Source organism: Perognathus longimembris, chromosome 3, assembly GCF_023159225.1.
Source record: "Perognathus longimembris pacificus isolate PPM17 chromosome 3, ASM2315922v1, whole genome shotgun sequence".
NCBI classification, from domain to species: domain Eukaryota; kingdom Metazoa; phylum Chordata; class Mammalia; order Rodentia; family Heteromyidae; genus Perognathus; species Perognathus longimembris.
The window spans coordinates 118320845-118607095 of record NC_063163.1 but is presented as its reverse complement, the minus strand read 5'-3'; the positions used below and the strand labels follow the sequence as shown (position 1 = coordinate 118607095).

The 286251-nt window shown below is 50.7% G+C and overlaps 4 protein-coding genes and 1 long non-coding RNA gene across 10 annotated transcripts; 1 reads left to right on the top strand and 4 right to left on the bottom strand.

The window, feature by feature from the left end:
* Nucleotides 1-89105: 89105 nt before the first annotated feature.
* Nucleotides 89106-197491, bottom strand: Arhgef12 (Rho guanine nucleotide exchange factor 12). Of its 3 annotated transcripts, XM_048344001.1 has the most exons (42): nt 197243-197491; nt 151670-151693; nt 150104-150189; nt 148563-148619; nt 137666-137764; nt 137001-137050; nt 134158-134215; nt 129009-129187; nt 127684-127761; nt 127371-127490; nt 125304-125444; nt 123813-123887; nt 121445-121537; nt 119935-120045; nt 119561-119659; nt 116548-116590; nt 116147-116252; nt 115507-115644; nt 115053-115085; nt 114612-114726; nt 113924-114029; nt 112421-112633; nt 109690-109822; nt 109391-109426; nt 108636-108790; nt 107351-107497; nt 105932-106017; nt 103792-103917; nt 102760-102874; nt 101321-101421; nt 99270-99347; nt 98201-98276; nt 97524-97691; nt 96571-96658; nt 95842-95928; nt 95659-95738; nt 95337-95378; nt 95145-95303; nt 92490-92960; nt 91166-91479; nt 89976-90045; nt 89106-89484 (listed from the first exon to the last, which is right to left on the bottom strand). In XM_048344001.1, exons 1-42 carry the CDS (start codon nt 197272-197274, stop codon nt 89474-89476), a joined length of 4599 nt encoding a protein of 1532 aa, XP_048199958.1. In that variant the 5' UTR covers nt 197275-197491; the 3' UTR covers nt 89106-89473. The 3 variants fall into 3 exon arrangements, with proteins under 3 accessions (XP_048199958.1, XP_048199957.1, XP_048199960.1); XM_048344000.1 differs by having other exon boundaries at nt 95145-95378; XM_048344003.1 differs by lacking the exon at nt 148563-148619 and having other exon boundaries at nt 95145-95378.
* On the top strand, nt 133258-154215 carry LOC125349663. The gene is made up of 3 exons (XR_007210551.1): nt 133258-133465; nt 142848-142853; nt 154206-154215. It is a non-coding gene; the product is annotated as an uncharacterized LOC125349663 (long non-coding RNA).
* A 6859-nt stretch (nt 197492-204350) lies between the features above and the next one.
* Tlcd5 (TLC domain containing 5) lies at nt 204351-208393 on the bottom strand. Of its 4 annotated transcripts, none has more exons than XM_048344005.1 (3): nt 208336-208393; nt 205843-206042; nt 204351-204994 (listed from the first exon to the last, which is right to left on the bottom strand). In XM_048344005.1, the coding sequence occupies exons 2-3, from the start codon at nt 206039-206041 to the stop codon at nt 204456-204458; spliced, it is 738 nt and encodes a 245-aa protein (XP_048199962.1). In that variant the 5' UTR covers nt 206042; nt 208336-208393; the 3' UTR covers nt 204351-204455. The 4 variants fall into 4 exon arrangements, with proteins under 4 accessions (XP_048199962.1, XP_048199963.1, XP_048199964.1 ...); XM_048344006.1 differs by having other exon boundaries at nt 205843-206017; nt 208336-208386; XM_048344007.1 differs by having other exon boundaries at nt 205843-206031; nt 208336-208380.
* A 6326-nt stretch (nt 208394-214719) lies between these two features.
* Pou2f3 (POU class 2 homeobox 3) lies at nt 214720-269789 on the bottom strand. The gene is made up of 13 exons (XM_048344004.1): nt 269762-269789; nt 264107-264175; nt 246357-246391; nt 232051-232173; nt 230665-230770; nt 228751-228833; nt 225531-225713; nt 225092-225233; nt 223702-223838; nt 222050-222211; nt 218371-218437; nt 217007-217142; nt 214720-215344 (listed from the first exon to the last, which is right to left on the bottom strand). The coding sequence occupies exons 1-13, from the start codon at nt 269787-269789 to the stop codon at nt 215305-215307; spliced, it is 1311 nt and encodes a 436-aa protein (XP_048199961.1). The 3' UTR covers nt 214720-215304.
* Nucleotides 269790-276364: 6575 nt separating this feature from the next.
* On the bottom strand, nt 276365-282952 carry Oaf (out at first homolog). Its single transcript, XM_048340761.1, is given in 5 exon segments — nt 276365-277205; nt 277433-277592; nt 277594-277614; nt 278339-278608; nt 282887-282952. Coding segments are annotated over 5 exon segments (780 nt in total). The 3' UTR covers nt 276365-276942.
* Between the last annotated feature and the right edge of the window lie 3299 nt (nt 282953-286251).

The following is a 286251-nucleotide window of genomic DNA, read 5'->3' as shown; positions in this document are numbered from 1 at the left end:
CAGGCGGTAAGGAGCCACCGTGGTTCTGAAGGGAGGACCGCGAGCTGAGCGGCGCACTGAGGAAGCCAGTCGACCGCCCAGGCAGGGGTGAGGGCACATGTGGGCGGGGAGGCCGGCTCCCAAGGAGCCTAACACCCCCTAACGTGGAACTGCGGCCCAGCAGCTCCCCTGGGGTGCGAGGTGCGTTTCTGGGTCTGCGTCAGCCCAGATGCCGAGCTCAGCTGTGGACCGGCTTTGCCAAAACAACAACCACCACCACCTGAGCTTGGACTCGGAGGGCTGCACTCAAACCCGGCTTTCCTGAGCGAACCAAGTCTCTCCGCACCTCTGTCTCCAGGCCAGGAGACGCACCGCCTGCCCCATTTCACAGTGCTGCACAGAAATCAAAGATGCTGTGTGAGAGAGACGCGCTGGCGACATGGAGCCCTAATTAAGGAGGGATGTTCCTCGATGGGATTTCCGCAGCTGGTTAGTTCTCGGCATTCCTCTCTCCCTGGTTTAAGTTGTAGGACATATGTCAGCTTCTCAATCTCTTAGATTCATTGAGCCCATGAATGCTTTCCCTTACAGATGTTCTCCGAGACACAGCTAAGCCGTTGCTTCCCACAGCTGGAGCTCGGCAGACATAGGACTGATTCATTAATAATAAAAGTAAACCGGTGAGGATGCTTTAACCCTGGTCATCCTCTCCCCCCTCCGTGCCCTATCTGAATAACAACGCTAGGGAAAGTAAATGGTGAGGATGGCAAACTGGGGAGCACCTCCCCCTGGCCCTTTCCCTCCCCTAACCGCACTGAGGTTCGGGGCCCCGCCGCAGGTATTCGACGTCCGTGTGCTCGCAAACAGCGCACGCTCAAAGCCCGACAACTGCTGCAATGGGTATGGGCACTGTCCAGAGCCAACCCACAACCCCAGGCAGAGCCGTGCCGCCGTTGCGGACGGTGACAACCAGTTGATGAGGAGCAGCTGGACCCACAAAGCCATCTCAATGTCTGCGCCACCCGGTGGCATCTGGGGTTGGGGCACCGAAGGGCTCAGCCACCCTTACCTTACGGTACTAGCCCAGTGTTAACGGTGCGAGCGAGCGACAAACAAGGCCCACCTGCTGTGCTCAGCAACAAAACCCGGCAGGAGGGTAATTGCCTGGAACTGGGGGGAGGATGGGGGGGCGACAGCGGTCACGGAACACACATTAGCCACGGGAAGAACAACTTACTTCCCAACACTTTCTCTTTCCACACAACCCACGGAGAAGCCGGGCCGGGGTGCCGAGGACATCCAGGATCTAAGCCTTGCCAGCAGCCGCACGCCAGGGGCAACTGTGGGCTCACCAAGGCAGGGCCAGGCAGTGGGAGAGGAGGCGGCCTGGTGGGCTCGTTCGCGTGCTCATCTGCGCACTCCGCAGGCACGTGTGGGGAGAAGCTAATATGACAGAGACGTTCTCTCCAGGGTCCCTGTCTGCGGAACAGATGGGCACAGACATCAGTCACCCAACACAGGCCAGGAACTATGGACACAGGGTGTAACACGGTGCTAGCAGCGGGCAGGCGGCTCTCTCGGAGCTTCTCTGACGCGCTAGGAAGCTTTGCAGAGAAACGAACCCTTGCACTAGATGTGAAAGACACATACATAGTTACACATACACACCATATGTGTCCACACAGAAAGTGCCATGCATACATCCATGCACACATAGATGTGTACTCACACATTTGCACATACATGCACCCTCAGGGACTAGATACCTAAAAGGAAAACAGAAAGCCTGGGGCTCTGTTATCTCCACTGCATTCTTATGCTCTGGGGCCAAAAGGTACACAGCACTGGGGTGTACTGAGAGCAGGCCTCATGGAACACTGTCAGTACAGACTGCAGGCATGGAAGGGGAGCCCCTTCACCTTCTTCTGGAAGGTCCACTAACTACCTGGGGAATGACTATACAGCCCTCCACAGTTCTCCTGGCTTAGCCAGAGGAACAGCCTTCCTCTTCCCACTCCTCCTCCTCCTCCTCTTGCTCCTCTTCCTGGGAGAAGGCAATATGCAGAACCCTGTACGCTAGTTTGCATCTAACTCTCTCCCAAAGGTTACATGCTAAAGGCTGGGTTCCCAGCCTGCCCCTCTTTGGAGGTGAAGGGCCCTTTAAGAGGTGGGGCCTAGTGGAAGGAAGTGATGTCACTGAGAAAGGACCCACCCTCCTCTTTCTCACCTCCCTCTACCACATCCTCCACAACCACGCGGGCGGGCCCAAAGCAAGGCTGGCCAATCACAGATGGAAACCTCAGAAGCCATGAGCCCAAGCAAGCCTCCGCCTCCTTCCAACCTGCTTATCCCATGTGTTCTGTGAGAGTAAGCCAGAGCTCACTAACCCAGCGGGGCTCCAGTCGGAGCGCCCTCAGGTACTCGCTTACTCCCGGAGTCCCGGTAGGACAGGAAGAGAGGAAGGAAACGGCAGGAGGAGGAGCCTCCGTGCTCGGTGACGTCATGGCCCCCTGACTGCCCGCGCGGCCACCAGAAGGGGACAGACAGAGGGCCTCCCTCCGTCCGTGGCACTGCCGAGGCTGCTAGGCGTGATCGTGGGCTGTGATGGCTCTCCTAGGCGCTAGTCCCCGCTCCCCCCAGGGTCAAGGGCCACCGGGATAGAAATGATGTCATGAGAAGCCCAGGAAATGATTTCAAATCCTGGAGAAATGTCAAGGGCCAGGCTTTGTAAAAACTGACGCTGAGAGAAAGCACAGGAAACGACTTCCAATCTCTGCAGAAGGCCACCCGTGGCTCACCGCGCCCGGCCGCTGTCCTCTGAGACGTGACCGAGACACATCGGGGCACGCTGAGCTTGGACGGTGGCCGCGTGATCTCACGTGACTTACTTCACGTCTCTCCCTTGCTCCCCACATTTGGAAAAAGAAGGTGCTAAGAAGTAAGTAGCCCCTCTTCACAAAACTGCAGGAGCTCCATGAGCCTCGGTCGGGGCGCTTGGGAGAGTACGCGGCACACAGGACAGGATACTGGGTTGAGAAGGGGCCCTTCTGTGGGCAGAGGGGCCCCAGAGAAAGAACAAGCCTTCTGGGTACGGATTCATGCACTCCCATGCCCCTCCTGGGAAAAAGCGCAGGGTGGAGCGGACGAGCAGGTGAGACCAGCTTTCATCCTCCAGGTACGAGTCTGCGATGGGCCCGGCCCCTGCTCTCTCTAAAGCTCCGGCATCCACAGACACTTGCTGCGGCTCAGCCCAAGCTGTTTGAATAAACATGAAGGCTCCATCAACAGCCCACAGCTAGGGAGGCAGCCGCCGCTACTCGCTACTCCACTCGCTCTGCCTGTGAAAGGGATTTGCCAAGTGCCAGGACAAAAGAAAAAACCAACCTCTGTCCCACCAGAGCAACCTGACACTGTGTTTGAACAGACTCGCGTTGCTGACTGCCTTTGTCACTCGCCGCCGGTGGAAATGCCACATCACAGACACCAGGAGCCTGGCTCCCCGGCGAGCAGCGGCTCCGGCCTGTCTAGCTCTCTGTCCAAGCAGGGGCTCCTTCTCCCCCTCCTCCCCTCCCGCTATCTTCCCCACCTCCTCAGTTCTGCGGGACTCCATGCCCCCAGCTGGCCTGGGAGGCCGAGAAAGAGGGGCGTCCACAGAGACACCCCTGCATCCGCTTGTTTCTGAGGGTGAAAACCCACTCAGGATGGTCAGCCCCCAGCTCCAGGGTTTGGGTCTGGAGTCTCGAGAACACCACTCCCGTACAGAAGGGTCCCAGCCGATGACCCCGGCTCCCCAGAGCTGCTTTCCTTAGGCACTGGGAAGAAAGTCTCACAGGTTTTCCTGCCTAGGCTGGCTTTGAACCGTGATCCTCGGAGCTCAGCCTTCTGAGCCGCAGGCAGGAGGGTAACATAAGTGAGATGTGTTCGTTGGTTCATTCACTCATAGATTCATCCAAACCACTCTTGGCCAGTGCGGCCGGACACCAGATGAAAGACGGCACTGTCGCTGTGCGCCCGGAGCCCTCGTGCAATGCTACAGACGCCCCGAGAGGCCACGATGGCACCGGTGGTCTCTGGAGGCGAGGGTTCGGGGCCAGCACCAGGACAGCAGTATCCGACCCACAGGGACAAAACAGTAAAGAAGACATGACTAAGGACACGGAACACATCACCGTTCACGTGGTCAAAAGCCAAGCACCCGTGTGTGAGCCACAGAAGAGGTTCGCGTGGCAGAGAAAAGGAACGGGCTCTGATACGGCTGAGTCTCACAGACCGACACAACGAATTCCAGACACAAAACGAGCACAGGAGCAAGGCCACCTCCAGAGCCCCGCAAGAAGCAGAACTGATGAAGGGCATGAGAAGTCAGCATGGTGGACACCGTGCGGGGGTCACAGTGATTGCTGGGGGGCCAGCGGGGAGCAACTGCAGGGTAGTTCTTAACCAGGTGCTGGGTATCACGATATATTCATTTCATTAAAAAAAAAAAAAACAAAGCCACGCACTTAGGATTTGTGTGTCATTCAGGTGTGTTGGGCACAACTGTGGGGAAGTTCACAGAAACACAACCTCCGCACTCCTCGGCACAACGACGTTAAGACACTTGGGAAGAACGCTTCGGAGACAATCGGCCTGACGAAGCGGGGGTCCCACCGGTCCTGAGCCCCTGAGCTCCGCCCCCCCCATCTCTCCTCGTGCACCCACGGACCTCGCGCCCTCTGTGACCTCCCGTCAGAGGAAGCCACTCGTACTGAACGGTGTGTGGCTACCGGGGCTCAGCAGACGCGCCCTTCCCTGCGGGGGGGGGGGGGGGGGGCTCCCCAGAGTAAACACGCAGAAGCTGTGCCTCCTCTCCTGAGCAGGTGGGGGAGGACGGGGTTTGGTCTCCATGGCCCGGTCAAGGGGCAGCAAGTAGAGCACGACAGGGACGCCAACGGAACCCCTCCCGACGGGCTCCTGTGCCGCAGCTGCCCCCCTCCTTCTGCCCCAAGAGGGGGCGAGGGGGCAGGAGATGCCCTGCGGCTGATCCGGCTCACCGGACGCGAGGGGCGGAGCCGGCCTCTGGACGAAGGGGGGCTCGAGCCGGCCGCCTGGTCCCTGGGGGAGCACAGCCTCTCCTGCCGGCACCCCAGGGAGGGAGGCGGGCGAGGGGGGGGGGAATCTCCCGAGTCTCCCCAGAAAGACAGGGCAGGTGCCGTGGTGATGGGCAGGAGCCCCGGGGAGGGCGGGCGACCGTCGAGCCGCACCACGCGCAGCAAGGAAAGGGGAGAGGTGGGTTCGAATCCCACCTCAGGTGCCGCCCCGGCACGCGGCAGCGTCTCCGTGCCAATAGCCGTCATGTCGGACACCGGGTACCCCAGTGACTCTGGGCGACGAGGGAGCCCTGGGAAACACAGGGCCCCGAGTCCCCTCCTGACCTTGATGAGGTGGCTTACACCGTGTGAGGCACGAAGCCAAGCCTTGCTTTACATACATTAGCGCTCTTAATCCGTGCACACGCGAGGGTGGGTCTAGAGAGCCTCGCGGCGGCAATGAGGGCCACGAGGAAGCGGCCATGTCTAACACTTCACAGCCCGTACGTGGAAGCACCGGGCCACACACATCCCACTAACCGTCTTGGTTGTATGTGTCCCCCAAAGGCCCGCGGGTTAGCAGGAGGCACTTAGGCCATCAGGGCGTGACCTTGAGGGGAGGCTGAGACCCGCCCCAGTCTCCCCTCCCCCCCATCTCTCTCTCTGGGTCAGTTATAGGGTTTGAACTCTGGGCCTGGGTGCTGTCCCTGAGTTTTTTGGCTCAAGGCTAGTGCCCTGCTGCTTTGAGCCACAGCGCCACTTCTGGTTTTCTGGTGGTCACCTGGAGATGAGTCTCACAGACCCTCTCGCCTGGGCTGGCTTTGAACCGAGATCCTTAGATCTCAGCCTCCTGAGCAGCTAGATGACAGGTGTGAGCCGCCAGTGCCTGGCTTCTGTCCCCCTTTCTATTCACCTACCTCTCTCTTCTCTCGTCGCTTATCCCGCTTCTGATTTTTTTTTTTTGAAAGGGGAATACTGGGCTTCAATTCAGGGCCTTGCATTCGCAGATACTTTATCACTCAGACAGGTCATTTGCCCCCTTCTCTCTCCCCTCCCTCCCTCCCTCCCTTCTCCTCCTCCTTCTGGTCTATGTTGGAGTTCATTCGCCTTCCTTCTGCCCTTGCCTGGTTCTGTCGATAGCAATCTGCCCAGCGCGAGTCGGCAGAGACAGAAGCTAGATCCAGAGACACTCTCCTAGGCCCTCCCTGCCCAGGGCCTGCTCCAGCGGACACCTCTTTACTCTTCTCTCTTTGCCTAAGAAGTACCATGTTAAGGCTTAAAACTAACCTTATTAATAAATAATCAAAAGTGAAGAGCATCTCAGATCCCTCATTGAACCCCATCCACGGCAGACAGGGCTGCTTTGCCACAGAGAGAGAATCATCTAGAAAGAGACTGGGCCCAAGGCCCGTGAGACCCCTGGGGAGTCGGATCCCCCGTGAGGCCTGGTCCTGCTCTCACCGCAGCCTTACACGCTTGGCGCGGCTTCCGTGTCCCGGTGCTTTCGTGTGGGCTCGGGGCGAGGCCCTGGCGGACGGCAGGCCGCCCGTCCCCCCCTCTCTCCAGGGGAGAGAGCACGGCCGCCGCAGGCCGGTCCCACCTCTCCCCCATGTGACCCCCCATGTGACCTGGAGAACGTCTCCACCGAAGCTGGGCACTGGTGCCCCAGGATCACCCAAGTGTGGCCCAAAGAATGCATCCTCGGGACCCGCGCACCTCCCCAGCCTCCCTGGATTGGTAGCCAGCAAGTCCCTCCAGCAGCTCAGACGGCACGGATGGAAAGTCTGGGATGTGTCCAGCCATCGCCACGACGGCCAACGACGCAACGACCCGGACAAACAGCTGGCGCGCTGTGTGCTCAGTACGTCTCGGAGCTGGACACTGCTAACGAGTGCTCTGTGTGTGTCTCTGTTCACTCTCAGGAACACCCAGAGGCAGGCCCAAGGGTCCTGCCCACACTGAATACAAGTGACAGGGTCAGAATCAGACCACGACCACCAACCACACAAGCTCCCACCAGGAACCCAGCGAGGAGCCCGATGCGAAAGCGCATGCCTGTAACCCCAGCCCCTCAAGCCAGGCGAATTCAGACAGACACACCCCCTGAGGAACAGAGAGCAAACAACAAGGCTGGCAGTGTGGCTCAAGCAGTAGAGCCCCTGCTTAGCAAGCTCGAGGTCCTGGGTTCCACCCCCAGCAACACACACACACACACATACACACACAGCCCAGAGATGGAGTTCTCAGTTTACATATGAAAACAACAACACCACCAGGGCCAGCAAGGGAAGATCCTGGCCTGGCCTCAACCTCCCGGTTGGTACACACACTGCCTCCTGGCGGCATCCTGTGCAGTACTGCACCAAAGACGTCCAATCTTCCCAAGTGCCCGCGGCTCACGCCTGTCATCCTTGCTACTCCGGAGACGGAGATCCGAGGATCACAAGGTGATTCCAACCGGGAGCAGGAAAGTCCATGAGATAGACTCTCATCTCCCATCAGCCACCAGAAAGCTGGAAGTGGAGCTATGGCTCACGCGGTAGGAGCATCAGCCTGAGTTCAAGCCCCAGTACCAGGAACTCAGCAAAGAGAATCAATCATCTCTATTTCTTCAAAACGGTACGGGTTTACGTGTGGACTGTCCTAGTTGCCCTTACCTGGCGCAGGGTCCCCTCCCCCTAGGCTGAGGATGGGAGTCCGCTTCCCCTTGAACTTCACCTCTCCGTGGCAGAGCAGAAGCCGGTGCCGGCTGCTAGCTCCGAACCAGCCACGGAGGCGGAGGCGCTCGACCTGCCGCCTCTTCGCGGTGTGCTTCCCGGAGCCCGCACAACCGGACACACGGTGACCCCCTCTTCTTCAAGCGTGCTTCGAGCCGTGGCGGCGACACCCACAGAGCGGCCAGGAGGCTTTCGTGTGAGCTCAGCGCGGGTCACTAGAGGCCTGGCTCCCGCCTCCCTCCCCGGGGGCCCAGCTCCGGCACGAGCTGCCCACCGAGGGGACAGCAGACGAGGGCCAGCTCCAGGGGGGGCGGCGTCGGCCCTGCCTGGGAGGGACACCCGCCGCTCCGTGCCCATGGCACCCCTGCCCCTTGGCACAGACGAACACCAGGTGCCTGTCCTTCGCTAGGCCAGGCTGAGCGCCAAGACTCTGCTCTCCCAAGTGCTGGCTCAATACCGGATTCACGCCAAGAGGACCAGGACAGGCTCCATTACCCAGAGGCCTCTGCCCTGCTGTGGACACAACACCAGGCTCCGGCGGGGGGGGGGGCAGAACCCGGAGGGCTGGTACCCCCTTGCCTAGCAAAAGGCCGTGCAGCACGGAGAGACGCTCCAAGGAAAGACACAGAGCCGTCAGCACAAGCGGCGGCCCGGCCTCCAGGGCGAGTGGAGGGGCACACGAGGGGGGCCGGGCGAGCCCACACCCGCGGAGGGCGCCCATGGGGGGTTAGCCGCCGTGCGCAGGGCTGAGAGGAGCTCCTGACCCCGTGGCGGGAAGGGCCGCCTAGGCAGGGAAGGCCCGCCGAGGTCAGAGAGCGGGGCCGGCCACGCCGGGGAGGACCACAGGGCCACTTTGTTCAGCGTATCCGCGCGGCGGGACGAACTCAGCCCTGCCTCGTGTTTTACTTCATCCAAACAACTGCATGCGGTGGAGTCTATCATGGCCCCTGCCTTTCACTTGTCCGGGGCTCTGTGGAGGTGCCGTGGACGGGCGGGATTCTAACCCCTGTCCGCGTGCTCCTTCGCGCCACGTACCTGCCCTCCCCCTCTTCCCCTCGCCCACTCCCTCCCATCCTCCGAACTGCAGCTCCCGACCACCCCCTCCACGATGCCCTCCTGGACTGCGCGGGCGCCGCCACGCTGCCTGAGCCTGAGTCCAGGCTGCCCGCCGCGGCCGCCCCTGCGTCTGCCTCGCTGGCGCTCCTTCCCCTGTCCCGACTGCGCCGAGGTCCAAGGAAGGCAGAGCACGTGTGCCCTTCACACGGAACAAGCGCACCGCACCTCCTGCCTGCCGGTGAAGGCTTGAGAAGCAAGCGGAGGGAGGGAGGGAGGGAGGGAGGGAGGGAGGGAGGGAGGGAGGGCGAGCTCCTCCCCAGAGGCCCTCTTCCCGCCCCTTTGCATCTGTAACAGGGGAGGGGTAAGAAACACAGGCCCGAGAGTGACGCGGCAGCAAGTTCAAGCCCCAGTGCAGCCAGATCTTTTTTTAATCACATTGATTTCAGCCACCACCGTCAGGCAAGGCGTGGCCCTGGAATTGCAGATCACCCATGTCTTCGGCAAGCAGGCAAGAAGCCAGTGCTCCAGCGCACTAGCCCGTGGCCTGGGCCAGAGATGCCTGGAGCCTCCCCCTCCCCCCTCCCTCCCCCAACCCGAGTGAGCCCCGCCCTTGGCCTGCTCCCCCTGAAGGCTGGGCACCGGCAGGGCCCTCCCCCCGCCCCCCCCCAGATCACTGGGCACGCTCCCAGGCCCATTTCACAGGTTAGGAGGCTGAGGCGTGGGGAAACCAGGGGTGCAGATTGCTGGCAGCCCCGTGCCACGGGCTCCGAGGGTTTCTCCGGGAGGTTGCCTCGATCTCTGCACCCCAGACAGCAGGGAATGGGTTGGGGGACGATTTCAGGCTGGAAACGGGGTGAGCGCAGGCAGACAGGAACCGCACTGGGGGGCCGAGCTCGTCCTGCCTCCCGCCTGGCTTGCCCTGGAGAGACAGTGCAAGAGGAAGAGGAAGGAGACTGAACCGGAGCAGGAGGGGCCGAGCAGAGCCTACGGGCCTCACCTTCCCCGGGGGGGGGGGGGGGGGGGGAGAAACGCCACCCTGGAAAGCGCTGGGGCACGGCCACGCGGGAGCCAGACGCAGGCTCCTGTCTGCACGTGCGCCCAGACGGCGAGGCGGGGACTCGGGGTGAACAAAGGACGCCTCATCAATGCTAATGCACCAACTGAGATTCCCGGGACACCCACTCTGCCCCAGGGACCCACCAAACCACCAAACAGACCACTGACTTGCACGGACACCGAACCAACCGTGCAGCCCCCGAGCCGCAGCTCCCGGGACAGGAGCAGAATGGCGGGGGCAGAACGGCACGCTTCCTGGCCACTGCCCATCTCCCGGATGCCCCTGCCTGGCGTACCCGGGTAGAAGAGCCCACTGGGCCTCCACGGTGCCAGCGGGCCCGCCAGAAAGCAGCGCGCCGGCCATCGCGGTGAACTCCCACCAGGGCTGGTGCTCTGCCAATTGCACCAAGCCACCCGTCTGCAAGGAGCGCGTGCGGGAAGACAAGGGGCCTCGTGAAGATGTGGCCAGGCATCTCCTCGGTTCCTGCCGAGCCCCAAGCAAGAGCATTTCCGTACCGTGCAGAGGTCCAGAGACAGGCTTGGGCGGCAGCACCGGGGCTGTGGGAATTGGCTGGTCTGGGTGGAGGGATGGGGCGGGGAGGAATCTGGAGGCTCTGCGGTCCCTTGGGTTGAGCTGGAGAATGGAGAGCCCTGGACGCAGTGGATAGATAGACGGCAAGGACAAAGGGGCCTGGGTCCGAGGGGTCCCCCAGCACGTAGCCTCGAGGCTGTGCGGCCCAGCACACACACACAGGCAGGGTACTCTCGCCTCCAAGGGCGGGGAAACGCAGTCACGGCCCTCTGCCAAATCAACGGGAACAGGCATCTTGCTATCTAATCTAAGTAGCATAAACCTATCCCTGCCTTCCCGTACCTTCCCCCTCCAGGCCTGGGCTTGTCTCGTTGGCCTCCAGGACATAAAAGAGGAGACAGGGAATTACAGCCCTGCTTTCCGGGGCGGCCCGCGAGCCTCTGATCAACAGTAGCTGTAAAAACTCAAAGAAATACACAGATATACACATCCATAATCGCTTATTTGATCCCCAAATGAATTCCTTTTAAAAAGCATTTGGGGGAGGCAGGGGAACATGTTGAAATAATTAAAGTCTTCTATCAAATTATCCTGGAGATCTCTTTCCATGGAAAGCCTTTAATTTCACCCTCCTTAATGTAATTCCATCCCGCCAGATGAACTTGGCCTTTCATATTTCGGCAAATATTGTGTCAGAATTCTTAATCAGAGGAAGAATCTGAGCGGAAGAGGGCCTGGGCAACCTCTGCTCACAGAGCCCGGGCCGGGCAGCGGGCGGCCATCGGCAACTCCTCCCCACACCCATCGGGCTCCTCCCCAAGCAACTGGTCTACCCCGCCAGCTTCCACCTGGAGGCTCTGACTCAGCCGCCCCGCCAGACCCACGGGACTTCTGCCACATCCCAGGCGCTCTGCTTGGGACTGGGGAGGAGAAGGTAAACGTACACGAGCCAGCTCTGACTTCCGTCCACTGACACCTGGACCAGAATGTTCCCCCTGCCAGGCAGATGGAGCTGTCCTCTTAAAGGGGGAAGGGCTCGAGAGAGAGCTGATGAATCCCAAACCTAGAGAGTGTGTGTGTGTGTGTGCGCACGTGTGCATGCGTGCGTGTGTGTGTGCCAGTACTAGGGCTTGAACTCCATGCGTGTGTGCCAGTACTAGGGCTTGAACTCAGGGCCTGGATGCTTAGCTCTTTCTCTCAAAGCTAGCCCTTGAGCTCTGGCTTCCCTTCTGGCTCATGGACTTTCCTTGCCCAGGCTGGCTTCAAGCCTCGATTCTTAGGTCTCGGCCTCCTGAGTGGCTAGGATTACAGGCGTGGGCCACAGGCGCCGGGCTGGCATCTGGGATGTTAATGACACTCTGCATCCCTGAAGAACAGCACATGGGTGTCCGCAGGGTGCTCACAGAGTCTGCAGACCGTGGGCCTTTCTCTCCCACAGCCCCCACCCCAGGGCTCCTTCCTGCCTTGTGCTCGGTCTCCTCTCGACAGCTGCTGACTTGCACCCCAGGCTCTCCTTGCTTCCCAACAGACTCCCCTCTTTTCCTCCTTTCCCTCTTCCCCCACTGTCTTGAGGAAAGAGCGCGGTCACTGTCGCGTGACCACAGTAGGGCAGCGCTGTCCCTTTTTTTCCACACAGTCAGAGCTGAGTGGGGGACGTCTGGTCTGCAGGCCGTGTAAGGCCTGAGGAATCACTTGGTAGCGATAGGACATCGCCTATGCGTCTCATGGGCTTCTCCTCCACTTCCCTCAGCCCCTCTACCTGCAGTGATCATTCTGCCTGGCTAGTCAGTGGTATCATTAGCATGTTATAAATATGCAAATCCCTGATTGTGATTACTACCTTTTCCTTGCATCTCTGGGCACATCTCGTCTGGTCTAGGTCCCTCCTCAATCTCCATCCCCTCCCTCACGGAAGCAGAGGCACGAGGCTGTCTATATGGCTTGTGATTTTCTGGGCTTTCTTTCCCGTACAGCAGGTGTGGAGAGGCTGGTGGGCTGGGAGAAGAGGAAGGAGGACTGGGAGCTGTTTCCAAGCCTGGAAGGCAGAAAGGCTCTGAACACTAAAGAGGAGAACAATTCCAAGGTGCTCTAGGAAATGCAAATTCCTTCCCCGTGCAGGGGATGAGATTAAGTGTGTGTCCTGCTATTAATAATGTCCTGTGAAGGACTCTCCCCAGGTCACCTTCTTCCCTCTGTGGTGGCCAATGCCAGAGAGACGCTAAGGGAACAAAGGAGTCTGGGAGCTGGGATGGCGGGCTGAGAGACGCAGCAGGACTGGCCTTCTGGGAGCACCTGCGGGCTGTGTAGGGAGAGAGCCCAGCTCTGGGGCAAGGAGGAGAACCCAAGGAGGTGAGGTGGCCACACTTAGCTATGGCCTGACCCTAGGCCCCGAGCCTTGTGTCTGGGGACGGGTGAGGAAGAGGAGGCCCACCCTATGTGCTCCATGGTGCAGGCCACAGAGAGGACCGGGCATCGAGCCTATGGGCTCATATGGCTGGCACTGCCCCCGGAAGCCCCCTCAGAAGCCCTGGGTGAGAGGCTGGGGCAGTACCTTGAGATGTTTAGGTCCCAGCATAATTATTGTGATAACAATGCGATCATTTAAAGACACTATCTTGTGTTGCTCTAATGAAGAGAGAGACTCTTCCCTATATTGTTTGTGCCATCTGTGAGCAATTTCCACATTAACTTCTCCTTAGAACGGCAGAGCAGAGTCTGGGCAGTGATAGGGAGGGGAGGGGGGAGGAGTGCAGGGGCGAAGCTGGGGCTGGCTGGGTCAGGGGGAAGTGGACAGTGGATGGAGACCTGACCCTGTCTTTAGACTCTTTCTGGAAGAAGTGTATGAAGTGTGTGAAGAAGGCAGAAAGATAAAATAGTCCAGGACAGTGGTCCTTGCACTGTGGGTTCCAATCCTTAGGTAGACCCTGAAATCAATTTAGTAGATGATGCGCCCGTTACGTTTGTTTCGTTTTGCTTTTCCACTGTGACAAACACTTGAGAAAAATAATCTACAGGAGGTAGGATTTGTTTTACCCCACAGTTTCAGAGGCTTCGGCCATGGCCAGCCAACCCCATCACCTCTAGGCCTGCGGTAGCAAGGGCGGAGCATTAGGGTGGGGGAGCAGAGCTGCTCACCTTACAGCAGCCAGGAAGCAGAGAGAGGAAGAGGAAGAGTCTTGGGCAGGCTTCCTCCAAGGGGGCCACACCTCGCACAATTCTCCACCTCCCAGCAGTCTACTCAGATTTTGGTTAGGGCAGAGCCGCCATGATCCAATCCTCTCTGGAAATGCCCTGGTGGACACACACAGAGGTGGGATTTGCTAATCTCCTAGGTGCCTCTCAACCTAATCAGGCTGAAAACCAGCTTTAACGTTCACACTTATCATTGCAACATGTTTTCTTTAATGAGGAAAAAAGAAAAAAAAGAATGGAAACGAGCAACATACTGTTCTTCTCTCCTGTAAGAGCTCAGAGTGGCCAGGAGAAATTTTGTGTCAGGGGACAAGAAATACACGGGTGGGCCTGTAACTTCTCTCACAGAGCAAAGACTGGCCCTCAGTCTACAGGACCACACCCCAAGGGCACAGGACCTGGCTTTGGGGGCTGCTGATGGCCAGCACAGCCACTAGGGCTGCAAAAAGTATCACGAGGTAAACTGAGATACACAAAGCACATCAAAGTCCATGAGTCCATTACAGCAGAGGGTTGAGGCGGCCAGCCTGTACGCTGGGCAAGGCCGGCTCAGGCCCTATGTTCATACCCCAGTACTGGCACCCCGAAAATTACAAAGAGGGCTCCATCCTCTGAACATGAGGCCCACAAACTCAGCACCTGTGACCAGCACCTTCCAGGAAAAGATGTGAAGGAGGAGAAGCATATTCTGGACACCAGGTGGGCCCTACGTGTAGTCACATGACCTATGACAGACATGCCACGCAGGAGGGACAGTGTGGCCACACCGCTGCACAGACGTTAACACCGGGCTGACACGCTCCGGACCCAGAGCTGCTCAGCCGCACCGACACGTCCACACCCAGCCCAGAAGCCCCGAGCAACCCCACAGAGGCGGCAGGACCCAGGGGAAAGCCCAGAGCAAGCCCCCAAGCAACCTCTGCATGCGCAGGAGACGCCGAACCCACGTGGGCCCACCTGTGCCGGTGGCCACACCACATGAAAGCTCACTCCACTTGCGTGGAGCAGACAGGGCGCCGGGTGCCCTCCAAGCACCCAGCTCCCAGCTGACCTCTGTCCACACCCTCCAGGCCCCAGCTTGGCTTTGCAGGCGGCCCTCTGGCGGACGGCACTTGCGGGTATTTGATGCCCACTTGCCCGTCTCCAGCCCCTCTTCTGTCCCCTGGGTGAACCCCACCACCCCCCTTCTTGGCGCCCACCTTCTCGATCCCAGCCATGACTGGCAGGGGACTCTCGTTCAGGGCGCCCCACTTTTGACTGGACAGGCTCCTTAGCCAGAACTCCCACCCTGCTGCCGCTTACCCTGACCAGTCCCCTCACTCTGAGAAATTGCCCTCTGTTTCCCAGTCCTCCTCCGGGTGGACCTTTCCCAGGTGCCTGGGACTTTGCCTGTCCGTCCTGCCTCTGCTCCCGGGAAGGGCTCTGTAGTGTCATCTCTGGACACCCAAGCCGACCCACGGTGCCTGGCACACGATGGCCTCTGGGAAAGCAGATGCAAGGGCAGCAGGCAAGCCGGCAGCGAGGATCAGGGCCGGGCCACGGAGCTCCTCACCCTCGGCCTGAGGCGCTGCGGGACCGACCTGGATTCCATCCAGCCCGGTTGAGCAGAATCGGGCCAAACCTTCTGGGTCACCGCAGCCAGCTTCGGTTTGCTGACAGGGCTAATGAGGATGGCTCCTCCAGGGCCGTGTCTGTCACGGCCAATTTGGAAGTGTGACCAAGGAGGCCCTTCCTTGGGACCCTCCCGTGAACCCTCCACTCTCCAGGGCTGTGTGGATGACCGAGCTCCGGCTCAGACGCACTGGGGGAGCCCTTCGTGGGGGGACTGCTGGCTGAGACACGGAGAAGCACAGTCCCTCCAGGCCCCAGGAAGCCACAGCCTCGGCCCCATCCCTGTGGTTCCCAGGTTCCTCCCTCTGCCTCACCCCCTTCGCCACGGAGACCTAAGCACAGCCATTGGCTCAAGCTCCCAGGACTGGTAGGTCAGGATGGCTCGGCCTGTTGTCATGGCTGGTGCCCTAGCCGGGGCCCAGAGGACCTGTCCCTGGGCAGGTGTGGTTACCCCACTGCCTGGTGGTGGGCAGGATTCCACCCCTCCTGACCCCCACGAGAGGGGTCTGGGGGAGATGAGACTCCTCTGCATAGCAGATGGGGACACAGGGGCGTGAGTGGAGGCTGAAGGAAAGCTCTCCTGACTCCCACGCTGGGGGCTTCTCAGCAGGGACAACTGAGCACCCCGCTAACAAGCCCCTGGGATCCCCAGCCCTCGGGCTGCAATCAATCGCAATACCTGAGCGCAAAGTCTCTGTGCCAGGCCCAACAAGTAGCACGTGTCCCCACAAGGTCTCCTGGGGCTCCACGGACCAAAGAGATGGCGAGCAGGAGCAGGCCTGGGCTGGCTTCCTGGAATTGAGGAGCGAGACCCTGCCAGGCAGAGACAAACTCATCACAAGGCCAGAGCCTGGGACAGGGCTCCGTCTGCCCTGAGTCAGTGTCCATCCCTGGAGACCTCCGTACCCATCCATCTCGGAGCCGGGGAGGAGCCAGCCGGTGCTCCACGGACTGAATCTCACCCCAGAGTCCTCATCCCCAGGGGTCCACGGAAAGAGCCCACTGAGAACTTCTGGATGTGGATCCTGAGGTCAGGCAGGAGACGGCGGGGTGGCGAGGGCAAAGGCCTGCCCATCTGCCTCTTCCAGGCTGGGTAAACAGGTAGATCATGCTACCATTCTGCCTCAGTGGCCACAAACGAAAAAATGGAGAAGAGAATCCTATCGTAGGATATCAGGAGTACCAGGACCCAATACATAGAAGAATCCGTTAACGTGGCACTGTAGGAAACCTCCAGTATGTGCACATTTGTCATTCCAATAAACCACATCACCCACAGAAATAAGCCTGCAGGGCAGGGTGCACTGACTTGTGCCCCTAATGTCAGCTCCTCTGGAGCCACAGGTCAGAGGCCCATGACCAGAGGCCAATCCCAGGCAAAGACGTGAGACGCTATCTAAAAACTAACCGCAGCCCAAAGCGCCGCGGGGCAGAGCTGAAATGGGAGAGGCCTCGCCTAGCAAGCATGCGCCGTCCTCTAGCTTTCCACTCCAGGCTGGTGCTCTACCACTTCAGCCCTAGCTCCACGTCTGGCTTTGCGTTGGCTCACTAAGAGTTTCGCAGATTTCCCTGCTCTGGCTGTCTTTGAACCATGATCCTCAGATCTCAGCTCCCCGAGTAGCTAAGATGATAGACATGAGCCACCAGCACCTAGCTTAGGCTGGACTTCGAAAAGCACAGCTAGTTATCTCGGTGTTTCGGGACTCCCTCCTCAGCAACCACTTCTCCTGACACCCTTGTCTCCGGACCCCTTGAGGCTCAGGTAGGACCCAAGGTGCGGGCCGGGCCCTGCTCCGAAGGCCGGCCTGGAGACTAGGGGCACAGAAGGAGGCAGCTGGTAGGGGTGGGCACACAGCCTGCTGGTGGAGAGGGGCGGGGAAGGTGACAACTTCAGGCTCAAGCTGTAACTCTCGGGAGAAAACAGATTGCGTGCTGCGGAGTCGAAACAGAACAGAACAGAACGTCTCCAGATCATAGATCGGCCCCACGTAAGGCTACAGCGGGCGGGAAACCCTGCCAGGAGTAGCAGGACCATTTGAAATGCTCCAGGGACCAAGGTGATGAGCAGGGCAGCTGCCTGCTGAGCCGCCCTCCCCCACCCCCCCCACCCCACCCCCACCTGCGTGCAACGCTTTCCTCTTGGACCTGTCTTTACTCCTTCAGAGCTCAAGGGCCTCCTGGTCCCGGACCTGGGTCCCCTCCACCCGCGGAACACTGTACACCATTGGAGCATATCCGCCAAGCCCCATCGGATGCATTAATTCCCTCCTTGCCATTTCCCCAGTACCCGCTCGGGGACCACAACTTGTGTGCAAATACGCGTGCATACACGCATGCACACACACGCACATCGTCCTCTGTGGGCTGTCGGCACTTCCGGTCAATCTTCTGGCTATAAGGAGTCTCCAGTGAGGGCTATCTGCCTTGCCAATCACATCCCCACACCAGCCCTCCCCAGAGTAAGAGGATTAGGGACAGCTTCCCATGTCCGCACCGGACGACATCAGCTAAGGAATCGCTCCCACCCTTTCCCGCTCAGGACGGGGCTCAGGACGGGGCCCAGGCGGAAGCCAAGTCCCCCTGTACCCGAGGCAGAGCGGTGACGGCGACACCCCACTCACGGGACGACGACGAAGAAGAGACCCCAGAGCAGCTCGCCCTGGTCCGACGGCGCCTGCGCTCCTCACATGGTGATCCAGGGAGGGGCCCCCGACTCCAAACCAGACCTCGCTCTCAATCACCACACAAGATCCTGCGGCAGAGGCCCGCCCCCTCCCCCCCCAGCCACTACCCCCCTCCACACAGCTCCACTCACCACGCTGGTGGTGATCACAGCAACAGCCCCGTCCACGCCCCGCGCCCCCGGGCGCCGCCCCGCCCCTCCCCAGCTCCGTCCCCCCGCGCCCGCTCACTCGGGACTCCACACAGACGAGAAGCTCTGCGCCCCCAGCCTGGCCCAGAACGAACACAGACGTCCTCTCTCTCTGTCGCAAACCGAGCCCCAAAGCCAGCTACCATCCGCCATAAGGCAGCTCAAAATTAATCAAGTCATTAATGAGGGTTATATTTACAACTTTAATTGTCAAGTCTAATAATTCCCTTTAACTGAGATCTTTTGCCTTCATTAAAGTAATCAGTGTCTGCCAGGAAATGATCAGAAAAACAGGATTTCCACTCAGGATATGGAACCCCACACACGCTCTATAGTTCATCCTCGGGACCCGGGCTCAGTCAACTCTTTTACGTGTTGGCAGCCCTTAACGAGGCTAATGAGATTTTATTTGCTTCAAAAGTCTATGGATAGGAACTGCAAGAAGATCAATCAGGAATTAATCACCCATTCAGCATTATTGGCCCAGGACTATGAGGACCCAGAAGTAGTTAATAACATTTTTGCTTTCATCAAATGCAGAAGAGATAATCAGGAAGCATAATGTCATGATGAAGCAACAGCCAAAGAGGCTCCTGAACTACAGAAATGAGAAATCATCCATTCATTCAATGAGAATCCACTTAGACTCAACCCGCAGTGGAGTGTACCGGACCGAGTTCATGGGGGGTTGATACAGGCGCATCTGCAAAGACGCTTCCCGGAAGCGGGCTGCTTGAGCAAGTGACACGGGAGGAGAAAACACGTGAAGTTTGTATGGAGGACACGTGGGCTTCCCTAGGGCAGCTCAGAAACGACAGGATTACCAGGAAGGCTCCTGCCGAGGGGACGGGCTGTAGGGGGAGTGGTCACAAACACCTCCTCTGCAAGAGGGGTGCTGTAAGCCCCAAGGCACAGTCTTCCCCGGACACAAAAGGACTCAGGATTGACCTTGGAAGAAAAGCTGGCGCGTTCATCCTAGGCCGCACTCACGAGGCCAGCCCGCAAGCGTTGACTCTGCACGGGCGGTTAACGTGCAAGTCAGTTTGGTCACCTGGAGAGACCCTCAGGAGATCAGGAAAGCACGCTCCTGGGCGAGGCTGTGAGGGACACCAGAGACAGTTAACTAAAGGGGAAGACTCGGCACAATAATCCTCCATGCTGGACCGGGGGCCTGGCTAGGACAAAAGCAGGAGCAGGACACCCTGAGGCCCAGGGGCCAGCCCCGTTCTGGCTGCCTGGGTGGGCAGCTTCTTCCTCGGGCTCACTCCGCTACTCTGCTGTGGCTCAGAGCAACGGAGCCGCAGACCTGGGCTTGAAACCTCCCGTGGCCCAGGGAGCCAGCGGACTAAGTGACCTCAGGGACAGTGGAGATGGAACCTGCTTGGCTTGGGCCAGGCCCGGGCACCGCCTACAGCAAGCACCTCCCAGAGCCCACGGGCAAACCCTGGGCCCATCCATCCCCAGAAACCCTGAAGCTCCAGGCGCTACAACCGCCCGTCTTTCCTGCCCCTTCCTCTGCCCTGTCCTATCCCGCCGCACCTCTAAGACTCAAGGTTGGCTGAGTTTGGGGCTGTCGCTTCAAAAGACATCCACGCCCCATGCACTCCACATCCTCTCCCACCACCCCCCTTTGCCCTCCCCTCTCCTCCCCTCTCCTCCCCTCCAGCGGCCGGGCCAGCAGAGACCGGTGAGAGAGCTCCAAGGAAACAGCAAATGGCCCCTCACCCTCCTACCCCACGGCGGGTTCTGGGATGTTAAGAAACCAGCAATGAGGCGTGCTGCACACAAGAATCTCGTCTCTGAGTGCATATTCCATCTTCATTATGCCACCGCGAAGGTGCTAATATACAACTTACAACGTATTAATCACGCCCTCTCAACGTCCAAATGCTAAATGCATCATTAACATTCCTGTTTTCTTCAATTACCTGGCTCTTCTGGGGAAGGGGAGTCAGCCGGCTCCTCACGAAGCCCCTCTCCTTCCCCAGTGCTCGAGGATCCTAAAAGGAGGCCCCGACCTCCTCCCCACTGCGGAGAAGCCGTCGCTGCTCAGTGCTCCCGGCGAGACTTCCGGGCCCCAAGGCAGGCTGTGGTTGCAACACAACTGAGGCCAACGGTGAAAGGGCAAAGGCAGGTGGAGTCAAGATTCCAATCAGCCCCAAAGAAGCACCCCTGCGTCTGCCGTCCACCTCCCTCCTTACAAAAAGACCCGGCCTCGGGTAAGTGGCCACCGCTGGGCTGGGTGTGAGCGAGGTGGAGGAAGCTGGGAGGGGAAAGGAGAGGAGAGTGAATGCAGCCCAGGGAAGGGTGGTAGCGGGCAGGTCAATAAGCCCGGAAGCCAGGCACTGGCGGCTCACGCCCGCAATCCTGGCCACGCAGGGGGCTGAGGCCTGAGGATCAAGATTCAGAGCCAGCTTGGGCAGACAAATCTGAGACTCTTCTTATCGCCAATTAACCAACAAAAAAATGCCAGAAGCAATCCGGATTTTGGTGGCTCATGCCTGTGATCCTAGTTACCCAGGCAACTGGGATCTGAAAATCGTGGTTCAAAGCCAGCCTGGGCAGGAAAGTCCATGAGACTCTTATGTCCAGTTAACCACCAGAAGTGGTGCTCTGGCTCAAAACGGTAGAGTGCGAGCCTTGAGCTAAAGAGCTCAGGGATAGCACCCAGGCCCTGAGTTCAAGCCCCATGACCACCACCACCAACAGCAAAAAGCCAGCAGCAGAGGTGTGGCTCAACAGGTAGAGCACCAACCTTGAGTGAGAAAGCCAAGCAGAACACAAGGCCTTGAGTTCAAGCCCTAGTAAGAAGGGAGTGGGAATAACTGACTATGCAAACCCAGAGCTGTGTTCGACATCACCCCCAACTGGCCGCATCTGCACTTTTGAGATAAGGGCCTGGCTAAGAGGACAGAGAGGACAGGCTGAATCAGGAGAGAGGACCTAGACGCACTCAGGGTTGGGTCTTCACCCCAGGCCACCAAATTTAGCCAGATTGACTAAATATGACACATAATTAAAATGTCATTATCCCCACAATCGTGCCATCTAAACTTCACTTGGAATTTGTTACCGGCGCTGGTGGCTACAAAAATCAATCTGCTATTGTATTTCAGCAAATCAGATTCAATAATCTCCCTGCCAGTGGGCTGCAGGCTAGCTCTGAATTGAAGAGGGAAGAAAAGGCTCCCACCGGCAGGTCACTCTGTGTGTCCACGGGCTGCCCTCCGGCCAGGCCCGCCAACCTTGAGGGGCAGGGAGCCAAGGTCAGCACACCCAGGCCCTTCCAGAGGGCGTGCTAGAAGTCGGGGTGGGGGGTGGGGGCGGAGAAGCGGGGCAGGTGGCAGCAGGGTCACCTTCTGCACCTCCTAGGCCTCCAAAGACGGTTGTGTGGACCGTTAGGAAAAGCCCGCCGGGCTCATCACGACCTGTGCGGGACCTTGAAACACGCCTCTCCTGGAGCGGCACCACAGACGGGGTGGGGGGGGGGGGAGAGAATCACGGCCTCCACGAGGAGACGAAAGCCTTCAAAGGGTCAGGATCAGGACCAAGGTCAACAACGCTCAAGAGGAGGAAAACCAGAGGCTGCGCCTGGTGCAGGACAGCATTTAGCCTTGGCCCATGGGCATAGACACACACACACACACACACACACACACACACACACACACACTCAGGATACAAGAGTCTGTGGGGTCCTAGCAGTGTGGGTTCCCAGGGATGGCCCTGAACACCTCTTTAAAATGCAACACCTTGAGTCTGGTGACTGGACCCTAGGGAGTCTCCCTGCAGTCTGCTTTCCAAGCTGCTTATTTGCCAAGCCTGGCTGCCATGTTCTAGACCACAGGATGCCAGCAGCGGCCTCCTTGCTGTCCTCCCCAGCCTCAGCTTCTCCGCCCGCTGACCTTGGCACTGCGTGCCCAGAGACCTCTCCGCAGATTTGCATGCCCACTGTCTAACTGAACATGCTCCCTCCCTCGGAGGCCAGGGTGGACGTGAGTCTGTCTCCCAGGCTGGAGGTCCCTCCCAGAGCGCCTCTTCCTTCCTGGTCTCTGCTCCCTGGATTCTGGGGTCTGGCTTGTTCCTGTGTGCCCCTGCAGCTGTCTGATTGCTCTAAATTCTGCGTCCTATTCACTCATAACCTTCGGGATGTTTCCATGTCACGCAGGCACTCCCAGAGTCAGACAGAAAGAATCATTTCTCTCCCTGTCTGCACCCAAATGGCTACTCTTCCAAGTTCCCTCCGACTGCCATCCCCTCAACCATCACCGCACCCCACCCTGAGGACCAGCCTGGACCCCATCCTCCCCTACCCACCTGCCTTGCGGACCTATCCACACTGCCACTCCAGCTGCCAGCCCTGGGGACTCCTGCAGCCCCCCCGCCCCCCCCGCCCCCCCTGCAGTCCCATGTGCTATGATGATGCCGACCAAGGAAACAGCCCTCAGCCAGCAGCGGCAGGACCGACGACAGAACCCATCCTGTTCGTGGATCTACCAAACACCCTGAAAGAACTGAACCCACACACCCACAAAGTGTCTGTATGCCTTCTAGTGGCTTCCTTCCCTGCCCTGCCTCACTTCGCCAGCATGGTTTCCTGTCATCATCTTGCAGTGAAACCTGGTTCGACCCAAATCCTTTCTCAAGAGTCCACTGTTGGGGGAACCCAGTCAGTCTCCACCATCCCAACTGTTTTCTCCTCCTCCACCCTGGTGCCAATGCTTGACATGCCTCATCTGGATGACAGGGCCAGCTTCTGATTGGCTCTCTGCCTCTCCTCTGGATGACAGGGCCAGCTTCTGATTGGCTCTCTGTTTCTCATCTGGATGACAGGGCCAGCTTCTGATTGGCTCTCTGTTTCTCATCTGGATGACAGAGCCAGCTTCTGATTGGCTCTCTGCCTCTCCTCTGGATGACAGGGCCAGCTTCTGATTGGCTCTCTGCCTCTCCTCTGGATGACAGGGCCAGCTTCTGATTGGCTCTCTGCCTCTCCTCTGGATGACAGGGCCAGCTTCTGATTGGCCTCCAGTATTGCTCTGCTCCCAATCACATTTTTTTTTTTTTTTTTGGCCAGTCCTAGGCCATGAACTCAGGGCCTGAGCACTGTCCCTGGCTTCTTTTTTGCTCAAGGCTAGCACTCTGCCACCTGAGCCACAGCGCCACCTCTGGCCATTTTCTGTATATGTGGTGCTGAGGAATTGAACCCACGGCCTCATGTATACGAGGCAAGCACTCTTGCCACCAGGCCATATTCCCAGCCCCCCCCCATCACATCTTGATCCTAGCACTCCCTCGCTGACCACAGAGTACAGACCAGATTGTATCTTTATGCTACCAGGCCTTGACTCCTCCATCCTCAGACTCAGCAAGCCGCTCCCAGACCTGCCACTTCGCCCTCCGTGCCTTCGCTCAGCCACACACTCTGCAGGACCATCCTCAGCCTCCCTCTGCCTTCTGCATATGCATACCTGGCCAATGCCTGGGCCACATCAAAAGCATTCCTTCTAGACAGCCTTTCCTGCTGTCTGTCAAATCCCTCCCCTCCCCATGGGAGAAGCAGGTACCCACTGTTATACCCCCCAGTCCTGGATGGCATACATACCTTCCCCTTTTGGAGGAGAAGTAACAGCTCTTCATTTTAAAGTCCGGAGGACCTGGCCCTTAGCAGATGCTCATTATATGTCGGGTGGAAGCAGGGGACTGTCACGGGGTAGGGCAGAGGGCTGTGCTCCTCTTTCCCGGGCTCAGCCACCTGCCTGCTGTGGAATCTGGAGATGTCTGGCAAGGACTCTGTCTGCAAATGTTTACGGTGTTATGTAAATAAAGCTCCCGGGTGATGTATGTGGCCTTTCTGCCCCGGGCCTGCCACGATCCATGCCAAGTGGGCTGCGGGCGAGACACTGAGGAATGTCCCTCTGCACGGGGGCAGGGAGAGCAGCTATCATAAAACACCACACGAGGACCAATCTGGGCCCCATGCCATGAAAAATGCGAATCTGTCCTTGACTCCAGTGGCAAATGAGGCGTGAAAACGTATCAAAATGTGATATTCAATATATGGATGTATTTAATATTTTATGAGACTGGATGGGAATCAGCTACCGAAGGCTTGAAGGGTAAGTGAAGCAGATGAACTGGACAACATCTGCCCCAGTGTGCTGCCTTTCCTCAGGAGAGGAGGAGCGGGGAGGGAGGAAGACCCAGCCCCAGAAACTCGGAACTCCGGAGACCTTGCACACCGCCTCTCCACGCCTACCTTCGCCTGGTCCCGCCATCTTGCCCACCAACGCAGCAGCCTCACTCAACCTGGGAGATCCAGCAGGCTCCGTCAGAGCACAATCTAGACAGCTTCCGTGGACGGCCCACTCTCCCACCCAGGCCCATGGAGAGTGGGTTTCCCACTGCTCTGAGCATAGCAGGGACCTGGTGGTCTATACAATAAGGAACTGGAACTCGCCACGCCCACCAGGCCACGCCCACCAGGCCACGCCCACCAGGCCACGCCCACCAGGCCACGCTAAGCTTTCTAAGGAGGAAGCCCCGGGTCTCCCTCACTTCACCCCCTGACTTCAGAGCCTGGCACGCCCTTGATGGACAGGTGGGGGACCCGAAACACACAAGGGATCGGAGCTAAAAGCAAACCGAGAGGAAGCTGGGTGTCTGTGGCTCACCCCTATAATCGTAGCCACCCAGGTGGCTGAGATCAGGAGAGTCCAGTTTCAAGCGTCCATGAGACTTTGCCTTCCAATTAGCCAGCAAAAAGTAAGGCTGGGGGGCATTGCTCCCAGAGTGGCACAGAGCATCAGCCACGAGCAAGCAAGAATGCGAGGCCCTCAATTCAAGCCCCAGTACCGGGAGAACTCTCCCACAGACTCGGCGTATTTATTTTGTTTCGTTTTAATACAGAGTTATCTGGTATCGCCTATGCCGGCCTTGAACTCTAGATCCTCTGACCTCAGCGTTCTGAGGGCTGGGATTCCAGGAGTGGGCACCATGTCTGGTTTCAGCTGGATCTCCGCTATATTTCTTCCCAGCTCTGGCTTCCAGGCTATCGGAGATGAACCAGACCTTCCACTAGGGTAGGGGCTCTTCATGCTGGCCACTATCCTACACTTCTCATTTTCTCTCAAAGTCCCTCCCAGTCCTCATTTGTCTCCAGGCCTCGGTTTCTGTTGCTTGGGGGTGACTGAGACCCCGTCATGCCTTATTTTGACCTTCCAGCTCTGGACACACGTCTGCAAGGAGCTGAAGCCTGCCCATCCAGCTCATTCCCGAACCCATTTTTCCAGCCAACAGTTCCCAAGCCCTCCTTCCCCTCCCTGACCAGATGAATCCTGCTGTCTTGAGTCTCATTTCCTCCTGACCAAAAGGAAGGAATGTTCTAGCAGTACCACCAGCAAGCCGGAGCTCCTTGGCTCAGATGAGGGCATCTTGCGCTCCCAAGGATGAAAGATGCCTCTCTGGCCTCTACCTACATGCCAGGAGTACCACAGCCCCCTGACAGCCGAGAATGTCTTCAGACACGGCCTGACGCCTCCTGGAGGATGGCCCCATTCCTGCTGAGAACCACGGAGCTGGCCCATCAAGCGGCACCAGGAGGGGGCAGCGGACTCGCCTTTGCACCCACACTCTCCGTACATGCCCTGTACCCCAGCATGCGTCCCTTTGCCATCACAGCACCATCCGTCTGGCGAGAAGTAAATGCGATAGGACTGCGTAAACCTGCCCGGGCAAGTGGGTGAAAGTGACAGACCTGCGGAAGGGAGGCTGGAAGCCGGTGCTCACAGACGGCAGGCGACAGGTGGACCAGCTCCCACAGAACAAACGCACTCATCAGATCGGTCAAGAAGCCCTGGGGCGCATGGAGTGTGTGCTGATTTCCATGATGCGAAGACCCCCAGAACGGCCAAGGACCAGCGGCCAAGCCAACGTTTCCTAACGCAGGCTGGGAGAAGAGACGCACGGAATCCTGCCTTCAGCCAGCCAGGCCAGGAAAATAAGTGTGACTGAGCAGGTGTGTAGCAGTGGGGACAGGCGGGCCCTTGGCACTGCTGGAAAAACGCCTTCCCTGTCTACAGGGGTCCAGAGTCGTTTCCAAGCAAAACCAAATGGCGGCGCTCCTGCACAGGACTCGTCCGCAGCGGGACGCGGCCTAACCCACGGTAGCGCCACAGTGGAGCTTTCCCATGGGAAGGCCCCCCCCCCCCCTCGCTCCCCCCCTCCTTGGCTGCCTTCAGGCCTCTGTTGTCAGAGCCGGCATGGAATGCCACGAACATAGTTTTGTTATTAAAAAGATACTAATGAAGATGCAGCTGGGGAAGGAAGGCAGGATAATTACCCTCTTAGGTCTTCATGGGCTCGGATCACAGAGTCCTGTGCACACAGCCCCTGTCCACGCGGAAGCACGCTCCCTCCTCTCTGGGCTTGTTTACTCCTCCGTCAAGTGGGCTGTCATTGCCCAGCCCCAAAGGACCATGGGAGGGCTGGCCGGTGAGAAGGCCTACAAGCTGCCAAGCTTGCTCCTTCCTTCCTCCTCAGGTGGGGCCCCCGAGGGCTGGCCAACCACTGCGAAGGGGCCTCGCATTCCCCGAGCACTGCAGGGCCTGAGCGCAGCCGGGTGCTCATCAATTCTTAGAGACATTTATCTTATCTCCTAAATGGACACCAGCCCCGGGAAGCAAAGGCTAGCAGTTGAGAAGAGTAAAAGGATGTTTTCAACATCCTCATCACTTCTGAGAAACCCGGGGAAGGAAATTCACAGCGTGTTAAAGGTAACAAAGAAAGAAGAAAGGGTCAGCCCATCCGGAAGCCCCCAGAGGCTTCCTGATCAATACTGTAAGCACTGTTGGCTGGAAACTTAAGAAGCCCCTGGATGCGAAGGCCAGACATACTGGCTCACCCGTGTCATCCTAGTTGAGAGTCAGAGATGGAGAAGATGGAGTGTTGAGAAGCAGAGGTGGGGAAGATGGAGGTTCAAGGCTAACCTAGGCAAAAAGCTGGCAGGATCCCGTCTTAGCCAGAAAGCTAGGCATGCTGGCTTTGTTTATCATTCCAGCCTGTGGGAGGCCCAGACGGGAGGATGGAGGGCCATGGATGGTCCAGGCGAAAATGCTGAGGCCTTATCTGAAGACTAAAGGAAAAAGAACCTAGCTAGCATGAGGAGCTGAGTTCAACTCTAGTACTGCCAGGAAGGAAGGGAGGGAGGGAGGGAGGGAGGGAGGGGGAGAGGGAGGGAGGGAGGGAGGAAGGAGGGAGGGAGGGAGGGGGAGAGGGAGGGAGGGAGGGAAGGAGGGAGGGAGGGAGGGACACAAAGAGAGCAGGCAGTGGCCCTGGGGTAACCTGGCTGGTGCTTGAGCTGCTGAGACCCAGGCTCAATGGCTCGGGGCTCCCCATTTAAAGAGATGGCAAAGCATTTGCCCCCATGGCACCAGACAGCTAAACACAGAGCCTCTCTCCAATGCTGTCTCCTAGAAGCTGTTCTTTTCTCCTCTCCCATCAAGGCTGAGTCAGTTTTACCCCCCCTTTCGGCCCTTCCCCCCACACAGTGAACCTGTGTCTTCCTTATTTGTTGTGCTCATCTCAGCCCCTTTACTTCTGGGAGTGATTCCAACTTAGACACACACACACACACACACACACACACACACACACCTACAGCCACAGTCAATTAAGAGATGCGCTGCTTGCAAATCGTCAGCAAATGAGAAAGGCTCCCTCCTCATTATCGCCCCCCTCCCTGAAACCTGGGGTCTGATCTTTAAACAAGAAGGTACTAACATGCTGTGTGATGTGACTCTGCTCACTTGCCTGATCTGAGCCTCTGCTGCTGCTTATACGAAATGAAGGGGCAGGACCTGTCCTCCTGAGTTCCTTACCTTTTCCCTCTTTGGGAAACTGAAAACAACAACCAGCACAAACAAAAAGCTGCAGATTGACCCCTTGGATTTGTCCATCGACACCCCACATGCTTGCCTGTAACTTAGCCAGGGCTCCAGAGCTCTTGAAGACCCTCCTGGGGGCACGGAGGCCCCCACACCTCCGGGCCCAGTGGATATCAGAGTCCATGGAGGAGCAGCCAAAGAACTGGGCGGGCCCCAGGAAGGAAGGGAGGGAGGGAGGAAGGGGGAGGGAGGAAGGGAGGGAGGGAGGAAGGAAGGGAGGGAGGGAGGGAGGGAAGCCGGAAGGCAGGAAGGCAGGAAGGCGTGGTAAACCTCAGTGGCCTGGGCTCGCCAGGCACTGCCACTGCCACTGCCAGCTGCCAGTCAGGCAGAAGAGGCAGACTTGACGTGTGTCCAGGAGAAAAACCAAACCTCATGAAATCGCATTCTCTCACTGTAAGGGAGCCCACTAAGGAGGAGGCGCCCCAAGGAAGAGCGGGCGGGCCAGGGCCAGGGGTTCCCGCCGAGGGGAGGCACCGTTTGGACTTACTGAGGGGGTGGGGTCTGTGTGTCTGTGAGAATGAACATGCCAGTCCTGGGGCTAGAACCCAGGGCCTGAGCACTGTCCCTTTGCTTTTCCACTCAAGACTGGTGCTCTCCACTTGAGCCGTAGCTCTACTTCTAAATTCTAGTGGCTAATTAGTGACAGGATTTTTGTGGACTTGGCTGCCCGGGCTGGCTTCGAGCCACAGTCCCTGGATCTCAGCCTCCTGAGTAGCTGGGATTACAGGCGTGAGCCACTGCTGCAGCCTGGCTGAAGGCCTCACTGCGCCCACCACATACCAGAAACAGAGCCTCCAGCCCCTCCCCAAACCTTCTACCAAGGCCTCCAACCCCACCCAAAGGGCAAAGGGAGAGGGCCCTTTGGTCATCTCTTAGGCGCCATCTCTGGACACGGTGCTCAAGGAGCAAAGAGGAGAACCTAAAGCTAGACACTGATCTGTAAACACCCTTCCTCTGGGTCTTGTGTCTGACCTGCTCCCATGATGCTTCACTGAAGGAGGCTGGGGGAAGTGACCGGGGTACGGACCCGGAGGGAGGAAGGGCGGCCGTGACGGGAGGCCTCGGGCTGCACCCATCAATGTCCAAAGCAGGCTGCTCTGCAGTTGGGTGCTGCAGACATGCAGCCGTGGGAGGGACTTCCTGTTGTGGGAGGGACTTCCTGCTCTGGGAACGGGGCCACGTGGGTCTCTCGGCTGCAGCACTAGGGTCAGGAATGTGAAACCTGAAGCGCTGGAGCCGGGCTCCCAGCCCTTGGCTGCTCCAGAGTGGTTTTTCACATGGACTCTCACCTTTTGCCCGGGCTGGCTTCCAACTGCAATCCTCCTACCTACTTCTCCCTCGTAGCCGGGATTACAGGCCTGCGGCCCCACGGCTGGCCATCAACTGCACCTTCCTGCAAAGACCCCGCGTCTTGGGGGACCCCTTTGGGATTGGGCAGAGAAACGAGGGCAAGTCGTGACCCCAGAAAAGGGGGGGGCCGGCTACTCTGCTGCCCCACCTTCGTGCCTGGACTACATGCAGCGGGGAGGGGGGGCCCTCACCACCCTCAGACAGGTATGGGAAGCAGCTGGTCCCCAGAAATAAAACCCAGGAAAACTAACAGCTGCCTGTGAGAACCTACATAAATTACCAGAGGGAGACTTGTTCTCTCTCCGCATGTTAAAAAAAAAAAAAAAAAGACCAAACAAACACAAAGAAAAGCCTGAGACGTCTGCTTGGACAGTCTGGGGGGACATTCGTACAGATGGGGCCGGGCCAGCCCGGGGACTGGCTCCTCAGGCCGTGCGGGGTGACCGGAGCCCTCCCCGCCTGGAGAGGCTTCAGCAGCGCCGCTCCCCCTGCAGCAGGGGCCTAACACGCCGCCTTTGAAACACCAGGTTCCGAGGATTGAGGCAGCCTCCTGCCCCAGCCTCCTCCTCCCGCGCGGAGGAGCCCACGCGGGCTGCGGGAGGGCAGGGGTCCGCCCGCAGAGGCTGGCGGTTCAGGTTCCCATTCCACGCGGGGGAGACCGACATCTCTCCCCTCTAGGACACACGAACACCCGGGCCAGGAGCTCCCCGGAGGCCAACGGTGGCCCTTTCCCCAGCTGATACCCCCCCGGGTCCCCAGGCCTCTGACCAAGACGGTTGGTCACCTGCTGACCCAGAATGGTGGGCAACGAGACAATCCGTGTTTGCGGGTGGCTGGTGACGTGGGGGAGGGCATTCTCTTCATCACCCACTCTCGGGGTAACGGGCTGGCTCCTCCGGGACTGGGGGGGGACTCCACCACCCAGGCCAGGAAGGGGACCGAGGGCAGTCCGCTCAGGCCCAGGGGCTGAATCCGAACCCCCCTCCACTTCCTGCCAGCCGGGTGACCTTGGGCAAAATACTCAGCAACCCGGAGCCTCCGCCCGCCCCTTGCACAGGGGTCTTGGCAAGCCACTGCATCTCCTTACCAGGAGAAGGAGATGGGGAGCCCCACCCACGGGGAGCCCAGGATGCGTGGCAAGTGCCCGACAAGTGCTCGTCTCTTCTCTGATCAACCGGTCTGGAGGCTCACCGCTTCTCCCGCTCCGACTCCCGGGGAGCAGACTTCTCGCCCTCCTCCCGGCCCTACACCTGCTCCCACGGCCAGCCACGCCAGGCCAGGCTGCAAAGTGGCACCCCGGCACTTCGTGCCTCGTCTCTCTCTCTAAGGAGACAGATGTCTCCTCCGACATTCACCGCACCAGCAACTCGGGAAGGAAAACGTACGGAACGCCACGTCTTCATTCATTCCATCAAGCCGTAATTAGGGCTCGGCACCGGAGTCTTTGCAGGCGGCCGCGCGTGCTCCCCAAAGCCGAGCGGCCTTCTGATTGGGCTGCGGGAGGGCTCTGGGGGCTCCCCTACCCCTGCGGGCTGCCGAGGAGGCGCTCATCCAGAGCCACGCTTCCCCCTCTGCCTCGGATCAGGAAAACAGACAAAAGTAGGAGCCGCAGTGGGACACACACACACACACACACACACACACACACACAGTCACAACCTGGAGGAACCCCGCAGATGCCTTAATGTAAACACACTGGCAAGGCGCTCGCTAGGCTGGTGCCGCCAAGCAAGACTGGGAAGCAATCTTATTTTTGTTGTTTAAAAAAGAAGCAGCAAAAGAAATGGCCTTTACATGATGCTAAGACTCTGCTGCTTCTGCCGCCGCCACGGCCGCCGCCACTGGGCCGGGAGAGGCAGGTCAGGAGCCGGGGACACACCGGGGCAGGCTGCACCTGTTAGGAAGAATGGGGAGGGGCACTCCCCAGCTCCTCCCTGCTCCTCCGCACAACCCCTTGGGGAGATGTCCCCACCCCGGACCCGGACCCCGCACAGTGCCTGGTTGCCAGCAGCTAGGGCTCATAGCTAGATGCAACCCAGGTGGGCAGGGTCAACCTTCAAGGTGAAATGGAAACTTCTAGCAGCCAAGGCCTGCACGCACAACACTACCTGGGCTGGCTTCCAGAAACAGCGTCTTGGGTCAAGACCCGTAAGGATGGAAAGTGTGCAGCAGGGAGAGTTGATCAGCACACCGGCCCGTATCGACCGGTGTCCGGAGATGAGAGAGACTAATAAATTGTCCGGAACCAGCACCAGCAACGCCACAACCCCGTGTGGTTACGGCGTGCTGTGTCGGGGTGGCGAGATGGGCGTAGGTCAATCGCCACCTCTCTCGGGTGCCAGCGGCTGTTTCCCCCAGCCACGCACCCGGGCCAGGGGACCGAGGGAGGAGGGGCAAGATAAATGAATGCGCTCTGCCTTTCTGGAACTTTCAGTAATAGAGGAGGAGGAAAAAAAAAAAGAAATGCAAAAGTAATTTTATAATGTGCTGGGACTGGATGTGAAATTCACAAGCAGCAGAAATAAAGCTCTACCCTGGGTGGGAGATCTCTATGAGAATGATCCGAGAGCTCCAAGATGGAGGCCTACGAGCTGGGTGGAAAACAGGAGGCGGAGTCCCCGTACCCACAACCCAAGGTGTAAATCGCCCGGGCAGGAAAGAGCCTGGGGTGACCCCGGGCGGGGAGGCCGCAGGGCAGAAGGCAGCAAGCAAGAGGAGGCATGTTCTGCAGCACACACCCGCCAGAAACTGTAAGGACATTTCTTATCCAATGTGCCCTATCCGCCACTGTCAGGACTCGGTCAGCGTCTCCCTCCTGCTTGTAAGCTGCCTGGCCTAAGCCCCGGTCCTCACCCACCACGGCCCGAGCAAAGGACATACAACAGGCGTGCACTGGGTCACTGTGGTGGAGGTGGGGAGCCCGGGATGGGGGGGGCGGGGCATCACCTCTGGAGAGGAACTTACTTCTTGCTGTAGCATGACATGGCAGGGCCGATGGTATCCCATGGCAAGCATGCTCAGGAGTCCAAGAGGTTCATTTACAACCACCCCACTGCACGATAATGGTCTTGGTCCATTTATCAGGGCTGTGTCCCTCCATCGGACCAGCTCTGAAAGGTCTCCCCTCCCAGTCCTATCCCAATGACAAATTTCAGTGAGTTTTGGAGGGGACATTTGAGTCATAGCACCCGCCAACATCCATAAAGCAGGAAGGGTGCATGGAAGCCGCCCCCCTCTTCTGAGGGTGGGCAGTCTTGCTAGGTCACCAGTAAACATCCCCATAGGTCAGCCAGGTATGGTGATACACATCTGTAATGCCAGCACTCGGGCAGGGAGTATCTCAAGTTCAAGGCCAGTGTGAGCTATACAGCAAGACACTGTCTCAAAAACACAAACAAGGAAATCATGAAACCAAGAACAATCATTCTCTTGGGACGATTGGCCAGAACAAAGTCAGATGCCCACTCTTAAATCAATTCCTGGCAATTGAGCCACGGTATTACCGTGCTTAGTGTGAATTAATCATGGCTCACCTCCTGGAGATGTCACCATTATTTCACGGAAAATATGAACTGATATAATATGAACGACAACAAAAAAAGGGTTCTGGGGGCTGGGGATATAGCCTAGTGGCAAGAGTGCCTGCCTCGGATACACGAGGCCCTAGGTTCGATTCCCCAGCACCACATATACAGAAAATGGCCAGAAGTGGCGCTGTGGCTCAAGTGGCAGAGTGCTAGCCTTGAGCGGGAAGAAGCCAGGGACAGTGCTCAGGCCCTGAGTCCAAGGCCCAGGACTGGCCAAAAAAAAAAAAAAAAAGGGTTCTGGATATTATGCAAGTGACCAGGAAATGGCCGGGAGAGTGACTGACCAAGATGAAAACGTAAGAAGTTGGAGAATGATATAGGCTACATCAAACAGGGCCTTGCAAGGCTGCACGTAAGCAGTGAGACTTTGTAATACAGGTAATTAATAAGCACTTAAAGCCAGGCTTTGAAACAAGACATCTTAAAGATGAAACAATTCACATTTTAAATGCAAAAATTTGGTTTGTGTGTGTGTGTGTGTGTGTGTGTGTGTGTGTGTGTGTTACTGCTATGCTCTACTAAGAGCAGTAGACAGGAAAGAAGTTGGCAGGAATTGGGTGGAGGGGGGATGTTGGTGGCATAGACCGAAGGGTGGCAGGGCAGATGGAGACAAGGTACGAACTTGAGACACGTGGAAATAAGCTGGTGGGAAACGGGAGGCCGGGAGAGGAAGGAGAAATGAGAGAGAAACGAGAAATCAGGGACTCGCTCTGCAGTTGCGAACGGGTGATGAACGGTGCCTTTTACTGGGATATGGAGGAAAGTTTCGGGAGAAGCCGATGCGAGAACTCCCATCATGGGGGCATTTGGTGGACATCTGGACAGATGGGCGGCGAGGCGGGTGGATTATAAGACCATAGCTCAGGACAGAAGCCGGGACGCCTGCTCTCGAGAGCCTGTACAGTGCGGCACAGGGGCTGCCTGGGCAAGGAGGCCTGCAGAAGAAGGCCCAGGACTTGGCACACCGCCATTTAGAAGAGGGACGAGGGACTAAGTGAAAAAAGACAGAGAGCAAGAAAGGGCCGGGGTGGGGATGGCCAGACAAGGCACAGAGGAGCTTAGAGAAAGGGAGGAGGAGGAGGAGGAGGAGGAGGAGGAGGAGGAGGAGGAGGAGGAGGAGGAGGAGGAGGAGGAGGAGGAGATGCTGCCAGGTACCCAGAAAGAAACGGCAGTGGAACAGAAGCTACTGGGGTCCCCACAAGCTGGTGAGTGGAGAGGAGGGGAGCAGGCAGCAGGATGGGGGAGGAAGAGCAGACGTGGAGAGCCAAAAAGAAGGTAGAAGTGCAGGTGGTGGAGCCCTCGGGGGACGGTCCTGGCGGCAGGACCAGCCCCCCACCGCCCCGCCCCGCGCCCGCTCTGCCGAAGGCCCTGCAGACTCACTCGGGGCGGGGGGGGGGGGGGCTGGAAGCCGGGGGCTCTGCCGTGGGAGGCCCACTGCCTCTCCAGCGAGGGTGGAGAGAGAGGCTCCTGGGGCAGGAGGCCTCTCTACCATGACGCTAAGACGTGGGGGCCACGGGAGGCGGAAGGGCAGTCCACTGGAGACTGTCCTGCATGAGACACCTTCAAAGCCCCCCCCCCGCCCCCGCCCCGGGATTCTGGCTCGGGAAGCCTGGCGCCTGGCTTCAGAGGACCCGGGGAAGAGCCGTGAGGACCCCGGCCTTCCACAACGGCCACGGTCTGTGCTGACTGTCTACAACTTCCCCCCATGTGGGAAGGATCCGACACTGGCGCGGAGCCTTAAGCTTGAACGTAAAGGCTTCCAGTCCCCAAAGCCTCTCGGTCAAGGACTTAACGACCTGTCAAATTCGTAAATAAGCCAAGGTGCTCCAATCCTAGGGCAGCCGGCAACGGGTCCCTGTGTAAGGCAAAATCTTTCTGTAATGCAACCACTCCTACACCTACTGGTTTTTCCAAGGTCCGCCCGGTCCTGGCGCTCGGTGGCTAAGATCGGCACAGGTGGTTTGTTCTGACTTTTTTTTTTTAATTTCCTAGGACATGGACATACATCTGTTCAAACTAATTACTCTTCCAAGATCTCTCCCTTGACTCATTTGGAGAGAACAAGCGGCTCCCGGGCTGGGGAGGATGGGGGGGGGGGGGGGAGCAGAGCCTGAGGAGGAGCCGTGGCTCGGGCATTTTGCAGCTCAGTGAAACGGAAGCATCAGAGCCCCCCTTGTTTGCCTGGAAGCATCCATCCAGAGTCAAGTACCGGCCAACGCTGCCAGGTGGCGGGGAGACAGACTGAGGAGGAAACTGTGGCCCGAAAGGTGCTACCGCTCAAAGCCCAAGGAGGAGATGCACACATAGACTACGCGCACAGGCGCCACCGCCCGCTTCATTTCAATGTCGGGGGGGGGGGGGGCCCCAAGGGGACCTGCCTCCATTTCTGCCTCCAGCAGGCAAAGTACCAGAGTGTCCAGTTCCTGAGCCTCCCAGCGACAGTCACCCCTGTTTGGAAGTGCCTCCGGACTCAAGTCAGAGTCAAGCTAAAGGGAGCAGGAGGCAAGGACTGGGTTTGTCCTGACACTCAACACGCCCCCTAGCCAACCGGCAAAGCCAAGCCCTCACCAGGGACCATCTTGGCGGCTGCCTCGTGAGCCAGCCACACGTGCAAGGCCGTTGGTGCGGTGCCTGGCACAGAGCACGTACTGCACAGACGGACGGGGAGACAGCGCCCCGAGGAAGGGGCCACTGAGTCATGCGTGAGTCACTGTGTGGTGAGCCTTGCTGTCCCCAGGAAGGGGCCTGAGTCACAGGGGAAGCAGCAAGGCAGATGGGTGGCCTGCACACCCACCTGACCACCGAAGGGACGGCCAGGCGCATGCTGGGCAGGAAACACACCCTTGACCAAGTCGGAATTCCAGCAGCAGGTGACAGGGCCCCAGGGCCCCGGAACCCCAGCTCACAGCTGGGATCAGAACAGCAAAGCCATCGGGGGGGGGGGGGGCATGCCCGGCATCTGAGAGGGGACAGCCTGGGGACTGAGCCCCTCACCTGTGGGCCCCTCCCTCACCTGTGGATCTGAGCTGCTATCGGGGAAAGAAGACTCAGAGCGGACGAGGAGTCGAGGAGGCCCGGCTGCTGTGGACTGCAGAAATAACCGTCTGCCGGCTTACTGGAGAGACGTCGCCACACCTTCTACGGTCTCCAGCACCGACTGCCAGGGAGCCAGAGAAGAGGAAACATGGCTCTGGTTGCGGCACAGCCTTCCCAGACAACCAAGGCCCCAACTCACACCCTGGATGCAGCGCCACCTTAGGTCAGCGGGAAGTATTCATCAGAAACTCGGGAGCAACCCCGTCCCTCCCTGGCTGAGTTATCCCGAACCCTCAGCCTTCATTTCTGGGCCACACCAGAGGGGTGGGCCTGTGGCCTTTGAGGTCCTTTCCTGCTCTGGACTTCTCAGAGTGAAGCCGGGAAGAAGCCTTACGAAAGAAAATGCCAGGTGGCCCAAGCAGGCCCATCTCTGGTCCTCTGACCTTTTTGACTATCAATACCTTTTAAATATGAATTAAAGGAGACAGAGCTGTCTGTGTGCTCTGCCCAGGAGAGTTATTGTGGTTGAAGGAGCCAGACAGGTGGGGGGGGGGGGGTTGTGAAGGACCCCCCAGGGAGGGGGCTATATTATACCCCGAGCCCTCGCTCTGGGGCCCAGGGGTGCAAAGGCTTGTCCCCAAGTGGGACAAAGTGGGTGGGGCCAGCACTGCCCCTCCGCGCCCTTGCTCCTTGGCGCTGGCCGTCCCTCCCCGGACAGCTCTCCCCAGGCCAGGACTTGGATTGCGCTGGGTAGAGGTCAGGGCTGTGCACTGCCCACCCCACGATGCCGCGTGGGGTCTCAGAGGCAGGCTGGGGCTCCTCCCAGGTCAGCCCCAGCCAGCCATGCCAGCACCACACCTACAGGGGCTCATTAGAAAGCTGCTTCTCCAGCGCCTACCACCCTGGGGGCGGGAGGGGGGAGGGGGGAGGCGACGCTGTGCTTTAACAAGCTGGGCAGCTGGTCGCCAGGCCTCAGGAAGCTGAGGTGGCATATAACGAGGCAAGAATTATTCTTAGGCCCATTACAAGTTGTTTAGAGAGCAGCCGTCTCCAGTTCAGCCCGCTGGCGGGGTTGTGGTCCGCAGGGCCACAGCGGATGTGTGACCCGTGTCATCCTGTGTCGTCCTGCAGAGAAGCAGCTCTGTCCTGAACAAAACATCTTCTAAGGCTTTCCAGACAACACCTGTCTTCAGCATCTGCTCATAAAATTCCCCCTCATTCGTTCTGGAATGAAATCCCAATGCATTCTCTCTGCACTCTCTCTTGTCTCTTCTCTCTCTCTCTCACTGTCTGTCTGTCTCTCCTGTCTCACTCTGTCTCTCTGTCTTTTGGTAGTACTGAAGTTTGACCTCAGTGCCTTACACTTGCTGGGCAGGCACTCTACACACTGTGCCACACACACACACACACACACACACACACACACACACACACACACCCCTCAATTCCTTTACCCATTAGTTATTTTTCAGGTCCTGCACCACCATGCCCATCTCAGTGGGAAAGGACTCCCTAGATCTTTGCCTGGGCTGGCCTCAAACCACAGTCCTCCAAATCTCTGTCTCTGGAGTCACTGAGATCACTAGCTCTCTATTAACTCTCTTAACTTAGAGCCCAAGGCCAACCCAGACTTTGCACTCCCATCTCTATCCATAATAGTATCAGTTCTCAGCCAGAGGTGACTCTGACACTGAGAGACAAATGGCAAGTCTGGAGACACATTTGCTGTCGCTGGGGGCTAGAGGGACTAGAGCCCTTCCCCCCCAAGATCTTGGCCCCAGACACTGAGACACCCATTTCACCTCCTTCTAGATTCTAGATGTCCCAAGAGTAGGCCAGGTCCAACCACACACCAGTGGAGTCAGCAAGCTGGGCCACAGTCTTGTTCACTCCTGTCACTTTTGGGTGTACATGCCTACCTCCACCACCCTTATGTAATACGCCTATCCCCACCACCCCTATGCATGGTCCACAGGCCACAGTCTGGGGCCATAAGTGGAATTCATGAATATTATTTGGCACACCTGGCAGCCAACTGAATGACAGTGATTTCCATTCTGACCCCCTGTGGGGGTGGAACAATTACACAGTGTCAGAATGGAATCAGAAAGGGTTCTTCGCAATGATCGGGTCCCTCCAGTGCAGTGTTCTTGTCCAACAAGGCCTCACCCAATTGGAAAGGCAGCCCCTGGTGCCTGGTTGCACTTCAGGCCTCCCAGCACCAGAGCTGAGTGCTGCCTCTCCAGGTAGACCAGTTGCCTGCCGCCTGAGCCCCAGCCAGCCTGGATTTCCTTATATACCAGGTCTTGGATGGAGACCTGGGCCTGAAAAATCAATCCCTATAAGCTCCCGACTTGTCCCCAACGTAAGACACAGGTCCAAGCATCTCCCTACACCCATCCCTTCCCGAAACTCCCCTCTGCAGAGCTCACGGTGATAATAATAGCCCCATTTGTCTGATCCTGTGCCAGGCACTTCATGTATGCCATCTCATTAGGTGTCATTATCCCTATTTTGGATGTCAGAGTCTTTAGTAACTTCTCCCTAGTGACAGGAGCAAGGAGCTGGGATTCCAACCCTGAGCCATCCGTCGGAGGGGAGCTCATACTCTTCTGTCCATGTGACTCTATGAGAATCATCTCCCGATCAAAATGGCTCCAAGGCTCCCACCAACTCATCCCTTGTCCATGCCTGCCGGCAGGGACCAGAACCACCTTCCCCGGGGACCTCTCACCCCTGAGCATCCGTGTTATTACATTAGGCTTCTCTTACACTGCCTCAGCCTGGCATCAAGAAGCAGCCTCATCATAAACATCAGCTTGATTACACGCAGAGACTGTTGCTCCTAATAAATAAGCATGTGTAATGCATAGAGAGAGACACCTCTATATTTTCAGTTTTGTAAAGACAAATCGTCTCAATTGTTTAATCAATAAAAATGCCTCTCTAACTCCTACTGTTATTACAAAGCAATTTCAAGCAGAGTGAGAAAGAAGCCTCACATCTGTATTCCTGTCAGGGCAGACAGAGTCTGATTAGGTGGATGGATGAGGGGTCAGACCCACGCCAGCCCACTGAGCACTTGGTCTGGAAGCCCCTGGCTGCCCTAGCCCCAGCCTGGCCCTGGCCCTGCTGTTCCTGCAGCAAGGGAGGTCAGAGCAGGAGTCTTGGTCTTAAGCACTTATCAGGTATGAAAGCCAAAGCACAGAGGCCTCTCTAAACTGCAGGAACATCCAATCGAAGGTTTCTGGGGCAGACGCGCTCCCCGGGTAAAAGCCAGGGCCTGCGCTGTGGGGGCAGGGGGAAGGGAGACCAGAGAGGTGAGCATACACCCCAAATGCATCACTGGAACACCTTCTGTCTGTGCCTACAAGAGCTGCCCAGCTCAGACACCCAGAACTCAGCCACGAACCAGATCCAGAGCCTCCTGGTTTACCTCTCACTTCCTCTGATGCACACCCACATCCTGGTGAGCTGTCTGCAAAGAAGAAGAAAGGCTGTGATGGCCACTTCCTCCAGGAAAGCGTCTTCTGACAGCCCATCCACCAACCCACACCCCCCCCCATGGCCTCCAAGTCCTCCTGGAAAACAGTTCCCGCCTGAGACACCTCCACCTTCTGCCCCGCCCAAGAGCCTGCCTTCCCACCCAAGCACCACCTCTCTGAGTGCTCCAAACTCTTTCGTAGGTTCAACATCTCACGCTGCTCATCCTTAAGCCTTGGCCTGCTGTGGTCTTGACCTGAAGAAAAAAAAAAATTGGCCCCCAGATTCTCTCTTGCTGAACTCCTATTCAGCCACATGTGTGACTTGTCCAAGGTCCTGCCCTGGTCCCCCGAGTACCTGGGCCTCAAAGGTCCTGCAGGCCTTCCTCCCAGCTCCGCCCTTGCACGCGGCATGCTTGTGCTGAGTACCCGCAGCCCTTGCTGTGCCTTGGACATCATCCATGTGTACAGCTGCGTCCTTGATGGGTGATTTGGGGCCACACAGACATCTTCCAAAGGTAACTCTGAATTCCAACTCCCACCCCGACATCCCCCCAACCAACAACACTTGCTCCTTTTCCCAACCAGTTGCCGAGAGTCACTCTTAGTTCCTGAACACCGTCTCCATCATAGTAGCTCATGTCTGTCTACTGTCTCAGTTATGTAGAAAACATAAATGGGAGGATTACTGTCCAGGCCAGTCCAGGGAGAAATGTAAGACTCCGTGGGGAAAAACATAACAAAAGTCAAAGGGGCTGGAGGCATGACTCAAGTAGTAGAACACCTGCCCAGCAAGTACAAGGTCCTGAGTTCAAGTTTTTCACTAATATAGATGGACTGAAAATAAATGAGATTAATATTGGAAAAATATATTTTGAAGTTTAAAAACCTATCTAATGTAAAAGTAAGTTAGCAGAGAATTTTTCAATAAAGAATACCAAAACAATTAGATATCCATTTGTTAAAAAAGAAAAACCTTAGTCCACATCTCTCATCGTATAGAAAAAAACCTCAAAATAGCTCACAGCATAAAATCTGAAGGTTATAAACCTCCAGGAGGGAACATCAATGATCTTGAATTAGGCAATAAATATGCAGACATAATATCAAAAGCACAATCTATAAAAGCAAAATTGAAAACCTAGCCTTGATTGACATGAAGAACTCTGTGCTTCACAATGTCCTGTTAAGAACGGAACCCATCAGGAGTGAAAGTGGGGGCCCCCAGTCCACACGGCCACAGCGTCACTGAAGTCCAAAGGTGACAGGTGACTGCATAAACAAAGTGGGCTACATACATACACAATGGAGTATTACCCACCCCTGGAAAGAAGGGAATTCTGACAGAAGGGACAGCAATGAGCCGTAAAGTTACTGGCTCAGCCAGTCACCGAGGTACCTGGAAAAGTCCAATTCTTACAGACTACTGGCACCTTCGAGGGCAGCAGGAGGGGGAAAGGGTAACTCAGACTTGACAGGCACAGACTGACCAACCGTCGTGCAAGAGAAAGAGAATTCTAGGTGCTGACCACACGTGAGGGTGCTTCACGACACGGCAGACTGGTCACCGCGCTAAGTTGCGTGTTAAATGGATTTTATTATAATTAAGAAAAAAGAAAAGAAACTACGAAATCTGGACCATCAGGATAAGGTTCTCAGAGAGCTTATCTTTCTGGAAATATCCTCTGAATGGCAATAAAGGGATGGAGTCTGGTGTGATAACGGAAGTATAAATGTTTTAATCTCTCCACTATTTTCATAAGAACGCTTGGTCTTGTGGTTTAAGAAGAGGAGAGGCAGGGAGGAAAGGAAGGAAAGAGAGAAAAGAAGTCAAAGAGAGAGAACAATTAAGCCACAGAGTTGGAGAAAATATTTGTAAATCACATCTTAAAGGACTCATATCTACCATGTATAAAAAGCTCTCAAAATTCAGTAACAAGAACAGTTAACACACGATACAGAAATGTAGAAAGAACTTAAGCAGGTACTTCACCAAAGAAGATTATAGGGATTGTAAACCAGCAGATGAAAAGGCTCATCCTTAGCCATTGGACAAATGTAAATTAAAACCACAATGCCGGGCACTGGTGGCTCACGCCTGTCATCCTAGCTACTCAGGGGGCTAAGATCTGAGGATCAAGGTTCAAAGCCAGGCCAGGCAGGAAAGTCCGTGAGGTACTCCAATTAACCACCAGAAAACTGGAAGTGTCACTGTGGCTCAAGTGCTAGAGCGCTATCATTGGGCTGAAGAGCTCAGGGACAGCGCCAGGCCCAGAGTTCAAGACCCACAACTGACACACACACACACACACACACACACACACACGCACGCACGCATACATGCACACGATGCTATAGTACTACACATCCACTCGAATGGGGAGATAGTTGTTCAGGGTTAATGTAAAAATGTTAAAAACGCTAGAGAGGAGACAGAGAGCTCTCATTCCTGCGTGGAGAGGCTACAAATGGCCCAGCCACCATGGAACACAGCTGCCCGTTTCCCTAAAGTGAAACACGCCCTTACCACGTGAGCCAGCAATCCTCTCCTAGGTTCTCTCCCCAGAAAAACAGAAACTCACCATCCAGTAAAAACCTGCCCACAAACAAGCAGCGGCCTCGTGAAGACTTGCCAAAGAACGGAAGGTTGGGAACGGCAGCTCACCGCTGCAAGCCCATCTCTCAGAAGGTGAACGCAGGAGGATGGAAGTCTAAAATCGATTCCAACCCCAGACACGTGTGCCAACGGGGACGGGGGCCACGGAAGAAGCAGAACTCAGACAGCTACGTCCTGCCTGCTTCCTGGTGGGGGACCGTCCGGAAGAGGCAGGCTCCCCGGGCGGGAAACGCCCCTGGCCGCCGGGGGACAGGCGGGAGGCGGATGGCTGCCGGTGCGGCCCAACTTCTACCAGGCCAGAGTGGCGGGCCGTGGCCACGGGACTTAGGGGCTTGTGGGAAGTCAAGGCATCGATCGCACCTGACAGGTGCGCCCGGCTGTCTGCGGGCACCGGGCACTGGGCACCATCGCCGCAGCCCAGCCATGGATCCCCCGCTGCCGCCAGGGCCGCCTGGCCTGGCCGACGCCGGTTCTCACCCAGCCCACAACGACCCGGCACTCCTGGGCTCTTCCTCCCCTCTGGTTTATTCTTGACGAGCTGTCAAGATTTCCTTTTTTCAGATCTGCATCGCACCATGTCACTCCCCTGCCTAACTCCTCCGACGTCTCCTCTTCTCATTTTTAGATCAGAATCCCAACTGTGAATCCAGCGTGTGAAATCAAGCCCGCCTCCCCGACTCCCCGCCTCCCCGACTGCGAGGTCATCACACACAGCATGGGGCCCCCCCCGGAGACAGGACAAGAGGCCTCCGAGGGCACGCACGCCACACACAGCAGAAACTTCTAGACTCCATGCCCGGGGCTCTTCCCATGGCAAGGTGGAGCAGCCCACCCCCCACCTTCCCACCTAGCCCCAGCGTCGGGGCAGAACACAGAGCCTGGGAAACGGCCCCCCCTGCTGCCCAGGTGGCTCCTGCCCTCCTCTTGCTGGGCCCTGGCTGGTGCCCGGCCCCGCACCTTGACATTCCATGTCTTGTCGCCAATGCTAGTGTAACACACAACAGATGCCAGCCCGGGGTGGGGTAGGGTTGGGGGGCATAGGGACTCCCCGACCTCCCCACCTCCAGCCTTCTCGCCCTCTCTTCCCTGTCCCCATCTCCCTGTGACTGTCTCCGGTCCCTGCACTAGTCTCTCTGGGCATCCCCACCTCTGTCATGGGCATGCGCATGTGTGGGCATGCGCAAGGCTCATCCCTTTGCCAACTCTTCCTTCTTCTGCTGTGCCAGGAGACAGGGCCCTGCGGATCGAGAGCGGTGACTGACTGACTGCAGGGCAGGCTTTGGAACCGAGCTGAGGAGTCTGTGGCCTGCCCAGGGCTGCGGCTGCCTAGACCCCTGCAAACTGGCACCTCGAGAGAGCTCGTCCAGCCGAGCCCCGCCAGCCAGCCATACCCACGGCGGGGCCAGCGGGCGCTCTGTCCAGCTCCCTGGCAGCCCGGGGGGGGGGGGGCGTCAGGAGAGGCCAGAGACAGGAGGACAGGGACCTGCAATAATTTCATGTCTGGCCTTTCCTGGTAGACAAGCAAAATGACTCTGTGGTCCCCTAGCTCTCTAAATTAGCTGCATTTTACAATCCCCCTGCCTGGCAGAAAATGTCTCATTAAATCTTCAATGATCTGTCTTCCCGGAAGCTCTGTATCCCCTTTTCCCCATGGAGAACACCTCACCCTGGTCAATCGGCGTGAGGTGCTCGGAAAGAGAAGGGAAGGTGACCCCCTAGAGACGGTCACCCCATTCTGTGCCTCCCCAAGGACCAGCTGTGTCCTCTCCCCTCAGGCCCGGCTCTCCAACCCTCGGCCCCCCTCCTGTCCCCCCACCCGGTGACAGCCCCCCTCCCAACTCCACACACACAGACCAAGCCAGGGGAGAAGTGGTTCTTTGAAAGAAAGATGCCACATGACCTTCAGGAGTATTCAAATATTAACCACCTGGATAAACAGTTTCTCCTCTATTCTCATTATCACCTCCCTGGCTGAAGTTCAAGTGTGATATTTCTCTTTTATATCCTGAGTGGAAGGTGTTACTGGGGAGTCCTGAGAAAAGGGGGGAGATGAGAGGAAGTGCCGGAGTCCGGCAATCGAGGGGCACGGGGCCCCGAGTCTTTGTACCTCTGCTCCTCACTCGGGCGAGATCCTCCCCCAGAACCGCACAGCGGCCGGCCCGGCCCTGGCCTCGCACAGGCTGGGGGTCACAGAGGGAACCGAGGGACACAAACACAAGAACCCAGCTAGTTCCCAGGGGTCTTTGCATGACTTTCACCTTGACACGGCTTGGACCCCCATCCCTACCCATCGAGGAACAGCCGCCTGCCCCTGGACAGAAGCGTGGGTTATAAGCAAAGCTCCTCATCACTGACCTTGAGTTCGACCTTGCCCACTGTTTGGCTGGCCTTTTCCTCTCTCTCTCTCTCTCTCTCTCTCTCTCTCTCATGCAGATTCCCACCCCCCACTTCCTCCAGGTTGTGTGGCCACTCCAAGACCTCCTCCCCCACCCCACCCCCGTGCCCCCGCAGAGCGAAACCGCTTCTGCCACGTCCCCTCTTCCCCAGGGAGAAGAGCCCCAAGTTCTCCTCAAGTTCAGCCTCGCCCAAGCTGAAGAGACAAATCTCTCCCCAGCTTGCATTATGGCACCCGCGTTGAAGTTATTATTGTGGATTCTTAAGTCGTCAACAATGAGGAATCCTATTGTCCTACTAATTAATTCAGCAATCTCTCTGAAATAATAGGAGCTGTAATTGTAAATTCCAAACTCACCCCTCGACCACTGGAATCAACTAATTAAACAACAATCAGCCAGCACCGGGCTTGCATGGGGAAGATGGACTATTCCTTTTTATAGCTGCAATTAGGCGACACATTCCATAATCAGAATGAAATACAAATTCACCCAGGAGCCCAGTAAATTATGACCATTCATATTTTGTTTTCCTGTGGGCGCCTCCCAGAAAATAAAGGGGAGTTGCCTCTCCCAGCTGCAACAGGGTGCTATCGGGGTAGCTGGGAGTCCAGCTGCTCCTCAAGGTCCCTCCCAAACCCAGGGAGCTTTGTGCTGCTCAGTTCGTGCGCCTGAGGTGAGGGAGGAGGCTGAGGATGGAACCTTCAGTCCTGTGCCCCCCCCCCCCCGCAAGGATGTCAAACAAGAAGCCAGGGAGCTTGAGGAGGGAGGCAGGTAGGGAGTCTGTGTCTCTGCTCGTGCCTGGGTAGGTGTGCTAGGCCTACACCTCTCCACAAGCAAACCCTCTCCAAAGCAGCCACACCTGGCCGGATGTGCATGGAAAGGAAACCTCTTGGATTTCCTGCAGAAGTGGTCCAGGCAGAGAGAAGGGCTTGGACAAGAGTGGAAGCACTCCCGTGTTCGCTGGACGGGAAGTTAAACGATGCAGACAAGGAACGCAGGGAACAGCTGAGCAAGTGTGAAAATTAAATCAGGTAGCAGGTAGTGGTGAGGCAGGGTGGGGGGGGAGGCCCAGGATGATAAATGGAAAGATAGTCACACTGTGGCACTGTCAGCCTGCCCCGGGCGTGCCGAAAACCCGCACGCCTCGCAACTTGCTGGGGGGCCCCGGGGCGGGGGGGGGGGAGGGTGGGCAGGCAGGGTCCCGGGCGGGCGTGCAGAGCTGAGCCCCTCTGCTGGTCTCCAGGGAGGGGGACACGGTGCACCCCCTGAAGCCGAGCGGGCTGAGGAGTGCCGTCACCAGCCACCTCTTCCCAGAACTCTGAGGACAAAGCAGCACAGGACTTCAGGGGAAAGCCAATAAAGGGGTTTCTCTGCAGAGGGTTTGCCCCGTGGTCCCCCACACCTCCATGTCAAATGCTTCCGGAGGCCAGGGACCCCGTCTCCGTCACCCAGAGCAGGCCTGGGCTCTCGGGGGCTCAGTGAACACTTGTTGAACAGAGATGCCTGGTTCCGGGCCCCCCCTCTGCTCAGCAGGCCCTGTGGGGAGACCCAGAACCAAGGATCTCCCCTCCCTGTGGGCTGGGCACTGAGGGCGTCCACGGAGACCAGGTGACGCGACAGGAATGGGGGCACCCGCCATTCAAAGCCGCCGACTGCGCATGCTCCCTAGGACGCAACCAATGAACCAGCAAAAAGCCACCAGTCAAGCAGTGGCTCAAGTGGCAGAGCCCCCACCTTCAGTGAAAAGGCAAAGGGACAGTGCCCAAGCCAGGGGTTCAAGCCCCAGGACCAGCGCACGTACACACACACACACACACACACACACACACACACACACACACACACACACGACCTAGGAGGGCACTAGCTTCATGTCAGTCCAGGCTCTGAGCCCCACGTCCTGCGCTGCTGTGTTTCCCTTGCTCTAATTCAGCCTTGTCCCTCCCACCAGCAGAAGCCAGGGCCAGGGCTGCTACTCTGGCCGCCGCCTTGCCCGCCCTCAGTGACAACGCCGGGTCCCAGGGATCCTGATTTCTCAGCCCTGTTCTTCAGCCTCTGCCTCCTCCAGGAAGACAAGACGTGAGATGGACCAGCACAGACCCGCAGCCCCTGTGGACAAAAAGTGAGCTGGGGCCCTGGGTGGGGCGGGCAGGGCCTGGACTCATCCAGTAACCACTGGTTAGCTGCTTGCTTCTCTGTTTCCTATCGGGCCGCAGCTCTTGGAAATAAATGCGTGGCATCTGATTGAGCACCCTTAACAGCACGTTCAAGGGGAAATTCCCACACGCGTGACTGGAGATTTAGATCCTGATGACAAAGGCAGGATTAGCTTTATTGATCAAGCATTGCCACCTTCAGCAACAAACATTTACAAGGCCGCTCGCTCCCTCCCTCGCACGCGGGACACGGCCTGTCCTTCGGCCCACGAGGCCCCGTAGCGGGACCCCAGGCAAGGCCGGCCTGGCTCGCAGGTCTTGGGGCAACTCCAAGCCACAGAGCTCACCGGGCTGACAGTCCACCTGAAATGCCTCCAACTGCAAGACCCGGGGATTTGGTAACACCAGAGCCAAGAACTTTCTCCGGTCAATGAAAAGGGGGCGTGAGTGGCTGCGTGAACGTACAGTCCACTGGCTTCTGGCCTGGCCATCCCAGTCATGGATCAGGGAGGCCTCTTGCCCCCCACCTTCTTGCAGAACATTCCCTGCCCTTTCTGGGGTCGTTTCGGCCCTGTGTACCTCATGAGAGGCCGAGCGGCAAGAGCAGAGAACGGGAGGTGCGAGGCACAAGGCCGTCAGCGCCGCTCCTCGCAGCGGCTGGGGACAGGGTGAGAAGAACGGGGGGCGGGGGGCTCAAGCAGGGCTTGAGACTCGTCTGTGTTTCATGGATGCCTGGCTTCCGGCCGGCACTGCCCCATCGCTCCCACTCTGACCAGAAAACTTCCCAAGAAAGACTACGCTTTAGGGAGTGAAAAGGGAGAGAGAGGAGGTCAAGCAAGCCGGAGATGGGGGTGCTCTGGGGAGGGTGGCAGGGGGCAGCTCCTGGGCCACCCTGACCTATCAGGGTACGTACGTGGCTGCAAGTCCGTGCCTCCCCCAAATTCACACTGCGGTCCTAGCCCCCGAGGGGACGGCAGCCGGGGAAGCGTCAGGAGGGGATGAGACGGACAGTGGGGTCCACCAGCGAGATCGGCGCCCTTGAGAGAGGCAATGCTCGCCTCTCTCTCCCCTCTGTCGTGCGAGGAGAAGGCAGGAAAGTGGCCGTCTTTAAATGAACCAGTGTGTCCTCGCCAGACACGGCATCTACCGACACCTTGACCCCAGACCGCCCAGCCCCCACTGAAGAATCAAAGGGGAGAATGGCACGAGAGACCTAACTCTCATGACCTGCAGGGGGTAGGGCGAGAGGAGAGGGGTGGGCGAAAGAAGAGGAGGCGACGGGGGGAATGCAGACAAGAATCTAAAGTATATGGGACAAAATTAAGAAGAGCAAGGGTGCCAGGTGCCGGTGGCGCACGCCTGTCATCCTAGCTACTCAGGAGGCTGAGATCTGAGGATCGACGGTTCAAAGCCAGCAAGGGCAGGGAAGTCCGTGAGACTCTTATTTCTAATTACCACAAGAAAACCAGAAGTGGTGCTGTGGCTCAAGTGGTACAGCACTAGCCTTGAGCTGAAGAGGTCATGGACAGCACCCAGGCCCAGAGTTCAAGCCCCATGACCTATTAAAAAGAAGAAGAAGAAGAGCAAGGGAAGGATAGGGAAGGGATGAGTGAAACTGAAAAGGCTGACAATGATCAGGATATACTGTAGTTATAAACTGCTTTGTTCAATGGCAACTCCTTTGTTCAACTATCTAAAGATGATTTTTTTAATAAATAAAATAAAGCCTCATTGCCATAAATAGGAAGTCAACTGATAATACCTGACTGAAATCAAGGCATTAAAACATAACAGTGTAGCCTGTGATCCTGGCTGGGAGGAGCATGGTCGGAGGCCAGCCCAAGCAAACCTTCCTGCCATGTGCCTGTCCCCCCCCCACCCCCCCCACCCCACCCCCACCCCCGCTACACAGGAGGCTGATGTTGGGAAGCTGCAGACCTGCCCAGGGAGGAGTGAGATTCCATCTCAGCAGGAAAGGCTGGACATGGTGGTATCTGCCTAGCATCCCAGCTACAGGGGGGAGTGTGAGAAGAAGGAGCTCCGTCCTGGTCAGACCGGGTAAAAAGTTAAGACCCTACCTTCAAAATAACCAGAGCAGAAAGGGCTGGAGGCGTGGCTCAAATAGTGGAGAACCTGCCTGGCAATCGCAGGACCCTGAGTTCAAAGCTTAGCATTGCCCACAACAACACAAGTGCATGTATATACACACACACGTACATGTATGTCACAGCATGCATGTATTAGGAAGATAATTGTCAGACAAAACAACTGAAAGCTGTTGGAAGCCATGGCTTCTAAGATGGGAGAACTGTTCTATATTATTACAAATATTTTAATACGTTCACTTAGAAACGACAAGCAATAATCACCACATTCTCTCCTCCCTGCGCCCCGGCCTTCCTGGGCTGGGAAGAGGACTGGTCCCCTTCCGGGGAGGCCAGACCGAGGCTCTGCTGCCTTGACCCTTGTCACCTGTGCTTCAGCTCACCCTGGGGTCCCTTTCTCATTATGGCAGCCACCCACAGGGAGGTCCCAGGAGCAGCAAACTCCTTTCATGCGAGGCTTTGCTATGGAAATGGGGCCCTGGCCTCAGCCCCAAGAAGCAGAACTAATGAGATCCAAATGGTGGAAGAGAAACACCAGGGGAAGGAGCCGGGGGGGGGGGGGAGACAGCCTTTGTCCAGCACTGCTCCCCACATCCAGCCCCCCCACCCCAAGCCCTAATGCATGGTAGAGGCCCGGGTCTTCGCCTTGCCCGGTGGTCCTTCTCGCCACTCCTGACTCTTCCTCGCAACCTGCGCTCGCTGTCATTTCCCTCCCAGGAAGCCATCCTTTCCTCCTTCAAAGTCAGAATGCAGGGGGACACGCCCAACATCTACAAGGGGGTCCCCACATACTCCCACAAATGGGAAGGTGAGGACCCAGGGAGAGACCAGGTCCCTCCCTACTACGAACAACAAAAAGAAACGGCAGAGCTGGGTACCCGGTGGCTCGTGCATAGAATCCTAACTACTTAGGAGGCTGAGATCTGAGGATCACAGTTCAAAGCCAGCCAGGGGAGACAAATCTGTTAAAGACTCCATTTCTAATTAACCAGCCAAAAGCCGGAACTAGAGGGGTAGAGTGCCCACCACGAGCAGAAAAGCCAAGTGAGAGCATGAGTTCAAGCCCCAGTACCTGCACACAAAAAGAAATGGAGAAGGGCAAGAGGACTCCAGAGTGGTGCTCATCTGAAAGCTTTCGTGTCTCAACTCTCAATTGGGGGGTCATGGCGTGGGTTCCAATCCCAGGAGAAGAGACAAAAAGAGAGAGGGAAAGGGAGAAGGGAGGGGGGGAGAAGGCAGCTGGGCCAACTGGAAAGACCCTCAGGTAGGTAGATAGACAGATAGATAGATGGACAGACAGACAGACAGACAGACAGACGGATGGGTGTATATAGAGGTATATATATGGACATATATATAATATGTGTGTGTCTGTGTCTATCTGTGTGTCTTATATTTAATAACTTTTGCTGGTACTGTTGGTAATGATCATGTTTAAAATTAGCGGTCTACACAGACCTCTGTGAGTGGCAGGGGGCCGAGGCTGGGGAAGGAAACCTGGGCCCTGCTCGCCATCTCTGGCTTTCTCTGTGAAGCACAGGTACGGCCCAGCTGCTCCATTCTCCGCCTGGCAGTGGCGGTGCAGCTGCCCCGCCCGGCGCTGCAGACGCCCTGGGCACCAACCCCAGTGCCTGCCTCAGGCAAACGGCTCTGAGCACCTGTGTCACTTCCCTCCATAAAATCCAATCGCTCGCTAATGCGCCCCGGCTCCTTCCACCCAAATGGCAGCAGCCGTTGTTCTTATTGGATTGTAGATGAATCACTTGGAAAATATTTTGGGGCACATTAGAGAGGCAATAACATAAAAGTACCTGGAAAATGGTTCTGTTTTGTTTTCTACTTTGCAAACCCCAACTGGAGCCTGGGGTTGTGTTACACCATTTTGTCTTTTTTTAACAGAAGTGCTTTGCTCATTTCCTCTCCATGCTGGGAAGAGGGACGCGTGGATCACTCCTAGGAGGGAAGGGAAACCCACCGAGGGTCTCGCTCTTACCTGATCCGCGGCAGGAAGGAGAAGCCAGCCCACGTAGGAAAGCCCACACAATTCCAGCTACAATTGACCATCAAAAAGATGGACTGGGGGCTGGGGAGATGGCCTAGTGGCAAGAGTGCTTGCCTCGGATACATGAGGCCCTGGGTTCGATTCCCCAGCACCACATATACAGAAAACGGCCAGAAGTGGCGCTGTGGCTCAGGTGGCAGAGTGCTAGCCTTGAGCAAAAAGAAGCCAGGGACAGTGCTCAGGCCCTGAGTCCAAGCCCCAGGACTGGCCAAAAAAAAAAAAAAAAAAAAAAAGATGGACTGGAAACGTGGCTTAACTAGTAGAGCCCCAGCCAAGAGCAGAAACAAAACAAGAACTCAAGGCCCTGAGTTTAAGCTCTGGTCCCAGCACAAGAAAAGGGAGGAGGGCTGTGAGATTCGTTTGTGACATATACTCAAAGCATTTTCCTGGCTTGAGACACGAAAGCACCAAGCGGACATGATTTACTCATAAATTAGCTTGCAATCACCATAAATTACCTTGCTTTAAGACCAACATGGACTTACCTGACCTCTCAATGTAGGAATTAGACTCTTTTCCATCCAAGTGGCTGCTTGACATGAGCATTTTAAGGGTAGGCTCCATCTTACAAGAAGCTATTTCAGTTAAGCCATGTCCTATTGTGAGAATTGTTTTTCTAGGGGCTAGAGGTGTGGCCCAAGCAATAAAGCACCAGCTGAGTAACAATTTTTTTTTTCCTGACAAGTTCCTGGCTCGTCTAGGGGTCCTGGTTTGGGCTGATTGCTCAGACAAACTTTTAGTCCCTTCCAAACTAACCAATCACACAATATCATGAACCTACATTCTGATCAATCAGAATCAAGATCGTGAACCTACATTCTGACCAACCAGAATGTAAGGCAGTAATGCATTGGGGGTAAAACCCGGGCAAACTGGCTCCCCTGGGCACTTGCTCGTTTTCTTGTTAGTAGCATGCCCTTCAACAAAGCGAATGTTGCCTTGCTGAGTCCCCTTGGTCTCCCTGATCCCCTCATTCCTACAGGATGCCCTAATACCCCCCGAGACATTTCCAACGTAAATAGGAAGGAATGTGATGTCTAGTCTCCTTTCTCCATTATTTCCTGCCTGGACCACCCTAGACGGGCTGCTCTGGGCCCCAGATACTTCCCACTATCACGCAGGGTAAAGAGTATCTTCTCTGGATCAGAAGATCCCTTGAAATCCCTTCCAGCTTAAGAGCTACAACGGCTCACCAAAAGGCCTCTACAAACATTTTTTTTTTGCCTTTTCATTTATGCAATAAAAATAAAAAAATCTGAAGCTTAGGGTAATAGGTGAAGAATGGATTTTTGGAGTCTCAAGGGCCAAACTGCAAATCAGGGCTGCCATTTCCCAGACCTTGACTGGGGGCTTAACCTCCCCAATCAGGCTGGCTCCTCAGCCCAGAGATGCGGAGCCCGGCAGAGCTGATGCATAACGGATCGCCCCTCCCTTCCCAGCCTTGGCCGGTGGCAGGCACCGACCACGCTCCGCTCTCTCCCACACTCCCTGTTGCTTTTTACTCCTTTTCGGACCACAGGGCTCTCCTCTGTTTTCTACCAACTAATAAGGCGCGATTAGTTAAGTTTCCCCGTGTGGCCAGACACTACCTCTGAATTGCAAGAGCCGGAGCCAGGCGGGCTGGAGTAGGGAATGAGGCACAGCCTGGAGTCAGGTCCCGCCTGTCCTCAGCACCTGTCCCTGGCTCCCGGGCGGCCACCCCGGGCCCGGGCCGCGCAGGCATGGAGCCTCCGTTCCGCAGGAGATGGGGTCCTTGCAGATTACAACACTGGCCACGCGGACACAAAGCCATCTTTGCGCGGGTGACCACTTGTGGGCTCCCTCGCTCATTAGGAGAGGGGCGGGTGGGGAAGGGGGTCGCGGAAGCCACTCGCCCCCCCCCCGCCCGCCCCGCGCGTGACCGACGCCCTCATGAGATCGCCCCGCACTTGGCCACGGGGCAGTGCCCAGGGCCAGCGGCCCGGCACCCCGGCGCGCCGGGACGGAGGGCGGGCTCCGCGGACTGCCCTCCCTCCGCCGCCCGTCCTCCCTCCCCGCGCCCAGACTCACCGGCCGAGGGTCCCCACGGAGGAGCGCGCGGTGCGCGTGTGGACACCGGAAAGGGGAGGCGGGAGGGGAGGAGGGCCCGACGGCCCACAAAGAGCGTCCCTGTGCCAAGTCCCCGGCGGGGTCCCAGCACCCCGCTCCCGGGAGGCCCACGCGGGGGGGGGGGGGGGGCTCGAGGGGCCACGGCGCGCCCCGGGCGGGGGGGGGGGGGCGGCAAGGACCTGCTCTAGCGGTGGCGCCTTGACCGGAGCAGGGCGCAGCCCAGCCCGGCGGCCACGGCCCCGCCTCGGCCTCAGCCAGCCCCGACTGCCGGGGCTGCAGGCAGCCGGGCCACCGGGGCCAGGGCGCCCGGGCGCGCAGGACGGGGCCTCGCCGCCCTCCGTCTGGGTCCCGCGCCCCTTCCCCGCGGCGCGCTTCCCCCCATGCCTGGAGGAAGGGCCGGCCGGGCGAGCGCGCGCCCCGGGGGCCCAGGGAGGCGCCAGGCCGGCCGGGCGGGGACCTCTGATCAGCATTCGGCGCCCGTCTCCCCCTCCCGGCCCCGGGGTTCCTGGGCCCCCTCCCGGGCGGCGCGCACACTAATAACAAGTTCACAAATGGAAGCCCAGGCGCCGCCGGCAATAAAAGGCAGAGCCGGCCTCAATGAGCGCATTTTCCCCGTAACAAGGAGCCGGATTCAGCCCGGCGCCCCGGCAAGGCGAGTTGCCAGAGTAACGGGCCCGGCGCTCAGCGCGTGGGCAAGGCCCGCGCCCGGGCTCCGGGGCTCCCGGGGGCCAGAGGCCTCGGCGCCCCAACTCCCCCGCGCCTCACCCACACTCCAGCTTTGAAAGGCTCTCTGGGCGCTGGTGTTAAGCCTCCCCCCTTCCCCCACCTCTCTCACACACACAGCCCTCTGAGATGGCTTTGCGGGGAGCCCTCCCTCCTGGAGCCTGGCTGTGCTCAGAGCATGCGGGAGAGCTCCTGGGCGAGCGTGGATGGGTGCAGGGAGAGGTCGCATAGCAGAGAAAACACCTGGGGCCCACAGCTGGAAGGACAGGAGGTGTTGCTAGGCTCCCGGTTGAGGTCGGAGTGGAATTGGGAGCTCCACCACCCACAGTGCCGCAGGACTCCTCCGTGGAGGAGACAGAGAAGGGCCAGGGGTGCTGGATGATGAAGGACACCCGCCCCCTCCCCCCCCCCCACACACACTTTGGCAAGACCAGGCTGCTACTTCTTCCTCCCAGGCCTCTGCCTCGGTGGTCCAGGGCTCAGCTTTGGGCCCTCAGTTATCAAAAGCTCCATTTTACTCCAGAAAGCTGGAGGTGCTGTCTGCTCTCTCTTCCCAGGAGCACCATCCTCTTGACTGCTTTTGGAAGTCTGTCCATGCGCAAGGTTCATTGAGACCCCAGGAGTTGCCCCTGCAGTGCCTGGACAAGCTGGGCGCGGAGGTGTGCGCGCACCCCAGGAACCCAGCACGCCCATCCTGAAGTGAGGCTGAAGTGAGGCTGGGGGCGTCTGGGCCGGCTGCCTTCCCAAAGGGCAGGCGCAGTTAACCTAGAAGGAACGCGCCACGGTGCTCACGTGCCGGGCACTCCCTCCCTGGACCGCAGACAAGGGTCCAGAAATAGCCCACGTGCATGCATTTCATTCAGAAAGATGCTGCTTGTGCAGGAGGATGGGCTCCTGGGAGCCAGGCCAGCCGGGTTCCAGCCTGCATGATTGACATCTCCACCGCGCACGCCCGGCCTCGCAGCCCCTGGCTCACCATGCTTCCACTCCATCCACACACCACCCAGTGCAGTCTCCCAGGGCCAACAAGTGGTTGGACCATGCATATGTGGGGCCCCCACCCCCAAGTGGGACCTCCCTTCTCCCTGCCTGGCACCTTGCATGTCCAACACCCTTGTCTCGTGGATTCTGCTTCCCAACTCCCTCACAGCAATCCTCTCCTGGCCACAGTGCACGTTGCTCTCTAATGTCTACAGCATCCATGGCTTTTCTGCTCCCCATCATCCAGTCAGCAGCCCCATCGTGGGCAATGGAATCTCAGCCTGTCCCTTCCCTGTTAAGTCTGACAGCCTAGGCCCCCAGTCGCCAGACCACTGTCACCTCCCGAGCATCTGCCTGCTTGCCTTGACCCAAACCCAAATGTCCGTTTCCGTATGTCTGTGCAGTGCTTCTCCAGCCCCACGCAAACCCAGCTCCCACTCTGCCTCTGGCTGGTCTCTGCACAGCCAAATGAATGTGTGGGCCTCATTCCCCAGCAAGGCCTTTCTGCTCCCCGCCACCCACCCCAGATTGAGCCAGAGCCTTTTCCTGGTCCACTTTGTGTTGTTGCTATCGAATATCTGATGGGGGTAATGTGTACAGAAAAACAGGTTTGTTTTAGCTCCTGGTTTTAGAGGCTTAAGCCCAAGATACGTGACTCCCATCTGTTGGGTCCCTGGTGGAGGCCTTCTGGCTACTTCAGAACATGGCAACCTGTGGTGACCTCAACTCATTAAGAGGTGGAAAGCACTGAGCAGAGGGTGCTGAAAAAAAATCAGATGGTGAAAGAAGACAAGCAACAGAGTTGCAAGGCTAAGCCCCACCCCCTCCCCCGTTTGATAAGTCTGCTGTGGAGGAGACCAATGCACTCCTGAGAGTTCTGATCACCCAGAACAGCAAACCCCTCGCCCCTCAGGGTGCTCATGACCCAGTCACCTCCCATGAGGCCCTGCTTCTTAAAGGCATACCACCTTCCAATACAGGTGCCCTGTGGACCAAGCTGTCTGCACATATGAGCCATTTCTAAACTCCAGCCTTCCTAAAGGTGCCCCTGCTCCCCGCTCCAGCCTTCCTAAAGGTGCCCCTGCTCCCCGCTCTCGATGCTTGGGCTCCTCCACCAGGTCCCCATGGACTCCTCCATCAGGCCCAACTGGCAAGTGGCTAAGTCTTGGCTTGGGTTTGAGCCTCAGATCTTCTGTCTGGAATGCCACTCATTTCTCTGAGTCAGTTTCCTTATGGCAATGGATTGTAATGAATTATTAACACGTTCATAAAACCTAGCTGGGCACCCTGGCGCACCTGGTGAAGGAACGGGCCCTTTATTATTTCTGTCTCCTTAGAATCAAGAAAACGCGGCACATTCTAATCACCACTACTCCTAATGGCTGAGCGATGGAAGAGACCGGCGCAGCTCTGAGACCCCCTCACCCCCGGTAGGTCTCCGTTCATGTGTGGCCTTTCAAAGTGGGTCAGAGGCAATGACCTAGTGACCCGCCCATCACCACATGCACATGGGGATGAGCGCGTGCGTGGGGGGGAGGGGGGAGAGGAGGGGGGGTGCACACAGCTCTAGGTCCTCCTGGGCTTGCTGGAGGACACGAAGGAGATAAGTGGTCATGTTCTCCCAGAAGATAGAATCATGTCTTCTCTTTGCTGCTTCCTGATCCCAGGGACACATGTCTGTCTGTCTGTCTGTCTCTGTACTGTGGAGCCTTTGCTGGAGCCTAGAACGCACACATCGAGTTTTGGAAAGCCCCAGAAGAGCCCCCACCCCCACCCAGCTCAGGTGGCCCCCCAACTAGAAGGAACCCCAGATGCTGCAGTGCTTCTGCTGACCTGGGGTCGGGGGGGGGAAGGCCTTGGAGAGGGACTGGAAGCCCAGCAAGGGCGTCCGGATGCAAAAGGAGAACTCCCACCCAAACTGCCGGGGGCACAGGGACCATAGCTCACTCCACACACTCAGCGGGCTCTGGGTTCGATCCCCAGCAGGGCTAACTCCAACACAGAAGGACGGGCTGGACTTCAAGGCCGGCCACAGCGATGTGCCCCACAGCCACCGCTGCGTCCCTGGCAGCCCCTCTCCGCCACACCTGTCCCCCCACGGCCCCCCCGACCACCCACAGGGGACCGGGCTGGCTCCCTCCCTCCCTCCCTGGCTGTTTGGTAATTTTAATTTCTCACCTTCCTAAACAGCCAAGATTTATGGCACACTTGACAGAAATATTTAATTTTCCAAATGTCTATTATTCAAGGGCTGTGGAAATCACCAGCCTTAACATTTCCACATTAATATCCATCTAGGGCTGAAGCCGACTAAGGATCTCCCAGCAGCATGGAAGGAGGGGTGGGGGGAGGGAAATCCTGAGCCCCCCCCCCCCCAGATCTCACTACCTGCACCGCTCTCCCTTAAACACATGTGCTTCCTTATGGCTATTATTGACACCACCGTGTGCTTCTTGTGCTAAGCAATGTGTGTGTGTCAGAGAGAGAGAGAGAGAGCGCACAACAGGGAGACAGAGAGAGAATATGCCGGTGCTGGAGCTTGGACTCGGGGCACCATACTCTCGCTCACCTTTTCCCATCACAGTTAGCACGCGCTCACTTCAGTTAAGCCTCAGAGTCCAGCTTTATGCTGGTTAAGTGCAGATATGACCTGTCCTGGCGGGTTTGCAACCCTGCTCCTCAGACATAAGCCTCTCGAGTAGCTAGGATTACAGGCGTGAGCCTCTCGAGTAGCTAGGATTACAGGCGTGAGCCATCAGCACCCAGCTATGCTTGCTGAGCAGTGATGACAGCCAATATTGCACTTTCTGCTCACAGCCCTGTAAAGCAACCCCTACATACAACCCTCATGGTTTGCAGAGGAGGAAACTGAGGTGCAGCAAGACTAGTGAATGGAGTTGAAATTAGAACCCCAAATTGACGATTGCTAGCAATCCACCTGTCTCTTATTTTGGCATGGTAGAAACCATTTCTTCCCAATGGTACAAATGTGCTATATTATAATTCATTCCACATCTCATTGTTAAGTAGATTTGATTATATGTTTCCTGTGCTCACCTGTGTGCATAGCAAATATGAGGTGCAGTCCCTTGTCCACTATAATCTTAACGATCTGTTCGGAAAACTGGGTATCTGTGCAAAACTATACTGCACGAATGCAGTAGTGCACCAACCTTGGGGCTCAGCTCTCCCCCCAGATAAATCAGGAGACAAAATAAGAGAGAAGAGGAAGAGTTCGGAAGTCTTGGGTAACTCAGTGTGGGGAAAGAGACGATTCTACCCACCCCTGGGAGACGGTGCGAGCTGATGTTCCTATTAATGACCGTGAGTAATGGAAAAATGATCAAATCATGTAGTGGGCATGCTGCTTACGAAAGCATGCAGAGCAGTCAGACTTTTCTCATGTCCATTTGCATGCAAATATTTCATTAAAGTGGCCAAAGCATTTGTTTTACGTTCTGGTGCTTCCAGACAGAAGAAGCTGCAGACGAAGTCTGGCTTCCAGTGTGTACGTACCCCCCTCGGCTGGTGGGCACCGCGCATCCTCTGTGGGAAGGGTAGATTCTGTCTGCTCAGTGCCTGGCAGAGTTGAGTGTACAAAGTGTAGGGGGGAAGGGGGTGTCCATCACTAAGGCATTGGAGTCCATAGTGCTAAGAAAGAAGAGGAAATGAGAGGCTGGGCTCCTCCAGAAAGCTAGTTCTGGGACCAGAGGACCTTACTTCTTCAGCAACCAGGAGGCCAACACAGGAAAGAATTGCTACCCCCTAGCCAAGGGTCCTTTGCTATGCCACAAACACACACACACACACACACACACACACACACACACACACACACACACTCTGACAGTTCTATAAGGTTTCCTCTAAACAGTTAAATCAACCCAGGTTGGTAAGAACAGAAGTTTTTCTCTCTCCTTTTCCTGGTGCTACATGGCTCTGGTCAGCTGTGAAGAGAACTGGAAGAATCAACTAATGAAATTGTTTTTTTAAAAAAGAATGCCTACCAGTATCATGATGATGAGCCTTACCAAGGTATGGACCTCAGACGTTTCTGGAAAGCCAAATACTCACTGAGCAAGACAGAGTAAGACCCCAGAATGAGGCTAACCTGGGGAAGCCATACCCTGTCTGCAGCTAAACATCTCTGCCCCTTCTCCAGCTTTGCCCAAAACGTCTCCCCAGTGCCCTCGATCAACCGCATACCTGTAACTGCCCCTGCCATGCACCCCGCTGGCTCGCCGGCGGTCTAGCGTCTGTGGTTTCTGCTGCTACCTGCTCCTCATCAATGTCTGAATGGAACACCTCTGTGGAGAGGTCGGCTTGTGTCACGTGGGGACAGGGTATCCGCTGAGACGCACCTCGCAGACGTCTGTCCCATGTCACGTCACGGTAGCCATCCTTTGTTCACGCCAGTACCAGGGCTTGACTTTCCAGCCCTTGCTCAGATTTTTTTCACTCACAGCTGATAGTCTACCACGTGAACCACGTCTCCAGTGCGGCTTTTTGCTGGCTAATTCTAAATGGGGAATTGAGAACTGTTCTACCCCACATAGCTTTGCACCTGGATCTTCAGATCGAGCCAGGGTTGCAGCCCTTCTTGACACATAAGGAAACTGAGGCACAGCTAGGAGGAGATTCTGTCCCGAGCTCCCCGAGTGACTCTGAGCTCTCCCCCCTGGTGCCTTCTCCACATTATTCCCAGCTGGAGAGCCGGCCTCTCCCGCACCCCCGGCTCCCGTGGCTCCTCCGTGCCCACGCCTGCCTGGCAGGGCAGGGGCTGGCTCGCGTGATGGATGGGGCTGAGGCACACGGGAGATGTAATACGTCTTGATTTACGGACGCGCTTGATAGGCCGTCTGATGAAATTTTACTTGCAAAATTAATTCAGATTGTCTCAGCCGGGCGTGCACTCCTCTCACTCGGGCGGTAAACAAGCGGTCAGAAGCCTCGCGGCCAGGCCTGGCGGGGCGGGGCGGAGGCCGCCGCTCAGGAGGCGTCGGGAACGGCCGGGGGGGGGGGGGCGTCCTTTTCTAGCCCCCAGGCTGGTCCAAGGAGGGCGGGGAAGGGGCCAGCTGTGGTCCCTGAGCCAGGATGGACAGAGGGGGCCCACAGACCTCGGGGACCGCCAGCCCCGCGCTGGGGTGCTGTCCTCAACCCGGCCCCAAGAACAGCCCAGCTGCCCACCCCTGCCCAGGCCAGTGCTGCAGCCTGGGCCGGGGCAACTCCAGCGTGTGTCAGAGTGGGGGCTTCCTGGTCAGCTCCCAGGAGGAAGGGATGAGGAGCCAGTGCCCACCACCCACTGTGGGGGGGCTGGGAGCCGGGTGCGGGGAGCAAGACCCACGGTCGGGACTGAGAGAGCCGAGCACCGCGCTCACCACGAACCAGGAGACCAGCGGCCGTCGCCATGAGCCTGGGAGCAGGGCTAAAGACAAAAGGGTTCCTTCTGTGAGTTCATGAGGGAGGAGCCCGTCCCCCACACAGAGGCTTCCTGGGGGACCGCGAGAACCCCAGGGCACCGGCTCGGCCGACGACCAGGAGCGACCCGCCGGAGTGACCCGGCCAAGCCGGACAACGGGAAAGCAAAAGCTCTGCCCCTGCCCCCAGGCGTGGGGGGAGTGGAACCGGCGGCCCTGCTTCCCTTCCGTTTAACCCCGGCCAGCACCGCCTCCTCCCAACCCGACTCCAACGCGGGCAGAGCAGCGCCGAGCGCCGGCGTGGAACCGGGACGCTCGCGCGTGGCCGAGCGCGAGCTCACAGACGCACAGCTAGCGGGATGACCTGCGCGGGGCGGAAGCAACAGCCCTGGTGCGGGAGGCAGCAGGTCCAAGGCACAGCAGCTCTTATCGCCCTCAAGACAAACGGCCCGGCATGGCTGCCAGGCCCCGTGGGCAGGACATCCGTGACCGCGACGGCGGGCGGCAGCCCCGGGTGAGAGGACCCTGTCCGCATCCTGTGTGCCACTCCCCGCCTTCCTGACCGGCGGAATGGGCCTGGGCCACAGGCAGACCCATCACGCCGCCCACCCGTGGGCAGCTGGGAGAGGCAGGCGGATCTGCAGAGGAGCAGAGACCCACGGCGGGAGTCTGGCAGCAGCCTCGCCCCAGCCTGGCTTCTACTGGGAGAAGGCGGGGGAATGTGAGCGGCCTGCCCGCCCCCCTGGGCAGCTGCCTCCTGAGCACCCCCACAGCAGCCAGCCGGGGGGCGGGGGGCGGGAGGGCACAGGAAGCCACTCGCCCGGCCAGCCTTCCCAAAGCCAGCAAGCGTGAAGGGAAGAGACAGATGTGCGGGCCCCGGGGCCACATCTGCTCTGCGACCCAGACCCACCCCCCCCCCCCCCCCCGGCCTGCAGGCCATCGGCACGGACACGGTGGGCAAGATGGCCGACAGCCTCCTCAGGTCTCATGCGTGGATTTTGTGGGCTCTCTCCCGGGAAGGTTAGGCTGCAACACGGCACCGGCCGCCCTTCCTCCCCCACGGCTGCCCTGGCCGCGGTCCACGTCAAGTGCACACATCTGAAAGGACGACCATAGGGCTCCTCCACTGCGGCCCACTCGGGGGCGGCGGGGCTGGGAAGGAGAGGGCGGGGCAGCCCCCTCACCCTCGTGAGGAGTGGGGGGAGAAGGTGGGAGCCCGGGGGGGGGCTGCGGGCCGGGAGACACCGCACCCACCCCCCGAGATCCGACCACGCCCGCCACCCGGCTCCAAGGCCGAGCTCACGGGCCGTGCGGGCCTGCAAAGGCTGAGGGTACGTCACCCCCCCCATTGTCCGGGCACCCCGGAACACACGCAGTGACAGCTCGCACCCCAACTCACCCCCAGACATGTCTGCAGACCTCATCGGGCCATGGCGGGAGTTCTCCTGAACCCCACACATATTCGTCTGCCTTTCTTTCATTCGCGGCCTCCATCCACTTCTCTAGGTCTCTACTCCTGACCACGGCTGCCTGAGGAATTCTGCCCCTCCCTCTCTCCTAATTCAGTGTGTGTGTGTCACGTGGAGGTGGACACACACACACACACACACACTCCCTGCCTCTTCCCCCCAGTGGGCCCCCCCTTGGACAGTGGTCTCCCTGTGTGGGGCCCTCAGAAGCCCCGGCCAGCAGCCTGGCCCGCGCTGGCAGGGCCCGGGCAGCGCTGTGCGTGGTCTCCGCCTGCGTGCAGTGCATTCGTCCCACTCACGTTTTCTTCAAGCCCTCACGAAGCCCTTTCCACCCAGCAGGTTCAGTAACGCATCCTTACCGAAAATACATCCAGCACGGTAGATCCAGATTTTAGCACCTTAGGAGGCCCAGGGGGAGGGGCCTGAATTTACCAAATACCAGGCAGGTGCTGTCTTTTAATTAAAAGATAATAATGATGAGCTCCTGTAATTTCTGGTCTCTCCCTAAGAAGAGCTTGCTGATCTCCCATGTCAAATGCTACCATGAACAAAACAAAACCAATCCACGTTGTTTCTGTCAGGACCACAGCCAGTTCTGGACAGCTGTAGACACGGGGTGGTCCTTCCCACAGGCCTGCTCCTCCAGCCCCGCCCCCCCGCAGCCCCGCTCTCCTGCTTGGCTGAACCCCACCTTAACACCTCAGTGTTGGCGAGAAATCACGCCTGGCCTGCATCTGGTCCCTTCCAGCCAGAGTGTGTGTGTGTGTGTGTGTGTGTGTGTGTGTGTGTGTGTGTGTGTGTGTGTGTGTGAACTTAGGGGCTTGGAGCTTTTAATGCTGAAGGGTGTCACTCTACCAGCTGAGCCACAGCTCTGTTTCTCCACATCCTGGACAATGCTTGTTATGGTCTCTTCTTTGTTACGGCCATGCTAATTAAGTGGAGGGAAACGAGGTCTCCTTGCGGTTTGGTGTGTGCTTCCTGTTGGTTAGTGAGGCTATACACCTTTCTTCAGTGTGTTCCTACATTCAGCTTCCCCGGAGAAAGGTTAATTCCGGGTCTAAGGCTTCATTCTTCATCAGATTGTGTGGGGGTTTGCAAGGAAATTGTAGGAGATCTATAAATATTAAATATTCTGGGGACCAAGCCTTAGCAAACATCTGGCTTTGAAGTATTTTTCTCCCATTCCACAGGTTCCTTTTCACTTCGTGGATCGCCTCCTACCATGCTTCTGGTTTCATGCCCAAAAAAGTAGCTGGCAAGACCAATGTCAAGAGCTGTTCCTCTGTGTTTTCTGTTCGAGTGTCATTGTCTTTGGTTTACATTTTGAATTGTTGTTTGGGTACGGTGTGCTTTCGTTTATGTGTCTTGCGTTTTGTGTTGTTTTGTTCTGTCTTTGCTTCTGTGATTGCTGAGGCTTGAACTTGGGTCTTTGTGCATGCACTTGCCTCAGACACACAATTACAAACCTCAGCAGTTACTCTTTCCAGTCTATGAACATAGTATACCTTCCCACTCTTCTGTCTTTCCAGATCAAAGAACATTGCTGTTGACAACTCTCTGCTGTGGCCCTCTCGGTGGAAACTGTTCATTCAGGGAAATCTAGCCAATGTTACAGAGGGCTTGCTCCAAAGACTCACTTAGACATGAAGAGCACAATCCTGACATTGAGAGGACCCGGGACTTGTGGGTAAAACAGATGCCACTATGTGGTAGGTGCTCCACTAAATCTGCCCAAGGTCCAGGTCTGGCCCATTGAAGGAAAAAGACTCACGCTGGGTCTTGGAGGATGAGGAAATTTTCAGGTGGGCAAGTGGCAAAGGGCCTAGAAAAGTGGACCTTAAAACCAAGCTCAATGGGGCTGGGGATATAGCCTAGTGGCAAGAGTGCCTGCCTCGGATACACGAGGCCCTAGGTTCGATTCCCCAGCACCACATATACAGAAAACGGCCAGAAGCGGCGCTGTGGCTCAAGTGGCAGAGTGCTAGCCTTGAGCGGGAAGAAGCCAGGGACAGTGCTCAGGCCCTGAGTCCAAGGCCCAGGACTGGCCAAAAAAAAAAAAAAAAAAAACCAAGCTCAAGAAGATGCACTGAATCTTGCAGCTGACCCCAGGCTGCAGCGTAGGAGGGAAAAGCAGGTTGGAAAGAGGGTCGGAAGGTTCTGGAAGGCCTTTTACACAGATGAATCCTGTCCAGGTGATTTCTGAGGCCAGTCTTCCTTGAGATGCTGACAAACATTCCCCATTTTGCATGCAGTACGTGAAGCTTGCCATCTGCCCACGATGGTCTACCAATGACGTCACAGGTGTGAAACATGGCCTCCCCGCCCCACCCCCACCCCTGCATCCCTTTGCCTAACAGGTCAGATGATGGTTCAGACCCTGAGCTCAGCCGCTCACCTTCTCAATCCCTAAGCGTACCCCACTTGCCCGCACCCAAGCTGCCCTGCCCTTGCTGGCTGAGCCGCGTGGTAATCGCTCAGGGTCTCGCGAGGACTTGAAGGCTGCCCTGGGAGACACCTCTCTTTATTCTAATGGTACTGGGGTTTGAACTCAGGGCCTGGCGCTCACTAGGCAAGTGCTCTACCACTCGAGCCACGCGCCCTCGCTCTTTCACGTTTTTACTGATTTTCCAAATACGGTCTGGAGTTGTTGTCCAGGGGCGTGGCGGGGAGGGGGCGGGGGAGGAGGGGCCCACACCTCCATCCTCCCAATCTTCGCCTCCTTAGCAGCTGGGATTATAGCCGGGAGCCCCAGTGCCTAGCCTACGAGCACTGGGTAGTCCTGGGACGGCCCAGCCCCTCTTCTGATCCCACCCACCCCACACTCCGCGCGCTGCGGCCCAGTGACCAAGCTCCAGCCCTGGCGCTGCTGGAGTGCAATGGCTTTACCTCTGCCCCCGCTGAGTCACCCTGGCCTGTGAGAGCCCAGCGGGACCCCTTCCCCGCGGGAGCCCCGCCGCGCCGTCCGGGTCACACCCGGCCCCGGCGGAGGCGTTCTGCTTATGTGTTTGTGACCCCGCGCGGCTGGGAGTCGCTGACATGGCTTTAAATATTTAACCACTTTAAAGACGTCGGTAATGATAATAACTTTGCTGATGGCAGCTCGAATTAAGCTCCAGATCAAATACGATGTGTTGAACCTAAAATACTTCTAATTAACTCCCTGGCTAGCTTCCCTGGAAGCAGATGGCCCTGAGGGGCAGCTGCATGGGCTATGAAGAGCACTGGACTGGGAGTCCATTTGCAAGGAAGAGCAAAGGGAGAGGACGCCGTGCGGCGGGTGGGCGAGGAGACCGCACGCTCTGGGCGGCCCCAGCCCCTCCTTCGCGACCCCCCGATAAGTGTGCACAGCACGGTCCTGACCGCCGGGGACGTCCAGAGCTCAGCCTGGGGGCCGAGGGGGACCCTGCCGCTTCCCAGGCCTCTCACTCCACAGCGCGTCAGGACAGAAGAACCCAGCCGGGTGGCAGGCCAGCCCTGGCCCGCGGAGGCGCCTCGAGCCTGGGACGGCTGCACCTTCTCCACCGGGGCCGCGTCTCCCGCCTCCAGGGGCCGGGCCACGCACGCCTCTCTCCTGCTGCGGCCAACCTCCACCTGCGCTCCGGTCCCGGCAGTGCTGAGGCGGGCGGCCGGTGCCCCTAGGCTTCCCCTGAACAGAATTCCCCAGCACAGAGGGCACGGCAAACACAAGCCTGTCCGGGCCTTCTCTGGCCCTCCTCCGACGGCGGAGCCCCAGGCCGGCCTGTGCACACAGCTCTCCTGCACACTCTTGGGGTCTGGCACCACTGCCTGCGATGGAAATGCTGGGGCCCAGAGGTACCTAGGGTTTTCCTTTTAATCTCCAAATGCATACATTGTCATAATGAGATGGGATGGGAGGGGGGCCCACGTCTACACAGGAAATGCATTGATGTTTTGTATACACCCTATGCACGGAGTCTGCGGGTAATTACGCACTGGGACTGGGACCAGAACCCGAGGTTCGGTGGGGAATTGGACACGGGTGGCACTGTGTCAATGATAGAGTCATTTGGGGTTTGGGAGCCCCGTAGATGCGGGGGTCTTCAGGTGAAGGATGCCTTGCCAACCGAGCAACCTGACCCCTCCCTCCGGTCTTCCTCCCTCTCTGGGAGTAGCCAGGTAGATAATCAGGTGGACTGCCTGTTTCCAGGTCTCTGATTAGCACACGCTTGAGCGCCCAGCCCATCTCCACAGGAGTGGTGAAGAGGCCGCAGGCACCGCAGCCCAGGCCTTAGGAAGCCAGCGGTCATGGCTAATGCAGTACACACGACTTCATTACTCGTGTGAAAATCGATTCTAACCAAAGAGACGGAGAATGGGACGGGACCGTCGGCTCGCGAGGGGCTGGCGTGGTTGAGTGTGCCTTGGGGATGGACGTGGAGGGGTGAGGAGTCAGACACGCCCAAGTGCAGGAGGGGGTCACAGGGAGCCAGGGTCACCACGTGGAGGGGTCACCAAGTAGAGGGCACCAGCCATCCGTCTGTCCGTCCCTCCATCCAACCGGGGGGACCAGACCACTCAGGAGACGGTGTTGATCCAGAGGCTGAGCGGGGTCAAGGCAGGGCCAAGTCTCTCCCTCGCCACAGAAATCCGTCCGTCCGTCCGTCCGTCCGTCCTTACCCACACTGGGTCACACGTGGAGATCTGACTTGGTCCGTGCGAGCAGGTGGCTCCCGCCCGCTTGGCTGAGCATCTGCTCTGCACTGGTGGGGGCTGGTTGGCCGGGGAGCCAAGACCCAGGTGCAATCGATCCATGATGCAGACCGTGTGCTGATTGGGCCGGTGTGGGAGGAGGGGGCGTGGCTTCTGCCCCCAGGTCTGGGGAGGTGGGGGAGGGACTCTCCCGTGGTACCCCCCGACTCCCAGATGTGGAGGCACTGACCCAGCTGCTCTGCGCGACCCTCCTGTCCTGCAGGGCTTCTGACCTAGCCGGCCCGGCTGCCATCTTTCTCCTGTGGCAGTCTTCTGGAGTGTTTCCTTTTCCTCTTTTGGGGATGCTAGGGTTCGCACTCCACGCTTTATGCTCACTAGGCAGGAGTTCTACGGCTCGAGCCACGTCCCCAGCCCAGGACTGTGGCTTTTACCACGTGTCTCCGCGCACAGTCCCCAGCCCCTGGCACCGTGCTCCTTTGTGCATGGACTAAGCGGAGTGGGGTGGCTGGCATGAACCCTGAGCCCCCCAGCTGCATCTGGAGGTGGGGTACGGCCCCACCCTGTGCTCTCTGCCCTGACAAGGCCCGGGGAGGCCGTCCTGCTCTGGTTCCGCGATTGGCTTCCGGGCCGTCGTTTTTCTTTTCCAGGGCTGGAGTTCGCACTGAGGGCTTTGCCGGGGTCAGCCTCCCTCCCCCGGCCCCCAGCGCAGCGCCCCTCACGCAGCCGGAATGCGTGCGGCCACGCACGCTGGAGCACGCGAATGCAAAACGCGGCGCGCGCCGGTTCTGCTCTCATCATCACAGTTAGTGTTTCATATCGCCGGCCACGCTCAGGCAGCGAGCGCTTCATCTATTCTAACTCATTTCCTCTTACGGTCCTGGGGGCAGGGGTCGCCCTCTCCCCATGACAGCCCGCAAGCACGCGCGGCCAGGGGTGCAGCTGGGGACCCCGCGGGCGCCGTGGCTCCCCTCTGTAATCCCGGCTAGGCGGCGGCGGGGACGGGACAAACCTCACGTGGAAGCTGGCTCAGGCAGAAGGTTACCAAGAGCGACAACCTCACCAACAAGCCGGGGGCGCGGCCCCCACCTGCAGCCGCGGCTACGGGAGAGGCGGGGGCCGGGGGACCCTCTCTGAGGAGTAACTAAGGAGCAGCAATGGGCCGGGGTGCAGCTCGAGGGGCAGAGCTCCTGCGTAGCAGGCACAAGGTCAAGTTCAAACCCCGGGGCCACCCCAAGAGAAGTGGTCAGGCCAGCACTGGAAACAACCAGGGCTCAGGCCCTCAGCCAGGGGGGGCTCCCCTAAAACGGGGCCCGCACACGTGAGCAGACGCCCCGGCTCGCACCACCCAGCCCAGCGCCACACACCCGCCCTTCACACCCACCCGCTCACTACTCACCAACACCACACACCCGCCCTTCACACCCACCCAGAGGCCGCTCACTATTCTCCAGCACCGCTCACCCTTCTCCCTGTTGGTGCCACGGGCTCTGCCTCTTCTTGCCCATCTAGAAAACTCCTATTCACCCTTCAAAGCCCGCGTGAATGTCACCTCTCCCCAGAGCTTCGCCCAAGTCCTACGCGAGGCCGAAGGACTTCTTCCTCCTTTCTGGCGCAACCCCCGGCTCTCGATGCTGCGCTGCGCCACTCTCAGCTCCGTGAACAGTCAACGCGTCGGGAACAGACGCCGACACACCAGGCAGCCGGCCTGGAACAGCAAGGACGGGGCGCGAGGGGCCCCGAAGCAGTGCGGGGTCTGGACACGGGAGCACTGGGGCGGGGGTGCAGGCCCAGGGAGACGGCAGGGGCGAGGAGGGAGGGGCTGTCAGCCACGGGTGGGAGCAGACCTGAGTCCCGCTGTCCCTCGGGGGTGCATGCGGGCTGTGCTGGGGGGCTGGGCCCACAGGCGGGGCGGGATGACCCGGATCCCACCACGGGAGGACTGGAACGAGACCTGAGGCCAGCTGAGTGTGGACGCCCCAGCCCTGCCGCACGAGCCGCCCCCCCCCCCGCTCCACACCCCAGCTGAGTGTGGACACCCCAGCCCTGCCGCACGAGCCGCCCCCCCCCCCGCTCCACACCCCAGCTGAGTGTGGACACCCCAGCCCTGCCGCACGAGCCGCCCCCCCCCCCCCGCTCCACACCCCAGCTGAGTGTGGACACCCCAGCCCTGCCGCACGCACAGACGGGAGGTGTGGCTCCCCCCGCAGCCCCCCTCCCCCGCTCCACACCCCAGCCCTGCCGCACAAGCCGCCCCCCCCCCCCGCTCCACACCCCAGCTCGCTCTTCCTCCCCTGCCCACGGCAGCCGCGCCCTGTCGGTCTCTCAGGTCCCCACACTTGAAGAAACCCAGCCCAAGGCATGGAAGCCACTTGGGAGTTGGGCGGCCAACAACAGACGCGGGGTGAGAAGGGAGGCAGGGGAGGGGGGAGGGGAGGGAGGGGAGGACAGGGGAGAGCAGGGGCGGGGTGGGGGGAGCCTGCTCCAAGGAAGCACAGGTACATCACATCCCTGACGGCGATCAACGGCCATCTCATCGACAGTCACAATATCACTCATTTACACAGAGCCCACGCACACTTCGCCCTCCACCTCAGGGCCTCGGGGCTGACACGGCAGGGCGGGGCCCGGGGCGCAGCCTGTCATCCAGCTACGTGCTAGCCAGTGCCGGTTCAGGTCCAGCCACCGCACGCCTTGCTCCTTCTCCAGCTCTGGGGCTCTCCTGAGCACTGACCCCCACACTCAGCCCTGCCTGGGCACTGACCCCCACACTCGGCCCTGAGCACTGACCCCCACACTCAGCCCTGCCTGGGCACTGACCCCCACACTCAGCCCTGAGCACTGACCCCCACACTCAGCCCTGGGCACTGACCCCCACACTCAGCCCTGGGCACTGACCCCCACGCTCAGCCCTGGGCACTGACCCCCACGCTCAGCCCTGGGCACTGACCCCCACGCTCAGCCCTGAGCACTGACCCCCACGCTCAGCCCTGAGCACTGACCCCCACGCTCAGCCCTGGGCACTGACCCCCATGCTCAGCCCTGGGCACTGACCCCCACACTCAGCCCTGGGCACTGACCCCCACACTCAGCCCTGGGCACTGACCCCCATGCTCAGCCCTGGGCACTGACCCCCACACTCGGCCCTGGGCACTGACCCCCACACTCAGCCCCAAGCTGCAGAGCCCAGCTGTCCCAGAACCCAGCCACAGAAACCCCGGTTTCCTGGAGTCCTGGACCCTCGGCTCAGCAGCAAGCGGCTCCTGGATGAAGGACCTGGGCCACGGACAATGGAGGAGGCTCGGGGGCCGCTCCGTCCTCAGCCCGCAGTGCCACTCTGGCCGAGGGGCTATGGAACCCCTGTCACCATGCCGGCTAACAACTCCCGAAGTGCCCTCGGGCGGCCCGCCCCCCAGCCCCCCACCCCCCCACAGCCCGGAGCCCAGCGTGAGATTGTGCCACAGCCCCCGCCCTGCATCCACTGCCCTTGGGCCAAGCACCCATTGATTTGCTCGCTCGCCATTATTCCTAAAACTAAACTGTATCCACCTCAGAACACGAGGAATAAACACGGAGCGGGGGGTGGGGGGTTGCACCTGAATTGGTCCCAGGACCACAGGCCGCTCCCTCTGGCCGCATCCGAGGCCGGGACACAGGCCTGCCAGGGGCCCCCTGAGCTGCTAGGAGAAGGGGGAGCAGAGACTGGATCCCAGTTCTGCTGCCTGCGGCAGGTGGACCTGTCCGTGGCTTCCCAGGCCCAGCGGGAGGGGCTGGGCGGGGCCTCCACCAGAGGAGCCCCCATTTGCAGAGGAACGAGGACGCGGTGGTGAAACGGAAGGAAAGAGGGGCGGAGCGGTAAGCAGGTGCGCAGTGTGGCAGTCAGAAGCGGCTGCCCCAGGAGCCCAGGCCAGCCCTGCCGATGGACGCCAGTTCAGCGGGCCGTCTGGGGGAGAATGAGGGGTTCGGAGGGCATCCTACCATGATGTTGCTCCTGTGTGGAAGCTAGGCCTAAAAGGCATCCTCACTCACAGACGTAAACATAGACACGCATACACATCTGTACCCGATGTTACACGTAAGCTGATGAGGACAGAGCGTGAGCCTAGCTAAGGGAGCACCCCGGAGGAGAGGGGAAGGAGAGACGGAATAAGAAGGGCAGGGGGTGGATAATCCGGAGATACGGAGATACACCGTGACTGTATGTGGAACTCGCAGGAAGTCCCTGGATGAAAGCTGTTGCCCAGTAGGGGGCTGAGGCGGGGCAGGAGAAGCAGGCTGGGTGGAGGGTGGGAGCTGGGCGGCAATAGACCGTAAGCATGAATGAAACTAGAACAGTGTCAGAACTGGTTGACGGAGGGGAAGGGAGGGAGACAGAGGGTCTGGGATTGATTGAGTACATTGTAAACATGGTGGAAATGTTACAGTGAAATCCCACTTGTATACCTAATGTCTGCTAACTTTAAAAAAAAAAAAAAAAGTGCAAGAAGGACTCTCAAAAGCCGAGAATCTCAGATCCAGGAAAGCAAATTAGACATAAAGATAGCTGACAACTTGAGGCCTCACGCTTTTTTTTGCTCAAGTCTAGTGTTCTACCACTTGGGCCGCAGCTCCACTTCTGGCTCTTGGCTGGCTGACCGGAGATGAGTCTCCCGGATTTGTCTTCCTGGGGCTGGCTTTGAACGTGGGTCCTCAGATCTCAGCCTCCGGAGAACCCAGGCACTCCCAGCCCCCGCTGGGTTCCTGAGCCACTGCCGCCCCAGGGGAGAGCTCTCCTCCGCATCTGTGCTGGGGATGCCGCGCCCCCCCCCCCCCCCAGCCTCGGGGAGCAAGGGACGTGGCTGCCCAGTCCCGTGGTGGGCGAGCGCTCCGGGCGGGGCCCTCCCTCCCTCCCTCCCTCGCCCGGTGGGAGCCGCCCGCCCCTCGGGTCCCGCCCCGCAGGGCCTCCGTGCCCGCGTCATCTGAAACTTTCCCTTTTTATGAAGTGTGCCCGGCAGCCCGCCTCTCCCTTGTACATCTTAACCTCCTCCGGACTATTGATTTCTCATCCTATTAAATCCTCCTCCTTAACTCTGGCCCTTAAACTCAAATTCGAAACATGTATTTACCGCTAGCCACCCTGCGGCCCGGGGCGAACGTGCCTGGGTCCCTGGGACAGCCTCCTCCCTGCTCCCGCCTGGGCAGGGGTGGGGGGGCCGGGGGTCCTCCTGGGACCTTCGCATGGAATTGGCAATGAGCACACACAGAGGGAAAAGGAGCAGCATGGCCCTCCCCCAAACGCCCGCCGTCCTCTGGGCGGACCCCAGCTGCCTTGTCAGCCTCTCAGCAGCCTGAAGAGCCCTGGCCCAGCCATCCCGCTCTGGACTCGCGGGGGAGGAGGCTCCCAGCAGCGGGCCCGGGACTTACCCAAGGCCTCTCTGTGAGCCCAGCCCCGGGCGCAGGGCCGAGCTTGGGAGTGAGGCCGTCCGGGGGATCTACTCCTGCGGGCTACTCAAGCCAGGAAGGAGCAGGTGACAGGATCGGGAAGCGCTGTCTGACCCCAGATCCCGGGACACCGGGCCCGGAGCCTGGACCCCGCCGCCCACCTGTGCAGCGATCTCTGTAGCAAACATTTGCTAAATGTGAGCTGAAACCTCTTAAGTACAACAAATATTTGCATGCACCTGCTCGGGGCAAGCACTGGGGAGACTTCGGCAAACAGAGTCCGCGTGGCGGGGACCGGACAGGGGCTCCAGGCTGCATCCCGTCTGTCTGTCTGGGAGCGAGCACCCGGGGAGGGCTAGCAGGAGGGTGGGCAGTGAGACCCAGGCTTCGGGCCCGGCCCGGGGTGCCCCGGTTCCCCTCCTCGTGGCAGAGTGTGGACGGCACTTCCCCTTCTGGCTCCCGGAGTTCTGAAAGGCACATTAGCATTCTCCCTGGCCTCCCAGGCTGGGAATCTCAACGTTACCCCAACACTCCCCGGCTCCCTCATCTGCTGTCCCAATCTGTCCGTGCGATCTGCTGTTCTTTAGAAATGTCATTCAAGCTCTCCCCTCCCCCCCCCGTCACCCCCGCCCAGCCCTCAACCCCGCTTTCTCCGTAACACGCCTCTGCCCAAAACTCTTCAACAACACCCCCAAGCCCGCTGCGGCCACCAGAGCCTTCGCTCTGTGGCGTTCAAGGTCTTCTGGGGTTCACTCAGTTCCGCCCAGGCCGTCCACCTGGGTCTCCGCTGCTACAGCCCTGTGGTGGACCGGACCATCTCCACCTGCTCCGTCCACCCGACTCACAACCCCCAAAAAGCCTTCTTGAGGTAAAGCCCGCCCTCCCCACCCCCCGCCCAAGCCCATCCATCTGCACACTGAGAAACAAGGGCGCCACGTCCTGCCTGCCTGCGTTTCTGTCCTCAAATCCTCCCTCTGCCGTGGGAAGGCAGGGCCTCAGCTCCGCACGAGGAGAGGCGGGTGGCCACCCATTCGAGGAAGACCTACGATGAACTGGTCCAGAAAGCGCCTCCCCCTAAGCGCTAGGAAGAGGCTGGTCCGTCGTGGATGGGGCCTGTGGCGCGGAGGGGTGTGACGGAGGCAGGTCTGGGACATGGGCTGTGGACGGGGCCTGGGACACAGACGAGGCCTGGGGCATGGACAGGGCCTGGGGCATGGACAGGGCCTGGGGCATGGACAGGGCCTGGGACACAGACGAGGCCTGGGGCATGGACAGGGCCTGGGGCATGGACAGGGCCTGGGGCGTGGACAGGGCCTGGGGCATGGACAGGATCTGAGACGTGGACAGTGGACATGGCTGGGGCCTGGGACGTGGCTGGGGGTCTGGGACGTGGACATGGTCTAGGATGTGGCTGGGGTCTGGGACGTGGACGTGGTCTAGGACGTGGCTGGGGCCTGGGACATGGCTGGGGTCTGGGATGTGGCTGGGGCCTGGGATATGGCTGGGGGTCTGGGACACAGACAGGGCCCGTGATGTGGATGGGGACTGTGACGTGGACAAGGCCTGGGAAGAGCACAGGGCCCGTACCGTGGATGGCCCGAGACGTGAAGCCCCCGGGCCCCAACCCTCCTCTGTAAAGCAGGAGACGCCCCCCCGCCCCCCCCCAACCCACAGGGCAGGCAGGAGAGCGTGGGCAAGCCACGGGGACAGTCGGTGTCCAGTGATGCTCCCTCCGTAACCTCGTGGCCTGGCATGTTCATGCTGGATTTGGGAACCATCAGCCTATCCTAGGCAAGGCGATGTGATAATCAGGTGACGCCTGGCGTCTGCATCGCCCCAGACACAAACCTTGCTCCAGATGGTTTGCTAGGGAGGTGAGGGGAGGAGCAGGGGGCCCCTGACCACCGAAGCCAGGCAGGCACTGGGAGGTGGCCACACCCACAGCGTGGGCGGGGCCACCTGCAAAGTGACCAGTCACTTTCCTGTCCTCTCCATTCCAGGCTGCCAATCTTCAGAACCTGGTGAGCGGCCAGGGGGAGAGGCTCCGACAGGGTCAGGGCCTGCCCACCGTCACACACACAGGCCGGGCCAGACAGGAACCCACGTGCCTGACACTAAGCACTGGGGCTGGGGCTGGCCAACCCTGAAGGCTGGGCGAGAGGAGGATGGGCAGAAAGAAGAAAGGACAGGAGACCAAGAGCCCGTGACACCTGTGTTGAGGGGTGAGCCGGTCCCACCAGGGGCCACGTACAGAGGGCCGGGCCTGCCCCCTTCTCTGGGGGAGGGCCTTGCTCCAGGCATGCTGAGCGCTGCTGGGACAGGGCCACCCGCGGGGGGTCACCTCCACACGGGAGGAAGGAGCTGAGGGGCACTGGACAGAGACTCCATTACGCCAGTGTCAGGGGCCGCTCCTCGGGCCGCCTTTCCCCCCCATGCCAGGCCCCGCTTCCTCTCTTCCTGAGACCCCGCCTGGGCCCCCTTCCCTGCGGCAAGGAGGCGGACACTTCTCTCCCATCCTGGCAAGTTTCATCTCCATCCGAAGGGCACTCAGCCTGGAGGAGACCACCAAGAACCCCGGTGTGTGTGTGGGGGGGGCAATGGAAAGCAGGCCCTGGTGGACATGGGCCCCCAAGATCACCCCTCCCCAGCCTCTCCTCCACTAGCACCTGCCCCTGCCCCGCCTCGCGCTTCGGCAGGCCCTGCCCCTGGCTCTCCCCGTCAGGGGGCACGGCGGGTCCAGAGGCAGACAGGGGGCAGAGCCGGAGGGACGGGGGGGGGGGCAGCTGGTGGGGGGAGCCCCGACCTCAAGATGAGAACAAAATACAGAGAAGCGAAGGAGCCCAGACGGCATCCTGTGGGCTCGTGGGTGAGCTCTGTGACGGGCGGCGGCTTGGAGGGACATGTCCAGCCAGCGAGGAAATCAAACACCCGAGCAATGCCCCTCGGGCGCCGAACACAGCTGGCCTTCCAGGTGCGGGCTGGGGGGGGGCTTCCAGGGGCGTCCTCCCCCCCCATCCCAGGACGGGGACACCCACCAGCGATGACTTCCCGGGCCGCAGCAAGAGCCACACACACCACGGGGCAGGAGAGACGCTGTCGCCAGTCCACTGACGGCCCGGGCAGCCCCACCCCCGAGGCGCCCCGGCTCCCCACCAGGCGGAGGCAGCTCCCGGGGTCCCGGGGTCTCCCCCTGCCCGCTCCAGACAGCCCAGGCCCCGGGAGACATGCCGGGGAGAGCCGCTGGAGGGAGGCAGGGAGGTGGCACCGCGTGGCATCCCCACCAAACAACGGCACCGGGAGGAAGATGGCAGCGCCAAGTACAGATGCCAAGAGCCCTGCGGCCCCGAGGTCCAGGCGGGGACCGGCTCGGCCCGCAGTGCCCGGCCACTGCCAGGCGGCGCTGGCCGCAGGCCCGGCCGGCCCCGGGCGCCCGCCCTGCCCCGGGTCCCCCGCGACGCCGGCCCGGCTCCACCCCCGCCCTCCCCGCCCTGCCCGGGCTCCCAGGAGCCCCACGAGGCACAGGTGCTCCGGGCCGTGCGTCCCCCGGTTCGAGACCCGGGCCCCCCCGGTGAGCGGCCCCGCCGGCCCGCGGCCTCCGGAGTTTCTCCTCACTCCCGATCGGCCCGACTGGGGTGGGAGCCCGCGGGAGCACCGGGAAGGAGGGTCGCTCCTGGCGGGACGCGGCGGGGCCGGGGGGCGGGGCGGGGGGCCGGGGAGGGGGCGGGCGGCGGGGGAGGGGGCGGAGTGCGGGGAGGGTGGAGTAGGGGGAGGGAGGCGGGAGTGGGGGGAACGAGTCCTGGGCCGACCGGGGAAGTAGAGGCAGGTGGCGGGGGGGGGGGCGGGTGCTCTGCGGGGGCTGCGCGGGAAGGGGGCGCCGGGGGAGGCGGGCGGGGTGGGGGGCGCACGGGGTCGGAAGGGACCGGCGCCTCCGCAGGGGCCGGGCCGGGCCGGAGTTGCCCGGGAAGGAGGCCGGGGTGCGGGGGGCGGAGGCCGGGGTGCCGGGGAGGCCGGGTGCGGGGATAGGCCGGGGTGCGGGCGGGGGGGGGAGAGGGCGGAAGTGCGGGAGCGATCCGGGGGCGCGGGCGCCGGAGTGCGGGACCGGGGGGAGGCGGGAGCGGGGGCCGGGCGGTGCGGGCCGCGGCCCCGAGGGAGCGGGCGGCGAAGACGTCAGAAGTCGGGGTGCGGCGCGGCGGGGCCGGCGGACGGCGCGGGTGCGGGGCCGGGGCGGGCGGGGGTCGGCGGCGGGCGCTGCCCTTACCTGGCGGCCGCGCGCTGGGGCCGGGCCGGGGCCCGCGGCGCGCTCCGCGGCTCCGGGTCGCGTTGCCTTTTGTTTTTTCCTCTTCCGCAGCGGCTCCGGCGGCTCCGGCGGCTCCGCTCCGCCGAGGGCAGAGTCTGCGTCCGGCCGCGAGCGAGCGAGCGGGGCGCGGGGCGCGCGGCGGAGCGCGGGGCGCCGCCCGGCGGACGGCGCGGGAACTGCAGGGGCCCCGCGCGCCGGGCCGCGGGGCGGGGGGCGGGCGCCCCTCGGGGGATGCGGGGCCCGGACGCCCGCCCCGCCCGCCGGGGCCTCGCCCGCGCCCGGAGCCTCGGGGAGGGGCCGCGCGCGGGGCGGCGGCGGGGCCGGGAGGCCCGGGCCGAACTTGCGGTCGGGACGCGGGGCCGGGCGGCGGCTCCGGGCGGCGGCGAGGGGCGCGCGTCCGGGCGGGCTCCGCGGTGCCCGCCGTCGCCCGCCTCCGCCCACCGAGACCCGGGCGCAGCCCGCGCCTCCACCGCCCCGCGCGGCGGGCGGCCCGGCCCCGGAAGGAAGGTGCGCGGCGGGCGCGCTGCGGCGGGCGGGCGGCGACGCCTGGCGGCGGCGGGGGGCAGCGCGGGAGCCGCGCGCCGGGCTGCGCGGGCCTCGGTGGCGGCGGCGGCGGGCGCGGGGCCTGCGTTCCAGGCGGGTGATGAGTTCAGCCGTCGCTTGGGGAGGGGGGGAGGGGGGAGGGGGGAGGAGGGGGAGGGGGAGGGCCTGGCCGCACAGGACCAGCCGAAGCTCCCGGACGCGCAGCTCTGAGCCCCTGCAATGAAAGCGAAAAGGGCCCGCGGCCGCCCAAGGCCAGGGGGACATGTGGGCTCCCCAGACCTCTGTCCCCACCCACGGGGTCTGCGTCTTGAGCATCAGTGCCCCCCCCCCACACACACACACACGTGGCCGCCCCGAGATCCGACGTGGTCAGTCCGGGGCCCCTGGTCTCCAGGGCCACTTCCCCACCAAGGTACCAAGGTTGCATTCCAGACGAGCTGAGGCGGCTGGGGGGGCAGGACAGCTGAGGGGAAGTCGGAGGGGGGGACCAGATCCGCCCCTCTAACCCCCCACCCCCCCCATCATGGTGAGGTCTGGGGGAGCCAGGCGCCTGCACATCAGGGTTTGTTCTCCTTTAAAACATCCTTTTTTATCTGCCTCGGGTGCATAGTGCCACAAAGTCCTCCTCCCTCCAGAGCTCCCCGGGACGGGACGGTTCCCCCGGAGTCCCTGTGGCTTCCCTGCATACGCGGGGCCACACCGAGGCGCCCAGGAGCAAGTGACTGTCCAGGGGCTCCCGCGCAGGCCCGGCCCTGCAGCCTTTGGTCCGTCTCCAGCGCCCTGGGACGGAGATGAGCTTTCTCAGTTCTCTCCTGGCTGCCGGGCCCCCGTGACCTTGAGCGCAAAGCCTCAGCCCCTGCTGGCTTCTCCTCCCTCCGCCATCCCTCCTTCCCAGCAGAACTCTCCTTCTTCTCCTTCTCATTCTCCCTTCTCCGGGCCTCGCTCGCATTTGCTAGAGTTTATGCGCTGCCTTGTTTCATGCCTGCTCTAAGACAGTGAACTTGTCCTCCTGGATTTCCATCTCAGCTTCTCCCTTCTGTGGATTTTGCCTCAGGCATATCCGTGAAGCAGAATATTTGATCTCAAATTTACCTGCCATTTCTTTTGTGGAAGGTTCCTTTGAAGGTTCCCCACAAGTTGATAGAGAGCGGATTGGTGGGATCTGTTAATTCGGACAAATCAGATTTGCCGCTGTCACTGGTCCTGGGAGTCAGAAGAGATCATTCCTGTGGCCCACGAGGACCTGTGGGTCCTCGCAAAGCGTGAGGCCTTTACTGATCCAGGCAAGAGTTGGGGGTCAACATTTGGGAGACTTGAGGCCGACTGTATGTCCAGAGCCTAGCTGTCCAGGCATTCATTTGTCTGGTAAGCAGATTTTTTTTTTTTGCCAGTTCTGGGGCTTGAACTCAGAGCCTAGCACTCTACCACCTGAGCCACAGCACCACTTCTAGCTTTTTCTGAATGGTTTATTGGAGATAAGAGTCTCCTGCCTGACTTTCCTGCCTGAGCTGGCTTCAAATGGAGATGGGCAGATCTCAGCCTCCTGGGTAGTCAGGATTACAGGTGTGAGCTGCGGGCGCCCAGCTGGTGAGCAGTGTGACAGCAGCGTTTCGCTAGGTGTGAGCTGTGTGCTCTTCCGGTGCTGTGGTACCCAGGGTACACGCCATGACTACGCATTAGAAGTCTAAGCCGCTCCAGAAGCAAGTAGCCACACTGGGGTGAAACTCCAGGTTTCTGGCCCCGGAAGGAGGACGCTGTCTGCAGGAAGCTGCTCAGGGATCGCTGTCGGGCCTGGGGCGCACGCCTGCAATCCTGGCTACTCAAGAGGCTGAGATTCGAGGATCTGAGTCAGACCCGGCAGGAGTGTCATGAGACGCGTCTCCAATTAACCATCAAAAAGGCAGAAGTGGAGGTGTGGCTCAATTGGTAAAGCACCAGTCTGGAGTTAAAATGCTGAAGGACAACATCCAGGGCCGGGGGGAGGGGGGAGAAAAAAAGATGATGATGGTGATGGTGATGAAGAGGAGGAGGAGGAGGATGGGTGGCAGGACAGAGCTTCCCCAGGGAGCAACAATTTCTCACCTTAGGCACAGAGAGAAAGAGTTTCAGCTCCATGCAGCAGCCAACCCTGTGCTATCAAAAATAAGTTGGCAGTTTCCATATTTCCTCAGGGCGATTGGTATTTGGAATTTATCCAGAGTAGAGTTCTGTCTGAACAGTGACATTTTAAGTCTTCCTACTATTTTGCAATGACATAGGGATGCTTTAAAGGTATTTGAAGGCAAGAAAAGAGTGTGCATGTGTGTCTGGGGCTCTGAATGAGGCCTAGTGGTAGAGTGCTTGCCTAGCATGCATGAAGCCCTGAGTTCGATTCCTCAGCACCACATAACTAGAAAAAGCCAGAAGTGGCACTGTGGCTCAAGTAATAGAGTGCTAGCCTTGAGCAAAAAGAAGCTCAGGAACAGTGCCCAGGTCCTGAGTTCAAGCCCAAGGACTAGCAAAAAGAAAACGTGTGTGTGTGTGTGTGTGTACAGTGCGTGAATATATGTGTGTGTGCATATGTATTTTTTTTCCAGTCCTGGGGCTTGGACTCAGTCAGGGTCTAGGCACTGTCCCTTAGCTTTTATGCTCAAGACTGGTGGCTTTACCACTTAAGCCACAGCACCACTTCTGGCTTCTTAGTGGTGACTTGGGGACAAGAGTCTCATGGACATTCCTGTCCAAGCTGGTTTCGAACTGCGATTTTCAGATCTCAGCCTCCTAAGCAGCTAGCATTGCAAGAGTGAGTCACCAGTGCCCAACATCTGTATGTATATCACATATATGTATCTCAACGTGCTATTATATTTTTTGTCATAATGCAACCCGTTCTCCTTGCAGCTCCACAGAGCCCTCATTCGCAGAGCAGCTTCTATCTCCGGGTATACTCTGAGTCACTACAGGGGACAGAAGGAAAAGTTGGACAAGGTTTCTGCTTTCAACAAACATAGTCAAGTAGGCATTTAGTTTTACCTCCTAAAGGAAAGCTTTTGAATTTTATCTCATAACAATTTTCAAGGGCTTAGACCACTTCAAGGAATCCAGAATGGCGAAAGGAGAAAGACAGGAGGATTTCTGCTCACCGGGGCCAGTTTCCGGGCCACCGCAGCTGAGGGCGGGGCAGGGCACTGCCAGGCAGTGAGTCCAGACCCGCGCGGAGCACGGGAAAGGAGTTTCCCAGCGAGTTCCCGCTGCAGCGAGCATTTCCTACTGGGGACCGCAGCGGCAAACAGGCTCCCATTCGCTTTCATCTTTCAGATTCCAGGCAAAGGTCTTTATTATTTTTTGTTGTTGTTTGCTGCCAGGACTGGGGCTTGAACTCAAGACCTCACGCTCTCACCTGGCTTTTTTGCTCGAGGCTGGAGCTCCACCATTTGAGCCATACTTCCACTTTGGGACATTTGCTGGTTCACTGGGGGATAGAGTCTTGAGGACTTTCCTGCCTGGGCTGGCTTTGAACCACGATCCTCAGATCTCAGCCTCCTGAGTAGCTAGGATCAAAGGTGTAAGGCATCCGCACCCAGCTCAAGATCTCATGCTTTGAAAAAACGAATTCAGTTCTCTTTAGTTGGAAGAGTCGAGGAAGGCGTAAGCACAGTAGCCACACACTTGAGCTCTTCTCTAGGTCGCTGCACAACCAAAACCTGGCTAAAAGTCCCAGGGGTGGGGTGCTCACTCCAATGACAATGGGCTCCCAGCAGAGGCGGTATCAAAGCAGGTGGACAGCCATCTGGCAGGCCCGTCCAACGCCCTCCACGGAGGGAATTCCAGCAGTAGGTGAAGACGGCGAGCAGACACCTGCTGTGCTGAAACCCGCGAGTCCCACTCTGGAAAGGCATCTTGAGTGGGAAAATGGAGGCATTTCTTGTTAGAAACCAAAGAATTGCCTTCAACCCTGGCAACACGGACAGGGAAGGGGAAACAAACTTGCCTACGCGTGAGGCCTTGTTTGTCGATGGATGAGTGCTTTTCTCTAAATGCTTAGCCCCACAAAATGCAATCATTACTTAAGTGCTCTATTGACAGGAGCGATGCTATCGACAGACTCGAGTGTTACTAGGGAAATAGCACTAATGGCCTTGTCGAGAAAGGCTCGTCTATCCACCACAGGAAGAGAGCTCCAACCCAAGACCAGGCTGGGTGTATGAACACGCACGCGCACACAGCATCTCGACGGATCCGCTGTCTGTCTTTATGCCCTGGCCTCGGGATGTACCTCCCACCAGAGAAAAACATGGCTTCCTGCAAGCATCCTCCTAGCATGAAGCTCCCTGGTGAAACTCCGCGCGCGCACAGGTTGCTCCTCAAACGCAGAGACCCCGCAGCGCTCCGCTCCTGTCTGGGACCAGCGCCGCGTCTCAAATGCTCATTCGTGAGGCCCCTGCGTGAGGTGACGTGGCTGTCTTCAAATATATTTTATATGAAAATAGAACAATGGAACTTGTTGAAGTTGCTTTAAAAGAAGGGGAAGAATGTGGGGGAAAGAGCGAGTGATATTGTGTGCTCTATGGAAATATCACGATGACCCCCCCTACTTACTATGCTAATATAACTAATATATGCTAATAAAAATCTTAATTAAAATGTTTCCCACATAAGCAAAGAAAACTGAAAATAAAAGTAAAAGAAGTAGACCCGGGCTAAAGATACCTAAAAAAGAGATATCTGTATAAGTAATCATCAAAGTGGAAACAAGGGCTGATTGGCTATGCTGGAGCACGCTCTAATTCCCGCACTTGGGAGGCTGAGGCAGGAGGCTGGCCGAGGCTGCAGAGCAGGACCCTGTCTACAAGAAAAGATTTGTTACTGTCCAGTAGTAATGTAAGAATCTGTGTTCTGGCACTGTTGGCTAAAGAAGTGGATAGAGCGGGCCCTGGTAGCTCACGCCTGTTCTCCCAGCTCCTGGGGGGTGGGGTGGGGACCTGAGGATCCTGTGGTTTGGAGGCAGAGCGGGCAGGGAAGTCAGTCAGACTTTTCCTTTTTTTTTTTTTTTTTTTGGCCAGTCCTGGGCCTTGGACTCAGGGCCTGAGCACTGTCCCTGGCTTCTTCCCGCTCAAGGCTAGCACTCTACCACTTGAGCCACAGCCGCCCCTGCTGGCCGTTTTCCATATATGTGGTGCTGGGGAATCGAACCGAGAGCTTCATGTGTAGGAGGCAAGCACTCTTGCCACTAGGCCATATTCCCAGCCCCAGACTTTTCCATTTAATTCACCACACACCCAGAAGTGACGGTGTGGCTCAAGTGGTATCGAGTGCCAGCTTCGAGTGAAAAAGCTAAGGGACAGTGCCCTGGCCCTGAGTTCAAGCCCCAGCACTGACAAGGAAAGAAAAACGACCTCTAGAGGTGGCGGCAGTGTGTCCCAGGTGGTGATAGTGTCATCAGCTCTCGTCAGGTCTAGTGAACGGTGAGTCAGCGGCATGGGGGGCACCCAGAGCTGGCTCATGCCCACTGTGCCCACGCCCCTTCCTCCATAACCACAGGGCTGGGGAACGGCTCAGGCCCGCGTAGCACCCAAGGAAGGAACATCCCCGCACACAAATACATTTGGATACACACCAGTGCACGTGTGTGTGCATCTGGACCCGTGGGACACCTTGGCGGTGACCTCCCCCTGGTCATTGCGTGGGTTCGAGGCCCGTCCTCTGTGCCTCGGTTCTCAAGGTGCTTCCCCTCCTGGCTCAGCCCCTCTCGGTTTTGCTCCTGCTCAGCCCTCGGCTTGTGCTGTTCTCAGTTAGTACATTTAAATGAGAGTCGTCTTCTTTGAATTGCAAGACCCAGCCGCTGCCGGCCGGCCTTGCACACGCGCCGCGGGGCCCGCCGGAAGTCACCCGGCCTCGTGACCTCCTCAGTGAGCTCAAACCCAAGCTCTGGCTCCTCGAGGTCCAGGCGCTGCTGGCCCAGAGTCAAGTCACAGGCTTTGCTTTGGGCCAAATGAAAAGAAGGAAAGCTGTAGGTGAGACCAAAATAACTGAGGGGGGAAACAACCTAGCAACCCGAAATAAGAATCAAAATCACACCCTTACTTTAAAAAGTTTAAGTGTCTCTTATTTCTCTTTCTGACTCTGTGTGTGTGTGTGTGTGTGTGTGTGTGTGTGTGCGCGCGCTTCTGGTTTTATATATGTGCCTGCTTTCCGATGTGTCTTCCTTCCGGGACAGAATCCAGTGTTGATTAATTTAATAGAAAACATCTGGCTCCGCCAGCGCTGTCCACCGTCGTGAGCACGGAAGCTAAGCACTCCTGACTCCCTGCAGAATTAGGCTTTGTGTTCAACAGAGCACAAGGCTGACATTTAATAAATGCTGGGTATAAACACAGATGAAGTTCAAAGTATCAACACACCGTCAGGTAAACAGTGCCCCCAGCACCCATCTGATCCGCCCTGGGCCATGGGAGCCAGGACTCCAGACTCTCGGGCTGCACGTGGATGCGGGCTTACCAGGCTTTGAGACTCACCCCGGCCATGGGAAGAGAAAGGGGCAGAAAGGCTCCTTTGTTGATGTCTCTTCCCTAATGACGGTTTGAATGCAAATAAAGCAGAAACGGCACACAGGATCAGAAAGGATGCAGAAGTAGATGCAGAGCCGCCGAGACATGGCAATCACCTTGTCCGCGGCAGGGGCGGGAAGGGACACGTGGGCCGCCCCTCGTCAACCACGGCAGATGGAGAAAGGGATTCAAAGCTAGAGTCCAGACATCCAACTTGGCCTCCCCGTTCATTTGGAACTGTTTGCCAGGGGATGGGGGAAGGGAGAAGGAAGCACCAGCAGTTTCCAGTAGAGAAAGAGCTCGTTAATATCCTCACAAAAGCAATAACCGCACATAATAGGAAATATGATGTCTCCGGAGAACAGAGAAATGCAGATTTATTCTCCCGTCCATGCAGCTCAGTTTAATACAATCTAGTCAGTGGAGCTGAATAAATACCAACAAGGTTAAAACATTGATTAGTAGAAATACTGCACACTACCCATATCCAGACACAGGCCAGAAACACAAACAAACAACAGCCGGCAGGCAGGAGAGGAAGGAACGCTGGCCCTCCGTGGTGGCAGCTGCCCAGCGGGGAAGGGCTTCGGGGTGAGGAATGGGGGGCAGGGAGGGTACCCCCTTGGTTCTCTTGGCTTTATTTCAGTGCTTCACGAAGCAGCTCAGGCGGCGTCTTCGGCTTACCTCAGGATCGCATGGGGTGTGTTGTCATCGACGGCGGTCTCCGAGGGGATGGTCTCCCGGGCAGCCACGGTGGCACCTCCTTCCCAAGCACCGGCCTGACCCGAGCCAAAACGAGGCTCGGGTGTCTGAGGTGAAGCCTTGAGAGGCTCGGAATGGCTCCTCGCTCCCTGTGTGCAACTCGACGGACTTCATCTCTGCAGATCCAGCTTTCAGAGAAGGTCCAGATCTGCCGCCTTTGGCCAAATACAGCTGTATCCAAGTCCCTTAATTAGCGCTGGATCTGGGGGGAGGGACTGAGAGGAAGCATGAGGGCTCCATGTTGCCGCACCCCCAACCCCAGCCTGCCCACTCGCAAGGGGACACACATGTGTCACGATGGAAAACTGGAGTGGTGTATGTGCTCTGTAAAGCAGGCGCTGCTGGCTCACGCCTACAACCCTCGCTACTCAGGAGGCTGGGATCTGAGGATCCGAGTTCAAGGCCAGCCCAGGGAAAAAAGTCTTTGAGACTCTTAACTCCAATGAACCACCAAGAAAGCCAGAAGTGGAGCTGCGTGGCTCAAGCGGTAGAGTGTTAGCCATGAGTGACGAGAAGGCTCAGGGCCAGTGAGTATCCAGGCCTTGAGTTCAAAACTCTCGCCAGCAGTAAATCAGCGAATGCGTCAGATGATCCTAATGAACTTCTGGAAACCCCAAACCAAGCCCCACGCTTGCACGACAGCCCCGTGCTGCTCCACTTGTCCCCGTTTCCGGGGCTCTGGAGCAGTGAAACCCCGATGTCACAGTGAAGCTGTCCCTGAGGTCTTGCATCGTGGGGGAGGAATGGACAGGGCGTGAGAACGCCGACGGCCCGCTTACCTTAGGAAGTGAAGTTGGGATGGGCTGCCACGCAGAGGCCTGGGAATACTGGGGGGCCCTGCTGTGTGGATGCATCCCGGGACCCCCACCAAGCAGCACAGACGCGGCGTTGAGTCAGCGGGCATTCCTCATCTTCCACCCAGGACGGCACCCAGGCCCCCAGCCCCGCATTTCTATTTTTAAAGGCCAGGGCTGGCCTCGATCTTCCGAACTCCAGTGATCCTTACCCTCGCAGGTGGCCCGACTCCAGGTGCCCTGCCGCACCTGGTGCTAGCCCAAACATATATAATCAATCCCCTCGCCATCAATGAAAAATGCACAGTTCCCGTCTCCTTAGTATATTCTCAGACTTGTGCGCTCCTACCCTCATTCCCATTAACGTTCCCGCTCCTCCGCAACCTCTCCTCGTGACCACTGCTTTACTTTCTGTGGATTTACGTATTCCAGACGATTCACACACACGAACCTCGTCACCCGCACCCTCCTGACTGCCTTCTTGCCTCGCTCGGCATGAAGTTCTCGCGCTTCATCACGTGGCACACATCCATGCCTCGTTCCTTGTTCACAGAGTGGTAACGTTCCACTGTGTGGGATGGATAGCTGTGGCCGTATGGATACCTATGTGTGTCTATGTATGTATACGTGCATTGCTTGCCCTTTCATCAACCAGCAAGTTCTGACGCACTTCCAGCTCTGAGCTCCTCTGTATGCCACCTGCCTGTCCCGAACCCACCTGAACCGCACACGTGACTCGGCTCCCCTGGGTCCTGACCTGCCGGGTTTTGTTAAACTGTTTTGTGCCCGTCTCGGGCTTGCACTCGGGGCCTGGACACTGTCCTTGGGCCTTGGTTTTTTTCTCTGCTGTTATTTGGGTATGAAGTCTCACAGATCTGTCTTCCGGGACTTCCTGAGAGCCCGGCTCTCGCGTGGTGAGGAGCGCGGTGTGCGCGTGAGCACAGCGGCAGGCAGCGCACCGTGCGGACGCGGGCTCCGGGGAGGCCGCGGCTCCGGCTTTCTGGTGGAGGCTCCCCACTAGAGGCCCGTGGGGCAGCCTCGCCGCGGAGCCATCAGTACGAGCTCTCCAGCGACTCAACTCTTCCGCGGCAATTTGTACAGTAAGGAAAGTCAGTACAAATGAGAAGAAATAAAAGCCACATACTTGGTTCTTTTAAGCTTATTATTTAATATTTGAACTCTTATTTTCTATTTTCCCAGACCCCAGAAAACAGAAAGTTTTTAGATGACCAATATTTTGTTCCAGAAACATACAGCCTTATCAGCTAAATTCATAAAAGAGCTATTTTACAAAGGTACATCTGGATAATTAGAACAATAAAGTCTTTTTAGGCATTTCAAAACGTGATCAGTAAAAATACATGATATTAATAAAGTTTTTTAAAAGATAGTTCCAGATTTCTTTAAAAGCAATTTCTGTTAGAGAGTACATGATTGCATGGTGAACAAGGAAAACTTGTTAAACACAGCCAGCCATGTGCACTGCCCGATTCCGCAGTTCATCTGCTTAGCAGTGGGAAATGGAGGGGAGAGGTTCTAGGAGGAGCTTTGTTTTTATTTCCTTACCCATTTATTATCAAAACCCTCAGTTCAAATGGGGAAGGTTTAAGGAGCAAAACAAAAGAAACTTGTGCAGAACAATGTTGCAGATCAGTCTGAGAAGGGGTAGAAGTGTCAGGAAAAGAACATGATTTACAAATAAAAATGGTACGGCGGGGGGGGGGGGGGCGGGTAGCCCACGGGAAGCTGCTGCGTGAGTTCCTGCTAATTTGGTATTGGAAGGCCCGGGGCACACCGGGAGCCCCCCCACGACATGGGCGAGGAAACGGAGACCACGGCGGGCAGCGAACACAAACCGGCCCCGACGTGCGAGCAGGAAGAGGCCGCCCTTCAGGGGCAGGGTGGGCAGAGGCCGGGGACCCCTGCCACATCCGAGGAGACACAGGGGACTCGCAGGAAGAGGGGAGACACAGGGGACTCGCGGGAAGAGGGGGGACACGAGGGGACTCGCGGGAAGAGGGGAGACACAGGGGACTCGCGGGAAGAGGGGAGATACGAGGGGACTCGCGGGAAGAGGGGAGACACAGGGGACTCGGGGGAAGAGGGGAGACACAGGGGACTCGCGGGAAGAGGGGGGACACGAGGGGACTCGCGGGAAGAGGGGAGATACGAGGGGACTCGCGGGAAGAGGGGGGACACGAGGGGACTCGCGGGAAGTGTACATCTTTCCTTCCACTTCTAAAGGTCAGACGGAAGGACATTCCTCTACTATCCCAGTCACTCTTTCCTTTTTCCTCCCCAAACAGCAAAGAAACAACGACAACCAAAAATCTTTTTTAAAGGGGGACTCATCCTTTCTAGCAGTTGTTCCAATTTACTTGGAAAGAATAAAGCAAAAAAAAAAAAAAAAAGCTCATAAGCTACACCTCCCCTGCAGTACAATAAATAGTTAGGATTCAGGTGGTGAACGCCAAGGAGGCGAGGTGGTGTGCATTAGCTGGTTTAAAAGCACGCAGGCAGGGGGCTAGAGCGACGGTGGCGACTGTCAGCGGCGGCGCCGAGGCCTTGCACACTGGCTGAAACCTGTGAACCGGAAGGAGACGTCCAGCTGCGATGCCGCTAAAAGCAAAAGAGCCTCTGGCCCGTGGCGGGGGGCAGGGCGGCCGGGTCGCCTCCGCGGTGAACGCGGCTCCAGGCAGGCCGCCCTGCCCCCCTCCCGCGCCCCCCCACCCCCCTCCCGGTGCTCGCCTGCAGAATCCTAGCCCCAGACCACTGTGGGGCTAACCAGCCCTGCTGGAAGGCAAGAGCAACGAGCTCCTCCGTCCACCGTCCCGCGAGGAAGGTGGCATGGAAGTCAGGCGGGGACGGGCAGCAAGAGGAAAGACAGAAAACACACCCTCCAGTGGGGGGACTGTTCCAGAATTCACCTTCACTTTGTCTGAAAATCTAGAACTTGGTGTATTTGCTGGAGCCCTGTGATCTAGCTCTTGGGAGGGGTGGGCGCGCAGGAGGGAGGGGGAGCCGTGGTGAAGGCCGGGCCGGGCCAGGGCAGGGCTGCGTGGGGAGGAGGCCAGGCGTGGCCGGCCCGCACCGTGGGAATGGAACGGGGGGGGGGGGGGGGGGGGGATGGGTGTCTGAGGCTGAGAGGCGCCCGCTCCCCACTCCTGTCCTCCCGACCCACGGCCCGCCCACTGCTCACGGGCGTGCGGCTCCGGATGAGGCCTGTTTTAGTGGGAGTGACAGTTGTTTCCAGCAGCACAACGCAACCGTTTGGTTTCTACTTGCTTCTCCTAAGAGATACACAAAGTTCCACATCCCAAGCTTCGTTTATACATTAGCTTGTGCTTCTAACGTTTTAAATCCCATTTGAGTCCAACGATACTTGGCCTGTGACTCAAAATGTAATTCCCCCTTCTAGATGAGGTACTCGGGTCGCAGCCGGCCGCAGGTGGTTCCGAGGGGGCCCGGCGGGCGGCGGCGCGGGGGGCACCTTCCCTGTGGTGGGGCGAGGAGAGGAGCTGGCAGCCCTGACGGCTTGTGGGGAGGCAGGGTGACACCCCGACTCCTCGCTCCAAGCTCAGAGGCCACTACGGAAGATGACCAATGGATGGGCTTTCTAGTTATTAACAGACTTTACATATTTAATGATTTTGCTTTAGTTGGTGAAATACTCCCCAAACACAGTTGCCTAATGCACAAAGAAAACCACAGAAAGCCGACAGGATGGCAGGAGTTCTCGGGGCACACACGTGACATGCCTTCTCGGAGGGACGCAAGGCGACTCTGCATCCTGGAGCAGCACCAGCCCCTGGCCTGCCCCGGCTGTGGCCTCCACTCCGGGGCCAGCACCCCAGCCGTGGGGAGGAGGAGCTCGGAGTAACGGGAGCAGCTCTCCTCCCCCCCCCCCCCCCCCCGCCCTCAGCTCTCCTTAGGACCCAAAGAGCCCTTTGGCACCGTCAGCGCAAACAATTACAGTCGAAGCTCCGGGTCCTGGCAGTGTGCTGGCCTGTGATCGGCAGCGCCCATGGCCCAGGACAGCCCTGGTTCTCCTCGGCGGTGATCCCAGGGGACAACGCCCGCCCGCCCGCAACCCGCCACCACGCAAGCACCGCCACGGCTCCATCCCACCTCCTGCTCCGCCTGCAGGGCCATTTCACACAAGTGCCAGGCTGATGTGTAATTATACAAATGAAACAATACCAAGAATAACAAATTTATAGTCAAGAAAATAAAAATTTCCTTTCTTCTCCCCTCCCCAATCCCAACCCTCAATAGAAAAGACAATGACAGAAGAGAACACACCCATTTTCAAGCGCCTGCCATTTCGTACGCTGAGGATTCCTGTCCATGGGGGGGGGGGGGGACCCCGGCTACCTGGGGCGGCCGCACTCAGCACACAATCTCCCCCACGGGGCCCCGTACCTCCCCGCACCCGGGGCGACCTCCCACGGCAACCAGCCGCACGGCTGCCCCCCCCTTCCTGCCCCCTCTCAGCCAAACCCGCACCCCACCCAGACCTGAAGACTTCAGGAACAACCGATTCTTGGGTGTGCTAAGTACGAAGTCTAAAACTCACTACTCAATTAAAACAAAACAAGGCAAAGTCAAAATTAAAATGTGCTTTCAAATACGGAATGAAGTCAAATAAATACATCTGATTTTCTCTTTTTCTTATGCCTAAGTACAATTTCATATCCTACACCCAAAGCTGTATACATTTGGTTCTTGTTCGGAATCGAATGAGTGGCGAGGAGAGGAAGTGGGGGAACGGCGCCCCCCACGGACAGACCGGTGCAGCCGCCGGGTGAGGACCGGGCCCCGCGGCACCACGCACGGCATTCGGGCCCGGTGCTTCGAGGCAGATCCTGGGTCACTCTCTCTGCGTCCACACGGGAGCCAGGACACGGTGAACACAAGGCCGGTGCTCAGAACCCAACAACCCGCAGTCGCCTCCAGCGCCCTCGGCTCTAGCTTTTATCTGAAAAGAACACAGAGCGGTGGAAACCACATTAAGAACAGCTGAGTGCTACGAAGAAGCCCTCTGCCATCTGGCCACGTGCGGCTCATCGCGCTTCTGGGTCAGAACTGCCCCACCGGGCATCAGCTGCAGAGCCCCGCTGCCTGGAGCCACATCTGGAGGCCAGGGGCTCCCTGTTAGGAGAGGCCTCCGGTATAGCTGGGCCAAGGGGGGCCGAGCCCCCTCACACACAGGGATTTATGGCTCTCCAGGCTTCCTACCACTCCGCTCTACCTTGGGCTTCTGAAGGAGTGACAGCAGGGAGGGGCTGGCAGGGAAGTGACAGGAGGTTCTGTGACGGGGTAAGGCAGTCGGGGGACGGGAGCGTCTGCTAGCCATGTAATGGCTGCAGAGCAGACAGACAAGGAGGGGACTCTCCTGGGCTGGCCCGCGCGAGAGCACAAGCACCCTTATGCAGCACGAGTTTGGGGAGAACCTGCAGCTCCGCACACCTGAGTGCTTGTCCGGGAGGGCTGAGCCGGCCAGCCTTTGGCAAAGAACGCGGTAACTCTCCTCCACCTTCTGTAAGAGAAAATCCACGGGGCGTTGGTTTCGTTTTGCTTTTCGTGTGGAGGGCATAAGACACACAAAACAAAAACACTTTTACGTTATAGATGCATGCTCTTGAATTTCAACCTTAACACCAATCGTGAAAAGCTTTGTGACTAAGAAGGAAAACGTAAATCTCCTTTTCTTTAAACAGCTTCACACTTTTCCATGTAAAGGATGAGGGGCTGGGGATATGGCCTAGTGGCAAGAGCGCTTGCCTCGTACACATGAAGCCCTGGGTTCAATTCCTCAGCACCACATATACAGAGAACGGCCAGAAGTGGAGCTGTGACTCAAGTGGCAGAGTGCTAGCCTTGAGCAAAAAGAAGCCAGGGACAGTGCTCAGGCCCTGAGGCCAAGGCCCAGGACTGGCCAAAAAAAAAACCCAAACAACAAACAAACTATGTAAAGGATGAGGTGACTTTCCCACCCGGGTCACCCTGAAAAGGCCACAGAGACACAACCTAAATCCTCACAGCCGGAAACAAACTAAGGGAGACTAATCTTCAGCTCAGAGGCACTTTCCAGTATGTGCAGAGGGCCTCCCAGCGAACTGGCATCATGAGAGCTTGTGGCTCCAGTAGCACGCTGAGCACAGCTCCAAGAGTCCTTCCCTTGCAAGCTGGCCCCCACTCAGTTCTGAACCAGAGACACCTTTCGCTACTAAGTCACAGAACACTGCCCATGGCCAGGGTCCTGCTCCTCCCTGGGCAGGGGTGTGGCCAAGTCACAGCACGCCCTCCCAGGGCAGCTCCTGCAGCCAAGGCCTCCCAGCCCAGCCCAGCCCAGCCCACGCCAGGCCACTCCAGGCCGGCCCAGCCCAGCCCAGCCCACGCCAGGCCAGCCCGGCCCAGCCCAGCCCGCAGCCCTTTCAGTTGTCCGACTCGGAAGCACTCACAAACACAACCAGAAAGCTACAGTTCTTCCACTCCTGGGATCTGTTGCAAGATAAAGAGTGCCACTCTCAGCTTTCTACCGAAGCCCTGCCCAGGGTCAGAGAGAAGATGCAGATCTAGAGCATGGCCACGACACTCCACACTCTCGCTCTGCTAAGTAGGTCTCTCAAGGTCAAGAGCGACGGAGGCTGAGGTACCTTTAAATGTTCGAGGTCAGCCTCTATCTTATGAATGCACTCCAGGATCTGACTTTGTGAATCTGTACAACAGGGACTCCGGATCTCAAAACAGGAGCCCTCCAAGGCTCCCCAGCGCCGCCGGCCCAGGAATTCCGGGGGTAATGGTGAAAGGGCCTCATCCATAGGAGCGTTCTGGGGAGAGTGAGGCTGCTGACGGGGGGAGTCGGCGGAGGGCAGGCCCGGCCCGGGCTGCGGGGCAAAGGACGACGCCATCTCCTCGTCGGTGGAGCTCTCTTGCACCGCTTCATAGCCATCAAGGATTAAACAGTTTCCTGTGGGTAGACAAACACGGCGTGAGGAAAGCACAAAGCACAGGCTCTGAGGACAGCTCGGAAACACTAAGGGAACAGGAAGCCAGTCGTAAGTCCACCAGGATTTTCTCACTTCAGATGAACATCTTTCACGGCAGCTTCTGAATATACCAGTAGCATTCTGAAAGCTGGAAAGTATAAAGTTCCTTCCTTCGGAGCTATGGGGTCCTGAAAGGCCTCACCACCACTCTCTAGAACTCTTAACACTTCTGCCACACTCTCCATTCCCTAACTACAAGCCTGCTCTTGCCAGGCAGCCATGGCTCATGCCTGTAATGCCAGCGAGCCAGTAGGTTAGGAGCTGGGGATTGTTAGGCAAAGCCAGCCCGGGCAGAAAGGTCCACTAGGCTCTCACCAACGAGCTAGCACACAGAGCTGGCCTGGAGGTAAGCCTCAAGTAGCAGAGTGCCATCTGTGAGCAAAAAAGCCAAGTGAGAGCCAAGGCCCTAAATTCAAGCCCTGGACACACACACGCACGCACGCACACACACACACACACACACAAGGAGCTCGCTCTTGACAGGAAGCTGAGCACTCTCTACTCTGCCTGAACAGACCTCTGGGCATCCACTTGGCTTTCCCCTCACTTCATTCCCATTCCTCTCAGCAGAGGCTTCTCTCCCAATCGCCCTGTCTGCCCTTGTCACTCTCTGTCCAGCCAGAGTCAGACTTCTTTCTCTTCGCAGTCAGCCCTCCATTTGCGTGCTTTCTTATGTGCTATTCCGCTTTCGCTCACTGGCACTGAAGCTCCATGCAGACAGGAGACCTCGCTGCATTGTCTCACTGCTCTATCTCCTGGCTCCTGGGATGCAACCTGACACAGTGGATTCAGCAATTATGGGTGGCATGAGGAAACAAATACATACTACAAACATGGAGACACACACACATATAAACACAGCAAATGCATTCCAGCACACAAGACCATTTACAATGATGGGAATCAAAGTTTAAATGTGAAAGAAACGTGCCTGAGATGCGTAAAGTAACATCCTTCTCCTCCTTCGCCTCTGCTCCATTGCCTTCTGGTAGGTTCTCCTCACCATGTGCTTCACGGGCATCAAAAAAGTGCTCTCCACTCTCGTCAGGACCCCCTTCCGACTCTGCGGCCAGCATTTCTGGGGTCAGAGTCACATGGTCCATTACTAAAACGTGATTCGCCTGGCTCTCTTGGGATGCCAGCACCACTGAATCCGGGGGAGCGGAAGATTCAGTTGAAGTCCGTGGACTGTGACAAGTTGCAAAGTCACCAGTTCCAGTTGTAAAGGACACCTGTCCATCACCAGGATGATAGGCCTTGACGTGCTCTGAGTTCTGAACTCCACCATCTGCCTGCACCCCCTGAGTCGCTGTCCCGTAGCTTGGGAAGTGCTGCCAGTCCTCCTGAAGGTTCTTCTCAGTCAGGCCAAGCTGCTGCACCAGCAACTGCTTCAACAAACCCACTGAGGAATTGGGATGTGACAGAGACAAAAAGAAAAGGACATTTACAATCAGAGCCCCACCGACCAGGATTGGCTTTGCCGAGTTACCAATTATCTCGAAAAACTAAAACCTTCTAATAACATAGGACCGAAGTATTATCCTCATACAATCATTGTTTGGTTTAGAAAAACAAAAGAGTGCCATCTTTTAGAGAAGACAATACTACCCAGATCTCACAGAACTCAAACACCCTGAAGAGGGAGAGGCTGTGTTCACAAACCTCCTGTCCATATGCACACCAAGCCTCTGTGATTTTCTGTATAACTGGATAACACCCCACAGGGGCTCAGGACACTGAAGGCTGAGGCTGGGTAAGCTAAACCCAAATCCTGTACATTCTGATTTTTTTTCCTAGGAGTAGACTCTATAAACATAGTAGTAATTTTTTCTAACTTTATGAGGCACATAGAACATTTACTTTGTCATTATGCAGTAATTCAAAAAAAAAATCTCCCTAACTGAAGAAGGCAATAAAAATGTCTTATAGTAAAATTTAAATGTGGTGATTAGTAGTCGGTGTAACTTTAAAAGATAACGGGACGTTCACCAGTTTTCCCCCTCACTAGCGCACAGGTTCTTCAGGCTGCTGAAAAGCAGCAGCAGTGTCACTGGAGAGGCTGAGTTTATGCTGAGGCTTCTCACCCAGTGACTGGGTTCCAGGCAATGTTAGTCAAGCCATTCATCGCTGGCTGTCAACTCGGGAGAATACAGGAGAAATTAGATTCTAAATAACTCTTGCTTTCATCGTGGGCTTACTTTCTATTTTACATGGCTTTAGGTAAGCAGTTCCCCTGCAGGCCTGCCTTTCTGCTCTACATTCACTTCCAGAGAGAGGCCGTGCAAGAGCTGACCCTGAATTATCTCCCCAAAATGCTAGTTTTCAAACCTCAACTTCCTGCTCTTCACTTCCTCTTGAATGGCTTGCACTCATTACCTTAATCCTTTATTTCCTTTTTGGCAGTGCTGGGATTTGAACTAAGGGCTCTGTACTTGTTAGGTAAGTACTCTTCCACTTGATCCAGGCCCCACCCCTTTTTAACTTTAGTTATTGTTTGAATTTGTGCCCAGGCCCAGCCTCGGTGGTGATTATCTCATTTACACTTCCCACAGGCATCCAAGCTTTCATTTGAGAGGTTGTATAAAGTTTTGCCTGGGTGGGCTCTGACCCTCAACCTTCCCAATCAATCTCTGCCTTCCAAATAGCTAGGATTACAGGCATGCACCGCTCTGCCCAGCTTTAATCTTGACATGTTTGAAAATGGCCAAATAATAAAAGAAAATAATAACAAGGTGCAGTAGCAGGCGGTAGGGGGCAGTAGTGCATCACTGTGAGCTGCTTTCCACTCAAATCCTTCAGCAGCTCCCTGCCAGGCTCAACTATTTTTATTAGTCATACCTAGCTTTAACACCTCAAATGAGTCTTTGTAGCCAGAGAAACTTTTCTGATCTCACCCACTCATTACAATGGAGCACTGTACTATCCTCCCTTTTATAACAGTAATTTTCAGCCAGTTAGGGGAGGCAGCTGAGAGATGTGTGTGTAGGCACACACACATGTGCACGTGCATGTGTAGCGTAGGATAAGGTGGAAAATATTACATGCTCACACGAAAGCTAGAACACGTGTGGCTCGAAAAATCTCCTGCGTCACTGTGGCGCGCGGTTCTTAACATAAGGAGAACCCATGCAGAAGAGCTAGCCTACCGTACCGCCTCTGTCTTCCCAGCTTCTCTCACAATCCCTTCACTCGCAGAGTCTACCACGGGCGGGCCAGGCTGCCCGCTGCACTCTGAATAGTTAGCCTCTGCTCACGTCTGAATGGCTTCCATTCCACACACCTGCTTGAACTTTACCCCTCCTTCAAGATAATGATCACATCTCTTATGTTTTTCTACTGCTTCCTCTTCTGGTCAGCTAACCTAGGTCAATTCTGCCAGTCCTGCCTTACTAGCATTTGCACGCTGACTTTCAAAGGTGAGACTGAGAGGAGGTGGGCTTCAATAATCTTTCCAGATAGACCACAAGTTCCTTAAAAGGAAAAATCATAGGTTCCACTTCTCTGGATCCTCCCGAATGGCTGCTCAATACATGATACAACTCTCACACCTGGGAGGTGTCTGCAATAAGTTGTGAATAAAACGTACAATTCCTGAGTGCGTCCAGAGCCCACCGCTCTTCTGAGCCAGGCAGGTGTGGGCCTGCGTGGGGGAGCTCGCGGCTCCCTCCGGGTTCCTTCAGGGTCCTGTGGGCACACTGCTCCTTCGCCAGCTGGGCGGCAGTCACAAACACATCATCTGTCTCCGACTTCCCGCAGGGACTCAGTGAATGACACTGGGGTTTTGATGAGATTAAGGGAGGTTCTAGACCCAAATCTCTTTCTATTTAGGAGAAAAGAAAAGGTAGGGCATCTTAGTAAAACTTCTTCTATGAAGCATTTGGGAAATATACAGAACACAACTCAATCACACAGGCAATAAAGACTATCCACAAAGCACACAGCCCTCCGAGCAGTGATAATTACACCAGCACACAGAAGGCCCATAAGCAGAGTTGGCCCCTGGTGCTAGAACCTGCACAAACCGGCACCGGGGCCCCAGCATTTTTTGCACCTTACTAACAGACTACATTCACCCACGAAAGCTCATCTACGGAGCTCACCTGGGCTCTGCTGGCCAGGGGCCGGGATGTCAGGACGCTCCACTTCTAATCTGGGTGGTCCTTCCTCATCATTGTCTCCTCTAGATAAGAGAAGACACAATCCTTGAGCTCCTTGAACATCATTACACCCAGACACAAAATCTACCGTCACTGCAATGGACCGCAGCCCGCGGCAGCACTCACTCGCAAGGGGGCGACTCTGGCAGTGGGATGGGCTTCGCAGACGGCTCCTTCACCGACGCAGCCATCCGGCAGATGAGGTCCTGCCAGCTTCAGAGGGCGAGAGCGAACCCAGAACACAAGAGAAAGACCCGGGTCAGACTTAAACCAGCTTCATGCTGGAAAGGGGCGGGCGGGAAGGAGAGAATTCACAAAGGAGCTGTTACATTTATTTTGCTAACCTATTTTTTAGGTAGAAGGTCTAAATGTACTTTAAAGGAAATTCTAATCATGACAGATACACTACCCATTTAAAAATTTCACTGATACTTCTGAGAATTTTTTCCCTTAGAAAATTTACTTTGTTTTGTTTTGCCAGTCCTGGGGTTTTGAACTCAGGGCCTGAGCACTGTCCCTGAGCCACAGCGCTACTTCTGGCTTTCTCTATATATGTGGTGCTGAGGAATCAAACCCAGGGCTTCATGTATACAAGGCGAGCACTTTACCACTAGGCCATATTCCCAGCCCCAGAAAATTTACTTTTAAAAGACAGAATTTAAAAAAAAAAAAAAAAAAACACCAGTCTAAAAGGGAACAAGCAATTAAGAGAAATGTTTCTAAAAGAATATAGAGGGAAAACTTAATTTCTATATAATTTTAGTTTTAGAGTCCTATTACAAAAACAATGTTTGTGGAATATTGTGCTGGGGATAATAACTTAATTACAGCAAGGTAGATGAATCAGATACATACACAGTCTTTTCAGAAACTGTCTGTGCCACCAATTCATAAATTTGGGCTCCATTGTCTGACATGGAGATGACGAATAAAGCTTTGTTATCTAGAAAAGAACAAGGCAAAACTTACTCTACCACTTTAATGAGAGGCCAGGAGGCATATTTCTAGGGTCATCTTAATTTGGATAAAAGTTATACATTCACTTTGCAAAAGGTCATCCAGCTCTGGTACACATTAAGTTCTGAGCAACCTGTAGTATGTCACACTCCATAAACGTCAATACAACCAGATATACAACACACTAGAGTATCAAACTCTAAATTACTAAACTGAACATATATTTTGAACTGCTCCTTGGCTAAGTTGTTAGTGGGAATATTCACTCAGTACTGAAGAAAAGAGGTCACACATTTACTTTGTCATCGTGAAATTAACAAGTTTTGAAAGGATCTCATTGTACAGTTAAATATAACTTGTCAGCTTTAACTCATTAAAAAAAAAAAATCCAGCTCCGCCTCTTGAGATTGGCTTTGTTTCTACCAAATCAGACAGCACGCAACCAAAGCAAAAGCCTTCCCACTGGGCTGCCTCTCCATGCGTGGCCTTCACTGGCTGCCTGTCAGCGACTGAAACATGGAACAAACATGGCCAGTCCTGGGCCTTGGACTCAGGGCCTGAGCACTGTCCCTGGCTTCTTGAGCCACAGCGCCACTTCTGGCCGTTTCCTACATATGTGGTGCTGGGGAATAGAATCTGGGGCTGCATTTATAAGAGGCGAGCACTTTTACCACTAGGCCATATTCCCAGCCCTTAATTTACTTTCTTGACAACAGATACATTTCATTCAATTTTGCCTAAGGACACGGACGTTATGAAGCTCCACGGCTGTGCGGCTCACCCACCACTGGAGAGCGCGCGCATCCAGCCCCGGAGCCCAGCGGCCAGTGTCCTCTGATGGGCATACTCGCCTGTGGCCACTTGTCGGACTAGCACTGTGTTGAGCTTAATGACAGGGCTGAAGGTGTGTTTGCTGTCCGCTGTGGAGGCCAGGATCTTGCTGTGACACCTCAGCACCAGCCTATCGTCCTGCTTCTGCAGCAATACGAGAATGTCCTCCAGCAACAATGTATACAGATCTGGAAGTGAAATGCAGAAACAGTACACTGAGACGTGTTTAATAAACACTGCAATCATTTGATAAAGGAAAATCTAACAAAAAAAAAACACTGATTTGTACAGTGTCTTCATTCTTTGTTGCATTTCACTGAAGAGTCAGTAACCCAAGACAAGTATTTGTACAGTGTCTTCATTCTTTGTTGCATTTCACTGAAGAGTCAGTAACCCAAGACAAGTAACAGGCGACGGCCCCTTACCACAGACAGCTTGACAGGTAGTGGCAGAAAGTCTAATGGACACTCAGCAGATACAAGAATGAGGGAAACAAAGCTGAACCATGACAGGGTTTTCTCCTCATCCCTATGTGAATATTTAACACACTTCTCACTTCACACAAAAATAACACAAGCAGCTCTTCTATCCATGTTCAACAAGCACTGTGAATGATTCTTTCTTCTTCCCTTTGGCATGAGGAAACTCTCCTGTTCTTTTCCTTTCTCTACTTTCCACAGACTGACATCAGACTTACCGATAGTTTTATCTCTATTCACCTTCCAAACCAACGGCCCTTCGTGAATCATCTTCCTTTTTGTTAAATCCAAATTCTGCCAAAGAGAATTGCATACATATTATTTTCAAGCATATCTCATCAGTGGAATGCTATTCCATATAATTTAGTTTCTTTTCAAAAACCTATCTTAAAAGATATTTTTGCACTCAATTGCTGTTATCAGTCCTGAAAATGAAAAGGCCAAAGTTAAAATAACCTACATAAAATCTTCTAAAATCTCCCAAATTTCACTGGGTGACAAAGCATTCGGCCACCACATTCCCAGCTCATTCTTTCACACCCGCTGCATGTGCTTATCTGTAACAGGCTTCTAAAGTTTTCATCCCAAAGACAGTTTTAAGGAACAGCATTCATCACGAAGAGTCCAAGGACTACTCATGCTTACTCTAACTACCAATAACTTATTAGTAAGACAAGCACTTTGATTAGTAGTGGGAAAATTTCTTTCTCTGGAAGTTAAACTGTTGCGTATGACAAAGAAGCCTATTTTAAAGCAGACATCAAATAAATCTGCCAAAAGCACCACCAAATAATGATTTGAAATGGTATTAAGAAAACCTTAATAAGTTAATTAATAAAAAAAAAGTCTCAGGTATAAGAAGTGGTCATTAACAAATGTTTTACTATCATCCCAGTAATGGTTTCGACTTTAATGCTTTCCAGGAGATACATGAAAAAATAATTACATTATTGAACTTTACCCAATGATCTGGAAAGTTCTGGTAATAAGCAGTCAAACTATGAAACATAGTAAAATTAAATTTACTAAGAGCTACTGTCCCTCAATCTCCTGATGATTCCTATCATTTACAGTTCTTTCTCATAAATGTTCCTCAAAGGAAAGAAAAAAGTAATCTTCACACAGATCAGACATTTAAAAGGCAGAGTAAAATCATAAATGTAGATTATCTGTGATAAAAAAAAAACTCCATCAAGTGATGGATATTCCCACTGCAATGTTCATTACCTTCCAGGTCTTCAGTACATTTTATTTTACTTTTAAAAATATAATTAGACCATCTCTTACCCTGAGCTCTTCAACATTTGGGTACTCTGACAACTTGAGATTGGAGGTATCAAGGCGACGCTGATAATCTTCTAGGCGCTGAAATTAAGACAGATTGGAGCAAAGGTCATTGCTTTCATCATCAACAGCCTTTCGGCTTCTAAATCAAACAGACATCTTGAACCTGCATTTTCCTGAGCTCAATGCAACACCACACATGACTGACAACTCAGTCTTTCTTAAAATATCTCTTCTCTTGGCTTTTGCACTCTCCACTCTCCCACCTTCCCTCCTGTCTCTTCAGCTGACCCACTTTAATATTCTTTTCAAAGTCATTGGCTGCTAATTCATACCTATTTTCTGAATATGAAAATCACGCACATAATTCAAAATTCAGAAGGTAATATAAGGCACACAACAAAAAGCAGGTCTTCTCCTAACTCTGTCCCTCCTTGCCTCCCTATTCTCTAAAGAAGCAATCACAAATGTCCAATTCTTGGGTTGCCTTTGAGAAAAACCCTTTGCAAACAGACTGTATGCATAAGGAAGTACACTGGTATTTGTGTTATGTGTCTAAGTACATCTTTTTAAAACAAGACGTAGTGCAGCAATAGATCCATGTATGCATCCCTTTGATATTCCCGTATGTACCCCTCATTCCAATCACAACAATGTATTCACACAGGTATTCCTTACCATGTGTGGGTTGCATCAATATTTCTTGAACTCAGTTCCACACTATCATAGAATAATTATCTTACTTTGTCAAAAACAACAATATTCAACTCTGGGAATGAAGTGTAACTTACTGTACTCTGCCTTACTAAGAAACACACACCCACACCCTACTTACAATCTTTGCCAATAATAAATAATACTGTAATAAAGTGGTCTTCAACATAGGCATTTGTGCATTCCTGTCATTATATAGAATGGATGTTAAAATGACTGGATCAAAGGGTACATTCACTTTTCCTCAGCATCAAAACCTTATGAGTACACAGAAGAGTGAATACCTACCTACCCAAACTTGTCATTCTCAACTCTGTTTGGGTACAAAGCTATCCAGGTGTTTACTCCTGGTGTTTACTTTAAATGTGTCTGACACATTTAAAATAAGATTTTTAGCTAGGTGCTGGTGGCTCATACTACTCAGGAGGCTGAGATCTGAGCATCATGATTCAAGGCCAGCCCTGGCAGAAAACTTCGTGAGACTCTTATCTCCAATTAATCACAGAAAAAGCCACAAGTGGTGCTGCAGCTCAAGTGGTAGAGTGCTAGCCTTGAGCAAAAGGAACTTAGGGACAGTGCTCAGGCCCGGGGTTCAAGGCTCAGGACTGGAAAAAAAATTCAAAAAATAAAATATATTTTTAGAACTAAGTATACGTTGCCCCTACATACTGTAGTATGCATACCATTAACAATAGCTCATTTTGGAAAGGTAAAACTTACATAGAGTCAAGTGCACATATAATATCCTCACTAATTTTTCCCTTACTTAAACAGACCACGGTCCTTTGTATACGATGCCTGGGCTTTTGCACATACAGCTCTACTTCTCCCTCTACTCTAGGATATCTTCTACAGTTTTAGTTCATTTGTACTTGTCCTTCAGATTGTGGCTCCAATGTCAATTCCACAAGAAAGTTTTCTTGGAGGGCCACCACCTACAAGCCCCACGCTGTGCTCGGCCCCATCCAGAGGCTCACATCACCCTGAAACTCCTTCACGGCCCTTTATCGCAGCCATGTGTGACTACAGTCATCAAACACCCTCTGTCCTGCCGGAAAAAACAGGTTCAGGGTGGGTGGTCCTGTGCCCGGTCTCTCAACCCCTCTGCATCCTGTGACCAGGAAAGACAACAAGTTGTACTGATGCCTGGTGAGTGAACTAGCAAGCAACCAGCTACCAAGGTGCAAAAAAAAAAAAAAAGTAAAAAATCACTCTGATACGTTGTCATGAACTGATGAGGACCCATGTACAAAAAATCAGTAAATTTCAGATTCTAGGTAATGGTAAGTTAATGTTCTCCAGCACCATCCTGTGTCTTCTTGCTCTCCCTTTTTTATTACCTGCTTGTTTTCTGCCTCCTTGACAGCCTGATTTACATAATTTAAGATCTGACGACAGTGATCTGCAGCTTTCTTCACTTTCTCCCTTTCTGTTGGCCATTCTAAATATGAAAAAATCAAAAATGAAAAGGAGATTAAGAAAGAAAAAGAAGTATGTGGTATACACACAGACAGACACATGAGATTTCCTTTTATTAAAGAGTTAGAAGCACATACTAAGACCTTGAATGTTTTTTTCTTCCCTTTTTTTTTTTTTTGCCAGTCCTGGGGCTTGAACTCAGGGCCCGAGCACTGTCCCTGGCTTCTTTTTGCTCAAGGCTAGCACTCTGCCACTTGAGCCACAGTGCCACTTCTGGCTGTTTTCTATATATGTGGTGCTGAGGAATCGAACCCAGGGCTTCATATATACCAGGCAAGCACTCTTGCCACTAGGCCATATTCCCAGCCCACTTTGAATGTTTTCATGCCAGATTAAAACCTACAGCAGAATCTCAATTCATATAGTTTTTAGACAGGTGAGATTTCTGATGATACTACTTTGAGACTACAGAGGCATGTGGGGATATACTCTTGTAACCCCAATACTTTGGAGGCGGAGGCAGGGGAAGTTCAAGTTTGAGACCAGCCCAAGCTACACATTCGGTCTCAAAACTGTAAAAAGGAGCCAGAGAGGCGGCTCCTTGGTAGTGTGCTTGCCCAGCAAGTGGGAAGCTCTGGGTTCAATTCTGAGGGATAAGGAGGGGACGGCGTGGAGGGGAAGGGGAGAGACCGCTAGGTATGATGGCATGCACCTGACATCCCAACTACCTGCAAAGGGAGGCACAAATGGGAGGAGCACAAATGGGAGGCCTAAGGTCCAGGCTAGCTTAGGCATGAAGACCCGATGTGAAAGTAATTTTATAAAAGGAAAGAAAATGACTCAGGGAATAGCTCAAGTGGTAGAGTGACTGCCTATTAAATACAAGGCCCTTAGTTCATACAACCAAAAGTTTAAAAAGTTCATATGTAGATACAAAACATTTCTTACACCCAGTATAAACCTCAAAGGAAATATAGATGCTAGAGCAAGGATGGACAAACTTTTCCTATAAAAGGCCAGATTATAATTATTTCATACTTTGTAAGCCAATGGCCTGTTGCAACAACTCCACTCTGCTACTAGAGCTCCCAAGCAGAAACAGTGTGCAAACTGACAGGCATAGCTGTGCTCTAATAAAGCTTTTCACAAAAATAAGCAGAAATGTGATTTGGCCTATGGCTCACATTTTGCCAAACTCTGCTAGTTTCTTCCAGACTACACTAAGTCAAACATGTTCAAGAAAATGAGGTTAAATCGTGTTGAAAGTCTTTCTATTCAAAAATCCAACTGCAAGCACCAAGATACTAAGAGATTAGCAGGATATAGTCCCGTCTTTTTTGTTTCCGTGAGAATGCTCTACCTGTGTACTTGGCAATGTTATCCAAGAGGAGCGGGTACTTGGTGAGTCTCTGCATCTGGGTGGGAATGATGTCTTTCAGCTGAAGGCGGCGGCACAGCGGGTTACTCTCGGCATCCTGAAGTTAAGGGAAGGAGGTCTGTGAGTCTCCTCAGGACAGTGATTACCTACCATGTGCCATTCACCTAAGTGTCTATAGCATCACAGTTCTTGGTTATTTAAAAAACACCAAGGCAATCCCATTGCTGAACTCTGTTTTTGCTTTCCCCTCTAATCATCTACTGGGGGAGGGAGTTTCTATCACCAAACCAATGGTTTGTTTAATCAACTACTAGAAGCATCTATAATCAACTTTATGATCTACTTTCTTGGATCTGGCCAAACTGCAGCCATATTCCTAAATCATTAAAACTATGATAGGAAAACTCTGCATGACATGGCTACATTGTAATAATCCTGTTACATACCAGTAGAAAATGAATACATCATTTCCCAATGAAACTTTATTTACAAAAACAGGTAGCCAGCTGGCTGTGTTTACTAACTTATCTGTTCCAGTATACAATGCTATTTCAAGGAGTATGTCTGCTAGTCAATCTTTTCTGCCCTAATATAAGCCCTTCCCCATGCTGTTATTTTTTTTTATTTTTATTTTTGTCTTTTCTTTTTTGGTACTGGGGATCGAACCCAGGACACATTGCACTTGCTAGGCAAGCGCTTTGCCACTGAGCTACATCCCAGCCCATTCCCCATGCTTTTATAGTGTTCTTTTAAGAGTGCATGTGGCACGTCTGATAAAAGACCCCATGTAAATTTCTACATCAAATGCTTTAATCTTGACCCACTTTTTAATTATTATTCTTCATGCCAAAATCATCTTCCAATAATTTGACAGATGTGTGGCTTTTTTTCAATGTTAACATAAATATAATCCTTGTAAAAGGCAATTGATGGAAGAAGTCCCCAAGTTCATCCTATAATGGATAGTTTAAAAAATTCTTTCTTCTTATCGCTTACATGACTCACTCAACTCACTTGCACGAAAGTCTGGAACCGAGAATCCTTCTTCTGACGAGACTTGATCATCTCCAGGGCGAAAGGCTGGTTGCTGCAGAAGGTAGCAGCAGCATGTTTCAACCTCTCCTCTCCTGGTCCACTGAACTGTGCCAAGAATGTGAGGGAAACAACAGAGAATGAGATCCTGAGCTTACATAAGGCCACGTAACACGAGCGATGGCCACAAGCCTTTCGACATTCCAGTAAGCATTCTCAAGTGACAGAAAACACAGGACTGAGGATTTACGGGACTCTCCGTGGCTCTCCATTGAGAAGGTTTGACTCTGACATCATGTGACCTCTCCTGAACATGCGCCAAATGCTTTCTCGTTTGGAGCCTACCATAACTTAGTACCTTTCAGCCTATACCACTCTAGAGTGGATATTTGGAGAATATGAGACACAGAATGCCTGGAGACTCAGATTAAAATGTCATTTTTGCAGACTCTGACAACTCTCACATGAATCACTCATTTAGTGTTCCAGGAAGTAAATCCTGTGTTGCTAGCTTTCTTTCCTACTCATTATAACACGCTATGCTTCTGGGCAGAGTGGAAATAAAGTTAAATCACTGCTGCTTCACTGCTGGCTTAGGAGAGATTCCTAAATTCATGAGCCTCTTTCGTTAAAAACTACTAATATATTTTAATTTGTAAATCTAAGTTTGTATACGTCATGACTCTAAAGTTGCTGATAAAATGACAAACAAATGTTTCATATGTGCTGTCAAATCAATTATTTGTAAATACAACGTCTGTATTTACAAGTAATTGCTTTATGATTCACAAAATAGCTTTCCAAATATTCTTTCATTTAAAGTCATATTCTCTCTCGCTTTTTTTATTTTTATTCTTTTGGTTGGTTGTGGGGCTTGAAAACTCAGGGCCCTGGGCACTATCCCTGAGCTTCTTTGTACCCAAGGCTAGTGCTCTACCACTTGAGCAACAGTGCCACTTCCAATTTTTGAGTAGTTAATTAGAAATAAGAGTCTCTCACAGGGACTTTCTGCACAGGTCAGCTTCAAACTGCGATCCTCATATCTCAGTCTCCCAAGTAGCTAGGATTACAGGCATGAGCCGCTGGCTACATTTTACAAAACAATTCGTTTCTTCAAGCAGCTCACATATAAAATGATATTCAATAGGTCAAATTTTGTATATTGTTATTCTTCAATAAATATGACTCTCAAGCTGGAGATGTAGCTCAGTGGTAAAGCACTTGGCAAGATGTTTGCAAAGTACAATAAAACCAAGGTGGACCTGGGTTAAGATTTCTTGCTTCTGTTCTGAGTTACAAGGCTACAAAGAGAACTACCATTAGAGGATGCCAGGGGATGGTGGTCTCACCACCAACGTGAGCAGAAAGATTGTCTTCAGTTAATCTGCTCTCGTGCAACCTCTTAAAATTTATAATGTAGAATTACCACCATCGTGTGGCATTCACTCAAGAAGTATTTAGGTGGGCATATCTAATCCATTCCTGTTTGGCTTATGTTAATAGTTTGAGAACAAAACTATAGGCTTTACTATTATTTTCACCTCAATTAGACAGCATTTCCTTCAGAGTCAACCACCTTCCCCGTAACATTTCTTCTATGTTCTAGTTCGGGTCTCTCTGCTACACACTCAACAACAACCTGCCTTCTTCCCTTCTTGTTACAGTCATCATGTGATATATAACCAACTGATGATCAACCCGCAAACGAGGAGGTGAGCTCGGAGAGCAGGAGCCATATCTATCTGGACACCACTATGCAGCCGGCACCTTGCACAGTCCAACAGACACTGACAAAATTGGGCAAACAGCTACTATAGTCTCAGAACACTTACCTTGTCCTGTAAGTAAAACCAAATAATCTTTGCTTTCCTACTTTTGTGACAGCAGAAGATGCGTAAAATCCTGGATCACCTACTTTTAGCAAGATCCATTGACCCTGAGCACTAATTAATCAAGGGAGTACTTACTTGGAACCCTTTTCAGCTTTCCAATTAAACTTTGCAAATGAGTAAGCTTATGTATTCGGAAAAATTCATTACTTAACTTTTATAGTCTGTCATATAAAAGAAGGCAAAAAGAGAGAAAAGTCTCTCATCCAGAAAAAAAAAGAGCAAGCCCTCACCCAGGTGAGCAGATCTTCTCCAATCTCATCCGTCACAGAGCTCTCACTCCTTTTTCGAACGGCCTTCATTTGCTCATTCAACCCAACTAAAGAAAACAAAATGAAGTACACACTTATTCCAGGCTGAATTGCTTAGTTGGACTAAGCAGCTAAATTTTCAAAAACAGAATTTTCCAAGAACCACAGCTGTTTTTAATCTTACATACAATCAACATGACATGTAGTTAGCTAGGTATTGTAAACTCTACCTGAAAAACAGGTGCCAAGTCATCAAACATTTTAGCAACTAGTACGTAAGTGTACGTTGCACCAAATATGAATTTAAGCTCAAGAATCCATGTATTGCCGTGTTCACGAAGAATTTCAATGTGACTAGGGCAGGGGATCCTGCTCGTTGTTCTTCCTAAAACACGTGTATTTACAAGCACCAGGGGAATTCTCGTTGAACACAGACTGCCCACAAAGTTTCAAATGTCATCACTTTGGTGGGCAAGTGTCAACAGATTAGAAACTAAGGGCCATAAAAATATAATGATCTACAAAGAGAGGAACATTCTAGTGCTATCTTCAAAAGTCCAGCATAAGGATCAGGTACTGCAGTGCACCTCAGCCACCCCCGCTACTCAGAAAATAGAGACTAGAAGACCACGGATCAAGGCCAGCCCAGGAAGTTATTTAGCAAAACCTTATCTCAGAAACAAAGGGACTGGGAACATGGCTCAAGCAGTAGAACTCAAAGCCCTGAGTTCAATTTCAAGTACTGAGAAAAAAAAAGTCCAAGATGACTGAACTAGGGAAGGTTGTATGAAAAGGTTTCAGTATATTTACAAAATGTGTTCTAAGCAACAAAGCAATAAGACAGCTTCTAAAAGTTACTCTATCATGAGATTATATATTACATATTACTAAGATTATATATTGCATTATTACTATTTACAAAATAATTGTATGCATGTGTTATTACATGGTATATCTATATAAAACTACATAACTACATGTTCTAAGATAGGAAAATTTCAAAGGTAATTTTGGCTGCTCACATTTTTCAGTTTAAACACTTTTAGACCCCAATTCCTTATATCAAATACCATGTTGTATTCCAACATTATGGGGACAGGATTTAGTCTAAGACCTAATTGCTTATTTGTATTATATGATCACATCTAATCTCAGGAATCAAATTATACATAAATGTATCAGAGGTATCCGTATGTATTCTCCATCTTTTCTCTATTAGAAGTGTAGGGATCTCTCTTTCTCTCTTTTTCTCTTCTTCCCCTCCATCTCTCACACCTCCATCTTGTGTGGGATGGGACAGCAGTTTGCTCTCCCCCCAATAAACTCTTCTCTGCTTGAACCAAAAAAAGAAAAAGAAAAGAAAAGAAATGTAGGGATAATGATCAGACCAATTTCTCTTACTGTGAAGTTGAAGAATATCTTCCAGGTTTGAAAAAATCTTGCGTAGCTCTGAAGGCGACAGAATTCCTTCTCTGGACACTCGCTGGTAGAACACTTGATCAAGAACCTTCAGTGTTCTGACATGAGCTCTTTCTGTGTAGAACAATTCTTCAAGTTTAAAAAGAAAGAGAAAGATAGAGATGAAATACTTCCTTAGTTGAAATAATTTCATAGGAAGTCTTCTTTTATAATTAGGATGAGGGGTTATGTAATAAATTATTTAGCAGTTTAAAGAGATGACATGCTTCTGAACTCATTTTAATTCCATGAAATTCTCCTAATAGTGGCTGAGTTGAAACTGACAAAAAAAATTCAAGTTATTTTACACTTAAAAGTTAATTGCACAGGGGCTGGGGATATAGCCTAGCGGCAAGAGTGCCTGCCTCGGATACACGAGGCCCTAGGTTTGATTCCCCAGCACCACATATACGGAAAACGGCCAGAAGTGGCGCTGTGGCTCAAGTGGCAGAGTGCTAGCCTTGAGCGGGAAGAAGCCAGGGACAGTGCTCAGGCCTTGAGTCCAAGGCCCAGGACTGGCAAAAAAAAAAAAAAAAAAAGTTAATTGCACACCCCCAAAATCATCCACCTGCTTGTAATTCCTTCCTATCACAACTAGAATATTAGAAAATGTGTAAGCCCCAAGATTAAGGAGTCTTACAGTTAAGACCTTTTCAGAAATAATAATATTTTTGCTTATCCAATTTGCCCATAAATCCTCAATTGTAGAGGCAGGCCATAATTACACTATGTCTTAATACTGTCAGAGATGGGAAAGGTAATGATTCAAGTCATATTCTATGGAGAGCACAAGGCATGGCATCCTAACACTAACGTGTTAGGGTAACTAAACTAACCGGGATACAGAAGAACTGGATCAGAGTTTTCCTCTCACTGCCGATTATGTACATGATCTTAATTAAGTGCACTAATCTCCTGTGCTTTCCCTTGTTCTTTATCATCTATGTGTAAGAAGAGGCTAGTGTCTCAATGTAATAATTTTGACATCAATGATGCTAGGCTCTTCAGTATCTTCAAGGCTAGACATCCTTTTCCTTTTCAATTATCAAGATGAATTCTAGAACCATTTGTACAGTTTGATGGAAGCCTTTGAGAATCAAGCATCTTGCTGATTTCATCGTTGTATGAAACTAACAGTTAAAAGAACAAAGCAAACTCCATGGCTGAGGGGTTTGATTACTCTAGTAAAACTCAGTGCATGTGGGCAACAGAAACAAATTAAACTCACCATTAATCACTTCCTGCCTTTTGATCTCAGAAGGTTTTAGTCCCAGTAATACCTCTCGACTAACAAGCTGCTGCCAGCTGGGTGGGTCAGTCTCCAGGTCGTTTTCAAATTGCTCATCCTCACTTTGACTTTCTCCAAAGGCTGTACTGTCAAACCTGAGGAAGAAAACCAATGTATTCTGAGGACCTTAGGTGAACAATGAGATACATATAAATCTTACAATTACCACCAATTAGACTTCTGCATCTGATTTAACACAATGCCAAACATCCTCCTTTCCTACAAAATGGTTTTTTGTTGTTTTTTTTTTGGCCAGTCCTGGGCCTTGGACTCAGGGCCTGAGCACTGTCCCTGGCTTCTTCCCGCTCAAGGCTAGCACTCCGCCACTTGAGCCACAGCGCCGCTTCTGGCCGTTTTCTGTATATGTGGTGCTGGGGAATCAAACCTAGGGCCTCGTGTATCTGAGGCAGGCACTCTTGCCACTAGGCTATATCCCCAGCCCCCTACAAAATGGTTTTAAACAAGTTATGCTTAAACATCTCAAACATATATTTTGAATGATTTAGGCTTATTGTTGACTTTCTTTATCATCTTTAAGAATATACAGGGTTTCTTTTCCTTTAGGACTGGAACATTAGAAAAAAGGTTTTCTAAACAAAAGCTATTGCTTTGTACATTACCTTTTATAGTAACAATTTAAAATTTAAATTTAAAAGAATCTAAAAAACAAAGAAGGCTACTTAATATTTACTTACTTTCGAAAGACCTTTGGTGTTCCATGCTCTGTCATTCTAAAACAATGAAGAATAAAGAGTGAGCATAAGAACACGTGAAAGTCAATAAGCTTATATAAAATAAGACTCAAAACTGGATTAAATTCAAGTGGCTAGATAAAAATTTTCTTGAAATATATTATTTAACATTGAATAACAGAAGAAAACTTTAGTTAATATTTACCACCAGTTCTTTGCAGACATTGCACAGGGGAAAAATGCTACAAATGACAGGAATAGTCTACAGTCCCCTAAGCCTTTGTCAACCCTCACTGAATTACCTTTCCACTTCACATTCCTCCTCCTGCACTTGGTCTAAGGGAGGAGGGGGGAAATCGAAAACAGTGTTGGTAGGCCGAGGTGTGCCATCCAAAGAGTCTCCAGATACTGGTGCTTCTCCAATTTGTTTTGAGGCTGAAAAGACAAGTCAGACATTCAAAGTGTTAATACTTCAGAAAGCTACTGATTACAAACACAAACGAGCCCCACAATCTAATCAATTGAATCCAGAGATACATTTTTACTTGAACATTTGCAAGTTTGCCAAAAGGTTTAATATACAAATTTTTAAATACACAAACACACCTGAGAACTCACTCACAGTAGCTTCCTAAAAGCCAGTGGCTGAGATCAGAAGAGAGTGATTGCAAGCACCCTCCCTCCACCTTTCACCACCACCTCCAATGTCAAATGCAGCAAACCGCAGCTTAAACGTCAATTACTACAGTGGTCTAACTCCAAATAATAACTGCTTGCTTCCTTCCCCTGATTTGCTATCTTTTAAAAAACTTTATTAGAATAAATTAACTATACAAAGTGGCTTCCTTGTGGGATTTTCAACATGCATATAATGTACTCTAATCAAATTCATCCCATCTATACTACTTTTTCTTCATCCTTCATTCTTTTTAAGTTTTCATTGAGTTTCCTTAGGTTATTTTCATACATATATTTAATCCACTTCTTTATTATCTTTAGGTACCATCTAATATCTAATTTCTTTCTCCCTTGAGGATTTTGCTCACTTACAGTTCCTATCTTCAATGTTCCTCTAATCCTTTATAAATGTTTAATAGCTATATTATCACTAAGAAGACTAATAGCTAAAATATTGCCTAAATCTGTTTGTGTTTTTGTTCCTTCAAAGAGTTATTTACTATCTTCACTCTCTTCCATGTCAAATTACAAATTGAATGACTATATCTTTACTTCTAACTATATTTCTTTCTTTTTGCTTTTCATTTATCTCAACTACAGATTTATTTGTACCACTAGGATTTCCTAAACTTATATTCTACATGTGACTTTGTTGTTGCTTTGATAATTTGGAGTTTGAACTCAGAACCTTGCACTTGCTAGTGCTACCTTTTGAGCTATACCTTCAGACCTTAAATGTATATTCTTATTTGCAGTCACAATGAAATAGTCTGTGTCTTATCTACTGGATGATTCTAAAAGTTTTTTTTAAAAAATCAATAAAGCAGGGGCTGGGAATATGGCCTAGTGGCAAGAGTGCTTGCCTCCTACACATGAAGCCCTGGGTTCGATTCCCCAGTACCACATATATGGAAAACGGTCAGAAGGGGCGCTGTGGCTCAGGTGGCAGAGTGCTAGCCTTGAGCGGGAAGAAGCCAGGGACGGTGCTCAGGCCCTGAGTCCAAGGCCCAGGACTGGCAAAAAAAAAAAAAAAAAAAAAAAAAAAATCAATAAAGCATGCTTGCATTATTATGATAATACACATATTATAATACACAATCTATAACATATATACATACTATTCCTTTCAGGCTAGAATGTGTGCTAGTTCAAATCACATTGTCTTCTCTACTGGTCCAAAGATATAGCCCTCAGACCACTTAAAGCAGAATGCTTATTAAAGTCTCATCAGCTGCTTTAAGATCAGGCCACATCTAAAAATTACCTTTAAGGAGTTGTACAAAGGGGTTTCAATTCAACAAGTCAGTTTATGAGTACAATGCATCTTGATCAAACCACGTTTTTTTTTTTCCAGTCCTGGGCCTTGGACTCAGGGCCTGAGCACTGTCCCTGGCCTCTTCTTGCTCAAGGCTAGCACTCTGCCACTTGAGCCACAGCGCCCTCTCTGGCCGTTTTCCATATATGTGGTGCTGGGGAATCAAACTGAGAGCTTCATGTGTAGGAGGCAAGCACTCTTGCCACTAGGCCATATTCCCAGCCCCCAGACCACATTTTTGTTGGGTTATTTTTGAGACAGAGTCTCTAGGTCAGTACAAGCTGACCTTAAACTTGCTGTACAGCACAGGCTGACCTCAAACTCATGATCCTCCTGCCTCTGCTTCCCAAATGCTGGGATTGTAAACTGGCATCCTCAAGCTTGGCTTTGTTCTACTTTCTTTCAGTCAGTTGTGGCCTCTGGGCATTGTTTCACAGCTTTCCTGCCTGGGGCTAGCACTCTACCACTTGGACCCACAGCTCCACTTTCAGTTTTCTGGTGATTAACTGGAGATTACAATCTCTTAGATTTTCCTGCCCAGGCTGGCTTCTTCAAACTGTGATGCTCAGACCTCAGTCTCCTGAGTAGCTAGGATTATGGGCCTGAGCCACTGGCACCTGGCTGTTTGGTTTGTTTTTAAGACAGGATCTTGTTACAGTTCCCAAGATGGCCAAGAGTTCATGATCCTCTTGCATCCATCTCGTGAGTGTTACTATTACAAGTATATACCCCAACACCTGGCTTGTGTCAGGTTCAAAGCATGACTTACTTTCTTCGGCAAGTATCTCTTGACTCTTATTTGCAATTAACTACTAAAAAGCCGGAAGCGGAGGTGTCACTCAGGTGGTAAAGCGCCTAGAGCAAAAAAGCTAAGCAACAGTGCCAGGCTCCAAGTCCAAACCACAGTACCATCACACACACAGAAACAACAGCAACAAAACCCCTACACGTGGAGGTTCCACCTAAATTTCTCATGAGTAATACAGTGTTAACACATTTATATCAAACATCTTGATTAAGTCAACTGTAGCACTGCTCACCCATGTCATTTTCTTTCCCTCCTTCCTGGGGGAGAGCAGACCCTGAAACCACAGAGGACATGGGATTGGCTGGCAGGAATCCAGCATCTGCTCCTTCATTGGCTGACCCAGCCTGGCGCAACTTGGCTGAGTCCTGAGGATCAAGACTCACAGATGAGGCTGTGGATACATGCTTAGGGTGGCGTGCTTTCTGTAGTTCCATGGCCCTGCCAACTGAACAGAATGGAATCATTAGTAATCTGCACATCAAAACAGCTTTTACAAAGACAGAGATGATGTAACAATATCTGAAAAATGTCTGGAACATGGTGGGCCCTAGAAAAATGTGAAAAGAATGATTGCACAGAGCAAGAGAAAAGGAGAATAAAGAGAAGGACATAGCGAGGTAGAGGGAAGGAAACAGAGGGATGGGCAAAGAGAAAAGGGGAGAGAAAGGTGGAGGGGGAGATGAAGCAATGGACAAAGGACTGAGAAGAAAGGGGGACAAGAAAGCAGATGGATGAGGATGGAGCAAGAAAGAAACCCATGAGAAAAGGAGACGTGGAGAGCACTGGTGGAAAGCGGAGAGGAAATGTTCACAGGATGAAGCACTCTGAAGTCTGGGTGCTCTTTCCAACACATACACCTTTATCCTCACACGCCATCACCACACTGTCCAGGTCTCTCTCTCTCTCTCTCTCTCTCTCTCTCTCTCTCTCTCACTCTCTCTCTCTCTCTCACACACACACACACACACACACACACACACTGCTTTTCATTCATGTTCATATCAGTCACCACCAGAGCACTGTAAATCCTCACACATCTACATCCACCCAGAATCTAACTTTACCTGCCCAAACTCCTACTCTGTATCCCTTGGTCAGCATCTTGAGGTTCTCCATCTCTTCTACCTGCCCTCAGAAATGTTTTTCCACCTTTCTCAGTGTTTCTCAACCAAGGGAAACACTGGCATTTAAGGATTTCTCAGGTGAGAGATACTTGTCATCTCTATGCCTTAACAAAATTCCTACTCCCAAGCATGCCCAGATGTCAAATATGGAACTGTCTGAGATAAGGAGCACCACACAGCCTTCCTCTTTCTGCTGAAGCCTTTCTAATGGGCTTATCGCTCTCAACTCGATCTGGGAGGAAAGAGATATGAACAAAGCAGAGAGAAGAAATCGAGCTTGTGGAATAATTCTAGAGACAGTAGAGTACACACACACACACACACACACACAGAAAGAGAGAGAGAAAGAGAGAAAATGGCGGAATGATCCATAAGCACAAGAAATTTTAATGCAAACAAATCAGAAGAGGTAAATAACAAACTGTTTGGCCATGTGGAAGAATACTGCCATTAATCACGATGTTTATGACCAGTTTAGAATGACATGGGGCACTTAGTTCAGAAACAACACTGGAACAAGGCACAAGTTGTCCAGCAGCACCATGGCAAGAGCAGTCATCCCCGCACATGGGCTACAGGCCTAGGAGGGGTGGGTGAGAGGAGCGACATACTTGCACTGTTGTCGTGTCGGCTTGGTCTCCTTGGAGGTCCCAGGATGCTGGGGAATCCTCTCCGCTTCCCTTTCTCTTCGCCTTCTCTGTCTTTCTTCATACTTTGCTACATTGAGGTACAAGGAGAGAGCTAAGACATAAGAGATACCTAGGAGAGTGGGTTTCTTTTGCTGCTCTTAAACACAGAAATGCAATTCGGACATGGGTTCAGTGAAAATGAAAATATGCATGTGCATGCTCAGCAGAAGCTGCCACACAGTTCTGAGGACACCTCAAACTCAAGGATCTGCACAAACCCTATGGAGATGAAATTTTGGAAAATAAAAAAGCAGTTTACCAGGAGCTTGTGGACAAAATTACATTTCCCAGGAGTTCATTCTAAGCCATTCATCTAATGCTTTTATAATGTGTGGAAAGCAGTGTGCTAAAACTGAAGATACAAAAATGAAGAAAGTCCTAAACTTTCCTGAAGAAAGTTGCAGGTGGTACTCCGGATAAACTGCTGTTTTCCCTCTTCACATTCGGTAATACTAAGCTTGCATGTTTGGATTTCTCACTCGATTTTGAACTTCTGGGGAACAGGGACTACATTTTATGCCTATCATCATGCCCAGTGCTAACAGGATGATTTAGAAAACTTAACGAAGGCAAACACAGTCACGTGTCAGGTCTATTATTCCAGTCTTACCTTGATTTTTGGGAGAAATCCAATTCGACCCCGCTTGTGTTCCAAATTTCGAGGTTCTTTCACTCTGACTCCCAAATGTTTCATATACATGAGAATCACATACTGCATTGTGGAACTAGAGAGAAAGGATTATAGAAAATGAGACTTCTGAGGGGGGAGGTTAGCCAGAACAAAGACATCAAATGATTTCCAAAACCCTAATGTTGGAATTCTGGAAATTAACCAAGAAAAATAAATAAATAGAGAGCTTTCTATTCATAACTATCATTCGTTTCCACACAGGAAAGGAGTCAAACTCAAAAGACACTAGAACAGTACACAAATAAAATGCAGGCCACCAGAGGGAGCCCACAGTCTACATGTATAAGTTTAAGAAATGACCATTCTCAGCTGCAGGGAGAACTGCTTAAAAGTCAAGGAAGAAGGATTCATTTATCTTACCTCTTTTCTTCTTCTACAGCCTGGGCAGTCATCCTAAAAGTAAAAATGTTTAAAAATGAAATATTTAAGCTTACAAAAACAGTTGCTCTTAAACTCACAAACAGTGGAGCAGAGCTAATATTTTGTGCCCCAATGTAAATCTGTCATCTATAATAAAGTACAAAACAAAAAAATCTCCCCAGCACCTACACCGTTTTCACATTCATTATCATAACATAACTATACATATTTTACAGCAAGAGACATTTCTAATGAATTAAAACCAACCCAAGTATTTGCCTGGTTTTGATCACCAACTGCAAGTTTCAGAGTTATTCACTGACCAACACTCAGAAAAGGGAACATAAGAACTTTAATACAGGTCCATCTCTATACAACTTGACCAGCCTTTCAAGCACATTTGAAGACTATTTTAAGCCTAGTAACCATTGCCACATGTGCCTCCATGACTTACAACACTTCTTCAATTTTAGCAACGATCTGCTCTGCACATGCCCGCTCCTTCTCCAGAGCTAGCCGGTCCTTGTCTCGCTCCGCATCAAGTCTAGTCAGCTCACTTTCAGCCAAAGTCAGCCCCATACTGCGTTTCTGCCTAAAAGGAACAAGAGAGATCTGCTAAAGCAGCCTAGAGCAGCAGGTCCCTCTGAAAAGTTTCAGCAGAGTCTTTATAAGCTACAAATGTCTAGGAATAGGCAGAAAAAGTCAGCTTTCTACTTCTGGGCCCTCATCACCTGGGGTATCGGAAGGAGGAGACTGTACAGCCAGCCCCAGGGAGACAAAATCGTGAAGGAGCCGAGTAGGATCAGTCCCAAGGAGACACCGTCATCAAGAGGTGCTCAGACTACAGAGTCAGCCATGCTGACTGAGGGAGACACAGTCATGAGGAAGCACCGAGCACAGGCACAGTGCAGACCCCAAGCACTGAGTACCCAGGCTGGAGACTTTACTTTCAATTCCACTCCAACCCTTCAACTTCAGATGCTCAGTATGCCTTAGAGAATTCACCTACTGCAAAGGATAACTGTTCCCTACCTAAAAAGCAAAGTGAAACTGAGACTGACTATGTATCAGGACTTATCTACCAACAAGCTTACCGAAAATCCTCCAAGTGCCTCTGAACTTCGGGGTGGACTTTTTCTTGCATAGTTTGGATATAGTGGCGATGTAGATCCTCAGGAATAAGCTCAGGTCTTCTCTTTTCTGCATAAAGAGAAAGAAAAGGATGATCTGCTCTAAAGGTATGTTCCAAGTAACGTGTAACCGACAACACAGCAGTTCCACTGGAACAAATTTAACATGGAGCATAGAAAGAAGGCTTCAGCGCATGATCAGAATTCAGATTTCAGTTGGCCTTAGCCTTATTATAGATTTTCTTTCTATCTGTCTTCCAGGCCATTAAACCAGCCACCTAGTGACAATTAAAACCTCCTGAGCTTATCTGAGCCACATGTCTACAGAAATGTAATTGTTCAAGATACCAATGCTCCAAACTTACCTAGATCCAGAGATATTTCCTCAGGAACAGAGACTTTCAGGTGCTAAAACAAAACACAAACAAAAGGTAAGACAGCACTAAAGGTGCATGATACTTGTAGGAGGTGAAAGATACAACCTGGATGCAGATGCGCTCTCACAGACACATTCAAGCTCATTTTAGAGCTCACAGCCCTGGAATGGCCCATTGTTTAAATTAAGTAACAAGCCCTTTCTCAATATCATATTATATTATCAAGGAAATAGCTACAATTCTTTCACTAGACAAATGAATGAATGAATGCTTCACCATTGGCTTTGGCATTCTAGAAATATTGGTCAACATAATCTATTCTACATTATTTGAATCAGGACAAGCAAAACCAAAACTGTGTATATATTATCACAGGACCCATATGTAACTGACCCATGTGTAACTATGATTTTTATTTCCTGGATTTGAGATTCTTACCCTACAAGCCACACTGTATCTCACTGTTTTCCTATGTAAAATTTTAACCGCTTAGTGGTCACACCTGGAGTAAGAAAGTGCTAGAGGTTAACACTGAGTTTTCAGAGTTACACTTCCAGTAACCATCTGTAGTTCTTACTATTGAATTAAGGTGACTTTCTTAGAATTGACTTCCTTTTAGGTAGTACTTCCCCCATGAATCTGCAGTTTTTGGTCCTATTACCAAATTATTATTCCTTTCCTCCATCATATGTAGGATAACTTTTATCATTTTGTATTTAGAGGAACTCGTAGCTTTGTTATGCTTTTATTATTATATACCTATTTAAGTCATACGCTTTCAGAAATTTAAAAATTCCTACAAAGATCTGAAGTTTTAAGTCTGAAAAATAAGTGACTGCTAAAAACTTTTAAGATCTTTTATATTCATTTTAAAAGTATTGAAATGGCCAAGCATGGTGTCCATGCCTGTAATCCCAGCATTCAGGAGGAGGCTGAGGCAGCAGAATTACTAGTTCACGGCCAGCTTGGTCTACAGAATGAGGACCTGCCTCAATATAAGAAGTGTCTTAAAAAAAAAAAAAAAGTGAAATGGACTTCAAAACTTTATCTTTAACAAAAGTTGCCAAGAAGTAACTCAAATAACCACTTTCTTAAAAGTATTTCTAATAACAATACCCCCCAAAAGGATATAAAAGCATATTTGTGTTATATGAAATAAATATGACCTAGAGCATAAAATAACCTGCCACATTAACCAATCAGGATTCTTCTTACACTCATGGGCAGCAATATATAAAGTTTCACTGTAGCCAGAGGCTCTCTTAAGAGATGAAACTAGTGAAGAGGGAGGTTGAAAACTGTAGGATTGCAATTCAAGGCTGGCCCAGACCCCTGGCAAGACCCCTTCTCAACATACAGCAGACATGGTGGTGAGTGCCTGCCCTCCCAAGCTATGGGCGAGGCCACATGGGCGGGGTCATATACTATGCCAGTATGCACTGAAAAGTGCAAGAGACTCAGGGTTCTCAAAGGGAAGCTGGATATGTTGGCATGTGCCTGTGATCCTAGCAACTACGCTAAGTCTAAAAGTATACAAAGCACCTATATTAAAAAATAGCCAGTAAAAAACAGGACTGGAGGCATGGCTCAGTAAGTGCAAGGCCCAGAGTTTAAACCCCAGGATAAAGGGAAGGAGGGAAGGAGGGAGGGAGGGAACTCAAACAACCAGAAGAAAAAGAAATGCTAACTGAAATGTATTTAAATATACTGTCTTTCTTCATGACATTGTTCTTCATGACATTAATAAAAAAATTAATTTGCAATGTTTTAAACAACAGCTATGTAACCAGAACTACAATTCATTTCCTAAGTGTCTGGGTCACCAGTCTTTGCCAGGAACGGTTCAAAGTTGGGGCACAACAGCATACAAACAGAACAAAAATACTTGCAACAGTAGAGATTACATATCAAAATATATAACCAAAATCAATACCCAAAAACGTCATAGAAGACATGACAGAAAGTATACTGGTTACAGCGAAGGCCTCGCTGAGAAGAGGATGGCAACTGTATTTAGCAATGGGGGAGTGTGCAGGTGACAATGTAAGAAATACCAATAAAATAAAAGAAGAAATACAAAACAAAATACAAATAAAGGCACAATATCTGTTTGAATGTGTTTGTCTTGATATAAAACAAATAACAATATTTACATGCTAATATAATTAACTAAAAAGAAAGCAAACCAAACAAACAAAAAAACACTGATGGAGGAGGAAGAGGAGATAACTGCCTGAGCTGGTCTTCGCTGGACAGGTAAAAAGGGAGAACAAAGGATCCTGAACAAAGGACATAGCATTCCTTAACAGCTTGGAGGGAAAGGGGAGAGGCCACGGTGGGATGGAAGTGAACTGACATGTTTGGTAGAAGTTCCTTTCTCTATACTTGACATTTCCCATACAAAGTGCAAGGTAGTCAGTCAGCTGAGACAAGGTTAGGAAAGGAAGTGACTCAGGCTACAGGAGAGAAGCCCAGAGCAGTCATCCAAGAGACTTGCATAACTGTTAGAGCAAGGCCATGCAGCACAGTCATTCAAGGCAGACAGCTATTACCCATAGCAGGGCTCATAAAACAAAGTTTAAAGGCTTTACTAACATTTCTACTTTTGGTAAAATAACTCATCAGTATTATTTCAGTGTGAGAGCTTTTTGTTACCACTTTTTAGTTAAATTTGTGCTTCTAAGATTCAAAGAGGTCACCCAGAGACCAATTATATAAGAATGATACCTTGGATCCTAATACATTTGTCCATCATAGGTGTGTTCTCTTTTTCATTCTCTCATTCTAATTATGCAAAGACCCAAATATACATATCTAATCCCTTAAAACCTACTCTGAGAATTCATATATACAAAATTAATTCCCAAATGATAAAAAGTCAAGAATAATCAATAATTGAAATATAATATGGATATTCCAAAAACAGAGGTGGGAAGCTGGAACTGAGGCCAGGCCAATGAAGTCAATGAACTAAAGCAGAGATCATAACCTGGCAACTCACCGCAGCCCTGTCCAGGAAGAACTGATGAAACTCCAGGAAGACACGACGAGTTTCCTTCGAATTCGTCTGTTTATACAGGTCTGAGTAGAGGTAACAGAGCTGTCAGAGAAGGAAAGAAGAGAGACAAAGTGAAGAATCCCATAAGGAGTAATTTGCCAGATCCCCAATAAGCAAGGAGGTTACCACCAACAAAGAAGGTATTACTATGTAATCAAATCTTTAAATTTTTCATTAGTAACATTTTAACTATCTTTTGTATCTATTCTTAAATGTTTGGAAAACAAGCCTGTCCATCTTACAGACATGAAAAGTCCTATAGCATGTGAATCAATAACACCAGGACTCTGAACCAGCTAAATTGTAAAATATATTACCAATGTTGCAGGGTCAAATTGTGAAACTACATGGTGCAAGAAAACAGCCAAGTGAGCAGGTCGCGATTTCAGCAGTTCAATGCTCTGGAAGCAGCTGCACTGCCCATTGATCTAGAGGGGAAAAAAGACAATTATACAACAAACTCTCTCATATGAATACACAATAAGGTCAGTTGACTCTAACTATCCAAATTTCACTTCAGTCTCCTATTAGGGTTCAGATCTGAGATGTTCTCCAAAGGCCCATGTATTGAGAGCTTAGTCCCTAACTGTGGACTGCTGGGAGGTGGAAGAAACCTCAGAAGGTAGGGCTGTGCTGGAGGAAGTAGGAGCCTGTAGGCAGTCTCCAGGCTGAGACCCTCCACTCTTGTTTTCTCTGCTTCCTGGCCTCCATCAGGTAAGCCGCTTTACTCCACCACATTCTGCTACGTTTCTGCCTTGTCACAAAACTACAAGCAATGTAGTCAGCTAGCTCAGCTCAAGTGCCACGAGTCCAAACCTTTCTTCTTTAGAATTATTCTTTTAATTGGGAATTTTGCCACAGTGACAGAAAGCTGACACAACTCTTTGTTTTGTAAAAAAAAAAAAAAAAAAAAAAAAAAAAAAATTAGCATCCTAAAACTCACTAAAGTTTACTAGCAACATAGGCTATGGAATTTCTTGCAAAAATTAGTCATCTCTTGAGAGTAGAAAGTATAACACTTGGGGAGAATGGAAGTTTAGGAGATGATTAGCAAAAATAGTTTGATAACATTTCTAAAATGTAAATATTTTTGGCTCAATAATGAAATAGCTAATTTTCCTTTTCTTTCAAACTAATCATAATAACATCAGTGGAAAATGAAATGGTATGCTTTTAGTAACATAACTTCTTAAATTCCTGTAAAAGACTTATTTTAAAAACTTCTTGAAGTACTAAGTGAATTTTGCAAGATCACGGACAAGATACAAGACAAGATACACAGACAAGAATTAAGCCAATTTTTTTTTTTTTTTGCCAGTCCTGAGGCTTGAACTCAGGGCCTGGGCACTGTCCCTGAGCTTCTTTTGCTCAAGGCTAGCGATCTACCACTTGAACCACAGAGCCACTTCTGGCCTTTTCTAGTTATGTGATGCTGAGGAATCGAACCCAGGACTTCATGCATGCTAGGCAAGCACTCTATCACTAAGCCACATTCCCAGCCCCAATAATTATTTTAAAGGAAGTAAATCAATTATATTTCCATCATTAATGAATAACTGATTCAAAAAATTTTCATTTGTAATATACATAATATCATACTCCCCAAACAAAATGAAACATTTAGGTATATATCAAATGACTTAATTATTATCATCACCTTTAAAAGCATCTTTAGTGGTCAAAGCTCAAATAAGCAGCTAATCCAATGGACTACTGATCCTAAGATTTAGCTACCAATCCTTACAAATGTTACTTTAATTTCCAGAAAGTGTTTATTTTTACGAAAAAACCCAGACATCTCAAAATGTTAATTTTTTTTGTCATCACCTGTTCGTGTTCAGTACCAAAATCATCATCTTCTGCCCCAATGATATGAGGCGTGACACGGGTGGAGGGACTGCTGACGATTGACAGAGCATCCTGGAAATTAGAGAAAAGGAACAGAACTATTACCTAGATTCAAACTGAGAGACAAAGCCAGCCCAGCCAAAAGACGTGGATCATTTAATCACTGGGATTTCTTCCTGTTTTCTTTGAAATACTTTATTTTCAAAAGAGTGCTCCAATTCTCAATGACAGGAGCCGCTCTGGTAGAGAAAACCACTATAACCGTATTGACTCACATTCTCCATGCAAATAGCGAACACACTTTACTCACTATAGCCTTGGTTATCTGTTTCTAATTACGTCCTTTATGCTTCATTGATTAATTCATAAATGCCTACACCCTGTTACAGTTTTTTTGTTTTGTTTTGTTTTTTGCCAGTCCTGGGGCTTGGACTCTGGGCCTGAGCACTGCCCCTGGCTTCTTTTTGCTCAAGGCTAGCACTCTGCCACTTGAGCCACAGCGCCACTTCTGGCCATTTTCTGTATATGTGGTGCTGGGGAATCGAACCCAGGGCCTCATGTATATGAGTCAGACACTCTTGCCACTAGGCCATATCCCCAGCCCCCTTGTTACAGTTTTTAATCCTAGCTACTTGACAAGAAGAGATGTGGAAGATTACAGTTTGAGGCTGGCCAGGAAAATGTCCTGAGACGTGCACCCCACCCCCCAACCTCAAGAAAAAAAGCTGGGTTTGGTGGCATGTTTCTCCTGTTCTACAGGAACAAACGCCTAAATAAGCTCACCAACTGTAATTTAATTGACCACCACACTTTCATTCGCACGTTTCTTTTCTTTATGATTATTCTACCTCCTTTTCACCCAGCCTCATGTGAATGAACTCAAGGATGTCTGGAGGCAAGGCCACTCTCCTCCCCTCCTTACACTGCTGACCATAGGAACCGAGGAACCTCAGGACAAGAAAGAGTACAGCTCTGGAGACTACCAGCAGCACACAGGGAAAGAAAACTACCTCCTAAGCAGAGGTCAAGCCTTAGCACATACACCCAGAAGCCCGGGCTCCTGGGCTCTTCTATGAAAACCTGCCCTCCCTCAGGACTAGACTGTGCTTTTTATCTAGAGATACTAGTATGTGTGGGTCTTATTTCTCCAGACAAAATGAGTAAGCCTTTATTTCCTTTTCTCCAAAAGTCTGCTCTTATTATTCATGAATGGGCATCAAGTTAGAATTAAATGTCCAGTATCAAACTCAGCTACTGTGGGAAGTGTAATAAATAGGAAAACAGTCCAGGACAGCCAGCAAAGCAAGACTATATCCTAAAAAAAAAAAAAAAAAAAAGGATAGGTATCTGCCTAAACTCAAACTCCAATATTGGAGAGAGAGAGGAGAGAGGGAGAGGAAGGGAGGGAGGAGGGAGGGAAGAAGGGCAAAAGGGGGAGGGAGAGGGGAGGGGAAGGGGGAGGGGGAGGGATGAGAGGGAAGGCAGGCAGGCAGGCAGACAATATAATTGATAGGACAGCTGAGTGCCTGTGGTTACACCTGTAATCCTAGCTATTCGGGAGGCTGAGAGCTGAAGATCATAGTTTAAAGCCAGGGTGGGTAGGAAAGTTCCCAAGGTGCTTATCTCTAATAAACTACTCAGAAAAGGCCAGATGTGCCACTGTGGCTCAAGTGATAGAGTACTAGTCTTGAGCACAAAGAGGCTCAGGGACAGTGCCCAGGCACTGAGTCCAAGCCCGGAGACAAGCAAAAAAAAAAAAAAAATTGCTAAGACAAAGTTAGCATCGAAGGCCAAGCATAATAGCTCCCCTCTGTACTTGAGAGGCAGAGATAGTGAAGATGAGAGTCTGAGGTGAGCCCAGTCTAAGAGGCTGGCTGTGTGATAAACTGGGAGGGGTGCTCCGAGCTACCATCCTGGCTACATGGAAAGCATAATTAGCGGGACCATAGTAGGTATAATGTGAAACCATGCCTGAAAAATAAGAAACAAAAGGCTGAGGGCGTGGCTCACAGGGTAGAGCATCTGTCTATCAAGCACAAGGCTGAGTTCAAGCACAGTACCACAGAAGAAAGTAAGTTACCACAGAGGTTAACACGCCTTCAGATTTCCATGAGTGCGACATAACTGAAAGCTGTCACTGAACCATTTGGGTTTTTTTTTTTAAATTCATTTTCATAAGTCGTAATGCAGGGCTTCTCAACATTGTCACTGTTGGTATTCTAGACAAAATAACTCTTTGTTGTGGAGCAGTCTGCACACTGCAGGGCGGTTGAGAGGGGGAGAGGGGAGCATGAGGGAAGTCGGGGGAGGGTAAAGACAATACTCACTGCATGGACTTCATACTCACAGAGTCCTGAATTGAGTCACTTTTCTCTGGGTTTTCCTCTAGATAAATTTTCTCTTTCAGACCACTCTTAGGACTCTAAATAAATTTTTTAAAGAGAAAAAAAATTCAGTTCATTCCAATAGATTCCTAAAATGAGATAAGGAAAAACAGAGTTCTGAGAGCTGGCTAAGAAATGTAGACCTGTATGGTATGTGTGCCTGATAAAGTGGTGGCTATGAGAATTCTTTTCCTTGAATCAAAAGTATAAGTTTCCTTTAAAATCTTTGACCTAATCACCAGTTTTTGTTGTTGTTTTTGTTTTTGCCAGTCCTGGGGCTTGAATTCAGGACCTGGGCACTGTCTCTGAGCTTCTTTTGCTCAAGGCTAGCTCTTTACCATTTGAGCCACAGCGCCACTTCTGGCTTTTTCTGTTTATGTGGTATTGAGGAATCGAACCCAGGGCTGGGTGAATACTAGGCAAGCACTCTACCACTAAGCCACGTTCCCAGCCCTCCATCACCAGATTCTTATCATCATTCCAAAAAGAGTTCTCAGGTTGTCCTTGTATGAGGAACTAAATCACTGGGCTTAAGCCTCAAAAGGTAGACTAACAATGATGGCTTTTGATTATTTTTTAAGCACAATTTTTTAACAATTAGAGAAATATTCTATTATTCACCAGCACTTGTGTGGGGAGGGGGGCGTGTCTGTATATGTGCGCATGCGTGTACCATAAGGTCTAACATCTCTTCTGCATACAAAGCCCCATACTTCCTATGCATGTCTTTAGGAGAAATACAAGTCATAATCCACTAACTTGATTTTGACCCACAAAACACTGGCTCAGTCTACTTCCCTCACCACTTTTAAAGAAAGTGACCTACTTTTAAGTCTTTATTCCTATTATTACATACTACTTATGCTGAGCACAAGATGATGAACTTAGCTTTCAGTATTTATTTAAATATCATGTCACATTACAATCAATGTCACATATTTCTAAACAAATACCCATGTTCATGTCATTCTCAGGGTTGTAAATCAAGTAAGTGTGATTCCTGAGCCTGGACACTTAGCTGAAGCCTGCGTAACAGGACGGAGGCTTTTCCTCTTTGTAATGGCAGAGAACCTCATCACTCAACACTGAGTCACTCTGACCACAAATGGAATATTAACGTGCTCTTAACGATATCAACAGTTGGCTTCTCAGTTCAGTGAAAAAGCACTGGCATTATTAACTTGTCTACCCACAAACAAGATGCCTGCTGGGAAATTCCATTCTCCCAAAAGAAACCCTTGGCACTGGGTGTCTGAGGGAAAAAGTGAACTCTGGAATTAAAAGCTCATCTACAGCAGCGTCCAGAGTCTCAGCTCATCGCATCGCTATGTTAAAGACTAGGAAGATTGTAAAGAAGAAACAAAAAGACACCACTTCTAATTCACAAAATTAAATCCGGAGAGGGCCCGCAAGGAAGAATACAATAGATAAAATTCTAGAAACTTCAAGCTTACATCTGTATTGTCGCTACCAGGCCGAGAAGTATCTCCACTGCTCCAGTCAGTCCTGTAGGGTCCGTCTATGGGATCCATGTCTACTTCGCTGACTGTTAGGGCATCCCCCAGAGGCCTGGAAGGTGTCACTACAGCTCCATCCTGACACAGATCACAGAAGCACAAGAGTGAACGCACGCACACACATACACATACTCAAGAAGGTTCATTAGTAACTGCTTAAAGAAATAAGTGACACGATTTCTTCTACACAGAGACTTTGATATTACTCTGTGATCCAAAATATTTAAAGTCCTACAGTAAAAAGCATGAATAACTATAATCTCTATAATCCTAAAATGGCATGATCCTAAAAACTGGGATGGTGGTATTCTAGTAAAGACAGTAAAAATTCCAACTTCCAAACATAGCAAAAAGACCCCCCCAATACTTTATTAATTGTATTAAGGTGATTATACTATTACTTTTCATTAATTTCCTTTCAATGCTGCTGAGTTTCAATAAATTGCCAATTCTGGGACCTATTCCATAAAATAAATTATTGTAAGCTTTAAATGAGGAGCCATGTTTTTACTGTTCATAGATAAGAATACTCTTTGCCAAATAGTAACAATATAAAACTATCAACACTACTGAAGCCTAAATTCAAAATGGAACTTAGGGGCTGGGGATATGGCCTAGTGGCAAGAGTACTTGCCTCACATACATGAAGCCACATATACAGAAAATGGCCAGCAGTGGCGCTGTGGCTCAAGTGGCAGAGTGCTAGCCTTAAGCAAAAAGAAGCCAGGGACAGTGTGCAGGCCCTGAGTCCAAGCCCCAGGACTGGCAAAAAAAGAAAAGTACACAAGTACACTGACCAGGAAGTGAGGTACTTCTAACCTTGTGAACCTGACGATGTCACCGAACCAGTTTGAGCCCTAGTTTTCTCAGCCTCATGGAAATGAGCAGACCAGGCTGCATGGTCTGAAAGAATCCTATCAGCCCTATGAGCATGTAGATTTCACTTCAGACCTGATTCAAGAATAGTGACAACTCAGGCTGGGAATATGGCCTAGTGGTAGAGTGCTTGCCTCATATACGTGAAGCCCTATGTTTTGATTTTTCAGTACCATATAACCAAAAAAAGCACTAAGTGGCACTGTGGCTCAAGTGGTAGAGTGCTAGCCTTGAGCAAAAAGAAGCCAGGGACAGTGCTCAGGCCCTGAGTCCAAGCCCCAAGCCTGGCAAAAAAAATAGTGACAACTCATCAGCTTTTACCCATCGTAGATATGTAGACAATTTGTCTATGCTCCTCTAAGAAGAAGTATAAGAAGTTGTATATGATAAATATGATCATGAAATATCTGGTTGGCATTCAATTTTGAGTTTTTCTAATGATACCATTATCTCCCTAATTTATCCTGTTCAGCAAATTCTAATAATGTGTACTTTAAAGCTACAATAAAAATGTAGTCATTGAGTATGCATGTGCCTTGAAGACATCAGACTCTTGCCTCAGCCTTTTAAGTGCTGGAATTACAGGCATACACGAACACACCGGCTGAATTCTAGTCCTCTCACTTTGGAGGTAGATGACCTCAATTTGCTTACTCTCTCTAAGCTTCTCTAAGTATACATGGGAAGTAGAGAAAAAGAACAGGATCTAACTTCAGAGCATTGTTGTACAAATTGGAGCGTGCTTGTCGGTGTATATACAATGCCTGTCATTTTATAAAATCTTAGATCCCCACTTCAAAACGCATCAACTGCCTGCCATTCTGTCTTAAGATGAGAGAGTGACTCACAAAAATTAACTACGTTCACCTAAATATATTTTTATCTTTTGTCACATCATAGAAAAAGCACTCAATTCTTTTCCAAATGACTGTGGAACAAAGAAACGAAATGTGAGCAAGTAAACAATCAGAAGCCCATACTGACTTTTGTGCAACATCCTACACAGGATATCCTGTTGTCCTGTGTTAGAAAAACTGCTCTTAAAGGGCCACTGCAACATCTCCGACACATTCCCAGAAGGCAATTTTCCTGCACCAGGCTGGGTGGCTGTCTCTACAGCGATCCTACCTGTGCAGAGCCTGTGGCTTTGGATAACTGCTCTTGCAGCTGAGGGATGTGCTTCCTGGCCTCTTGGATTTCTTTTAGCAATTTCTGGGCAGGCATTCGGTTGTAGTCTTCCTGCAATAACTGGAAAAGTTATAAAATTATTTTGAGAATTACTTACATCATAAAAATATAGGAAAGTCCATTATTAATCAACAAAATAACTGGTAGCATGGGTTACAATTATACTGAGTCATGATTACAATCCACACCAACTCCACTAGGCCCACTCCCATTTTTACTGTCCTACAAAGAGCCCCGTCTCTAGCTTCAGTACCTGCAGCCGTTCCTGTTCTTTCTGTAACATTTTTCTCAAGATTTCTACTTTCTGGTTATGAACCACATTGTTCTCCTCCTAGAGAAAGATAAAAAAATAAACAAACAACCAGGAGAGAGAGAGAAAGAAGCTAAAATATAAAAAACAAGATAGACAGCATTCTGCCTCAGCTCTTTCGGGGTTTCTTCCATTCCTGGCTGCCATGAAGACAGCTTTACTTATTATTTAAAAAGACAAAAGGTTCAGGGAAGTTTCTACCCTGTTATTCTACTACCACTAAACTGAGCCCAAGAGCATTAGTGGCAGAAGTTAGGTTGTGTAAGTGCAAGAGCAATATTTTATACTGCTCTTGTGTCTTTACTATTGATCCCTACGTTGGGCATAAGCTCCCTATCCCTCCTGCAAGAAATAGGAGACAACTCACAACCACTCATCTCTCTGTTTCTCAACCCTGCAATGGTTTACCAATTTTGTCTTCCCATAATCTTGTTATAGTCATGTCATTTCCTCGCTCACAACACTGTTTAATGGATTCTCACTACTTATCCAGTTACATGTAAATCAGGCAGGCAGCTGCATAAGATCTATAGATGATGTACTGTTCTCACGCTCATCTCTGACTATGAACTTCCTTAACAGGCACCAGCTAAACAAAAGTCCTCAAAACTTCCTAAAATAGTACTTTCTTGGCACTTCGTTTCTGTTTGTTCTACTTCCTCTACCTCAGTTGCTTTCCAATCTGTCACCACCACTTAAATGTTACTTGTTTTACAAGGCTCAATTGGAATAAAAGCTTTCCATAAAGGTCTTCCTCAGCGTAACTAGATGTGTTTTCCTTCCCCCTTTGAGTCCTCATAGAATTTAGGGGGTTTCCCCCCCATAATAAGTACTTTTTACCTTTGTATTATACATAATTGCACACTCATGCCTTGACTTCAATCAACAAGGATTTTCTAAGCACCTATATCATGTCAAACAAAATTTCAGGCACTAAAGACACAATAGTGAACAAAATAGGCACACACACAAAAAACTGTCCTTTCAAAGCACAAGTCCTTAGATGGCCAAGAACCTTCAACAGGAGATATCTAAATTATATTTTTGTGAGTGACACACTAATTTGAACATGGCAGATGTTTAACAGTTGCTTGATTAAATATGCCATGACAACGTTCTATAATCATTCCAAATTACAATGCAACGCATATATTAGGAAATTATTTTCTAGAATCTTACGCTTGCTTGACTTTGTTAGCCAATCCCTCAAAACACTATAAAGCATACTACATAACTAAGCTTTGACTCCAAAATGCTGCTGGCCTTACCCCCACCAGCACAGGACTGGTGATCCTCTCCGTGTTCCCAGATGCTCCAGGTGAATGAGGGGAAGACATGATGGGAGACATATGTCCGATGGCCGATGGCTCTACTTCAGAATCAGCAAGGGGAATCTGGGGCGACCCAGGTGGGCGTCCCTGAACAGTGAGAGCTACATAGGAACCAGCTTGGGACAAGAAGGAGAGAGGAAAAAGAAGGGAAAGGAGAAAGCGGGAAAGGAATGACATTAATGAGAAACTTTGAGATAGTGTATCAAATATTTATTCCTGGTTAGCCTCAAATTCATCATGTACCCCAGGCTGGCAGAAAAATGGACTTTATTCTTTCCTGCTTCAGCTTCTAAGTGTTAGGATTACAGACATGTGCCACCAGGCCTGGCAATATGACAGATCTAAGAAAATCACATTATATGACGAAATCCCATCATGTCTCTACAGAAAAAGAATATATTTGGCATTTCCATTGTGAGTGCCCCACATTGGAGAACAAGGCACTTTCAGACTGCAGTTCACCACTCAGAAGATCAGATACTGCATAAAAGCAAATACAGTCTAGAACCTCAACGATATTTTCTTAGTTCAGAGATGGATAATACCAATCACTTACTGATGGTTATGTTCTCTAATTTATTAAATGTCAGTCTTTGAAATCTTTAAATTTTAGTGCAATACTAATTAGGCAGGACTTAATTAACATTCTAGAATATAACAACTAAGTTTTAAGTTAGTTTTGCAGAAAGAATATAACTAAAATATTCCACATAGCAGAACAATCACAGTAGTGAGTTTTAATTGAAACTTTCACTAGACATATTAAAGGGAGGGGAAAAAAACTAGACAGAATTTATTATAACCTAAGACTCATCAGCAAACATAAACTATTTATCTAGAAACTGTTTCACATAAACAGCTTTTCTGGGGTGTTTTTTTGTTTTGTTTTGTGTTTTTTTTTTTTTTGCCAGTCCTGGGGCCTGAGCACTGTCCCTGGCTTCTTTTTGCTCAAGGCTAGCACTCTGCCACTTGAGCCACAGTGCCACTTCTGGCCATTTCCTGTATATGTGGTGCTGGGGAATTGAACCCAGGGCCTCATGTATACAAGGCAAGCACTCTTGCCACTAGGCCATATCCCCAGCCCTAAACAGCTTTTCTGGATAACCAATCCTTAAGTAATAAAACACCCTGCACCAAAATCAATTCCAAATGGATTAAAGATCTTGAAATCAAAACAGACACCCTGAAAACACTAAAGGAAGGAGTAGGAGAAACACTTGGGCTCCTTGGCGCAGGATGGAACTTCCTTAACAATGACCCAGAAAGGCTACAAATCAAAGAAAGGTTGGACAAATGGGACTGCATCAAACTGCAGAGCTTCTGCACGGCAAAGGACATAGCTCGCAAGATAAACAGAAAGCCCACAGACTGGGAGAAGATCTTTACTGGCTATTCAACGGACAAAGGCCTCATATCTAAAATATATGCAGAACTAAAAAAATTACCTTCTTCCAAAACAAAACCGCAAAGAACCAATAGCCCCCTCATCAAGTGGGCTAAAGACTTACAAAGAGACTTCTCTGATGAGGAAATGAGAATGGCCAAGAGACATGAAAAAGTGCTCTACATCACTGGCCATAAAAGAAATGCAAATCAAAACAACATTGAGATTCCATCTCACCCCAGTAAGAACGTCATATATCAAGAAAACTAACAATAACAATTGTTGGAGGGGATGTGGCCAAAAAGGAACCCTACTTCATTGTTGGTGGGAATGTAAACTGGTTCAAGCCACTCTGGCAAGCAGTATGGAGATTCCTCAGAAGGCTAAACATAGAGCTCTCCTATGACCCAGCAGCCCCACTTTTGGCTATCTATCCAAAAGACCACAAACAAAATCACAGTAATGCCACCGGCACAACAATGTTCATCACACCACAATTTGTCATAGCTAGAATCTGGAACCAACCCAGATGTCCCTCAGTAGGCGAATGGATCAGGAAAATGTGGTACATATACACAATGGAATTTTATGCCTCTATCAGAAAGAATGACATTGCCCCATTTGTAAGGAAATGGAAGGACTTGGAAAAAATTATACTAAGTGAAGTGAGCCAGACCCAAAGAAACATGGACTCTATGGTCTCCCTTATTGGGAATAATTAGTACAGGTTTAGGCAAGTCATAGCAGAGCATCACAACAGCCCAATAGCTATACCCTTATGAACACATAAGATGATGCTAAGTGAAATGAACTCCATGTTATGGAAACGATTGTTATATCACAGTTGTAACTATTTTCAACATCCCATCTGTATCTGTAGCTTCTATTATTGATGATGTTCTTGTATCACCTTCCTGTGGTTGTACCTACACTATCTCTGTAATCTTATCTGAGTATATTGGAAACCGTGTATACTGGTATTAGAAGTAGGAAATTGTAAGGGAATACCAAAATTGAGAGACACAGGGTAAAAAAAGACAACTACAAAAGCAATACTTGCAAAACTGTTTGGTGTAAGTGAACTGAACACCTCAGTGGGGGAAAGGGAAAGGGGGAGGAGGGAGGGGGGTATGAGGGACAAGGTAACAAACAGTACAAGAAATGTATCCAATGCCTAATGTATGAAACTGTAACCTCTCTGTACATCAGTTTGATAATAAAAATTTGAAAAAAAATATAAAAAACTACTCTTTAGACTTTTCAATAAATTTTTTAAATATGTTTTGACATTTGTTTCCCAGTTTAGTACTCCCATGAAATTAACAGTCATTCCACAGTGTACTAAGGTCCCAAAAATTATTTTATTACACTAAATAGTTATAACTGCTAAGAAAGAACAATGTCTAATACTTTAATACTTGGCGTCAAACTCTAGAGTCCTCTTGCATCAGTCTACCAAGTGGCTGGAATTCACAACCATACCCAGCAAGTATAAGCACCTTTTAAGGCCTTTCCGTCTCATTACTCCTTTTCAGAAAGTCATCTCTCTTATTTTACTAGCTTATATGCTGCCTCCAATAGTTCCTTTTGCTCTTCCCTTTCTATTTCAGCTGTTTCTAAGGTACTCCACTTTGAAATCACTTTTATAATGTCTAGAATCGGCATTAAAGAGTAGATACATGTGAAATCTCTACATAATGCACAGATTTTGGGCATGTCAAGTGTCTGTTTTTGATACTCAGGATGCTTTATGCTTGGTTTGTTAGCTATACCCTTGCTATTGGGTAAGTAATCCACTGCTATAATCCTAGGATTTAATTTTGTTTTCCAGTGCTAGGGATTGAACCCAAGGGCTTAGACATGCTATAGCCTCTACCACTGAGCTCCATCTCCAGCCTTCAGATTTAAGTTTTTTATAATCATTAATTTTATTTAAGTTAAAAAAAATTAAGAAAGAAAGAAACAAAAACTAAAACTGTGCTGGAAAGGAAAGGGAACTGAAAGCTGCTAAGTGAAGCAATTAGAGTTTCAAAAGGGAGTATTCCATTTATTGAATTCATTCTAAAGATGTCTCTACTCCAGAAAAAGAAAAGGAATTACATTTTATTAATTATTCTGCTAGGCCATACACAACTATCTTTTGTCATCTACTTTGCTATGAAATAACCTGATGCAGAAGATCATAAATGTTTTAATTAATTGCATCAAAATTATTGTAAGGTATCATATTTCTCTTTTCTTTTAAGAAATGCAATGACAAATGCAGCCAAAACCAGGCCAGAAGAGAGCAGAAGGCCTATAGGTGGTGGGACTCTGAGACTTCCTTTCTCTCCTCTGCTACACTGGTCTTTGCTGTGATTTCTGTAGCAAATAAAGGAACTCTCTTGGGAAACAGGCAAGACTGAAAAGTAGCAATGTGGAACTGGGGCTGGGAGTGGAAGGTGCAGAGCCTGGACTTTGTCCGGGCTCCCTCACGGCTGGCAAGCACAAGCTCACAGAACCACTGCTCCTTCAAGGGGCTGGCCCTGGCTGCCCAAGCCTCACTGCCAGGCAGGAGAAGCCCCATTCACTTCCGACCTTGTAATGGCAAGAGAATGGGCAGTTGCAGACTCTCACTGGTCTGAGATGCAGTTTTCCCATGAAAACTAAATGCAGGAAGGGTACTAACGCAAGCTCAAAATCGTAAGTCCTTAACCCTGAAGCTTTCTCAAGAGTTGTCCACTACTCTGGATTATACTACTCATCAGTGTGTCACATGATCTCTAAACTTCCATGTCCATCTGATCTCTCAATTTCCTCTTTTAATTCATTTATATGTATATATAAATGCATGTACTCAAATGAATGACAACGATATAATGAACCCAATATATGGAGCTGACAGGATGACTACTAGTAACTTCAGAGTTTTCACTTGAGAACTTTATTCAGCAGAAGGGTTGGCAAACCCCAGCCAAGGGGTTAAATAGGGCTCACAGATTATTTTTCCAGGTATAGTTATATTAAAACTGTAGGGGATGGCTATACCTTTAAGACCTGGGACTGCTGGCTGCTAGCCAGTAGTCCCACCTCCTTCTGTGTCCAAAACCGGAAGAGGCAGCCAAACCAGCCCCCGCCTCTCGGCTGTGAGCACGTGTGCCACCATGGCGCCCAGCCTTGGGGGCCTGGTCTCCACCTCTGCGGGAAGTTCTGTGACGTCACCGTGATGGGCAGTCCATTAGCCAATCGTTAATACCCAGTTAGTCCCTCCTCTTCCTGCCGCCATTACTGTTATTATAAGCCCCTCCCTTGAATAAAACCCTTTGGAAGCCGGTAGACCATCGGATGGCTCCCCCGAATTCTCCGTGTCCAGTGTCTGCTCTTAAACGTAAAAGGGGCTGGGGACGCGGGGGGTTTCGGCAGCCCTATCCCAGCTCAGCTTAGCCCGACCGGAACACGCTCTGCCCTCCCACCGGCAGGAGCACCGTGCAGAGCCGAGTGTCCCTCACAATTCAAGGCTTGACATCTCCCTTGGGGAGACGTGGAAATTCAGCCCAACATAAAACCATGACTACTTTTGTGCTACAATGACAGAATCTAGTACAGCAGCAAACTCCACACCTCCTATGCTATTTGCTGTTTAGCCCATTATCAAAAATGTCTGTTGATTCTTGTCTTATGGGCTTCAGAAAACAATTCACATTGAATACAGTATTCACTTACATTTTATTAGCTTTACCACCTCCAAATGGTTTGAATGAGTTACCAGAGTTCCATTCACCTATAAGAAAACCAAATAACAGATATTAAGTATATCCTATTATGACAGTGGGCAGGCTAAGAATTATCATTAAAATTAAAACCAGTTAAAATCAATAGAGATGATACATACATATATATGTACATATATATATATACATATATAGTATTACATGACTCAGTTCTACTGGCAGATCAACATTTACACTAGAGTCACAGATCTTAAATCAATCCATACCATTGCCTCTCATGTATACGATATACATAATTTTTCTCTGCTGAAATTTATTTATTTATCTGTTTGTTTTCAGTGCTCATGATCAAGCCCAGTGCTTCATGCATGCTAGGGCAAGCATTACCACTGTGCTATACCCTCAGTCCTCTTTAGCAATACTTATTTCTTTGCAAAGTTCATCTGTAGGAATAATCCATTTGACACATAACAATACACCACCATAATTTCTACTTGCATGTATTTCATATAAGGATTTTATCATTTACTTAATATTTGTTTGCTAGATTTTTGAGAAAAGGTCTTATTATGTAGCTCAGGAAAGCCTTCAACTTGTAATCCTCATGCCCCAGTCTCTCAAAGATTAGAAATATAGGCATGATAAAGGCATGAGATACCATACGTGGCTAAAATCAATATCCTGGGGATTTTTTGTGGTTGTTGCTGTTGCTTGTAATACTCAAGTTTGAACTCCAGGTCTCATATTTGCTAGGTGAGTGCTCCTGAGCCACATCCTTAGCCCCTACTTACACATTAAGGGGCTTTTTTTTTCTGCACAGTATTGGGGTTTTATTGTTTTATTTTTATTTATTTATCTATTTATTTATTTATTTATTTTTGCCAGTCCTGAGCACTGTCCCTGGCTTCTTCCCTTCTGGCCACTTTCCACATATGTGGTGCTAGGGAATTGAACCGAGAGCTTCATGTGTAGGAGGCAAGCACTCTTGCCACTAGGCCATATTCCCAGCCCAGTATTGGGGTTTTAACTGAAGGCCTGGTGCTTGCTAGATGGGTGCTCTACCACTTGAGCCATGCCTCCAGCTTTCTAGTTATATATTTTAAGAAGCACTTCTACTAACTGATTAATTCTGACAGAAATGATCTTTACAAAAGTGACTTGTGGGGCTAGGAAGGTAGCATAAATGGTAGCGTGCTTACCTTGCATGCATGGGGTTCTTGAGTTTGATTCCTCCATATCATATGCATAGAAAAAGCCAGATGTGGCACTGTGGCTCAAGTGGGAGAGTGCTAGCCTTGAGCAAAAGAAGCTCAGGGACAGTGCCCAGGCCCTGAGCTCAAGCCACAGGACTTCATTTATTAGACATATATGATTCCTTTTTAAGCCCTTCAGTGAAAGGTAGCAGTGATTACAAAATAAATGCAGTTAGTTTTAATACTCAATAGATCCATAAAGTGCTGCTTTTAATAAAAATTCAAATTAAAAACAAACTGTATGGCTGACATATGTTGTCTTCAATCCGACCACAAGTTTCCTAATAGTCTTATCCTTACCTTTTTTGTTTTAACCCATAAAAGTCGGTTTTATTTTGAGTTTAAACATTATTGAATATCATAGATCCATAAATATAAGAATTTTATAGCCTTATCTTGAAAGGAATAACTTGGCCCAAATCCTCATAGATGTAATGGCACTCCATCAAGGTGTGAATTTCACATTTTATCAACATGAGGAGAAAGGCACGGGCATTTGCTTGACAATGCCATAGATAATGAAGTAATAGTAATGACACATAATGAGAGCAAGCATATTGGTTCCTTCTGAAAGGGAATTTGGCACAGATACAATTTGAAGGCTTAGCATAGACTTTAATACTGAGCTACTTTCTGATGAAGATGTTCCCAGGGTAAAATAAATATCTTACCCAAAATTTGTGCCTTAAATTGGAACACATGAGAATAGACACAAAATGCACTCTGCCTGGCAGTGTGTAAGACAGCAGCTGTGACAATGTAGGAGGTATGAAGGTGAGCCATTAATTTGGTAAGATTCTCCTTGGGAGGTATCTGGAAGTGACATCATAGAAGTGGCACTTCCAAGCATTGTGCATAGATGTGTAGTCAATGATTTGTGTGAACATGTGTGCGTCATTGTATGCTATGTTAATTAAGCATTAAAATGTAATGTAAATGTTAGGCTTTGGCATCCACTAAATGCATATATAATTAACCTTCTAAAAATTAATTATTGTAATTAATATTAACATATGTGTGGCATAACAATATTTCAGAGCAGTAATAGTGGTGGATTACCAAGTATGTCAGAGAAGTGAGAGAGCAAACATTTTTAATGTCATATTGCAGTTCATTGCATTGACCAATTTAAAATGTTTTAGCTGCTTAAGACATTGGTTTTTAGAACTATGTTGGCCATTTTTGTTCATATAGCATTGCTATAAATAATGATAAGCCAAGCACTGATGGCTCACACCTGTAACCCTAGCTACTCAGGAGGCTGAGATCTGAGGATTGAGGTTTGAAGCCAGCTGGGGCAGGAAAATCTCTGAGATTCTAATCTTCAATTAACCACCAGAAATCCAGAAGTGGAGGTGTGGCTCAAAGTGGTAATTTCCTATCCTTGAGTGAAAAAGCTCAGGGATAGCATCCACACCCTAAGTTCAAGCCCCATAATCAACAACAACAACAAAATAAGTCATATGTGCAGATTTGCTGTTTTTAAGAATTCAACGCAGCATCTGCTTTTCATTGGTTTTCATTTTTGTGGCTATTTTGTTTTCTTGTCTCACCCTTCTTGTATTGACATTCTTAACTTTACCTTGATGATCCGATCACCTGTCTGCACACCAGCCCGCATGGCTGCTCCATCTGTATAAGAAATGAGTTACTTAAAATATGATTCACTTGCATTCACTTCTTGAAAGTAAGGTAATACAACAAAGCAGTTAAAAACATGAGCTGTAAAGTGAGACAGGCTTAAGTTCAAATTATGCCTCTGCCACTCACTAGTGTAATGCTGACTTTTTTATCGTCTGCTACTTGAAGGCTCATTATCAGCTATAAAATGAGGATAAAAATATCTACCTCAAATTATGGCATCCAAAATAAAGAAAATATTCAACATAGGTAACAGCAAAAGACATTATCAATTGATGGAAAGAACTGATTATTTTTTAGCCTACTGTCATCCCTTTAATCAATACTTCTTTAAAATGTCACTGTTGCCTTAAAAAAATGAAATTCTAGAGACTTGGAGCTGTTGACAATCATAGAGTAATATGGTTTCTAACATTACATGAGAACTCTTTTCTTTCTATAAAATATAAAGAAAACTGCCTGAGATAAATTCATTCCCATAACACTACAACAGTCACAGGACCTGCCAACTATGAAGTTATTCTATGCTAAGCAACAGACATATTCAAGCTTTTCTGTGCTTATTCGACTTGCCCCTGGTGACAAAACTTTTTTAAAATGCCTTGCCTTCTTTGACAGACTGTACGAAGACCGGATTGTCTCCACTGACCGTCAGCCCAAATCCATTGTCATCTTTCTGGATGATCACACACCGCTGAACAAGACCTGCACAAGAACCAGAGTAAAGAAAGAAGGAAGGGAAGATAGAATGAAAAGGACAATGATTATTTCTCAGCAATGAACCACATGCTACCTGGAGACCTCAAGAAACCCATTTATAAGTAAGAGTTCTAATCCCATCAACAAACAAACAGGAATATCACAATGAAACACAAATACTGATTTCGAGGATAGAACTGCTCCAAGATTAAAAAGTTATAGCAAACTGGAGAGGGGAATTATTAGAAATGAGACAATTAGAAGGAAAGCCCCTTCACATCTGAGCTATTTATTTGTTACATAAAACCCTGTCCCACTGCTCTGTGCTCTAACTGATGTTTAATCTAAGAAAATCAAATGCTGCAGAACCTAAGGCTAGGAGCATACTATGGAAAGTTCCAGAGAAATACAATCTTAATCTCGAGAAAATATACTCAGATAAATAGACTTCAAATAAAGAAAATATGTGCAGAATACCTGCAGCTACACTCCCAAGAGGTAAAGACAAAGGGATGAGTTCAAAGGGAAGAAATACTCTGGCTCACAGTGAAAATAAACAGAAAGGAGACAAAAGCAGGAAGGAGAAAACCCATGAGCTCAATCAGTTCTTTATCTATGCATATACTTACCTGATTCATGTAGGAGAATTTTTTTCCTCCTAAACAGCAAATGAAAACTGTTAGGCAAGGTGCCAAACAGAGGACTCCAACCAAAGGAAAACTGTCCCTAAGCAGACCACTCTGCAGTTCTGCTTTACACAGATCAGATCTGAAGATCGGTGTAGAGAGACTTAAGGTACTTTTAGTTTTGCAGAAACGAAGCATTTCACCAAAACCCAAACCATGTAACGTTAAAATAGCACAAAGGTAATGATTGGAAAAAAAAGAACTTCCAGGAATTTTATATAAAGAAAAGACGAAAAGACAGATGTTTATGCCAAGAGCCACAATACCTTTGAAGTAACTGGTATGTAAAGGATATGTTAAAGATAGTATATTACTAATACCTTCTTGGCATGATATATTCTTGCTGAGAATGACATGGATATGCCTGAGTTTACTGAAGACAAAAGACTGGAGTAGCTGTATTCCCATAGAGAAAATCTAAGCCTTGAAGTCATCCTCAACCAAAAAACAGATCACTGGGGGTTGAGGGGGGAGCCCAGCAGGTAAAATACTTTCTAAGTATCAACAAGTCCCTGGGTTTGATCCCCTGCCTACCCTGAAAAAAAGGGCAAAACCAAAATTAGACCAAGGGACTAAATGTAAATTTAAGCCAATTTTTCAAAAGAAAATAAAGCATCTTATCTCCAAGATCTCAGGAAGAATAAATCTAGGCTCAAATTGAAAACTGCTCTTGTAAAGAAATTTTTAAAAGTGAAAAAATAAGCCACAGACTGGGAGAAAATAGATATAATACGTTACAAATATCTGGCAAAGGACTTTTGTCTAGATTATATTTCTGAAAGCTACATCATAATTCAATGGAAGGTAATTTTGTAAAAGACTGAATGATTTCAATAAACATATCAAAGGAAAGATACAGCAGTAGCCAACAAACACTAACAAAAGTGCTAATAATATCTGCACTATTCACAAAACAGTACAGTAAAACCTATGCACTAAACAGAATAGCTAAAAAATATGACTGATCATATCAAGTGTTGGCAAGTATACAGAGTAACTGAAATTCTTATAATGTTGGTAGGAATTTACAAAGCCTTGGGAGAATAGTTTGGAATTTTCTTATAAAGATAAGCATATTTACATATGATCCAGTAATTTTATTTCCAGGAGAAATGAAAATTCATGTCCACATAAAGGCTGTTACAAAAATGTTCACAGTAAATGTGTTCATAAGAGCCAAGGATAAGAAACAATTCAAATGTCTATCAACATATGAATGGAGAATAAGTAAATTGTTATATACATAACATAAACTACTACCCAGCAAGAAAACAAAAGTACCATGAGTTTATGACAAGATACAAGGATAAATCTCCAAAACATCATGCTAAGCAAAAGGACCCAAACACAAGAGAGTACATTATATAAATCCAGTGCAGCACAGGCAAGTTCAAACCATAGCAACCAAAAGCAGACTAGTGATTGCCGGAGGAAAGAGTGAAAGACTGGGAAGGGAAATGGAACTTTGTGTAGTAGAAATGTTCTGTATCATCAATTGTCACTTTAGTGTTTTCATTTCTCAGAAATCTTCAAACTGTGCTGTGCACTTAGCAGGAGTACATCTTATGTACATCTTACCTCAAATTAGTTTCAACATTAAAAGTTGTGTTCCTGGGCTGGGGATATAGCCTAGTGGCAAGAGTGCCTGCCTCGGATACACGAGGCCCTAGGTTCGATTCCCCAGCACCACATATACAGAAAACGGCCAGAAGCGGCGCTGTGGCTCAACTGGCGGAGTGCTAGCCTTGAGCGGGAAGAAGCCAGGGACAGTGCTCAGGCCCGGAGTCCAAGGCCCAGGACTGGCCAAAAAAAAGTTGTGTTCCATCTCAGTTCCAGAGATTACTAGCACTGCAATAGTTTGTTTTCATATCACTCCCACAAAACAATAAAATGTATGGTGGGTAGAAGAGAAATAACCCATCAGAATTCAACCTTTTAGGTCAGGTTATGACACATACCTATAAACTCAGAATTTGGAGCCTGAGGCAGAAGGTTCACAAGTTCAAGCCCAGCCTGGCTACATAATAAGACTTGTACCTCAAGGGATAGGGAAAGTCAACCTTGTTCAGTGTAGCTTCTTTCAGATAAACAGAAACTATAAAGAGAATGAGTATGAATACATAAAATCTAGTTTTTTAAAAAAAAAAGCATTCTTGGGCTGGGGATATGGCCTAGTGGCAAGAGTGCCTGCCTCATATACATGAGGTCCTGGGTTTGATTCCCCAGCACCACATATACAGAAAATGGCCAGACGTGGCGCTGTGGCTCAAGTGGTAGAGTGCTAGCCTTGAGTAAAAAGAAGCCAGGGACAGTGCTCAGGCCCTGAGTCCAAGCCCCAGGACTGGCAAGAAAAAAAAAAAAGCATTCTAGATAAAGTTCTAGTAAATAAAATAACCAGAATCAGAGACTCCTGAAATAGAGAAAGAGCAACATTTTACAGGAGTCTGTATAACTTCATGCTTACTTTTCAAAACATCAGCATTTCATGATCTCTTTAACAATTATTCACATTTCAAAACAGTGATGCTAGGATAAAAATCAAAGTAATTATAATACCAAATATATTTATATTCTCACAATATATATCTATGCTTCCCAGCAATGAAGGAAGGCTGCTGTGTGCTACACTAAGACACAGGGCTTCCTAAAGACACTTTTTGGGTGCTTACAGAGGAAAGGCTGTTTGTTAAAAATGAGGCAATATGGCTGACGTAGATAGTGGTATGCACCTATATAATTCCAGCAGTCCATACATGAAACTAGCACATAATCACTTGGATGGATAAGAGCTGTGTGGGGGCAGGCAGAACATTTAACAAGGAAGATGGCCATAAGGCTCAACCTCGCTGGAAACTTGACGGTACTGCTCCACCCTTGTCATTCTTGGTGGTATATGAAGACCTTTTCCCACTGCTACCCATTTTTAAACACATATGGAGCATAGTAAGTAACCATATATGTATATATATTTTTATGCTCTTATCAAAAAGCATTACCATTTTTTTCTTTTGTATCAAGCTATAGACATCTAGAAAGCAGCTTGTGTCTGTCTTACTATTTCCATATCCCTTTGCATATCAAGGACTATTTACAGGTGTCTGCATATAATAGGTACTCAGTAAATAGTTACTAAACAAATCTGAATTTACTTTATGTAAAGGAAATTTTAAATAAATCATAATCAGTTTTAATAAGAAGTTAAATCATATGGTCAGGCATGGTGGTACATGACTATAATCCCAGCATTCCCAGCTAAGGATTCAGATGGCAAATCCATGGCCTATTTGGACTATATAATGAGACCCTGTCTAAAACAAACAAATAAACAAAAACTGTCATTAACAAGAGAAGAAAATCATATCCCTGAAGATTATCCACAGTAGGTAATACTATATAAGACCATTAATTAACCATCTGCCTGGCAAAATTTCAGATTAAAAACAATTTTACTTCCTATCTACTTAAAACTATTCACAATGAATTTTTTCTTATTTCCTGTCTTAATATTTCTCCTGGAAACAGAAGTAAAAATGTTCTACCACCTTTACATATATACTATGCTTTCCTAACTTTTATTCTCTTACTAACAAAAGACATGGTTTCCCATTATAATAATGTGACATGAAACCAACATAAAGTCTACTTCTCACTCCATAGATAATTACCGAAAGTAGTATTTTGAAAACGATTAAGTTGAATCTTTGTAATGGTTTGGAGTTGAAGAGAGGAAATGATAAAAGATATTCTGAAAAATGTGAGAAGGTACTCTCAAGTTTCACTATAAATATATTGCTCTAGAAAGGTCACAATTACAGCGCCAGATAGTAAACTAAGGAACACAGAGTGTTAGACACACAAGGCAATATGGTAAACCTTCATATTACACTGCTTTTGGAGAACATACATTAGTCTTTCTTCACCTTTTATTTTATTACATGACTGAACTTCTCTAAGCCTCACCTCCTAAGAATTAGCTTGAGGAAAGGGTGTGGAGCAAAACCATGCGCAACCCTATAAAAACAGCTCATTTGTAAACTGCTGCCAGACATGCGTGTTTTATGAGCAAGCCCTCAGATAATCCTCTGATTAAGAAGCTCCTGCTGTCTAAATGCATAATGCTGCCAGCAAGAGGAGCCTCAAGTTCCCAGCGTGCTGGTTCCATTTGTTTAGATCACTACCAGAAATAAATCTCTTTTCTAAGTTACATTTTCTTCTACTTTAAATTTTCCAAAAAGGAAGAGCCAACTAAGATGAGTCAAGATCTTATTCCATCAATTTTCTACTAAAATGGTTCATCTCAATCTCAGCAATCATTCCTTCATAACTCACTTAAGAAGTGACTCCAAGTCAGGCATTACGGGATTTGCAAAGACAAGCACAGAAGCAAATAACAACCTCCAAAGCAGGGCGTCAAAGTTCAGAAACGACAGAGGCAGCTGGGCAAACCCAGGAAGGAGGCAATGCTTCTTAAACTTGGCAGATAAAACTGCCTTCATTTGCTGGACAACATGGTGTTCTGTAGCATATATACATTGCGCATTGAAGTTTCTAGCGAATTAACAAATGCACTACTTCATATTCTTCTGGTAAGAACACAAAAAACACTTTTCAAGAATGCACTATATCTTCATTATCCTTCTACTTGACTGTCAAGTGTCTGTGCTGGGCAGGATTCTAAGCTTCAGGGAAAAAGAAACCATTCAAAACACAGGACTTGCACTGATTAAGCAAAGAACACTAAGACATATTTGGGAAATGAAAACGTGCAAGGGAGTCTGGTACCTTTAGGTGAACATTAGTGGAGTAAGGCAGAATAACAAATTAGGGACAAATTATGGCACATTTTATTAATTATTTTACTTTCCCAGCGAGTACCCAAATCTTTATTTAACTACAATTAATCTGACAGGTGAAGGTAGGTTATAGAAGAATAGAGAAGAGGATGTCTAAGAAAGTTATGCATCTATTAAAATAGTCTAGTGATGTAATGGAAAGCTGAGGCAGAGTAGATGAACACTCTAAGGGCGTATAGCTGACAACGAGGGACGGGGAATGAGAAAGTAAAAGATGACTTCAAGGAAGTAAGATTAGATGAATGGAGGGCTGGGGATATGGCCTAGAGGCAAGAGTGCCTGCCTCGGATACACGAGGCCCTAGGTTCGATTCCCCAGCACCACATATACAGAAAACGGCCAGAAGCGGCGCTGTGGCTCAAGTGGCAGAGTGCTAGCCTTGAGCGGGAAGAAGCCAGGGACAGTGCTCAGGCCCTGGGTCCAAGGCCCAGGACTGGCAAAAAAAAAAAGATTAGATGAATGGGAAAATTGAAGCATTAAGGAATCAAATTCTTTATTAAATTCCTTATTTTAAAAATTCTGAGCCACAGGCTGGGAACATGGCTAGTGGCAAGAGTGGTTGCCTTCTATACATGAGGACCTGGGTTCAATTCCCTAGCACCACACATATAGAAAATGGCCAGAAGGGGCACTGTGGCTCAAGTGGCAGAGTGCTAGCCTTGAGCCAAAAGAAAGCCAGGGACAGCGCTCAGGCCCTGAGTCAAAAGCCCAGGACTGACAAAAAAAAAATTCTGAGCCAGGCACTGGGGGCTCATGCCTGTTATCCTAGCTACTTACGAGGCTGAGATCTAAGGATTGTGATTTGAAGCCAGCTTAGGCAGGAAAATTCATTAACTCTTATTTACAATTAATCAGTCAAAAATAAAGCCAAAGTGAAGCTGCAGCTCAAATGGTAGAATACAAGCCTTGAGTAAAAAAGTTAAGGGACAGTACCTTTAGTTCAAGCCCCAGGACCAGCACACAGACACATAGACAACTCAAATACAGATACAAATACACTCTTGAAGTACTCAAACCAGAATATTCCAAGTACAGGTTGATCGTCTCTAATATAAAAATCTGCAGTTCAGAACAATGCCCCAAATCAAAACTTATTGACTAGCAACATAATGGTCACAGGAGGAAAATTCCACACCTAACCTCACAAGCTGAGTCAGTCAAAACATGAAAAGTATTACAAATATTATGTAACACTACCTTCAGAGTACTTGTAGGGGATATATATATATATATATATATGTATATATATATATGTATATATGTATATGTATATATATATATATATGAAACAAGGAATTTCATGTTTAGAGTTGGATACCATCCCTGTAACTCATTATATACATGCTAGTATTTCTGAATCCAAAAAAATTCCATAATTGAAATAACTTCTGGATTTGTCTGAAGCATTTCAAAAAGGCTCATTCAACCTGTACTAACGGTCCACTTCGGTTACAGACTAAATGCTGTGTCCCTCAAAATCCAAACATTGACACCTCACCCCACGATGGTATCTGGGGGAGAGCCTTTAGGAGGTGATCAGGGTTCGATAAGATCATGATAGGATTAGAACAGAGAGCAGAGTCTCTGATTCTTCTCAGAAAGGCCACATGAGCACAAACTGAGGAAACAGACATTGTGGCATTGTGAAGCCATCTTCCATCAGACTAAAAATCACCAGGACTTGGGAAAACTAATTTCTGTTGTTTACACCATACAAACTATGGTCTTTGTGCTTTTGTTAAGGCAGTCAGAGAATAGTAAGACATGGCTTATTAGTCCACAAAAGAGTCTATCAGTGGAACAGAATGTCAAGGTCAAGGTGTCTACCTTGGAAATGAATGCCCTGACATGAAGTCATCTTTATCTCACAAAGTAACTGTGAGTTTTCATGACACTATTTTTATGAGTCCATAGAAGTGTGTCAGGAAAGGTCATGATGGAAATAGTACTGGGGACTTTATTTTCTAGTAGAAGACATGCTTGTCTTGATTCTTAAAACTTCTATAATCACAAAGAGGAAAATAAGCCTTTGAATATGACATGGAAAAAGGAAAGGAATCCCCAATCTGGTGGGTGGGGAGCACAAGTGTGTTTAAAACCTGCCAGTCAAATACTAAAAGGAAGACTGTTTCCTCCTCATGATACTTAATGAATCCACCTTGCTATAATAGTTACAATAATTAGTTTGTTTAAAAGCAAAATGTTCTTTGTGGTACAAATGAAGAATATGGTGTGAGGATGTTATTTTTTCTAATGGAAGGACAAAAGTCTATTTTGTGTAGTTTTATATAGAATGAGTAAAGTAGACTAAGGGAAAGGACTTTTAATGGCTACAAGAAAAAGCATATTTAGGGAAAATTGAAGTTCAGGCCTTTTATTCCTGGGAAGATATCTATAGAGAAAGCATTAAAAATACTCTTTGATTAGAAATATATACGAATTCATGTAATAAACAACAGAACACGTTCATTCTGCTAGTGTGGTATGAAAAAAACAATATTCATGGAAATCTCTTTAAGACACCAAGACAGAAGTTAGAAAAAAACTGTTGTCTAATTTAAAATTCCTTTTGCAAATTTTGTATCTCCTGTAGTAACTCAGAAAAGTTCTCCACTGCAATATTAGTAAAAAAAAAATAATAATAATAATAAACATATATACATATAAAACAGAAAATCAGCTATCATTAAAACTGCAGATCAGAATATGAATTCAACCCTGTCCAACAGACTGCAAAAGATACAGAGAAAAGTACGGGGAAGCTGAATAGATACCAGTTGAACTACACTATGGAGAAACTTAAGTCAATATAGAATAAATATTTGGTTCCCTTTTAATGAACAAAGAGTCTAAAATGATGTAAGAGTGATGTCTATGTCTAAAGAACATGTAATTGCTAAAGCCTGAGGTGGGCTTATCATAATGTCCCCAAACGCTGTGACTCCACTCAGTCATAGTCACGTTTCCAAACTTTGCTTGGGTCCGTATTATCTTTTTCATCCATGCTAACCACACAGTCTTCTTAAAGAAGCCTATCCATGATTATAATGTCGGAGATTAATACACACATGCTGACTCTGTCCTGATCGACTCATCCCCCTGATGAGTACTTTTTGAGCACTTGTGGTTCTGTTCCTTCCAAAAAGCAGTGTTTCAAAGGTTCTCAAGGAACAAACATACAGAGAAGCCACACCTTCCTTCCCAATTACCACTTAAAATGTTTCTATTACTTCCAAGCTAATAGCATGTCTGGACGAGTGTAAAATTGCTACCACTGGGAAGAAAAATATTAGTATAATATTTCTTGTTGTCGATTCCTAAACTGCTAGTCTTCATCCAAGGCAAACAACAAGCTTTTGCACACATACCACACAAATCTAGGAAAATGGTGAGGGAAGTAAATACAACATGGAAAAGGCTACTGGAAAGAATGGAGCTTGAAGGACAGTGTTTCAGTCCCCAAAGAGAATGAGGTTTAGGAAGCTGTATAAACACAAAACAGAAAGACAGGAGTCTGAAGGATTAGGGCGTTATTTCTTACTAATTAGAAGTTGAAATACTTTGGAGGGAAGAAAAAGCATTAATTGACCTGTTGTAAGACCTAATACACATGTCCTGTTGAACTACACAAGTTAAAAAAAGGTCAAGTTAAAAAAAAAAAAAAGTCATGTGTCTCACATGGAAACATTCACTGGTCTGGGACCAAACAGTGAGGCTTCGTGATACTTAAAGAGTATCTCACACTACGGGTTCGGGTGTCAGCAGAGGGAAGTTGTCCAATACTTTCCAGGGAACAGGGCATTTCCATGTACTTACTCCTCCCGGGAGTCACTAGGAAATACCTGCACTTGGATAAACATTCGTGATAGCTCTCTGGCTGTTTTAGATTTTTAAAAAATTTTGGTTTTAAGGACAAATTTGGAATCTTCCTTAGATGATATAACTTAAGTTATAGTTTAAGTTATACCTTAATCTTCCTAATGAAAGAACTTAAATCTTTTAAAGATTATATTCAAGCTCTTGGTTCCAGACAATGGTCCTTTGTTCACTTTTCTCAAAAAACTATGTCAAAAGAAGGGATGTGGACAAGTAAACTGCAAAAAACAAAGAAAAAATCTACGCAAACTCCATAAACAAGGTCTACTGTATCTTTGGGAGGGTGAAATGAGCCTGGAAATTTTCCATCATGTGTTGTCAATGTTCACCATTTAGGTTAAACTTGGTCTTTGTTTTTGGTCAGTCAAGGGACTTGAACAAGGGGTTGGGGCACTGTCCCTGTGCTATTTTGCTCAAGGTTAGCATTCTACCACTTTTATTCACAGCTCCACTTCAGTTTTTCTAGTGGTTAATTGGCTATCTCCAGACTTTCCTGCCTAGGCTGGCTTTGAACCACAATTCTCAGATCTCAGCCTCTTTTTTTTTTTTTTTTTGCCAGTCCTGAGGCTTGGACTCAGGGCCTGAGCACTGTCCCTGGCTTCTTTTTGCTCAGGGCTAGCACTCTACCACTTGAGCCACAGCGCCCACTTCCGGCTTTTTCTGTATATGTGGTGCTGGGGAATCGAACTCAGGGCTTCATGCATGCTAAGCAAGCACTCTACCCCTAAGCCACATTCCCAGCCCAGATCTCAGCCTCTTGAGTGGCTAGGATTACAGGCGTGAGTCTCCAGTGCCCAGCTAAGATTAGTTTTTAAAGGTGTTGGTTTGAAATTTCCTCATTTAAAATAAGCTTCAGGGAACCTTCTGAAAGGCACAAATTCTTCAAGCAAGAAAATGAATTATTTACATTTTTACCATTTTCTGATACATTCTACAAGAATGACTCATTCATGTGATAATGAAAAACAAACATAAAGTTCCAAAGAGCAGCTAACATGTTTAAATTATGTCAGTACTGTACTTAAGAGGAAAATACTGCACTGCTTAAGTTCTACATAATCCAAAATCTGCAAATGCGGCGTGAGAAGAGGCCAAGAACTCAGGTCCCATCCATGTTGTTTGGAGGAATTGACTCTTGTTAGAGATAATCACTGTCCTTCCAGACCAAGAGGAAAGAGGAGATGCGTGATGAAGCCTATCTCAATCTACAATGTTAGTTTCTACCAATCGGAAGCTTCCAGGGCACAGCCACATTCAACCCCAGGCTTGGCTCCCTGCAGATCATGCCATGCAGAGCAGACACAGAAAGGCTGGAGTTATCCACAACAAAATGAAACAGCAGGAAGCAAGCTCCAGAGGTACAAGGCTGAATTAGCTACATGAGCTTACCATATATCTCCGATCTACTCTCCTCTGAACTAGACTTTGTCTTCTTGGAGGAGCTGTCTGCACAGGAGCGGGAGAAAAGGAGAGATATAGAAAATATGGAAACCAATGTAAGGGGGAAAAATTCATGGGGGAAAAAAAGAATGAATCATGATCAAGTTAAATCGTGCAAACATGAAGTATGGACATCACAGGTGAAAGCACTTAGAATAGTCATGAACAGCACAGGTAATGACATCTTTTAAAGGTTTATCAAAGAAAAGACAGTGCAATAAAAATAGTCATACAAAACAACACATGAATAGTCTACATAATATAAAACCACCTGACAAATGCAGAGATGAAAAAGGCACCAAAAGTTATACTAATAGTATTATGAAGAATCATACTTTTTTGTTAGATCTGTTGTTGGACCTGGGCCGTCATATATGAACAATACAGAATAAACCTAACAAGACTAAAACATTTTCATGAACACAGGGCAGAAACGTGTGGCCTTTATTACCAAGATAAAAGCCCCTAAGCTAAACCCCATGACTTCAAAACTATGTGTCAGAAATAGAGAATTCTCTCTACCTGGAGATCTATAAGTGACCAAAGCCTCCTAAACTGATGATAGAATTTCCTTTCCCCCATTAGCCAAGATGTAGCTAAACTACTGGCTGTTTACTTCTTAGTTGTCCCTTCACAGATGATTTTATTTTTGTTTCAAAGTTCAAGATCAATTTGAACTAAAAGTATGAAACACTGTAACTATCTACAGAAATAAAACATATTACTCTGTTAATTATTGGAAATTATATTGCTATGTAGAAATATCTTAAAAGACGTATTTATGTATCTGGGATTGCAGCATTTAATCTTTTATAATGGGAATATGAAACTAAATTAAATAATATATGCTCAAAGAACATGTATCCATTTCAAATAACAAAAAAAATTAATCCATTTTTTAAGCTAAGTATTATGTTTACAAGGAAAAAGAAAAAGCCTAAATTCCACAAGAGAAATTCCCTATATCTAAAAACTGTATCTATGAAAAAAAAAAAAAACCTACAGAGGTTAAGACAGATCTCTGAGTTCAGAGTAACTTTTAATCAAAGAAAAGGGGATTTCTGTTCATTTGCTTACTCAAAATGAGAAAATTGTTCGTTTTTGAAGCTGTGATCACAACTGAATTCTGAAATAATGCAGAAGCAGTGATTGTTCCAACCTTGATTTGATGACTACAAGTGCTCCTACCGTGACCCATCTTAACATTAAGTACTTGGTGTGACCCAAATCCAATTCTGGTGTAGCTGTTTCTATTATTGTCATTACTTTTAACTACGTAAGGATGCATCTATCTGGGAGTCTACAGTATGAAAGCTGAAACGTGTGCATCCCTGCTAAATGCCGAGGGACGCTGCAGGGCCTGGGGAGAAGGGCACTAAACTACAGCACAAGAAACCACCGCTCCTGGTACCTCGGGATGCTTAGGCGGTGTCAGGCGGGCCCTCGGATTCTCAATGTTCCTTGGAAGAAAGAAGACAGTAGTATTTTACCTGTAGGGTCAAAATCGTGTGATGCACTGCGTTCAACTTTCTGCTTCTTATCTGTTGGTGACTCTCGGTTCAAAATACTTCCATGCCTAAATGAAATCAAAGTAACCAAATATTTACTATAAGGAAGGCATTAGAATAATATTCAATTTAAAAATCCAAAAACTGTGTCTTATAATGAGAAAGCAGGAAAACAGTTTACTTTATACAACCTAAGACTCTGTATTTTTCAGAAAGTTTTAAAATTCAATCTATGCTACTTTGTAATACCTATCTATTCATTAAAGCATATTTTATCCTTAGAAAGGGCTGTTCATAGTGTGTAGTGGTTTTTACATGTCAATCACTATCATTTCCATTTTTTTCTTAAATCCAGTACATGAAAGTAACATGTTCCCTAGCCCTAAATATATGATGGCCAAGCTCAGAATCACTGCATGAGTACAGCATGCAGGAGAAGAGTTGACAGAAGACATACAGCTAGGGCCAGACTCACTTTAGCCTCGCCTCTGTGATTCTGGCCACCCTTAAGGGCTCAAGAGGACACCACAATATCATGTTTTTCTATGACCTAGCCATTTATTGATCAGATAATGGCTGGGCAAGAAACAAGACTCTAACTCTGACCTACAACTATTGATTAATTGAAATGTCAATGTTATCATTGCTATCCTGGACAATGCTGTCACTAAAAATGATAAAAGCATTAAAATTAGGAATGACATACTATCAACATTTTAAATAGTATTTATGATGAAGATGAAAGAGAAGAGATGCTACATTCCAAGTACTGGAGAGGAATATTTCTTCTTAAGGAATAAACACTGACACGGGCACTAGCAAATCTGAACATGCTAGGTTTTGTTTTGTCTTAAAATAATTAGGATGTAGCCAGGCACCAGTGGCTCGCACCAGTAATCCTAGCTATACAGGAGGCTGAGATCTGAGAATCTCTGTTCAAAGCCAGCCCAGGCAGAAAGAAAGGTACCCATGAGACTCTTATCTCCAATTAACCACTTAAAAAACGGAGGTGGTGCTGTGGCTCAAGTAGTAGAGTACTAGGCTTGAGCACAAAGAGGCTCAGGGACAGTGCCCAGGCCCTGAGTTCAAGCCCCCCAACCAATAAAAAAAAAAATTAGGACATAATTAGTGCCTAAGTTCATTAAAGGGAGTTACAGTTGCTGAAGTGATAAAACACTGAAAACTAGCAACCTATTCTCACCTTCCCAAGCAACAACAATAATCCCTAATGGTCAAGAACAGGTTTTAAAATTAAATAAATCTCTTCCTAGTGATTAATCTTAAATGGCAGCATGAATAAACTTTTATTATGAATAAACTTTTTAAATGCTTATGTTTAAAACACTGAAAATATTATCAAAACAATGCTGTGCTCCAGAAAAAAATATGCAACACCTGTTATAACTTAATTTTGGGAAGCATTATGAAATTTTGTACTACTTAAATCCACACTCCCAAAGAACCACAAAAATTTTCATAATTATGAAGGAATGCAGCTAATTAAAATTTAGCCTACACTTTAGAATGAAGATCAATTGAACAACTTACCTTATAGGTTTTTTGAGGGGAAACCTGGAACAAAGAAAAAAAAAGAGTATTTGTAGTTATTTCACTTATAAGCTTCTGGTATTATTAGCCATACTAAATCAGAATAAAGAATGTAAATCATATGCTAACTTTCCTGAGGCAAGATTCAACAGACAGGTAGATAAGAAGGCAGAGACCATTTTCAGTATCTTTATCTCATTAAATCTTTCCCTTGCTTATTTATGTTTAGCTTCAATAACATAAATTTTTTAAAATACTTTTGGAGTACTATCAGATGTTAAAAATGCATTTCAAAAGTAGAAAACAAACAGTACTTTCTTTTGTTCTTGGGTTCTGTTAGCTGAAAGAAGGAAAAGCATTTGCTACTGGTAGTTTCTTTTGAAGAAATATTACGGAGGCTTCTGGATAAACTTTGATGCTATACATAAAGGTGGAAAGGGTAGCCTCAAGTATCTTCCAACCTTCCTTTGATTTGCCTTTTTTACATTATTTCAGTCCATGGTATTTTATGTAAATATTATTTCATCTCAGAAGAGTACTTTACTAAGCACATCCATAAAAGTGTGTGTGTGTGTGTGTGTGTGTTTTAGTAAATTCTCAGTTTGTTAGTAGTTTTGGCAGGTCACAAATTTCACTTGGCTTTACAAGAAGGCAGTAGCATAGGTGGTAAGAAATATGCCTAAAATAGTGATACTTGAATGGCTGTATCTTATTTAGCATGGAGGCCTCAAAAGCAAATGTGAAAGTTGAGCAAACAGTTCCTTACAACTTTTTTTCTCCTGTTACTGGGGCTTGAACTCAGAGCCTTGAGATCTCTTGCTTGGCTTTTCTGGCTCACTGCTGGTGCTCTACCACTTGAGCCATGCATTCTCACTTCTTCCCTTTAACTCTTATTTAAATCAAACTGACCCAGAGAAAAAGGCAAAGCATCTAAAGGACTCCTCGTATGTGATGGCACATTAACAAACAAATAAGTTAATAGTAACATGGCAAAGAGTTTCTGAGACAAGAGAACACTGCCATTATAAAAGACATCCAAATCTTCAAATCAGCAATCCTGTGTAGTCTGTCCATCTACGTTGGGTGGGTGTGGAAGGGAATGAGAATTTGTCATTCCTCCACCCCCACCCCCAGATGGGGTGTGAACTTAGGGCTCTAGGCAGGCACTCTACCACTGAGCCACACCTCCAGCTCCAACATGCCTGTCAGTATACAAAGGATTATAAATCATCAGCAAAGGAATCCAGGCTGAGCTTCTGCAAAGGAAAACACCTGCAGTTACCATCCTCAGCCACTCTGACCCCTAGCACCATAAAAGCCCCTGCCCCCGAACAATGCCGTTTGCGTCAGGATCTGTGACATCCAGAGGGATTCTGGCAAAGAGTCCTGGCATTTCCCAGACTGCTGATTGTAAACCAGTTTCCTGAGCTATTTTCTCTTACAAAGGAAGGGAAAAGGAAGGAAAATAAGAAAACAAAAATGGAATGAGAAGATGAAGAACAAGGACCATCACAGAAAAATCATAATCTGGTCACTATTTCATAAAGTACAGATGAAGCGTTTAAATTTTTAAGAATTAAATTACAATGTTTTTCTCTAGTCACTGAATTCCTTTTTATTGTCCCTACCAAAAACAGGATCTAAGAAAGCAAACATACAGATAATGTTTGCCTATATGTAGCAAAATCAAGAAGTTTTGTATCTATTTCTTCCTCTCCTCTACTTTGGCTAAGAAAGTCACCAAAACAACCCAACATTTTAATAAATATGTCTGCCAGCTGCAGAACAATGAAACAGAGGTGTAACTCAAGAGCTGGAACTGAGAGGCCAGAACCCCCTAGAAAAGCCTGAGGCTTGAGTTGTAGATTTGAGACATCAAATCTGACCACAGAAATTTAAAATAGCAAATCATGAAGTACACTGCGAAAGTTCAAATTGGGGGTGGGGGGGTGGGAGGGAACCAGGCATCAGCATGATTAAGAATGGAGGTGGCAGCTAAGGAAGGGGATTAAGAAGATGAGTCAGAAAAGACAAAGGTCCACGGGACAAAGGATAATAAATACACTCCCCAATGCCATGGAAAGGCAGGTCAGAAGGCTGGAAAGTAGCCCTGCTTCACAGAGCCTGGGCTGATGTCACAACCTAGGCTTTCAAGGCCCGGTCCCCTGCCATCAGATCAGGAAATGGTTGCATAGAACAGCTGTACTTGAATACCCACAGAACACCAGAGGTACCTAATGAACTGTCTGGCTTTTGAAAATATGTTGATGACGTGGACATTTAGCCAACATTAACATGTTTGTGTATATTTATATATGTGTTCGTATTTTTCTAGATATTGAAGAAACGAAGTGAAAAATATGGAAAAGGTTATCAAGAGTTTCAGTCAAGGTGATTAGATGCTCTTTTGATATCTGTAAAGAACACAGTTTTATACCAGAAAGTCAACTAAGACTTATTCAGAATATATTTATTCACTACACTCAACCTTTGGCTCTAATGTTAATGTCTGTGGACATTAGTATATAGTAAATAGAGGCCATCTCAAACCTTGCATTTTTACACCCCTCCCAAACTGCTATTACAGTGTAGAGAAAAAGGTGATTTGGTTGCTAAATAGCCCTAATTTAATAAATAGTGAATACCAGAGTAAAACTTGCATTGTAGCCAGATTTAACTATTTGTGTATATGCGTGATTTTATAATTGGGATATTTCTTTAAGACTGCCACATTAACTTTTGTCATCATCTATTTGTTTGTATCAAATGATTTTGCTAGAAATCATAGCTCAGTATTAAGGATTGGCCTTGTGACAATAACTGCATTAAAAATTGTTCCGAGACCATGTGAGATGAAACGAGAGTTTCACACTTCAACGTTAATTCCTACCTTTTCCTCTCCCTGCCAAGGCCTTTATCCTGCTGCCCCAAGGTTCAGTCACTATATGAAATCTGGAACTCTAGAGCCGGGCGCCGGTGGCTCACAACTGTCACCCTAGCTACTCAGGAGGCTGAGATCTGAGGATCACAGTTCAGAACCAGCCTGGGCAGGAAAGTCCATGAGACTCTATGTCCAATTAACCACCAGAAAACCAGAAGTGGTGCTGTAGCTCAAGAGGTAGAGCTCTAGCTTTGAGCTAAGAGCCCAGAAACAATGCTCCCTCCATCCCTCTTTCCTTCTTTCTCTCCTTCCCCTTTTCTCACTCTCTCTCCCACCTCCTCTCCCCTTTCTCTTTCTTTTCTTTGTGTGTACGGAGACTTGAACTTGTGGCCTCACGCTCTCACTCAGCTTTTAACATCATGGTGTCCCACCAGCCATGACAGAGCATGTCTCTACTTGCACCAGGCCTCCAGTCTTAGACGGTTATTCTTGATGAGGGATGAGTGAAATGAAAAGGAAGAGACTAAGGAAACTTCATCTGCCTTGGACAGTGGTCAAGTTTATTAGTAGACAAAGCAAAGTGTGATGGTACACACCTCTAATCCCAGTACTTGGGAAACTAAAACAAGAAGACAGGGAATTGTAAGATACACAGGGCCACCCAGGAAGACCCTATCTCAAAAACTCAACCACACGAAACCAAACCAAGTCAAACAATAGAAGATCATTTGTAGCCAAACAATGTTAGCTACTGAATTTAAATTTATCGTTAGTCTATCAGACTGACTTTAGTAATGTTAAATGTGGGAAGGGGGAAAGCCCCTGAACTGAGGCAGTAAATAAAATACAGAAACATGTTACGGGCATCCATGCCAGTGCGAAGAGTTACTACCTGCAAATTAGATGACAGGATCTTCCGAGGCTCAAATCTCAGGACATGAGATCTCAGTAGCAGAGCAGCAATCAGAAACAGATAGGGTGGGTAGGGAATAAGTGTTATATGCTGGTACAGTTAGTGAGAATTTATATAATTCCAAGGCCTTGGGTGCAGCAAATTCCTCAGAAAAAAATATAGAAATGGGTTCATATCCTACTTTCACAACATAATAGGAGCTTGAACTTGTCTAAGTTGATTAACCTCTCCAACATCATCTGTAAGGCAAAGATAACACTGGCATTTACCTCACCGATCTTGAGGACTAAATTAGGAAATGGGAAGCACTGCCTAGCAAGTACTGGTTACCACTTAATTATTAGCTATTAGGAAGAACAAAATAAAATCTAAACATCAGTGACACACATTCAAATTAAACAGAAAAGAATAAACTTAAACACTAACAACATTCCAATAGCTGCCTGGCTGAGTAAAACACCTAGAAATGCAGAGTTCAAAGCCCATGGTAAAACCACAGATTTAACTCAACAAGTTACAGTGTACAAAATTAGCATCAATACTCAAGCGAACAACCTTCCTTAGGGGCCACAGGATAAAGAAAGGAGATGAGGTTACACCTAAAACTTCAATGTTTACTGGCAGTAGGGTGTTTTTTTTAACCTAGTGAACTTAGGCTCAGCACAATCGCCATTAATTAGGTAAATTGAGTTCGCTACTTCACTTCCTTTACAATATCAAGAATGGATGGTTGTGTATGGTAGTTCTCACTGGATGCTAGACTTTCAAAGCCACTATTCTTCTAATAAATTTTGTTGTGAAAAAAAAAAAAAAAAGAATGGATGACTGGGGCTGGGAATATGGCCTAGTGGCAAGAGTGCTTGCCTCTTACACATGAAGCTCTCGGTTCGATTCCCCAGCACCACATATACAGAAAACGGCCAGAAGGGGCGCTGTGGCTCAGGTGGCAGAGTGCCAGCCTTGAGCGGGAAGAAGCCAGGGACAGTGCTCAGGCCCTGAGTCCAAGGCCCAGGACTAGCAAAAAAGAAAAAAAAAAGAATGGATGACTAACATATTCTATAGGCTAGATTTTCGTTTATCTATACTACAAAATAAATTGCTTATCGCTAACACTGAAACAGATAGGAATCTGAACCAGCACACTAGTTAGCTGAGCATTTGTCTGCAATACGTAAAAATATAGCACATAGTACTATCTCCTGCTGAGCGATTAATTCAATCTTTAGATTTGTGAATGGCAAGATACGCCAAACAAAAAGTGTTAAGTAACCACATCCCCACCACCACCAGCTCCCTGAAAGCATCCATAAATCTCTTCACTATCTGTAAGTCACTGCTAGTCTACCTAAGTTATCAAGAGAAATAGGTAGTCTAGAGCTCATACAACAAAGAAGAAATTCCCATCTGCAATACTCACCACAATACAATAGCCTTTCTGTGTCCATTTTTATTAGCATATAGGTCTGGAGCAATAAAACATCAGTTGTATCCGAAGGACTCTGAAGCCGAAGCTGTAGCTGAAACAATGACTCAAGGAGGATTTTTCAAGACATTTTTAATTTTCAAGATTGGGCCCTTGGAGTATCAGAGAATAACAGGAATCAAGGAGTTCAAATCCAGTGCAAATCCACAATGATTCACTGGGATGTAAGATCTCAATGTAATGTTTTGTTTACTGATTGGCTGGCCGGTTGGTTTGAGACAGGATCTCACTGTGTAGCCCAGGCTGGTCTTTAACTCCTGATCCTCCTGCCTCAGCCTCCCTAGAGGCTAGGCTGATTGTTAAGTACCTTGACACTCAGTTTAATATTTACTGAGGACTTGGGGCACACAACAAATCCTTAGCAAGACACTCTTACTTCCTGTATATATTTGGACAATTCTAAGTTACTTCTTAATGGCAATGTTTATCATTTGATCTTCCAGAGACATTAAAGATTGGATAGTTTTTTCTGAAAAGGGAAAAGTAGTTCACAGTTGATACAACAGTAAGCTAACAATCTGGAAAACTACTCCCTTTGTGAATATTTCCAGCACAGTTTCTAAATTTCTTTTGAGAGCATGAGTATCAACTCAGCATTACCTCATACAGCTTTGTTTTATGTAGCATTTGTTTCAAAAAACCTGGGTAAATACTATCAGAAAAAAACAACAACTTCAAAATAATTAAGCAGGTATCAACTCTTGAGATACCATTCAAATGATCAAATTCATACTTACAGAAGAGATATTAATATCATTAAAGAAATATAAACAACTACATCGGAGCCTACCAAATCTCATGATTTACAAAAACAGAGACCGTTTGATAGGAATTTAAATCTTAATCTTGTTTCACAGTCCCCAAGGTTTATACAGTGGTGAAAACTTCTTAGTTTTAATGTCTTAGTCTTCTTACTCAGGGTGTACTCTCAGCTCTCTTCTCTTGATAGCTGCTAAAATGTAGCTTATCCTAATATGCTAACACATATCAATGCTAATCGTTTCTAAGTTACCAATGTTATTACTCATTTCCTAATACTACTTTCCTAACAGCCTTAAAAAAAAAAAAAAACTCTCCCGAGGGATCTCACAAAGCTGTTATTTTTCCAAAATATAAAATTTCTTGAAATTAGAAACAAGACAAAAATCACCTATAGCCTCAATAACCACCATTTCTTGCATACATTCACCATCTTAAATATAAATTTCTACATAGTAGACACAGACTTTACATAGAGCTATATAGTACATAAAGTTTCTTCTTTTAGAAAACTAAAGTATAGTGGATACTTTCTTGTTTCTTTTTTTTCTTTTTTTTTTTTTTTTTTTTTTGCCAGTCCTGGGGCTTTGAACTCAGGGCCTGAGTACTGTCCCTGGCTTCTTTTTGCTCAAGAATAGCACTCTACCACTTGAGTCACAGCACCACTTCTGGCTTTTTCTGTATATGTCGGTGGTGCTGAGGAATTGAACCCAGGGTTTCCTGTATATGAGGCAAGCACTCTACCATTAGGCCATATTCCCAGCCCTGGTAGCTTTCTTTTTTTTTTTGGCCAGTCCTGGGCTTGGACTCAGGGCCTGAGCACTGTCCCTGGCTTCTTTTTGCTCAAGGCTAGCACTCGGCCACTTGAGCCACAGCGACACTTCTGGCCATTTTCTGTATATGTGGTGCTGGGGAATTGAACCCAGGGCCTCATGTATACGAGGCAAGCACTCTTGCCACTAGGCCATATCCCCAGCCCCCTGGTAGCTTTCTTTAACTTAGTAAAACATCAAGCTAGATCTGGTAGTACACCACTATAGTTCCAATTAATCAGTAAAATAAGGGGTAAGAACACAAGCCCAAGAGTTTGAGACTAGCCTGGGAAACAAGAGAGAGCCTGTCTTTTAATAAATAAGACACCAATATATTTTATATCATTAAATATTTCATTATATCGTACTGGTTTTAAACTATGGTCCATAAAATCCTAGCAGCTCTTAAAAGTCTTCATAGATCAAAACTGATATAAGGCACTTTTTTTTTAAGTCTTCATAGCTTAAAGAAGGGGCTCTAAGGCTCCTCATATGTCAGAGCTGCTTGGCTTGTATTTATTTTATATATTTAACTTCCAAATGCAACACATTTGTAAAATGTTCTAAATACTTTTTCTCCTTTTCCTTTTCTTTTTCAGGGGTAAGGCTAAAACCCAGGGCCTTACACACGTTAGGCAAGCTGTCTGCCATTCAATTATATCCCTTAACTAATAGTGTTGGGTGTGTGTGTGTGTGTGTGTGTGTGTGTGTGTGTGTGTGTGTGTGTTGACTGAACCCAATTAAATAATTCTTTAGAGCTGCAAAGTATCACGTGATATGGCTTTTTAATTAATTTAATCAACATCCTTTTGTAAATATGTAGACTGAGTCCAGTTTTTCAGAATAATAACAATGTTGTAACAAATATCCTTGTAACTCCAATCCTACACTCCTCTTGATTTCTTTCTTGGGATGAACTCATTCATAGGAAAGAATCCACGGGGTATTTGGACTAGAGATAAGAGGAGTCTGTGTGGGTACTAGGTAAACATGCAAAGAGAGGTGACACTTATCCTCAGCTCAGTTCCATAACTTCTCCCCAACCTTTACAAGAAGAGACAGCAGCAGATGCTTCAGAACTGTTTTGACAACAGATCCTGTAAGCAAAGGGCTAGGGTAATACCACTTTGATGCCCAAGTAACCAAGTACAGCACAAAGTAGGCGAAGACTCTGTTTCTGTTAAAAAGCAAAAACTAACAAACAAAAATGGATTCATATTAACAGTAGGTAGCTGAAAGAATGTCAATAATCTCGGTCCTCAGGAAGCTGAGGCAGATGGCTCAAGAGTTTCAGGCTTACCTTAAGGTACAAAAAATGGAGTAAAATAAATAAGATCATAAGCTCTCTCCTCCCCACCAAAAAAAAAAAATCATAAGCCAGTTTTGTAAGTCTAGCCACACCCCCATTCACAGGCCCCAAACCCTTGAGGCTTTTAAAGCATTTTAAAAGCCATTTATTGCCTCTTTCCTCTATTACAGTACCTTGTTTATTTTTCTTGTTACTGCATGCCTTCCTGGACTCTAATGCAGCCCCTAGGGCACTAATGAAGCCCCCAGAGAGCCAGTTTCACTTCGGTACCCCTGGGTTGAGGTGTTTTTCTTACTGAGGTATGTTACAGGAACAGATCTGAAGGAAAAGACCTCACTTTTCTTTTATGGTTGACTGTGAGATGCTTAACAAATAATCCCCCCACTCCTTGAATATATGCCAAAGCTGCAACAAATCTGTAGTATTTACATATGGATTTGTTTTATTAATAACACATCAATCCATTAGAAAACAGTAAACACAGATGTAGAAGGTGCATTTCTTATATGGTTTGTGAAGAAGCATTAAAAAGCGTGTAGAGTGTGCACCTGCATTAAACATGGAAATGATAAGGAGCCATGACATCCATTATGGGTTCAGTTGAATCCTCTTCAAATATACGTTGGCCCTGGTACTTTTGAGTATGGTTTTATTTGGAATTTGAGCCTTTGCACATGCTTTTGGTATCAAATGGAAGGAATCTTTGCTTAGCTCAAGGTCATAAAGATTGCCCCCAATATTTTCTTCTAAACTTTCTATTTTATTTAAGGTACAAAAATATTTTGTAATATTTTTTGTATCAGGTGTTAGTATGAATTTTGCTTTTTTGCATACAGATACCTTACTGTTGAAGAACCATTTGTGAAAATACTGATTTGCCTCTTCACTTCTGTAGAAACCCGGATGCCCATGTATGTGTGGGCCTATTTTGGACGTTACAGAGCTGCAGTGCTCGCTTCATCATCTAGCAGGGGGTACAGGTTAGTAACAGGTTATGTCACACAACCATGGTCATTTTGTTGGGGGGGGGGGCTCCCTATAAGGCTACTGCTCTTCCCTTTCCATACTTCCTTCTTTAGAAGTAAGCCACTAAAATCCAACCCACCTCAGGAGTTGAGAGGATCAGGCTTCACCTCCAGGAAGAAGAGATGGATAACAAGAAGTGTATTTCCTCACCTAGATATTTGCACAATCATTATACCCATATTGGCTCACATGTATTACTATATTATTTTTTCCATGTTCAAACTGTTCCGGCTTAAGCTAGTTATAGTCAGCACAAGAGCTAGTGCAGGGTCACAGGATGCACAGCTCCGTATGTGAGGAATATGAAGTCCACTTGAGTCTACAGAATGACAGTAACACTTCGGTGAGAGCTACCATAGACAGGAACCAGAATGTACAAGAGTGTGAGTCATGGTAGTGAGGTTAGATTTTATTCATAATATCATGGAAAACCACTGGAGTATTTTAACTATTCTCTAACTTACGTTTTAAAGGACCATTCTAAGGAATGCATAAATCTTCCTACTCCACAAATTGTCCTAGTCTACTTCTTTCTTGACTAAGAAAAATCAAGTTCAGTGTATGCTGACAGTAACAATACATTTCACCCTAAACATCATCAAATACTTAGAAAACATCTATGTAGGAAAAGAGTAAGCTGAGAAACTAGCAATAAAAAGGAGCAGCTATGAAGTTGTCCTTTCTACCTAATTTCCTTATGAAATGTCTAAACTAAAATATTTAATTCTTCAAAAAGTATAACATAATTGGGAAGTGTTTAGTAAACTTAGAACTATAGTTCATTCAACCATTAGTCTCTGCCCAGGCAAGTGTTTCATCCCTGTTCTAACACAAGTATTTGGATTTTTCCAAGAGCTGATGTCAGGGCTTTTCAGAGACAGAACAGCATTTACAGGCCAGAGAAGGGAAAAGGGTTTCCCCAGCAGCTATGCTCAATGTGGCCTTTGTACTGTTCCACTGCCCAAGGCAGGAAGACCCTGCTAGATAGAGCTATTTAGTCCCTGAAAAGAACCAAAACAAAACTCTGCCCTGGGAGGGCAGGAGATGGTGAACAGCCAAATCCCCATTACGGGAAAGCAACTTAATTTCCTATCAACGCTTAAACCCTAACTTAAATGGACAAAGGCTGCTCAAATCTATGAGAAATAGCAATCTGCTGAGTTTCTATATCAAGAAGAGAAGAGGCTAGAATCAACATAAATTAGAGAGGTAAGGAATGATATAGTAAGTTGTGCAAGTTTTCTTCTTTGGGACGAACAGTCGGTTGAAGAACACTTGAAATTGTCATGTTACAGTTGCAGTCAGACCTCATGCTGGAGGCAGGGATGGAGGGGCATGCCCATAATCCCAGAACCGGACAGACTGAGGTGAGAGCGTGGTGACGTGGAGGCAGCAAGACCTTAGCTCTCAGTTTGCTTCAATGCATACCATCAAGTATCCATAATAAAAGTAATTATTAAAAATTAAAATCATAATAAACAAGCTTACAGAAGTATCCGTCACTGCATTAGATTTCTGTCTATTAATTTAATGCTACAATAATTCTATGAAATAGGTTACTGTTTTATAAAATGTAAATATGATGTTCAAAGTGGTTAAGTAATTACAAGTCACATGACCAGTAGATGAAGAGGTTTCCATTAAAACCTCACTGTGTAACTACTACCCTATCACCTTGAAACAAACACACTATCAACTTACTTTGGTGTAAGTTTGATTTTCCCCCCGCCCCCCCAGAGCTGAGGAGCGAACTCAGTGCCTGGCACTTGCCAGCCAAGTGCTCTTCCGCTGAGCTAAATCCCCAACCCTTGGTATAAGTTTTATAGCTAGCCAAACATTTATATGAGAGCCAGAAAAGTAGTTGTAGTAGAACTTTATGATACCTGGCTAGAAAAGCTTTCAGACCATTTTATAAAGTTTCAGGAAAAGATAAGCCAACATAAACTGGTTACAAAAGATCTCCCAATCCTACAGAACACAATTCTCTCCATTCCAAAGCTCAGGGGAAAATTCGGTTGGTATCTATTCACCATACAGGCAACTTGCCAGCTGTACATCTAAAGAAAACATGTTCCCACCTGAACAGCAAACTGCCTGTTTCTAAATATGGATTTAACTCCAGTAAAGATGGAAGAGAACAGAAACAATTGGCTTTTCAAAGCACTATAAGCAAAAGCAGAGGGCAAAAATCCATCTATTGAAGGAAAACATGATTATAACTTCAAACAAAGAAGTGCTACTTGCCAAGTCTGCTAAGTTCTGGGTAACACCAAGGAAGTGTTGGTAGACTCTGAAGCAGTTTTCCCTGAATAGAAGGACTACAGGCCTGGTACACAGAGCCAACTATCCTTGGATTTGGAAGGCAACATTAAGGTGTGTATAGAACAAAAGAGGGCAGTCTGGAAAGATTTAGAACTAGCACATTCCAAGATAAAGGATGGTGCTAGAGGTAAAACGGAGATGATATGGAAAGACAAGAGCACCTGTCATGGGGTCACAACAAATAAACAATAACCTCAAACACTTTCCTTCTGGAACACTGAAAACATAGTAAAAGAAAAAGTTAACAAATAGCTAATACTGTGCACTTACCCTGTCAGTAACTAAGACTGCATTATATATAGTTATATATATGTAACTATATGGGTATGTTATATCTAACATATATATGTACATACATACCTACATACATAGGTAGACCTATGTATCAGTAAATATCATCTATATAGAACTACCTATACAACTTACCTATATCATTATATGTATGTATGTAAATATGTAAGTGTAACTTTTTCCCATTTTATGATCATTAAGTTCATTACTCTGTTTCTTTTATTGTTGAAAGAATTAAAGCCCGAAAATGTTAATGAATTACCTATACAACTTACCTATATCATTATATGTGTGTACGTAAATATGTAAGTGTAACTTTTTCCCATTTTATGATCATTAAGTTCATTACTCTATTTCTTTTATTGTTGAAAGAATTAAAGCCCGAAAATGTTAATGAATTTGCTGAATTAGGGCTAAGCAGTAAACAGAGAAGCTGAGACATGAACTCAAGTCAGACCTTAATAGTGCTAGTCTTATTCCTAACCACTATGCTTTACGTACAAATATATATGTATGTTTATATATATATGTATATATTCAAATACATACTAGAGAAAGATTCCAAAAATACAGGAAATAATTTTATCTTTAGACTGAAAGGCCACAGAGTGCCCTAAGAAATAGATACAAAACTGTCAACACTAACACACACTACTAAAGATATGAAAATATGAAAATGTAAGACTTCAAAATAAAGAACTTATTACATAAGCCCAGGACTTAAAAACATAAATAAAAGTCAGTCATGTGCAAGTGGAAAAGATTAAGCAAGCCTCAATATTTTTCTATAATCATACTCCATATGTCAGAACACTCCAATGTAAAAAGATAATAGAATTATGTTCAATTTTCCTTTCCGATTCTCTTTATCTTCCTTTTATTTTTTCATATTGTAAGAAATCTGTAGTGAAACAATGAAATACAAGTATCCACAAGCCCTTCTTAGTGGAGGCATAAAAAAAACTCCGAAAGACCAAGTCCAGGTGATGTACAATCAAAATAACCAGGGAGTATAAAAGTTAAGATTAAGGACTGAGATAAGCAGAGGATTAAGTAACAGGTAGATACTAATAAAATACCTTTGCAAAAGCCATTCCCCCCCATATCCAGCAAAACACTTAACTTAGTACATTTAACTTAGTACACTTACTATCCCCCATGTGGTACACTTCTGTAAAAAGCACTCAACAAGCCAGTTCTTAGAAAAAGAGCATCTGGGATCTCCCTCTACTCTTACCTACTGATGAGGAATATAAGTACTAGCACAGCAGGACCCTCAGGCTCACTGTAGTATGCTAAAACAGAGTAAGTGTGCAAAAAAAAAACCACCAAAAACCACTTGTATGATGTAAGAATAGATACCAGATCTGGGCAGTGCATGTGACCTACCTTCTGAGACCTAACCAATAAATAATGTTCTGAGCATACTCACTGGCAGCTCCAAGTCAATAAATACAAAACTAACTCTGTGCAGTGTCACCACAAACTACTTTTCAATCACTTTTCTTTAAATGGCACCAGCGCCTTATATATGTAAACCTAGGAGGTTGAGATAAGTAGACTGAGGTTCAGAGCCAGCCCAGGCAGACAAATCTGAGGCTCTGAACTCCAATTACCCAGAAGTGAAGGGATGTGGAGGGCAAGGGAACCAAGTGACAGCAGAGGCAAAGAGTTTAAGGCCCAGGACCAAAATAATAAAAATTAAAAGACCCCCATCTACTCAGATGATGTAATTAGAAATCTAGAGTCTTTAGTGACATCTTCTGTCTTCCTCTCAGGCCCCCAGCCACTGCCATCTATTCACAATAGCTAAACGTGCATAAACATCTACTTTATGTCAGGTTCCTCTCTAGAGTCTGTGATCACATTCAAATGACTCTCTTGACTTGGTATTGGAAATCTCAGCTGCACGAGTAGGACTATGAGCTTGAGGCCAGCCAGGGCTCAAGACCATCCAGGGTAGGAAAGTTAGATTGCTTCTTGAGCCATCACTGCGGGCAGTGCACAGGCCTATCACCCCCGGCTCTGTAGGAGGCAGGTATTATGAGGACCCCGATGCCAAGTCAACTGAGGCAGAAGAATCCGAAAGACTCCACAGGAGGAAACTGGGTGCAGTGGAGTTATGACTGGAATTCCAGTAATGACATTCCTCCCCCCCCAAAAAAAAAACGTTAAAATCCAAGCCAGGCGCTGGTGCCTCATGCCTGAAATCCTAGCTACTCAGGAGGCTGAGATCTCAGGATCACAATTTGAAGCCATAAAGAAAACTAATGAATGAATGAATACATGGGCTAAGTGGGAAGGGAAGAATTACAGAAAAGTACAAGAAACTCCAAAGGTGATGGCTATATTTATTATATATTTATGTTTTTTGAGACAAGATCTTGCTATATAGCCCAGGCTGGCCACAAACCAGAGCCTCCTGAGTGTTGGGATTACAGACTTGTGCTACCAGACCCAACTATGTTTATTTTCTTTTTTTTTTTTTTTTGCCAGTCCTGGGCCTTGGACTCAGGGTCTGAGCACTGTCCCTGGCTTCTTTTTGCTCAAGGCTAGCACTCTGCCACTTGAGCCGCAGTGCCACTTCTGGCCATTTTCTGTATATGTGGTGCTGGGGAATCGAACCCAGGGCTTCATGTATAGGAGGCAAGCACTCTTGCCACTAGGCCATATCCCCAGCCCATGTTTATTTTCTTGATTGCAGTGATATACACACACACACACACACACACACACACACACACACACACACACACACACACAAAACCCTTCAAAGTATGCATTTTACATATGTAGTTTATTATATGCCAATTATATCAAGCTTTTAATGTCCCCCAAATCTACAGTTTATATATAAGAAACTATCAATAATGCTTGACGGTACATGCCAATAATCCCAGCATCCCAGAGGCTAAGGCATGAGGATTGTTAGAGGCTAGCCTAGCCTGGTACATAAACAAAGACAACGTTTAAAAAGAAAAAACTACCCATAAATGTTATACTTCATAAAATATCTTATAAAAAAAACACAACAGTCTAAAGATTTTCTACTTATTGTAAATTATTAGCATTGAGAATATGCATAAATCAGATAAGCCAAAAGCAAATGCTACTACTGTGTTTTTCTTGGCAAAATGAAAGAATCTAACAATGGTTTAGCAATGCATTACATTGGTAAACCTATGGCTATCAAGTTTTATACCATCAGGGCTGGGGATATGGCCTAGTGGTAGAGTGCTTGCCTCGTACACATGAAGCCCTGGGTTCGGTTCGTCAGCACCACATATTATTAAAAAAAAAAAAAGCCACAAGTGGCACTGTGGCTCAAGTGGTAGAGTGCTAGCCTTGATCAACAAAGCCAGGGACAGTGCTCAGGCCTTGAGTTCAAGCCCAAAGACTAGAAAAAAAAATTTTTATAGCATCAATGGAAATTCCAGAAAACTTAAGAATGTTTGACTTGTCTCTTAGGTTTTTGTCTTTTCAGGATTTTTACACTTAATTCTTTAAAGGATTATTATAATGCATGATGAATAATTTTAGCCCCACAAAAAAATCCTTCGGTGCTTAAAAAATATGTTAAGTATATATTCTACCAGTGTACTAGACAAATCTATCTACTGTTCATTCATTTACTAAAAAGTGAATTTGGAGAGAGGAATAATAAGCAAATACCGTCATAATCCTCAATTTACACCTGTGAAAATGGAACTAAGCAAAGTGAAAGGATGAGTGGGTTGGGATGGGGGAGAATGCTGGAAGGGGCGACACTGGTCAAGATGCAGTGTATCTGCAAACTGAAATCCCTTTGTATAATTACTTATTGATAATAAAAATAATTTTATAATACATTTACAATGGCACACTATAAAGCCAAACACTAGGGCTAGGGATAAGGCCTAGTGGCAAGAGAGCTTGCCTCGTATACATGAGGCCCTGGGTTCGATTCCCCAGCACCACATATACAGAAAACGGCCAGAAGTGGCGCTGTCGCTCAAGTGGCAGAGTGCTAGCCTTGAGCAAAAGGAAGCCAGGGACAGTGCTCAGACCCTGAGTCCAAGGCCCAGGACTGGCTAAAATATTAAAAAATAAAAAAATAAAGCCAAACACTACTGCCATATTTGGGGGAAGAGCAGGCGGGGAATGACAGACAACAGTCATCTTAACAGGAGTTAATACTGTGTGTGTATCATGGATCCCTCTCCCACCCAAAGGAAGACGGCAGGTTATGGAAGGTCAGTCAGTAATGGAAGCTAAATATCTTTATAATTTTAAAAAATCCAGCTATTTTATTTTTATGATTTTCTCACTATTAAATTCAGTAGGACATGTTTCCATAAAGTACATACAAAGATTTCTTATACTGGACAGCCATGTAACATTAGAGCTGGACTTTACAGATGATGCTACAGGCTGTACCCAATTTCTGGGTTTAGGGCAGAGACTCTGATCTCTATGCCCTGGTCACTCTACCGCCATCATTCTTTGTGGAACCAAAGCTGTGATAAAATGCTTTAATCTGCTCCCATGGAAACAGTAGACTGAGCTCTGGAGTCTGACTGCCATAGCCTTCATTATTTGGTGCTTTTATTACCACTCATAAATTACTTAACCTCTCAAAGTGTAAAAACGTCCTCATCTATAAAAGAAAAATGTGACTGGGTTGGTACGAGGATCAAATGTAGGACTTTATGAAAAACATCTACATGTCGGTAAATAAATATATAACCAGTACTTACATCTCGCACCAGTACTGGTCCATCACCTATGCACCTGTCTTATGTTGTCTGCTAGACTATAAATCCTGTGTGTATTTAAAGTAAAAGGCATATTGTAAACATTCAGTGAGCATGTTTATTTGCTAATGCTTCCAAGGGACCAGTTTTCAAAATGTAACAAATAGTATGATATCTCATTATCACTTCAGTGGAGATAACCAAATTAACTGAAAGCTTCGCAGGATGCTTCAAAATGCTTTCAGCCTGTCAACAGCAAAGTCAGCAGCATTAGACACTTGATTGTCACACATTATAGTCTTAGGTCACTCTGTCCACAAGAAAATTCCTTTCACCATGAGCAGCACCCTCAAGATAAGAGAGAAACCCTTCGGCATTTCACACTACTTCTATTTTTCACATCAATGCCTCTGGTCCTGTGTTCACAGACATAACTGGGATGGGGGAGACAGAATGCAATTCCAATGCCATCACAGCAACTCAGCAGCTTTGAATGTATAATCCACATTTTAGCTGACAAGAGCAAAATACCACAAACTGAACAAAGGATAAAATAAGGCAAATTAACAGTATTTGGTGCTATGGATATCACCTTCCCAAGTGATATATATATATGTGTGTATATATATATATATTTCTATTTAGTTTCACACAGAAAAACTATCAGGAAGATTATTCTGTAATAGCACTCCCTTCCCCCACTCTAAGATGAATCCTCCCCCCCCCCCAGTACTCTATGCATAGTCCCTTGGGTATCAAAGGGAGACAATCATTCTGAAGCTTGAGATAATTAAATCAAAATTCACAGAATAAGAAGTCCAAGTCTCTAGCTAAGATTCAAGAACCATTACCAATTCAGTTCTAAAAAGGCAACACAGAAGCATGCCACTTGCTATTCTTTTGAATAAAGATATTCCTGCAATGCTGGATATTAAAACCTTTGTTCTCAAGCTTAGCAAAAGGCCTGGGTTCAGAAAACTACAAATTTTCCTCTTTTAGGCCAGATTAGGCTTTTTAAAGCGTGAAAATAAAGCAATCCTTGCAATAAAGCTATTGCAGGAAATATGAATAATGTAAAAATAGTTTCATCGCTGGTGCTGGCAGGCCTCCCTCACTGGGGCTGCTCTGCTACCATTTTGCCCCATTTCACACACTATGAGAAAACAAAGGCTGCCACAGATTACCTGGATCACAGGACAAGTCAACGGCCGAGGCACAGCTCAAAAGGCTCGTTTCCATGGGGTACACGAGAATGAAATCCTCACCAACACCACTCTCGGAGCCATCCTAGGCTGTTCCACATCCTTGGAGATGTCAGATGCTTTTACTGACCACAAGAGGGATTCTAAGAAGAAACCCCACCTCCTTTCCCACCCCCTGTCATCTAAAGCCCAACACTGTGTGGCTAACCGGAAGGCAAAGAACAGCATCCATGGACATCTCCCCAGATTAAACCATCACACACATATCAATGATAAAAAGGGCAAAAATTAGCTTAGCTGACAATTTTTAACACTGCAAGTCAAGCAGCTTCCACAGAATTAAAAATACTTGCACAAGATCTAATTATAGTGCAACAATTTTTCTTTCTTTCTGAATACAGTATGATTTTTAAATTTGGAATTTCCTGAATACAATACCACAAATGGAGTCTACCAACCAAATAGCTTAAATTGTCTTTAGCCACGACTGCTCTTTCCCTTAAAGCCAAATAAAACAAGTAGGTTAGGATTCAGAAAAGAAAAAAAAAATCTTTTTTTGTTGGTAGTATGAGTCTTCAAAGAGAATCTGGGACAGGAGGTGGGAATGGAGGAGAAACAGATTTTTAAATGGGGGCGGGGAAATATTTTCTGCCCCAATAAACCTAATTAAGTTTGCAAGCAGGGCTGGGAGGATTGAAATTTCTTCATGCTACTCTGTCTGTTTGTGTTTGATTATAGCAAATCTTCCCAGGTCTCTAACTGTGCCGCAGGCGTTAGGATGTCTGGCATTGGGTTAAGTAGCACCCTGGCCACTTATAGTAAGAAGGATGAGGGAAGAGACACCCACCCACAGGATCTAAGCACTAGATGCTTTGTAACTTTGTTAAAACTGCCTCAAGGGGCTGGGGATATAGCCTAGTGGCAAGAGTGCCTGCCTCGGATACACGAGGCCCTAGGTTCGATTCCCCAGCACCACATATACAGAAAACGGCCAGAAGTGGCGCTGTGGCTCAAGTGGCAGAGTGCTAGCCTTGAGCGGGAAGAAGCCAGGGACAGTGCTTAGGCCCTGAGTCCAAGGCCCAGGACTGGCCAAAAAAAAAAACAAAAAAAAAAACTGCCTCAAACACTGTCCTCCAAAGCCTGCACTGCCATGCTAAAATAGCTCTAAAATGGCTCATTAGCCTCTACTTTTCCTGTCAGAAGCAGCAACCCAATTTGACAATTTACATGCATATCATTCCTGGGATAAATGTAGTAGTAAAAATGAAAAACATTCTTAATTTTGTAAAATACATTTCTTAAAACATTTGGCTATACCTACTTTTAAGTTAACTCCTAATTATCACTTTACCCACAAAAATAGAGCCCTTATGAATTCTCTGACCGCCACTAATAATCTATGAAGATCAGATTCCAAGAGACCCACACAATGGCAAATGTACTTTGCTAAGGACATACACACACACACACACACACACATATATACACGTATATATACACGTATACACGTATATGTGTGTGTGTATGCACATAAGTGAGAGGAGTAGAATCAATCAGGATACTCAGGAGACAAAGCAAGAGGATAATGATTTTAAGGCCAGCAGTATCTTTTTTGCAGGGTGGGACCACAAAACATATAATAAAGGCTTATAGCTCTTTTTTTTTTTTTCCGGTGGGTTGTGGGGCTTGAACTCAGGGCCTAGGTGCTCTCCCTGAGCCTCTTTGTGCTCAAGGCTAGTGCTCTAGCACTTGAGCCACAGAGCCACTGCCACTTGTAGCTCTTTGTAACAATGCACCAATGCCCTCCTTGGAAAATATTTTAAAAACAAATTTATGGGGCTGGGGATATAGCCTAGTGGCAAGAGTGCCTGCCTCGGATACACGAGGCCCTAGGTTCGATTCCCCAGCACCACATATACAGAAAACGGCCAGAAGCGGTGCTGTGGCTCAAGTGGCAGAGTGCTAGCCTTGAGCGGGAAGAAGCCAGGGACAGTGCTCAGGCCCTGAGTCCAAGGCCCAGGACTGGCCAAAAAAAAAAACAAATTTATGCTTTAAAAGCATATAAGACATTAATTATTAGTGATCAAAAGCAATAAATCTTGAGCTGGACACCTATGGCTCATGCCTGTAGTCCTAGCAACTTAGGAGGCTAAGATCTGGGGTGTCAAAGTTCCAACCAAGGCAGAAAAGTTCACCAGACAGTATCTCCAAATAACTTTAAAAAGGCAAGGCTAAAGGAGTAGCCTACGTGGTAGAGAGTCAATCTAGCAAGCAAGCACAAGGCCCTGAGTTCAAACTCCAGTACTGCCAAAAAGAAAATAGCCTTGATCAACTGAAAACAAGTCAGACTAGCCTACTGACCTTTGGTATGGTTACACTTCCTCCACCTACCCAGCAGTCACATTCCTGGAATACCTAGCACTTTCTGACCATCTTCTTCTTCCAAAAGTCAAGAAGCTCCCTATGGACCAACCTATGCTGATGAAGCGATTTCATATCACGTGTCAACTCAGAACTTGAAGAGAACTTTTTCTTCTTAGCAATACTGATACTTCATGCTTGCCAGGCAAGCATTTGAGACCCAGCCATAAAGCTAACTGATTTCTAACTCAATATCACTATCCTCCTAGTTCATCAAACTAAATCTCAATCTACTAGTTATGCAATACCTCTATTCAAACAAAATCTCCCAAACTTCTTCACCATGTGCTCTAGAACAAAGCCAGCACCCTCTACAAGCTCAGATTCTATACCGAATACATGGAGACCTGTTAACTAAAACTTGGTTCTCCTCAAATGTTGGCTTCTCTTACTGATTTGGGGGATGGAAACCACCCCTTCTCCTAAACGCCAATATTCTCAGAGTCCAGAAGGAAGTTGATCATTTTCTCAACTTCCCTTAAAATTCAAACACCCACCCAGTACACATGGAAAACATGCTCAACCTCGGCCACAAGGAAGTGAGGAGGGCTGGAAGGAGGGAAGAACACGCACTACTTGCAAGTAGTGTTCATAAAGAGTACCTGGAACCCCAATGCTCTGCTGGTAAGAAGATGAATTAGTAAAATTACTGAAGAAATCTGTAGGCAGGATCGGCTAAGGCTGATCAACATCTCCACACTTAGGAAGAAATGTACACAGCTCCATTAATGTTCCTAAACTGCACTATTAGCAATAGTCCAAACAAGTAACTACTGCCTAAAGGTCCATTGAGACACTGAGGTATATTCACACTAGAATATTAAGCAACAATGAATTAATTATGGCAATTCAGAACAAGAGAGATAAATGCCACATCAAGAGAAAGAATCTAGATTTCAAGACAGCACCTCCTGCATGACACCATTCATGTGAAGAAAAGCAGTCAAAAGTTTAACCCATTCTTACCATACAGAACCTGCAATCATAGCTCTCCAATGATCTAAAAACCTATATCTCCCAGAAGCCTGCCCACGGAGATGTATATGAGCTTTTCTCACATCTGTTAAAGACTGGAAGCAATTAAGATATCTACTAATAGAGGTATGGAAAAATAAACCAATTCATTCATACAATGGAAAACAATATAAAAATAATGAACCATTAATTCACACATCAAGGATGAACCCTAAGTGTATACCACTATGTTAAAGAAACTATATGCAAATCCAATGATGTCATATGATGCTCTGGAAAATGCAGAAGTATAGAAAGAAAGTATAGGAAGAAAACAAATGAGTAGTTACTGGGAACTAGGTGCGAGAGGGAGTCGTTGACTACAAACCAGATCCACAAAGCGGCTGATTACAAAGGGAACCATTTAGAGCACACAGGATCTGTTCTGTACAGCACTACAGTGGATACATGACTGTGCAATTCTCCAAACTTCAACAAATGCTGCGCAGAGAATAACCTAACAAATAACATAAACCAAAATGCGATGTGGATTGGGATAAATGGAATATTATAAACGTGACATAATTGCACTGAAGGGATGGTTAAAAAAAAATCTGACCCTAAATTTTTAAATGGTATTTTGACTTGAAATTGTAAAGCTAATGACAAAAGGAACCACATATAAATACTGTACTCATATTGGAACTTTTTGTTTTGCACAGGGTAAAGGATAACAATTCTGGAACTGCTTTTCATGGAGTTGAATAAATAAGTGATGGACAATGGATGAATGAAGTCATGTTTCTCATTGTCAGGAAAGTCAGAGATAAACAAGGAAAGAAGACTACTAGAGTGAATCCTGTGACTCCGGATTGAAATCAAGGACATCAGTACAGACTCATTTTAAGTTCATGTTCATATACACACACACACACACACACACACACACATATACACAAACTAGTAGATACAGGAGCAATTGTAGATGTGGGTATGTTTAGGGTGCATAAATGTTTTACTAATTCTGTCCCTTGAGGAGGCCTAAAAGGCAGAGTATATTCAGTTCTTCAATAAAATTAACTATATAGGTCCTTGAAGAAACAGCTGAATCTACAGCTGTGTGAAAGAAATGTTAACATGAGTCTACAATATTTTAGAGTCCCTCAATGAAGTGCTCAAAAAACTTAAAAAGGTGGGGTGTAAACTTGGGGGGGGGGGGTCTCTTCCCAACAAGCAAGGTGGGAACCATCCAGGCAAGTGCCAAAGAACGGAACGTGAAGTATAAAATAAACGAACCCACGCTGAAAGAAGTGGCTGAGTAAATAAATGAAAAGACGCAATTTCTGTTTGTTTGTTTTTAAGACAAGATCTTGTGTGTAGCCAAGATTGGCCTGAAACTTCTGGAACCTGCTATACGCTCAAGCTAGACTAGAATCTGAGATCCTCCAGAATAAGCCTCATGAGTGCTGGGGATTAGAGGTACACACTACCACATCCAGTGGCATAAATCTTCCTTCCAGAATAATGTCTAATCATGTAGGTAGCTATTTGTCCCTTCGCAAAGTGTAAGTTCAACTTAGTAGCTTTTCCCTAAGGTACAAAGTGGAAGGGCGGGGGGCTTTGACTAAGTGGTAGAGAACTGGCCTAGTAAGCGCATGGTTGAGTTCAAACTCCAGTTTTTTTCTTCTTTTTTCTTTTTTTTTTTTTTTTAAGATAAACAGAATGAACCCAGGTGGCTAGAATTTAAACAGTTGATAAACTGTCAAATTTCATTAACTTTCTATTTGGAATATTAAATTCAGCTGGGCCCTAGTTGCTCATGCCTGTAATCCTAGTTACTCAGGAGGCTGAGATCTGAGGAACACAGTTCAAAGCCAGCCTGGGCAGGAAAGTCTGTGAGACTCTTATCCCCAAATAACTACTAGAAAGCCATAAGCGGAGCTGTGGCTTAAAGTGGCAGAGCTCCAGCCTTCTGAAAAAGAGCTCAGGAACAGTGCCCAGGCCTTGAGTTCAAGCCCCAAAACAGACAAAAATAAATAAAATAATAAATTCTAAACTGTCTCATTAAAAAATCTTTCAAATTTCAGAAGCAAACCTTAATTTTAAAAATAAAATACAAAAGACTAAACACTTAAAAATGTTAGTGGAGGGGCTGGGAATTTGGCCCAGTAGCAAGAGAGCTTGCCTTGTATACATGAAGCCCTGGGTTCGATTCCTCAGCACCACATATATAGAAAACAGCCAGAGGTAGCACTGTGGCTCAAGTGGCAGAATGCTAGCCTTGAGCAAAAAGAAGCCAGGGACAGTGCTCAGGCCCTGGGTCCAAGCCCCAGGACTGGCAAAAATAAATAAATAAAAATAAATAAATAAATAAATAAAACGTTAGTGGACCTACATATCAACTGACTTCAATACATAAGACCCAAGCGATTATCACAGCAGTTCACATTAAGTAGGACCCTTCGGTGGAAACCACTCTTGGGCCATGTGTTCAAGGCCATCATCAACTTCAAGTCACACATCCTGCTGAGGTATACGTCTTACATATACCATTAGCAAATAGTACATACTCTTATATGAGGCAAAGATGGCAGCACATGGCACTTCCTCGGTGATCTTCCAACAACCCATAACTCCAGCCTACTTTTTTCTCTTCTTTCTCATCCTGCTCCTCCATGTTTGCCCCCCTTTCTTTTTGTGTTTTAGATGGTGCTAGAGATCAAACTCAAAGTTTTACTTATGCTAAAAGAACTCTACCAGTTTTACTTATGCTAAGCAAGTACTCTACCATGAGCAAAGCCCTCTGCCCTACCAGTAACTCCAGTCTAATTTAGGAGACAAACACTACACAAATCTTAATTTGGGTCTTCCCACAATATACTTAGCCAGTACTCCTCAGAACTGTCAAGACCATCAAAAACAAAGAAGTCCAAGAACTGCCACGTCCAAGAATCTTGGAGACATGACTAGCCAGCACACAGAATTATGGGACAGAAAAGGGGTACGTAAAAAAAAAAAAAAAAGAAAATCTGGATAAATTATGGACTTTTACTATAATAACTGTACCATACCAATTTAATGTGTTGGGGATAAAAAGGAATCTGAGTGCAAGTATGGGCTATATCCTAAGTTTTCAATTTGTTCATAAATCTAATCCTCTCCAAAATATGAGACTTTTTACAAAAAAGAAAAGAAACAGGGAAGGGGGGACCATCTCATCACAAGATCTTAGAACATGGTTGAAAAAAAGAAAAGCTGTAAAGAGGAAAAGAATGAAGCAAAAAAATGGTACCAATGCTGGTTTAAAGACTACCATAACTCTGACTCAAAATTATAAAACTTTTTTTGAGCTAGGCACCAGAGGCTCATGCCTGTAATCCCAGCTACGCAGGAGATGAAGATATGAGAATCACAGTTCAAAAGCCAGCCTGGGCAGGAAAGTCTGTAAAACTTTTATCTCCACTAAACTACTCCAAAAGCCACAAGTGGCCTTAGTGGTAGAGAGCTTGCCTAGCATGCAGGAGGACCTGGTTCTGATTTCTCAGAACCACATAAATAGAAAAAGCCAGAAGTGGCTCTGTGGCTCAAGTGGTAGAGTGCTAGCCTTGAGCAAAAAGAAGCTCAGGGCAGTGCCCAGACTCTGAGCACAAGTCCTAAGACCATCATGAAGTACACAATGGAAAGGAAGAAAGTATTAAGTGAAGGAAGGTCAAGAAGATGATCTGATAGGGATGTTAAAAATACTCTTGCCACTGCTTACACAGCTGTACTTGTATTTTGACGTCAATCTTGAGGCTCCCACAGATTACAGCAACAATTCACCCTTTGGTGTTTGCTGTATAAGTTTCAAAGTAAAATCAATTGTTAATGAATGTTCAGTTTCCATAACGAGAAGGCTAACTTTGCCTAAAACATGAGACACTCAGTGGCTTGTTGCACAACGAGAGGGGTACACACAGAAAAGATCATTCTGAGCAGGTACACTGAGTTTAAGCTGCCTTCTTTCTTGACTCTTTAAAGCATTTATATTTGTGTTGATCTTTTCTTAAAAAACTAAAGTGAAGTACCAACCTCTCCCAGTTCTTTTACAAGTATGAAAAAGATTGGTAGGTAGGAGCAAATTACTACTCTACCCTTCTAAAAGAAATATCCAAAAGCAAAAATTTCCTTCTAAGAGTTGATGTTCAAAAGCTTTTGAAATTTCAAGTTACAAAGAGTCTGTATATTGAATAATAGGTATAAATTAATAAGAGCCATAGTAGTCATTTGATTTGAATTCCTAATATTTGTGACTCTATAATCAGTTTTTCATAGAAAAAATTTTTGTTGTTGTTGTTGGTCATGGGGCTTGTACTTGGGGCCTGGGCACTGTCCCTGAGCTCTTTTTGCTCAAGACTAGCACTCTACCACTTGAGCCACAGCACCACTTCCAGTTTTCTGGTGGTTAATTGGAAATAAGTCTCATGGGCTTTCCTGCCCTGGCTGACATCAAACTGTGATCCTCAGATCTCAGCTGAGTAGCTAGGATTGCAGGTGTGAGCCACCGGCAACCAGCAACATTTTCTTTACTATTACCATCACATTTATTCTTCACAATTCAAAGAAAAATATTTTAATTAATATTATACATTTTTCTAAGTTTGTAAGTACATAAAGACTGAGCTAACTAAATTAAAATTACACAGCCTATCTTGCATAAAGTTAATTTATGCTGTTCTGTGTGCGAGGAAAATCATCAAATCAGGGAATTATTAAAAAACCATTCACACCGACCTTAAACTTTATTTCAACTTGAAATATACAATTTTCACAATTTTATATTTATAATTTATTTGTGACTTTTTAAGTATAGGAACAAGGCTGTTTCTTTGTGAGATAGTGGCAAATGCCTTCTGATCTTTCTTATACAAACTATCCTAAAATATATCACCTATGATTTATTTCCTGTTTTAGTGTCCTTAGTGTAGAAAACAATAGACACCCACAAAAATATAGACTGTATCTTTTCCCCAAATAGCTAGCCATTGTTTTTTTCATATCTACCTAATTTGACAGAAATTTTTTCAATGACAGGTTTCTACTTATATTTCTAAAGCACATAAACTCAAGTTTCCACAGAAATAACTTATTTTTGTGCTCATATTTCATCAGTTTCCATAATATTTAATTCAATCTTCTCATTCTGATACAAGTACAACAGGTTAGGATGATATAATCAACTGAAGTGGAAGTCTTCAGAGTATCTATTACAAAATAGCTTGCTAGACACAAGCATTTAACCCACTATAGGTAAAAGTTGTGATCTACAGACCAAATGGAAGGAATCCAGTAGACCTAGGTTAGCTAAGTAATTTTAGTCACTGCTTCTCTTCCTCTTACTTTTTTTTTTTCTTGCCAGTCCTGGGCCTTGAACTCAGGGCCTGAGCACTGTCCCTGGCTTCCTTTTGCTCAAGGCTAGCATTCTACCACTTGAGCCATAGTGCTTTTTCTGGCCGTTTTCTATATATGTGGTGCTGAGGAATCAAACCTAGGGCTTTATGTATACCAGGCAAGCATTCTTGCCACTAGGCCATATTCCCAGCCCCCTCTTTTTAAATATACTGGATACTTCCTCCAAGATTTGAGAACGATTACTACCTTCCATTGATATAAAAGGACTTCATGAATTCCTAAATTATCACCCATATCTATCCTGTTATCTCCAATAGCTCCTTAAATGTATGCATCCACCTAGAGATACTCCAAACTTCTATTTTAACCACAAGCATAACATTCTTTCTTGGCACTTTTGCTGTATCTCTAACAGCATTGTTTGAATCATTTTTGTTAGCTATTTCAGCTCAAAACACTCATTACAAGCCTTATGAAAGTACTTCCCACCTAACTGCAAAACTGAAGCTACAGACAGAGTTTGGAAGAGAGAATGGAAAACTCCTCACACATGCATTTGAGCTTCAGGAAGAATTTCAACTATTTCTGGTGACATCTTTAATTTGTAAGATCATAGGCATGATCTTACAAATCAGAGACAGCTTTATAAATAAGCATATCTTGGCAAATTTGTTTGCCTATTGTGAACAACTTAAATTTTTCCCGACAAGTACTCTATGTACAAAACAAAGTGAACAAGATAACTACAAAAGCAGAACTCTAGGGTTGAGAATATGGCCTAGTGGCAAGAGCGCTTGCCTTGTATACATGAAGCCCTGGGTTCGATTCCCTAGCACCACATATATAGAAAGCGGCCAGAAGTGGCGCTGTGGCTCAAGTGGCAGAGTGCTAGCCTTGAGCAAAAAGAAAGCCAGAGACAGTGCTCAGGCCCTGAGTCCAAGGCCCAGAACTGGCAAAAAGAAAAGTAGAATTCTAGGATATAGAAGGATAAAGATCCTAAAGATTGTTTTTAGATTTCCTTTTGGAATCAAAGTCTAGTTTGTTTTTGTTGTTTCATGTTTAACCATAGACCAATGTAGACTGTTCACTCCACTGCAATATTTCCAATTACCAAGACTTAACAGCTAAAATGCTTGGGGGCTTACTACCACCAAACCTTAAAAATGAGCCGGGTGCTGTTGGCTCACACCTGTAATCCTAGCTACTCAGGAAGCAGTTCAAAGGCAGCCTAGGCAGGAAAGTCCATGAGACTATGATCTCTAATGAACCACACACAAAAAAGCCAAAAACTAGAACTGTGTATAATATCTGTATATATATGCATATACATTTATATGTATATATACATACACATACCTATCCAAGTATTACTACTCAGTAGGCATGCCATGTAAATTGTACATTTCTGTTTGTTCCCCTGTAAAATGCAAATTGTATAATAAAACTCATTACATCTCACAAGGTCATGGTGAGGATTATGTAAAATAATATGTATAAATATTTTTGTGCCTCACATATAATTTTTGCTCAATAAATGTATTTAGGGTAGAAAGATTAATGGTTGTGTTATTACCTCTTAGGTAGGTAAAGAAAAAGTGAGCAAAGCCAAAGTAGGTGAAATAACTTTTGCTAGGCTACTCTACACAAAAACAATTAATCAAGGAAGACTGAAGAGTATTTGGTACATGGTCTAAAATTATAGAGCAAGACAAAGGAAATTTGGTTGACAATTACAAGGTTAGGAAGAGCAGAGGCCCAGCCAGATTAAGACAGGAGAGATTTTAAGTCTGGTAATGACTATGAAGGCAGAGTATAGTTAAGAGGGTGGGGAGAATGAAGGTACAGTAGAGGTAAGACAGTAAGATTACACAAAAATTTGAAAATAGAATCCTTCCAAGTAATAATAAGATCTTATGTCATCATTGACAGACAGCTCTAAGGATCAATTATATGAAAATGAAAATTTTGGAGTTTTTGACTAATAAACTGGATTAGATCATTTAAAAATAATAAATCTGATTTCTCCCCTAGGTAATAAAATCGAAGTCTTGGAGTTACTCACTAATTTAATTGTACAGTATACCTTCTGCTTTGAATGCCTGGATATAGGGCTCATAAAACAACAACGATGACAGAAATTACCCTCCTAACAAAGTGTCCTGGATATTATGTAGAACACAACTTAGAAATTACTGCTACAACTGATTATAAAATACAAGGGACTAAATAAGCTTCTTTGGCTGTACTACCTCATTTGAATCTTTATACTTTCTACTTGTGTTGATATATTTCACTCACACACACAGCTATGGGTTGGACATGACTCAGGACACAGAGTGCCTGCCTAGCAAGAGCTACACCCTGAGTAGCCAACCAAGTGCCATTAGGAAAGAAGGGGGAAAAGCAAAGACAGCTACCTAAAATTGTGTACAGTAGCAAATACAGTAAGCCAAGACTTGAAAGACCTTACTATAAACCTTATTCCAAAATTCTCCTGGGTGGGAGAAACGAGCTGGGTGCCCATTTCATGTCCTTGAACCTAAGCTTTTCTCTTATATGTAAAACAGGAATGACATGCCTGGGTTTTTATGCATATCAACTAAAGTATCTATAAAGGACCCAGGATATAGTGGGAGGTTTTTAATATATGAAAGCTAGTTACTATTACTAAAGAAATAGTTGTAAAAGCATAGTCCGTGCAAATATAAACTATTCTGCTATCACAAAACTGAACATCTGGAAATGACAAAAAGATAAGAGATAAAAGAACAGAAACAAGATTTAACTGACTAACCAATGCTAATTTGTGTAATAACATCTTAAAGTAAGCATGGATAACTGCAGCCATGATCATCAAAACTATTTATCAATTGTGAAGTGCTTACTTCCTCATTATTTTTTTCCAATTTGACTTCTAAAACTTCATCTGCCCTGGATGACAACAGAACATTCTCCAGATGATACTGATAACAATATATCTCGTAAGCTGGAGAAGCCAACGTCCCCTTGCTGTTAACAGTGTAAGGCAGCAACACTAGCTAAAATGAGACATGGTAAATATTTATGCAAAATTAGCAGACCTTTACCCCACCAGGGAGGCTGCAAGCATGGGAAAACACAGCTTCCCAGCCCTCAACTAAGCGGATGTGTGGAGACCTTCCCAAGGGCTACGAAGTCTCCGTATGGCTGAGAACCCGGGAAGAGCATTGCCCGTAGCATGTGTGAAAATCATCACGACCTGTTGGAATTGAAGGGTTCGGATACCTCTTGTCACATGAAACTCCCCCCTTGTATAACTAATGTATGTTAATAATCTAAAAAAAAAAAATTAAGCCAGGCACTGGTGGCCCTCAGAAGGCTGAGATCTGAGGATTGGGGATTGAAGTTCGAAGTCAACCAGTCCATGATATTCAACCACCAAAAAGGCAGAAGTGAAGCTGTGGCTCAAGTGGTAGAGCATCATCCTTGAGCAAAAAGGCTACATTATGGCCCAGGTCCAGAGTTCAAGCCCCAGTACTGGCATCAGAAATAAATAAGCCTAGTAAAATTCTCAAGTAACAACCACTAAAATTTAAAAAAAATGTAGATAACATATACCTAAGTATCTCTTAAGCTAATTTTCTGCAGTTAAGGCATAAAATGTGGCCATACTAAATTACTTAAGACTAGAGAAGATCTTTTGTCTTAAAGATTAGTAACATTCTGTGCAGCATGCTACAAAGTTTCAGTAACAGGAAAAAAAATCACTTAAAAAAGAAACCATGAAGATTTAAAGTTACAATGTTTTATGGCTCCAAAGAGGAATGAATCTACAGCTAAGATGAAAGGACAATTCTTTACATGATAAGAAATATAAACTAAATAATAAAAGGGAATCATTACTCTAAAAAGACATTTCTTAATGCATATATATTACCTCCATTGCTACATAGTCTGGACAGAAAAGCGTGTGAGACTCCATCTCCAATTAACCAGCAAATAGCAGGGCCGGAGACAGGTCTCAGTGGTAAAGCCAGAGCAGGATGAGTAAGAAACCCACTTACGTGCATGAGGCCCTGAGTTCAAGCCTCAGTATTAGCTCAAAAAGGGGTGAGGAATACAACTATAAAATAATGTGTAAACAATAATAAACTTGTTGAAGACAAAATGTATTCCCTGGGATTTGTTTTTTTTGCCAGTCCTGTGGCTTGGACTCAGGGCCTGAGCACTGTCCCTGGCTTCTTTTTGCTCAATGCTAGCGCTCTACCACTTGAGCCACAGCGCCACTTCTGGCTTTTTCTATATATGTGGTGCTGAGGAATCGAACCCTGGGCTTCATGTATGCTAGGCAAGCACTCTACCCACTAGGCCATATCCCTAGCCCCTCCTTGGGTTTTATCCTACTAGTTAAAAAGAAATTATAGATGTAGCAAGACCTTAAAATAACTCTGCCATAACCATGACCGACACATAGAGTAGACATTCAATATTTACTGATGCCAGGTGCTGGTGGCTCACACCTGTAATCCTAGCTACTAAGGAGGCTGAAATCTGAATGACGATTGTTGTTCAAAGCCGGCCCAGGCAGGAAAGTCTTTTATCTCAATTAACTACCAGAAAACCAGAAGTAGAGCAGTGGCTCAAAGTGGTAGAGCACTAGTCTTGAACAAAAAGAGTTGAGAGTCCAGAGTTCAAGCCCCACAACCACCAACAAAAACAAAAAAAATTACTAAATAAATGAGTAAACAAATGAGCTAATGTTGATAAACACAGAACAGCACAAATGCTAAAGGCTCAATCACAGCAGAGCATAGTATGATGGTACACACCTATAATCCCCGTACCAGGGAGGCCAACCGGAGCACACAGCCAGGCCCTGGTTTGAGGGAAAAAAAGTGACTGCCCATCTTGTACATCTGATTATTTTATTCCTAATTCCTAGAGATCTTATACCATTTAACAGTCTGAATTGAAATTGTCTTAAAAATCAATTGTTCAAAAAGAAATGTACTCTTAACCTGACTTATGTAACTGTAACCCTTTTATAATAAAAAGAAAAAAATCTATTCATTTGTAAATACACCTTAATTCTAAAACTAACACACTTTTAAATACAAAATAAAAGGTGTTTCAAACATAGGAGAAAAAAGCAATTTTAAAGGATTTAGGAAAACAGCTAGTGTCTGAGAGTTAAGCACTACCAGCAATATAACCTACTGACCTTTTACTATGTGTTAGGTCCATAAATACATTCCCAGTGAATCTTCACAACAAATCTTCCAAGTAAGCATGACTCTTATTTCTACAGACAAGAAAATTAAGCTGCTGATAAGAAAGGTAAATTTGCCTAACAAATCTGACACACAAAATCCAAGCTCCTGTCAACATCATCCTCAGCTTCCTTCCACTCGTTATCTCATACAAGAACAACACACACACAAACACGCATACTATACACATGCACGCACATAAAATTAAGGCTGAAATATTCTTTTTCATTTTGGCCAGTCCTGGGCCTTGGACCCAGGCCTGAGCACTGTCCCTGGCTTCTTTTTGCTCAAGGCCAGCACTCTGCCACTTGAGCCACACCACCACTTCTGGCCGTTTTCTATATACGTGGTGCTGGGGAATCGAACCCAGGGCTTCATGTATACGAGGCAATTGCTCTTGCCACTAGGTAATAGTGGCAGAGTGCTGGCCTTGAGCAAAAAGAAGCCAGGGACAGTGCTCAGGCCCTGAGTCCAAGCCCCAGGACTGGCCAAAAAAAAAAAGTTACTTTTCCGTTTTTTGGGGGGGAATACTAGGGCTAAAGGCAGCTCTCTCTTCCTAGACAGGTGCTCTAACCCCTGGAGACACCCCCACCCATCCGTAAACAGCTTTCTCTGACAAAGTGTATCATTTTGAAGAGAAAAAAATCTGCCAGCAGAGTAAAAAATATAATTACTAATATCCATCCATGTAACACTTGACTTAATTCCTATTTTTAGAATCAGAACTGTACCCTGTATCCTGTTTAGTTACACTTCCTATGGTACGGAGTTTCTTTCTTTGCCAACTGCATCTAGGCAACACACCCAAATTATCTCTAAAGATTGCCTCAAGAATTCTAATAACGTAGGATTTCTGGATAAATACAGTTAGCAAAAACCCACAAATCTTATCCAAGCTGGCAACTAGTAAATCCAATCCAAGTACTATTATCCCAATAAAAGTACTAACAAACTATTATCTCTAAAAACCAATGTTTTTAATTGTGATACAACAACAGACATATTAAGAATGGAAACGGGCTGGGGATATAGCCTAGTGGCAAAAGTGCCTGCCTCGGATACACGAGGCCCTAGGTTCGATTCCCCAGCACCACATATACAGAAAACGGCCAGAAGCGGCGCTGTGGCTCAAGTGGCAGAGTGCTAGCCTTGAGCGGGAAGAAGCCAGGGACAGTGCTCAGGCCCTGAGTCCAAGGCCCAGGACTGGCCAAAAAAAAAAAAAAAAAAAAAAAAAGAATGGAAACTAGAGTTGTTCTACACTGGAAAATTTACATATATGTTATATGTATACATATGTATATGTAATAATATATATGTATATATGTATATAATATGTATACATGTGTATAAATATGTGTATATACATACAAGTATGTAGATATAACATATATACTTGTTTATATTTAAAATCAACTACTGTACCAAGGGACCAAATCTAGAACCAATTAAAAAAAAACAAATTTAAATAATTTTACACCAATGAAAGCTAATTTTAAATTACAGTTTTTTATGAAAGTACTCTGAAATGAGATTAGCAGTATAATTTAACTAAAGAAAACTAAAACTATTTGGATATTTATAAAGATTACTTTCAGTGTCTCTATATACAGTGGTAAGAAGCCAATAAAGTAAATAAAATTGACAGTGGTATTATACTTTCACCTTGTTATATATAAGAATGAAGTCATTCAACTGTAAACACTTCACCTCACTGGTACTTGCCTATCTATAATGAACTCATGTCCCACTATTCCCCAAAAATGACCCATCTCAACGCCACAAGGGAGACTAAGATCTGACCATTTTGATCTGAAGTCAGCTAGGGCAGACAAATCCAAGACTCTTTATCTCCACCTAACCAGCAAAAGCAGGAAGTGGAGCTTTGACTCAAGTGGTACAGTGCTAGCCTTGACACAAAAGGCTCAGACAGTGCCCAGGCCCTGAGTTCAAGTCCCAGGCCTGGTCTAAAAGAAAAATTTTTTAAGACCATCCTACATTCATAACAGGTCTCTTACTCCCTACAACCATGGAAATGAAATTACACTGGCATCTTGAGCTGTTATAGAGGCTTTAAGGCCCTCAGTTGGATTAACCTAGCAGCTGAGGTGGTTTCAATGATTTCTAAACTAAAACCAGATAGACTCACTTACTTTCCTATCATCATATGGATTGCTGTAAAGACATGCGGATCCTTCCTCTGCACAACCAATAGTATAGGTAAGCATGGGATTTTATTAATGATTCTGGATTTCTTCTCCAGAGAAAATGGCATTGCTAACCTCAAGCTCCCACAAGACTTGAGAGCCATTAAAAGCTGGGATTCCTTTCAACTGGCAGGATTCCAACAGAAGCTCAGTGAGAAATGAAACCTCCTACAAATCAAATCTGTTGCAATGTTATTTTTTCCAGAGGTTAATTACCTGCTTCTGCTATGCACACATAAGACACACACTAAAGTGGATTAGAGGAGAGGCTGGAAAGGTAGATGACATTCTGTTGCAAGCCTCCCCCAGAAATACTGGAAATGAAATCAAAACAAGTCCTGGCTATCAAATGCTAGATATACTCCATGAACACCCGCTCCTACTCGATGCGGGTCAGGTTCACAGTAGTGCTACCTCAATCTATGAAGACGGTGAGAACTTAAGAAGCAATATTTTCAGGCTAAGTTGCTCTAACTTAGGAAAATACTTATGGATAAAATCAAGACATCCAGAAACTGCTCTAAAACAATAAGTAAATAAGGAGGCAAGGGCAGGAAACATGAGCCGACTGCCTGCACATGGACTGTGCTGATGCTAATGAGGAGAACATGGAGGTTCAACACACTGTTCTGAGGACTTGAAATTTCCCATTTACAAAAGCACAACTTTTACAGATCCAAAACAGTGTATATGACAGTCACTGAGCACCACTTGTACTAGGTTAAAAATTATTGTTCCTAATTATTCGACCTCCACTTTGCTTCCTGAAAAGGATTACACAGGGGCTGGGAATAAGGCCTAGTGGCAAGAGTGCTTGCCTTGTATACATACATGAAGCCCTCTGGGTTCGATTCCCCAGTACCACATGTACAGAAAATGGCCAGAAGTGGCACTGTGGCTCAAGTGGCAGGGTGCTAGCCTTGAGCAAAAAGAAGCCAGGGACAGTGCTCAAGCCTTGAGTTCAAGGCCCAGAACTGGCCAAAAAAAAAAAAGGACTACAACAGCCTTACACGTCATCACGTGACTTGCAACGGGGGAGGAAGGGCACATATTCCTATCCCGCTGAGGAAGACCACGTGATTAGGTCTGGCCAATGTCATCTGAGCCAATGTGATGTGGACTGTGACTGAGTGAAAGCTTCAAGAGTCATCCTATGTTTGCATCCGTTTTCTTGCCTTTCCTTTGCCATAATAATGACATTCACCGGACAGAAGATGCTTCCTCAGCCAGGTTTCCAGTGTAAGACACAGGAAGCAATGGTACAGCCAATCAGGAGCTGACTGAAATCCAAAGGTGGTGTTGCTATGGCAGTATAAAGAGCAAAAGCTGACAGATATGGCTACAATGGAATAGATGCAAATAAATAAATAAATAAGCTAGTACATTTTTTTAATGTTTTGGAGAATCAGTGTAGAGGTGCATACAAGTAATCCAAGCACATCAAAGGTGAAGGCAGAGGATTTAGACGTTGAGGCATAGCACAGCCTATGCCCTTGTCTAAAAAAGAAAAAGAAGCCAGGCCACTGATGCCAGTGGCTCACACCTGTAATCATAGCTGCTCAGGAGGCTGAGGTCTGAAGACCATGGTTCGAAGCAAGCTAGGGCAAGAAAGTCCATAAGACGCTTATCTCCAATTGATCACAGAAAAATCTGCAAGTGATGCTGTGGCTCAAGTGGTAGAGTGTTGGCCTTGAACAAAAAGGAACTTAGGGACAGCACCCACCCAAGCCCAGTGTTCAAGCTCCAGGACAGACAAAAAAGAAAGAAAAAGAGCGGGGGCGGATGGGGGGAAGAGAGAGGGAAGAAGAAAAGGAAAGAGGAAAAGAGGGAGGAGTTTGGGTAAATAAAAATTTGTACTGATACCAGCTTGAACTCAGGGTCCCAGGCTCCTGCTTAACTTTTATTTTTTTCCTGCCATTCCTGGGACTTGAACTCAGGGCTTGGGCACTGTCCCTGGCTTCTTTTGCTCAAGGCTAGCACTCTACCACTTGACCCACAGCGCCACTTCTGGCTTTTTCTGCGTATGTGGTACTGAAGAATCGAACCCAGGGCTTCATGCATGCTAAGCAAGCACTCCACTACTAAGCCACATTCCCAGCCCCCTGGCTTAGCATCTTCATTAAAGGCTGGTGCTCTATCACTTGAACCACACTTCCACTGCTGGCTATTTGTGAGTCAGTTGTAGACAAGGAGTCTTGAAGATTTTTCTCCCTGAACTGGCTTCCAACCATGATCCTGAAAGCTCAGCCTCCTGTGTATATAGGATTACAGGCATGAGCCACTGGTGCCTGGCTAATCCAAAACAGTTTAACTATAGGTATCTCTCAGAAGAATATCCAACAACTAGTGACTCTGTATGAACAGGGGTAAGATCAGAAGACTTTTTATTTCATGACATTAGCATGGTTTAAAGTGTGTTTGTGTGTGTGTGTGTGTGTGTGTGTGTGTGTGTGATCAAGCTCCACTGCATTCATAGACTGCTTTTGTTAAGTGGCACCTCCTTTGTAGAACTACTTAAAGATATTTTTTTTTAAGTAAAATAAAGCCGGGCTGGGAATGTTGCCTAGTGGTAGAGTGCTTGCCTCTCGCATAGATGTAGCCCTGGGTTTGAGTCCTCAGCACCACATACATTTAAAAAAAAGAAAAGAAGGGCTGGGGATATGGCCTAGTGGCAAAAGTGCCTGCCTCATATACATGAGGCCCTGGGTTCGATTCCCCAGCACCACATATACAGAAAATGGCCAGAAGTGGCGCTGTGGCTCAAGTGGCAGAGTGCTAGCCTTGAGCAAAAAGAAGCCAGGGACAGGGCTCAGGCCCTGAGTCCAAGCCCCCGGACTGGCCAAAAAAAAAAGCAGAAGCGACGCTGTGTCTCAAGTGGTAGCGTGCTAGTCTTGGGCAAAAAGAAGCCATGGACAGTGCTAAGGCCCTGAGTTTAAGCCCCAGGACTGGTTAAAAAAAAAAAAAGTAAAGGGGCTGGGGATATGGCCTAGTGGCAAGAGAGCTTGCCTCGTATACATGAGGCCCTGGGTTCGATTCCCCAGCACCACATATACAGAAAACGGCCAGAAGTGGCGCTGTGGCTCAAGTGGCAGAGTGCTAGCCTTGAGCAAAAGGAAGCCAGGGACAGTGCTCAGGCCCTGAGTCCAAGCCCCAGGACTGGCCAAAAAAAAAAAAAAAAAGTAAAATAAAGTGTGTGTGTGTGTATGTGGGTATGTGCATTTAATCTGGGCAACACTAGGGTAGCTGGATCATTTGGGCCATTTCTTTATCCTTTTTTTCAAATAAAATATAATAAGGCAAAAATTGGTTGACAACTTAAACACTACCAAAAACTTTGCTCTACCATCAAAATATTCTTTTGCTTTAATATCAAATGATAAGTGCAAAAAAAAAGTAGTACATGTACAATTCTATTAATTTGCTCATTTTCGGGTTTCATCAAATCAAACAGAGGGGCTTGTTTATGTATAGTGCAGCTCTTGATCACTAAAGGCAATCTCTCCATTCATTGTTTTAGTATTCCAGTTAAATGGATGAAGAAGCTCTTAGTGCTACATTCTGTGAACTGGCCTTATCAGAAGACAGAGCATCCACTACTCTATTAAATTTACTGATAGAGAGAATAATTCAAATAAAGAACCAGAAAAGGAAAAAAAGCAAAAAAAAAAAAAAAAAAAACCACTCTAACTTTGACACTTGAGGTGATTAAATAACATGGAATGGTTGCAGAAATCAAGTTCAGTAGAAGAGTACTTTACGACATGAACATGTTTTGTTTCAACTCAACAGTATCTGAACACAGCAATAATCTGCAAAATATGATTAGGAATATATCTGTACTTTTCATCCTAGGCTCTCAAAGCATTCACAAACATTAATTTAACCCTCACATACCTGAGGGGCAGGCATTATACAACACCGTAACTATCTATCCTGCTGCTACAAAATATTTAAATAGCCTTTTAGTATTTACCCTGAGAAAAATCTTGCCCAAACAGCCAATAAAACAGGAAATAAGCTGACAGTGCATGTGCCACCAACAATCTTCAAAAAGATCAGACCATCACCCACAAGAACCACTTCCTCTGCGTAAACCACAGAGAGTATACTGGGCAAACCACAACCCAGACAGATCACCAGCCAGCATCTATGAGAGAACATGGTTAAACACCTTCACAGGATTCCCTATGTGTATGCAAGTGTATTTGGGGGATATGTTATGAGTCAGAACAGCATAGGGCCACTTTCTGTATAATGTGATCATTTCAGGCATACTTTCTTGAGATGCTAATCAAATCTGAGATTTGAGTACAATAATCCACATTTTCTGAATCCACTGAAGACATATAAAATTCTTCTTTTGAATATATTAATTAACACTCATTAACCAAATTAAAAATTATTAACCAAAACTGTGGTTTCACAGCAGTTATCTTTAAATGACAATATGCTTTATAATGGCATTAGAAAAAAGTATGACAAGTAACTAGTTGTAAGCACTAACTAAATCCAGTTTCCTTAGGCTTTCTTGTTGTTTGTTTGTTTGTTTGAGACAGGGTCACTCTAGGTAGCCTCGTCTAATTTCAAACTCAAGAGCCTACTCTGCCCCCTCCCCAAGGGAAAGGACAGGTGTGCACTACCACCTCAGCCTCTCAGTGTTCCTGATTCCTCTGTGAACTGTTATTCAGTCCCAAGAAGGGAAACTTTTTTTTTTTTTTTTTTTTTGCCAGTCTCGTGTCTTGGCCTCAGGGCCTGAGCACTGTCCCTGGCTTCTTTTTGCTCAAGGCTAGCACTCTGCCACTTGAGCCACAGCGCCACTTCTGGCTTGGTGCTGAGGAATCGAACCCAGGGCTTCAAGTATACAAGGCAAGCACTTAACCACTAGGCCACATTCCCAGGCCAGCAAACATTTTTTCCACTGGCCATTATATCTGCTTGTCTCTAAACACTGGGAGGTCGCTCAGGCCTGACATGTGACTATGATTTAAAAAAAAAATAGGAGTCAGCATTTGAATTAGTAAAAGATCCTGTTTTGGGTATGAATTTAAACTGTGAGCTACACTGGTACATGCTAATTCAGTAAGATAAACGTAATGTGTTTCTTCTTTCACTAAAAGTCAATAATACATGCTTATGCAATTTGGACAGAGCATCTGACCTTTGACACAATCATGTACACCTTTGCAGAATTAAAACCCTAAAAATTATTCTAGCCATCAGCTTCACAAGCTGCTCTTGGAGTTAGACACTGTTTTATAAACATCTTTCATATATGGCTATCTTGATATTCCAGACATTCTAACTGGAAAAAGTAAAATGCTTTCATTTGGGCATGTTTCCAAAATTCTAAAATTACTAGCAAAATACCAAAGAAACAAGGAAATCTACTTACATGCTTTTAAACTAAAAAAGTTTCAAAGAAAAGGGTTAGGGTTATTAATACATTTTAAATCTAATTGTATTTTATAATAATTTAAAGAATACTTTCTTACTACCTCTTGTCATTAGTAACAATTTTTACACATACAACAGCAAGAAAGTAAAACATTTTTCAATTTTAACAATAGTTCATTTTACTGAACAAAATACCGCTAAGCAAAACAGGTCTATTTCTTGACACTACTATAAAGGCATAACAGGAGATGAAAGAAAGGAAAGATGGCACATAATTTTAGGTAACACACATTGAAAACCCACCAGAGGGAAAAAACAACTTCCAGATGCATCTCAACATATTGAGACCAATATTTTACCTTCCAGCTACAATCACATATCTTCACTTAATTTAGTTATTTGTCTTCACTTACGATTGATTTTTAATCACTAAAAGCTCCTGCCTGACATTCTGGATTTCTGTATTTTATCTCTGGCCACATAACTGAAATATTTATTATACTTGGACATGACTGTGAAAGAAACTTTATAAGGAAGCCTCCATAACTTAAGCAATTATTTCATTAGTTGATTTGATATTTATGCTGACTACACAACATTTGTTTCATGTGATTGTTACATTTAACATCCATTCTAAAAACTATCTAAAATAAAAGTGGGGCCAGAGATGGGGCTCAGTGGTAACTTGGCCAGCATGTGTAAGATCCGTGATTTGAGCCCCAGCACTTCAAAATAAATAAATAAGAGTGAATTTAAATAATCGTGAGGCTCTTGCTTCCCATAATCTGGGGTTATTTTCTGAAGAAACTCAAAAAGTCCTGCATCACAGTAAAACTAAAGATGGAATAGAATATACAATGATCAGCTGCTGTACTGAAAACAACTTGGAGGAAAGCTAGGAAAATATTAAGCGGGATGTTGGTAGTTGGATCATGGGGCAACCGAAACCATAACAACTTGACTAAGCAAAAAGTAAAAGTAGAGGAATGGAACATCGGTGGATAACCATCTAAGCTATTTAGAGTCACAGAAGCATAAAACGGGAGGAAGGCATTACTTAGCCTGGTACAGCAAGTATACAAAATAGGACAACTTAAAAGAAAAGTCTGAGGTAAAGATCAGGAAAAGCTTCCTGACTACAAGCCCCATCAGCTTGTTCAGGCTCCAGGGGAAGTGACAGTATCTTTATCCTCCAGAGACATTTAAAGTTAGGGCAAGCATCCGGTAGGGGGAAAAAAAATCCAACTCTGACTTGGTGAGGTTGAAAAACTACAAAGGAAGAGAGAAAAATAATATACATAAAAAGACAACAATCTAAAATAAAAATAGGAGATCTTGAGAGCCAGAAAAATCTCGATTAAAATATTGCATAAAGTGTTTGCCCAGCATGGGACTGAAGGTGTGAGGCGCAGAGCTGCACCCTCAGCACTGGGAGAAAGAAGTATCTTGGGTCTGTCACTCCCTGCTTTATAATCTTGACTTAGTAATCCTGACAACGGCTGTGTAGCCTTAAAGTGCGAAAGTGACAGAAACACAGTGACCCAACCATAGGCTATCATGACACACTTCAGGCTGTTTTACTCAAAAGGAAGCAAAAAGAAATTATAAATTTGCCATCAATAGTACAATTTTGAAGACTCCTAATTATTAGAAGGAAAAGGGACACCTTTTCAAACAAAGTTTTAAAATGTCATCTAATCTATATTTTAATACATTAAGACCAAATGAAGTTAAGCTATCCCTGGAAATGTGGCACAGTCAATTTCTGAGAGATAAGCAATTATATGATAAGAAAGTGTTTCTGTTTGGCAGTGCTGGGAGCAGAACCCAGGGCCTTTTAAATGGTAAGAAAGTCCTCTGCCACCAGCCCTAGAAGAGACATTTCTAATAGCCATCAGGCAATCAAGATGCAAAAAAAGTCCCTGTAATTGCCTCCAGAGACCCATTTAAATACTCTGCTGTTTTTGTGACCCACACTGATTTGGGAAGCAATTCCTAGTTCTGGATGACTGAGAAGAGACAACCATTTAAAGATTTAGACAACTCTTTGCAGAGGATATAATCCTCCACAGAATAACATATAAATCCACCATTTATAGGTTCCATGAATACATGCCACCAAGTTCACTTTTGTGTAAAACTCAACTTGTTTAAAAGAAAAAAAGAAAAAAAAAGGCCTGCATGTCAACTCAGTGCCCTACAGTGTATGTTAACAATTGGAAACCAGCAGTGAATGCTAAGTGGTATCACCAGGTAAACATACTTTTGCAATGATTTCAAATAAACTTCCCGTCATTTCCCTGAATAAACAGGAACATTTTCTTAAACTTACTTTGGACTCTACCTGTTGACTCATGTGAAACTGTATGAGTGAATGTACTATTCCTGTATGAATCAAGATTTTATACTGAACTATTTTTTAAAAGATAAAAATAAAATGTTAAGATAATACTATGATTCTTGTCCCTAATTTTAACTTTGCATTTATCAGCTGAATTACTTTACCAAAAAAAAATGCTACAATTAATTTCACCTTGCAGATGACTCATGCAACCTTGAAAACATACCTACATGAACTTTTTCTACCCAAAAGCAACATGGCAACTTTCACAGAAAAAAAGATCAGAAATGAAAATGCTAATTGCTGGGTGTATGCATATGAAGTTACAGGTTTCCACACTCTAAGTGTGCTTAAGTCAAACAAGATGAAAATTAGATTCGATGCTGAGAAAACTGAAGTAGATCAAAAGCCTTTGTTTATCTATTACATAACAGCAAAACCTGAAAGCCCTTGACAAAGTAAAGCCCATTTACTTCTAGGAAGACCCTTGTAACTTTCTTTCCTGTACCTCCTTCTCCCCTTGTAAACTCAATTGTTACAGGAGCTAGCCTGGAATCACTTGAGTCTGCCAAAGAGCATTCCCTCCTCTCTACCTCTCAGAAGCAATTCCAAATGTCACAGAATCTAAACTCTAGGGACAGAAGAAGCCATGTAGGAGGATTGGAAACAATTAAGATATTATTTTAGGTCTGAATGCAACCATCAATGCATACTGAAAACCAGCATTCCTACTACTTTTCTAGTGATCACTCTCAACGGTAAAGTTAATCTCCTGGTCTCATCGAAGTGACAAAGCAAGAAACTGGAAAGTATCCATAAAACTACTTAAGACTTTTTAAAAAGCTGTTTGACTACCTTGAACATACTTTTGAGTTTTAAGTTTTTAAAAAAAGATGATGAAGAAGAAGAAATCAGGGCTGGGCAGTACAAGCATAGGGCAAGAGAAGGGAGCAAATGAACATGTTAATTTAACTGCAAAATAATAACAGGATGTAACCAAAGTGACCAATCAGAGCCTAAACATAGCTGAATTCCATCCCAGCCCCAGCACGTCCCTAACACAAGAATAAAACCCTCCTTATCTTGTTCAGCCATGTGTCGCCTGCCACAAACTGCAAAACAGAACAACGCCCAAAACCAGCTAAGTCTGATTTCAACTGAGGACAGGCTCGGTAGTCAGAAGCACCACAATGAAAGAACTCCAGTTCACACAGCTGGCCCAGTGGCTTCGTACACTCTACAGAACAAAGCCGTACCTCATACAGTACTTCAAACTTGAAAGGATCTCTAAAAAGCTACACTGGCACCATTAATTTGCCAGTAGTCTTACATTCAGAAAAAGACACCTACTGTGAAAGGGAGTTACACATCGGAAGAAAGATGAGAGGACGCTAGAACTCATTCTAACACTCATAACTTTGTTGAGGCACCCTGGCATGGGAAGAATACTAAACCAGTACTTCCAGATTTGACCTCAACATATATTCAAATCAGGGACAAATACTTTCTTAAAGAGAAATGGCTACTTTACAGAAACACTTAAAGAAACATAAAAACAAAGGAACTAGCAGCATGGCTTGAGGTAATGGCTCAAGTACAGTACCTGCCTAGAGGAGCTCTGAGTTCAAGCTAGCTCAATGACTGCCAAAAACTAAAAACGGAAAACAAAACAATAACAAATCCCTAAGAAACAGACCTCAGCAAAATTAAGTGACTTCTCATTAATGTTCCTTATAGGGAAAAAAAAAAAAAAAGGAAGGAGGGAGGGAGGGAAGGGAAGGGAAGGGAAGGGAAGGGAAGGGAAGGGAAGGGAAGGGAAGGGAAGGGAAGGGAAGGGAAGGGAAGGGAAAACGAAGCTGAACTAATTCAAAAATATTAATCCCCAGTGTATTTTGCTGCTTAATCTTACATACCCATCTTGTAATCAATGCTTGATGAAGAGCAGGTTCTCCATCAGTTTCAATAGCCAATGCCTTTATATTTGATGGTCCTGCTTTAAATGAAAGAGTTGCCTAATACAACTAGGTAAAGGTTTGAACCGAGAAACTATCTTTTCGGCCTTACCCCACAAAGTATTATTATAAGCATCTGGTCAAATTGCTTCCCTTCACCAATGTGAACAACTTTTTCCCAGTGTTAAAAGCCATTCTACCGTACTTTACTTTGTATAATGTTCATTTATTGTTGTTACATAAATATCCAAATAAAGCTATTTTTTTCTTTTTGGGGGGAGGTTGGGGTGGGTACAGGCTTTCGATAATCATATGCTTACTCAATGTTTTTATGCCAAGCTATGAAAAGACACGAATCTAAAGATTTTATCCAAAGATAGTGGAAAGAAGAAAATGTGCGAAATGCAAAGTTTAAGAAAAGCATTACTCAGATCTGAATAGTCAGATGGAGACTTTCATGGGAGATGCGATGGCGTCCTCACTTCTATACGTTAAATCCCCCACACCTCAATGAAAATCAACACACCCGTTCCCAGCAAGACTTCTTGCCGACAGGCTCCAGGGCAAGAACTGAACAACCAGCAAAACCCTTGGAAGTGACTTTTCAGGAGCAAAAGACCCTGAACAGAAAAGGAGGAGAGACCTAGAGGGGGAACAAGGAAAGCACTGTCACTACGCGTGTGACATATAGCCTCAGAAAACCTGAAAATCAGTTCATTGGCAATGTACATTCCATTTCACCAAGTATGTAAACAATGGGTGGATATAAATCGTTTAAATAGTTAATGGAATCTTTTAGGTGAACACTCATGTGACACTGGAAATCATCAACAGGAAGAGGAAGTTCTGCTTCTGGAGTAGCTGTTATGCTATGATAATGGAATTTGGCCCTTTTAAAATCAACAAACGAGACTCACAATTGGGTGAAACTCTCTTATTTGGAAATTAAGCTACTTTTCACGGGAGTGCTTCTGGACTTATCTTCAAAGGGCCTTGGCCTTGTAATTTGGTTACTTCATATGAGTTCTTTTTTTTCTTTTTAATGATGTCGTAGTTTGGAGGCTGACTTAAAATAATGTTAGCCGCCTAAAATTAGGGCCTAACACCCAGTGTCATGTCTAAGTTGAGAAACAAAGTGTGTTCTAGGAACTGTTTCTCCTTAAGCCTATTCAAGAGAATTAAGGAGAGGAAGGGAATCTACTTGTGGAGGTGTGGAGGGGCTCCTTACAGCACATGTACTTCACCATCCACCTGTCTTGCTTAGGGCTCCCATCCTCTCAATGCCAGTGTTTCTGGAGGAGGACATATTGAAATGGCATCATTAAAAGCAAGCATGCCCTGTGATTTCCCCTCATTTCTTTCAGCTCCTGGAGACTGGCTGCAGCAAGAGCCTGTTATTTACTGGTAATGTCAACATTCTGGAAAATTATTAGGTAATTAATAGGCACTGTGCAGGTCAACACTTAACCAGGGAGATCAAATTCACGCAGCACCAAGCAGCAGCAAGGCTGAAACTTAGGTTCACAGACAGAAATCCCTGCAGCGCGTAACAACAGTGTCTAGAGAAAGTACCACGGGACAGGAGTAAGCCTGACGACACACCAAAACCCACAGAGCCAACCCAGCCCCTGACCTTCACCCAAAATGACCTTCCCCAAGTTGAGTACTTGGCCCCAAATGGGCATTGCAGACTGCAAACCACAACCATACTACTTTTCCCTCTCTCTTCTCTGAAAACTGGGGGAAGAGAAACAGCAGCAGCAGCAGCAGCAAAACTGAATCCCACCAGGTAACTTGGCAGCGAGCGATGATGCCAAGGGCTGAAAACAAGCCTGGCTCCCTGAGGCCTGTCAACGTCGCTGGCCACCGGCACTGGGCAGGACCCGGGCGGGGGGGGGGGGGGGGGGGAACCGGGCCCGAGGAACTTCGTACCCACCTGTCGGTGATAGTCGACTGTGTGCCACTCATTGGGGCCCTTGGCGCGAGGTCCTCCTCCTATCCAACTTGCATTTTACAGCAGCACCCCCACCCCACCCCCAGGACGCCGGGATCAGGCCCAAGTCCGGCCGGGACACGCGAGTCCAGCTCAACACTCCATTCGGTCATCTAGCACGTCCGATCGGAAGGGGTCAGGGGAAGGGGGTGCGGGTGGAAGCGGGGCCGGCGGTCTCTCCCCCCGGAGCAGCCCCGAGGGTCCGCCGGAAGGCGAGCTCGGGAGCAGGCGCCGAGTCCTCCCGGGAGAAAGGAAACTTGCTGGCGGAGGGCGGCCGCGAGTCGGCGGGGTCGGCGCGGGGACCGGCGTCCGCCCGGGGCCTGGGTCTATCTGGCGCTGCCGCGGGCGGCGGGGGGCCGCAGCCTCGGCCGCGTCTCGGGCCGTCCCGTGCCGGGCTGGCGCCGCCCCATGTCGCGGGGCCCGGGGCCCGCGGGTGCTGCTGGCCGCCCTCCCCCCGGGCTGCGGGCCGCGCGGCGGGCGGGCTCGGCGCCGCGGCCCGCGCTGACAGGACCGGGTCTCTCAGCGCCGCGGGCGGCTCCGCATCCCGCGGGGGCCCGGACTCTTCCGCAGGCGGCGCGGGCGGCGCGGGCGGCGGCGGCGGCGGCGGCGGCGGCGGCGGCTCCGCCCCGACGCTCCGGGAGGCGGCGGCTCGGCGGGGAGCGGGAGGTCCCGGTCGGGTCCGGTCGGGTCCGGTCCGGTCCGGCCTGGAAGCCCGGCGTGGGGAGCGGCGGCGGCGGCGGCGGCGGCGGGTGGCGCGGGGCCGGCGCCGGGTCCCGGGGGGCCTCGCGGGAGCGCGCGCAGGGCGGGCGGAGGCGGCGCCGGCGGGCGGGGGAGGGGCGGGGCGGGGCCGGCCGGGAGGGGCGGGGCGGGCGGCCGCTGCGGGCCCGCGCGCGGGTTCCGGTTCCGGTTCTGCCTCCCCGGCCCCGGCGCGACCCGAGCGCGCCAGCGGGCGAGCTCTCCCCTCCCCGCCGACTCCTTTGGAGGGGGGGTGGGAGGGGGGGTCTCCTCCCTCGGACTTGGGGAGCCGCCTCACCCCTCCCGGATCCCTCCGCGGCGCCGTCCGCTCCCGCGCCCCCCCCCCCCGCCGCCTCCGCCCGGCCCAGCTGCCGGGCAGCAGGAAAAGTAGTTCTGCGGGGCGGAGGGCGGAGGCCAGCGGCCCGCCCCCGTCCCCCCCCCCCCCGTCGGCCCTGGGGACCCCGGGGTGCCCGGGGGGTGATGGCTGGAGTGTCGATCCTTGAGCCTGCTCCCCCCCCCCCCCCACGACCACCGGCTCACGAGGAGAACGGCACGGCCACCCCCGGATCTGGGAAAGTCCTTCGGGGCCGGGGCCGGGACACTGCCCTCCCACCCCGCGGGTCGGGCGTCTCACCTGGGGCACCTGCCCTGGGGTCCGCCGCGCGCCGTCCCGGCTCTCGGGGCGGCCTGCGGGACTGGGGTGGGCCTGGGGTGGGGGGCGGTGGGAGGGGGGGACTCGCAGCCAGGACTTGCTGGTGTAAACACTGCTTTGGGGCTCTCTCGCCTTGGCAACCTGAAAAGGTTTTATCTGCCAGGCCGAGCGAGGCTGGGTGCTTCCCATGGCGACGTCGAGTTTGCGAGAAGAACCGGAAAGCCCTGGGAGGCTCGGTGGTCGGTGCCCAGCGTTTGCTCCGCAGCTGCTTCCCCCCCCGCCCGCCCTCGAACAGGTCAGGCCTGTGCCTGACTGTGCAAGGAAGGACCACGTCCGATCCACCTCTCTCATTCTGCCCACACACATCTAAAATGGCTTTTCTTCTTCTCCCTTTTAGCCATCTTCAGACTTGGCTTACTTAAACCTGGGTCGGTGGTTAAAGGGACTTCAGCCATTTTGTAGGAGTCAAATCTGATCAGCCCTGGATGGAGGAAATAATTACCCACTGGCAGTGCTGTTTCTAAGAGTCATTCCACCACAGTTCATAATCCTTGAATAGATGCATGAGCTCAGACTGACGTAGGGACGGGGTAAAAAAAAAAAAAAAAGAAGAAGAAGAAAAGGAAAACTTAAAACAGAGACCAAAGATGACTCTCTTTATTGCTGGGTGATTTTTTTTTTTAAAGTCAGGGCACAGCCAGCTAATTTTGTAATGTTTATTTTTGGAAAGAATAGAAGCAGATTAGAGTTCCAAGCTCCTTTCCTAATGAGCAAGACCTGGACACACCGCCACCTACCGGGGGGTCCCGGCGTGACGATTCCACCCTCAAGACTTAAAGGAAATTGGTTCCACCTCTAAGAGGAAGGAGGTCCGCGCATCCAAGTTCAGCAAGCCAAGGGCAACCCTTGTCCTCGGATTTAGCCAGGCTCTCTTCTCCAGCGTACCAGATGTCTTGTCGTCCCCCTGTTTTAATAATGCTACCGTGCCACTATCAAATGAGTGAGACCCGGTGTCTCATCAAATCATGCCTCTTAAAAAAAAAAAAACGAGTTCCCGCCTTACCCTTCCAGTGGGCCTCTCTGTACTTAAGCTTCGGGAATAAAACAGACTGGGAATGTTTCCTCCTTCACCTTCTCTCCCTTGCATACAAAACCTCTTGGCAAGCTGCTTTCAAGATCTTTCCAAATTTAACAGGCCCGGGGATCTAGCAAAGAAGGCAATTTTAGTGTGGGAAAGCTTCAGGAGATGGTAAGCAAAGGATTGAATAAGCAGAACTTATTCATGGCAGAACTAAGGGGTTTTTGTTGTTGTTTGTCTCGTTTTTGTTTTTCTGTGCTGGTACTCTAGTTTGAACTCAGGGCCTGGGGTTTGTTGGGGTTTGTTTGTTTTGTTTTGTTTTTGTGCCAGTCCTGGGGCTTGAACTGGGCCTGGGCACTATCCCTGAGCCTCTCTGTGCTCAAAGCTAGTACTCTACCACTTGAGCCACAGCTCTGTGCCCAAGCCTGGAGTTCTTGCTTAGTTGTTTTGTTCTGGTCAAGGCTGGCACTCTACCACTTGAGCTATACCTCTACCTCTGGCTTTTTGCTGGTTAAGTAGAGAGTCTCAGATTCGTCTCTTTGGACTGGCTTTAGACCACGATCCTCAGTTCTCAGCCTCTGAAGTAGCTAGAATTCCAGATGTGAGCCACTGGTGCCCAGCTTCAGAGCTAATTTTTTAAAACTTATTTATTCGACAGCTAATTTTTTTAATGATGAAAACCTCCATAGTCATATCCAAGACACTACTAATTTAAAAAAAAATGAGAAAGCCACTTTACATCTATTGGCTGTTCGAAAGTTTCTACCTATGGGATAAATGCTTTCTGGAGAGTCAGGCTGGCCTAGGTAGACCCATCCCAGGGTTCTAGTCCTGTACCTAAGACAGTAAAACTGGTCCAAGTTCCAGCGAGCCGCTCACACCTCTAATCCTAGCTACAAAGGAGGCTGAGATCTGAGCATCTGATTCAAAGCCATCTAGGTCTGGAAAGTCTGTGAGACTCTGACCTTCAATTAACAGCAAAACGCCAGAAGTGGGGTTGTGGACCACATGGTAGTACACTAGCATTGAGGGGAAAAACCAAAGGGATAATACCTAAGCCCTGAATTCAAGCCCCAGTACTGGCACACATACCAAAAAAAAAGGCACCAAAAAGCCAATACACTGGGAGGTTTTCCGAGGGAGTTTGCCAGTGAGATTGCTTAAGCACTCTCGCAACTAAAGTACCTACTGTGTGCCAGGGCTCTTTTAGGCATTAGAAGCCCAGCTCACAGGACAACCAGAAGCTGTCTCCTGACTCCAATTAATACTATCATTTCCAACGCAACTGCCTAAATAGGTAGTAGAACCAAGAAGAATTAAGTTCTTCCTCTTCAGGCAAACTATTTGCTGAAAAGGTGAACATGTTTTCAGTATGTTGATTGTCATTCCGATGCACAAAAAAAGTAGAAATGATTTATGCTAAATAGCAGATTCATGGTACCAGGAAGTATGGACAGAGGTCAACATTTGCATAAGCCCAAGGCGTACTTTTTAGTGTCTTCACAAAACCACAAGAAAAATTAAAAGGCAGGGTCTGCATTTATAAGGTTACTTTATTCTTATAAAATTTAGTACAAATCTTGTTGAAATATAAATCTTTCTTGAGCAGTTCACCATTACACAATAACTCAAATGCAAACAATTTATTTCCTTTTGTCTGGCCATACCACAGGTTAATTGGCCCTTACTTTTTCCTGTGTTGTAAAAAACGCAACATCTCAACTAAGGAGTCATCTTTTTCTCTCAGAGAAGTTTCTTCATAGTTATTAGCTATCACGTCAAGAAAGCTAAAATGAGGACCCCTTCCTCTTAGCATTTATTCGTTTCTCATTTAAAAAAAAAAATGCTGGGCACTGGGTGGCTCACACCTGTAATCCTAGCCGCTGAGGAGTTTGATATCTGAGGGTTGAGGTTCAAAACCAGCCTAGACAGGAAAGTCTGTAAGACTCATCTCCAATTACACACACACACATCCCATATGCATTTGCATCAGTGTGCCCTAGACAGCCAGATCTGCAATCCATTCACTTCTGAGAGGGAATGGGAGAAAAGCGCTGTTACCAGATTAGACCTGTGTAGTGTGGAACCAGTTGCACTAAGCTAAAATTCAAGCACCAGCTCTCTATGTGTTTCTTTAATTAATTTTTTAGCTCGTGGGCCACACCGCTGTTTTTACTAGGCTTTTGCTGAAATCAGCATTCCCAGTGTAGACATTGGCGTGCCCACCGTTTTGCTGGCACCCTGTTAGGGACACGAATCATAGAAAACTAGGTGGACATGCTTGGTGGATTCTTCCAATGCCCAACAAAACTCTTCAGCCAAATGTCAGTCATTCTCTAGGTCTGATGGTTAACATTTCTTTCCGCCTGCTTTTCCCTTTGCATCCAGCCACTCCCTCATGTCTGGTTTCTAGAACCTAAGACACTGTTTTCAAGAGCTGAATAGGCTCTACTTCCCAGTGACCAGCAGAATGAACTGGTACTTCCTGCTGACCTCTGACCTTCAGTTGCACCATGTTCTAGCTTACCAACTGAGCTAACCCAGTCACCATTGGTCTAAATAACATGGTAAAAAAATAAATAAATAACAAGCAATAAATCCCTAAATAAACAGTACTTCACTTTTTCATGAAAGCTTTGCATTAGAGCCAGGCACACCTGTAATCCTCGCATTGGGAGAAGAATCACAAGTTTGCGGCCAACCTGCGCTACATAGTATACATAAGAGAGTCCCATCTCAAAAAATGAAAAAAAAAAAAAGCCCTCTACATTAAAAGACTACCACTTTAAAAAAAATTTAAACTACATAGTACCTCTAAGGAACAGGCATAGAGTATTTCATTCTCAACAGGTTTAAGCTGAGAGCAAGAATAAATAAGTGGTTTACCCAAATGATCTGGCAAGTGAGTAGCAGAATAAGTTAAATTAAAAAAAAAATTCTTGATTCTCCTAAGCCTATATTCTTGCCTCTTCCACAAGCAAATTGGAGAGGATCTCCCTAAGAAATACTGTTTGCCTTGGACTTCTGTCCTTGTCACATTGGTTTCTCTTCAGAGAGTGGCACCTGTTTTAGAGAAAGGAGAATAAGTAGGCAGAGGAAAGAACGAAGGAAAGAATGAATTAGCCTCATCACTCTGAGGCCAGTGTCCGCACTTAATGTCTTTGGTTTTCGTCTGCAATACGCACAGCACAGCGGAAACATGAACTCCCAGCTCAAGCTCTGTGGAATCCACACGGTAAATCCCTATGGAGTTCAGCCATGGCCTCTCATGCCTGGGAGATTAATGCACAAAAGCCCTGAGAACTGGCATAGTTTTCCTGGTCGGGCAGAACCTGTACAACAGGACTCGGTCAATCTACCCACCCCTCATTCACCTTGCACCTCAAGTACTAGTTCTATGGGTTTTGTGCACAAAAGAGTTTGACGCAGCTGGCCTGAACGGCCATCCTGAGAAAAGCTTTGCTCACAAGGTTGGCCACGGCTGGCATCTGGGTAGGTATTGCAGAAGGGTTCTCACCACTACCAAGACTAGCTCACTGAACCAAACTGTCTGCACAAACAATACGGCTTGTGCTGAACACTTACAGTGCTCTACGGAGTCTATGGCTCTGCTATGTGCCAGAAAGAATCTGCTCCTCCCCCCCCCCCAAAAAAAAGCCTTGGGCACTGAGTTTTTACTGATGTTCCCTGGTAAGGAACTGTCCTAAACTCATCCTGTTTGAGCCAAATGGCAGAAGATTCTAGAAGCTGGTGCCCGGTATCCCTTAGACTCTGCCTCAGGTACTTTTCTCCTTTGCTGATTTTTCTTTCTCCCTTCTCACTGTCATACATCAAAGCTGTAAGACTACCTCATTCCTCTTAGCAAGGCATGGAACCTGGGAATGGTCTTTGGGACCCTAGACTACAGTGAATATGGGGGGGGGTTCATTAGAAAGAAAAGGAGCCAGGCATGGTGCACCCCACCTGTACTCCCAGCTCTCAGGAGGGTGAGACAGAATGATCACGAGCTTAAAACTAGCCTGAGCTACATCGAAAGATGCTGTCTCAAAACAAAATTTAAAGAGGGGGACTCCTCTTTGCCCCACCCCCCCCGAATGAAGATTTTGCAGCTACTTTCACTTTCAAATAAATTTTACTGCTTACCTAAAAAAAATTGTTAAAAAAAAAGTTTTAAAGGTGGTAGATAACCCCCTACCAGTGCCAGATTCATTCCCATCCTTCTGCTCCTCTTTGTTCAAGCAAATTTGCCTTCCTGCAGCCTCCGTATGGAAGGGGCTCTGAATGTCAAAGGCCTGCAAATGAGTGTGTGTGTGTGTGTGTGTGTGTGTGTGTGTGTGTTTTGGAGGAGCTCTTTCTAATGGAACAAGAGACAGCACTCATCCTATTCAAGTTCCTTTCCAAGCTGTCTGAGTACCAAGGTTGCCAGCAATAGAAAGACCTAAAGCCACCTCCTAGAAGAACTTCCCTAACTCCCTCCCACTGGCTAGGGGCTTCCTTTCCACCCTGCAGAAGGTCGGGTTAACACTGCATATGCCTGACTGGAACACTGATCCAAGTGATCAATAAACGTAGCCCTTTTTTTTTTCTTTGTAAACCTAAGTGTGTTCTAACCATGATTCCATAACAGTCCTGTGTGTGACCCACTTTCCAAGGCTGACTCAACCCCGTCTGTCCTGGGAAGCAAGCCTGGGCTAGTGCATCTTGAGATGTCCATTGTGTTTTAGCTGCCGCTCCTCGCTCCGCCTGCTTCTCCACGCGTGGTACTTCTTGATGCTTTTCTTCCACGCAAATCGCCAGATGCTAAACATGAAGCACCAGGACACAGCATACATGGCCACTCCTCCGACCTTCACAAACCACTTGGGCGTGGGTGAGACCATTTCACAGAAAAGGAGGTGAGCCCCGACCCCGATCCTCACGCCAGTAAACAGAGCCACGAAGAGGAAGTCCACCACGTCGCCCGTGAAACTCTGGTAGTGCCCCGTTTCACGGAGAAACCAACGCATCTGTAGCAAGGGGTTGGTGATCTCGCTGCCAAAGAGGACTGCGTTGACCTCTGTGCCCGACTCCCCGAGCCCCAGGGCCGTGATGAGGCCCAGGATACTGAGGGCGTGGTGAGCCAGCATCAGGGCGCCCTCAGACCGGAAGTAGACGCACCAGCCCAGATCAAAGATGAAGTAGCCCAAGGTCAGGCACAGCATGTGAACTTGGAGAGGTGTGTTGGGTGACCCTGAAAACAAAAAAGGACAGAAGCAAAATGAGCGCTGGGAATGGCACCCCCTGCCCAGGGGTCCTTATATTGCTGATTCTCTAACCCTTTAGACCTCCCAAGGCCAGAGAATGAAGCAGACACAAGGTACTTAATGATAACAATATTGCCATGATTCAGATCCACAGAGGTGAATTCATCCAACTAGAATACATCCTAACTATAAAGGATGAGGAAAAGAGAACCAAGAAACAAAGAAGAGAAGGACTGAGGTCTCTAGACATCCTTCCAATACAGTATATAATAAAGGAAAAATGGAAAGTTACCAAAATAGAACAGTGCGGTGCAATTCTACTGGCATCTGTTTGGGGTGGTGGAAGAGGCTGATATTGGCTCTATACTTCAAATCAAACAAACTGCAACAACCCACCTCAAATTTGGTTTAAAAGTAGAATAAGCCAGTCCGTGGTAGCTCATGACTGCAATCCTAGCTACTGAGGAGGTTGAGAGCTGAGGATTGAGACAAATTCCAGAGTCTCTTATCTCCAGTTAACCAGCAAAAAGCCAGAAGCAGAGGTGTGCCTTGAGCAAAAACAGGCAAGAGCTCAAGGCCCTGAGTTCGAGTTTGAGTCCCATTTAAACCATCTCTCTCTCTCTCATACACACACACACACACACACAAAGTAGAGTTCTAAAAAAGCAGAAACAATAGGTGCCACATAAAATATCAGGGTAGAAAAAAAAAGGGAAGACGACAACACAAATTAGAATGGGAATGAGTCTTTAGTATTATACAGCAATAGTCTAAGAATGAACATCCCATTCTTGGTCTATCCCCAAATGACAAATCCCTAGTGTTTCCCACCTACCTGGGTGGGTAAAAGGCCAAGGGCCATCAATGAAGCCAATGTAAGCAGAGAGGCCTATGGAGAGAACTCCGTGGGTGAAGGTCACAAGCCGGCAGCTCCACTCATAGCTTCGGGCCTTATTCAGGCAGCAGAAAGACGTATAGAGCGAGAGCCAGCCACACAGGCTGCCCAGCACCTGCAGACACAGAGCTAATGCCATCCTATGATGAAAAGACCAAAACCAGACAAACAAGAATGCACCCTAAGAAACAGCAGTGGGTCGCTTTCTGTACATGTCCGCATGGCTACTGTAGAACAGTCTGCATGTGGCCTTTATGGAAACACTTCTTCCCTAGCTACATAGAATCCTCCTCAACCTCCGGCAACCCTCTGTTTAAATTCGACTGCATTGATAACTCCAGGCTCCTTGGAGATAACATGTTGGCAACGGGGAAAGGCTGGCAAGTGGAAACTAGGAAGTACATTCCGAGCTGGTAGGTTGTCCAACATCACACTAGATAGATATGATGAGCAAACGTCAGTGTTAGCCCTCCAGCAACAGCTGACTGTGGACAACAATATACAGATAACAAAGCACAGGTATCTACTAACGTCTTCACCTTTCAAAACTCCCAACACAAGCTGGGTTTGTGGTAGTGCATGTCTGTAATCCCAGCTACTCCTCAGGCAGAGGCAGGAGAATCACAATTTTTTTTTTTTTGCCAGTCTTGGGACTTGAACTCAGGCCCGGGGTACTGTCCCTGAGCTTCTTTTTCTCAAGGCTAGCACTCTACTACTTGAACCACAGCTTCACTTCCAGATTTTTCTGTTTATGTGGTACTGAGGAATCAAACCCAGGGCTTCATGCATGCTAGGCATGCTCTCTACCACCAAGCCACATTCCCAACCCAGGAATCACAAATTTAAGGGCAGCCTGGGCAACTTTGTGACGCTTAAACTACCTCAAAATAAAATACAAAAGAGTTCATAGCATTTGGCTACCCTGCAGGAGGCCCTGCAAGTATCACCAAAAAGAAAGGAAGAAAAAGGAAAAAGCAAAGCTCTGATTTTAAAAAAAGAACGCTACTATTTTGATTTTTACTAGAAGTCATGTGACATGGTTCAGATTAATGTGGTTTTAAGCTGAAACTAAATTCAGCTGATGTTTGGATTGGGATCATTGTTTTATCAGTCAAAATCAAAACTTGAGGTGAACCTAAATATAGAACAAAAAAAGCCCAGACATCTCAGACTATGGGGGGGGAGGGGCAGAGGGAGTCCTACTTCTATTCAGAAATCCAATTCAAATATTTACTATCAAGAAGCTGAAGACTTTGATGCATAGCGGAGACTATGGTTAAAATACAAAAAAAAATTTCTAAGGCAATTATTTAGTAAAAACTGAAACAAAGTAAGTCACACTTTGGAATTTTTTCTCTTTTTTTGTAACTGATGCAAATACACGTGGACAAAAACAACTAAAATGAGGGCACATGTAGCCATAAAGAGCTAGCACCCCACATCGACCAAGATGTCATTCTTAATATTCATTAGCTCCTGCGTTGAAAGCACTGATTTTAAAAGTCCTAAACATCTCAGACCTCTGTCCCATCCCCGCAGGAATTTTCTGCATGGCTACCCCTTAACCCAGCCCCATTCGGAAAGATGAAATCGTATCTGTAGACCAACACACTTCAGTACACAAGCCACTCCCAAGAGCGCTATCCCAAAGGTCTGGGCGAAGGTCAAGTCCTGCACGGCTCCCCCTGAAATCAGGGCCGCCCATCAGCACGCACCGGGGCGCTCCAATCCCCGTGAGCCTCAAAAGCTCGGGGAAGGGGGGGGGGTTGGGTGTTATCTCCCCACAAACAAATAATAAGGGGGTGCTGGAGAACTCGGTCCATCCGGTTCTGACAGTTCTAAGACAAATCTGGCGCAAGCTGCTAGGCCATTTTCAGAGCCAGGAGCAGAAATACAAAGTGCCCGGAGTGGAAGGGGCGCGGGGCCTGATTCCCCCAGCGCGGGGCCGGGTCCCCGCCGGCCCGGGGGACGGCCCGTTCGTATTTCAGGATTCCCCGAGTCTTGATTCCCCGGCTCGCGCAGGGCACAGAGGCCCCTTGGCAAACCCCGCCGCGGGGAGGCGCGGGCACCCGCGCGGCGCCCACGCGGCCAGGTGACCTTGGGGGCGGGGGGAGGGGGGCGCCGGGCCCGGCCAGGCGCGCAGGAACGCGGGGCGCGCGGGGAGGAGCCCCCTCCCCTCCCCCCCCCCGGCGCCCCTCGGGGATCGGGGAGGACCCGGCGGCCGCGCCCGGCCCCGGGCTCGGATCCCGCGCACCGTTAACCCCGCTCGGCGCGGCCCGGGCGCCCGCCCAGAGCCCGGCTGGCTCGGCGCGGCCCGGGCGCCCCGGGGCAGGGAGGAGCCCCGCCCTCCCGAGGCCTGGCCTGGCGGGCTGCCCGCCCCCGTCCGCGTCGGAGGCCCGGCCGCTGCCCACCCGGCCCGGCGCGTGCCGTTACCTGGCCCAGGAGCGCACGGGAAGCCTCCGGCGCCGCGGCGCCCACCGCCCCGGGCCGCGATCGCGGCGACAGGAAGCGGCGGGACGGGGGGGGGGGGGGGGACGGGGAGGGGGGAGGACCAGGCTGTGACGGAGGAGGGGGAAGGGGAGGAGAAGAAAGAGGGAGAGAGGAGGACGAGCCGGGGGTCTGGGGGCGCCTGCTGGCGGGGAGGACGGAGCGCAGGGCCAGCGAGCGGGACCGAGGGTGACCCAGCGGCGATCCGGGCCCGCAGGCTACCGCCTCGGTCTGTGGCTGGCTGTTAAATCCTCATCCACTCCCCCTCCCTCACACGGACCGGCTTAGGCGCTGAGCGTTCCCTAGGCACCTACTCGGTGCTGCCCCCCCCCCCACCCCACTAAGTAAGCGCTTCTCCAAGGCCTGCACTCCCCGAGTGCTCGATGGAGAGGTGATTCAAGCCCACAAATGACTGATTAATAGGGGGAAAGCCCAGGGGCCGGGATTACAGGTTATCCTCATCTGAGCAGAATCACCAACTGGACAGTGAAGCCAAAAGTTTAAGAAGAAAGGGTACCCTGTCTGGGTGTGTCCACTGGACACGTTAGCTCCCCCCCCCATTAACATGTGTGAGTGTGTGTGTGTGTGTGTGTGTGTGTGTGTGTGAGAGAGAGAGAGAGAGAGAGAGAGAGAGAGAGAGAGAGAGAGAGAGAGAGCACTGGTACTGGGGCAGCAATTCAAGGCCTGGGCATTGCCCCTTAGCTTTTTTTGCTCAAGGCTGAGCCACTTGAGCCACAGCTTCACTGCCAGCTTTTGGTTGGTTCATTGGAGGTAAGAGTCTCACCGACTCCTTGCCAGGGCTGGCTTTGAACTGCTACCCTCCGATCCCCGTCCCCTGAGTAGCTGGGATTACAGGTGTGGGCTACTGGTGCCCAGCCATCATTGGCAGTACAGTGTAGTGGCGGATGCTTCCTGATTGTCCGCATTGCTTCTGAAAGTGCTTTCAAAACACCCTGTGCAGTTTGTTTCTTTACCAGGTAAGGAGGAGCAAGCCGGTGGGGGGCACGGAAATGGAAGGACCCAGGGTGAACAGATGCAGCAGTCCTCACTAGACATTTATATGGAAGACAAAGTGTACAACTTTGTGGTGGGGATGGGAGGGAAAAACTGGGATAGAAATGTGCTCTTGCTAGGTGCTGGTGGCTCGCGCTTTTAATTGTAGCTACTCAAGATCCTTAAGGATCTATGGACCACAGTTTGGAACCAACCCCCCGTCCAGAAAGTCCATGGGATTCTTATCTCCAATTAGCCACCAGAAAACCAGAAGGGGCGCTGTGGCTCAAAATAGTGGAATGCTGGCCTTGAGCAAAAGAGCTCAGGGACATCACCTAGGCCCCGAACTCAAGCCCCAGGAATAACAAAAAGAAGAAATGTACTCTTCACTGACTTATGTAACTGTAATTCTTCTGTTCATCACCTTTATAAAAAGCCAGGCACAGGTAGCTAACACTTGTAATCTAAGAATCATGGTTCAGTCAGCTCAGGCAGGAAAATCCGTGGGACTCTTATCTCCAATTAACCACCAGAAAACTGGAAGTAGCACTGTGGCTCAAGTGGTAGAATGCTAGCAAGCACAAAGAGGATCAGGGACAGCGCCCAGTCCCTGAGTTCAAGCCCCAGGACTGGCAAAAATAAAATAAATTAATAATAATAAAAACCACCCTATACGGACTTCACCTTCAATGTGTGACTTAGTTGACTTGGTAGAAATTAGCATATTTAAAAACCTGCCTGGGATGGGGCTGGGGATATGGCCTAGTGGCAAGAGTACTTGCCTCGTATACATGAGGCCCTGGGTTCGATTCCCCAGCACCACATATACAGAAAATGGCCAGAAGTGGTGCTGTGGCTCAAGTGGCAGAGTGCTAGCCTTGAGCAAGAAGAAGGCAAGGACAGTGCTCAGGCCCTGAGTCCAAGCCCCAGGACTGGCAAAAAAAACCCAACCAAACAAACAAACAAAAAACCTGCCTGGGGTCTTTCAGATAACTGGTCACTCTCAAGTCTTAAGAGTGATGTTCTTTGCCAGGCACCAGTGGCTCACACCTGTTATCCTAGCTACTCAGGAGCCTGAGATCTGAAATTCACGGTTTGAAGCCAGCCTGGGCAGTATAGTCCATGAGTCTCTTATCTCCAGTAAACTAGTCAGAAAAAAGGTCAGACATGGTGCTGTAGCTCAAGTGGTAGAGCACTAGGCTTGAGCACAAAGAGGCCCCAAGACCGGCAGAAGGAAGGAAGGAAGGAAGGGAGGGAGGGAGGGAGGGAGAGAGGGAGGAGGGAGGGAGGGAGGGAAGCAGAGAGGGAAGGAAGGAGGGAGGGAGGCAGGGAGGGAGGGAGGAGCAAGTGCTGTTCCAGGGCCTGAGCTGCGTCTTACCCAGCCAAAGCATCTTTGTGGTTATAAGGGGACTCTGCCATGTGGCTGAGCAACAGGAGTTTATGAAACAGCAAGTCTGCATGGCCTGGGATGCAGGCCATGAGACGCAGAATCGCCGTCCCTAACTCCAGTCCCGTGAGGGTAGTCTTCGTTTCAGTTCATTTTGTTGTCTTGCTTTCTTTTTTTGTTTGTTTGTTTTTGTTTGTTTGTTTGTTTTTTGGCCAGTCCTGGGGCTTGAACTCAGGGCCTGAACACTGTCCCTGGCTTCTTTTTTGCTCAAGGATAGCACTCTGCCACTTGAGCCACAGCGCCACTTCTGGCTGTTTTTCTGTATATGTGGTGCTGGGGAATTGAACCCAGGGCCTCATGTACACGAGGCAAGCACTCTTGCCACTAGGCCATATCCCCAGCCCCCTGTCATCTTGCTTTCTGAGACGAGTTCCCGCCAGGTCACCCAGGTTGGCCCTGAACTCACGACCCTCGTGCCTCAGCCTCCAGCACTGGCATTGCATGTTACCACCAGCCACAGCCAGATATATGGAGGTGCATCTGGGTGGTGATTTTTCCACCTTCATCACACATGGGAATCATTTGAAGAGCTCCCCAAGTCCCAAGCCCTCCCCTAACGTAAATCTGACTCTATTCTCTGTGTAGGTCTCACTCATTGCTAAATCTCCCCACAGTTGCACTTGTGTGCAACTAACGTCAAGAACTTCTGCCCCCAGAGCACCCACAGGAAATCGGGAGGTGATGAACTGGAAGTCTTACAGGTGTGCGGTACTGGACTTGGTAAGGGCCGCAAGAGTCATCTCCCCGAACACCAGGGTGCAAGACTCAACTTTTTCCACTTGCTTTTGTTTCATGTTGTGGTTTGTGGCTTTCCTCTTGGGGCGCGTAGGACATCGGTGGAGGAGGACACTCCACTTGGAAACCTGGGGGAGTGAGGTGCACCACGAAGCTCAAGGCAGGGCAGCCTCCCCGTTTGAGTGCTGGGATCCATAAGCCCCCGCTCTGATTTGGACCTAAAGTCCTTTCTTTGCCTCTGAAGCCCACAGCTGCTTCCCTTAAGTGTTGACTCTCATCATAACACTGTAGAAGTGGAATCAACTTCCTGGAATGATGGATTGAATAGAATCCTACAGATAGGAATGGTGGATGTGTCGTCACTGTCAGGTTGGACATCTGCTCAGCAAATGTCCCTGGCAGCAGGCAATGGGAACTACTAGGTCCTGAGCCTAGCCAGTGGGCAGGCCCGGGGCATGGACCGTGCAGGAGATGACAGCCAGCACTCGCCTGAGCCCGATGCTGAGGTGGGCGGATCTATGGCAGAATCTATCCGTGCTGGTCTCCATCAGTACACAAGGCGGGGTGCACACATGGGCGTGTACACAGACATAGGTGCAGATACCTCGGCGTCAGGGGCATCCCTGTAGACCTGCCTGCCCCACCGATGGTTTCTCCTGCTATCTCTTTGCTCTGTACCTAGCTCCCAACACTCCGCTTGTTTTCGACAGGGGGTCTCGTTATGCTGCCCTAGTGGCTCAGCTTCCTGAATAGCTGACTAGAGATAGGTATATCCCATTGCACCCGGCAATTGCACCCCTCTGAACTAGGACTTTTTCTTGACAAAGGAGCCCCTACTAATAGGCCTTCTTCCACTTTGTAGCATGGGATAGAACTTCTAATGTGAACCCCATTCAAGCTCCAGGACCAGCCAACTCTAGATTTCTGTCCAGGTTTCCCACAGGATGCTATTATTTGCAACAAATATTTAATCACAACCTTAGGTTTGTGTTTTTTCCAGTGTTTATATGTAGGACCTTTATTTCCTATAAGTCAATGATAACTATTTACATTTTTATTTACCTATGACCTTCCCCCCAAGAATAGCCTCTGTGATGTTCAGCTTCCTTGCTCAAGGTGCCAATGTATTCCTAAGTCAAATATATTATAGGTGTGTGGGGGGGGTGTGTCCAGGATTTGAACTCAGGGCCTGGGCACTATCCCTGAGCTTTTGTGCTCAAAGCTAGTGCCCTACCCCTTGAGCCACACAGCTCCACCTCTGGCTTGTTTTGGTGTTAATTAGAGATGAGAGTCTCATGGACTTTCCTGCTTGGGCTGGCTTCCAACAGTGAACCTCGAATCTCAGCCTCCTGAGTAGCTAGGGCTACAGGCAGGAACCACTGATGTCCAGCTCATATGTAGCTTTTAAATGACCTTCTACCTAAAATAGCTACTCATTTTCATTGAGAATAATGAGTCCATGTGTGGAGTATTTGAAATAAGAGATAGTAGCCCGGTGCTGGTTACTCATGCCTGTAATTCTAGCTATTCAGGAGGCTGAGATGTGAGGATCTCAGTTCAAAGCCAACCCAGGCAGAAAAATCTGTGAGGCTCTTATCTCCAATAAACCACTCAGAGAAAATCCAGAAGTGGCACTGGCTGTGGCTCAAGTGTGGCTCAAGGCACTAGCCTTGAGCACAAAAAGGCTCAGGGACAGTGCCTAGGCCCTGAGTTCAAGCCCCAGGACTGGTGGGAAATAAGAAAGAAAGGGGGGGCTGGGAATATGGCCTACTGGCAAGTGTGCTTGCCTCGTATACATGAAGCCCTGGGTTCACCATATGCAGAAAATGGCCAGAAGTGGCGCTGTGACTCAAGTGGCAGAGTGCTAGCCTTGAGCAAAAAGAAGCCAGGGACAGTGCTCAGGCCCTGAGTTCAAGGCCCAGGACTGGCAAAAAAAAAAAAAAAAAAAAAGAAAGAAAGAAAGGGGGAGGGAGAGAGAGAGAGGCTAGTAGCCATCAATTCTTCAGTCTCTGACCTGACCATACCAGTTGCCATTTTCCCACTTACAAAAGGAACAAAGAAACCTCTTGCCTACTCTGTCTCCAACTCTTCGCAGCCCTGTATTAACTTCTTAGCATCTAATGGAGACAAGAGTGTGGTAACACAAGTCATGTACTACCAGAATAATTTTCTAGCCTCCACTTGGTTGTATGCACTCAAGTCTCTCCCTGCCCCATAAAGGAAAAAAAAAAAAAAAAAGCAGAGCTGAAACTTCAACTTTGCTGATCATGAGTGGAATCATTTATGTCATCATCGTACAGATTTATGAAGAAAGGGAGATTCCTTTGCATGTCAACAGTTTACTGAATATGTAGTCTTTAAAAAATAACCATTTTAGAATGGCTTCATGTTATGGCTGGCTTGACACACTGGCCCACAAAGAATGGGATTTGAAAGATAATATTTCAAAGAGAGAGAGAGAGCAGTAAAGAGTCACAGCCCATGTGAAAACTCAGTGGAAGTAATTGACACTTTGGTTTTGTTTTCTTTTAATTCCTTTCTTTTCTTTTTAAAAGAAGACAAAATATTACAGAGATGTCCTTAAAATTCACACCTGAGTTAAACTTTTTTTTTTCCTGGAAAATTCCATGTTAAGGAGAAAAGAACATAATATAAACCAGGGAAGGACTATGGGCAAGTATATTGCTGGTGACATGGTTGTGAGTTCTTTCCTCTCTGTAGCCAGGAGAAGGGAGTCAGGCCTGGAGAAGGAGAAACACAGGAGGGAGGGGAGGGAGGGAGCACTGCTCTTGCTCTCTGGGGTAGTAGAACCAAGGGGGCGGGGGGGGCGGGGGGCACGTGGTGGGTGTGTCCCGGGCCTGAGCAGACTGTGTAAAAGGAATTGAACCTGGAGGATGTAAAAGGGGAACAGATTTAGCTGGGCACCAGTAGCTCACACCTGTAACCCTAGCTACTCAAGAGGCTGAGACCTGAGAATCATGGTTCGAAGCCAACCTAGGCAGGAAAGTCTGTGAGAGTCTTATCTCCACCTGACTAGCAAAAAAGCTGACAGTGGAGCTGTAGCTCAAGTGAAAAAGCCAGGCAAGAGTTCAAGCCCTGGGACCAGCAGAAAGAAAAAGAGAAAAGAGGGAGAAAAACAAAACAAAACAAAAAAACAGATCTTGTTGTAGAAAAGAGAGCCAGTTGTTTTTGTTTAAAAAACAAACGAAATGAAAGTTAAGATGTTGCTGAATCCAGAAGACATCTAGGGGCGATATCGGATCCTCATCTTCCCTCTGATTTGGGGGTCAGCCTGAGATTGTGGCTACATTCAGAGTTAAAACTTTTATCTCCTCTTCTGGCAGTCTGGCACACCAGGCAAATGGCTGTCCCCCAGAAACCCTTAGCTGAATTGGAGAAGAATGGCTAGAAGGTCTCTCTGCAAGACAGGGCTCCATGGAGACAGCTCTGTGGTGGAACTGTCCAGAATGTTCAGAGCTAGAAGGCGGGGCACAGGCCAGGGAGGCGAACGCAGTCACCTCGCTCCTCGGAGCGGGCCTTACGTCTTGAGAGTGACAGGAGCCAGCACTGGCTCAACCACAGTTTGGCTCTCCAGAGGCCTTCGCTCTTGAAAAAGGCAAGAGTGGGCCTTGCTTCCACGCCGCTGCAAGGAATCTGTCCGGATGTGGAAGTCAGGACTCCCTTCCTCCCAGCGGGGGGGGGGGGGGCACGGCCAGGCAGCGGAGGGGACGAGTGTGGTCTCAGTGAAGGTAGGTGGGATGGCTCCATCGGTACCAAGATCTGGAAGGAAGACAAGAAACAGGCCCATCCCAAAGTTAACCATGTGACAGAGAAAGACTGGAACCAGGTAGAGGCCTGCCCAGGCAGAATGTTCTGGAGACCATGTCAACCACCGAAAGCTGGGTGTGGCAGTGTACACCTGTCATCCCAGCTGTGGAGGAAGAGGATTTAGTCCAGGCCAAAAATCAATTGAGATCCTATTTAAAAGTAACTAGTACAAGAAGTAGTGCAGACTGTGGCTCAAATGGTAAAATGCCAAGCATAAGACTTTGGGTTCAGGGGCGGGGAATATGGCCTAGGAGCCTCGCCTCCTATACATGAAGCCTTAGGTTCGATTCCTCAGCACCACATATATAGAAAACGGCCAGAAGTGGCGCTGTGGCTCAAGTGGTAGAGTGCTAGCCTTGAGCAAAAAGAAGCCAGGGACAGTGCTCAGGCCCTGAGTCCAAGGCCCAAGCCTGGCAAAAAAAAAAAAGATTTTGAGTTCAAACTCTATATCTACATAGTATGTCTATAGATCTCTACTATATATGTACGTATATGGATTTTGATACTATATATGTGTGTATGTATACACATACATGGGTTTTGATAAGGGTGAGAGTTGCACAGTTTAGTGACTATAGAAAGAAACACGCAAAACTCTACCCTTTAAAATGGTGAATTTTGTGATACAACATTTACAGCTTAAAACAGTATTTTTCTGGTAGTATTAGGACTTGGCCTTTACCAAGTAAGTACTCTACAGCAATTGAGCCACAATCCCAGCTCTTCTTGGCTCTAGTCTCTTTTTGGATAGGGCCTTGCATTTGGCTCTGGAGGAAGGGGGCAGCCTGCAACTGTAATTCTCCTACCAATGCCTCCTGCACAGTTGGGATTACAGACACGTACTACCATGCCTGTGGGCTTCCTGCTAGGCAACCATTGGCCAGTAAAGGCTGGCTGCCTCACAGAATTGACAGGATCAGGACAAGCGGAATCTTCTCTTCTTAGATGTTCAGGTGGGGAACTTATCACCCAACGTTTTTTGCTTTTGTTTAAGACAGGGTCTTTGGTATGTGTAATCCATTTGGCCTAAAAATAAGTTGCTCCTGGCTCAGCCTCCCAAGTGCTGGGATTACAGGCATCCACTCTTGTGCCCAGCTATCGCCCAGTGTGAAATCTCGGTTTTCTCCTACATCGAGGCAGATTCTCAAGGCATATTCTCTGTGAATGCTTTTACAGTAGCTCCTTTGGCTCAATGGCTACGGCCTAGAAGGCTGCTTTCCCACTGCCTCCAAGCCAGGAGCAGAGCACAGCAATCATTACTACTTCAGTCTCCCTGCGTCTGCCACACCTGAGGCCTAGGGGTTTGTTTGTGCCTAAGTTCTAGGCACATGTCTGAACATCAAGAGAAGCAGGTTCCTGGCGCCGAGTGAAGCATTCCTAAGCCCAGCAAAGGACCTGGGCCTTTCTGATAGGAGCGATTGGAAATTTCCATCATCAAAGCAAAGATGGAAAGTTTAGCTTTGTTGACATCTGCTCCTTGCCAGGGCTTCTCACGGCGAGTGCAGCTTCTCTTCCAAAAATCCCCACTCTCAGGGGACCCAGTGTGGCTCTCCCCATTCCCCTTCTTCCTGCCCCAAGGCACTGGCGGGCAGGCCTCTCCTCCCTGCGGCTCACCCTGAGGAGTTAAAGCTGGAGGAGGAGTTCATCATCGCTTTGGAGTTATTTTGAGATGCAGTTGGGCTGCTGGTGTGGAGTCCTGAGCCAGGAGACGAAGGCCTGCTGTTGTTCCCAGGGGAACAGGATGACGTTACTAGGACAAGGAGAGGCAAACACAAGAGGAAAATAATGTGGCCCAGTCCAGGCACCTCGTGACATGGCCCTGCCAACACTGGACTTCCGGCTGTAACCCCAAAGAGAGTTCACCCTGTCCTGTCCTCCCCCCTCCCCCCCACTCATCTACCTACCTCCCACCCTGCTGGCCTCCGTGTCCACCTTCCAGCCCATCCCCAGAGGGGCTGTCATCAGAAATGCTTTTTGCAGCCCAGGTTCTCAAGAGCCGCATGGCTGGTTCTGCAAGGCAAAGACTTGCCAAATGCAAAAAAGACAGATGCCAAAATCATCCTACTCCAGGACACACCCTGGGCTGGGTATTGGCAGCCCCAGATGGAGAGGCAAGACAGGAGCGAGATTCCCAAGCTTAGAAAAAGGAGAGGAGAGAAAGAAAAGTATATCGAGGACAAAGAGAAGCTCGGGGCGCAGTTAGAGACTGCCAGTGAGCGGCTCTAGCTCTCTGACTGGCAGGAGGTCGTCCCAGGAGAGCATCAACCCGGAATGAGGGGACTGCTGAAATTTCCTCTTGGTCCTGGGCTACGGCTTTTTCCCTGACACTCATTTTCATCCTCTGTAAAAACGATACATTTGACTACATTGAAAGTTCCTGTGTGGAGTTGTCCAGACAGCATTCCATGGATGAGGTGACCTATCTTTTACCATCCAAACTAAGACACTTGAAAAAAAAACAAATGGAGAAGAGCATTTGGATGGCTATGTCAGCACCCAAGGCGGCCGCAGATCACTCGGTCTAGCTCTTCAAAATGCTACAGGTACTTCTGGAAAAAATGAAGAGTCCTGGAGGAAGGAGGATGCAGTCCTGCCTTCCCCGCCTGCTGGTGCACCTCCTATAGGAATGTATTACGCCCTGGAGTGCTGTGATTAAAACCAAACCAAACACACGTTTGTTTAAACTTCGCTTACCCCGCATTTCCTAGGCTTCTTTGATCATGAAACCCTGTTTTCTCTAGCACAGATTTTTAATGTCCTTTGAAACCAATGTAGGGCATGTTTCCTTAGATAGATCTCTTTCGGTCCTAATGTCTGTTACGCAAAGGAATTCTGGTGCTGTCTAGCAACCTCAATTAATGAATTAATGATGGGTGGCGCTGGAATTTGAACTCAGGGCCTCAGGCTGGGTAAGCAGGTAGGTGCTCTACCACTTGAATGCATGCGTTTAGTCCCAGGAACCTCATTCTAAAGCTCACCTGTTCCTGGCATGGTGCTATGAGCAGGAGGGACAGAGAGGGGTCCCAGGGACCCTGACGGAGAGATCTGAAAGGCAAGCGAAGGTTGTTATAAGTCTTCATTCCAGCTCCCTGCCCCAACCTCAGAGGGACCTCGAAAGGGACATGAGCCAGGTGCCAGTGGCTCACTGCCTGTCACCCAGGCTACTCAGGAAGCTGAGATCTGAGGGTCACGGTTCAAAGCCAGCCAGGGCAGGAAAGTCCATGAGATTCTTACCTCCAATAAACTACTCAGAAAAAGCCAGAAGTGGCACTGTGGCTCAAGTGGTAGAGTGCTAGCCTTGAGCACAAAGAGGCCCAAGAACAGTGCTCAGGCCCCTGAGTTCAAGCCTCTAGACCGGCAAAAAAGAAAAAGGACTTGAGATGTTTGAGTGTCACTGCCCAGGTAGACTGGGCTCCTCCTTCCCACAGTTTCTATCCTTAGAACAGCCTAGAACACTGTGGAATCAAAGAGAACCGAGAAGATCCCATCATTCACCATCGGCATGATTTGGGGCAAGTCACCCAACCCCCCTGACATTTGGTTTTCTTATCTGTAAAGCAGCAGCGATACCTCCCCGATTAGTTCCTTTTAATTAAGGTCTAATGAGCTAAGGTCCATAAAGGTTCCAACCCAAAGACTAGCAAAGAGCTCCAGCGTGTTAAATACTCGTTCTCTTCCTTCCTGAAGGAAAAGCCAGGGACTCGTGGAGATCACTAAACACTTGGTTAACTCTTCCTTGGCCCTGAGGTCTGTCTACCTGGACTCCCCTTACTCTTCTCCTGCACACAGGCGCCGCTTGGAGCAGTGTTTCCTTACGTGCTGCTCAAGGCCCCGTGATTTAGTGTTCCTGCCCTCCTCCTTCCCCAGCCTCCCCTCCCAACAGGATGGAACATGTTCACATTTCTTCATTAATCAGCATTGGTTCTTGCTGCTTCCATGTACCTCTCCCTTGACAATGAGCCTCCTCAGTAGGCCGGGGGGCCCCGTGAAGGGTGGGGATGGGTGTGGGGCGCAGTTTAAGAGGGTGGCAAGGGTGGTGAGAGATGCTATCACGCGGCTCCCTCTTTCTCCTCCCCTCCCTGACTGCCACACCCAAGAAAAGTTGTTTTCAAATAAATAATAAATGGATAGAGTCACAGTGACCCACTCTTTCCATTGCCTTCTGAGAACAGATCACCCATCTGCCAACATATCTATAGATGGGGCCGCTGGAGCTCGGCGCGCGCCGTATTTATTCGTGCCAGACAGACCCTGGGCCGGAATTACCTGTGTGCGCACGCACACGCGCAGGCGCAGGCCAGTCTACGTGTCCCCGGCTCCAAGTAGGCCATGAGTATTTACGACGGCAATGATGAGTGATCAGCATGCTGCCTTCCAACTTAAAATGTCCAACGGCTCCTCAGAGCTTTTAGGGTCCCCTAGCGCCCCAGACATGTCAGGATCCAGCCTCATCAGCCTCTGTAATTTTGAGTCCCAAGCTCTTGGCTCCAGCCAGGCGGAAGCTCTCCGTGGGATTCCCCCAAAGGCAGCAGGGTGCTCCTAATTGCATGCTTCTCCCGGGTTGTCCCTTCTGCCTGCTCCACTCCTCTAGTCTTCGAACAAATTAGGGCCTCCACCCTCCTGAACCCCATTCTGAATCCAGTGTCTTTCATCACGGTTCCCATAGCACTCCTACAGCGATTCTCCCGGCTACTTGGTTGCAGCAGGTGGCCTCTTCTGGTTCTTCCTTCTCCATTTCTTCCCTCGGTCCTCTTTAAAGAGGATCGCAGCGTTGGGACACGGACTTCCCATGGCCACCCGTGCCCAGTGCCTTCTCCCCGACCCCTGTCTCCACCTCAGCTCCTCTCCTGGCCTCCACCATTCCACGTGCCTACCCGCAGTCCCGTGGCGTGAAGGACTGCAGTCATCTCCTTTTTCCCACTCTCAAAGCTGCTCATTCCATTTGCTTTTTGCATCGTGTTGTTACCGTCTACCCAGTTGGCCCGGCCCGCATGCTCAGTCATTTCCTTTCTGGCTGTCCTGGCTGTCCATAGACAGCCAGCTTTCCGAGTACTAGCCAAGACCTTCTTCCAGTTGTTTCTTAAATTCATCCCATCCTCTCTTTCTTACCATGTGGGTTTGCTTCAGCCTTGTTACTTTTAACTACTTTTCTTTGGGGCTGGGCAATACTGGGGTTTCAACTCAGTGTCTTGCACTTGCTGGGAAGGTGCTCAACCAGTTGAGCTATGTCCACAACCAGCCTCATTATTTTGCTGCTGAATAATTGAAAGAGGTGCTGGTAACTTGCACCTGTAATCCTAGCTACTCGGGAGGCTAAGACCTGTAGATTGAGGTTCAAAGTCTGACTGGGCAGGCAAATCTGTGAGACTCTTATCTTCAATTAACCAGCAAAAAGCCTGAAGTGGAGGTGTGACTCAAGTGGTAGTCAGTCAGCCTTGTGTGAAAAAGTCAAGCAAGGACATGAGGCCCTGAGTTCAAGCCCCAGTATTAGCACAAACATATACAAACATATACGTGTATACATATATATATATATGTATATATATATATATATATAAATGTAACCAATCTTGTATCTTTTCAAAAAATTTAGATCCAAGACTGGACTTCAAACTGGATACCTGACATATTCACTCACCGGCTGGCCTGGGACCAATTGAGCCATGCCTCTGACCCCCAGTCTGGCTCCTTTGAAGCCATGCTTCCTTTATTCTGAGTTCCAAACAATTGTTCAAAAAACATCTCCCAATAATTCCCACAAGCCTTTGCTCTCCTGAGCACTGCCCGCCACCTCTTCATGACCCAGGCCCTGCTGACCAGTCCGGCCTCAACATTCCTCCACATGGAACCACTCACATATCGGTAAGTGTGCAAGTGTGTCTCTCCTTCCCCTCCCTCCTCATTCCTCGCCCTGGTGTGTGCTCCTGTCACCCCTATTTTTCTCTCCTCGTCCCCATGGATTCCAGACAGGTATTAATGATCTCCTTAGGGAGGCCTCAGTAATCACTACCTCTCGGGCTGAGCTCTGTTAGCTGCTGCCCCTAGCTCTCCCCGGAGGGCAATCCTGTTTATCATTTGTTGATCTGTCTATTCCTCTGCTAGGCAGCAAAGCCCTCTGGGAACAGGGAACAAATGGTGTTCATCTTTGTATCCCTAACACATAGTAGATGGTCAGTGGATGTTTGGTAACCAGCAGTGGTGTGGTGTTTGTGGAAGTTTTATGCCTTACACCAACAAGACTGAATTCCCACCACCCTTTCCCATACCGTTTTTGGATCTCAGTTCAAATGCCACCCCAGAGAAATCCTCTCTGATCTCCCTATTCAATCAGCATCCTCACTCTGTCCCTTTCTTCCTGTTCTTCTTCTTTGGAGGAACGAAGTTAGGGGACAAGGTCTCCCTATGTCATGCACACTCCTGACCCTCCTCTTCCTACCTCCTAAACGCTGATGACAGGTGTGAGGGCTCTTCCGGCTTCTCCCCCTTCTTTGTAGCACATAATTATATGTTATATCCAGCACCCATTTGCTTATTTGTGTGCTACTCAGCTCCTTCCTTACTAACCACCAGCATGGAGAAGACTGCCCCCTCCCCCTGGGTTTTAGGACACCCCCGACCTCCCCTCTGGGCCTGGCAGGGCCCTGGCCCCTCACTCACCAGCCGGGAGTTGTAGATGGGAGACTTGATAGGCGTGGCCACGGGGCAGTTGATCCTCTTCTCTTTTTGGCGCCGGTTACAGAACCAGACCCTCACCACCTCCTTCTCCATGGACAACTGCTCTGCAATCATGGAAATCTCTTCTGAGCTAGGTTTGGAGTTCTACGGGGTACACATGGACAGAGCATAAGGGAACAGGGTCAGGAATGGGGTGAGGGATAGCGGGAGGTTCCCATGAGTCAGGATTTACAAAGATACAGATGCAAAGGTTGAGAGCCAGGCCTAGGATAAAGCTCGGGCTTCATGGGACACCAATTACCTACACGTCTTTAGGAAACTTGCCTAACCTCTGAGTCTTAATATCTACGGAAGGAGATAACAGAGCCTACCATGCAGGATTAGGGCAGGGATGACGACAGAAAACACGTGCATAAACTGCCAAGGATGCGCTTGACACAGTGGAGGCCCCTAGAGGTAGGCCTTTCCCTGCAATCCTCAGGACATGCAGTAGAGAGGGCTTAGGGGTGGGTTGTGTGGCCAGGCAGAATTCCCAGACCACGCCCTCCCTCCCGCCCTTCCCTGAAGTCCAGGCCCTTCTCCCTAGGGAGCTACAATGTGCCCGCCTAGGCAATCTGCTGGATAATTATACATAATGTAAGGTTGCCAGTCCCTTGTTCTGATCCCTGGCACCCCACCTTTTCCACACTCCTGCACCCTTTCTTAATCCCATCTGAGGAGTTGGAAAAGAAGGGAAAATCTGCTCTGTCATCCTATCAGCAGCAGATTGCGGCCATGAAGCCCACCCCCCCCCCCCCAGCCGGATGCTCCGAGGCAGGCAGGCTCTGGGCCGCGGGACCTGAAGGAGCCTGGCCAGAGGCTGTTTCACCTCCTCTGGTTTTCCCTCCTCAGATCCCCAGGTCCCCCAGGGCTTTTTGCCACAAGCTCAGACCGCATGAAGGCTGCGATAAAAGCGCCAAATGGCCGTAAGTTCTTAAAGGTGCATGGGAGCCAGGAGTAGGAAAGAAATGCATTCCGATGGCATTGGTGCTGGATTATTCCTCTTTTCTTTCTACTTCTCTCCTTGTATTTCCCATACTGTTAACAGTGGGAATTGGATTACATGTTTTTTTTTAATTTGAAAAACAACATTGATTTTCAGAGAAGATAATTGATATACAACCCCCTGGCTTTACCCTCGTGAACTGGAGTACCTACAGAAATACTCTCCCTAGATTCTGTTCTTCAAGTCTCCCCGTGAGAGGGATAATGGGCCCCAGCACAAGAAGGCTCCGTGGGGAAGGAGAAGTTTCTGGAAGCCTGGGAGAAAGGCAGCCTCTGCTGAAATCCCTAGGTGCCTGGGAACACGGGGTGACAGCTCCCCTTCTGGCTTTCTTGTGGTTCATTGGAGATAACTATCTCACAGCCTTTCCTGCCTGGGCTGGCTTTGAATCATGATCCTTAGGTCCCAGCCTCCCGAGTAGCCAGGTGGGATTTGCTTTTTTGCCCATCTTCCTGGCGGGGGAGGGGCAGTTGGCACTGGCGTCTGGAGGCCCGGGCCGGGCCCATCCACCCCTCTGGCCACAGGGCACCTGCTCACCTACCTGTGGGAGGAGGTCCCCTGCTCCCCCCCCCCGCCCCCGTGGGCCACTCACATCTTGAAACCTCTTCTCCAGAGTCAGGCGGATGTTGGTCTCGATACTGGTCCGTTTCTTCCTCTTCCTGCCAAACACTTCGCTGAGGGTGGGGTAGGAGGCCGGCGCGCCTGCCGAGGGGTCTGACGGAGAAGACTCTGAAGGGAGGGGAGGAAGGAAAGGAAGCTCAGACGCAGGGACACCTGAGCCTTCCCAGGGGGGTCTGCAGTGGCACGGTCAGGACCGAGGGTCCAGTGTTAGCCATCACTCTCGGGAACACCAGACGCCCTCCCACTCCCGCTGGAGGGCCTGCTTCACAGACAAGCCTGCGTGTGAGTGCCAGGCAGAGCGCACTAGCACTCTGAGCCCCAAAGCCATCAGAGCGCATGCACGGAGGGACTAAGCCTGCAGGGTGGGGGGGAGGGACAGGCCTTACTGGAGCCCGCTCACCAGGTAATAGGGGAGAGACTCCACGGCTTCCCGTCCCTTCTTCCTGTCCCTTGGATGCTTCACTGAAAGCATCTCAGGGACAGCCTGGGGGCGAGCGGGGCTTCTGTCCTTGGCCACGCTTCCTCGTGGAGGACTTCCAGAGCCGTGCCTGCCCTGCCCGCCTGCTCCACGCCAGCCCCGGACCCTCACAAGCCCACCGGACAGAGCCCAGCCCTGGAGACGAACTCCTCCCTCTCTCCTGCCCTCCCTTCTCTCTCTCCCTCCTTCCTGTGCTCCCCGCCTCTCCACCCTGAGCCAGGCAAGCTCTAGACCACCACACCTCCCTTGGGAAGGCTGGCAATGACCAGAGGAGGGGCGGGCGCTACTAGCGACTGCCCTACAAGACAGAGGCCAGCCTCCAACAACAAAGGCTCACCCGGCCCAACTGCGTGAGACCTTCCACACCCCGCATTACTCCCTGACACCAGGCTTGCTCCTTCCCTCCCCGTCCCGCAATCGCCACTCCTCACCCCTGGCCCTGGACTGCACCCTTCACCAGCGGGGCAGTACTGGACCCTGATGGAGTCCTCCTGTCCACCTCCCCCTCCTGGGGTCAGGTTTTCCCGGCCAGGTCTGACCCTAGGCGCTGCCTGGCCCCTCGCATCTGGTCCAGACGGGTCAGGGAAAGGGCTGTGTGCGGCCTCTCCAGAGCCCGGGCCTGTTACAGGCAGCGATCTGAGTCAATGCAGTCTGGTTGGCGGACCAGACACTGCCTCCAGAAGCTGTTCTGAGGCCTAATGGGCGGAAAGCCAGCCCTCACCCCTCGGGGGCTTTCTTGGGGCCATTTTCATCTTCCTTGACTGTTTCCACTGTAGACTCAGGTGGAGAAGGAAAGGGTGTTATGTCTTGATGCCCTAAAGGCTCAACGCAGACACGCCCGTAGAGCCACCCCAGGGGCCCTTCCTGCCGCTGTCGCACCCACCTGCATCGTTTAGCCACTTCTCCAGCAGCGGCTTGAGCTTGCACATGTTCTTGAAGCTCAGGTTGAGGGCCTCGAACCTCGAGATGGTCGTCTGGCTGAAGTCATTGCCGTACAGCTTCCCCATGGCCAGCCCCACGTCCCCCTGTGCAGACAGCCGAGGAGGAGGAGGAGGAGGAGGATGAAGGCGGGGCCTCCTACCCTATGCCCCCACCGCAGCCCGTCAGCACCCGCACCCCGACTCCTCTCCTTCCCAAGTCTTTCCCCCTCGATGGTGGAACTCCGGCTTCTCGCCCCGCCTGGCCTTCCGCCCTCGCCCTCCACGGGCCCAGGTGGCCCGTGTTCCGTCCACTCGCAACTGCGCTCCAGGAGCCCGAGCACCCACGCACGCCGCGGGGAGCCCGCTGCCTCCTCCCCCCCCCCACCCCCACTCCGCGCGAACCTGGGTGAAGCCCAGCTTAATGCGCCGCTGCTTGAAGGTCTTGGCGAACTTCTCCAGCTCCTCCAGGTCGCTGGGCTCGTCCGAGCCCCCCGGGCCTGGGAGATGCTTGGGCACGGGGAGGTGCGGAGAGGCCTCCAGATGGGGGTCCAGAGAGGATCCCGGCAGCCCCGGGCGCCCCACTGCCTGAGAGGGAAGGCACGCCACGCTGACCCACAGAGACTCAACGGGGCGCTGTGTGGCGCGAACTCAGGAGGGCGTCCCCATCCCGTCCCCGTCCCGTCCCCGGCCCCGGCCCCAGGGTGCTGAATCTTAGTTCTGCAAGGGGAATGGAACTGGAAATGGGAATTTCTAGGAAGGTGGTGAGAGTTACTGGAATACGTGGGTAGAAAGGAAAAGGGAGGCTGGGCCCCCACCGGGGCCTCAAGCCTGTCATCCTAGCCACTCAGGGGAGGTTGAGATCAGAGGATCGGGGTTCAAAGCCAACCTAGGTAGGAAAGTCCATGAGACCCTTATCTTCAATTAACTTACCACTCCCCACCCCCCGAAAAGCTGGAAGTGGAGCTGTGGCTCCAGCGGTAGAGCACTGGCTTTGAACAAATAAGCTAAGGGGCAGTGCCCAGGCCCTGAGATCAAACCCCAGAACCTGCACCAAAGAAGGAAGGAAGGGAGGAAGGAAGGGAGGGAGGGAGGGAGGGAGGGAGGGAGGGAGGGAGGGAGGATCAAAAGAGCAGAGGTGCAGAGCAGGGAGGGGGCCTCTCTGGGTTTGAGTCTGTGACTCACTGTTTGTTTACACAGATTATTTCCTCCTTTGATTTTTCCACCATAAAAGGAGTTTGCTGGGTTATTTATAAAGATCCCCAAAACAAATCTCAGAAGGGGACAAGAAAAGGGTTGTTTGCCAAGCTTGTTTTCTTTTTCCACAGAGCCAAGTGACAGAAGTGTCTACCTGGTACCAACTAAAGATAAGAGGGTACCCGCGCCTGTGACAGGAATAGAACTTCCACACAGTCCCAAACTCCATCCTACACCACTGTTTTCTTCTGCAAGACGACTGTGATTTAATTTTAGTCTGTGAAACTGGGTTTGAGGATGTAGCCCAGGTGAGCCTTGAACTCACGGCCTCAGTTTCCTGCGTGCCATGCCCAGTGAGTGTTGTGGTTCTAATCAAAGGTGAAATCAATGCTATCTAGATGCATATCCATCCGAGTTTATTTGTTTATTTGTTTATCTACCCATCTATGTATTTATTTATTTGTGGTTCGGGGACTAGAATGGAAGGCCTGGGTACTGCTCCTTAGCTTTTCCATTCAAAGCTAGTGCCTGTCATTTGAGACACAGCTCCACTTCTGGCTTTTTGCTGGTTAACTAGAAATAACAATCTCCTGGACTTTCCTGCCCAGGCTGTCTGTGATCTGTGATCCTCAGACGTCAGCCTCCTGGGTAGCCACGATTGCCAGCGTGGGCCATCGATGCCTGGCTACCTTCGCCTTATTTGTGCCTGGCAGGAGATACTCTCTTTAATCTCGTCATAGGAAAATGTGTTCTTCAACCTAAAGCCATATTTTGCAAGGATGCTGTACAATCTAGATTTAGGGATCTAGGTAGTGTCCAGTTTAGACTTGCCCTTGCCTGCGTGGATAAAGGGCTTAATCTCCCTTCCTCCTCTCCTTGCCTCTGCCCCTCTTTCTCCACACTGAGCAGACTCCTGCTCTCTCCCAAGCTACTCAGAATCACCTCCCGATGGGCATCTTTATGACGAAGAATGGGAAAGGACTGGAGACAAATTAAGGAAGGGCTCTGTTCTGCAGCAGGCACGTGTTAGAACAGAGTGGCTGGAAGCCATCAGAGAGAGGTTCTGTTTTGCCAGAGACAGGGTGGTGTTGGGGAGAAGCTGGCACAGAGCAGACCTTCAGGGTCAAGGCTCAGTCTTCCTAGAAACTCCCTTCTCAGTAATTCATTTGTTCTTTGACTGGTGTTCTGCCAGACCTCCTTCCTCTCCCTTCTCATCCAATCAATTGCCAAATGGGATTAAATTTGTTTTCCAACATAACTCATCCATTTTCTCTTCTCTGCGCTTATCATGATTCCAAGCAGGTCCCTTTCTCTCCCTCGCTAGGAAGATTTTTTCCCCACTGAGATGGGGTCTTTCTATGCTGTCCAGCCTCATCTTGAATGCCTGGGCTCTGTCTGGTACATTGGCCTAAGTATCCCAGGAAGCTGGGACTAGAGACACTCTGTACCCAACTAGACTGGTCTTAGGTCATCTTCCAGCGGTCTCTTGGCTACCATCTTCTTTATACTCAAATATTAGAAGATGAGAGCACTGGTCCCTCTCCCAGATCTGAGCCCAGGACTCTGAAGTCCTGGGATGACCAGCTCTGAGGTCAAGTCCGGATCCTAACTGGGAGCGGGGGGGGGGGGGGGGGTGGGGGGGGGGGTGGGGGGGGTGTCCCTATTTCTTTTCACCGCTAGGTGGCGCCTCTCCTTCCTCCAGTGGGCTGGGTTAGTGGGGTCAGTGGGGATCTTCACATCGAGACCACTGCAGCCACTTGCAGAGCCCTGCGGTTATTAGGGTTATTAGTCTCCTGGGAGTCTGTGACGAGGGAAGGGACGGCAGCTCCACACGCCCCACGCTGCCATCACCAAGGCACCCGACCTGGTATGAGGCTGCCGCCGGCTCCCAGAGGGGGTGTCTTTTTATTCCGATTGGTAAATAGGCCTTGCATGTGCCCAGGGCAGCTCGGCTGTACAGGGCCCCTCTGCCACACCTTAGTCCACCTACCCTCCCTCCCACTTGCAGGATGTGCCCACTTGTGCCCACTTGCAGGATGCAGCCTGGGTCCGTGGCCCTGGGGGGTGGGGGGGAGGCTATGGTGCTCCTCTGTCTCTGGTGGTTTGAGAGCACCTAGGAGGATCTGGGGGTCATCCTGGCACTCCCAGGAGGAGGTCTGAGCCCTGGTTCTTGGAGGAATGATGCGAGGACCTGACAGATGGACGGACGGACGGACTGGGGTCGGGTGCCTGCCGCAGCCTGGGAGTTGGATTCTCATTTCCGGGCCTCGTCAGCGACTTTGGGGGAAGCTCTGGTGGAACTGGGGCGTCCTTCCCTGTGTGCTTGGAGGGTCTCCAGCCGTGCTGGTCCTAGAGGAGCTAAAGGAGCCAGGGAACCAACCCCCCCCCCACCGTGGGCTGTGGAAACATGGGGAACGCGGGTATTTACCTGGGATGCCAGGCCAGGCCCCGACTGTGGGAGGAGGAGGTTGCTTTGTTGCTGTGGAAAGGAGAGAAGATTCGGCTGCAGACCTAGGGGAGAAGGGAGAGACGGAAGATCGAATCCAGGCCGTCTGAAAGACAAGCTGGACATGGGAGCCCCTCCCTGTGTACCCCAATCAGGTCTCACAACCCCCCTGAAGCCCTGAAGAGGGCCCCTGCAGGCACTTCCGGGCATTACCTCATACAGGAGGGGGTGAGCCAGACACGGGGATAAACAGAGATGTAAACAGAAGTCCAAACCAGTCCTTCCACTTGCCCGCCCTGCGTGCCGAGGCCCAAAGGCCCAGGAGGGTCAGGGCGAGTCTGTCTGGCGGGGACATGGTAAGCAGGGCTGAGGAGCCAGGAGGAGAAAGGTCTAGTCCTCGCTGGGGGAAGTGGGTGGGTTGCTACACGCGTCCTGCTGGATCTGCGCGAATGCGGGGGGGGGGGGGGGGGGGAGCGGCAGGGCCACGCAGCTCAGAGCAGCCGCCGCCATTGGGCCGAGGCTCCCGGCCACCAGACCATGCGTACTTGGGAGGAAGAGCTAAGAGAGAAGGCAAGGCCGGGCGGCCAGGAGCCTGGACCGGGCCGCGCAGACGCCCCACTCCGTGCGCTGCTGGTCGACACCCACCCCTCCCCACGGGAGGGGAGATGTCTGTGAAGGGGGCCTGCCAGGCGGTGACGGACCCCGAGCCCCTTCCTGGAAAGGTTGCCGTCCGCACCTCTCGCTCCCTCTGGTGGGGTGGGGCCACCAATCCCCAAAGCAGACAGGGAGGGGGGCAGCTTGCCCAGCAGAAAGGGGAGCACCGTCCGCTGCTCTTCAGTCTCCTCGTGGTTCCTAATTAAAATGCACAGGCATGCAAGCTCCTAAAAGGAACTGTTCCCTTATTTTTATAGAGGAGGCAATGGAAGCTCAGACAGGTTAGGTGCGCTTTCAGCTAATTAGCGATTTTTCATCAAGGGGCGTTCAATGTAAACGGTACTTTTTCCTCCTCATCCTGCACTGCACTCTGAACTCCTGAGTCATCTGTCACCTCATTCTTCTGTCTTCTGATAACTGAATTAACTGTTGGTCCTCTTTCCCTTCCAAGATAATGGAATGTAATGTGTGTTGTTCAACCGAAACGCGTGAAGACTCGGCATATTCCTGTGTCTCCTGACACTGTTCTCAGATGCCTTGAACGTGAAGGAAAAGCAACTGTAATTTGGGCAGGAATGTAGAGTGACATTCTGTTTACACCCTGGATTTCCAAACCCTCTACTTGTCCTTTATACAACAGGTAGGAGCTCAGCTTCCTCCCTCATTTCCAGCCCCACTTGGTAGAGATGGGAATGGAAGGGGCAGAAAGAACATGGGTGTCTGTCAAATTGTTCTAGAACTTTCTAGAAGGTCCCCAGCGGCACAATTTGATTATCTGTGGTGCCAAGTTACATTGTGGAATCCATCAGGATGAACACTTAGCAGAGCCCGGAACATGACGCACAGGGAATGTTAGCAGGAGTTGAACGCGTTTGCTCTGGGTCAAGGAGAGTGGAAATGCCCTTCACGGCCTGGAGGGGGCGCTGGTGCTCCATGCAGACAGAACCTAGCCAGCCTGGGCTGTGTTCTGCATCCATCCAGAAAAGGAACTGGGGCTTCTCCTACCTCTGTCACCCCATCCCTGTCCTCCACCACCGTCAGCTCAACTTCCCTGGGACTGAGGTGGTGGCCAGCCCCAGCAGGAGGGTAAGAAAGAAGGAGGCAGCAAGGAAAGGGGCCGAGGCCTAGAGGAGCACTGTGGGGGCTGGTGTTGATACCGGAGGACTGAGCCACTTTCCTTCCGGAAGGGCCAGTAGTGGCGCTTGGCTGGTCCTGGGCTGGTGCCGGCTCCCGGGTTCTTACCTTGCTGCCCAGATGGGGTCTGGGAAAGCAGGAACTGGGACACCGACTGCAAGTGGCCGGGAACGAGCACGAGTTGCTGGAGAGGATGGAGCGAGGCCACGTCCTGCGTGTGGAAAGACACTTGCGTCATAGCACTCCCAAGCTGGGGACCGCATGGCCCTGGGCCCGAGGCCTGTGCGGTCCCTGGGGTTCCTGACTCCTGTTGCACCTCGTACCCCACCACGCAGGGTCTGCCACGCACTTAACACTTCTTCACTTCAATGGGGCCGCGTGTTTAAGTTTCCTGTGGGTCCCAACTCCCACTGCAAATGCCCTGAGGGCTGACCTTAGCATTACCCCCATCTCAGGAAACGGTCTGCAATCCTAGGCGTCCAGTTCCCTCTTTAATCTCGCGTCCATTGACTAAGCTGAAAGCCGGGCTCCGATCATGTCCTACGCCCGGGTCGTTGTGGGGAGTTCTGAGCTGGGATCTGGGGGTCGAGGAAAGCTAGTCCTTCTTCAGACCCATTGAGTCAGACGCAAGTCATTTCCTCTGGACTTGGAATCCGCGGCGTCCACATTTGGGGGGCTGGGAGGGCCGTGGGGTCCGGCTCTGGACCGAGCGGAGGCCCGTGCCCTCTGTGAAGCTTGGTGGGGCTCACAGGTTGGACAGACAAAATGGCTCCCTGGAGGGCTGGCTCTCTCTCTTCTCCAGGTCACCTCCACCAACAAGGACCAGCCGGGGGGGGGGGGGGGGCAGATGGGACACCCTGAGGGCCTCCTGCCACCGCCCGGGCCGCCAGCTGCCAGCCTCCGCCCACGCCAGCAACCCGCCCAGCCTGGCTGTCACAGACACCCTTCGGAGAGCAGAGCCGCCCGTGGGGGCCGGAGTCCTGGAATTCGGGGGTCACTGCCGGGGGGCATCGGTCGCATGGCTGCCGGCCCTTCCTTTTGGCAGGAGCAGCCCCGTTGGTGTCACCGCGGTGGAAAGCCTCTCCACATCACAGCCCGTCTTCACCACTGTCAGATCTCGTTTGGGATCCCCCCACTTCCCTGGGCCTCCTTTTTTATTATTGCCAGTGCTGGGGCTTGAACTCGGGGTCTAGGCGCTGTCCCTTTGCTTTTTCACTCAAGGCTGGCACTCTACCACTTGAGCTACAGTTCCACTTCCAGCTTTTTGGCAGTTGATTGGAGATAAGAGTCTCATGTACTTTCCTGCCCGGGCTGGCTTTGAACTGTCATCCTCAGATCTCAGACCGAGATTACAGGTGTATGCCACGTGTCCTCTTTGACCCCCTATTTTACCTTAGCTCCCAGACTATCACGAAGTCACAGGACACCAAGCGCAGTGGGCCAGCACTTTTCAGGACTAAACCCACCAGCCAACCGAGAATGCGGGAGGTCCGGGCACGCGTTGGCACCTACCCCAGAGATTTGGTTTCCTGACATCATGGCAGGTCCTTGGCTCAGGTGACATGGCCGGTGGGAGAGGGTCTGATGCAGGGACTCACCCAGGTCCTCTGTTTTAATCTGCAAGGGGAGGCGGGGGCAGTGGTCAGTCCCGGGCCCAGTGCCCAGGACTGCGGGCTGCTTTTCCTGCCGGCCTGTGCCTGGGGAGGGTCGCTGTCAGCACGCGTGTGCCGAGTGGACCACGGTGCAGGCCAGTCTGGCGTCCACCTCTGCTGACTGCGCCCCACACCACGTGGGGGGCCATACCAGTGCCCGTGGCAGGTCCAGGTTCTTACTCATCGACTCATTGAAATGAGAAGTTAGGATATGCTGATGACTCCTAAAGAAATTATTAGTGGGTTCATGCTCTCTCCTGCTTTCTGAGACATGTTCTCGTGATGTAGGCCAGGCTAGCCTGGACCTCACAGTCCTCTGCCTCAGCCCCCCTCCCCCCTCCCCAAGTGCCATGTTCGGCAGGGTTCCTGTCGATTCCCAAGTGACACTCTTCGGTCCTCAGAGGGAGGCGATGGAATTTAACAGAATCCCTCCCCAGAAGGTGTCACCTGGGAAGAGGATGGCTGTCTTTCCTCCCCACCCCCACACATGGAAATTCTCGGTTGTAGAGATGGTGGAGGTTTACGACTGACGCCGAGAATATGGAGAAGATCGCTGACAAGCCTGGGTTCTCTCCTGTTGGGACTAGTCCAACCCCAGAGAAGCTGAGACGAAGAGCCAGGTGTGGAGGTACACACTTTTAACCTCAGCCCTTGAGAGGCGGAGGCAGGGGGACTGGGAAGCCTGGGCCATATAGCAAGACCATGTCACCCACCCCGCCCCCCCCCCAAAAAAAAAAGAAAGAAAGACAATGAGAGCTGGGAGGAACACCCGTACTTGAGCAAGAAGATGGAGCTGGCCGAAGCGATGCACTTGGCAGCTGATATGTGTACAGTGTACAGTGCACAGCGTAGGAATGTCATCGGGAAAAAAAACACCCCACAAATGAACCCCATCCCTATGTGCTTGCAGTCCTGGACAGTAAGGCACAGAGAGAGAGACAGAGACAGAGAGACAGAGACAGACAGAGACAGACAGACAGAGAGACAGAGACAGAGACCCCAGACAGAAAGCATGGCTGAGCCCATCTCCATTCTAGCTTCCCACAGAACCTCTGCTTCTAGGGGACTCAGTTTCCCCTTCTGGAAGAAGGAAGCTCCTGCTCAGTTTGCCTCCCTTTCAAGCCTACACTGCAGTGACAAGTTCCGGCTCCTCCTGCGCTCGGCTGGCTCCGGCGTCCAGGGTGAGGGCCGAACTCGGACACGGCCGGTCCAGCGGGACCCAGAGGAGCCCTGGCCGGCGGCGCTCCACGAGGGGATGGCTCCCTGTGCAGCCTTTGTACATTGTTCTGCTCACGGGAGGGGGCCAAAGAGGAGGAAGAGAGATTGGGAAGTCACCCCGCGGGGCGCAGAAGGACCGAGGACTCCCAAGCATGGCGCCTGGGAGGGCCGGCCAGGCCCCGTGAGCTCTGCCCTTCCCTCTGGCCCCCTGCCCAAGGACAGCTGCAGTCCCAGCTCTGCCCCCAGAAGCCAGAGTTTCTAATAGGCTTAGATGCCATTTCATAGCCAAGTTTTGATTACTTGCTTCTTGATAGAAGGTCTCACTACGTAATTCAGGTTGGCCTTGAACTCATGACCCTCCAGTCCCAGCCTCCTGAGAATGTCACCATCGCAGGCCTGCACCTCCATACCTAGCTGTTTGCAGATTTTCCAAAACAACTGTCACCATGCCCGGTGCTGGTGGCTCACATCTGTAACCCTAGCTAGGCAGGAGGCTGAGATCGAAGGATTGAGGTACAGACCCGGGCCAGGCAGGGAAGTCAGCAAGTCTTGGCTCTCATCAACCAGCAAAAAGCCAGAAGTGGACCTGTGGCTTAAGTAGCAGAACAACAGCCTTGAGCGAAAAAAAACTAAGGGACAGCACCCAGGCCCTGCATTCCTGCACACACACACACACACACACACACACACACACACACACACACACACACTACCACCACCACCAATAACAATAACAAAAACAACCTTAAGGTTTGCTCTGAGAGAAGACTGCGTAGGCCAGGGCTTAGGCCAGGGCTTTTGGCCAGGGCTCCACTGTGCCCCCGTCCCAGAGGGTGTCTGGGAGGAAGGAAGGGGGGGTGGGGGGGCAGGGGGAGAACTTGGTGAGCTGGAGGTGAGATCACACCAGCAGAACCGCCTGCGGGGAGCTGGGGAGGTTGGTTTGGAGGCCAGTGGCAGGTTCTTTTCCAGACTCATTATGCACGCAGAGAGATAAAGAGGTGCAGCTGTGACGGAGCTAGAAAACATGCGCTTTGCTTCCAGCCCGGCTATCTGTTAGGCGCCGCGCCAAGTCTTCCGAACACGGCACTGCATACGCCAGTGCCATCATAAAAGAACACGCAGCCTTTCATCTGCTTCCTAGAGTGGTGGCCCCTACGTTCTCTCCAGGGTGGGGTGGGGGGGTGGGGAGGGAGAGACACTCCCCACCCCCCCACCCCACATCTCCCAGATCTGTAAACCAAGTGCCTGCTAGTTGAAAGGTCCTTCGGGTGTAGGATGCAGTCTGAGACTTTCTGGAAACTTCCTGCATTACTCTTCTAAAGTTTTGTGTTTGTTTTTTTTCTTTTTTTAACTCACTGATCTTTTGTTCTATTTTTCATCATTTCTGATGTGCTGACAATAAACCCACCCAAAAAGATGAAACCATTTGAAAGGCAGCAAGGAGGCTTCTTGGTGAATGAGCAAGTTCTCGCCATTTTCCCGACAAGCCCCAGACACCGGGTTCCAAACTCTTGATTTTCTGACAGGGTGCTGGGAGCCCCCACCTGGCAGCAGCTGTTCAGAGGAGTGGGAGATTGGGGGTCTCCCTGGAGCCGCTCGGAGACGCTTATCTCCAATTCACAAGCAAAAAACCTGCAAGCGGAGCTATGGCCGAAGCGGTAGAGCACCAGTCTTGAGCCATAAAGTTAAGGGAGAGCACCGAGGCCCTGAGTTTAAACCCCAGGACGGACGGACGGATGGACACACACACACACACACACACACACACACACACACACACACACACACACACACACACCTTGATTTCTGGTCTGTAGTGCTCAGGAAAGCCAGAGCTAGGCTGGGACGAGAAGGTTCACTGACAAGTATCGCCTGCAGAAATACCTTTTGGGCACCCTTGGGACTAAGACACGTCGATCTTAATCCCCCCCGCTTCAAATCCCTTTTCACAGCTGGGGAGTGGGTCCCGGGCACTGGCGGCCGAGCCGTGCGGTGGGCTTGCCCTCCGTCAGGGCCTGACCACTTCTGGGGCCAGGACCACAGGTGAATTGGACAGAGCCTCAATTTCCCTTTACGCTTGTAAAAACCCACCCGAAGCCACAGCCTGCCTGGGATGAAGACAAGAACTGCTGGGGACAGGGAGTCCCTGGGCCGGGGACCAGCACAGAGACCCGGGCCTGGCCCAGCGACTGGCCACGGTGTGCGGGTTTGTGGGCGTAGGAACCGCTCCCCCGGCTGGGAGAGGCGAAGGCATGATCACACGGTCTTGGGCAGTGACCAGGGAGGGGAGACGCTATCGCGCGCTAATCCCGGTGAACTCTGTGACTTCCCCTGCCTTACAAAGCAGTCGTCTCCTTCTGGAAAGAAGGGGCCACCAGGAGGAAGAGGTGGCCATTTCTGGAGCGAGGAGTCCACTGGCCTCTTCGGCTGAGCACAGGGCTTGCCTTCCCGCCTCACAGAGCCCCGCAGAGGTGACAGTGACAACCCCCAAACCAGGACTTCCGCGTGCTCACCCCCTCCACGTTCTCTCCACCAGACAAAACCACAACTGTCCCACGGATCCAAGAGACTGGGCCATAGGTGAGGGCTACGGGGTAGCTGCGGCCACACATGGCGGGGGAGGGGGGGACGGTGGTCATAGACTGGAGGACTTTTCTTTAGCTCCTGCCCCAGGACATTTTCACATGACCCTCTCTCTGGGGGGAAGAAAACAATCCAACACTAATGAATATATCACTGGTGATGAAAATGATCAAAGCTGCTGTCCTAGTTGCATAACTCGTTTGTGGAAAGTGTTTCATAAACATTTCACAAGAAGGAGCATTTCAAAGTATGAACAGCTCCCAACCTGCCTTCAATTACAGGCAAGGTGTTTTTTTCTTTTTTTCCCTCTCTCTCCCCCCCAGCCCCCACTGCTACATTTCTCCCTAGCAGTGAGGAAGAGTTTGTTTTGTAACTGATCTGGAAAGAGCTGGAATGTCCCTCATGCAAACATTCTAAAAATATATTCCAAGAGGAGGGATGGGGCAGGCGGGGGAATCGGGTGCAGAGAACAGGTTGAAAGTCCCCCATTTGGGGGAAGGTTGCCTGTGGGTACTCATTTCTCAGTGCTAGGGATGGGGTCTAGGGCCTTTCACATCCGAGGGAAGGGCGCTACCGCTAAGTTACATCTGCAGCCCTGCTGTGGGTTTTTGTTTCGCCTCAGTACCGGGACTGGAACTCAGGGCCTGAGCGCTGTCCCTTAGCTTTTCATTCAAGACTCGCCCTCCACCACTTGAGCCACAGCTCCACTTCTGGCTTTTTTTTAGTGGTTCATTGGAGATAAGCGTCTCATGAACTTTCCTGCCCAGGTTGGCTTTGAATGACAGTCCTCAACTCTCAGCCAGCGCCCGTCGCTGCTGTGCATGTGCTCGGGGGATGTTCTCCTCGCCATGGCTCTTGGCTTCTTTCTGTGCCCCACACGCTGGACGTGACTGCGGAGCTGACCATGGCCAGTCCCAGCCTGGCTGTGCTATCACAGGGGCCTTAGAGGGGAGGAGCCATGGGGAGGGAAGAGGGGATGATGGAGGAGAGAGGGGATGATGGAGGAGAGAGGGGATGATGGAGGAGAGAGGGGATGATGGAGGAGAGAGGGGAGGAGAGAGGAGAGAGGAAACGATGGAGGAGAGAGGGGATGAGGGAGGGGAGGGGATGCTGGAGGAGAGGGGAGATGACAGAGGAGAGAGGGGATGATGGAGGGGAGGGGAGATGACAGAGGAGAGAGGGGATGATGGAGGGGAGGGGAGATGATGGAGGAAAGAGGGGATGATGGAGTGAGAAGAGATGATGGAGGAAAGGGGGGATGATGGAGGAGAGAGGGGATGATGGAGGGAAGAGGGGATGATGGAGTGAGAGGAGATGATGGAAGAGAGAGGGGATGATGGAGGGGAGAGGAGATGATAGAGGAGAGAGGGGATGATGGAGGAGAGTGGAGATGATGGAGGAGAGAGGGGATGATTGAGGAAAGAGGAGATGATGGAGGAGAGAGGGGATGATGGAGGAGAGAGAGGATGTTGGAGGAGAGGGGATGATAGAGGAAAGAGGGTATGATGAAGGGGAGGGGATGATGGAGGAGAGAGGGGATGATGGAGGAGAGAGGATGGTGGAGGAGAGAGGATGGTGGAGGAGAGAGGATGATGGAAGGGAGGGGATGATTGAAGAGAGAGGATGAGCGTGGAGAGAGGGGACAATGGAGGAGAGAGGATGATGGAGGGGAGGGGAGATGATGGGGGAGAGGGAAAGATGGAGGAGGAGATAATAGAGTAGAGAGGGGATGATGGAAGAGAGAGGAGATGATGGAGGAGAGAGGATGATGGAAGAGAGGGGATGAGGGAGGAGAAAGCGGATGGTGGAGGGGAGAGGGGATGGTGGAGGGGAGAGGGGATGATAGAAGAGAGGATGATGGAGGAGAGAGGATGATGGAGGATATGGGATGATGGAGGGGAGGGGAGATGATGGAGGGGAGAGGGGAAGATAGAGGAGAGGGGGATGATGGAGGGGAAAGAGGATGATGGAGAAGAGAGGGGATGATGGAGGGGAGAGGGGATGACAGAGGGGAGAAGGGATGAGGGAGGAGAGAGGATGATGGAGGGGAGAAGGAATGACGGAGGAGAGAGGGGATGATGGAGGAGAGAGGGGATGAGGGAGGAGAGGGGATGATGGAGGAGAGAGAACCCATGGGGAGGAGAGAAGAAGTGAGGCCCCTCAAGTCTGCAGATGCTCCCTGAGCAGCGAAAGCCACCGGGAGTTGCCGCCCTGCTAGCGGCTTTCCACAGAACGGGTCTTACCTTCCTGCTCACGCCTGCCTGGGAACGCGCCAGCAAGCCCATCCATCATGTGTTTGATCTCTGGCTGCTGTGGGCACAGCAGGGTTCATGCTGACACATGCGTAGAAAACGTCAGCATTTGAAGCCCGCGAAGCTCAGCTTCTCCCTCAGCGTGTGTGTACATATACATGTATATGTGTGTGTATGTATATATATGTACACACACACACACACACGCATATCCCGCTCGGTAGAAACGTGTTGTGGGAATCAATGGGAGAGCAGATGCGCAAGTGGCCCCATCGTGCCTTGGCCTAGCTGCGTCTGATCCGGGCACTGAATGTGCACACTATGGGTCCATCCTTTGAAAGCAGTTGGCGAGCAGAACCATGGGCATATACAGACAATGAGGCATGGATGAACACTGTACAGCAAAAATCCCATTCTTTTGGAGGTACCTGGATTTGAACTCGGGGCTTTGTTATCTAGGAGGTTGGTAGTCTATCACTTAAACCACATCTCCAGACATGTTTTGCTAGGGTCTCTCTGTCTGCCTTCCACCCTGTACTAGAACCACAGTTCTCTGATCCATGCCTTCCACGTGTGGGATTCCACGGTGCCATGTGCTTCCATGACTGGCTTACCCCTTGAAGCTGGGGTCTCACTAACTTCTTTGCCCAGGGTAGCTTCAAAGCGTGTCTCCTGAGTAGCTGGGATTACAGGTGTGAGCCATTGTACCTCCGTCCCAACAATACTTTTCACCAACAGGGGAACAGAAAAGCAAAATCATATTTAAATAATACAGCATTATATAATCACTAACAAAAATCCTCACTCAACATATACTGCCCAGAAACAATCTACAAGTCTCTTTGTAAATTTTAAAAGAAAGGTGAAAAAAAATAGACCATATAATCTATACAAATGCTTTTTCAAATGACCTAAGATGCATCCATTTCCCTTCTTAGGGTTTGAACTCAGGGACTGGGTACTATCCATGAGCAGCTCCACTCCAGGCTGGCGCTTTACCCCTTGAGCTACAGCTCCGCTTTGGTGATTAATTAAAGAGTCTCACAGACTTCCCTGCCCGGGCTGGCTTTGGACATGATCCTCAGATCTCAGCCTCTGGAGTAGCTGGGATTATAGGCGTGAGCCATTGGCGCTTGGCCAGCCATGTGATTTTTATAGTGTTATTCCCACCCATTAACAAGAGGAAATGGAAGGTTGGGGAACTGGAGCAACCCCGTGACCCAGCTTCTGCCGGCAGGGCTGTGGTTTGAATCCAGCAGGGCCGAGAATGGCCGCCCTGTGCACTGCAGGACTAGAACCAGGGTCAGCCTACGGTGATCCATGCCAACCAAGTCCACAGGGACATACGGACGGTGCCAGGCCAGCAGAGGGGCTGCCGGCAGAGCAGAGCACGGTGCCACCTCACAGTCTGAGAGGGGAGAAGGGAGGGGAGGCGGGCAAGGGAGAGGGAAGAAAGTCTCACCCTGGACCTGCACACAGAAACCGAGGCCCAGTGGGCGACAGGGGCCTGGAGGGCAGCAAGAGGGATGAACTGGAGATGAGGGGCCAGCACTGAGCACCGGGCATGCCGTCGCTAATCACGACATAAAGGTGAGTGCAGGAAGTCTCCGCTTTGTCACCTGATTGCAAGGCACTTGGCCATGTGAGCCTCTTCCTCGAGTTCCCCTTTCAGTCAAACCCCAACACTCATACGGGTCTGATGATAGAAAAATCCTATTGGGGGCTGGGGATATGGCCTAGTGGCAAGAGTGCCTGCCTCATATACATGAGGCCCTGGGTTCGATTCCCCAGCACCACATATACAGAAAACGGCCAGAAGTGGCGCTGTGGCTCAAGTGGCAGAGTGCTAGCCTTGAGCAAAAAGAAGCCAGGGACAGTGCTCAGGCCCTGAGTCCAAGCCCAGGACTGGCCAAAAAAAAAAAAAAAAAAAAAAAGAAAGAAAAATCCTATTGGCTTAAAGAAGTTCTCTGTAAATTGCCCAGCAAAACAAGCAGGTGGCTGAGACCAATAATCCTAACTACCTGGAAGGCTGAGAATAGGAGAATCAAGGTTCAAGGCCAGCCAAGCAGAAAACGTTCATGAGCCCGACGGTGCTCGCCTGAGATCCCAGGCGTGACAGAGTGAGGCGTAGGTGTGCGTCCCGGGCAGGAATGGAGATTCTATCCTACATGTAACCAGTGACAACCAGGGTGGGAGGCACGGCTCAGCAGGAAAGCACCAGCTGAATAAGCCTAAGTCCCCCAGTCCCAGCCCTAGTATCTGGAAAGAAGTCAAGCAAAGGGACGGCAAATGAGAAGTGGCCCGGGATGGGAGGGAAACGGAATGTGTTTGTAGACTCAGCCCTGGAGCCCGGGGGCCCGCCGCCATGGCTGTCCTTCCTCGTAGGGCTGTGTGGGCAAAGCTCATTGTTAGCTAGGCTGTGCTTCTCAGGGAAGTCAAGGCATCGGAGCTGCCTGGCCAGCCCTGTCCCTGGGGGCAGAGAGAAAGGGGGGGGCGCCCCTGCCCTGCAGGCACGCACATGTGCAAGCCGGGCTCCCCTCCCGCACCTCCTTCTCACGCACAACCCTGGGAGGTGGCGGCTCCCAGGGCCAGGCCCAGGAAACCCTCTTTGGGTGGGAACTCTCCTCCACCCCACCCTCCGCCTGGCACCCTCCCCAGCCACAGATACCATCTCTGCCTTCCCCAGCCCAGCCATGGGAGGTCTGCAGGCAGGAGGGAGCCAGAGGGTTCGGGAAACATGGAAAAGTACCCGACCCACCAAATGAGGGGCCCTGGGTCGCGTCTCCTCTGTGGGCGCCTCCTCAGGCCCTCTCCTCTTTCTCAGAGGCAAGCCACATGGTGGAAAGTCCAACAGGCCTGTCTTACCTCAGCTCCACCTTGAGCAAGTTACTTAATCTCTCTGAGCGACAGTTTCCCCAACAGTCGAAGGGGAATAATGACGCTTACCTCACCCGTCTGTGGTAAGGCTGTGGTCATATCAAATAAGATAGAGCCCGGCTGGGTGTGGCGGTGCATGTCCGTAATTCCAGTGTACCAGGAAGTCAGAGGCGGGAGGATCGTGAGTTCTAGGCCAGCCTGGGGTACATTGGGAGTTCAAAGCCAGCCCAAGCTGTGTCTTAAGACCCTGTCTCAAAACCAAACCAAACCACATGGACGTAGACACGCATATGCACGAATCTGTGAAGTGCCTGGCGCCTCGCTTCAACCCCAGTCTCAGTGTCGGCTTTGAGCAACCTCAGTGTCCTCATCTGTACAGCAAGAATGAGAAAACCTACTTCTCTAGCTCGGTGAGGGCTGAAGGAGCTACTGCTTGCAAAGGGCTCAGGCCGGAGCCCTCTCTTCCTCGGGGGGACTTCCCTCAGCAGACCCCAGCTCTTCCCACGTGAGGGGGACGCTACCACTGCGTCATCTCCCGTCGGCACCTGCACGCACAATCTCCCACAACTCCACACCGCCCACTCCCGGGCGCCCAGGGGATTAGGGAACAGACCCAAACACCTTCCTTTCCCTCTGTCACCCTTTCTGCTCTCCACCCTGCACCTGGGGTGAGAGGAACGTTCCAGACTGTTTCCAAGGGCTCGGGTCGATCCCAGAGTCCTTCTGGATGAGTGGTGCCTGGGGGCGGGGGGTGGGGGGAGGACTCCAAACATCCGGACAGCTCTTCCGGTTCCTTCCTGCTCCTTCCTACCCTGCTCCTCACTAGCCCTGATCTTGCCCTAACCCCAACCCAAGGCTTGAAATGGGGGCCGCTGCCCAGACCACAAGCAGGACTCGACTGGCATCCTGGGCTCAGGCCAGCCAAAGGGGAGAAAGCAAATGGGTTCCCATTATTCTTCTTATTATTTCTTACGCATTTATAGACGCACATCACACTCCGTTCTTGTTTCCCGTAAGTAAGTTCACAGTCTGCATGTTATTTTCTGGCTCTCGTTTAACAGTGAGTCTTGGAGATCGTGTTATGTCACTGCTCACAGATGTATGATTCCATTAAAGTTGACACAGGAATTCTTTTTGTCAGTCTTGAGGCTTGCACTCTGGGCCTGGGCGCTGTCCCTGAGCTCTTCAGCTCAAGGCTAGCGCTCTACTGCTTGAGGCACAGCGCCACTTCCCTATTATTATTATTCTTATTATTGCTCCAAGTCTGGCTAAAGTGGTGGGCCTTAGATCAGAGGATGGGTGCCAAGAAATAAATAACCTTTCTAGAAGTCTCCGTAGCCCACTTAACTTGGAGTAATCCTAGATAAGTAGCTGCACAGGGAGAGAAGAGAAATCAAGTCCTGGAGTCCCATTCCTCAGGAAGCGTTAAGAACTGAGGAGTTCTACATGCCTGAGATTACTCTAAGTAACCTATAAGCTGTAACAATAGTCACAGCATTTGCGTTTGTTTTTGTCAGTAGAAGCAATTAACACTCAGGGCCTCATGCTTGCTGAGTCTGCTTGCTTGCCTTGCTCACTCAAGTGGTGCTCTACTACTTGATCCATGCTTCTAGCCCTGCCTTTTGGTGATTGTTTTAGAGACAGAGCCTCCTGGACTATGCCTGCAACTAGCCTCAAACTTTGATCCTCCAGATCTCAGCCTCTTGAGTAGTTAAGATTACAGGTGTAAGCCACCAGCACCTAGCTTTATATTATTATTATTATTACAATATCCTAGGACTTCAATACTGTGACTGTTCTTGTTTTGGATGGGAAAGCTGAGGCACACAGTAGAGTGTGACTTAATCTATCACACTGCACAGGGAAGCAGGGAGGCTGGAGCATGGAGCTAGCAGGCTGGCAGGCCTGGCTTTTGGACAGTGGAATTGTGGGAAAATCCCTTAACTACTCATTGCCTCCATTTCCTCGTCTGTAGCCTGGGGATGCTACCAGGCACCTCACAGAGTTACTCTAAGTATTGAAAGAAATGATGTCCATAAAATACGTGTGCATTAAGTACACAGTCAGACTTCAGGAAATATGACATTACCATATATATGACTCTCTAAGTTAATGCCCACAGTGAAGAAATCACTTTGAATGGGGGAGTTATTTAATCTCACCAAATTATCTCCTGCCTGGGAAATTCTGCTCCACACCTAGCTAGCCGTCACCCAGTCAGGCCGGTCCGTTCCTCTGCAGATGGCCCTGGTTCACACACTCCCTGCTCTGACCTCTTAAGGAACATTCCAGGCCCGTCTTCCTGGATGGACACCAGGCACGCTCCCAGAGGCAGAGGCGGGGTTCCAGTGCCGCGCAGCTCTCTCTGTGTGCAGCCAGTCTTCCCTCTGCCTGTGCTCCTGGCAGAAGCAATGTGTCCTGTGTGGACTGGAACTGGCCATTCTCCCTGGGGGAAGTACGTTGTCTGAACCCCATGGGGTGGTTTTTCTGACTGCCTTAATTATTAGAAGGTTCCATTTGTATTTACTGCAGGAGACAGAACCAAACAAGAAACACTAGTTCATGTGCCCAGCAACTTTGCATTATTTTGAGATGTTCCTGGACACGTGTGCAGGTGATTAATCTATAATCGTTAAGTCTACTTAATCATAAACTTTAATCATAAGTCTATAGTCTCTGAGTATGTGTGTGCACACGCACACACACACACACACACACACACACGGCTAATATCTGAAAGATGGACAGCTGGCCTCCTTCTGATGGCACCTCAATATGTCACATGCGTCTCTTCACTGGATCACACAAGATCCCAAGATCCCAAATGCTGGGAGCTCCCCCAGAAGCAGCTTCCCCTCACTTTCTAGCGACCCTCTCTCTTCCTCATTCCTCCTCCGAGAAAGAAGCCCAACAGATCAGTTTCACCTGGCACAGCCAACATGGTGACACTAGAACAGGTAGACTGCGGGGCCTGAGACACCCGCATCTATACCTGTTCATTCGTTCATGAAGGCGCGAAGAGGTTTGGCTGAGAGGAACTAGCAAGGGGCCCACGTCCAGGGGGCCCAGGCCTTGTGGGCCTTCCTCCAGGGACCCCCCCCCTTTCCTGGTTGCCTCTCAACTCCGTCTTACTGCTCTGGGGACCAAAAGGTAGCTCTGCTTCAGGGTCCCCTGGCCTCCCCACGGTGACCCCCAGACAGCCCAGGCTGCCTCCGCAGAGCCTCGGGCAGGGAAACAGACACAGGGCAGATGAGCCAACGCTGCTGGCTCATGGACCGTCGGGACTCGCTGCTCACCCAGCCCAGGTTGCAGCTCCCTATCGCCCCCACCAGCCAGGGGCTTCCCGTGGGGGCTCTCCAAGGGCTGTGGCTCTTCCCTGCCCTCTGTGCCTGCCAGCTCTTGTTGTGTCTGAACAGAAGCTGTGTCTCCACAACCACGCTCTCCTCCCCACCTCCCATCGCCTCCCACTTAGTCACTGTGAGATCATCCTCCGTCTCTGCTCCCAGGCCTCTCCCCAGACACAAGTGGAGAGACTGCAGAGGAGGCTGCTGCAAGGCATCACGGGAAGAACGAACTCGAGAGTCACAGAGGAGATGCGGGTTCAAATCCTGCCCTCCCCCTTCCCTCCCAGCTAACCAATTTTGTGACCTTCGAGTTACTTAATCTTTCAAATGCTTGTTGAAAAACGTAAGGCTGCCTGGGAGGCAGTTTTCTTATCTGCAAAACAGGGATAGTGACACGGAATTATGTCCCAGGATTGTGGTGAGGTTTACCAGGGAGAAAGAGCCCAAGCACCTGGCCCAGGCCGGCCGACTGCCCCTGCTGGCAGCAGAGGGGCGCGGAGGCTCAGGTGCCCACCTGTGGCCGGCAGGGGAGCCGGGCAAAGGTGGGCATGGCATCTGATGGCCTTGGAGAAACAAAGGCAGGGAGGAGTCACTGGGGCAGCCCATGAGAGTAGAGTTCCAGTGACACGGCGGGGGGGGGGGGGGCTGCTCCTTCCTCTCACCCCTTCCCCAAATGCACCCACTCCCCTCCTGCGGGCTCCATCCTGGTCCGTCATGAGAACTCTCCCTGGGGTTGGGGGGATGGCATGGCCCACCAGGCTCACTCAGCCCAAAGGCTTCCAGAGCCTCCTGGCAGGGTGCCCGGGGCCAGCCTCGAGTGCAGCACCAAGGCTTCACAAGCTGTAGCGGATGCCACAGGCCAGGATCTCATCGCCACCTCTGGGTGGCCCGCGTGGTCCTGTCGGATGTGGACCGCTCCTCCCCGAGCCTCCCATCCACAGCAATGAAACAGGGGGCCCAGGCTGGGGGAGTCCTGAGTCCTCAGAGCAGAGAGCCTGGGGTGCAGCCTACACCCCAATCTGCTCACACGTTCCTGGAGACCTCCATCCTACGCCGGAAGTACACCCAGCCCGAGAGTCTCCCACCTAGACTGTGCGCCAGACGCGGGTTCTAAAGACGATTCTGCCCCTCTCTCTCTCTCTCTCTCTCTCTCTCTCTCTCTCTCTCTCTCTCTCTCTCTCTCTCTCTCTCTCTCGCTTGGTTCCATCGTTTAATCAACTGCACTGGCTGGAAGTCCTTCCATACAACTAACCTAGATGTCTCTTTAATCTGCTGTAGGTCTGGAAGCCACGGAGAGAGGGGACGGCCTTCATTTGTTCCTCCTCAGGCTTCCTGAGGAGTAAAATGGCAACAGTTGTCTGCCTGGAGGTTTGGAGTGAGGAGTCCAGGTGATGACAGTTCTTTCTGACATAAGGATGAACCCAGGATTGAGAGCAAGGAAGAAAAGAACACACAGGATATATGCCTGCCTTTGATCTCCAGCCCCATCCTGGACCCTCCACTTGGAACCGCCCTTTGCTTGTGCCATCTTCTTCAAAGCTGCCCTCAGACACTACCTCCTCCTTGAAGCCCACCCTGAGGCCCCAGAAGAACGACCTCTTCCTGTCTCTGCTGGACATGGTGTTTGTTCACAGGGCTCCAGGAAAGCACAAAGGAGACTGCCCTCTAATAATTCATCAAAAGTTAAGTGTGTATGGTGTGTGTGTGTGTGTGTGTGTGTGTGTGTGTGTGTGCCGCGGCTTGAACTCCAGGCCTGGGTGCCGTCCCTGAGCACTTTTGCTGAAGGCTAGCTCTCTCTCCCTTGAGCCACAGCACCGTTTCCCCCTTTTTGATAGTTAACAGGGTAAATGTTTTCTTCGGACTCAAGCTCTTACCTGTCTGTTGAAATCTAGGCCATTTCGATCACTTCCTGGAAGAGAGAACAAAAGACACATGCATTGGCGGCTGGAAGGATCAGAAGAGGGAGATGGCTAGAGGGCAACTAGCACGTTGAGAGGAACATCAGGGATCTCCCTACTCATCCTGCATTCTGGAAACCTCTTGGGAAAGCCTCCTCCCAGGAGATGGATGGCCAGGGAGTTACCTGCTCATGATCACACAGCCAGGCATAGTGGGCCTTTCCCACAAGGGGACAGTCCCATGCCATAGCCCCAGTGGAGTGGCTACACCTCTTGTGGACGGCAGGAAGAGGCTACCCGTGGATCTTAAAGGAGCCCCCAGGAGACTCTGCCTACTAGCCCAGCTTCCGGGGGGAAAGGACACTTAAATGTTGTCCGACACATAGCTGACTGTTCTGTCACGCTGACCTCTATTCATTTCACCTGCTGCTTTTCAGTGGAGGAAAAGTCTAAAGTTTGGGGCATCGTGGCTCATGCCTGCAATCCTAGTCATTTGGGGGAGACTATGGTGGAGAAGACTGTAGTTGGAGGCCAGGGCAGGCAAAAGGTTTATCAGACCCCTTCCCAACCAATAGGAGGACTCCATGAAGCACTCCTGTCATTCCAGCTATGCGGGAGGCTGAGATGGAAAGGACCACAGTTCCAGCCCAGCTCGGCCAGAAAAGTGTTCTTGAAAAGCTGGGCACAGTGAGCCAGGTGCTGGTGGCTCATGCCTGTGGTCAGTCCTGGCTGCTCAGGAGGCTGAGATCTGAGGATCGCCCCTCAAAGCCAGCCCAGGCAGGAAAGGCCACGAGACTCTTATCTCCAATCCATCACCAGAAAATGAGAAGTGGCGCAGTGCCTCCAAGCGGTAGAGTGACAGCCTGGAGCAAAAATGCTCAGGGACAGCACCCAGGCCCTTAGTTCAAGCCCCAAGCCCCCCAAAAAGGGAGGGGGGCTAAGCACAGTCATCTGAGCCTGCCATCTCAGATACTGTGGGAAGAGTAAAAAAGGATGGTCACCACTCAGGCACAGGCCACTGCAGTGACCCGGATGAGAGGTCTGCAGGCCGCGTGGGGTGTTAGCACAGGGGCCAGGCAGGGGGCTGAACACAGGATGCTGAACGGACAGCCGGAGCTGAGGACTGCATGCCAATGCAAGGGGAAGACGGCATTGGGGTGATTGATCCCTAGGTGTGGGATGCCTGGGTGGAGGGAGTGGTTGCCATGTCAACCACAGACTCCCAAATCAGAATCTGCGTTTGGGACGTGGCAGGCATTCCTGGACTCCGGAGAAATGTCCGGTGAGGAAGTAGAGATGGGGTAACCATGGGCTTCTCGGTGGTGGTTTAAAGTAACACGCGGCCAGATCACAAAGGAGCTGCGTGTGGATGAAGAGGAACAAAGGACGTCAGGAGGAAGAGCCGGGGCTGGGACCCGAGCTCGAGCATGGCCGCTGGAACGGGAAAAGGAGAGGGGCAAGTCTGGGGCTCGGGAAGGTGGGAGAAGGGAGGCATCGAATGTAATGCGTGGGACCCAGGAAGTAAGAAAACTATTGGGGGGCAGAACTATTGGGGGGCAGAGGGGACTTCTTGACTTGGAGGGGGTCATCAGGTTTGTGGGCAGTTAAGGATGGCTTCCCCCTTTTTAATTTTTTTTTGGGGGGGGGTACCAGCACGAGGGGCTTGAATTTCGGGCCTGGCACTGTCTCTGAGCTTCTTTTGTTCAAGGGCAGCACCCTACCCCTTGAGCCACAGCCACCATTTCCGGCGTTTTCTGAGTAGTTTGATGGTAGTAAGAGTCTCGTGGGACAGTCCTGCCCAGGCTGGCTTTGAACCACGATCCTCAGATCTCAGCCTCCTGCATAGCTAGGGTTACAGGCGGGAGCCACCAGCTCCCAGCTTCGGCTTACTTTTCTTATCCTTAGGGCCAGCCAAAGGCAACCAAGGGACTGGTCCCTGGACATTCCAGCAGGAAGTTGAGTAGACCTAGCACGGCGGCCCGCGGGCATTTCGTAAGGGCTCAGTTGTTCGGCGGTCATCTTGCTGATTCCCCTCCATCAGCGACTGGGAGTGCCTAGGCTGAGACACAGACACGGGGCGGGCCAGCTCCGATCTGGTGACACACGACACATCTGGAGGAGGGAGGCGCCCTAGCCAGCGAGCGCGCCACGGCTCGGCGAGTCCGGCTTTCCCACAGTCCTCTGGACTTGTTCTGCCTGGCTCTCCTCCACCCGGGCCTCCAGGAAGGAGCTCAGGTGTGACGCGGCTCCCCAGGGCCCAGCACAGAAAGGAGGAAAGACGATGGCGACCACGGGCCGCCTATGGATGCATGGTTACCAGAAACTTCTCGCCGTCCACCCCTGGAAGGTGGGGAGGCATAGCAGGGACTGCTCGGGAAGTCCCACTGACGTCAGAGAGCTAGCTCGGGCCTGAGCTCCATCGTTCTGTGTACCCCTGGTCAAGGCAGACCTCCTGCAGCCTCAGTCTTCTCCACAATAAAATCGCTATGCTTAGTATTAATTATTTCTATTGGGAAGTCACAGCTCTGGGCTCCAGACACCCTAGGCCATGGGGCCTGGTCTGGTTTTAGGGACTTTGCATGTGCTGTTCCTTCTGACCCGAATGCCCTTCCTTTTCTTCCTTCTCTACCTAGAAAACTCCTACTTATCCTTCTAACCCCAACTCCAAAACAAATCAAAGGATCGCTCCCTCTGAAGGCACTTTCTCTTATCTATAGCTCTTACAGTATGTCCCTTAGTTTTCACAGTCAGTGGTTGGAGCCTCAGTTTCCCTCCTGAGACTGGGAGGTCCCAGAGGTCAGGGTTCTTATGCTCATCTCCACCTCATGTGGAGGGTCCAGCGTAACGTCTGGCATCTGGCAGGTGCTGGGTGGCTGTGTGATGAGCGGATCCAAGTTTTGCTGAGAAACTGCTACAAAAAAGATTCACCTCAGACCTAGGAACCCACAGGAACCAGACGCCTGCCGCCACCTGAACACATCCCACTGCCAAACCCCGGCTCGCTCTTTGGGGGCCTCTTCTGCCACTTGGAATTAAACAACAACAGAGGAGAGACAGACGTGGCCAGGAACGTTCTTTTTAGGATCCAACCTCAGAGGGGAAAACACCTGCACGAGGTCACCCAGCCTGAGAGAAGCCAAAGCGAGGACGCCGATTTCTCTAAGACCCTCGTCACTGTCCCAGGAAATCCACTCAGACCGGTGCTCGCCATAGAAAAAGTGAGCACTAGACTTTAACCAACCACGTAGGCGAGTAGAAAGGAATCGATCGTGGTGGAAGTCGCAGAAAGTGATTCATCCGTGCGGGGGAGAGAATCAGCATTAGAAAATGCTTTGGTGGACCCAAGCAGAAGGCTAAAACCAACAAGATAAAATACAACAGAATAAACAGACAGCCCTGCATGCCTTTTTACAGTTAAACAAATCAGTAATCTAAATCGAAGATAAAGGAGATTGAACTGCATACCTAGAAATGGTTTAAACGGTAAATTTTGTTATGTAACGTGTGTGTGTGTGTGTGTGTGTGTGTGTGTGTGTGTGTGTGTGTGTGTGTGTATGCTAGCCCTGGGTCTTGAATTCAGGAACTGGGCACAGTCTCTGAGCTTTTCCTTTTTTCTCAAGGCTTGTGTGCTACCACTTGAGCCACAGCTCCACTATTGGCTTTTTGGTGGTTTATTAGATATAATAGTCCCATCGACTTTCCTCCCTGAGCTGACCTTGAACCACAGTCATCAGATATCAGCTCCCTGAGCTGGGGTTACAGGCATGAGCCACAGTGCCTGGCACAGTGTTTCTTTAAACTGCAATAAAAAAAAATATACAGCCAAGGCTGGGAGCTAGTGGCTCACACCTATAATCCTAGGTACTCCAAAGGCTGAGATCTGAGGATTGAGGTTCAAAGGCAGCCTGGGCAAGAAAGTCCAGCAGACTCTTATCTTCAATGAACCACCAGGAAATTGGAAGTGGCGCTGTGGCTCAAAGTGGTAGAATGCTGGGCTTGAGCAGAAATTACTTAGAGACAGTGCCCAGGCCCTGAGTTCAAGCCCCATGACCAATAAACCTCTCTCTCTCTCTCTCTCTCTCATACACACACACATTCTCTCTCTCTCTCTCTCTCTGTCCGCTTACTCTCCTAATGTGCCAGTTATGCACAATCAAGTGGAGTAAGCACATTATGCACCGAGTTCAAGCTCCAGCACTGGAAGTATAATAAATAAAATATAGTAAAATAAAATATGGCCAGAGAAGTGATGGAGAGGAGCATCCTGGTTCCTGGAATCTGGGATGCAGTGATCACTGAAGCCCTGGGAAGCCTCCGCCAAGGGAAGGAGGGGAAATCCACAGATCTGTACAGAAGGGGTGTCCATTGCTAAAAAGAGCTCCCCCTCCCCCTCCCCCCTCCCCCTCTCCCCATCTCTCCCCTCCCTCCTCTCCCACCTCCCCCTCCTCCTTCTTCCTCTCCTTCTCCCCCTCCCTCCTTTCCCCTCTCCTCCTCCCCTTCCTCCTCTGCCTCTTCCCCATTCCTCCTCTCCCCCTCCCCTTTCCTCTTCTGCCCCCTTCCTCCCCCTTCCTCCTCTCCCCCTCCCCCCTCCTCCTCTGCCCCCTTCCTCCCCCTTCCTCCTCTCCCCCTCCCCCTTCCTCCTCTGCCCCCTCCCCCTTCCTCCTCTCCCCCCTGCCCTCCCTCCCCCTTCCTCCTCTCCCCCCTCCCCCTACCTCCTCTCCCCCCTCCCCTCCCTCCTCTCCCCCCTTCCTCCTCTCCCCTCCCCCTTCCTCCTCTACCCTCCCCCTTCCTCCTCTCCCCCTCCCCCTTCCTCCTCTGCCCCCTTCCTCCCCCTTCCTCCTCTGCCCCCTCCCCCTTCCTCCTCTCCCCCTCCTTCCTCTCCCCCCTGCCCTCCCTCCCCCTCCCTCCTCTCCCCCCTCCCCTCCCTCCTCTCCCCCCTGCCCTCCCTCCTCTCCCCCTCCCCCTTCCTCCTCTCCCCCTCCCCCTCCCTCCTCTCCCCCTCCCCCTCCCTCCTCTCCCCCCTCCCCCTCCTCCCCCTCCCCCTCCCCTCTCTGGACATGCAGTGAGGCCCGGATCAGCGGTGAGGGGCGTGCAGGAGCTGGGGGTGAGCCCCCAGAAGGTCCCTTGCTTTCCCACTTCTCAGCCGAGCCAAGAGCCCCGCCTGGCAGGCCTGGCGGATGCGCCCGGCTTTGGCAGCCATTGGATGGGAGTTTGCCTGGGGAGCAGTTCTCTGGGTGAGGGAGGGTGGAAGCCGGGCAAGAACTGTTCCAGCAGGATTTTTCACCTCTGCCTGGTAAACAACGCGAGCAGCCCGCCGTGGGCTCGGCCTCTCCCGCCCGCTCCGGACCGCTCTCCCCTCCCCCGCTCTGGCCCGGCCTGCCCCGAAAGACTCCACTCACATTTTGTTTTAAACCACTTAGCGACTTAATGGAACTTGCTGTGACAGCAGTTTTGTTTTTTCTTTTTGTTTTATATACGTGTCACATTTTATATTTACTTGTAATTTTTTTGCAGTATTTTTTCTTGTTGGTGGTACTGGGCTTTGAACTCAGGGCCTTGTGCTTGCTAGGCAGGCGCTTTGCCACTGGAGCCGTGTCCTCAGGCAGCGTTGCTTTTGGTAGTTTTCAAACCCTCTGTGACCTGGGCCTTGATCTTCCTCAGTAGCTGGGACGAGAGGTATGTACCATCCTACCTGGCACGTTTGTTGACAAGGGGTCTCACTAACTTTTCGCCCAGGTTGGTCTGGAACTGTAATCCTCCCGTCTCTGCTTCCCAAGGAGCTGGGATTACAGTCCTGAGCTGTCCCGCCTAGCACCTGGGACACCGAAGGCTTGAGGTGGGACGGGCTTCGTGCCTGGCTGGTCCCAGGGATCGGCTCACCCCACCCTCAGGACCCCCTGGGAGACGGACCTCTTCAGCTCCCCCCTGCAGGTGAGAGATAGCCACCACCTGCCCCGGGGTCACCTCCTCCACCCGGCGACCCTCTCCTCTGCTAGTCTGGTGTGGACTAGTCTGGTGTGGACTAGTCGGGTGTGGAAGCTGCCTTCAATTCCACCTGCGAGAGGGCGCGACGAGCTCAGGCAGTGCCATGGGTCTTTGTCAAGTTTGCAGGACACTGGACTCCGTGCAGGAGCTCACATCTATAATCCCGGCTACGCGGGAGGTGGAGAGAAGGAGGAGTACCGTTCCAGGCCAGGGGGTACCAATTTATAAGGAATCACATCCTTGGAAACATCCCTGGGCAGCCGACCATTAGGGCAAACCAGGGACTTCCAAACAAAAACAGATTTTTACCCTCCTCCCCCCTCCCTCCCCCCTCCCTACCTTTCCTGGTCCTTACAGTTGCCCCAATGGATTGGGGAGATCGGCCTAGCGATCAGAGTTGTGTACGGGGGACACCCAGAAACCTGAGCTCCGCCTACCCTCCAAAGACCACGTGAAGCGAGGCTTGTGAAGCGAGGCTTCGGGAAACCGTCCTCTTCCCAGCCTTTGGAAACAAGAGCTTCTCTCCTGTTCCCGCCGCCTCCTATCTTAAGGCAGTGGAAGTGGCAGGTGGGAGCTAAGGGGGACGGTCGATGGGGCTCTCTGGGTCTTCCCTGCACGGTGCCTACATCTCTTGGCAGCACAGAGGACTTGGGGTGGGCTGCATGGTCAGGGCTATGTGGGAAGAGCACTCAGAGAGAGACAGAGTCCTGCTAGAAACAGCAGGGCCTGAAGATCCAAGTTTCCCTTCAGAATCTTCACTCATGAGTTGAGCTGGTGGTACATGCCTATAATCCCAGCTACTTGGGAGGCTGAGATACAAGGACCCTGGTTGAGGCCAGTCTGGAAAAAGCGAGACCCCTAGTAACAAACCAACCAGGCATGATGGTTCACGACTATAATCCCATGAGAGGGATAGGTAGAAGGAATGCAGTCTGAAGCCAGGCAAGAGTGTAAGGCCCTATCGGGCGCATAGCTCCGGTGGTAGGATGCCTGTCTAGCAAGCACAAGGTCGTGAGTTCAATCCCTAGTACCTATCCCACCCCCTAATCTCTACATATAGTCCCCTGGCCTTAGAAAAGCCGTAAAATCCAACTCCAGAGGATGCTAAATAAGCTCTGCTAAGCAAGGGCTTTGTTCCAGTCACAACCATTAAGCACATCTTAAAGCCCCCCTCCCTCTCTGTTGCTGGTACTGGGTTTTGAACTCAGGGCCTTGTACACATTGCTCAGCTTGTTTGAATGTGAGACCCTAGGGTCTTACCTCCCAACTAGTTAGGACCACAGGCATCAGCCACAGGCAGCAGGCCTCCCTCCTTTCTTCCTGCCTGGGCTCTACACCCTGAGACGTGGACAGTTGAGGCGGGGTCCAGAGGAGCTAAAGAAGCAGCTCCCTGGAGCAACGGCTGGGGCGACCCCTCCGTTCCCACGGGGCCTGTTACTGAAGCAGGCTCCCGGCTCTGGACACAAAGTGTACTGACCGCAAGGGAACGCCCAGGCTAGCCTGCTCAAGAGCAGGCTGCCTCCCCCACAAAGGGGTCCTGGGTCACTGTGCCCCCATAAACCCACACGTCCTCCTGCGACAAATGACAGCAAATGGCACCGGTGTGGGGGCGGGCTCTGTTCTCAATCCCTCACCAGCCTTGGCTCAACTGACCCCCAAGCACCCCGGCAGATGCCTTCATTACCCTCATTTTATGGAGGAGAACCCAGCAGAGAGTCTTCCGTGAGCAATGAGCCCTTCCATAATGACCCAAGGTCAGAGCAGGCCAGGGGAACTTGGAAGCCCTTCCGGGGTCATGAGAGAAATGACACATGGCAAGTCACCTGGTCCCAGGCAACGGCGAAGGGAGGTGTGGCCAGTCTGAGGTCCCAGGCTGGTGACAAAGAGGAGTTCAGGATCCACCTGTGACCCCACCTTCTCAGACACGGTACAGAGATTGTTTCTACAACGACCCTGATTTTTTGAAAGCCTGTTTTCCACGTGGAGACGGCCAGTGTGTGGTCACCAGAAGGAAGGGAGACCTGAAGCCTGAATGTGGCCGTGTTCAATCGTTCCAACTCATGAGTGCAAAACATCCTCAGGTCACTGAGAGGGTACATGGAGCCCAGACGTCCCCAGGAAGCGACAGAGACCCAGCGCCTCTCCAGGGGCAGCAGGAGAGCCAGCCGCAGGCCCTGGAGCCCACAACTGCCAGCCAGCTTAACCCCTTTTGTCCAAGCTTCCAGCTTCCCACCACAAGAAAACCTTAATCATCCTCATTTGAATTTCAAATGACCTCTCCCCGCGCCTCCTCCCCGCCCCTGCGGGCTCGGAGGCAGCCGTAGGGAAATTCTCCCTGCAGTATGGAAATCACGGCCCTATGAAAATGGGGCGTGAGACCCCGTCACCGTGGCAACCACCTGGTTTCGTTTCCCTGGCAGTACCTCTCTGGGCCCCTTGGCTTCGAGTTCTCCATCCTCCAGCTCTCTGCTAGGGGCCTGGCGGGAGCTGGCAGCTGGGGCCATCTCTACCTGAGGTCCCCTGCGGGGCCAGACCTGCCAGGCTACCTGTGTCCCCTTTGGAGCAAATCTGCACTGGGCACACCCAGGCCAGGCCAGATGGCTGGTTTCTCTGGAGTGGGCTAGTTCAAGGAGATGGGCTAGGCGTGTGTGTGTGTGTGTGTGTGTGTGTGTGTGTGTGTGTGTGTGTTTGGGGGAAGGGGTCCTGGGGTCTGGGGTCATAAAGGATCCCCCCGAGATACCATCAGGAGAGGCGGGGGAAGCTACCTTGGTGCCCAGGGTAGGAGATGAAAGACACATAGAACCTGTATGTAAAATCTCATGCAAATTGGTTGAGTCAACAGCAGCACTGGTGGGGTTCGGGAGATGTCTGCAGCCAGGCTCCCGGCTACCTGACCTGGCACAAAGGCTGCCCTCTCTCCCTTCTCAGGGACTTCCCCCCCCCCCCCCCCCGCCCCAGAGAGCGCCACCAGTGAGCTCCCTAGTTCCCAGGAAACACAGGGGACCACTTAGAATTTGCTGAGGCCTGAGGCTGGTGGACAGGAAACTGAGCCACTGGCAGGTGTAGGCTTGGGACCCCGTCCTGGGACACGGGCTTTCCTTTCCATTCACTCAGCACCGAATCTGCCCCTACACCCCAAACCAAAGGCTGTGGGAGGCGAGGGATGAAAGTGGGGGTCCCTGGTCTGCTTCATCAGCTGCTCAGCAGTGCCTAGGCCCGGGCCACCGCGGGCCACCGCGGGCCACCATGGGCCACCACGGGCCACCGCGGGCCACCACGGGCCACCATGGGCCACCACGGGCAGGAAGCGGTTTAAACACTGGAGGCCCAGTACCCGCCCTTGCGGTATCTGTGCTGTCCTGGAGGGCCAAGCCCTAGAAAGCCCCCCCCCACTCGGGGTTGGGGGGGATGGAAGGGCGCCCACCTGGGGTTGGAGGTGGGGTTTCTGGAGATGAGTTCGAGTGTCCTTGTGTGTGTGTGTGTGCACTGGTTGGATTCTAATGGCGTTTCGGTGGCTGAGGCTCGGGCTGCTCCTCGAGCCCCTAAGACGTACCCTAGTTTAATTGCTCCTCTTCAATTCCTTTCCTGCTTGCTCAGCACTTTCCCACCCAGGTGTTCACCGCCCTGGTTGTTTCTTGAGGAAAGGGGAAGACCCCAGAGACCCAAAGCACTTATGCACAGCTTGGGGGTGCAAGTTGGGGGTGAAGAGCTAAGGCTCAGGGAGCGGTAGTGGCCTGAGGTATAGCCCCAGTGCGCTAAGGGCTCGGGTGGGGGAGGGCGGGCAGGGGGTGTACCGGGCATCCCACACTGCCAGGGAAAGGTGGGCTGGGACCTCTGTCTCCTGCTGGGATCCCACAGTCCCCCACATCCTCGGGGCGGGAGTGAGGGGCAGGAAGGTGGCCACAGGCCCGAGGCCTCACTGCCCCCGGGTGCCAGTGGAAGGGGTGGGCGCGCGTGCATGCGTGTGCTCGTGCATGCCGGTACTGGGTCTCGAACTCAGGGCCTCGGCACCGTCCCTGCGCTCTCTCACTCAGGGCTGGCACTCTAGCGTTTAAGCCACAGCTCTAGTTCTGGCAGGGGGGCGTGAGAGGGGAAGTGGAGACGAGAGTCCTGTGGCTTCCAATGTGGAACCTCAGATCCCAGCCTCCCGTGTAGCTAGGATTACAGGCGTGAGGTGCCGCTGTCTGGACTGGGGACACTCTTACGCAGAATGTAGACTCCAGGAAGGCCAGACTGCTGGGGGAGGGCTGGGAGACGGGGTACAGGACAACTTCATGCCAATGGCCAGAGAAGGAGTCAGAAACACTAGCGGCACACTGGAACCGCCATCGGGCCGCTCTTCCCACGGACCTGTGCGGCTTTGGGGGCTGTGGAGAGTGCTTGGTGGGTCAGAACTTGGTTCTACTGGGTACTGGCTGGTCCGTGACAGACTAGAAATAAAAGCAAGGTGTTTCCACCTGGAGAGCCTGAACGGCAGGAATGAGCAACTGGGTTAGGGGAGCGCCCTGGAATAAAGATGGGTCACCAGGACACAAAGTTCACCCTAACCTCTGGCTATGTTGTTATCTCAAGGACATGCAAGGACATGGTTTACTTGAAGGACAGTACTAATCCCGAGATGTTTTATTATGTCCACAAGAGTCTGTTTTATGTAAACCATTCAACTTTATCTTGTTTTACTGCCTGTTGTTATTTACCAATTTCAGGGCCTTCTTGTTTTCTTTTTTTTTTTTTTTTTGGCCAGTCCTGGGCCTTGGACTCAGGGCCTGAGCACTGTCCCTGGCTTCTTCCCGCTCAAGGCTAGCACTCTGCCACTTGAGCCACAGCGCCGCTTCTGGCCGTTTTCTGTATATGTGGTGCTGGGGAATCGAACCTAGGGCCTCGTGTATCCGAGGCAGGCACTCTTGCCACTAGGCCATATCCCCAGCCCCCTTCTTGTTTTCTTAAACCTTAGTTAACCCTAAACTATTCCCTGGTTCCTAAATTGCATATAAGCTGGAAGTTAAGAATAAAACATGGCTGCAGTCTTGAGTTACAATCTTAAACTGCAGACCTCCCGAACCCCATCTTTTGTCTCTTGTCTTTTTTCTCTTGTCTTGCATTTTTCCTTTCCTTTAATCCTCACCCCCCCCCCCCCCCATTCAGGATTCCCTTTCCACTGCCGGCTGGCTCCGGCACTTCCCCACCCCCATGCCGGTTACTAAGAGCAAAATCAAGTTCCGGGTGCTGGTCACATTGCCTGATGGAGCCTCCCCTCGTCCCCTGAGTGCCCCATTGGCTGCAGACCCAGAGGTGGGCGGTCTTCACGCACAGGGGACTCAGTTCTTGTCAGACTGTTCTCAAACCCACTGTCGTTTAATCATAAAAAGGGGGAATGTACCAGGCGCCGGTGGCTCATGCCTGTAATCCCAGCTACTCCAGAGGCTGACCTCTGAGGACCACAAGTCGAAGCCAGCCTGGGCAGACAAACTAACCAGCAAAATGCTGGCAGTGGAGGTGTGGCTCAAGTGATAGAGTAGCAGCTATGAGCAATAAAGCTAAGCAAAAGCACAAGGCCCTGACTTTGAGCCCAAGAACTAGTTACACACACACACACACACACACACACACACACACGAAGATGTGTGTGCACTCATATCTGACTCATTAGAAGCATTCATCAAAGCCAGGGATGGTGGCTCATGCCTGCAACCCCTAGTATTCAGGAGGCAGAGACTGAGAAGATCACAGTACCAGGCCAGCTCAGGCAAAACATTAATGAGAGGGCTGGGGATATGGCCTAGTAGCCAGAGTGCTCGCCTCGAATACATGAAGCCCAGGGTTCGATTCCCCAGCACCACATATTCAGAAGACAGCCAGAAGTGGCGCTGTGGCTCAAGTGGCAGAGTGCTAGCCTTGAGCAAAAAGAAGCCAGGGACAGTGCTCAGGCCCTGAGTCCACGCCCCAGGACTGGCAAAAAAAAGTTAATGAGACCCTTATCTCAACAAACGCAGCGTGATGGTTCACGTCTGTAACCCCAGCTATGTGGGAAGCACAGGTAGGAGGATCACAGTCCGAAACTGGTGCTGGATGTAAAAGCAAGGTCCTACTGGGCAAATAAGTCACACGGAAAGGGGCTGTTGTGAGAGAGAGCCCTGACTTGCAAACCCCAGACCTGCCGGAGTAAAGAACTAGAAAGTGGTCAACAAGAGAATCCCTGCCACACCAGCCCGAAAGTTAGGTCTGGCCTTTCACAGCCAATACTTAGGCTGCAAGCCACTCGCCTCTGTCAGCCTTCTGCCGGCTCCCGCCAGAGCCTCACCTATTATAGGTGATCATCCCTAGCTTTGTTTCTCAGGAGCAGAGGGAGGCGGAGTCAGTCACCCTCAAGAATGAGCTGACCCTTGAGTTGACCTGGGTCAGTCACCATTCTCCGCCTCAGGGCTCAGCCTTGTCATGACTCCTGCTAAAATCCACAGGTGGGGGTGTTCCTGGATAGATACTGCTCATGCAGCAACTCAAGCCAGGAAGAAGGGCAACAGGGAGGGATGGCCAGCCCCACCCCGCAACTCTAGTGTCCCCTTTCTTCCCCTGGCCTTCCTTCTGAAGTGCTTCCTGCCCCGGTCTGTGAGCAGGACCAGGTGCCACACGGCACTGGCTCCATCACCTGGGTTGAAAATCTCCCAGAATCCCTCTGCCAAATGACAGCTGCACCTGCAGAGGCGGGGCTGGGTCCTCCATGGGGCCTGACCAGAATCCTCAACCTGCACACCATGCTCTCCTCCAGGATGCTTGGCCTCCCCTTCCGTGGAGGGGTAGGGGAACTCAGGAGGCTGAGATCAAATCGTGACTCCAAGCCAGCCTACACAGGCAAACCTGAGAAACTCCTAGCTCCCATTAACTGGGGAAAAAAGGTGGAAGTGGATGTATAACGCAAGTGATAAAGTGCCAACCCCAAGAGGGAAAGGCAAGGCAAAGGGAGAGCACAGGGCCCTGAGTTCAAGACCCAGCATGGGCACCAACATATCAAGCAATCCATCGATGAAAGAAAAGCCAACAGACGAGCCCTCTATAGAAGGAGCCTGGCTTCCCCTGTGTGGGGAGATGGAGGAGGTGGAAGGAAGGATGGCGTAGGGCTTCCTGAGCCTTTACCTGCTGCCTTGGCCTTGGGCAATTCGTTCTCTCCTGCACGGAAGGAAAAGGGCAAAGCAAGCCTTCCTGCCAGCCAGTCTCCACCAGCTGGGAGGTCCGCTCCACACCCCAGCCCAGAGCCCTTGGGGATTTCACACAGTCCGGGTGCTCTGGGGGGGCAGGGGCTTTCTAGGTCATCTTTGTTTATAGTTCCTTTAAAACCCAGAAACAAACCACCCATTAATTCATGCCCTCCTGGGAAGGTGAATATGTCTTTTAAAATTTCAAAGGAAGCCATTAAAGCAAGCTGGTAACCATTGTAACTCATAATAAGCTTAATAAGCTTTCCTCTATATTAAAAAAACAACAACTTTTTTTTAAAGTCCGAATGACTTTCCAGGAAGTTTTGCTTCTTTAATTCAGTAACTTGAGGATTATGTAGGCTTGGATGACCCAGCCTGGGTGCTGGGAGAGATGGGGGGGTGGGGCTGGGGGAGAAGGGGCAAAACTCTAGAAGTCATCTATGACGCTGGCTCCACAGATCCACTGCCACCATGCCCAGCACCGTGCTAGCAGACAGCGTCTCAATGAACTTGGGCCACTCCGAGGCCAGCATTCACTTTTCCTCTTTGCCGAGGAGCAAAGGGTAAAGCATTTAGCTGCATTTAGTGGTACGCGCTGCCCTCCAGGTCCGTGTGGCGCTGATCCACCTGCTCTCCCAAGGTTGTCTGCTCCTGCCTTCCACGGCGGTTAGCTCAGCTAGGGTCCCACAGCCAAAGGCAGCGTGATTCCTACTGCTGCTGTTGTTGTTGTTCGTGGGGCTTGAACTCAGGGCCTGGGCGCTGTTCCTGAGCTTTCTGTGTTCATTGGAGCCACAGCGCCACTTCCTCCACTTAGGGTTTTCTGGGGGTTCATTGGAATTAAGAATCTCACCGACTTTCCTGTTGAGACTGGCTTTGAACCACCATCCTCGGAGCTCAGCCTCCTGAGCAGCTAGGCTTACAGGTGTGAGCCTATAATCTTTTCTCTTTTTTTCTGGTACTGGGGCTTGAACTCGGGGCCTGGGTGCTGTCCCGCGGCTTTTGCACTCAAGGCTAGCCCTCTACCACTTAGGCCACGGGGTCTACTTCTGGCTCTCCCTCATGGACTTTCCCGCCCAAGCTGGCTTCACACAATGGTCTTCAGCTCTCTACCTCCTGAGTAGCTAGGATTCCAGGCGGGAGGTGCCGGCATCTGGCCAGATGCTGCTTTGATATTAAGATGGAATCAACAATTTGAGCTAAACACGTCTGTGAGGAGCTGGGATTATTTTATTTATTTATTTTTTTGGCCAGTCCTGGGCCTTGAACTCAGGGCCTGAGCATCGTCCCTGGCTTCTTCCCGCTCAAGGCTAGCACTCTGCCACCTGAGCCACAGCGCCCCTTCTGGCCATTTTCCATATATGTGGTGCTGGGGAATCGAACCGAGAGCTTCATGTGTAGGAGGCAAGTACTCTTGCCACTAGGCCATATTCCCAGCCCCGGAGCTGGGTTATTTTAAGGAGCAGGAGGGGGGTGAGGGGTGGTGACGCATGTGGAATCGCCACAGTGGGGACCCCCCCCCCGCAACAACTAGTGTATGCTGATTTAAAAATTCTTCGTAAGAAAGAAAGGTCTGCGATGAATGTATCCTGCAGATGAAACCCCTAAGACCCCAAAACTATCTGGTCTCTGATCCCAAGTCTTTCAGCTAAAGAATGGAACTGGAAACTTCCAGAACACCTGAAAAAGATTTTCCTTCTAGGGAACATTGATTCTCTCCTGCTTCTAATCTCTCTGTCTCTCATGATCCAGATGAAAGACTTATTGAAGTCTGGTTAGGACGCTATTAAAACTATTTGGAGGTGTTACAATTTCAACTTATCTTTAAATTCTTTTTAATTACATGAAGTTTGCAAATCAAGGCTAGGGGCCATAGAGAGCTACGGAACTTCCTTTTCTGTCTCCTTTCCGTTCTCATGAAGCAGAGTTACCTCCAGGCACCCAATCTTCCTCTCAGAGCCAATTTGCCAGTCACACATGCATTGCTTAGAAGGGCAATATTTATACAGACCTCTGAAGAAAGAGCGCTGGGCCAGACGCTCTCGCCTGGAATCCTAGCTACTCAGGAGGCTACGACCTGAGGATTATGGTTCAAAGCCAGCCCAGGGAAGAAAGTTCATGAGACTTGTATCTCCGATGAAAACTACCCCAAAGAAAGGTGGGAAGTGGGCTGAGGCTCAAGTGGTTGAGCACTAGACCAGTCTCAAGCTAAATTGTTGACAACGCCCAGGCCCTGAGTTCAAGCCTTAGGACCAGCACACAGATGCACACCCAGAAGATAAACCCTCAGAGTCCACATGACAGCGTTTGTCCAGCAGTTCACAGTAGCTGGCCACACACCTTGCTGTTTCTGGGAGTATTGGGATGGCATAGCGAGAGGTGACGCTCCGCCAGGCGCTTGCGGCACACGCCTGGAATCCTAGCTACTCAAGAGGCTGAGATCTGGGGCTGGGGATATGGCCTAGTGGCAAGAGTGCCTGCCTCTGATACACGAGGCCCTAGGTTCGATTCCCCAGCACCACATATACAGAAAACGGCCAGAAGCGGCGCTGTGGCTCAAGTAGCAGAGTGCTAGCCTTGAGCAAAAAGAAGCCAGGGACAGTGCTCAGGCCCTGAGTCCAAGGCCCAGGACTGGCCAAAAAAAAAAAAGAGGCTGAGATCTGAGATCCGCCAACCCAGGCAGAAAAGTCCCCATAAGACTTTTATCTCCAATTAGCCACTCAAAAACTGGAAGTTGACATAACAAAGAAAACAGGGCCCAAGAGACCAATGTACAACGAGACCAAAAAAGGACAGTGTTGGGAGAAATGCACCAAAAAGTAAGATCCTAAAATAATACACAGACTAGGGGCTGCGAATATGGCCTAGTGGTAAAGTGCTCGCCTCCTATACATGAAGCCTTGGGTTCAATTCCTCAGCACCACATATATAGAAAAAGCCGGAAGTGGCGCTGTGGCTCAAGGGGTAGATTGCTAGCCTTGAACAAAAAAAAGAAGCCAGGGACAGTGCTCAGGCCCTGAGTTCAAGGCCCAGGACTGGCAAACAAAACAAAAATAATATACAGACTGAAAAGAACTCCAAAGATAAGGAAACAAAGGACATCTTTCTTTCTTTCTTTCTTTTTGTTTTTTTTTTTTTGCCAGTCCTGGGGCCTGAACTCGGGGCCTGGGCTCTGTCTCTGAGCCTCTCTGTACTCAAGGCTAGTGCTCTACCACTTGAGCCACAGCACCACTTTTGGTCTTTTCTGTTTATGTGGTACTGAGGAATAGAACCTAGGTCTTCATGCATGCTAGGCAAGCACTCTACCACTAAGCTACATCCCCAGTCCCAAAGGACATCTTCTTAATTAGTCTTACAGTATCTAGAGGATTCTATATTCTTTACCTCACATATGGTATACACATGTGCACATCTGAGAGACACTGGAAGGAGGGCACAGAATGAGTAGAAAGCAGGTGAAAAAAATACAGTATAGGGGCCCAACAGGTGCAATGGACATTGATGAAAGCAAACTAAGCAACTCAAGGGGGGAGGGGGAGGGAAGAAATGAGCGAGAAAGAGGGAACAGATTATACTAAGCAAAAGGAAAGAAATGTACATCTGACCTGACCTGGAAGACATTGTGTTATTGTTAACATTCATGGAGTTCATAAGCATTGTAGACTACAATGATGATGTCCATCATTGGGAAGGTTTTAAAAAAATGATGAAAGTAGTGGGGCAGTTAAGGGGGAGGGAAGGTGGGAGAAAAATGAGGAAGGGGGTAATAAGCATGACAAGAAAAGTACTCGCTGCCTTAAGTATGTAACTGGGATCCCCTGTAACCCCTCTGGACAACATCTTGACAATAAACAACAACAACTGGAAATAGAGCTAGGGCTCAAAGTGGCAGAGCACTAGCCTTGAGCAAAAAGAGCTCAGGGACAGCGCCCAGGCCCTGAGTTCAAACCCCATGACTGACAAAAGGAAAAAAAATTAAAAAGTAAGTCACAGTCCCAGTGCGGCTGGCTGTGCCTGTAGCCCTAGCTACTTGTGTGGTTGGGATCAAGGGATCTCAGTTTGAGACCAGTGTGGACAGAAAAGTTTGCTAGACCTATCTCTAATTAGCTAGCAGAAAAAGAGCTGGGCGTGTGGATCGAATAGTAGAGCACCAACCTAGCTAGCACCGGATTGCGAACCCAAACCCGGACACTGCCAAAAACAACAGCACAAACAGTGAAGGAGACACAGGGAGCACATGTGTCTGGAAGGAGCAAGGCCCCGGTCCTGCCACCGCGAGCCACCGCCCTCTCTTTCTGCTTGGGCTCCTTCCTGGCCGACTTCTAGAGGTCTGGTCCACTGAGAACACAATACACTTCTTTATCAAGGCTCCAGAATCATGCCCCCCGCCCCTTGAGAATTCTCTGTGTTCCCAAGACCCAGCCTTGGGGTCTGAGCTGTGGAAAGACCCAGCCAGAAGAGCCCTGGCTGGGACGCATAGTCTCCAGGGAGCCCCTGCCACAGATGCCCCGCGTGACCCCGCCCTCCGCAGAGGAGAAGCGGCCTCCTTACCTGGCTCCATCTGGCTGAGGGCGCCGCGGGCATCCGTGGAATCCGCTACGTCCCCGCTCATCTTGATACCTGTGCCCAAAACGCACGCCCCACGTTAATAACAGGCCACCATTCCCCCCCCCCCTCACTGTGACCAACAGTGGCTTTCACAAAACAGCTAGCAAGCAGGAATGTGTAGTGACAACACCGCATCAGACTTTCAAATCCCGGTTCCCGGACATTAGAATCATCATCCGCGTAGGGGCGCGTGCCCCCCTCTTTCCGGCCTTGCTCGGGGCGCGTGCCCCCCGCTTCCCGGCCTTGCCCCGGCAACTTTCACAAGGGAGGCGAGAGAGGCGGCCTGAGCACCCTTCCCACCTCCAGTCTTCTTTTCATTTAGGACGCGGGAATGCATACTATTTCCTTAAGAGCCGCGTGAGGAAACCAAGTATAATGACACTCCCCGCCCGTCCCAGCTCTGAAGAGCCTGGAGGACCAGGAGTTCCAGGCCCACTTAAATGACATCGTGAGAATCTGCCTCCAAACAGAAAGTTCTTAAATAAAAATTGAGCTGGGAATGTGCCTTACGTAGTGTCTAGCAAGCATGAGACCCTGAGTTCAAATACATAAAAAAAGAAAAAGGAAAAAAAAAAAAAAGATGGAAGGCGCTATCTGCAAATCACATCCAAGCTTCCGCATCTCCCTGCTTGGAGATTCTGTCCTCTGAAGATCCTTACCTCCCCCCTAGTCCTCGAAATCGTGATGGAGGGTTGCCTGACCCAAACTGCAAACCTACACAGGGCCCCAGAATCGGCCCCTAAGAGTGGCTATGCTGGCCCCTGCCCAGCCTCACTCCAATACAGGAAACATTTACCCCTAACAGATGAGACCACTAAGTCTCCTCTCAGGTGAGCGAGGAAAAAGGCAACTCCGAACTTGCTCACTCTCTGTTCCTCTCCTCCTTAAACCACTCAAATATGGTAGCTGTGAAAGACAGAAGAATATTTTATTCAAATCGTGCACCCCCCCCCCCCCTTTACCTCCTTTCCCTTCTCTGGGGCAGGTACTTTAACTCTTTAGAACCAGATAAAGTCTTGGTGAGGCAATTTGCATATGAGACTTCCCAACCAATCCCATGGAAGGAAGCAGCCTTCATTTGCATCGGGTAATCAGACTTGGGCTGTGTGGATGGCTTGAGGTCTGGAGAGGATGGGCATGGGGTGGACCTGGCCCTGCTTTTATTCTTTTCGGGGGAGGGGGCATGGGTGTGTGTACTGTGACGGAGATTATATACATGTGGGGGTACAGTGACTGTAGCACCAAGCAAGAAAAAGTTGAGGAGATCAGAGACTCAGAGCTCTTAGGATGCCCCAGAGGTAGGCGAGAGAGTAAGGCAACTCTTATCAAGTCACCTTGAGGGTAACTGTCAGGGGCTCCTGGGGTCCTCCCAGGCCCACACCCGGCACAGTATGGCCCAGGGGCCCTAGATGGAGAGCCTCCCCTGTCTGCATTGCAAGCTAAAGGCCAGGGTCTGAATCAGCTTTACTTCAAACTTCTCACCTTTAAAAAAGTAAGTGTGTGGGGCTGGGGATATGGCCTAGTGGCAAGAGTGCTTGCCTCCTATACATGAGGCCCTGGGTTCAATTCCCCAGCACCACATATACAGAAAATGGCCAGAAGTGGCGCTGTGGCTCAAGTGGCAGAGTGCTAGCCTTGAGCAAAAAGAAGCCAGGGACAGTGCTCAGGCCCTGAGTCCAAGCCCAGGACTGGCCAAAAAAAAGTAAGTGTGTAGGCCATTCTCTACACTTAACTACACTCAGAAGCCAGACCACTCATCCTTTAAAATGTAATTCTTGTTGTTTTGTTAGTTGTGAGGCTTGAACTCAGGGCCGGGGCACTGTGTCTGAGCTTTCTCATTCAAGGCTAGTGCTCTACCACTTGGAGCCACAGCCCTGCCTTTGGTTTTCTGGTGATTAATTGGAGATCAGAGTCTCATGGACTCTCTTGACCAGCTGGCTTGGAACCTGGACCCTCAGATCTCAGCCTCCTGAGGAGCCAGGATTACAGGCACGAGTCCCTGGTGCCAGGACAACACTTAGTCTTGATCATACATAAAAGCCACATAGGGAGATACCCAGGTCTCTTGCTGCTGCGGCCTGGCCACGTCCTGACAGGCCACGGGGGGGGGGGGGAAGAAGCTGGCCCCCGCGCGGAGGGTGGTGTGAGATGACCTGTAAACGTGATCCTTTCTCCCCGATGCTCTGATACCGAGAACCTGTTTACACCCGGCTGGAGGCTGAGGCTGATGGGTGCGACCGGTGCTTGGGTCTCAGCCTAAACATGGGCCAACACCGAAACTCCTGGCGACGCTCTAACCCTTCACCCGTCGGACAGCACTTGCCCTGCTGGGGGAGAGTGGGAGAGCAGGGGGCGGGGCCCGTTCCTGTTCTTATCTCAGCCTGCCTGAGTAGGCTCCCGGCCACCCTCCCTTCCCTGGGGAGCCTCAGCTGCCCAGATGCCAGACACAGACCCTCTTTGGCTGCCTCTGGCGCCATCTACTGAAGCTGGCGCTGCCCTGACCCAGGGCTCCCAACGCCCGTGGGGCCTGGAAGCATGCTGGGAGGCGGCGGTGACCCCAGACAGTGGACTGACACACAGTCCAGGCTACTCTGGAAAAGTAGAGGCCCCATACCTCTGTCTCTGTCACCCTGGCTGGGCCTGGATCAGACTCCCGGACCTGACTTTGGGGAACTTTGGGGAGCTGCCAGTCCCATTTCTGAGCTAGCCAACACTACGCTTCTCCGCAGGCTCTCTTATCGCTGCTTCTCCCCTCTCCCTCCCACAGTCAGGCTTTTCAACCCAAAGTCTGGGACACTCAATCCCTCTCTTCCAACTCCCTCAGTCCTGGGGTGGGGGGGGGGGAAGCAGAGGCACGGGGAAAGAGACACCCTGGGGCCAACAGGTGTCGTTCCTCTGGCTGGCTCGGCCTCCTTTTTCTTTATCTCCTCTCCCTCCCTAGCTGGCTGGCTGGCTCACTCTCCTAGGCCTGTTTTTGGTCTGCGAGTCTCTGACTGGCTGGGACTCCCCCTGTCTGGTGGTTCCATGCCTGCCCTGGCAGTGTGAGGTGCTCCCAGCAGCCTTGATTGTGGCTTGTACCGGGGGTTATCAGAGCAAGACAGTGACTGCAAAGCTAATGAAGCCATCTGAATGGGGACCTGGTTTCTCAGTGGTCTGATTTTGCCTCCTTCCCTTACAAAGAAAATCATGGGGCAGAGTAACAGGGGCTCAGAACAGGGAATTCACAGGGGATATGCCAGCGATCAAGGATCAGTACCACGGAATATTACTGTGCTGGGAAAAAGAGATCACAAAGAGCATCCTAGAACCAAGGGATCCTGCGGGGAGAGGCACAGGAAGAGACCTTCCTGGAGGGAAGGGACGTCCAACCCTCCACTGGGCCCACACTGCCAAAGATCCTACAAAGACCTGGAACAGAAAAGCTCAGGAGGGTTGCACACAGAGTCCTAAACAGAGAGACTTCTCGGAGGTGCCACAGAGGAGAAGCTTCTCACCACTGAAGGGCCAAGCCTGGGAAAGCTGGGGGAGAGACCCCGCGGCCCAGGGGGAGGGAACTGCTAAAAGCAAAACTGCCAAAAACAGGCTGGGGCGGGGCAACAAGCAAATTCGGGGTTAGGGAACCCCACCCAGGTGGCTGGACCCCCATCCCGAGGAGCCACCCCTCCTTGGGTTTTGGTTCCATTGCCCCTGTTGGATCTTCTCCCCACCCCCCACACACCCCTGCAGGGGCACAGGGGTGGAGGGGCCGCGGGGGGCCTCCGAGAAGCATTCCCCTCGGGCGGCTTGCAGCCGGGCTCCGCGCCCCTCTCCTCTTCTCTGGCAGATCCTCTAGGGCCCTAGGCTGCTTCCCTGCCAGGTCTCAGGGGGTCCTGCCCCTCCCCCATCCCAGAGCAGGAAGGAAGCTCCAGCAGCGTGGAAGGTGGAAACCCCCACGGAGTCTGTGATCTAGGCCCTAAGGACTCCCCACCCACTGCCGGGCCACCTTTGCAGGAATCTCGTTCCCAGAAGAGCCCTGGCCTTCTGGATGGCAAGGGGAAGGACAGAAATGCCTGTCACATGGCCCGTCCTGTACTCCCCCCCCCCCGCCCCCCACTCCCTGGAGCCCAGTGATGCCCGGGTGGATGTTTCCTTCTTAGCCCATCCTCGGAGGCACTCCTGCTCGGCTGGAAAGGGACGGGAGCTGGGTGCCTGGTCTCCTGTGTTATACCGGGGGGCTCCCTCCCTCCCTCCCTCCCATCCTTCCTTCCTTCCTTCCTTCCTTCCTTCCTTCCTTCCTTCCTTCCTTCCTTCCTCCCTCCTTCCTCTCTCTCTCTGTCTCTCTCTGTCAGCGGTAGGGCTTGAACTCAGGGCCTGGAGCACCGTCTCTGAGTTCTGTTCCTCAAGGCTGGTGCTCTACCACTTTGTGGTCACTTCTGGTTTTCTGGTGGTTCACTGGAGCTCAGAGTCTCACATCCTGGCCTGCCTGGGCTGGCTTGAACGGGGACCCTCAGATCTCAGCCTCCCGAGTAGCTAGGATGGCAGGTGTCAGCCGCCAGCCTGCGGCTTCCTTGTAGCACCCATCGGTAGAACCCCGGAGAGCGGCCCCTTCCTCCTCCTGCTGCAGAAGGGAGAGCCAGGAGCACAGGTCCCTTCAGAGGGCCTGAGATGGGAAGCAAAGAGACCTGCAGCTGGCTCAATGACAGCCAAGGCGCTAGATTTAGAGAAGCCAACTAGAGGTTTCCTGTCCTTGAGTCTGGCCTTTGCTCAGGTCCTCAGCGCCCCTCCCCCCCAAATAAAAAACAACCACCATCACCCAGTCCCCCCAAACCGGGCCGATCCTTTAGATTTGTAGCCCCACCCTGGCGGGGCCGTGAAGGAGGAGCGCTCTGGCTCACCAAGTCCACCATCGGCGCGGGGGGGGGGGGGGGGAGTGACTGACTCCTGGGGTGTTGCACGTGCGCTGGGGGGTCTGGGCTCAGGGGATGGGCCTGTCACGCCCCTTCTCCACGCCCCCCCCCCAGCGGAGCACACGGGGGACCTGCGCCCACCCACTTCCGCGCACAGACACACCTGTGCAGGTACGTGGGGGGGGGGGCTCGGGCTCTGCCCCGCCACCTTTCCCCACGCGCGCGCGGGGACACACGACACCTGCGGACACCGGCCCAGTGGATGCGCGCGCCGCGTGGGCCCGGCCCGGGGACGCCCCCGTGATCCCCCCCACGTGCCCACTCTGCCCGCGTGTCACCCGGGTGCCGGGCACCACGCGCGCGCAGCATGTGCACACACGCAGCAACTTCCAGGACCGCACCCCTGGCTGAGCCCGCGCACCGCCCGCCCGGCCCGGCACCCCCTCCTCCCCCCGCAGCCCTCCGGCACCCCCGGGCCCTCGCCACGCCGACCCCCAGACCTGGCTGGGGCTTCCGGAGCCCGGCGCCCCACCCTCATCCGTCCCCAAACTTCCTGCCTTCAGTGCCCCCCCGACACCTACCGGGGCGGCCCCGGGCGGCCCGCTACCCACCCCGGCCGCTCCCCTCCGCCCCTCGCTCGGGGGTCCCGCCTCCGCCCCGTCCCGCGGGGGGTGGGGGGGCGGGGACCCCCGCCGGCGCCGTCCGCCCTCACCTGCGTGCCCGGGCTCCAGGTTCACCATCCTGCCCCAGGCGGGGCCCAGGCCAGCGCCCCCCCAGGCCCCGCGGGTCTGCCCCAGCCGGGCCCCCGGGGACGCCAGGGTCCCCCTCCTCCCGGCCCCGGGAGCCGGAGCCGTGGCCGCCGCCGCCGCCGCCGTGCGCTCCCCGCCGCGGGCCGGGCCGGGATTGCCACACTCGGCAGGTGAGCCGGGCGCGCGGGGCGGGGGCGCCGGCCACGCCCCCGGAGGCCCCCGCGCTGGCCCCCGGCCCAGGCAAAGCAGGCATTTGCATCCGCGGGGCGGGGGGCGGGGCCGCGGGCCCGGGCGGACCCCGGCCCTGGGGGACCCCGCCTCGGGACCCCTTCCCACCACCCCGGGGGCGCCGGGAGGCCCTGGCGGGGTCCCCAGGCGCGGTGTGGGCGCCCCCTTGGACGGGCTCCCAGGGGGTAAGGAGCCGGGGCGCTGTGGGGAGAAGCCGCGGGGGTGTTCTGGAAAGAATCCGCTCTTGGACGGCTTCCCCCGCGGCGGCTTTCCAGCCCTGTGGCGGGGGGACGAGGTGCTTCACCTCCTTGAACCCATTCTACTCAGCTGCAAACCGGGGCAGGTGCGCGTCCTGCCCGCCACCTGCAGGGAGCCGAGCCCAGGCCCTCGTCCCCCCTCCGTCCCCCCTCCTTCCCCCCCCCCCGTCCCAGCGCCCGGGGGACGCACTGCCAGCCCCTGCCTTCCCCCCCCACCCCAGGGCCCGGGAGGTGGGTGCCCCCAGGATGGAGCCTGGCTGCAGGCAGGGGTGGGGACACCCATCCCTGCGCCCCTCCCGCCCCTCCCGTGTGGGCTTCTCCCCCCATCCACTCCGCGGGCAGGGCCCGGCCTTCCTTCGGGCAGGACCCCCGTGGTCGACCATCACGGGTTCCCTGCTCTCAGGGAAGGCTTTGCTGCCTATAGACCTAGCTCCCAACCAAGTGCTCACCTCTCCCCGTCCTCCCCACCAAACCACACTTTAGACTCAGCCTTCCATCAGCAACAAGCTATTTGGATATTTATTACGTCTTTGTGGTCTATAAAAATATATATATAGGAACAGATCTACCCAGGGCAGCTGGAAAGATGCTTTCTGTCCTGTCACACAGAAAATAGTTTGTGAGCCTCAGGTCCCTGAGGGGTCCTTAGTGGCTTTATTCTTACTCTTGCCATTTGTGACCCTGGGGATTGGAGCCAAGGCCTTGCCTGTGTTAGGTATGGAAAGTCTGTGACTCTTATCTCCAATGCACCAGCAAAAAGCCAGAAGTGATGGTGTGGCCCAAGAACACCAGCCTTGAGTTGAAGAAAAACGACTCCATTTCACAGACGGGGAAGCTAAGGTTTGAGGCATTTGACTTGGCTTGTTCCATAGCCAGTAGGCACTGCAGTTCTTCTCAGGCGCCGGTGACACCATTTACATACCCCCCTCCACTGGGAACTGGAGGGGTGACCTGGGGGGGCCCTCAGTGGGGAGCCCTCGCCCCGCCCGCACAAGGCCTTCTCTGAGTATGACCTCCAGCACTGGACAAAAATAAAACCCAAAGTTGGAAGTGATGTCTTCTTTCTTCCATGGAGTCACTGTAAGCCCCAGCATCTTAGTAGTTCTGTGGCGGGTTATGTGGACCTTTTCTTAGCCTGGCTGTCGGTGTCTGAGCAGTGCTGGGCACAGCCAGCTTTGAAGGTGCTCAGGGGGTGCAGGGGGGGTGGTGTGGAGGTGAAGGAAGGGCTCAGGCACTTCTTCAGGGTCACGCACACTTCCTGTCCCCTCCCCTTGTCATACCCCGCTCGCTCCCTCTCTGGCAAAAGGGAGGGAGATCTTTTTATTCTGGCTCTGCTCTCTGTCCTCCTTCTCCTCTCCTGGCAGGTTTGGCTCCTTCCCTGAGGTCAGTTCTTATCTGCACACTTGTACTCAACTGATATCTGCCTAGAAAAAGGCCTACACCAAGTTTAAATACTCCCTTTCTGTTGTGATTTGCATATCTTCATTTGCATACATTTGCATGGCCCTGTGCACCAGGGCGTGGTTCTCTGACCCCTGTATCTGGGACCTGTTGCACGGTGTGTGTGTGTATGTGTGTGTGTGTGTGTGTGTGTTTTTAATTTCCAGAAGCTGGAAAAGCTTGTATCTCATGGTAGCCCACAGCCACTGAAGATTGCGGGGGGGGGGGGGGGCGGGGGGAATGGGCAGGCAATGCTGAGAAGGAGACACAGTTCACAGTTGGAAGTAAAGCTTTAGGGTCCAAAGATGGGGTTGCAGAGTGGAGGGATAGCAAGGGGTGGGAATTAGGGCCACACACACACACACATACACACACACACACACGCATGCACACACACACTCAGGTATGGAGGTCAGCACAGCCAGTAGGTGGGAGGGCTGGGGTTTGGACGGCTTGGCTAACCGTCCCCCCCCCCTCAGCTTTGGCCTCCCCTCCTGGCCCGCCTTCCTTGTCATCCCCCCCTCAGATGCCAGCTGGAGGCCACGGCAAGGGGGACTTGGCCCAAGCCAGGTCCACAGCTGGTGGAAGGCGCGGTCAGCACCAAGCTCTCTGCCCTCCCGCGTGGGGTTTTCCTGGCACCTCGCCTCGCCAGGAAGGGGGAGGGGGAGGGGAGGGGGAGGGGGAGCAAGCTGGAGGGAGAGATGGGCCCATTCCTTCCCTTTGACTTGTTTGATAATGATTTCAATTAGATGAACCAGAACGTAAGAAGAGACCCCTTTAGTCGGCGCGCCCCCCTTTCCCGGCTCTCAGTCATGGGGAAGGCAGCCCTTTCTGAGTCCTGCTGGTGAGGAAGTTCCCCTCAGCCCTAGCACGCCCTGTGTGCAGTTGGCTCCTCTGTGGGGAGGAGAGAGACAGCGAGAGGAGGCAGAGAGAGCCCGGAGGTTAAAGAAGAGAACAGAGACCCCGGGAGAAAGAAAGAAGCTAGGCTGGGTACTTTCAGTGCTTTGCAACATCAAAAGGGGGTTATGCAAATGACATGCAAATAGAATGCAAATCGCCTCACCTTCCCCACCCACACACCACTCTACAGCTGGAGGACTTTTTCCAAGATTCCCCAGAGTCCTGCTCCTGGGCGCTGTGGTTCTGGAACTTCCTCCCGGAGCCTTCCTGCGGTGACAGCTGACCGCCTTGAGGGGGTCCCCAGCTCCCCCAGGCTGCACTGGCTCTAGGAGGGAGGGAGGTGGTCTGGGTCCCCTGGGCCGCTCTGGGGGAGGGGGGGAGGCCGCCTTGGCTCCAGGCCCGCAGCTGCACTCCCATTTCCTGTCAAGTCAGCTGGATTGAGTTGTCAGGGCTGGAGAAGGGCGGAGAGCACGGTGGAGTCCTGGAAGGCCACCAAGCAACAAGTCCCTTCTAGCTCCTTCCCCCCTGCCAGATGGCCGCAGGGCCGGAGCGTGGGGGGGCCAGGTGAGGGTCGCTCCCTGCCTGGAGGTGATCAAAGACTGTGAAATCTGAGCTCAGGGTTCAATAAAAAAAAAAAAAGGCAGATAGAAGGAAGGTAGAGAGAAGGACTTCCAGGCGGACTGATTCACACCTCTGAGCAAGCCCGATGGCATCTGTGTGCCAGGAGGTGCTCCGGGAAGGCGGGCGCAGGGGCAGCGCCCGGGCCGCAGACGGAGGGGTGTCCTGGGAACCAGGAGGAAGCGCCAAGGACCCACATCCCCGGGGCTCCCCTCCCCGCCGCTCCCGGTCAGCCCCCACCCTCTCCCGCATCGCAGGGGAGGGACGCACACATCCACGGGCCGCGTGTCCGTGGAAAGCTTCAATAACCGGGGGAAACTGTGTTTTTCACTTAAAAACAGCAACACAGCAGCTGCCGTCCTATCGGCGTCTTCCGACCTTGAGATGGGCATTGGGCCTCGGCCACGAAGGTCACCGAGCCCACCCGCCACGGAGCCCAGGTTCAGGCAGTTCTTTCCGGATCCGTCGGTGGCCCACCGGGTGAGGCTGCTTGGCCACCTGCTGCACTGTCAGGGCAAGTCTAGGCCCAGCGCGCCCTCGTGTGGTCCTCCGGAGCTATGACCGCTGCCTGGGAAAGGCGGGAAGGGACCCTGGCTGGAGGACTGAGTCACAGGCGGCAAATTCAAGGCAAGTCCAGCAAGTTCACCTTCAGTTTGTAGATGGTTGTACGGTCTTCTAGTCCCTGCTCCCCACCCAAGGCTGGGCTTTAGGGCGAGACTAGGGCATGGGTGAGGACAGTCCTGTAAAGAGAACCACGAATCAGCCCTGCAGCTGGAGTTAGTGGGCCGGTGTCACGGGCAGATGACGTGTGACCCCCAGCATGGCTCGTATCAGTGCAGCCTGAATCCCAGGCTGGAACTGCTGGAAAGAGGATGCTGGCAACCAGTCTGTCTGACCTGAGCTGGGTATGGTAGTATATGCCTGTAGTCTCAGCACTTGGGAGGCTAAGACAGGAGGATCCTGAGTTCAAGGCCAGCTTGGCATACATAGCAAGACACTGCCACAAACAAAGATCTCGTACACACACACACACACACACACACACACACACACACACACCACACCACACACAGGAAAAGGGAAGTCAGCGGAGCCTTGAGAAACAGGGAAGAGACTGGAGACACCGTGTGGATTTGCGGTGTTTCACAGAACCACATCCAGGCCCGCACCCAGATTCTTCATAGAATTGTGGACCTGAATCTTGTTCTTGCTTGTGTTTGTTTTTCGGGGGTGTGGGGGGGTGGTGGATAAGGTCTCACTGTGTCGCTCTAGCTGGCCTGGGACTTGCCATATAGTCCGGGCTGGCCTTGAACTCAGGATCCTCCTGTTTCCTCTTCTCAGTGCTGGGATTACAGGAAGGTGGCCTCTGCCCACTTTATGCCAGGCCCTCCTTTCACTCTGCACGCTCAGGACTCAGATCCCATAAAGGCATAGGGCAGAGGTGGGGGCCTCACAGCCCCCCTCCCCCCCACCAGTCCTTCCACAGACGAGGAACCTGGGGGCCTGTGGCCCAGGCTGGGGGTTGCGGGGTGGGGGGGGAGGGTCTGGCCTCTGGCGTCTCCAGGGTCGCCTTCTAACCTTGGCAAAGGACATCCGTCAGCTGCCTCCGGTCCCGGGGGCCGGTCCCGGTGTCTCCCCCACCCCGCTCTCTGGGTGACTGCTGCTCCCAGGCGCTGGTGTCCACACTTGCCCCCCGCTGCCCCCCAGTGTGCGTGCCCTCAGAGGCCCAGCCGGCCCACCCGACAAAGCCACGTGGGTGAGAAGTGGAGCGCACCGGGTGGCGGCCTGGGTCCCGGCTCCGTCCTCGCTCAGCGTCTGAGCTCGGGCCGGTCGCCACTTCCTTGGTGACACACGTGGGAGATGCCACAGGACTCCCTCGGGAGCCACGGCGAAGGTGACCCAGAGGCACTCCAGGGCCACGGTTTGCAGGACTTCCGGCCATGGCTCCTGGCCCCATCTCAGTGGCCGCCTCCACCCACGCCGCCACGCCGCGGATGGGCCAGGTGAGTCTCGGGGCAGGCCCCCCGCCTGGGAGGCAGTGGGGGCCACGGGGGGGGGCTGCCTCCCAGTGGTGGAGGTCACCCCGTGGATTACAACCCCGGGGGGGTCTAGTTGCTGAGCCTAAGGTCAGACCCCAAGTTGCACGGAGCCTTCCTTTCCAGCTCCAAGTCCAGGAAGGGAGATTGGTTTTGTTTGGGGACATCGTTCACGAGTCTCATACAATCGAGCCACATCGAGGGCTCGTGCCTGTCAGCCCAGCTCTCCAAGAGGCCGAGGGAACCAACCCGGGCAGACACATCTGGGAGAGACTCTCATTTCCAAAACAACTAGCAAAGGATGGAAATGGAGGTGTGGTTCAAGTGGAAGAACACCATGCAAGAACACGAGGCCTTGAGTTCAAGCCCCAGGACTGCCATGAAAGAACACAATCACTACAGGCAGATAGTCTGTGTGCTTCCCACCTGAGCCCCGGGAAGGGGTGTCTACCGCGCTCAGTGATAAGCGAGGCCCGTGCTGCCCACCGGCCAGCACCCGACATGAAGTCACCCAAGTCTCACGGGCAAAGCTGGCTTTCTAGCTGAAGCACAGAGTGGGAAAGTCACTTGACCTTAGGTTGCAGAGCAAGTAAGTAGCAAAGCCTGGATTTGAATGCTGGACCATGGCTCCTCATACCACTGAGCTTCTCTCTCTCTCTCTCTCTCACACACACACACACACTTCCACACTTCCCTAAATGGCCCAGTATATTTGTGTGTATGTGCACGTGCACGCACACACCAGGTCCGGGGCTTGAACTCAGGGCCTGGATGCCGTCCCTGAGCTTCTGAGGCTCAAGGCTGGTGCTCTTCCGAACCCATGAGCCGCAGAGCCCCTTCTGGCTTTTTCTGGGTAGAGTGTTGGAAATAAGTCTCCCGGATTTGCTGGCTCTGACCCGCCATCCTCGGATCTCAGCCTCCTGAGTGGCTGGGAGGACAGCGCCAGCCCCCAGAGCCGGGCCCAGCTTATTTTAAGTGCTCTGGAAGGTGCAGCCGCCGTTCGCCCCCGACCCTGCAGGAGGGCAGTTCAGACACCAGGTGGCGGCATTGGACAAAAGTACGTGCGCTCCTCCGGCTGGTCAGTCAGTCAGGTAAAAACTTAAAACCTTTATTTCTGGTACAAATGATAAATACTTTGTATTAAAAATCTGGAATTCAAGTTTTACATAGATAGATAGATAGATACTTCATTCTCCCTCCCTGTCCCAGAATACAGAAATCCTTCTGGCGCGCGAGGAAGGGCGGGGCTGCGCTCTGCAGTCGCGCCCCACTTGGGAAAAGGCACGTGTGGTTGGTTTGGGGTGGGGGGGTGGGGGGGCAGATCTCCCCCCCTCCCTCTCGCTTGGGGCCACAGAGGACAATGCACCGTCATCATCGCGCACGGGGGGGGGGCGGCCTGAGCCCCCAGCGGCCCCTGGCTGGGTGGGATGGGGGGAGGGGGGTCTCGAGAAGAATTCTGGGTCGTCACAGTCCCATGGCTTCACGGTAGACACTGGGGGGGGGGGGCGGGGGGCAGGTGTGGGGAACAGCTCTGTCCCTCTGTCCCCCGGTTTGGCACAGCGTGGGGGATGGGGTCGTCGTTACCACTTCACAGTCGCGGAGAGGGGAGGCCAGGGCGGGGGGCAGGTAAGGCCTCGGCGCGGGGGAGCCCCCACGGCAGCGCGGCTAGGGGTCCTCATCCCAGAGGCACAGCTGCCTCTGGGCGACGTAGAAGTGGAAGGCGTAGCTCTTCTGGCAGCTGCGGATGCCGCACTTGTAGGGCGCGGGCCGCTCGCGGCTGTGGCAGTACTTGAGCATGCAGGGGTACCAGGCCAGGCTCAGGCCGTAGCGGCAGACGCAGGGCTGCCCCCGCTCCCCCGCCTGCGCGCAGCGCGGCAGCTCCGGCTCCGAGATCTTGGGCAGGGCCTCGAACACAGAGCTGTCCACACCTGGGCAGAGAGGCGGGCATGGGGGGGGGCGTTCCTACCCCAGCCGGGCCGGCTGCCCCTCCCTGAGCCATGAAGGGGGGGGGTCAGGGCCCCTCGTACACAGAGGCCCCAGGGGAGTCCCACAGGGGCCCCGCAGAGCCGGGAGGGGGTCCTGAGGGCTGGGGGTGGGGGGCCCCCCTCTGCCCGCCCCCCCCCCCGCGCGGGGCAGTGCCGGGGGCCCCGCTGACCTCGCTCCAGCCAGAAGCGGACGTCCTCGTGCCGGGTGTAGATGGCCTCGGCGGCCTCCGCGCACACGTTGCGCAGGTGGGGGCTCAGCAGCGCCCCCTGGCTGAAGTTCACCGCCACGTCCATGCGCAGCTGCTCCAGGCCCCGCACCTCCTCCGCCTGCCCGCACGGCCCGGGGGTTTTTCTGCGTGGACAGAGGAGGAGCCGGTCCTACAGGGGCCTCTCCCGTTCCTTCTCCCCTGGTTCCCAGGGGCCCGGGGAGCCCGGGGGGGCCTGGCCTGCCACTGACCGGGTAGTGAGGCCCTTCCCGCTGACCTCCGCAGCCCAAGGTCAAGTTCAAGGTGCTGCTAGAGGAGGGGGGGCGGGCAGGCCAGGGGGAACCAGGGCGCACGGCCTCTGAGAACACGTGCTTCCCGCAAGAGGGGCCGAGTCTCCCGGGGAAGGGGCGGCTGTGGCGAAGCAGACCCTCGGGACGGGCAGAGGCTGGGGTTCGGGAGGGACGGGGGGCCGGTAGGGAAGCGGAGGGGCTGAGCCCCTGACACTGGCTCTCCGTGGAGCCCACTGTCTCTGCTGGGAAACAGAGGCTTTAAGGTGAGGTCCCTCGTTCCACGTCACCGGCTAATGAGGGACGGCGACGTGACCTCCCAGCCCAAGCCCCCAACCCTACCATGAAAGAGGAGGCCTGGCCCGGGAATCGGGGCTCAGCGAACAGCAGAGATCTGGGGTAAAGTCGGGGGTGGGGCCGGGTTCAAGAGAGAGGGGAGTCAGGGGCAAAGGGCCAGGCCCAGCATGGAGGAGGGCTGGCGGGCGGGGCAGGGAGGGGTGGGCCTAGGGACAGGGTGGGGGCTCTGGGTCAGTGGGCGGGGGGGGGGGGGCGGGGGGGGGGGGCAGGCTGGGCGCTCGCTCACCTGCCGGAGCTTGGCCATGGCCTCGCTGGGGATGATCTCATTGTGGTGCAGCCGGGTGACAAAGCAGAGGGCCTGGAACTGGCTCTGCCCCTTCTCCAGCTCCCCCAGGATCAGGGCACGGAAGATCTTCACGTCCTGGAGAGGAAGGGGGGGGGGGATGAGGACGGGGGCCAGCCGAGGTGGGGGCCTCCACGGGACATGGTCCCTCCAGCCGCCTCCCTCCCCTGCCTCACATTCAAACCCGGGACCCAGAACGCCACGCCCTGGGGGCTGGGGATATGGCAAGAGCGCTTGCCTCGTATACTTGAAGCCCTGGGTTCGAGTCCCCAGCACCACATATATAGAAAATGGCCAGAAGTGGCGCTGTGGCTCAAGTGGCAGAGTGCTAGCCTTGAGCAAAAAGAAGCCAGGGACAGTGCTCAAGCCCTGAGTTCAAGGCCCAGGACTGGCAAAAATAAAAAATAGAATGCCATGCCCTGGACAATGACAGGGAGAGCGCTCTGCAGAGGTGGGGGCTCCCCCTCCCAAAGGACACGCCCCTTCACAGCAGAGGGTTCCCCCCCCACCCTGACCAGGTGGGGCCAGGACAGCATGGGGGAGGGCTGCCTCTCTAGATGGGGGTCCCGGGTGGAGGGGGCGAGGGACAGGCTACGGCTGCTGCCGCCCTCCCTCCTGAGCTGAGGGAGCTGGGGTGTCTCCATTGGCACCCAATGGCCAACCAGCAGACTGAGAGCAACTTCCAGGATACAGATTCACTGAGGGAATGGGGGAGGACTGGCCCACAGGATGGGAGGGGGCCCCCTCCCTCCCGCCCCCCCGCCCCCCCCTGGCCCCGGCATTCTTGCCATGGCTTGAGCCCTGGGTAACTCAGCTTCCACAGTGAGGTGAGCAGACTGCGGTCAGAATTGGTTTGACCGGCTGAGTCCTCCTTGCTAGCTGGTGGCCCCAGCTCTCCCGTTCTCCAGTCCCACTGTGGGAGGGGCGTGCACTGCCCGGGCTGCCCGGAGGGAGGACGGAGCGAGGAGGGGGGACGGCTCAGAGCGCGCACGGTCGGTGATGCACATTTTGGCTTTCCCCAAGTCCCTACACAACTCTGGGAGAGTCTCGGGCCTTTACTGGAAATGATTTCCGCAAGGCGGGTGCCGGTGGCCCACGCCTGTAATCCTGGCTACTCGGGAGGCTGAGATCTGAGGACCACGGCCGGAAGCCAGCGTGGGCAGAAAAGTCCTCGCGAGACTCTTATCTCCACTGAACCACTCAAAAACCGGAAGTGGGGCTGTGGCTCAAAGTGGTGGGACATTAGCCTCAAGTCCCCAAACCTACAATTTAAAAAAAATAAAATGATTTCCAGGCCCATGCCCAGGAAAGGGAAACTGAGACCTAGCTGAAGAGAGGGCTCTATGAAGGTTGTGACCCCAGAGACTCATGAGGTCGGTGAGTCAGAGCCCAGTCAGCAGCCTACCCCCACTTCCTTTCCACAGGCCATCCCTTTTTGGGTCCCGGGCTGGCATCTCCCTGCTCCACCAGGGAGGGGCCCCCCCGGATCTCCCATCTCTGTGGATGGGTGTCCGAGGGACACCGGAGACGCAGGTCCACTGGGTGCAAATTCCACCCCGCTCAAGTCCTGCCAGACGAGACTTGACACCACGCTTCCCTCTCAAAGCCTGAGTCGGCGGAAGTGCTGGAGGAGATCCTTGGGGCGGATCCCCAGTCCGCGCCCTGGCATCTTTGGCGCTGAGCCTCTCACAGATGCCCTCTCTGGACAATCTTGTCCTGTCTGTGGTGCGTGTGTGACCTGCCCTGTGGTCTGAGGAGGGTCCCATCGCCTGGTGACATTCCCCCCGCCTGCCACTAGCAACAGAAGACACTTGAAACTTCTAGACCAGACGAGAGGCGGGAAGGAACCTGCTTGAACGTCTCTGCTGCTTCTGTAAGAAATACCAACAGCATGGACAATACTCATTGCTAGGGGTGCAGAAGGATGGGGGCCTCTCCCTGGAGGAGATTGCCTCTGCTGGGGTAGGACAGAGGCTTCCTGGTCCAGAACTTGGGAGGAATTACTTCTGCGTTGGGTAAATGGGACTCCTCACAGTAGTCGAATCCAAGTGCTCCCTGCCAGGGCTCCGTGCAGCCCTGGGATTCTGGCCCTGCAGCCCTGGGGAATGTACTCTCTGCACCTGCATTTCCACACCCGCAGAACGAGTAGAGCAACGCTCTCGCTCTACCTGGAGGACTGGTGTGAGGGATAAAACGGGGGGAAAGGTCTTGGAGCACAGTGGATGAAGTTTCTGTGGTATTGCTGCACTCGCTCACCCCGCCTGGCCTTGCGCCTGCGTCATCTACCCAGGCCTGAAAAACAGTCTCCAGACGACGTCCATGGCTCAGGCCTGCGATCCCAGCTACGCAGGAGGCTGAGATCTGAGGACTGGGGTCCAAAGCCAGGTGCCCGGCAATTAAACCAGCAAAAAGCTGGAAGCGGAAGTGTGGCTCAAGTGGAAGAGTGCCGGCCTTGAGCCAAAAAGCCAAGCAAGAGCCCAAGGTCCTGAGTTCAAGTCCCCAGTACTATCGTTAACGCGGGGAGGGGGGAGACGTTCATAGAACTCAAGCAGGGGCGTCCCCACCGGCCGCCCCATCACTTCGGGGGCGGCTGGCATCCCCCGCCCACAGCCACATTCGCATTCCTGGGCCCTGCACCAGAGCGCCGGCCGCGTGACCTCGGTGCTTTCCACACACCCTCTGCTTCACTCAGACGCCGAGGGTCCAAATGTCCCCCCTCCTGCTGACCTCAGCTCACACGCGCCGCCCGCGCGAGCTGTGCTCCCCGGCCCCGTTCCCAGCATGCACCGCGCCCTCCGCGCCCGCCCTTGGGTGGTGGAGGTTTATCTGCACGGCAGCCCCGGCGGCTGCTCAGTGAACGCTTCGCAAGGGCACAGGAGGAATCGGAGACGAGCGAGGGGAGGGTACCCGGGGGGTGGGGGCCGGGAGGGCAGGGGGCAGCTGAAGCAGCCGGCAGGGTGGGCAGGACACCAGGGGCTGAGGAGAGTCCGAGCTTTACCTTGCAGGCTAAGCCATTGGTGGGCTTGAACTTGGCACTGAGCACGAAGGGTTATGTTTATGCCGGTTGTGGGGCTTGAACTCTGGGCTGTCCCGGAGTTCTTCCGCTCAAGGCTCGTGCTCTACCACTTGAGCCACAGAGACGCTTCCAGTTTTCCGGTGGTTCATTGGAGGTAAGAGCCTCATGGACTTTTCCTGCCCAGGCTGGCTTTGAACTGTGATCCTCAGATCTCGGCCTCCTGAGTAGCTGGGATGACAGGCGTGAGCCCCGGGCACCCAGCTAGGAAGGACGGCCCGGATGCGGCGGCCTGTGGGTGCGCACTGGGTCTGCGGGCCGAGGCAGAAGGCCCTCATCACGCCACACGCTCTGCCCCGGCAAGGAGCCACCGGGCCCGCGTGACCTGCCCTGGGCTCTCTCTCTTGCCTGCTGGCGGGGCGGGTGCCTCCGCGAACGCCCGGGCTCTCTCTCCTTGGCCCGGCATGTAGCTGGGCTGGAAGCACAGCTGCTCCACGGGCTTCCCCGTGGCTCAGGTGACCGCTCCCTTGTGAGGCTCCGGCGGGGAAAGTGACCTTCACAAGCCAGGCCAGAAAGAACCCACCCAGACCTCCCAGCCGGGGCAGGGGCGCGGGGAGGGGCGAAGGAGGGAGAAGCCCCGGCACCCCAGTATGGCTGCCTCTCCAGAGGAGACTGGGAAGAGGACCCCGCACCATTTTTGCTTTAGCCGAGTGCTCTGTGGTGATCACAGGGAAGTGTGATCCTGGCTGACAAAAGTCAACTCCTTCCTGCCCTCCCCACCCACCGGGCCACACCGCCCAGCTCTGGGCCTCCCGCAGTCTCTCCAGATGGCCACCGTCTCAGCCCTTCCCCCCAGACAGCCTCCCCTGCCCCCCCAAGCCTCAGACACCCCATCACCCACTTCCCACACGCGTCCCAGCCGTTCACTGTCACCTCAGCCCCCACCCCCTGGTCCTGCCCGTGGCGGGGGGAGGGGAGCCAGCCCTCCTCCCACCGCAGGACAGCGCAACACGAAGGGGGCCCGGCGCTGCCCAGCCCCCACTGCACGCGGGGGTCACATCTCGGTTGGGGAGCACCCCTCAAGGCCTGGGGGACGCAGGTGTGCACCCCGACTCCACCGCCAGCCCCCCCCCCCCCCGTGCTCCTCCTAGATGGCAGGGCCGGCCCTGTCCTCCTGGGAGTGTCCTCTTGTCATCAGCAGGATTCTGGGGCCCAGGCTGGGCCAATCTAAATATTTATCCCTGTGCTTCAGGCTGGGGCTGCTCCGTGCTAGGGGGGGTCAACTACACTTGGGGGGGGGTGAGGGGAGAGTGGAGAGCCAGCCAGCTTTACCAGCCCAGGCTGGCCACTCCTGTGCTGGCCGGGGGTACCTCAGCCACCGGGGGGGGGGGGGGCGGGAAGACAGGCTTGGAGGGGCTCCACCCCAGAGCAGGCCAGTGCCCAGCGGCGGGGTCACCCCACCACCAGAGGCTACGCACCCTCAGCCTGGGCTGGGACACAGGGTTCTTGTTCCAGGCTTCAGTGCAATCACTAGCCGGGTCCATGCTCCCCACCCCCCACCCCCGCTCCCGGGTACCGGCCCCCGGCTTCTTTCCCCCCACAGCCCCTGGGACTCTGTCAGCCAAATCTCAAAGGTCACCCCTGTCCTGGCGCCCTGGGGACAATGTGAGGCTTTATGTGGATCAACTGCACCCCACGGTTCCGCTGACTCAGGGTTCCCGCGAGGGGCTCCCTGCTTCTCCCCACTCAGATTCCACCCCGGGGCTCCCTGGTCTCCTGCCCTTTGCCGGGAAGGGGGGGGGGAGGGGGGAGGCACCTACACGCCCGCCTCACTCCTAACGAGGCTCCGTCCTCAGAGCAGGAAGCGGCGGCTAGGAGAAGCGGCTCGCGCCCGGCTTCCCAGCCCCTCCGGAGGCCGAGCTCGGAGCGCCGTGATTCGAAGCCAGCTTGCGCAGGAAACTCCGCGAGGTTCTCCTCTCCCATTAGCCACCAAAACTCCAGGCACGGAGACGTGGCTCAGGTGGTAGAGCACCACTAGCCTTGAGTAAAAAAGCTCAGGCCCTGAGTGCAAGCCCTAGGACTGGCACGCACATACGTGTGCACGCACACGCACACGCACAGTAGAGAGAAGGAGCGCTGACGCCACGGAGCCTGCTTGCGGCTTGGCGCGGGCACTGACTGGCAAGGACACGGGTCTTCTCACACGCCTACGCTGGTCTCTGTTCTGGAAACGTCTGCAGTCATTCCCCACAGCCCTGCCTGGCTGCGGACGAGCCCCGGCTCTGAGGAGTCCCGGGACCTATCAAGTCATGCGGCTGGCACCCGGCAGGAAGATCCGCACACCGTGAGCCGTCCGCAGATCTGGGGCACACGTATCAGAACTGCCCCCGCCCCCCGAGGCCATGGCGGAGGGGTGGGGGAGAAGCCAGGGGCGCCCACAGAGAACAAATACTGGATCCACTAGGTCAGGACCCCGAGCCTAGAGCGGGGAGGACCTGTCGATTTGCTCCTTATGTTTCTCTTCCTCTCCCCTTCTCAGGACTCTGCAACCTGCGGGAAGGAGCCAGCTCGGGTGATGAGCGCCCTGCGTGATCGGCAGTCCCCGCAGACTCCACCTCTGCACAACGCGGGCGCCGCGGGCGTCAGGCTGCATTCCTGGGCACCAGCGGCGGCCTGTGGACTCTGTATGCTTGGAGACACAGGGGCTAGCCTCGCCTCCAGGCTGGCCCTCAGCAAGGGGGTTCGAGCTCAGCCATCTCTCCCCGTGTGACGTGGGGGCCTGAGGCTGAACTAGCTCTTCCTCGCCCTGTTGACGCTCTGGTAGGCCATGCAGATGGTCTGGAGTCTTTCCTTAGGACTACCAGGGTGGGCTAGCATCCTCGGTCAGAACAGCTAACCATGACCACGCAAGACACAGAGAAGAGACTGGGGTTAAACCCAGGGACGCGCGCGCACACACACACACACACACACACACACACACACACACACACACACTTCTCCTGTCTAGCGATGTAAACTCCTGAGCAAATGTTCTGTCCTCCAGAAAGCTTTGGCCTCCTCTTGCAAAGTACTTTTGCCCGGCATTTTGTGACACGCGCCTATAAATCTAGCTACTGGGGGGGGGGGGGGGGCAAAGATCCAGAGGATCACGGTTCATAGCCAGCCCAGAAAAGTCACAGAGGTCCCATCTCCAAAACAACCAGCAAAAAGCCAGGCTGAAAGCATGGCTCAAAGGGTACAGTACTGGCCAAGGAAGCAAGCTAAACAAGTTCAAGGCCCTGAGTTTTAAAAAGAAAGAGCTGGGGGGCATAGCTCAAGCTGTGATTTAGTTGCCTAACAAGCACAAGGTCCTGAGTTCAAACTGCAATACTGCCAAAGGAAGGAGGAGGAGCAGAACAGTGATATACTACCCAAGAAGTCTTCCCATACGCGAGGGCCTAACACAGCCAGGGTAGGGACACGGCCCTCAGCGTGCTGTGTCATCCTGGGATGGACAGGGCTTGGCCGCACCTTCTCAAGGACAGGATCGCAGGGCTCTAGGACAGTGGCTCCTGACACCCTCTCCGCCGTCCCTTGTCTGGCTCCCGGGACGAGACGCCGGCTTCCAACTTCCCCGGACCCTGGCACCTTGCAAGTCACCTTGAACTGACCGCTGCACTGGCCGCGTCTCCGGGGCCCCAGCCTGTGGCCCCCTCCACCCCTCCTTCCACACTTTTGGAATGTGGCTCTGTCTCCCCTCCCATGTCCTTCTGCCCCAATGAAGTCACACATGACTCTTCCTATCTTTCCATCTGGCCAGCACCAAACCCGGCTGCCTGGGTAATGACTCATCCCTTCCCGAGCTTTTGGACACTCAGCCTGGAGACCGAGGTGAAAGAGAGCTAGGACGGGGACGAGCTGGGGGAAAGAGGAGCAAGAGAGCAGCAGTCTCGTGTCCCTGTGAGCCATGCCCAGAGGGTTAGGAACACGGGGTCTAATTACATATGTAGGTCTGGATAATGAGGAGGAGTACTGACCATTGTGTTTGCACTAGGAATTAAAAGGTCTGGCCTAAAGGCCTGGCACCAGTGGCTCACACCCCATAATCCTAGCTACTCAGGAAGCTGAGATCTGAAGATCGAGGTTTGAAGACAGCTGAGAAAGGAAAGTCCATGAAACTCTCACCACCAATAACCAGCCAAAACCTAGAAGAGTTGTGGTTCAAGTGATAGAGCACCAGCCTTGAGCGAAAAGCTAAAGGATTGCACCTAGGTCCTGAGTTCCAGCCTCAGTATTGGTACATGCATGCACACGTGCACTTGTGTGTACCTGTGCACACACACACACACACACGTAAGGACTTAAGTATTAAAACACATTGGTTGCGTAGCAGCTTGTGCAAACAATGCACAAAGCCCTAGGCTCAACCAAGCACCAAGCCCACTCCCACCAGCACCCTGTGGCAGGGTAGGAGGTTTCCGCCACGTGGGCTGCCGTCCACCCTGGCTCCTTGCAGCCCTCCTCGCCTTTCGGGGGAAGCCATACCACTGCCGTCGCCCGGAATTCTCTTCTGTGCATGGGTCAGTACTGAGGCTTGAACTCAGGGCCTGGGTGCAGTCCCTTAGCTTTTTCACTCAAGGCTGGCACTCTACCTCTTGAGCCACGGCTCCACTTCCGGCTGCTGGGTGGAAGAGAAGAGTCTCACAGACTCTGCTTGGGCTGGCTTGAACCTCCATCCTGGGGTCTCAGGCTCCTGCGGGCGTGAGCTGCAGGCGCCCCCACTTCATCGGGAATTCTCTGCAGAACGCGGCTCGTGCACGGCCCCGCCATCGGGCATTCTGATTCGGCGAGGACAGAGCCA

Excerpts from the sequence above, each read along its gene's own strand:
- Tlcd5 (XM_048344005.1), bottom strand. The coding sequence starts at position 206,041 with ATGGCATTAGCTCTGTGTCTGCAGGTGCTGGGCAGCCTGTGTGGCTGG. Across the intron at positions 204,995-205,842 it reads TTGGCCTTTTACCCACCCAG|GGTCACCCAACACACCTCTC; the intron begins GTAGGTGGGAAA and ends TTTTGTTTTCAG.
- Arhgef12 (XM_048344000.1), bottom strand. The coding sequence starts at position 197,274 with ATGAGTGGCACACAGTCGACTATCACCGACAG. Across the intron at positions 109,427-109,689 it reads GAGGAATGTGAAGTGGAAAG|AATGACAGAGCATGGAACAC; the intron begins GTAATTCAGTGA and ends TCATTGTTTTAG. Across the intron at positions 90,046-91,165 it reads CTGACCTCGAACATTTAAAG|AAGGTGGAGGAGAGTTACCG; the intron begins GTACCTCAGCCT and ends TTTCTCTTACAG.
- Pou2f3 (XM_048344004.1), bottom strand. The coding sequence starts at position 269,789 with ATGGTGAACCTGGAGCCCGGGCACGCAG. Across the intron at positions 232,174-246,356 it reads GCCTAGATTTCAACAGACAG|ATTAAAACAGAGGACCTGGG; the intron begins GTAAGAGCTTGA and ends CTCCCCTTGCAG. Across the intron at positions 222,212-223,701 it reads TGGAGAAGAGGTTTCAAGAT|AACTCCAAACCTAGCTCAGA; the intron begins GTGAGTGGCCCA and ends TGTACCCCGTAG.